This window comes from Tauraco erythrolophus, chromosome 7, assembly GCF_009769465.1.
Source record: "Tauraco erythrolophus isolate bTauEry1 chromosome 7, bTauEry1.pri, whole genome shotgun sequence".
In the NCBI taxonomy this organism is placed as follows: Eukaryota; Metazoa; Chordata; class Aves; order Musophagiformes; family Musophagidae; genus Tauraco; species Tauraco erythrolophus.
In genome coordinates this window covers 50,496,092-50,784,449 of record NC_141471.1, presented here as the reverse complement: position 1 = coordinate 50,784,449, position 288,358 = coordinate 50,496,092, and the positions used below count along the sequence as shown (strand labels likewise).

Here is a 288,358-nt window from a genome sequence, read left to right as displayed (position 1 = left end):
AGTGCAGAGTCCTTCGCTTGGGGTATAAAAACCCCAAGCATCGCTATAGGCTCGGGGAAGAGTGGCTGGAGAGCTGCCTGACGGAGAAGGACCTGGGGGTCTTGGTTGACTACCGGCTTGATATGAGCCAGCAGTGTGCCCAGGTGGCCAAAAAGGCCAATGGGATACTGGCATGTATCAAGAATAGTGTAACCAGCAGGAGCAGGGAAGTGATCCTGCCCCTGTACTCGGCACCGGTGAGGCCGCACCTGGAATATTGTGTCCAGTTTTGGGCCCCTCGCTTTAAGAGAGATATTGAGCTCCTGGAGCGAGTCCAAAGAAGGGCGACTAAACTGGTCAAGGGGCTGGAAAATAAAACTTGTGGGGAGCGGCTGAGGGAGTTGGGGCTGTTTAGCCTGGAGAAGAGGAGGCTGAGGGGAGACCTGATTACAGCCTACAAATACTTGAGAAAAGATGGTGGGGAGATGGGGAAAGGGCTCTTTACATTAGTGATGGGTGATAGGACAAGAGGAAATGGGTATAAGCTTAGTCAGGGGAGATTCAGGTTGGATGTTAGAAAGAATTTCTTCTCTGAAAGGGTTGTCAGTCACTGGAATAGGCTGCCCAGGGAGGTGGTTGAGTCCCCATCCCTGGATGTGTTTAAGAATAGGGTGGATGAACTACTTAGGGATATGGTTTAATGGGAGATTAGGGACGGTTGGACTGGATGATCTCTAAGGTCTTTTCCAACCTAGAAAATCTATGAAATCTATGAAACCTAAATAGTTGCTCTGTCCCTAGTTCCCCGAGGACTTTTTTCTCTTGTACTGATCAGTAGCTGTGACAGATTTCTTTCTCTTGTCACCTCCCTTGCATCTTCATAAAAAAGTCTTAACCCATGGGAACACTTCCATATATCAGAGTGCAGATCCTGAGCTGTGGGAAAAGAGCACTTGGTTAAGCTCAGAAGGGCTGGTCCCCCCCAACTCATTGCAGTCCCTCACAGAAATAGCAAATGTGAATTCATTCCAGCTGCACTAGCCTTGAAAATCTTATCTTAGAGGGCTATGCCAGCATGGAGTTTAGTTGCTGGATCGGCCTAACCCACGACAGCCAGTTATGTCTTTTGTTCCAGCTGCTTGTGGTAGCACTTTTCAACTGTCTGCTCGTGAAGAGCCTCCTACATGTGATCAGAGCAGGCCCATCCCACCAGCAGGTTGCCAGATTGCACTCACACACAGCAGAACCAGGACCAAATAGTTGGTATCTGTGGATATCTCTGCTAATCAAGGAACATGTCCTAATGCTCTGCTACACCCACTTTGGAGTCAGAGGGATCATGTTGTAGCTGGTAATTATGAAACATACCTTTTCTTGTTGTTTGGTCTTCATCTGTCCTGCTAGAATTCATCACAGGTTTTGCAAAAAGGAAACAAACTCATCTACCCTGGCAAAGAGCTTTACATTTATTTATTCATTTTTAAGTCAGTTGCCTCACAAGAAAATTGCTCTGTAATCACAGCAACTTGCTTGCAGTCTACTGCTAACACTGCCCTTTGATGTTAAAGAAGTCTATTAGTGGAGCTGCATTCTGTATCTGAATAGTGCATTATCCTACGATTCTGTACTTTGGGGATTCTCTCTGCACAGGCAGTCAAAGGGAAATGAGGAAGTCATTTCCCCTCAGCATCTTTGATACCATTCCTGAAATCTCTGACTTTTGCATGCAGAAGATTGACTTCTTAGAACGCTTCTGAGAAGAAAGCGTTCTTTCTAACGTAGTTCAGTGTTGACATTCATCTTCCTCTTCTTAAGAGTTAATTATTTCTGTCCACTGCCTCAGATGGACACTCCAGATCCACAATGCTTTGAACACATGGCTGGAAAGGTCTCCCTGGGACCACAGCATTGTGCACCCTGGTATGGCAGGCAACTGTGCCAGACTCTTCTTGCTGGGCAAACTCCATATGAAAAGCAGATAGAATGTTTTTCACCAGCTTTTGTTTTTCTAGGCCAGTTTAACACAGACCTTTCAGATCCCCAATAAAAATGTCTCTGTTTGTTATTCTCATAGGCTTTATTCCAACTTGGTTTGAATTCTCTTAGACATTTCAAAGTACCCAGGGATGTGGACTGTACCCTAAATGAGGCAGCAGCAATTGCTTGTGCAGTAGCATTAATAGTTTCCTATCTCTCCTACAAACGCCTTTTCTGATGCATATTAATTGCATTTGGCTTCTGCTTTGTCAGCTCCTTTATCAGCAGATACTTCTGCCTTTTACTCCACCCAGGGGACACCAGCTCCCAGTGCGCCAAGTGACCTCCGGAAAGCTTTGTATAGCCTGTTACGCTGGGGAAAAATCTACCTTGTCAAATTAGAGTGAATTATGACATGGCCGGATGCGCAATTCACACATTTTGCTGATAGTCATAGGTTGCTAACATGAACTAAAGTTATACTGACAGATCAGCTGCAGAGTTGAGCTGTGGGGGCAGGCTAGGACTTCCTAACTGTAGGCAGCATTATGGCTGACCCCAAACTCTGATAGTGCAAACAGTGGTACCTGGGGAAAGGCTAAGCTGATTATTACATGCTTACAGCAGCAATATTAGCACAGCTCGCATGAAGCTCCCTCCTACAATGAAAGGCACTCTCCTTTAGTGCCCACAGAGGTTTTGGAAACACAGCTGGTCTTTCCTTGGAAGCAGAGACCTGTATGGTACCACCAGCTTTCCATAACCGCACATTAGAGGCACTTGCTGTTCCCTGCTACGTACCACTGCAAGGTTACCCAGCACTCCTTTGTGGCTTGCCACCAGTTTTCTGTTGTTTAGCTACAAATTTTCACATTTTTATAAGATTCGAAGCATAAACATAACATTTCTGGGTTACTTTCCAGTGGAAAGTGAAGTCCCTAATAGCTTGTGTATCTCATGGCTGCTGTCTTCTGCTGTATTTCACCTTTACCAGTCTTCATAGAAAGTCACATTAGATTAAATGCTGTAAGATGTTTTTCACAACTTTTGTTTGCAGTTAAAGAAGTTGTCCAAGTAGACAGATACATACATACATATCTGCTTAGCTATCTATATTTCAGCTTTTCTGGTGAATAAGTTACTGCAATTATTAGCCTGCAAGTGAAAAACGTTGTCCGAATTTTTGTAGACTGAATATTCATAGGAGGTGAATGTTTTAGTTGTTTGCAGAGTGAATATAAATGCAAACATTAACTTCCCAGATCCACATCTGCTAGAAATATCTGGAACAAAACAAGAGAGATTTCAAGTGACAACACATTCTCAAATCACAGAAGATGAAAAATGATTACTTAATTATGATATTTAAAACACTAACAATTAATGTTTTGATTAGTATTTCTTTCAGAATTTTAAATTAATGCGTACACGTGGGATGTGGACAGCTCACTGCTGGTCACCCACATGATATCCGCATCCTTGCTGTAGCTCTGCCATATTTCCTCCTGGGAATTTAATGCTGATGAAGCAGCCGAATGCCTCCAAGTTGTTATAATCATTCACGGTAAGTTTAAATTTGCCAGAGAAAATGGAAATTTAAAGCAAGGACTAAGAAAGAACATCTTCTAGAGTTTACCTTGGGTTCTTAAGTTTATTTCCTACCCCAGATAGGTTTGCCACTGGTGCGTTTGATTGAAAATAGTGCAATGGCATTGCTGCCTTGAAATTATTTTGGAGGAGAGAATGGAACATGTAGGGTATTTATTGAAAGATTGCATTGAATATTTTTGTCCTAAGGCTCCCTCTGGAGTTGTTTCATTCTTGTTGTAGGGCATGATTTTGGTGGTGAGAAGCACTGTGTTTTGAATTTCATTCATGCATTTAATGCAATAAAACAACTTTCCTAAGAGTACAGGGGATGTAAGAATTGTCAGAAATGATGTGGCAATTTTTGCCTCAAAAGTGATGAAAACCAGTGAGATATTGGAGCCAAGAGGAAAAGACAGAAGTTGTGGTTGGACCCAAAGATATGTGAGTTCAGATTTTGGTTTGGATGTGTGTTGTTAGAGTCCTTTCCTTTGGGTCCACTGAGGTCAGTTGGAAACTCACTGTTGATTATAGAGGTCTCCGTTAGCTCAGTGTCTTGAGCACCAAAACCCAAGTTTTCCTAACTGTCCTGGCTAAAGGCTGACAAGCATGGAGCATTTTTGATGTTTCTTGCACTATTTTGTCTTTGAACCACCTAAAAACCATGAAGAGCATCATCTTTCAACTTCCTCCACAAGCAGATCTCCCCTTTCGTACTGCCTACAAATGCCTAACATATCTAAAACTGCCAACAGTTAATCTGTTGAAGTGCCAAGATTATTCATTATTGTCTGGACCAACATCCTTCCATCTCAATGCTGTTTCTTGACATATTTGAGGACAGGAACTCTCTTTGCGCTCTGCCTTGGCACATCTCCTGGTGAAACGGCCATCTGGTGCTGCACTCCTTGGCGTGTCACTGGTACAGGTGGGAAGTAACTTTGGATAGATGCTCTGCATGTTTGTCTCACTGCTGTAAAGATGTTTAATGTAAGGAAAAATGTGTTCCCCTTCAAGGCATGGCTGGCTGGCTGCACAGAGGCAAGGAAAGCCAACCCTCCTCTGCCATGCTCCTCTACGGTATTTCAGAGGCTGACACAAGAGCCATCGGGGTTATTCACCCTGTTTCTGAAGGTAGGGAAGTCACAGCTCGCAAGAGCATGGAGGGGCTCTGCCCAGGTCGCAGTGAGAGGGGTCAGCAGCAGGGGCTGGCAGCCAGGCTTGCATACAGGGAGGGCAGCACTGCAGTGTCTGGGAGCCCTGGCTCACCCAAAGTCTCTTCTAAAGAACAGAAAGCTGCCAGATAAGCATGTAAGGAACTTCTAGATGTGGATTAAGACTTTGTCTCTCTGTTATACCCCTCTACAGTATTAAGATTATGTGTCAATTTCATTTAGGATGGTTATATTGGGTTGCCTTGGTCCTAGGCAACGACCCATGCTAGTAGAGATGGGGTAGGGTTATTCTCTCCCAAAGCTTGAGCTGTGAGAAGAAACTTGAGGCTGTAAGGCTGAGCGCTCTGTTTCGTGCTGGTGAAAACACTGACCATATCACGCTCATAAGTGATGTACAGCCACGAGTACTTTCATGTGATTTAAAAAAAAAGAAAAGTGAGGTCGTAGACAGCAGCTGGCAAAGCATTTGGCCTGATTTTTTAGGGCTATCTTTCTACAGGTTCTTCTTGTAAGTTTTATTATTATTGCTACCTCTTATTGTTTGTTTTGGAAGTAACAGTTTTTCCTTTTCATTCTAGATTGACAGAGAACACATGTAAACTGCATAATTTTTGAGTATTTCCTGATCCAACTACTGACATTGTTTTCCTTGTTTAGTAGGACATACACTACCCTTCTGGGTAGGAGCCTGCCTTTGGGTCCGTGAATTACCTCTCTTAGCTACTACCAGTACTTGTGACCTGAGCCAAAGGCTAATCTGGGTGCAAAAGAACAGGGGCTGAGGAAGTACAGAAAATTAATGGAAAAATAAATTACTTTATGCATAGACATTCATGCTGATTTTTCTTTTGCCCTAGTGTGAAAATCCCTCTTTGAAGTAAAATTAGCGGTGGCATAGTACTTTGTGTTTAAACAACATTAAACCTACAAATGAAGAGGCAGTTAGATAGACATGGAGAATTATTATATAATCTGAAGGAAACAGTAGCAGTAAATATCTGAAGAATTATATGGCTTTGGACTTGTTTAAGAAATGAAAACACATGAAGTGCAAAACTTATTTCTAAAAATGTAGACAGATGGATGAAATGCCATAAAATTATTGTTGTCTGTGTGACATTTAGACGAAAAATACGGGTATGCTTCCAATGGATAGAGTTCCTTTCTGAGAAAATACAATAAGCCAGGCAAGGAACTACAAAGTGTAATTATTTTATTCAATTTTGAATTTGATGTTAGTTGAATGAAAAATTGATGCCAGTGGATGAAAGCAGCAATACCTTTTGGGTGGTTGGTTATAACTACTAAATTAAAGGTATAAATTATTCTAGTGAAGAAAGGGAATGTTCTCTGCTCATGTCCTCGTGACTTAGTTTAGCATTGAGCAGAGACACACACAGTACGACAACCTAAGGAAATGTTTCTCTCTAGAGCATGTTTGATCTTCAGCTGAGGCTGGAAAGCAATAAATCAAAGCAACTCCATCAGATGGCAACTATTCAAATTTCTGCTTCCTTTCCCGTATAAAATGCAGGATGAAGTGCTCTTACATTTCTCCTAGAAAAAGCCGGTAAAGTAGAGGGAAACATGAAATCTAGCTATTAGAGCCTGGAGTCGGAGGTAGCAATGAAAGCACTTGGCTCTCTTCTCAGTTCTGGCAAAGATGGGTTATGTGACCCTGGGAAAGTAATTTAACTACTCCATGAACTGTGAAGATGTAATAATCTCAGCACATAACACACAAGTGGATAAAAGTCTCATTGTGTCAGCACCTAGCAGTGGCAGAAGCACCAAATAAAGTCTTTAAAGGTACTGGGTATTGGGTTTGCACCATCATAATTTTCGTGATTTTGGAGCAGCTCGGTCTATCTAAATAGATGTAAAATCACTGACCGATCAGACTCTAGAAAACTGTCGATCCAGGCTTTATGTTGTAGAGAGAGTTGCTACTCATAAATAGCAAGTTCCTTTCTCTTAGTCTAGTACGCATTTATGTTATCTGCACCCAGCCTGCACTGTGCGAGACCAAGCTTGCTTCTGCTGCCTCTGTCCGCAGGGCATCCCACCACCGACCAACTGCCACACAGGGTATGTTCACTGGCCCTGGTCAAAAACCACATCCATACAGTGACATGTCCACGCACGTGTGTCGCTGCTTCTTTTGCACACCACGTGTGTGTGTGTGTGCTTTGAAAGACCAATATTTGTCAGAGCAGGTAGGGAGTCTTCTGGAGGATCTGCTCGTTTTCTTTCTCTTTGCTTTATTACATCTTTCCCATGGCACCATATGTCTCAGCTCAAAGCATTCGAAGAGGCTGCACTGGCATTCTTCTGAAGTCCATGGGTGGCACTGGTTGATCATGGCTGGAGAGCAACCTGCTTAATATCAGGACCTCAGAAGTAAGCAAACCTGCTTCTTCAGGCTGCCCGTGAGTGACTTTGGTTGCTTTGGTTTTGTTAAACCACTTTAGTGTTGCTGTTCCCTAACAAATGGTTGTTGAGTGAAGTAGTTTGGTTTGCATTAATTCACCTCACATTCCTGCAAAGGAAGAAACCAGATATAAAGGAATTTTAACCCTGATCTAGGTGTGATAGGGCCCCTATAGCAACCTGGACTGTTGCAGAGGGAAGCATTCATTCATAGCAGGTGTACTGTAAGTCTAGCTGATCCTTGATTAGGGATGGACTAGATATATCCACAAAATGATCCTTTCCAACTCTATTTTTCTATGGTGCAGCAGTAGAGTAGCTATTTAATTGCTCTGCTTAATTCTGCAGAAAATATTGATGTCTTCATGCAATATGAAGTCTTGTGGGACTGAGTGAACCGTATCTGTATGCAGGAAAATGAGGTTCCTTAGCCCTGAAGGATCATTTTTGATCATAGTCCTGTAATGCTTTTTTCTTTTTATTATTTTTGCAGTATCATTCAAGGCAAGCTGGGAAGATCGTTTTATGAACTATTAGTTGGGTCATTTGGTTTTTTGCCTTTAAAATATGAATACCTTCATCCTATACTAATAAAAACTTTCCCTTGGGGACATAAATAACTAGATGCTAAATGATGGTAACTTAATTTTGTAAATGTGCAAATTGGCTGTAGAGTTTCCAGAGCTGAATTGCGTTACCGCATGTTTTCACACAGATCAATGTAGTTAATTCTGTAGTGGGCTCAGAAACGGCAGGAATAGCAGCACTCCCCAGCAGCCTAAGCCAACTTCTTAGGTGGCCTCCATGGGGGGAGGTCAGTACATCTGACTTCCGGACCTATATTCTGCTCATGTAATCATAACTCCAGAAAACTGGTATTGATTAACTTTGCTTGCACAGGAGAAAATGTCCCACTTCTTTTCTTTAATGACTGAAACCAAGGACAAGTTTCTGCTCAGACTTTTTGCTAAGGTGGAAAGCAGGCTGTGATAACCCTCCCTAGATAAAGATGGCCCTGAAGCATTTGAATTGTGGCCATTCAGTTCCCCCTGTGTATTTGCTACATGTGGGGGGCCTAGTAAGGAAACTGCATAGAAGTGAGGAAACAAAAAAAACACTAAAAGAAGGTATCTCAGCAGCTGCATGCAAGAAGAGTGCAATAAGAGAGAGCTCCAGAGGCTTGCTCGTTTAAATATCTGAGTTAAGAGCACTCCAGAAGGCCTTAATTTTTTGTCCTGCCTCTTGTCCAACCCATTGGGTTTAGGGCAGTCCCAGCACCCATCTCAGAAGCTCTGCCTCTCAGCAATGGAGTTTTTCAGCCATTGGTTCCTTAACCTTTAGCCCGGGAGGACTTTGCCTCCACTGCTCAAAAACATTTAAGTACAAATGTCATGTTCAATGAAATATGAAGCAATTGGAGAACCCAAATCCATCCTCCTCATGGCACTTCGACGTTTGCTGCTTCTGGCTGTGAGGTTTCTAGATGTCTTGCCAGCACTGTGCCTCCAGCTATCGCACTCCTTCTCACCTCTCAGAACAGTGCTGATGACTATTTTATTCGGGTATTTACATAAATATGACACACTGAGGATTTGAGCTCTGTGCCTTTGATTTTCATGCTTCTTGTTTGGAGGATAATTGCAAAGCTTCTCTTCAGTGATCTGCTGAGGTTACTGTTTGTGTGCACAGAAGCAGTTCTCCAAACACTGATGCTAGTCCTTTTGCTGTTATCCGTTAATAGAATCAGGATATCCTCCAAACATTAAGATGCACTGGCTGGAGTTAGAGAAGAAGAGTGATTTGTAAAAGAACTATCAAGCAGCACAAGAAGATCTGAGATGTCCAGCCCACGTATACCCCGGGCAAGGCAGCCTCAGAGTGGCAAGAGAAAACAGCCCTAACCCTATGCTTAGCAGACACGCAGCCTAGATCTATGTCCTGAATGTCGCACCAATAAGGGCAACAGCATTTCCTGCACCATTTCTTCTTGGATTTTTTAGGTTGCATATTGCCCTTCAGTTTCCATGTTTCCTCAGCATCACTGGTGAGATGGAAACTGGTGAGGTGACGGGTGGAAGGAATGACATGCGTGACCATGGGCCTGCAATGATGGTATCTTTCTGTCCCCTCCTGCATTGGCAGTGCCCTAGGACCTCACTAACATCCTCCCACTCCAGAGACCTTCCTGCCAGCCAAGATGGGGCAGAAAGGAGACAGCTGCCAGTCTTGTGGTCATTGCCACGTGAGGCCGATGGCCTCATTTCATCCCTAAAACCACCTCAAATAACTTTAAGAATCAAATTTTAAATGTCTTGTCACGGTCGAGTGCCTAGGTTTAAATACACATTAGTTCTCCCCTACTCTCATCCCTGTTTGATCTTTAAGGCTATCTTGCTAGCCTAAAGCCTTCATCCTGATCTGCTGTGACAGGTCAGAACAATTTGTGCTATTTAGGGAACTAGTGATGGGCCCTTCTGTCACCTTTGTCATTTAATTGGCCCTGAAACCATTGACTCAGATGATTAAATCAGCTCTGGAATTATGAAGGGTTGGGATTGGCAGTTAAACATATCATTTTTTCCATGTGTGTCGATGTTATGTTCATGTACCGTCATGGACCAGTCAGGAATATCCTGGTGTTCTTTTGGGCCACAGAAGTTCGCAGTAAAATCTCATGTCTCAAAGAGTTTCTCCAGAGCTCTGCTGATAAACATCTCTGGGTTTCACACGAAGGAAAGCCAGGAGGGGTGGCTGGCCAGTTTCTCATGCCTGCATGCTCTCCTAATGGGCAAATTTACCTGCAGGAAAAATAGGAATGTTTGCGCTAGCTATGCCATCCTGACACGTCTCCTGTGACAACACAAACTGGCCGGAGGGTGCTGAAATCTGAATGGGACCAAACAACATCACCCAACAAATGCTCTTTATCTGAAGACCAAGAACTCTGAAGTGCACAAGAGATGGGAGGTGTTTAAGATTTTGATTATCTAATTTGAGATACCTGACATGATTTAATGAAAGAAATCAAGTCTTTCTAGTGGGGCAGGGGAGAAAAGCCAAACCAGAACAGAGGCCCTAGAAATAGTTGTCTGAAAAATAACAATTCTTTCTTATCACACTTTTTTTACCGCTTTTTTTCCCTGCTCAATTCTGTGTGTATATATTAAACTACGTTAAATCTCAGCAATTTCATTAGCAAGCAACACCTGTTTTGGCCCCAGAGGAGAATGCAGGGTGGTAAGCATATCCACTTCTGAGCTGCAGGAGGCTGACTTTCCCACTCTGATTCAGCATGCTGGTTTAATACTGGAAAAGCATTTTGCAGTTTGTCTAATTTAGGCTACCACCTCAGTAGACAAAAGCAACTGAGACGGAGGCTCTGCTTCAGCTGAGTATTTCATGTTGTGTCATAGGGCGACGTCACTTTTCTGCTCTGCAGTAATGGGTGCAGAGGTAAAAAATGGCTTACTGGTTAAGCGTGTGGGAAGGCTTTGATAAGGTGTCTGGAAAGTGGCATATGAGAGGGCTCCTCTTCTGTCTGAGGACTGGCAGCTACCATACTGCTGGGCTTTGGGGTGGTGGAGCACTTGCCTCAGTGCACAGCGTAAACACACGCTGTTAACTGAGTCGTAGCAGGTGCTGGGAGAAATCCTGGTTGTCACACTCAGCGTGTGAGTTCCAATGCACCAGTGGTGGGACATCAAAACCTCCTAGGAGCCCATGAGGCTTTGCTTGTAGGCAAAGATTTCAGTGCATGGCCATGTCATAGCGTTGGACTTGTCATTATATCATTATATGGAAGGAGCTCTGCTATCCTACAGCTATCAAGGGAAAGACCACGTCTCAATTTGAGGAGAGAAGACGGACCCCAGGGACGGCTTTTCCCAGCTCTCTTCTCCAGCTCACCTGGCACCACAAGGGCAGAGAAAATTTTGTGTAGTTAAGACCCATCTTCCCACTCATCAGACTTCCTGGATGTACTTTTATTTGTAGCAAGGATGGATTTATCTATGAACTCAAGCCTGGCAACTGTTAAATATGAAATGAGAAATTAGGATGAGCACCTCAATGCAGGTGAGACACAGATGAGGAAGAACAGAAAACACCCATCTTAACATCGGACCTGGAATTTGAGTTACCTGAGGGAGAGAGGGTACATGTCTCTCTGTGATGGCAGACCTATTTTTGGTCCTGACTGGGAAAGAGTGGGTAAGAGTGGCAGGGAGCTAGTCACATTATGGGCTCTCCTGCCTGCTGTTAGCAGATATCCAGGGCAGGCCCCCAGAAGCTGTTTGCTGCTAGACAGAAGGTTGGGCTTCATGGGTAAGGAGGTCGAGAACAGCTGAGGAGGAGCTGCAGGTGACTGACACAAGTCCTGCAGTAGCAGAAGTTGCCACCTGAACATTGGAGTAGGTTATCTACAGAGGTCATACCATTTCCATCCTTGGAGGCTTTCAGGACCTGACCAGCTAAAGCCCCCAGCCACCTGGTGTGATCCCATGGTTGATCCTGCTTTGGGCAAGAGGTTGGACTGAATGACCTCCAGTGATCCGTTCCTACATCCCAGGATCCTACGATGCTGTGACCTGAGCCAGCAATGCTTGCTGTACTTCCAGAGCTATAGAGCTATAGATAACAGCTCCTTCACCAGCTCAGCTAGCAAAGTTGCAGTGTAATTACATCTCATCTACTTTGCCAGTCTTAATACATATAAGAGATTAAATACAAGCTGTTTTTTTGATTTTTGATTGCCTACCCTTTCTTCACATTTTCCTAAAGCTATTTCCACTCTAGGTATGGAAGGAAAAAAAAAAAAAAAAATATTTTCAACAGAGATGGAGATGTGGTATCTTAACTTTTTAAAGGGGCAGATTGACAGTGGAAACAGAAAGGTTAACATCGGGGAAAAAAAACCCAAAACAATAAAACAAAGCAAAACAAAACCCATAGATTTTATCAATTCAATATTTTCAACTTCTTTGTTGTTGTCATTGTCTAGTAAAAGAATATTCACTTGGTACGCTCCAGAAATATAAAAAAAAAAAATGTTCCAATACTTGAGCAAGAGAGATTCCTTGTATCAATTTAATCCAAATAAGAATTTAAAAATTAATCATCTCTCTCAAAAGTAATGCTGCAATCTGGGATGGCAGAGATTAATAATCTGCACCTGATACAGAATAATCTGCAACATAGTCCATATCCCAAACCTGAAACAATCTCTTTGAGTTATTTCTTCAATTGTTTTAAATGAGTCTCTGGCTTAGGAATGTCCTGTGACACCAAAATACCAGTACAGTGAGGGAAGGGAAATATTGAGCACACTGCCATGAGTTAATTTTATAATGATTTTTTTGTTTTAGGAGCTGCAAGGATGATGTAGCATAACAAAAACAGAAATGTGTTTGCATTTCATCTACTCTGGGACCTTGTTTTGCACCTAATCCAGACCTGTGGTATGAATTGCCCATGCAGAGCAAGCAGGAAACATCCTTTGTAGCCAGTCTTGAAGGTAAAGGTGAGTTACAGGACACAATGCACTGGGGTTTCGGAGGTGCCGGTTATCTGCTCCCTCCATGTTCTGACACAGAGAGGAAACCGAGAAAAAAAAAATACACACTCTCCCCCAACATTGTGCCTTTTAAAACTGCTTTTTATACTGAAATTATTTATCAGGTGGTGCGGATGTGCCTCCAGAGGTGTGCAGGAGGGGACGGGGGTGCCTGGGAGTGCATAATGTGGGCCCTGTCTTTGCGTTTTTCTGTATACATTCCACCCTGAAGGCAAATGAGGCTGGAGCAGGGGCAGGAGGGTGCCTGCTGGGATAACACTGAGCACTGCTGTCTTTGGTGGGTGGCTGTAAGCAGGGGTTGTTCATTCTAGATCTCTTAACTTCATCTTTTCTGTCTTGCTTTTTGTTCATTCTCGAGAAAAAGAGAAATATTTTCACTACCTTTTATGCTGCCTCTCACTTCTAGGGGTTTTTTCACTACCAGCATCTGAGGGAGAAAAGAAAGCGAGGACTTGGAAATCAGCTTATTATGGTTTTGGTTGGTTATTTTTTTTCCTCCTTCAGCTAGCAAGGTTTGCAAATGCTGTATTTCTGCTGGACAGTTTTCAGTCCTCTAAGGTCCATGTATATTTTTCCTGAGATGACATCTACCTCCAGAGAGAGGGTAAAAAAGAAATATCTAGTCTGTGGCTGTGAGCTAAAGAGTAGCCAGCTCTCACTGAAGCCCAGGGATGAGACCATATATATCAAAATATGTAACTTATGGAAAACAGGAGTGATTCACTTAAATTTAAACAGCTGTAGGAATCAAAGGCTTCAGAAAGCTTTACATGCCCTTTTGATTTATTTCTTTTACAGCAGCATGATGATTACCCCGCAGCAATTTAAGCTGTTCTGTTGGTAGCAGATCCACGGGACATTGCTTTCCTATAGATTCAGATTTTTTGCCTCCTGTGTTTTCCCTGCTTATCTTGGTAGAGCTGTGCAAGCTTTCCTGGGGCAGTGGGTTGTGCTGGCCACATGTACGACTGATCCACCCTATCCTTTGCTGAATGTGTTCCGCTGCCCTTCTCCCTTCCACCCTTCCACAGGTTTTCACAGGCTTTGAGGTATCTCCTCCTCCCTGAGACATGGCTGAAATTGTCCTTTGGATTAAAAGTAATTATGTGGGCACTTACAGAGAGATAAGACAATTTCATACCTTCTTTTCTGAGAAAAACAGGATAAGAGAATGTGTCACTGGCCAGCAGCATAAAGCATTTGCATTAAAAAATGAGAACGGCTCAGGGCTGTCAGGAAAGGAAAGTAATGTATGCACAGAGTCTGAAATGTAATTACAGGATATGCTCTTCTGCTCAGATTTGTTAATAAACTGCAAGATATTGTATTTTATTATAAAATGGGATTGCACAATCGGAGAGCATTGTAAAAGACACCCATCAGGCCGGTTAATTCACCGTGTGCAAGAACATGTTTTTACTGCCTTAACTCTGAGGTACCTCTGCGAGGTCCTCACTTTCCCTGCTATAGCCCTTTTTGATATAAATGTGTACAAGTTATGATATCCAGAAAGAGTAATTAACCAAAAATACTTATCATGGCAAAATCAATTTTCTATCCATTTTCACTGGAAAATGACAGTACAAACCATCTACAGAGGAGAGCACCTCCTCTCTCACCATTTCATTACTCTAAAGCAAGAAATACTAAAACTTTCAGTGTAACAGACAAACCAAACCAATTGCCCCTAGCATCATGCAGCGGGCCAAATGAGAAATTCCAGCTGAAACCTTCCCTACTTTCCTGCAGCCAAGCAGTCTTCAAAATTTTAGCCAGAGTGGTTGAAATTTACCACAGTTAAAAGTATTTTTAAAAAAATGTATTTTCAAGGAAATTGTCGAGAAATTCGAACAGCAGGCATCACAGCCTGAATGCCCTACCTGCCTGTACTAAATGCTGTCTGCCAGACTTCACAGCTGGTTGATGCAAGTTGAGTTCGAATGACTGACAGATTGGCGGTTGGGGTATAATGGGAGCGGTGGCACACCAATAGCAGCTTCTTAACAGTAGTTATGTTTTATTTTTCAAGTCTTCTTTTGACAAGTCATTGAACTATTTGTGCTTGTTTGGGTTTTTTTGGGGTTTTTTTGTTTGTTTGTTTGTTTTTGATTAGAAAAAGGAAAACCTTGTAATTCGGAAACCTGCATATTTAATATGATCTTAAGCCTCTTTATAGAAATGTGTGTTGCCATTTTGATGACTGCCTGGTTTCAGCCTTATGTAAAACCTGTGCTTATTTAAGTCTAGTGTAGCCTGAAGGGGAGTGTTTGCAAATGTTCCAGCAAGAAGGATTACTCACTCCTGTAATGTTGTGCGTAAGAGAGCTAGTCTAAGAGGTCTTTTAGATACCCCTGGGTTTTTTTGCAGGCTGTGGGAGAGCTCAGCCTCCTGTGCTACTGTGGTTGGGGCAGCCCCAGCACCTGCTGGGCCGGAGCCCCCAAATTGCTGGGGTATCCGGGCTGTCTCCAGCCACAGTGCACTGGCTTGGAGTCCGCTGCTCCAACAGCGAAGGCTGCCAGGGGCTGCCCCCCCCCCTTTCTTAGTCACAACACACACACAAAAAAATTGGACGCAGAGCTTTTCCCTTCAGTTTGGAGTGACTGTTTAGAAAAGTGGCTGTTTTAGAAAAGCCCTTTTTTGACAGGATAGCCTTTTAATAAAAGAAAAAGGCATTTTTCTCTATTTCCTTTAGCCTCTAAGAGCAGCCTTGTAGCGGCAGCTTTGTGGCTGGTTGCAGAGCTGAGCAGCTCCAAGGAGAGAAAAAGGGATAGAAGAGACAATAAGGTACTCAAATACCAAGGGAGGGGGTGGCTATGTGGGGGTTACCTTGCTAAAAGACGAAACAAAACCAAGCGGAAATTCCACCTGGATCAAACCCAGCTTTGAAACTTGGATGCAAGAGAGAGGGTTTTGCCAAAATGGAAGCGGAAAAAAATGTAAGGCTCTGCGTCCAACAAAACAGGCTGTTCTTCCCAGAAAGAAGCTGTTTGTTTTCAGGCACTTGACATCAAGGCAAAGGAAGTAAAATACTTGATTTGCAGAACTGCTGGCATATGAACGGCCTAGGGCTTTGGGCAGGCATCCAGGGGTGTTGGAAATCAGCATTTAACTCCCTTCGGTGCCTTAGGGAAAAGAGACCTCAGAATCTGGTAAACTTACAAGATCAACTTTTCAGAAAAACGCCTTTGGATATATTTTTTCCTCTCTAATCTGTCACTTACACTGTGGGCCACTATGAAAGTTAAACAAGCTGTTATTCTCATGGTACCCTCTGGTTTGGAAAACAAAATTAAGATAGTATCTTTGAAAACGATAACGGGAAGGTGGAAGCAGGGAACACCTTTCAGTGTATGGTGGTGGAGCCTGAAAGCATAGAAAGAATGATCTGAGATGCCAGCATTGTAACTTTTATTGCACAGGCCCAACTAAAAACAGTTTCTGTGTATCTTAATTTCCTGCACAAAAGCCACAGGACTACTCGACAAGCAGATGCACTCGCTAAAGAATAGCTTCACTACTTGAAGTTTCTTAGGGGAATCATTAGAAAATGTGTTTGTCTTGATCCTCAAGGGAATTGCCAGAATGATATTGTTCAAAATCACTACCTAAGCAGTGATGATTTTTTAACTGTTTTAGCGCAGCTTGAGAAAAGCTATATTTCATGCGATACTGAGAGCTGATTGTTACTGTAGTGGGGACGAAGAGGAACTTTAGGGTCATTTGTGTTACATTAAAAACCGAAAAGCTCTTAAAAGTATTGAATTGGCTAGCCGGTAGGTTTATTATCTCTGGGCTCAAGCAATAAAGAAGTCTGCTCTACTTCTGCTCTTTAACTGCAGGGGAAACAGCCTTCAGTGGACCAAAAGGGCGGTAGCCCAAAAGGGCAGTAACATTGCTGTTTTCTGGTAATTGTCTCCTTTATAGCGTCGGAGGGGCAGCTGGGACACAGACTAGCCAGGTAGCAACATGGTTAGTCCACAAAATAAACACCAGCCATGTGCTGATCCCTTCCAGCCTATGCCAGTCTATGATTCTATCATCTACTACCCCGTATTGCCAGTCTGGTTGGGACTTTTGTGTGTCTGCAGTATAGCTCTGTTCAGTGGAGATGCTTGCTGAAACTGAATGTGCTCTCTTGATACTAGTGCTGTGCAAAGATGCTCTTTTTTGGTCATGGCCATGCTGGAGGACTCACGGGAGATGTAGCTGGAATGAGCTCTCTGTACAGTGACCCACAGTCTTCAAGCAGCTCCAGCAGTTTAAATTCTAGTGGGAAACATTCAAGTGACACTTGAGCCTGTAGATGCTTGGAGAGATTTTCCATTAAGAAAAAAAAAAAAAAAAATCATGTGGCTTGTTTTGTTTGTGAGTGGTTAATCACCATTTTGATAAATTTCTGTTAGTCAGCAGGCTGGTCCTGCAATAAGTTGATCTTCCAGCTTTTGTAAAGGATACTTAACAGTTAATGTGACAGTTTGCTCCTATTGTTCTGCCAGACATACTCGCAATCTAGCCCTGTAATCACGATCCTGAAAAGAGTGGCTGCACTGCATTTCCACAGCATATGTCCTCTGGAGCTACTGCATCTACGTCGTCCAAATCCTGGACTTCGTTTTTCCCCATGCCAAGTCAGATAGAAAACTTGGGAAAGGAAAAGGTCAGCCATAGAGAAAATGTGATTTTTATACAAATAGACAGGTTGGAAGAGGATTTGCTATTTAAGACAGACACAATTAGAGTAGCTTTGCCCCTCCAGGCTCAAGTAAGCGTGACTTTGCCGCAGGAGCTAGAAAGTGGATGTAGGGATAACGAGCCTGGGCACAGCAGAGCCAGTCCACATTCCCAATATCGTAAGAGTTTCCACCACTAGTTTGCAGCCCATCCCATGTGTTGTACCAGTAACAGTTAGACACTCACTGGAGAGGTTAGAGGCTCCGCATAACCTACCTAAACAAAACCACCCTCTCTTAACTGGAGCCAGTGAAGGATGAATCATGACAGAGCAAATTACTGGGTACATTTCACAGGAAGCACTTGATGCTCTAGAGCCCTACTGAGAGCAGCGTTCAGCGTGTGACTGGAAAAGTGTAGGTGTGTGTGAGATAGAAAAAAGATTGTGGGGAACCGATGGAAGAAGATATTGCTTTTCTTCCAATTATTATTATTTTTGATCCAGCTGGTGTTTAAACCAGCCTTGCCAAATCATAAGAAAGAGATTTGCTCTTTAGCGGTATTGCTGTGAGTCCCAGTTGATTTATGTTCACAGATCATTAGGGAAGTACCTGGAGAGGAAACAGCCCTTTCAGGACTAGGAAAAGCCTCACAACTTTCCACTTCTTACGCTATATGAAAAGCAATCCAAAGTTTATAAAGTCAGCCATCTGTTCTGGCTTCACTGCTGCTTAAAAGGAACTGAGAATATTGTTTTGTTAAAGTGTTATATTGTTAAAGGTGGTCAGATCTCAGTGGGGTCAGAAAAATCTAAAAGGTCCTTACACAGGTGATATATACATTCTAAATATAATATAGGCAATTAAGCAAATTAAGCATATATCTAGTGAGGGTTTTTTTTGCTATATTAACATTTTGTCTAAGCTGACATATATTTATCAGCCTATCCCAGAAACAGATTTTGTTATGCAGTGTGGAAATTCAGGTTGGAACAAATCGTGATATTTTATATAAATCCATGAGCTGAAATTTAATTTTCTAAAATATAACTGCCTGTTTCTGAAAAGTATTATAGCTATTATCTGGGGACAGTTTTCACTTTAAAGACTTTGTCCAAGGATTCTTTCAGGATTTTATAAGCAGTCATTTCTGAAGAACTGTGTCAAATCTGTGGAGAGGTACAGGTTAAGTCCATAATAGAAAAAGAAGAGGAAACATCCAACTTTAAAGATTGAACATTTCAAAACTTCTAATTCATCTATCTGAGGAGAGTCAGCTTCAGAAAAGGTTTTGACTTTTTATCCCACCTTTAAATTAAGACTTTTCACATCTTTTTAAATTCTAGAAATTGTTAAAATAAAGTAGAAAAGAGAAATGATGTGAACGGGTCAGTCTTTACTGTACCGCTCTTTCCCAGATTGTAAGGCTTTCCTTTCTCTGTCTCCTAGTGAGAGTTTTAATATCCTCAGCCACTATGTGGAAGTTTATATTAATGTGAGCTTTCAGGGTGGTTGTCTGTGAACAGTGATTTCATTATTCCTTCATTAAAGCTTCCAGGTAGAAAATTTCATTTGGAGCATTTCACTTAAGCAGAATGTAATCTCAGGTTTTCCACAGCTAGTTTTAGAATTTGAAGTTATACAGTATTTCCATTAAATCACAGAAATTAGAAATGCATAGCAATGTTTGTCTTTTTTCTGTCATTGCAAACTGAAAGTGCAACTTTCCGTAGCAAATACTGTTAAGTGACCAAAATCCATTCCTACTGTACAAACGCCAGGAGACCCTGAATGTGTAGAGATGCACATTATTTGTAGTGACCAAAAAGGTCTCCTTTCTGCTTTCCTGTTACTTGCACTGAAATAACTTGGGGGAGATGGAGGAGAGGTGTGGACACCGTGATCTCCTCACGAGGACCAGCCTGTAGCACTGGAGCCTTGTACTGCAGATACTGTGTGGTGCTTTTGGAGCTGCTATGGAAAGGAAGATTTCTATAGATGGGACTAGTTTCTCTTATTAGTTGTAACATTTTGCATGACCATAACCATTGAATACGAGAGCATTACGGACCTAAGCAACAGCAGGAGGGGAAAAAAGACATGAAATCCAAGTCAAACCACGATGTCACTTTGTGACGCCTGTCATTTCAAGCCTGTGAGTAGTACCTTTGAGTCAGGCTCTGTAGTGTGCTGGGGGATAGCTTTTTAGAGAAGTAGAGGGATGCTTTCTTTAATGCTAGAAGATGCTAGTAAAGAAGGGTATCTAAGATTGGCTTGAAACGTGTGTGACCTTACATTTGGCAAGCAATCTACAAAGATGTCGTAACTGTATCTGAACCTTAGCCTAGGCTTAATTTTAAAGCCTTTTCCAGTTGTACCAGGCTCAGATACGCTCTTTTTCCAAGTAACATCGTTATTTCCTCCAGGATGTTGAGTCTGCACCGTCTGTTGTGTTACAATAGTGTATTTGGTATCTCCCCCTTCATTATAACCCTTTAGAAAAACAAATATTTAAAACTTCTTATTGGTCTTTTTAAACAGCTGACTTGAGCTTTTGTGGCTCACCAGGTGATCACTCTCTTTTTGTGCCCTTTCTCAGGCATCTGTTAGCAGCCACAGTCAGACAGGACCTTGGGCTTGTCAAAGCTCTGGCCAGGCCAGGGCCACCTGTTCTTCTGCTTTTTTATGAAGTAGATATTACCTTTGAAGTTCGAAGCAGCATGAATTTTTAGGTTTTGCAAGTTTGGCTAAAAAAATCAAAAGATTTAAGTGAAACAGCTTCATTTTTCAGCACTTAAAATAGCAAACATGACGTTCTTGAAAATCTACACTGCCGAAATGGGAAATCATGCCTTCTATTTGTCTTAAAGCCAAAACTGATTTGAAATAAAACCCAGGAAAAAGTTACTGCAAAACACTCCATTTTCTACCCAAGCCCTTTGTTTAGTTTTTCCAAACCTAGTCTGCTATTTTATTTTGATATGTAGCCACTTTTCTTCCAAGGAGAACAGGCAGCACAACATCCAGATATTATGAGAAACACTTACTGGAAGAAGGCGTATGAGAAATGTTGCACATGTGCTATGATACGCCTGCAGTACAACTTTGTTGACTAGCAAGGCCTGACTTAGCATTCAGGCTTCCGGATGTTTAGTCACACTGAGACTGCCAGACTTGGGTAGAAGTTTGTCCGTAACGAGTTTTTAGCTTTTGGCACAAGGCTGTTCTTTTTTTTTTTTTTTTTTTCTTTTTTCCCCTGGAGATTTATTTGCTATGTGTGTTTCAGAGAGGGCAAACACATCTATTTAATCTTTACGATTCGAGACTGACAGGTCACATTACCAAGAACATGCTTAGTCTCATGTACCCTAGCAGCAAAGTGACATCTGTATGAGGAACTTGGCCAGTCCATCGTTACAAACGTTGCTGCAGGAGAAATGGAGAGGTGGAGGCCCCAGAAGGGAGGCTGTTTGCCTGACTGTGCGGTGATCACTCCTTAGGACCTATTAGCTGAGAAATTTAAACGCTGGAAAACACCTAACTGCTCTACACGGATAGATAGAGTAGGCAAGAGGCAGGTCCTGCTTTGGGACCAAAAGGCACTCTGATGGAAAAACTAGAAGGTGACTTTAGTGGGTGAAAAAACATGCCAATGCACCCACTCAATGGCTCTGCACAAAGGGTATCATCCTCTCTTCAGAGGAACGGAGAGGAACGGTGCAGGTGGCAGCATGTCAAGAGAGAGACGCTGTACCTGCACTGTGAGCTTAGTTATGGAGGGACCAAAAATCTCGTTGTAAGAAAAAGATCTCTGCTTAGATTGAATCAATCATGATGGAACAAGGAGCAGAACCGTGCTCCTGCAGGAAAAATATAACCTGTGGGTGGTTAAGCTCCTCCAAAGGAGCAAAGGAGGGAAAGCGAGATTTATAAAGGTGTAAATCTGGAGAGAGATAAAAGGGACGTATGTTCCTGCAGCAAAAATAAACTGCGTAACAGATTAAACTGGGAATTTATTGTCACAATTTTAGGGAAAGTATGTTCAGTAATGTTTGGTTAAGAAAATGCCTGTGAGCAACAAGAAGTTTATCAAGGAATAGCATAAAGCAAGAGTCAAGATGTAGCTGGGAAAAAACATGATGTTGAAGGCATTTCAGCTAGGAATTGTTACTGGAAAGAGTTTCTGTTCTTAGTGCTTATGTAAAATGGATAAATAGCACTGGCTTCAGCCAGACATTGGGTAATTCTATTTCCTTTTCCAGATTCATTATGGTACTGGCTTGTGGTGTGCAATGCTGCTATTTCTTCTGGATAGTAAATGGCTCTGAGTAAAAATCACAGAATCATACAATGGTTAGGGTTGGAAGGGACCTTAAAGACCATCTAGTGCCAACCCCCCTGCCATGGGCAGGGAAACCCTCCATTACATCAGGTTGCCCAAAGCCTCATCCAACCTGGCCTTGAACACTTCCAGGGATGGGGCATCCACAACTTCTCTGTGTAACCTGTTCCACTGCCTCACCACCCTCAATGTAAAAAATTTCTTCCTTATATCTAATCTAAATCTCCCCTCTTTCAGTTTAAATCCATTGCCCTTTGTCCTGTCACTACACGCCCTTGTAAAAAGTCCCTCTCCAGCTTTCCTATAGGCCTCCTTTAGGTACTGGAAAGCTGCTAGAAGGTCACCCCGGAGCCTTCTCTTCTCCAGGCTGAACAGCCCCAACTCTCTCAGCCTGTCTTCATAGCAGAGGTGCTCCAGCCCTCTGATCATCTTTGTGGCCCTCCTCTGGACTCGTTCCAGTAGCTCCATGTCCTTCCTATGCTGGGGACTCCAGAGCTGAATACAGTATTCCAGGTGGGGTCTCACGAGAGCTGAGTTAGAGGGGCAGAATCACTTCCCTTGCCCTGCTGGCCACACTCTTTCGATACAGCCCAGGATATGATTTGCTTTCTGGGCTGCCAGTGCACATTGCCGGCTCATGTTGAGCTTCTCATCCACCAGCACTCCCAAGTCCTTTTCCTCAGGGCTGCTCTCGATCCATTCTCCGCCCAGCCTGTACTTGTGCTTGGGATTGCCCCGACCCACGTGCAGGACCTTGCACTTGGCCTTGTTGAAAATAATGTCAAGTGTTTCGTCCTGTAAATAGAAGATGACTGGGTTGCGGTCACTACATTCATTTGCTTTGTTCCCAGCTAATGTTCAAAGTTTCCAGAGTTGAAAGGAATCCCTGTGCTATCACAACAGAATTTGAAGACTAATAATTCTCTTCTCTCCCCACCACTGGTAATAATTCCATTCTTCTAAATACTTTGTTGGAATTGTAATTTCATTTTTGGTAGTTGGGAGTGGGGAAAGGCTTTTTATTACAGTTAGTACAAACACGTCTTCAGTGTCTTTGTACATGTCCTGCAAAGATCTACGGAAATATTAATTATTCTGTGCACTAATAATAGCAATAATTCATTTCCTCTTCTAGATGTCATCTGCTGTTCTCCAGCACCCCAAGATGTGCCTACTTTTTAACATGAGGCAAGTGAGAGAACTTCCTTTGTTACTTCTGGGACTGTGTGGTGCACCAAAGTAGATGACTTCTCTTGCTACTTTAGCCAGGTCAACTCCACTGATACCCTGGACATGTCCATGGGTAGGAAACTGGCCTGCTATGTCTGTTACTTTACCAAAGTAACAGAAACATCAGAGATGCGTTAACACAAACACAGATTTAGGGCTGGCTGTGATGTGCAGGTAAGCCAACACCAGTGCTGGGTAAATTTTTGCAGTACTACTAAAGTCCCAGAAGTATATTGCTGTTGGTCTCTGCAATGTATGTGCTGGTTGGAGTTTCTTGGTAAACTAACTCTTATTTTGTAGTCCAGGATTAAGGTGCTGAAATCAAAATTCCCTTTCCAGTATAATCCACTGGTGACTGTGAAGAATTACTGAGTCCAGAGTGTATTTTTGAAGTAAATTTCCTGGGTGTATTTCTCATTTTTAGTATGCATTAGGTGAGTACTTGGTAACTGGAGTATTTTCTGTTTTCCACTGACGTATTTTCACTGCAAAATAAGTATCTAAATATAATGCTATTGAATTCCTATCACAACAGTTGTCTCTGTCTTAATGCCAATAAGGAATTTAATTGACCTTGTACAGCGTTCTACTAACCCATGATAAAAACTTATTTAAATGGATTGGATATCATCTCCCTATAATTGTGAATGCCTTTTTCTTGGTAGGCAGTGCTGAGTATATAATTTCTTTACAGCACCTTTAGAGGTAATTGGAACAACTTCCAATTAATTGCAACTGTCTTGCCAATTCTGATCTTTCTAACCAAGCCAAGGCCGTGCAATATTCTCCACTAAAGCTGCCGCTGAGGAAAATTGCAGAAAAAACACATAAATTGGTTGTTGTGTGCTTGATTGACTAAAAAGTTTGCGATATTGTGCACTGTTCCTAATATTTTAAGGAGAGAGAGAAAAAAAAACATGAGAATTGTGTATGTTATAGTAGTTACCGGCAAGCTTAGAAGGATGATTTGAAAGGGGAAAACACAAACACATCCCCACTGTGTTTTCAGTTCTTAATCTTTCGTACATCAAACTGATCTGCACTAATTGATGACACGTTAATTTTTCTACTGCAGATATGTCAGGAAACTGTGTAAGTTATTAAAGCCAAAGCTGTATGATTTTTTTTTTGTTATGTTGGAGGAGTGGATTAGATAATGATCCCAAACCATGAAATCCTTGCATTCTGACAGTCGCCTAGCAGTGTGCCTTGCCATCCTAGTTAAATGCACGCAGTAAATTGTGTGGTGACAGTACCGGCATTCAAAGTGCCTACAGAAGCTGCATGTGGGGGAAAGAAACTCTTAAGTCTACCTTTCTGTACCCTTCTCAGCACATCTATTTTTAAAACCTCACGGAGGGCTTTGCCCCTGCTTTCTTCAGAGCACACACACGTCAGTGCTGCTCATCACTTTTGTTTTCCTCTGGCTGGGGTAACTTGTAGAGGGAATTCAAGAAGTAAGCAGACAGCAGACATGACAGGAGCACTGTCAGGGTCTGATGGCAAGCAGCTTTAAGTCATGCTTGGAAACGGGATCAGTTTTATTTTCTCCTCCCCCAGCCTGCCTGGTTTTTTTTTTAAGACTGCAGTTCTGCTCAGCATCATGTTAGGGAAATTTCCAAAAGCAAGACGGGCTGGAGAAAGCCGGGAGAGGCGAGGCAGAAGCCTGCTGCATCAGCTGAGGGGATGGGGTTGGCTCCAGCCCCGTGAAGTGCAGAGGGTCTGGCCCGCAAAGGGCAGCTTTGGACCAGCATCCACTCTTCAGCCTGAGCACATGGTGTGGAATAAACAACTATTTGATGTCAGCGCAGATGCCATCAAAACCTGTGACTGAACGGGAATAACACCCAAGCGAGCTGCCGGCAGTCCAGGGCTGAGGTGTGCCGCACAAACAGGAGCTTTTCCGGGGCGAGCTACGAAACAACGATTGCAAGTTAAGTTGTTGAGAGGATGTGGCTCCTTCCAGCCATTGGAAATCACAGAGGGCATTAAACTGGCAGGATTAAACGTCTCTAATTGGACGAAGAGAAATGAGCAAATGGCAGCCAAGCAGGAGGCTTTGGGTACGTTTTATCGTGTGCCAGGGCTGTGTTTTGGGACCCGTCTGAGCTGTGATCACAATTCCTGCTCCCCTGGAGTAGCAGCTTGCAGCTCCTCTTGCTCTCACAGGCAGTCTCAGCGTGTTCCTCTCCGATCACAGCACATCCCTTACCCGAGCACAGCCAGCTCCGGTGGCATCTTCGTTTCCCTGTCCCAGCTGGCTCCCGATCGGACCCGCTGCGTGCACATGTACCCGGGGCAGGGGATGGTTTTGCTCATAATCTCAGAGCAGACAGTGCCCGATTGCTCTATTTAAGCACGGCGGCGAGCACACCAGCACAGCCGGCATCTTTAAGGCAGCCAGTGCTTGATGAGAAATCAAAGCCTTGTCCTGACTGTCTGGGTGGATAAAGAAGGATTTGGCATCCACTGCAATCCTCTCCTCTACCACCCTGTCATAAGGCAATGCAACGTCCGTTCCCCTTCTGAGAAACTGCTCCATTTGGAGGCATTTTGCGGGGAAGCGGAGCCTGCTCCTCTTGCTTTCTTGCCCACCCATTTCATTCTGGCATGCAGAGATGGACGGCATATGATCAAATGCGTGAGAGAGAACAGGAAACGAAATGTCTCCTTGTACAGCCTGGGCGCTTTGTTAGGACATGTCACTCTCTTCATCAAACCAAGTAGTGAGAAAGAACGCAGGGATTTCTAACGGTTTTCAAAGAAACTCTCATACACTGATTTTTAACTCAACCCAGACAGCTTTAGTATAGGTCCATTTTACCATAGAGGTGGGAGGTGAGATTGTGACCCAGCTGAGGCCAAGGGGATGTGGTGCCTGCCCTTCAGGTTTAATTAATTCTTTCTAATGCAGCAACAGAAACTTCCATTGAGGAGTGCAAGGCCTGGGCTATAAAATCCCCTGGCTCCTTGGTGCAGCCCCAGCCTGTGCCTGCCCCCCTGCTCTCCAGGAAGAATGCTGCACACGCAACCCAGCTGCACAGGGGCTGTGCACCAAGTTCTGTGGCTAAAGGGAGAAACACCGGGCTGCATGGGTCGGGATGGTCCTGGCCAGCTTCCCCTAGTCCCCAGGGCAGGAGCACCCTGAGCTGCCTGGGGTCGGGAGAGCAGGTGGGGCTGGGTGGCGGCAGTGCTCCGGGGTATGTGGCATGGGTACCCCAGTGCGGGTGGCATGGGCTGGCCTCTCTCACACGTGCCACAGCATCAATGGCATGTGACAGGAGTCTAACCCAGAGACAGGCACCCTTCCTACCTTTGCTCGTTCATACGTGTTTAGAAGCCAGGAAGCCTCACAGAGGAGAGTGTGAGAAATATTGTCAGTAAGACCCACTCTCTTACTACCTAATTCTGCTGCTTGTGGGTTTCTTCCAGAGTATTTATCTCCTTTTCTTGGCCACATGGGTTTGGTCTTCTCTGTTATTTTTACTGCCTGACAACTCCTGGCTACCTTTCCAAATAGCAATAAGCTTTAAACACTTGCTCAGCCATCCTTGACGCTGAGCTTGGCTTTTTTCTTCTATATTAACAGTCTTTTCTCCTTTGACAGCCAGGTTATATACTTTCTCACACTGTCAAGTATCTGCTCCTCTTCTCTTCCTTTTCTCTGAGCTCCCCAGCAAACATTTCACATTGCCGTCAAGCCTAATGCTGCTTACAAGCTGGGGTTTTTTACATTAACTTTTGGTAATCTCTCTTTCCCCCCACCTCCCCCACCCCCCTCCTTCTGCACTCAAAGCTGCAGGCTGCCAAGCTGTGGTGGGGGGAAAAAAAAAAGGCCATTAATTTTATAGGCCCTGTGTAACTAGGTTTGCTGAGGCTGCACCAGTAAAAGCAAAGCAATCTGCAGTGCAGAAATGAACCTGGGCTCTCCAGGCAAACAGCTCTATGATGTGCCCAGACCTGGGAAGCTTCCACTGTGGCTCTGCTCTCCCTGATCCGCTGCTTGTGTAAACGTGCTGGATTCCTCCTCCAGGAATACAAATCTCAGCAGCCCGGTGCCACAGTGTGCCTACTCGCTGGGGTGCAGTGGCCACCTACGCTGGCCTCTGGAGAGCTCAGCTCTGAAGGAGAGCATCTGGTGTTCTTGCTGTGGACGGAGGAAGACAGTCACTCCAGCCTTCGTCAACAGCAATGAGTGAGGTAAAAACTTGTCAATGAGTCATGCTGAAAATCAATATTTCTTTTGTAGGTTAGAGGAAGGGATCACAAGAAAGACGGATGTCCAGGGTATGCTGATCTGAGCATGTTCTATACCAGCCCATTCCTCTGAGCCCTATGGGAATACACGTTCACCTGATCCAGCAGAGCAGGCAGGAAGGCCTCAGTGTTGGTACGCTCACCTGTGGGTTGGTGCTGTAGGTTAGAGGACACCTTTTAGGCACAAAGCAAAGATAAACCAGGGAAAGAGTGATCAGCTGCTTCTGGAAGGAGAGTAGAGGAGATGTGTAAGTCAAATTAAGGCCATATTAAGGAAAAATGGAGAACCTGGAGATGTTAGAACTATGATCAAGCTATGATTCACTCTCACATTAAGCTGACTGACGTGCTAAAAGATAACTTTTTGAGAGGTAGATAGGAAGGCAGATTTTGGCCAGACCAGTTCCTTGAGCTAGCCCAAGGAGAGAGAAACATGACTGAGGAGGAACACGATGGCAACATCATTTGAACACAGCCTTCATCCAGGCTGACTTCTCATGAGTGAGAAACTCCCAACCTCAGAGACTTTGCGATGTTCTTGCCACTATGATGTGTTTAAAACAGCAATTGTCCCCCACCTTTTTCCATTCATGTGTTTCATTTTGCTTAGCAAAGAGCAAACTTCAAGCAGTAACTCGCGCTCATCACTTGAATGAGGTTCAGGATGACGTATCAATCATGGATTTGTGATTAACTCTCATGCTCAAAGCCCTACAGAGAGGAGGTATTTTAAGAAGTAGTAGTGTGAATATGGCCAGATCATTGAAGATGTCTGTTGTCTTTGTCCATGAACTACAGTAGCACATGGTTCACTAGTACCACAGAGAAAGAGCACTATGGGCATCATGTTTTCTTTGCTTTATTATGAAAACAAAGGTTAGATTTTAATATCAAAGGTCTTGAAATTTCTTATAGGAAAATTTCTATTTCAGACCAGTAGAGGGAGGAAAGCAGGCCAAAGACATAAAATAGTGGTTTTCATGAAGATATATTGTGGAAAAAAATCCAATTTATCTCCATAGTTAGAGTGTAAGAACAGTGGTTACATTTGCTGCTGAGGTCTTTGCTGATGTTCTTTCTTATTCCATTTATTAAAAAGCTAATGAATAGTAGGTATATGTTATATTTTCCTATCCTGATAGGGAAAAAAGGATGATTTAATTTGAGAAGCAGAGTTTTAGTAGTCAGTAGCTGAAAACTACACTTGACTATTCGGCTAGGTAAAAATAAACTATTTGCACATATGAAATACTTGCTGCAACTGGATGAGTGTGTAAGGTGTAATGCCATGGAACACCATTCAAAAATCTTCAAAATAATAAAACATAATAATAAGCAAAATAACAAATGTAGTCGCATAAAAATTTTGGAAAGCAATTGGCCCATATTTCCTGAAGAAATTATTTCTGCCTTGAAATTATCGGTTTCATCCATAATACATTTGGTACAATACAGGCAGGGAGAGGCAGAATAATTTGCACATCAGACCCTGCAAGACAAGGAACGGGCATTTAGGAGAAGAACTAAAGTAATCACACCCAGAGAGTAATGAGGTTGTCTGAGACTCACCTTGTTGGTGCCACTGTTTCAAACGTAGTCTCCCCGATACAGATCCAGATATCATTCTCATTACACAGTCTCTTCTCATTTTCTTGTAGAAAAGGATGTGACTGACACCTCCAACATGGAGTGCTTTCTCTCCTTCCTGTGGTATCTGTAGGATGCAATGCAAAGTGTCTGGGCCTGACTGCATTTATTTTAAAATGCAAATCATACCAAACATTAGGAAAAAGTTGAAGACAGCAGCCTGCTTTTATAGATTTTTTTTTATGGTGTAGAGTATTGAATGATCCAGGGAAGACTAGATGAATGGATCCCCTCATTAACAATCAAACACAATCCACCAAAATATTTAATATGACGTTTCTCTTTTAACCTTCCCTGAGCTCCAGATTTGCCCTAGATTTGAGATACCAGCTTGCACAAGCGTGTGTACCTTGTCCTTTATAATTTTCTCTATAAGTAGGAAAGGATGTTTGGGTACTAGAGCTGACCAGAGAAGCTGCTGCAAACGTCCTGCTCTTGAACTAGACTTTCTCAACAGACGGAAGAATTTTACTTTTATTATTCATGAAGCTGGTAAAATCCAATGTGTTTCTGTCTTGCTACTTATCAAGAGTTCATCCTTATCCTTACCATCTTGCATCAGTCAACCTCACTTTACAGATAAAGCTGTGTCTGGGGGATACAAGGATCCTGAATCTTCTCAGCTTATCCCTTTGCACTCCCTTTTCGTTTCTCCATCAGCAAAATACCCCTATCCACTAAGTGAAGAACCTTCATAATGCTTTCAAGGATAGTGCACTTTTCAGTTGTTTGGTACTTGGTATGGAGATTTTTAAAATATATTTATGTATCCAGTAGAGGTAAGATTAAATTTCAAGAAAGGGCAATATTTGCTTTTCTGTGTTTGTTTGGTTCTTTTTTTTTTTCTTTTTAAAGAATTATAGCTTGCAGTAAAACTATTTACATCAAGTACATCAACTGGGATTGGGTATTAAATCTGGAACTGAATCTATTCCCGTTAATGTTGTTTAATATAGACCATTGAATGGTTTAGAAGTAATGAAATCACATAATACTTATGATGTGCACTGGGTCACCACTAATAGTTGCTGTGGAAACCTTATTGTCTCATCTCTTCTATCACAGCAGTACATAATTGTAGTGGGTTTGTTTTTTCAAGGATTACATTCCACAGCACTTTCAAAGATAAAGAAAAATTAATGACCTTCACCTAAGGCACCTAATTAAAGGAGAGAGAATTCCTTACTTTTCTGCACCAGGTGTGGGAATAGGAGTGAGGCTGCGTTTCAGATACCATGCCAGGACTACTCCAGCTTCACTCTTCAGGCATGAGGACATAAAGTTACAGAACCAGGAGCCCTGAAATAAAAAGGGCTGGAATTTCCAGTGAGAGTTGTGTGCCATCTGATGTTCTAGAAATGAAGCCATCGAGCAGCGATGGCTGTAACAGCTTCATTGCACATGTCGATGGAGGCCTGATCTAAGTGAGTTTGTATGCAGGTAGGATCCAGACAATGGCAACTTGTTACAGGGAACGGCATAGCACGTGTGCAATGCGCTGGTACCGACTCATGGAAAACTCACCCGTCCAGGAAGGCCACTGATGGTCATGCTTGTGCCTAAGTGTATTTAAAGTAAATAAATGTCAGTCTGAAACTTTGTTTGTTTTACAGCTAGAGTCCAACGCTTGACCTTGGGGGCAAACAGCCTGTCAGCTCTGCTGAGCCCTGCTGCAGGAGTCGCAGGCATTTCTCCTGTCACGGAGCTGTCTCATCGGCAAACAGCCAGGGCATCAGAATAATCCCTCGTAAGAATGGCCACAAGGAAACAACTGAGGGCCTCCAAAGCGGATGTCACGAAAGAAAGCGTCATTTTAACAGAAAGATCGTTGGAATAAGACTTAGCAGGAGAGCTTTCTATTCCTGCTACCACAGACTGCCTGTGCACAAGAGGACTAACAATCTCTGTGCTAGACCCTGTTTCAGTACAAATCATCTATAATTGGTTTAATGACTTTGTTAATGATTCACAGATATCTTGTATGCACTATTTACTCAGCTTTCTTCATTACCCCATGGCCTACAGCGGAGATGCCACTGAGGAGAACAATAATAATTGGCACCCGTAGGAAAATGAACAGTTTAAGCTGTGCAATTGGAGACCAGTCTCTCCCTTAACTTCTTAAATAATAGATGTGAGTATTTTAGGCTTTAAAATTACTGTGACTGTATTTTTATACATTCGCCAGGAACTTGCATAAGGAAATGAAGTTCGGTACATAAATATTTGTCTGGAGTGACACACCCTGTTAGTCTGAGTTTCAGAGCTGAGCAGAGAAAGAGGGTGTATGTCATCTGGTCCTGGGTCTACGGGAGGGCTGATACACTCCAGTTTCCAAACTGTAAAGGTAGTTCTCATAAGAATTATAAAAATGAGAAACTCCTGAAGTTTAGTTTGCAGCAAGATATTGTTAATTTGGGCAGAGCAGGTGGAGGTGAGGAATAGGCCTTGCCGGGCTGATGGTGGTCTTGCAGAAGGGTGTGGTGCCTGCTGCCCTCAGCAAGGACGAGCCAAGGTGAAATGAGTGACGTGGTCCTGTCAGACACAATACCTTTAAAACAAGATGGAAAAGTAAAACGGCTGATGTGAGGTCCTGAGGCGGATATACAAAAAAGAAACTTGTGTGGATTTGGGACAATTCCTCGAGGATTTGATTTGCATAAAACCACACAGTTCTTTCGGCAGCTTGTGACAGATATAATCCTGCTCCAGTACGTCCCATGCTCTTGGGAGTAAGTTAAATAAGGAGAATTTTACTTTGTGTGTGAGAAAACACCAAGGAACAAACTGATTACAGAAAATCCAGGGAGGGGAATTAGAGCATTCATGGGGTAAGCTGTTTGAAACAAGCACAATGTATTTTCTGTGGGCTTGTACAGAGCACAGCTCAAAGGGTACTGAGCATAATCAAGGCATGTGAGACGTTGTGCAAGAATATGTCAAACAATAACATGATTAGATGTTCCAGCATCTGACACATCTACTTTCATAATACTTTGACTAAGTTCTTTTCTGGAAAGGGGTGCTGGCAGGCAACCTTCTTTAAATTGCCATGACTATTGCTGATATGCATTTGTCTCTAAGCTTTGTGTTTGGCAATAGAGAAACTACCTTGATAAAAGAGTCATCATGGAAATAATTTTTGATTGATAATTTTTATTTGAATGTCTGTCTCTGCTAGATGTGTCATGAAGACAAGTTTCTCAGAATATCTGTTATTGCTATGCCTGGGTAAATCTTACTGGTCACTATATCTAATTAATATCATCTGCTTCCCTGGCTCAGACACGCTCATGAGCTAGGCTGTCATTTGCAAAGAGCTTGCCCCACCATCACAGGGCACTTTTGCTGTCCACAACGTCTATTTTTTCCTCAACAATGTGGTACTGATTCTGAACAGATGAATATCACAGAAATAGAGACTTAGATATAAGATGGCTGCATAAAAGTTTTGCAGAAGTGTAAACACTCATGTGGATGAAAATGTACCCTTTTCCATGCAATGGTCTAATGGACAGGAAAAAAGTGAGCAAGTTCACCTTTTCTCTGCATCTCAAAAAGTGTCTAAATCCTATATCCTCCAAACAAAAGGTTGGAAAACTCTGCTCAGCTGATTTTGTTGACCTCATTTCCATGCAGAAATTAGTGTTAGGATTAGGGTTTCTTTCAAAAAAAGAATTTCTAGAAACTACTTTATTCAGGGTATACTAAAATATAAGAAGTTAATACAAAGTATTTCAGTTTTGACTAATCTTGCTTAAAGGAATTCACTGGTTTTGTACTGCCTTGGATTTTTAAGACTGTTCATGAGGATTTGTTACGTTATCGCTGTGATTTTACTTGAAAATATAAGCAGAGAATTATATAGTGTATACTCTTTGCATCTGAGGATAGTTTGTCTGTATAGAGTTATAAGGGGGGATAAAGCTCTCAACACCATCACCTTCATCTGTCAGCTTTAGCCCAAGGCAGTTGGGTTGATGACAGCTTCTAAAATTAATTTTTTAATAATTTCAAATAATGAAAAAGCTCATTTTTTTAATAAGAAAAGCATTTAATAGATCTTTTTATGAAAATCAACCTACTTGACTGTAGTCTGGCTCTAGGCATCAGAGGCGTTAACTAAAAGTTATGTTCAGAAGGAAATGAACAATTTCTGACAGCGCTAGAGAACTGAACCAGTAAAACCAAAAGAGGGTAATTCTAGAAGCAACTGCAGGCGAAGTGGGTTTAGATGGGTTTGTTTTAAGCCCAAAATTTCACAGACACTTGTTGATTCTGGTACAAAGAAACCAAATGAGGCTGAAAGAGAATGCCACTGAACACAAGGGAACAAGAGCTAAACCAACACTTGCTCCTGTTTGCTCAGCGCTTGAATCTGTGAAGTCAAAGCTGACTTAACATAAGCATTTTCCTGTTTAGCTGGAGACTTGCATGGGTTTTCTTATTCCTCCCCTGGGCACCACGCAGCTTTTTCTCATTTTTTTTTTAGTTTGGAAAGAACAGAGCAGTGCTGAACCGTATAAAAGACGCTACCACACCCTCAGCGCCACTTTGCATAGGACATAAATGAAGCTCTTAAGAAAAACTTCGGTGGATCACCTCCCTCCTGCTGCTGCTTGTCCTCGCATTGATGAGCAAGAGGGAATTATTGCACGAAAGGTGGGGCTAAGTGGAGAAAAAGACTGATATAAAAGAAACCCCTGCAGATGAAGGATACTTGCCTTGTGTGTTTCAGCCACTGTCACAAAATGAAGTTCGTTCTCCAGGGAAGTTGAAGAACTTAGCACGCTTTTTAAAGAATTTTCTTCTTACTTGCAGAAATGTAGGAAATTAATTTTGTCTTCACCCACATCTATTTGGTGGCAGGCATAAGGGAAGAGCAGTAAAACAGCCGTCATTGCTCTGTGTGTGGCATCTTCTGCAGACACCTTCAAGCTTGCATTTGTGCACCCTGTATGGATGAGGACATCTGCAGTAACAGCAGTACGGTCAGCAACACATTTGTTTCTGAAACTTTTATTCCCAATCTGCTTATTCTTCTGAATAGTCATGGGTAGCTCTTACAACCATATTCTTTTTTTTTTTTTTTTCTCTGTCATCTCTTCTACTAGCTCATATTCCTGTTCTTACCTTTTAACTCACCACCAAAAAACCCGCAATGCTACAAAAAACCACACACGCACACAAAAAGACACAAACCCCCTCCCACCATCCCACCACTGGTTGTGACAAATAATTTTTACTGCTTCAGTTACAGTTTGTCTGCTGAGGTTTCTGTCCTGGTTGTGAGACTTTACCTATCTATGTTTGTTTCTTTTCAAAGTGTTAGCTCGCTTAAGTTCTGCTGCTGGTTAAATAGCGAAACTTCTTCAAGCTGTCTCCTTTACTAACATATGTACATAATCCTAATTCTGTCTTCTCTCAGCTTTCCTTTTTCTCTTTTCACACTGAACACTTGTCAGAGCTCCTCCCTACACCATGAGGCTTGCAGGGCAGGGAACCTGACTCCTGAAATCTCTGAAGAAAAATCAGGGCAAAATGCCATATCACACTGTGTGCTGTACATACTAAATACTATTAAAAATTTGTCCATTCTTCTCAGTTCTTTCACTTCTTTCCTATTTGCTTATGGGCTATGAATTACTTAACTGGTTTAACTGAATTATCATAATACTGCATGTTTTACATACACTCTTTATAAAATAATGCGTATTTATGAAGTTCTTTGAGACCCTAAGGTAAAAGGTTACAATGACTTCCAAGTTATGACCGTCAAATTATTATTTGCTACGTTTTGTGGAAATACTCTGAGATCTTAACAGATCTGTTGAAAGCAAGAGAGATTTAATTACATATTACTGCCTTTATTTTCTGCCCTGAGATAGCAACAGGCTGGAATAAATTCCAAATTGGTCCCTGTGGCTACCAGTGACTTGTGTCTTTCCAGCAGGTACTGTCCACATTTGCATATCCAATTTCCTTACTAAAAAACCCTATCTTTGCTGAGAAAGTTGGGATTCTGGGAACGCAGGCTTCTCAAAGTCCTCCTGGAGTGGTCTGGGATTATCAACAAAGCCTTTTATCTAATTTGGTGTGACTGAGTGCATTGACTAACACCTTCTCTCTGCATCCCGCTGTATATCATCTAAGGGACACCAAACCAGTACAAATTTTACTTCCCCCAGAACCAATTTATTTGCAGGTTTTGAGAAAATTGTACACAGTACAAAAGATGGCCGAAACTCCTGACCATAGGAACTGCACTCCCAAAATCTTCCTTATGGCCACAAGCTCCATTCCATGGATTCTGAGAACAGTGGGAATCTCATTACAGGGTGGGACACTCTATTTGGGTTGTCCACTGCTGGGCCGAGGCTCCCACGGGCGCTGGCACTCAGCCTGCCCGGCCCTCCTTGCACAAGTGAGGTCGGCTTGGGGACAGGCTCAAGAGTCACCCCCTTGGCCACCGCAGCAGCCCTGTAGCCACGTGTAGCTTAAGCTGACGCTGGATTTAGGGCTGAGCTTTCCAAGCAAAACCCACCTGCTTATTTCAGTCTACATTTGGATGAGTTTTTTCTTTATCAAAAAGGCTGTGTTGTGACAAGAGAAACTCACCACCAATAAAATACCTATTTTCTTGTCCTGCACCCCGTTATTACTAGACCCACCGTCTATTTTTTACAAGGTCTTTTCTGTGCTATAGCTTATTTAGCACCGTGTGGCAGAATGGTTGCTGTACTACAGGTGCGTACTGCGGGTCTGACTTCTTTTTTGGTTCTCCCTATACCGAGGTTATTGTCACTGAACGATTGCATGGCCTGCAGTTTAACCGAAGTCTCTTGTGCACATGAGGAGGACTGGGAATTTCAGAGCTATAGGAAGTGAAGTAATTACACAGGGTATTCCTGTTGCTGGTATCCCTCACACCCGTTGGTGCCCGGCTCCCCTCTGCAGTCGCCAGGCACTGGGTGGGAAGTGGGTCAGGCATGTCTTGCTCATCGGGCAAGATTTCCCATGCTACCACTTCAGTCTTGCCTTTGGCTGCAGAGCTTCTCTTCCTTAGACTTCTGTTTATCCTGCATCCTTATTTAGATACTTATTTTGATGATTCAATGGCTGTGTCATGTATGATTCCAGGGAAAGCCTGGCATAGCTCAGTTTCAAACATCTATACCTTATGATTTTGCCTACAGGCATGAAAAAGAGATTTATTCACATGGTGTTTTGTTTTGGTTTTTTTTTTTTTTTTAACTATGAATGGCATCCATCAGAAAATACTTGCTGTAGACGCAAAGCGAAGTTGATTTCTTTTGAAGTGAGAGACCAAAACAAGTAGCTGATGACAAATGGGACATTAAACAGGCAGGGGATGCAGACAGATAGAGAAGTCCACCATACTATCCGTAAGGCTGTTACAGTATTTCTTCACTGGTGCACTGTTTGTCTCTTTCTGCTCTCTCAGTTGCACTGTGTCAGTTGTTAATGGCTGGTTTAAGCGTGCCATAAGTTAATACCTTCCTTGTAGGGTACTGTTGCTGAGTAAAAACATACTGATTACTGTGCTGTGTGGAACAAAAGAGCTTCGAGTCCATTGTTTTGTCTCCAGTGGAGAAGAATGTGAAATATTACAGAGGAAGGTATAAACTCCCCATGTACCTAATTGCACAATGTTGAAGCGAGGGTGAAACCTTACTCTTGAACTCAACTTAGTATTAGCTTATTAGCTTGAGCGTGAGGAGCAAGGGCACAGTGTTACCTGTTTGATCTCATGGTTGTGTAATCATAAGCATTATAGCTAATTAATATTGATGGCTGATCTTAAAACATGTTCTTCCTTCAGGGATTCAACTAGAAGTATAAGACTGGAGAGGGATTTCTACCCAGATATTTTTTCAATTATTAAAAATGCTCGGTGCATGTTATTGATTACTCATCTAATACAGGCAATGACTGACCTTTTTGTTTTAAGTCAGTCTCTGATTTGTTGCCATGTCATGTTGCTCTTGAAAAATGTTATTGCTGAAATGACTTGTTCTTTTTCTTGCTTTTATTTAAACAAGTAACAAGTTTCTTCTGTTTGGAAAATACCCAGACATGTATTTACCTACAGGTGTGTTTGGGAAATACGAAATAATATTTGATGCAGAACACTTCCTAAAGTTTGGGGTTTTTTTTACATACACTTTTGACATAAATGTGGTGTTTGCCTCACAGAGTCACTCCCATTTTACTAACATAGACAAGTGTAGTTAACATAAAAGTAAACGTTTGATAAACCAGTTTATTTGTAATACCATGAAATCAACGTGAACAAAAACATTACCCTAAAAAATATTTTCCTTGAAAACCCGCCAAGATTTATTGAATACCTCTGTCTTGACAAAGCACTTCAACTGAGATCAAATAAACCCGTACCTTGCAGTGAACAGCTGCAGCTATTTTAAACCTAAGTTAAACAAGCATGAAAAAACGGGGATGAAAAATAACACCACGGGAACAGTAATTCGCCTGATACAGTACAGCCGGCAGTGATACAGGACATAAAAAAAGCACAGCCAAATTACAGCGGTGACTCACTGGTGATTCGAATGACTGACCAGGCCACACCTTCCTTGTGATCCCGCGGTGTGCCGCATCCATACGGATGTAATTCTTGTCTGTTTGCCTCTGAGGGCCGCCCGTGTTCCCCCGTGACCGCCGCGAGTGACAGCAGCGGGCGGCCCCGAGGCACACGCCGGAGTTGAGGGGACGCCGTGGTTGCCGGTCAGGGGGGCACAGCCAAGGCCGCCCCGCAGCACCGCGCGACTCCGGGCGACGCGCGCCACGGCCCGCGCCCCGGGGCGCCACGGAGGCGCGCGCGGCGGGCGCGCCCCGCCTTCTTCCCGGCGCGCGTGCCACCGCCAGCCCGCCCTTCGCCCCGCCCCTCGTCGCCGATTGGCCGGCGGCGCCCGGGCAGGTGCCGGTGCGCGGCGGGGGCGCGGCGGGAGCTGCTGCCGCCGGCACCGCGGGAGCACCCGGTGGTGCGTCCGGCGGGGAGGGGAGGAGAGGAGGAGGAGGCGGCGGCGGCGGCAGCAGCAGCAGCAGCAGCAGCAGCAGGAGGAGGAGGAGGAGACGGTGACTGCGACTGCGGGCTTGCGCCTGGCGCCGGCCGGTGCGGAGCAGGAGCAGGAGCGGGGGTACCTGTGCCTGACGGCGCCGCGCAGGTGGCCGGCCGGGGGCCGGTGCAGGGCGACCGCAGTCCCCGCTGTAAGAGCCACGGGGCGCAGCCCCCGTCGGTGGTTCTGCCCGTATCCCGAGCGGCGCGGGGAAGTTACTGCTCGCCTGCCGTTTTGCTGCAGCCCTCGCGTTTGGCCGAGGGTGAGTACGGCCGGGGGCGCGGCCGCCGCCCCCCGCGGGCTGGGGCTGGGGCAGGGGCTGGGACGGGCGGTGAACCGCAACGCCGCTGCGGCGCCGGCCGGCGGCGTGAGGGGGCCTGCGGCAGGGCTGCGGGGCCGCCCGCTGCAGCGCCCCGTCGGGGAGCGGTCGCGGCTCGGCCCGTAGTGGGTCCCTCCGGCTCCGCTTGCCAGGCGGCCCGGCCGGGCGGGGCCGGGCGCCGGGTCCCGCGGCCGGTGCTGACTGAGGGACCATGGCCCTGCGCGGCGTTCGGGGGCGAGAAGGGCCGCTCCTCCCCGGCGGCTCCGTGTGCTCGGCGGGGCGGGGGGTACACGCACGCGACGGCACGATGTTGGGCTTCTTTTAATTGCCGGCCAGATGTCTGAGCAGCTTCGTAGCGTTCTGCTGACTGTGGTTACTCAAGCGCCGTTGTTGCAGTGCTGTTATTATTGTTATTATTATTGTTGTTATTAGTGTTATCGAGGTGTTTAACTCTTGATCAACTTCCCCGCGAGCACTGGGGGTGGAGGGGTTTGCATGGCGCTGCCTCTGTCCCTCTTCCGCGGGAGCATCCCGCCGCTCCGCGCTTGTAATTTATGCTTCCGACAGAAGCAGCATGCGTTTTTCCTAGTATCAAGGTCAGTTTATTGTAACTGCTGAGGAAAATACCATATGGCTCGGGCTGACTTTTCTTAGGGAATCTAATTAAGTAGGAGCGTGTGTTGTGCTGGGGTTTGTGTTGTGATTTAGGTGAACGTGACCAAATTAGATTGCAAAATGCCTTAGAGCGCGTGTGCGTCCCTCCTCAAGCATCTTTGCAGGGATGTTAACTGTATCTAGCAATCTATTTTGACAAATAGTGGTTTTAGCTTTATACCTACCATTTTACTGTTTCCTGCATTTCTGAGATGTGGGTAGCTACTGTCTTGTTATGGAGCCTGGAGTTTATTGGAATTGGCACAGCAAGGATTTTGGCAATAAAGGCTTTTACTTGTTCCTCTGATAACCCTTTTCTGGAGGGCTAGAGATGGAAAGGAAAGAAAGATAGTTTAGTTCTCATATTACCAGACATTTTTCTGACTTTGAGGGAACTGTCATCAAGCTGGACAGGTTTTTGTAGTGGTTTATTACTGGTGATAGCGGTTCCCTGTGAACTGCATTGAGACTGCTGACTCTATCCCTGCAGTTAAGTGTCAAACAGTAATGCTTGCTGCTCACTTCTAGCTTGAGAAAGTGAACAGAGCTGCGTAAAAAGCAGAAGGTGCTGCATCTTGTGCATAATCCCTGAGGCTACTACCTTACCCTTCGTTACTCAGGTACCAGATTGTATCATGGCATATTTACTGATGCCTTATGCCCAAGCGTCCTTAGCCATTCTGTAGCCTTTCTATGAAATTTGTCGGATAACCTAGTACAATGCAAATAGCATATAGCAAACCAGGAAAGTATCGTTTTCAACAGCTGTGATACATTAACTGCCAGTGAAAACCACCAGAAGTCAATTCCACTCCAGTAACCCCCACGGGGATGAGAGGTGCTTGAAGAGCACTGCCCCCTCTGACAGGACTTGCATCTTGAACCTGCTGTTGATCCAAATTAACAGTATTGTCCTTTCAGACAGGTTAATACTTTTTAACAGGTTGTCTTCATCTGAACCTGTGCTGTCTAGAAGCGATAGAAGATCATGAAAGTGAAGCTAAAACTTTTGTTTATTTTCCTGAGTTGTTTTCCTGCTTCTACCCTAACCTGATGAGTACAGCTGAGTGCGCTGACAATTGATTGCTAAACCAGGTTTTTGGATTATACAGGGTGTACCCAAGTGTATGAACACAGTAGGAATTCACCTTTCTCACTTAATAGTTGCAGTAAACAGAACACTTGAAGAACTTGTACTTAAACAAAGAAAAAAAAAAATCCCTAAACTATGCATGGGTGATGCTGAAAAAAAGCTATATATACAGTATGTGATATTGTTCATAAACAGTACATCTGTATGAAAATGTGTCTCCTTTCTATTGCTGTCAACATTAATATGCCCTATTGTTATCAGACTGGAAGCTGCTGTTTGGTGGTGTAAACCACCTTTACTTGCCCTTGGAAAATTGGACAAGTTGAAAGAAACTAGTTGAATATAGTTCCATGAAAACCATAGGGAGAATTTTTCTCTTCGAGAAAACCTGTTCATTTGTTTGAGAGGACTAATCCAGCATTCCCATGGAGTGCTTTATTCGCCTTCCTTTCGAGTCCAGGTAGGTTATTTACTATGTAGGTTCTTAGAGAAAATAAAGGCTTCTGGCTTACCTGTGACCCACTAACAGCCAGAAAATAAATGAGCCCCAAGTTTCTTATGTTCAGAGGTTTATAGCAGCTTACTTTCAAAAGAGACTTATTGGACTTGGAGGTGTTGGTTGACAGCTGGCTGAACACGAGCTGGCAGTGTGGCCAAGAATGCCAGCAGCATCCTGGCTCATGTGAGAAATCATGTGGCCAGCAGGACCAGGGAAGTGATTGTCCCCCTGCACTCGGCACTGGTGAAGCTGCACCTCAAATACTGTGTTCAGTTTTTGGCCCCTCGCTACAAGAAAGACACTGAGGTCCTGGAGCGTGTCTAAAGGAGAGCATTGAAGCTGGTGAAGGGTCTAGAGCACAAGTCTTAAGAGGAGTGGCTGAGGGAACTGGGGTTGTTTAGCCTGGAGAAAAGGAGGCTCATGGGAGACCTTATCGCTCTCGACAACTACCTGAAAGGAGGTTGTAGCGAGGTGGGTGTCGGTCTCTTCTCTCAAGTAACAAGCGATAGGACAAGAAGAAATGGCTTCCAATTATGCCACAGGAGGTTTAGATTGGATATTAGGAAAAATGTCTTCACCAAAAAAGGTTGTCAAGCATTGGAACAGGCTGCCCAGGGAAACGGTGGAGTCATCATCCCTGGAGGTGTTTAAAAGACCTGTAGATGTGATGCTTAGGGACATGGATTAGTGGTGGACTTGGCAGTGTTAGGTTAATGGTTGGACTTGATAATTTTCAAGGTCTTTTCCAACCTAAACGATTCTATGATTTAAGGGAAGAGGAAGATAACTGCTATATTTCAGTGCAGAGCAAAGCATACCATACTGTTGCTCAAATTATCAAAGAAGCCCGGCCTTTATTTATGGCATAAAGAGGTAATTTTGTAGAAGGGCTAAATACAGTGTGATTTGATAAGATTTCAAGCCATGGTCTAGTTTTATGTATCTCTCTGTAAGATTGGGCAAAGATGCCAATCTCCAAACTGTATGTGAATTTACACAGGCTCAAGAGGAAGACCCGTTATATGTGGCTGGCACGCTAGTAAGATCTGTTATTTGTATGTTAAAGACTAGTGATTATGACCTGCTTGCTATTTAACTTTCAGTTGAAATGTGTTATCCTCCTTTTTCTTTTTTAAATAATGCTTGTAGAAAAATACCACACTGCATTTTTTTAAAACTGCATTTTCAGAAAATAAACATCATGTTAGGTATTCTATTTATGAAAATAAATACATAAAGCATACTATAGTGGAAAGCAGTTTAATGAATCACCTAGCAGCTTTAGTGTAGATGAACAGAGTATAAGGACTGCAGTGGCTTGACTGGTTAAAAGCTAATATAAGCATTATTGCAATAATGAAAAATTTTTATATCTTATGGATACTATTCTGGGAACACAAACACATTAAATTTCGAGGCCAATATGCATTAAATTTCAACAGCAGAGCAATTTTTTTTTTTTTAAAGGAGTGTTATACTAACAAAAACCTTTATCTTGCAAATTTTTACTGACTCATTAGTCTGTGAGCTGGATAACGGAAACAAGACCTCTTGTTACTTCCTATTACATATATGCTTTTTTACCTATTGATCAATTGATGGTCATGAAAGAAAAACTAATTTTGGTGTTTGGTGTTCAGATTATTGCAGTTAGTATTATTTACTGGTTGTTTTAAGATATAAAGCATTACCATAGGAAATTAATTTTTCATTCTTGAAGGTAAAGTACTTCTCCAAATAAAATACCAGCTATTGAAGTGGAGAAGCTAACCACTGCAGAGATTAATCTTGAAGATGAGACACTTTCAATGTCATTGTCTCAAGTTGACTCATGGTAATGAATTAAATAGTCTTCCTGAGTTTTGCTGGTGCTGGCTGACAGGTGGGAAGGAAACTCTAGCCTGTTCTTCTCTGGAGACCCAAGCTCAAGTTTTGCTGTGCAGCAGAAGTTCCAAAAATCTTCTCTTTCTGGTCTCTCCTTTGCAATGTATGTTGCTTATTGATGGAGAAGAATAAAGAGAGAAATGACTTAATGGCAGCCATAGTTTTCTGGATCACATCTATTTAAAGGCTGCTTGAGGTAATTTACTGTAGAAAATGAGATGTATTCTCTTTTTTTGATAGCAATCTGAAGTGCAGAGCCTCATTGAAGGGCTTTTTAAGTCCATGGCATTCCCACTAGCTTTAATGAGTCTTGAAGCCAGGCAACTGCTGGAGTAAAATTTTCTGTTCTGCTCTTGTGATGAGGAGTTTTATCTCTTCTGAAACTAATGCGAGAAGAGCTTCTTTGCTTGTTAGGCATTATTTCTGATACGGAAGGTCATTTTAATGTGGTTTCTTCTGTCCCTTTTGGGCTGTATAACAGGATGTTGTGTCACAGGGCAATCCTAACAAAAAAATGCTGGTTTGTGCCATTATCATTAATTGCTACGGCATGGAGGTTCAGCATATGGTTTAAGTGCTGTTGACAGAGGATGCAGCTAACACTGTCCTGAAATACCTCGAGTTGCAGAATGAGTTTATTTTGTAACCATTGTTAATCTTGCGAGAGGCTGATTCCTTTTTTTTCCCCTTGAGAGAACTTCCTCCTCAGTGGTCATCCTCAGGAGTGCTTGGTGTACCTTTCTGGAAGTTATCTCAATGCTTGCATCTAGCTGTCATAGGTGCTTTGACATTTGTTTGATAGACCATGAGTTGGATTAAGTTAAACCATAGTGTGCAAATTGGAGCAACACCAGGTTTAAAAAACCATTGAAAAGGCTTTGAGGAGAATTCTAAAAGGTATAATCCAGTGATGCTGGGTTTTTACAGTCTCAGTTCTGCTTGATCTAAAAGGCAGTGTCAAAAATTGTCCGTATGTTAATCACCACAATCACGAAAGCCATGGCCTTGAGTCACAAATGAGAAGAAGCAGTTCACCTCTAGAGGAGATCAGCTTGATTATTCTACCCCCCACTTCTCTTCTAATGTTTAATGATGAGGCTTCAGATTCCTGTTCCAAAGGAGTATCACAGATCAAAAAGAGGAGAATCAATGGATGAAACGCTGTGGACTCAAGTTCCACATGTGATTAAGTGAACTGCACCTCCTCTATGGAAGTATATCATCTATGTAATTGTGGTAGGTGAGGAATACTAAGATTGTGCTTTCAGTTGCGGGGGAAGTTGGTGTCCATGTTGTATCAAGGTCCAGAAGGTCTGTTATGATGGATACTGGAAATCTAAATATTGGGATAAGCCTATGTAGAGGACTAGAAACAGGAATTTTCTTGATAAAGCTGATATTCTTCATGCAGGCTTATCAAAAGAGCCTGCTATTTCAACGTACTGGTAATGGTACTTCGATCTTCAAGAGTTGGCCCTGATACAGGGAACTGCTTTTTAAAAAAAGTTAGTAAGATACAGAAGAGTCCTAGCTAGTTCCTAAAGATAGGGGCTTGACTCAATTAAGTTGTTCAAGCAATAGTTTCTGTGGGACTCGAAAAGGTGTCTGTGCTGCCTGGATGATTCTCTAAACCTGTGAGAGGATGAACTGCCTTGTTTCCTTAGTTTAAACTAAAGGAGCTGTGAGGCTGTTCTAGTTTGGATCCAAATATAAGTGAACTAGCAGTCAAAACCTAACAGTGAAGTTGACCTTTGAACTCCAGAAGGTGCCTGACTGTGTCTTGTGCTTGAATGTAAATGTTCTTTGTTTGTATAAAATTGGGATCCAGAACTTCAGGTTTGTATTTGTTGGCCAGGACTCAGATTACCTCCATGTTATGCAGTGTCAATATAAAAAAAAAAAAGTAGCCAAGCTTGGGTCCAAAGCAGAGCCTCTTCTAAGCACAGTGTAGAGTAGGTCCCAGTGTCAACAAACTAATCCATTAACCAAAGCCTTGGTTTTCAGAGGCTTTCTACAGCTCTGGCTTGATTTCTACAGCTCTGGCTCTATTTTACTCTTGTTTTATGTCACTTAACGAATGTTTATCTGAACAGTTCAAAGACAACCTGCTTCTGAAACCCTTTTTTTCATGCATGGGGCGTAAGTTGTGTGCCTACCAACTACAGTTCATTACTAAGTCTCAGTGAAATGGGACATGTGGCGTTACAGATGTGGCTTTTTACTATTGTATCTCTTATGATTCTTGCTTGTTCTAGCATAAATCAGAGTTAGAAGCACTTCGCAGGTGTCAGAGTGAACGCAGAAGGCACAGCCTTATGACATTATCTTTGTTTTTTATTTTGTTCATTTACTTGCTAATCTGTAAAATTCAGTAATTTGCAGCAGGGTTTCCTGTCAGTAGTTTAAATTTGCAGTGATTTACTGTATTAAATTTGTTTTCACATCTGGCAGCGCTAGAGAATACTGCCTCATTGTGGCAACTGCTGTTGGAAGCGTTTTCTTACCTCTAAAAATAGAACTTATGTCTCTTAGTCCTGCAGAAAGGTTCTCTCAGTCAAAGGTTAGTTCTTGGATCATACTTCAGGATATGCTCATGAGTGGTGTTTAGTAAGAGGAATGCAGGATGTTGATCAGTGCAACATATGTTGTGGGGAAAAATCCCTTTTATTGTGTAAGATATTTTAAATATGCCTGTGATGTGTTTGCATATTGGTTGAATTTCATATTATGGATGTTTTGGTAGCAGTCAAGCAATCCACTTAACTGTTTACTTTTGTAGTTTGCATGGGTTGATCACAATATGACTTTCAACTTACGATGAAATCTTAATTTATCATAACCCTTTTGCCAGTATTATTTAAATGCAAAGTTAAATTTATATGCAGATATGAAATGTGTAGTGCTTCCAAAGCTGTTCAAGGTTTTACAAAAGCTTCACCTTTTCCCTCAGTGTTGTGTTCTCCAGATTAAAGGTATGGATAACTCGGATGAGAAGCCTTAGCACCGCTTTATGCAGTAGCGATGCTTTGGCATCTTGATCTTGCAAGAGTTATCTTGGTGGACCTGTATTTTCTTGGTTAGTTGAGGGTTGTCTGTAGGATGTTTCTCTATAGCTGTTCTATAGTGACTGCTGTGGTACCAGGGAAGGCATTTAACTTTAAAACACGTGCTTGTCACACGCTGCTCCACAGCTCATATGGTAGTAGACCTTCTATATCGTTCAGTTACTTCACGCCATATGGAAAATGGGTTGTTGGCATCTGAAATAGGGGTCTGCACAGGAATGTCCTGAGTAGTGTTCTCTTATATAATCTTCCACGAGGAGAGAGATAAATATTTGAGCCTTCACAGGCTTAACATGGCATTGAACCTGATCCTTTTTCTGGGTGCACGTATTAGACTGTTGCACAGATAAAGTGAGTTCTCCCTTCTCTGTCTGCCTCTTAAAATGAAATAGAAACAGCCATCAATTCTTTGAAGGAACGGAGAAGGATTTTCTGTTTCTTTCATCGCCCTTCAATCTGTGTCGCTCATTTGAGGGCCATTGATTGTAAAATGCTGAGACTGAAAGGTGTCTCAGGAGAAGGATGTGGCATGTGTAGTGCAACACAGGTGGGTGAATGTATTTTTGCAGTCTTAGCTAAGTAAGTCTTAGTTAGTCTTGAGCTAATGCTGAGGAGGGAGGTAGGAATACAAATGAGCTTTTTGTTCAGTATTTTCTTCATGCCCGCTCAAGCTTAAAGTACAGTGTGAAGACTGATTTACCACGTGTGTTCTGGTTTGGGTTTTGATGGGAAGGGGAAGGAAGAGACATGACTTCGTTCAGTGGCTGCTGTTCTCTTTGTGCAGGGAGCTCTGAGCCCCGCTTTGCAAGTCGAGCATCCAAAGGGGAGCCCTTGCAGTCTCATGCTCAGACATGCAAATCTCTGATTACATTGAGCTCTTTGGGATCATGCCCTAACTGCACATTCTGGCTTTCTCCCCGACCTGTGATGACTCACCTTCGGGTTGTTGACAGACCATTACAGTAATGAGCTGCACTTCATGCTTTAGATTGAAGGCTCCTGGAAGAGAGGACAATCATCCAAGATACGGTTGCATGTTGGTGCATTACTGCTCCAATTTTGTCTTTTTCTCCAAGCTGTCTTCCTCGTTTTGGGAAGAGTAACAGTCAGTCTCACACAGTCAGAATACTGTCAGACTCATCATCTCGACTACGCATTCTTCTGTAAGACGGTTGCTACTAAATAGAGAAAATAGAGCTGAACATGATTTGCCTAAATTCAGCATAAACAGTGGAAGATAAGACTGAAGTAAAATGAGAGGGTACAGTAACTAGAAAGCCAATGACAGTGAAATACTTGCTAACGGTATATGCCAGATGACCTATGATCTTTAGCAACTGTAATGACAAATTCTAGATAAGGCTTTCCTCTAGGAGTTCACTGTTACCAGTGAGAAGATTATTCTGGTCAATGAATTTGGCTTTTATATCACATTTTGAATTCCCACTGGGATTTATGCTTGTTTGTCAGTTGTAGGCCTGATACATAGGTATAAAATTATCATGATTTATTATGAAGATTCTCTTTTTAATGACTTTATATATATTTTTTTAGTCTGTTGAAGGTAGATGACAGATGATGTCCTCCAATGTAACCTTTAGTCTTTTTCTGTAAAAACAACTTTGCTATTTAAATAAATAATTTTTAGAAACAGTTTAATATGCTGTGTTCTGCATCTGGAAGGGTGCCATACTTAGGTGAGAAATGCCATTCTTTTTTAGGTAAAATGTGACTTCAGTGGAGCATTTGTACTTACGCTATTTCATATTCAGTGCTTAAAATAATGTAAGACATGGAAGCAAGAATATGAAACTCCTGTGTATTTCCTAAATAGGTTAAAATTTAAAACCACACAGTGCTAACCTTTGACCTTCAAGATTTACAATTTCTCCTGTTATAGTATGTCCTGGCATTCTTCTAGACAAGAAGTACACACAGTTATTCTAATAACTTCTATTAATATGGAACACTTCTCCCAGAAGAAATAGAATGAATTTAATGGGTTTTTTTAAAAACCTGCTGCTTTACCCTCCTTGCCCCACAGTGAAACAAATCTAACTTTGCTCAGGAACTTGTAAACTGTTCAGTTTTCTAAAGAAATCTCACATAAAATTAGTACAAGGCTGAACAGAAGATAATTTTCTGCTCTGGTTATAGACCAGGAAACATATGCAGTAAATCTCCTTTTAAAATCGGTGTGGGTACAAAGAATAACATTCTCTTTGAGCTCTGTCTTGCTCTTACTTAAAATGTAAGATACAATCCTCATGAAGTCAGTGAGCCTTGCTTAATTTTTCATCTGAAGAGATGGCTTTATATTTCCGATGAGTATCTTTCCCTCTTGTTATTTTGGACATTAGTTTATTTCCGGCGAAAGGGAGGAATATCCGCAAAGCTGTGTACTGCAGCACCTGGATTTCTTGGTGTTTAAAAAAATTAAGAAATTTGTGCCTAATGCTAATTATGCCTCATTTTAGACTTAATGACATGCTAGCTGTAGTAGAAATGATTTTGGACAGAAATGTTCTTTAAATGTTTTCTTTTGGCTAAAGTCTGTTTAGTTCAAGTGTGTTGCCATAATTCAAAACACAGGAATCCCCTTTACACTTTTAATACTCAGACCTTGGTTTTGTTGCCAAATGAAGCGTGTGACATTATATAATTTATGTGTTATATATTGTGTGACACGCACATTAAAAACATCTAGCACGATAACCTTGTGCTGGCTATGTGATTGCTTCTTTGGGATGTTCATTAGACAAAACCTTTTTTAAAATGAGATGTAGTGAAGGAGCTCTGCTGTGGACAAAGCACTTGTCTTTTTGGCTGAGAAGGGTGGCTGGCTATCTTGTACGATTTAGAAGGGCAAAATGTTCACCAATAAGATGATGCAAAGAATTTCTTGAGGTACTAGAAGACTTCTGCAAAAGTTGGACAAATGCCAAACTATGACGACAAGACAGATCTAGCAGGATTATTTAGGTCCTGACAGTCTGTTGAAGTAAGTGAAGATGAGTTGGTTGGCAACAGAAGCAACGATATAATTACTAGCAGGTTTTTTTTCTTCTCAGTTTTCTACCTGGAAAATACTAGAAGTGATAGAGTAGCAGAACAGAGTAGAAAAGCTCTCATGTTTGGTTTGATGGTTCTAAAGCTGAGAATATGAGAGGCAAAAGTATTTTATATGAAATATTTCAGTTGCAAATAGCTGGATTGAAGGAGTTTGTAGTATTGGCTCCTTAAGAATCATGTTTCATTAATTCAAAGGAGCAAAAATGATACTGTGTTGTGGAAACAAGTAAAATCTGTATTAAAAATTTGTTCAGAAATGGAAAGAATTGTACTATGTTCTTGTTTGTGGTGCCAAGGTATTGGAGGGATCTCTTCCAGATACACACTGTATAGCCACCCCAAGCCTTCCGTTCTCCAGGCTGAGCAGTCCAAGCACTTCTGGCATCTCCTCTTGTGAAAGATGGTCCAGTCCCTTAATCATCTTTGTGGCCTTAAGCTGGACTTGTTCGAGTAAGTTCATATCTTTCTTCTACTGGGGAGCCCAGAACAGGACACAGCCCTCCAGATGCAGCCTCGCTAGCGCCGATTTCTTTGCTACAGCATTAAACTAAGATGTCTATGTTGTACAATACTCAGTGTGACCGTTTGGGTATTTAACTTTATAATGTGGCTCTTTGTTAAGCTGAGAATCTGTTTTAAATATTACTTGGTTTTTTTTAAAAAAAAAAGAAGTTTGTGGGCTTTCTTCCCACCTTCCTGTAATGCTAATCTTCTGCTGAGACTGCAAGTACAAACAGCTTAGCTATCATATGAGTGACTAGGAAACATACTACTTGCCCTCATTTCTTGTGTTGATGCTCTTGTCTGTTTTAAAATTTAGAAACATTGCTTGCAGTTCTTGAAAAACATTCAATTTGCTCATGGGTCTGTGAGTTTTTTGTGGCTTAGTGTTTTGGGTTTTGTTTTTTTTAAAGGTTAAATTCAAGAAATGTTTTTGATGTGGAAGTTTTAATTAGATTTTAAAACAAACTGTAAGAAGCATTAAGATTAGAGTATTACTCAAATAATACCCAAGCATGTATTGTAAGCCTAGGCTTTCCTGTTACAATGTGTTAATTTGTTGAGCAAAAGTTTTCTAGGGAAGGATGCTATTCCTTGTGATGTCTCTGAAAGCTTAAATTTTGCATTCAGTTTGAGATTTAGCAAAGAACTATTACTGATGAAGGCAAACATCTGAGCAGCCTCATGGAAGTTATTTCAATTGAGTCTAGAAGTTATTTTAGGCTGAGAACTATTTTGTTGTTCTTTGTTTTTTTTTTTTTTTTTAAATGTAACTTGTTACACTTCCTCTGGAGAATTTTCCATTGCGTATTTCCAAAGTGCATAACATAGATCTACTGAAAAAAAGACATTTAAGCATTGTTTATAAATATTTATAAACTGCTGTGGTATTCCCAGATCAGAGGTGATTTAGTAATATGAAACGTTATATCCTGAGGAAGAAAACCACAAGTTCCTTAGAAGTTAATGGAATATTGGCATGCAGGCTGAGAGTCATATAGAACAAACAACATGAAAATCAAAAGCTAGTTGCTGGTGATTCTAAAGTATGTGTATGCTTGAAATTAGGTCTTGGCTGACCTCAAAAAATGAGAAGTAGTGGGGCTGCCTGCTTACCTCCAGATTTAGGGATAAGTTCTAATACACGCTGGCAGTTGGCAGTGGCAGCTGAATCTAAGCGATAATTTTCTTTACTGATGGACCACAGTTTGTATATGTGAAAGCTAGTATTAATTTGACAGTTCCCAAAAAATTTTTATGAAGACTTGAAGGGAGAACTCGTAATGACAGCGTTAATTACAGTTGTTAACTTGATGCTCAAGAACAACTGGAATGGCATCTTTGAACTCCTAGTATCTTCATAGTCCTGTGTCTGACAACTGTAGCCCTACCATGCAGGTGTCCCTATTAGCACCAGCAATTGCTTGAAATAGTTTTATTTCCTTTTAGTTTATATTCTGTGTTTCTGCCATAAAGTGTATGGATGTGAAAAAAGTTAATTGTAAGAGTCCTGCGTACTTCTCTGCAGATGTGGCTTTCCTGTTGTGAAGCCCCTCCATGCTTTTGGAAAGTCAGAGGGGCCTTTGCACTGAAGTGCTCTGCGTGGGAAGAGCTGCACTGGTATCCCAAAGCCTGAAGGGAAGAAGGTATCCAGGGCACTGCTTGTTCTGTCTTTGAGCCGCACCATGTAAGCGTGACCTCAGTAAGCCCTGCCTCGCCATTTCTTACACTTGCCAGTGCGCAGTGAGACTTTGGCACAAGGACTGTGGATGAAAGGTCTGGGGAAAAATCTTAAAGTTCTAGTTAAAATTTCAGGAAGATTTATGCATATGTGTGGGATGGAAGAAAATCTTGCCAGTTGTCCCTCACTATATTTTAGCCAGCCTTTAATTTAACAACATTCTTGGCCTTGCAGGTGGGATTAGTGAAGATTACATGTAGTCCTTTGTTTCTGTGGCTCTTTTTTTCTACAAAAATTTTACTTGGAACTATGTTTTTATAACCTTTGTTATAACTCATTGTTGATGTTCTTGTTCAGCTTCCTTAGTGTAGAGCCAAAGAGTCAAGCCAGAACATACTCTTCCATTGTGACCTTTGCTAGCTGTATGGTAAGCATGTGTCTCACTGGAAGAATCTTGTCATCTTGATTTCACCTAAGCTTCTATCCCATTTGCTTATTGTTGTTGAAGTGTTGTTTTCTTGAATGAAGACTGTATTCTAAACTTCATTGATAGCCTAACCAAAATAGGAAAAATAAGCAATACCCTCCTTCCGTGTGTGTTTTTTTCTTTCAGTTTGAAGAACTATAACCAGATGATTGGAGAAAGGTAAATATTGTATTAAAAAAAATTCCAAAAACCAAACAACCACATCCCCCACCATCATTTAAGTAACAAATGAATTGTTATGTTTAGAAAGTAAAGGTGATTTTTTTTTTTTTCTCCATGCTTCTTCTTGGTATACTATTTGGAGCACTTAATTGTATGCCATAGCAGTGTTGCTTAGAGGTGGTTTTTTGAGACATAACCAGCTTCTGTGTTTTACATAGCCTCACTCAGTTGACACTTGTCATGGATAAAGAGGCAGTAATAGAAAAATTAATAAAAGTCATGAGAAACGAAATTAGAACAAATTGATGATAAGTCATTAATGAAATAAATGGACCAAGCTCTAGTTCAAACTTTATAGTACCTTCAATTCACACATAACTGACTACTACTTTTTCTCCTCCATTGTCATTCACAGAAAGGGGAAATAATGATGTTGTAGTGGTAGTGACATCTTAATCTTTCCAGTCGCTCTAGGAAATGCATTTGAAATGTATATGCTTACTTTTTTTTAATGTAAAAAAAAAAAAATTCCGTATGTATTAGCCAGTAGTACGAAATGTTTTTTGAGTGTTACAGGAGAGTATGTTGGTTCATAAACAGTCTCAGGGATTGTGTTTTGCAAGCAGATTTTTCAAACTCTTGGCATAAAATCTTAAGAAATGTCTAAATCTGATTTCACTTCAGTTATTTTTGTGTTTCTTGTTGAGGGCAACACTGAGATTTCCCCTCAATAATATTTAATATCCCAAATAATTTATCTTTTGCATTTCTTTTTAAATTGGAAGTGATTGCTTTCAGCACATGGAACTTGAAAAATAATTCTGAAATTAAGCATTTTCTTCTGGTATTTATGGCAGCACGTCTCTTTTTGTTGGACAGATGTGCCTGTGATTTCAACACACTTGGGAAAAATATCAATGCTTTCAATTTATTTCAATTTTTTTTTTCTTTTTCTGATTTCAGATATTCCTTATAGTTACTCATCTCCAGGACAGAGTATATAATGGGGCGAAAACTGGATCTTTCTGGCTTGACTGATGAAGAAGCAGAGCATGTGCTGCAGGTGGTTCAGCGAGATTTCAGCCTTCGTAAGAAAGAAGAAGAAAGGCTGAGGTAAGAATGAAAACATGATTCAAAATACTGGTCTCTTTGGATTGTTACAAACTGGTCTACAGGGAAACCAAAGAACCCAGCTTTTTTATGTTGTTCTATGCATTAATAGAACATTAATTATTAATGTTCTATTAATAATTATTAATAATCATTCCTGTCACAGAGGCAATAAACATCCAAACTCCTCCACATGAATTCAATTATTGAGTAGTAATTCATTTTTCTGCTTGGTCTGTCTTGACCTAAACCACGAGAATGGTCTCTAAATCATCTTTGTATGTCACCTGGGTAGAGTCTAAGTAATGGTTGACTTTAACATAAATGGAAGTTTATGTAAAGAGAATTTTTTGCTTGCTATAGTCACTTCCTTTTCTTGTATTCAAAAATTCTGTCTATATGTAAACATCTGAAGGTGAATAAGTTCAACCCATCTCTTTCTCCCAAAATAATCAATGGCACATTTTATCCATTGTATTGAGAAGTTAACTTTGCTTTCAATAGTCTATGTACAAAATGATTGCCAGCAGAAACAACTCGGAAGACAAATGGAACTTGTTGCAAGGTAATTTCTCAGCCCAAGAACTTCAGTGTGTGACAAGGGGGCTAATGACAGAGACCTGAATTGATAGATGAAATATTTTTCTTGTCGTTTCAACATTATTTCCTTGAATTATTATGTCTGATTTTTTTTTTTATTACTATGTTTGAATACACCATTATTTATTCTCTAGGATAGTCTGAAGTCTCTATCTATAGTTGGTACATGCACATTTTCTTACCATACTACTAGTATCACAGATATGATCTGTCTCTTTATCATTTAACATCAAGCTGAAGTCAGCAGAGCAGGAAGATGACTGAAATAAACACAAAACTAGGTGTATATATATTATGTGCAATTGGAACTGAGAGTAATCCTGTCTCTGTCAGTTTTCTGTTACTGTTTTCTGGAACATTAGGAACAAGAAAGAAGGCTAGTGCATAGGCCTAATTTGATTTTGGCATGCTGTGCAAGTTCTTGCTTGGGTTGGTAGCGCAGCTTGCTGCAGGGAGGAAAGACTGGATGAGGATGGCACGTAGATTTTTTTTTTTGTCTGTTTGCTTTGCCATGGATTGTACTGATTATTTTTGGTAGTCTTTCACAACAAAGCCAAGAGATTCTAGAAACAGTTTAAGGAGGTTTAGTGCAGGGGCTTTCTGTGGCTTTTTTATGTGACTGGTTGTATCTTACTGGAGCAAGCATACCACAGTTAGCAAATGCCGGGACATCCTGCCTCTTCTGTACAACTAGATCCCATAGTGAGAGGAAAAGGGGGGAGGATGTAAGGCATGCCCACAGAAAATTCATTGGAAATCCTGGACAGATAAACTTTTTGCTGGTGTTTGTGTTTTACCATTTTGCTGCTGAAGTTGTCTGTGAGACTCGATAATTGAATGATCAAAAGTAGAAAACTGATGTGAGAAGGGAGATGAAACAGTGGAAGGTAAGAGAAACACACGGACTCAACTCAGCTTATATATGAGCATGTAATTTTTTTTCTCTTGAGTGTAGTTCATGCCTTTTGCAAGTATTAAAGTATGTCAAATTGCTGCAAATAACGAGCTGTACTGACAAAGTTCTGAAGTATAGGCTGATATTTAAGATATGAATTAAATATTTTTAATGACCTTAAAGATTGCCAGTGAAGTTCAAAGCTTACTTAGCTTACTTCTAACTTAAAAGCTATGACTCTTCTTTTTTTTTCTTTATTGAGCTACTCCATTTATTTTTTTTTTCCACAAAATGCTGAGTTAAAAAGGAAGGATGTAGCGACACATCTTTTTATCTTACTATGTAATGGAAAATGTAATCATATAAGAAAATTATACCTTGCTATAGATTAGATTTTTCAGCCTGTAAAAAAGCAGATTAGTTCTTGTGTCTGCTGTGATGCTCTTTGCTCTCTTGCATTTGTTTTTAGAAAGTTATCAACTGACGAAGTCTACAGTATAGTTTCAGTTTAGAAGTGTTGTCAAAATTATAATCTTCTTTAAAAGAAAAAACTGGCCTATATGTTTTTTATTTTAGACTGCTGTTAATAAATTCAAAACCAAGTTACATCTGAAGGGAGGTTGTTTTTCTTCCTGTAATTAATTCTAGGTAGCAACATCAATCTTTAAATGGAACTGTTGAAGCTTTCGGGTGTGATACTTTCTTAAAATAGGGTTTCTGTATAATTCTTCGTACCATAGATAGGTGTGTGGTTTGTTGTTTCCCCCCCCCCCCCCAAAAGATTTAAGTAGCTGTTTCACAGATCTGTCTCTGGAATTATTCCCATTGGTAGCAATTATTTTTAGAGATCAAGAACTACTTAAGGGAATATATGAGAGATTTCCCCTATATCAGGAGAACAATGAAAGAAAACCGTAATTAGTTGATAGCAGCAACTGAAGAGTTAAGTTGAAGCTAGCAAAGTAAAGTAACATACTACAAGAAATGCAATTTATCTTCACTCCTAATAGATGTTTTTAAGGTAATAAAGTAAAATGGCAACTGGTTTAGAGCTAATATACCAATGCTTTTTTACAATATTACAGTTGTTACATGTTAATTTATTTTTTCTATATTCTGTAAACAAAATGACACAATGAATGTGTGGAGAAAAGCCATACTGACTGTTTTCATTTTCTGCTGCAAAGCTTATTTGAATCTCTGCAGTGAGAATTTTTAGCAGTGGTTTTCTAATTTAAATCTTTCTCCCAACTTTGTTAGTGTTATCAGATGGGCTCTTCTTGTACGTTTTGTGAAAACAAATTAGTTGGCTAAAAATAGTACGCTAACAATAAGATAATCATATGTAAATAGTTAGTGTTTAGCGTGGTTGATTTATTATGCCTTGCTGCTTCATATCAGTTGTTTCTTTTTTTGCTATGGTTCTCAGCCTGATATCAGATGAATAATATTTACTGTTCTTTGTTACTTGTTCGCCCATAATCTTTCTATTTTGATTATGTGTTGGTTCTGTTCTTTGGCAGTGGTGTTATGTTTTTATTTACTCCAATGTTAGCATAATCATCCAGAGTCATTAAGGCTAAAATTGTAACACAGACTTGTAAATAGATAGGCTTGATATTCTGTTACTCAGTTGAAGCAGGCAAACTAGGCAGATCTGGCATAATTAGGAAGGTGATTGGTTTGAGTTCCTCTGCGTGTGTGTTCAGGACTAGGCTATGGTACTACAGTCTTGTGTACGTCACCTCTGCCACAGCAGCTCTGCAGGCTGTCTCTGTGCTACTGGGACACTAATAATCATAGCTGGCATTTTGAGCAAGTTGACTGGACACACTAATGGTTTGTTTTCTCATGGACAAATTTATAAACATGCTTGTCCATTTGTTTCAGGTCAGGAATGCTGAGTAGTCAAGGTGTTTTAAATAAGTGAAATTAATCATTTTACAGGAAAAAAAAAAATTGACAGAACATTTTATTGTGGTAGATGTTCCCAACCTGTTATGTTTTAGCCATGTGGACAGGTTGAAAAATGGCTTTCCTGATACTGAATTTAACATTCAGAACAACTGCAAAGGGAGAAAAGTTAAAAGGGTGAGAAGAGGGCAGGCATAGGAAGAGCTCCGTGCTGATCAGCTGCCAACAGAGTAGATACTTTATCTGTCAGAAACTACTTTAGGAGGCCATGGCCTAAGTGACTTAAGTCATCTACCTATAACCATTGGCTAACAAAAGTTTCTGTCACCGCCGTGACTACTGAACAGCCATTTGTGTAGTGGTATTCTAGTGATAAACCTTAGAAACTTGCTTTGGGCAGGGATGAAAACTGTTTCTTTGCTGGGGACATGGTTCTTTGTTTATAGTGCTGCTCTTAATCACTTGGAAAAATGTATTTGCAAGGAAAAATTACTGACCTGATAATACCACATGGACATGTGATTGTAACGTTAATTGCTTAATATTGTTATGTGGGATCACTGGAACAGCAAGCACAAGGAAAGCATTCAGAGTCGACTGTCACCCACAGGCAGAAACATCACCGTGTCTTGCCTGATGTTGTTTTTTGTAGACGGGTTGATGAATATCAGCTTTGCTGTCTTTATTTATGCAGTTGCTTTTTCAGTTGTGGTAAAGACAAACTGCAGTGATTCATAATCAAATCTCCAGCAGTGCTTTATTTGCAGAAAAAATGAGATGTGTGTGCTCACTTGAGGGCCCTCTCCACTCCAGTTGTTCTAATTTTCTTTTCGCTGAAGAATTGGTACGGGACTAGAATAAAGCCTGTGTAGAAGATGATGAAACGCTTTAAACTGAGAGAGTTCCTTTTGCCTGCTTTCTTCTTTCTGCTCCTTTTGCATCGTAGCCCATTGCACCATGTGTAGACTTGTGGAGAGTCTTCTTAAGAAATAAATTCTCGTACCTGACAAAACTCAAGTGAACCCACAAGAAAAAGTGTCAAACTTTTTTTGAAAAGAAACCAGTTTGACACTTTTTCTTGTCAAACTGCAGTAGACTTCAGTGTATTCACAGTATGTGTCATGAGTCTTGTAGTGGATAAAGTATTAAACTCTTCCCAACCTATGTTAATTGAAATATTTTCTGTGAGAGTCATATCAAACTGGCAAAATGCCAAGTTAGACATTTGGGTAGCTATCTGTTGATTCCGCGTATCAGTTCTTGTTCTTTCTGTGGCAGGCTTGTATCAAATACCTTACACCAACTGAAAACCAACCAAAAAACCCTGTCTGTCTTTCCTGATCTCCTTGCCCCCAAACAAAGCTGTTTTAAAGCTGTTTTCCTAGTGATGAAGGAATGGAAGATTGGTCTCATCACCTCCACAAGCTTCAGAGTTCCAGCAGATGAACTTCTGATCAATACCTTGTTGCTCAAAGTGATTTCATAAGTCAGCCTGCCTGCCCTTCACTCTGATGAATAGTGTGGGGAGAGCACAAGGGGCATTCTGGTCCATTACTTGGATTTTTTTTTTTTTTTTTTTTTTTGTAGCAGGAAGGCACTGATCTGATTCCTTTGCCTGCTCAGTAACTCCTCAAGGGATCCAGAGAAGGAAGCTGTAGCATAGCATCTCATATCCCTGCTTCTGCCCATGAGGCTTTGGAGTAAGGCCACACTGTGCTAAGGACAATGGCTGCCACTTCTTCACAGGCTATCCTAACGCACATGTTTTCTCCCTGTGATAAAAGATCTTAGAGTGCTTTACTCCTTCTCTGAGAAGGGTGCTCTTTGTGATTCCGAAGTTAACACAGCGGCATGCTTGTTCAGTGCAAGGCTGTGCTGAGCTGTCATAAGTTGAGCACTCACCTGTTTAAACTTATTTTTGAGTGCAGTGAATGATTCATCAGAGTCATAGCTGCAACTTAAAGTTATTTTGCCGCTGCTTTGGATTATAAGACAAGACTAAAACATATCTAGGGCAGTACAGCTGTTTCCTGGAAGTGTGTGTTCATTAACAAGATTAAGAGCAAGACATCTTTATTTCTAGATTATTATCAATTTTGTTACATAGTATGTTCCAGGATGCAAAGAAACCTGTTTCCTAGCTCCTGCAGGCTGTCAGGATTAAGAGTTGGCAGTAACCTCATCTGTGTGCTGGATGCTTTACACCGTTACTGTGTAGCCCTCTCTGAACAGCAGCATTTAATGTTTTAACAGATAGCCCTTTGCTGTATTCTCAGGTCAGGATAAGTTGCTTGTCAAAAAACAGCTAGTGACCTGAATGAGCTCCGCATGAAAGCCAGATAGCTAATGGTTGTTTTGGCTGCAGAGTCGGTAAAGCTGCACTTTAAAATGCATTTAGAAACTGTTACTTGTCACTGATTTCAAGAAACTTTGATCCAAGCATGCTGATTACTGTCAAATAATGCTGTGTTTGGGGTTAGACAAGGAAGTGAGTGTCTCAGCAATGATACAACATCTCACTTCATATGCAGTGCAACAGTGTTTAGAGCCTACACGCCCTCTTTCTTTGGTTTGCCCAAACCTCTCTGCTCTAACACCTGATGGTCCTGGTGCAAAGCTAGTGTGTAAATTCTGCTGACTCAGCATTGGTCCTTGCTCCACCTATAAGTAGAGAAAGTGATGGCAGTTGAGAGGATAGGACCTAGTTGATGCTTTACAAGAGAGAAATCAGGGCACTGGAAAGAATCTGGCATTAGACGCAAAGACCTTTCAGCTGTTTAAGTTATAGTTTGGTTCCAAATTTTTTCTGCCTAATTGAGGAAAAAAATGCCAGCATATTTCCAAATAGCAGCTTAAAACCAGTTCTGTGTATCTTGCTCGTGACTATAGTAAGAACCCACTATGATGGTCCTTGTTATTTGAATGCCATATAGATGCTATAGGGAAGGCATCGATGGAACTTCTCAAGTTATTTGGGAAATGCAGGCCTCATTTCCAAAACTCATTCTTGAATTTTGTGCCAAGTATTTTAATACAGACAATTCCAGATGTGAGTTTTTTGCTTTTTAAAAATGTATTAACAAATGCAGTTTCAACTGAGAGAAAATGCTGGTCAACCAAGGATGGAGAAACATGAATGAGATGATGTTTATGAAATGGTCCAAAAAGAAAAAGCCTAATTTTAGGGAATATTAGAGAAATTTGTATAGAAAGAAATGTCTCAAGCTAATGTTTTCGATATCGGACAGGCCATGGGAGATGTAGCTGAAGTAGGGCCCACATTTACTGTGCCAAACTTGCATGACTTGTGGGTAAGTATTCAATAAAGGACACAGTATGATTTTGCAGAGAAGTTATGAAACTTATTGCAGGCTTTTTTTGTGGTAATTTGGTCTTCATCGTGGGTTATGACTAATCAAATTAACAGCTGTAGTTTAGTTAAAAGGATTGAGTGTGCCTAGTGATAATGAATAGCTATAATGTAAAATCAATATTTAATCTCCGCTGTCTTGTGTATGAAGAGTCTAAGCTGTTAAACGTGACTTGTAGAGTAATATTCTCTCATGTGACTAGCCTTGGGTGTTCTCTCTGAGTATGGACTCCTGGCTGTACAATTTAGTTGTGCTGAACACGTTAAATCTTAAGTGCCTTTTACAGAGAAAGTGCTTCAACTTTTTTTCTGAAGAGATGAGATACTAATCTTGTTAAATATGTTACTCTTTATTTATCAGAAACCTCTTTATTAAAGCTTAGTGTTATTTCCTAGGAAAAACGTACAGATATTCATGGTTGGTTTGTCACACTTTGTATCTGCTGCTCCTTCCTCCTCAGGGGGAGGACTCCTCACACTCTTCTGCTCCAGTGTAGAGTCTCTTCCCACAGGAGAGAGTCCTCCATGAACTTCTTCAACATGAGTCCTTCCCGCTAGCTGCAATTCTTCACAAACTGCTCTAGCATGGGGTCCTTCCATGAGTTGCAGTCCTTCTGGATCAGACTGCTCTAGCATGGGCTTTCCCATGTGATCATGGAGTCTTTGGGCACAGCCACCTGCTGCGGCATGGTGTCCTTCATGGACTGCTCCACCATTAAACTTCAGATGCAATGTAGGCTTCCCACGGAGTCACAGCCTTCTTCAGCTGCAGCCACCTGCTCCGGCATGGAGTCCTCCACAGCCGCGGGTCTTCACGATCTGTTCCACTGTTAATCTCCATGAGCTGCAGGGGGACAGCCTGCCATCTCACCATGGGCTGCAGGGGAATCTCAGCCCCGGCACACCTCCTCCTGCTCCGTCTTCACTGGCCTTGGTGTCTGTGTAGCCGTGTCTCTCAGATCTCGCTCCTCTCTCCTCTGCAGCCGTGCCAGGCCCAATAAACTCTGGTGGCCCCAGCGAGATGAATTCTGCCCAGTGGGTGATCTGTGAGCGGGGTGCTTTAGGGCTGGCCCAGTGCAGACAGCTGCCGGCACCTCCCCCCTCTTTCTGCTGCAGTTCCCGCATGATGCAGATTGCTTTATCTGTTCTTAAATACGTCATTCACTGAGGTGCTGATTGCCTCGGCCGTTGCTAGAGATGGGTCTGACTTGGAGCTGGAGAATCTTCTAGCAGCTTCTCACAGGGGCTATCCCTGTAGCCCCTCCCCTGCTGCTGAAGCCCCGCCACACAAACCCAACATCTACATGTGCCTAAGTCTACCTTAAGTGCTGGTTTCTCTGTTCAGGTGTTTCTATAGTATTACCATTTGTAGGACTTTACCAAGTTATTGGAAAACTTATAAATAAATATGAACAGAAGAGTTACATAATGTAACTTATTCAATGCTTATTTTTCACATTAGAGTTTACAGTACAGGGATGCTCTAAATGCATTTCTGTACAACGTTCACTAAGTTGTATGCACCATGTGCCAAGTTTTAAAGTTTTGGAAGATGTGTTGTATTTAAAATGTGTTTGGTTTTTTTTATGCCAGAAGTGCTTCTGAGAGTTTCTATAGCAACATGCTGTAGACCAGTCCTTGGCCGCGTCAATCTGGATGGATCTGTCTGAAGCTCTATGGCTTGCTATCTTAAATATACTCACCTTTGGTTTTCAAGAAAATAAGAGATACTGGTCATCATGATGAAGTTTGTCAATCTGAAATATGACTTGTCATTTAAATTTGAAATTTGACTTAATACTTTTTTCAGAAACACATGCGTTATGGAAGTTCAAAAGTACACATTTAAGAAACAAATGTCTGCAAAAGAAGATGCTGCTTCTGTCTACAAAGCAGTAACTATTCTTAAAATTTATTATAATATTTCAAAGATACTAGATTCAAGGAAAATAATATTGACTGGAAATTGGATTTGCTGATGTTTTTATTTCAAGAGGAAATATTGTTAGTGAATCAAGGCATAGTCTTTGCCTTTGCTTATTTAAAGAATCTCCATGCTTATTTAAAAATCTGTTCTTCACAGACAATTAAATCTCTTTGGCCTTTTTTGTGGCCAGCTCCTGTGCCCTCAGTTGAGAGCAGAACCAAGAACAGCTGTAAGTAGCAGCACAGGAAGGTGTCAGAGTGGAAGAGGGCAGCCATGAGTTGTGTTTGTGCGTTGAAATCAGTACGGAGCTGTGGGATACCAGTTCTTAGAAATCTGTCCTGAGCCTAGGAACCTCCATCATCAGAAGTTCATGGAAAGATACTTCCTTTCTAAGTTAAGGTTTCATAAAACTTGTGCTGGATTCTTCACCATTCTACCTTGTTCCAAAATCAACCACTACAAACTATGATGTGCTTACTTTCCAGGAATGTCACAATATGTACCTAGAGGGGAACTCAGTTTTTGCTGTTTATAAGCATGTTCTGTGTTTATGGTGAGTTCAAAAGACTGCTGGACAACTTTCAGAGTGGAACGAAGCTGACTGAGTTGAGATATATATTAGATTTGTTTCACAATGGCTAATCTTTGTTTCACAAATGGCAAAATTCTCAGCATTTTTCTTTCTAAATGAAGTTGGTGAACAACTAAAGGACTAAGGGAGAGGATTTCAAAGATGTTGAAACACTTTGTCAATGCTTCCAAAGTGTTGTTCAGAAATGTCTTCAAAGAGACTCTCTAACTGTAACACTTTCTAATGTTTGTTGGTTGCATACGTAAAATAAAATGGATTTGCTTTTGTTACCTTTGCAAAAATAATAATGATTAAAAAAGTAGTAGTATAAATTAACACGTTAAGTTTTGCATTTAAAATATTTTAGGCATGCAAATGTTATCAGCTGTTGTATCTCGGCTGAGGGTAGTATGCAAGTTAATATAACACAAAGTATTGCTGTAATGGGTGCTACCTAGGTATATAATCCTACCTTATGATACATGTGAGATAATTATAGTTTACTTTTGAGGTGTACAGTAAGGAGCTTCAAGCTAGCATATGGGCAGTTACTGCAGAGTAATACTTTTTACTGTAGTTGAACTTGAGCTGAGTTGTTAATCTACTGTTGCTTTTATTTGCAGTTGGTATATACTTGGCTCTATGTCTGAGGTTAGAGCAAGTCTTTGAACGACGCACTAGAGAAGACTATGTAACAGCGTGTTCCTTTTATTTCTGATTGGAATTGATTATAATTGGTTAATGTATTTGCTTATGCCTCTCTTCCTTTATTGTTTTACTCTTTTGATTGTCCTCCTAGTTATGACTTAAAAGTTCTCCTGACAGCAGCTGAACTCAAGCGTACTTTCTTTGTTTTTCTTTTGCTCTATGATATTTAATGAAATTCAGAATGAGTAGAATAATTTTACTATTACTGTTGACTGTCCAGACTCCATAAAAAAAAAAAAATTCCCTATAAAGTTGGTTTACAATAGGATTAGTATCTTCAGAAATCATAGTCGGTTTTCATTAGTGCAGTTCTTCAGTCTATTACAAAGTTGTAAACATAATACAGCCTTATGGCAGATGAGCTGTGGTTCTTAGTACTGTTTGGATTATAATTTGGCTAGTAAGTGTTGGAGGATATAAGCTGCATATGGTGGTGTGTTTCCACCGCACTTCCAGCTTGAAAGAATATTCTCAATTTAGCTAGTTTTTGTCAAGCACATTGGAAGTAAAATAATTTGGAAACAGCGCAGAACTCAATGTCTGCATCTCAGTCAAGGGAACTTTAAATCAAGAAGCAATTAAGAGAAGCCTGTTGGAGGTGGCAAGGATTTAATCAGATTTTTCTGCTGTTCAGAAACACTGTGGGTGAGATATAACAAAAGAGTCTCTAATATCTACTACTGTAGAGTTTGTCAATGAAGGTGGCTGATAATGTGCTGGTGACATCTCCTTTTTACTCCTCAGTTTTCATGAATGCATGATGGCCTTTCCAGTTTTACTCTGAGCATAGCACTGGGAGAGAGGAGACCATTGCATCGTGATAGAAGACCTGTCATTAACAGGAGGGCAGTTCCTTAGTATTGCCACTGTGGTCCTATGGTTTTTATATAGTTCTTGAACTTGAAAGAGGTGATGAGTTTCTTGCCTATATTTTGACTTCGGATCCCCCCACTTTTTACAAGCCTGTGTAAGAAAGTAGAATAAACTTGTGTGCTCTTCATAGGAATGTTGAAAACATGGTTAATTTTAAAGGCTTTGTTGTAACTGCATCTAGGCTGTCAGTCATCCTGGAGGTAATCCTGCAACTATCTTCTGTTACCTTGATCACACAAAAGAATGAAACTGTCTTTTCAATCAGTGTTGCTTCAGCTGGTGGCAAGATGTCACCTGTGATTCTGTCTCTTGAAAACTTTATTTTAGTGGATTGTGGACTAATATGAAAATAGTCAAATACTTGTATCCCAGGTATGGAGGTATCTCTTGTTAGGAGGCTGTAACCTAAATAATGTTGTCACTGGTAAAGAAATCTGTTCTGTGCCATGAGATACCGTTTGAAGTTTCCATATGCCTCATAAATATTAGCTCTTGATTTATCACTGTTATATTGTTATAGGTAGCCACATTTAGTTCATAAGAGTGGAATGTGAATTTGTTTCACATATAGCTAATTCATAATCTATATAAAGAAAAATTTAATTTTACTGTAAACTAATTAAAATTACTGTGACTTTATAACTTTTCCCTTTCATGTTTTACACATTTTGGTTTTTGAGAACAATTCTTTAATGCTGACGTAAAACCTAGTTAGTACAATCTGTGAAATGACACTTTTGTTTTATGGTAGGAGGTGAATCTCTGTAAAATCAAGTTCAAAAAGGAGCTCTTAAGCAGTTTATGTATCTGTCCAGGACTGGTGAATTGTCTGTGTCTCATCAGGCAAAATACAGTGGCCTGATCATTGTATTTTCTTCTGCCATCTGGACTTTCATTTATTTTTGTTTGTATACTTTTGATTTATTAGTACAGTTATTATATATATAATAATAGTATATTATAGTATACGATTAGTATATTATATAATAGAATACTAATCAGCACAAAGACACTGACAAAGTGGGCTTTTAGGGTGCCAGAGCAGGTGAGAAATTAGAGGAAGACCACCTTGGCAATAAGAGGTTTATTATTAGTCAGGCACGTACCTCCATGTTTGCCGTTAATACAGGCTAGACTTGTAGCTCTCCAAAGATGCAAACTTGAGATTTGAAAAACTAACTTAGAACCTCTAAGTGGCCCAGTTTTGGAGAGGCTGGACACTTAGCTTGAATTAACATTTGTGTGTTTGAAACAGTGTAGAACACTGAGTCTTTTGGTTGGCAGTTCTGTCAGTGGGCTGTAACAGCTATTTTCCTGGTTTAGATTACATCAATTGTCTGTAAGTAACTGCTGGAAGGTGTTTTTAATGTTTTGTAGTGGATCTAAGGAGGAACACCCTTTATATTCTTTGTTTGCCAAACTCTTAGTGTAGTTAAAGGCTGCTATTTTTATATTGTTGCATTCTGAATAAAGATGAGGACAGAAAAGAAGTATTATTAGCACAAGAGGGAATAATTTTTCTTTCTAATCAAACAAGATATTATTCTAACCCTTAGTACAGTTTATGACAACCAAAAAGCGTTCTCCTGGCCAGCAGTTCTCTCAAATTTAATTTGTCTTTAATCAATTGAGGAAGCTGTTCCAGGCACTCTATAGCAAAACTTTTCTGCCCTTGGGTAATGTAAAAAGAAGCAGCATTCCATTTAATCAACTTAGGACTTGATTTCATAAAATAAAGAACAGCAACTCCATCATCACCTGAAAACAGAAATTCACTTTGTGCACTTTTCAGGAGTATGTTTCCCTGGTTAAGTTGATAGCATTGGCACTTTTTATGATAACGTTGTTTCTGTTTAAAATTCCCGCCTAGTCCCTTTTTTATGATACCTGTGTTAAGGACGGTATGCCTCGGACACTGTAGTGACTCCTGCTAGGAATGGCAATTGGAACTGTTGGGATTCAGCAGTTAAGCAGTCTTGCAGACTATTGAGCAGGGAATTCCTAACAACAGGTCTCTACATTAAAATGTTCTTCTACGCAAACAGTCCTGACCAAAAAACACCAACTCTGAATAAAATAGCGAAGAGGATACTGTTGCAAAAGGAGAATGTGACTGATGTCATCCCTTTGAGCAGAAATGATGATCTTAAATATATTTGTTATCTTGGTACTGCAGGCATTGCTACTTTAGCATTAACTATTAACGTTAGCATTAATTACCATTAATGTGATGAGTAAAACAGCAGTAAAAAATTGTAGTGTTTGCAAGCAGGCAGGCCTTTTGGAAACAGCTGTGATGCTTTTTTTCATTCAGTGAAAAAAAGATATTCTAATACCGATGTTTGCTGTTGGCAGCAGAAGAGTTATCTCAAATTTGGCACAGCGTTTCAGTCATATCTTTGATGTCTCCACATTTAACTTGCTTAGTGTGGTGGGATTTTCCTTTGATTTGTTTGCTTGAGCGTTTTACAATGCTTTGTAATGGCAATTGGTGTTATCGGAGACAAGAGAGATGGGGGAAAAGAGAGGGAAGAAGGAAGAAGAAAGAATATCGCAGAAGCCACTGTTATCCGATGAAATCAAAGGCTGATGTTCACTTTATCCTGTTTATGTTATCATGATTTGGCTGCCTCTTTTATGGTTTATGAATCTAGCTCAGTTGGCTTTGCATGGATAAAACTCCTCTTTAGTATTACGGATTTCTTCACATGCAAACAAATGGTTTCATTTTAGGTAACAGCAGTTAACACAGAGGATTTAAAGTCAAGACTTAGTCCCTGTCTTTCTGAATAGCAAAAGCTAAAAAGCAAGGCATGACGACTCCAAGATACATATGTTTTGAAGTCTGTACTTTTTTGGAATCTGGTCCTACCTAACATTGTTGGTGCCTAATGCAGCAAAACTTGAGACCAAAACAGCTTGCCGTAGAGATGCTAATGGATATTAGCTTTCACGAAGCAGTCAGAAATTAGGTGTCAGAAATCATAAGCGCTATATCTTTTTATATGCTGCTAGTCTTGGAAAAACAACCATCCTCCACAGATATTTGTAATTAGAAAATATGTCATGGGTTAGGAGCAGTTGTATTTGAATATTGTCATGTTCTGAGTAAAGCATCACCAGATACCTTATGCTTAAATATGTTAAACCAATTTATAATAATGACTTTTGTATTTGGGAATGCAAAAGAAAAGTTTGAGGATGCAAAGAGCTTCCCAGACCTCTCTTTCAGTTTGAACCGTTTACTTAGGGGACAGATGAATTCAGGTCCTTTATTGCTGGTGAAGAGTCTGGTCTTCCTGAAAACACATGGAATTTGATGAAGGGGCTGAGTAAATAATATCTTTTGTTTCTTTGCATCTCTTAATAGTTGGCCAGTAGAGCTCCTTAGGCATAGATCAAAAGCTATATAGCAATCTGAAAAGCTGTTTATGAAGGGCATACGTTATCTATACTGTGTTTCTAATGAGTTGTACTGACTTATCTGAGGTAACTGTCTGGCAGCAATGGACTACAGCCTTTTTTTGTTAACAGTAAACCTTTGGCTGAATATTAGATGTTAGAGATTCATTTCCACCATAACTTCTGCTAAAAATATTCTCTGTAGCAGAGACGAAAAGATATGTTAGAAAGCTGGGTTAAAAACAATTAAGTCTGAAACACAGGATCATACTGTGATGATTTGCCAGTCATCTTTCATCATTTAGAGTCATGTAGATTATTCTCAAAAATCAAGGTATTGTGGTACATTTCATAAATGTTTTAGAAGATTTTGATTTTAGGAAACTTATTTCTCTGAGAAAATTTCAGAGAAGGCTTTTATATGCAAGTACTGAATAGATCTATCTACTTATACGTATGATGCATATTGTAAGGGTCTTCTCTCTGTGAGCTCCTTGTTTGTTTCCAAGTATTTCACTGCTTTGCAAAGCTTTAAGTGATGCTAAGTGTTCGTTTTCCCACCTGGCTTGTGAGCTATTATTTACTGACTCATTTGATTTGATCACACATGATGCACTTCCTAGAAAAATATTTAAGGTTTGCTTTAATGGATAAGCAAATGTTTAGAAGATATCACATGCTGTCACAGTTTTGGAGTTTGAGATAGTAAATCTATTTCTATGGCCATAATAAACCACACAGTGGTGTTTATTAGAGTGCTTGGGTTATATAATTACCCTCTCTGTTATTGATGTTAGAAAAGGCAATGAAAAGATTATTTTTAAACAAAGCTCATGCTTAGCCCTGATGATAAATTATTAAAAAGCTGATGTTATTTCCTGGCAGGAGTAATTTGCCGGGGTGTCCATTTGCCCTCCATATTTTGCAAAATCTGATGTAATTACCTGAAAAACTGAGTGGAAGGGGAGCCTAGCACAGTGGCCCTCTGAGAGGGAATTTGTACAACGCAGAGCCACCATTAAAAGCAGAAAAGCCTGATGTTTTCTGAGGACCAGAACCCAGCTGCCATTAGCATCACAGTGATCTTGGCTGTTGGTGTAGGGCACCGTAGCTCCAAGAGCTTTCTCCTTGTTCTGGGAAGGTCTCAGCTGGCACTAGACTTCTGTCATGGTACTCTTATCCTATCCTGCCTGCTCCTTGGCTTGTGAAACATACAGTAGAAAAATTGCACTCATCTTACTGAAATTGAGTGCCTGTATGTCTGCACAGATGATATGAGATGGAGTCTTGAAGCTCTTCTGTTTGATGCCAGAATAGACTCCCAAATCTCTGTCCGCCCTGCCTTTGGGAAGAGAGGGAGGTAGCTTCATGGCCTTTTGATTGTGATTTTTGCAAGGTGCAGCAGGTATGATCGTATTTGGTTGAGACCCTTTAATGTACACCTAGTTTAAGAAGCTTAAATGTAAAAATATGTATTTGTAGTCACATATTTACTGTTTCTTTGTGTTCTCTTAGCAAATGGGTTCTCTAACCCCTTAATACTAACTCTGCAAACTTAACCACTGCTGTAAAAGTTGAGCTGAGTTCTTTCAATTTCATGTCTTGCTGCTTTATTAAGGTCCCGGAAGCATTGGTGAAGTGGGAAGTATTGCTTGTGCAGCCTTTTCATCACTAGTAGGGTTGCATGATTGTGAGTAATTAGATTATTTTTTTGTGAAATACTGCACAAGAAGTAATAAAACCGTCTGTGTTTCAATTTAGCAGTCTTGTGTCTTCAGGGCTTCTGAGGTATACGAAGTCATATACTGATTTTCATCAAACAAGTATGACTCTGAATACTCGCTGGGAGAGAGTCTGCAACTTTAAAAAATAGGAGAGTTATGTTTGAGTTCAAGTTAATATTTCTAGAACTATCATCCCACAAACTCACTCCTGAGGTACTAACACTTCAAAAGTTAAAATTTTAGGCATAGTGAGCCTTTTATTTAAGCACTATTACTTACAATTGTCTTAATGTTTTTAGTTTCCATTGGTTAGATGCAAATCAAATACCATTGCTGTGTCTGTTAGCTAAAATGAACCTTTCATATGAAAGGCTTTGGCTTTCGTTACAGACCTAGATCTTTGATAGTTACAGAACTGGAATTATGGCTGTTTGTCTTTCCCATCCATTTACAATTGTCACTAGAATGTTAGTGATAAAGACCTAAAATGTCCCTTGAAAGGCAGATTTTAATTGACTGCAAACATGAATATAGTGGACAGTACTCATATTTCCCCTACTTTAGCTGGTTTCCACTAGCATTGATGGATAATCTGTCATTAGCTTTTGTTGCAAAATGTTAATTTGTTGTTAAAATGGTAACAGTGAAGTAGGCTTTGAAGGACTTTGCCTGTTAATGTTTGTCTTGGGCAAGAAACAAACAAAAAAGCCAAGACCCATCTTATGTTGCAGATTGTACTGTAAATACTTTGGATAAGGTTGTGGGTTGTTTTATTTCTGGGCTCATCACCAGGATTTGGAAAGCAAATATGTAAAATTTAGCTTTTGTTTTTCATGTTTTTTTTTTCTGAAGGCTGATTTATACTGTGATTGCTATTACTTGCAATTCATAGTAAAATATTTGTCTATACACTGTGCAGTAAATTGCTGTAGAGAAAGTTGAAAGTGGTGACTTACAGTTGAAAGTGTCTCAGAATTTATGTTCTATAGGAGTTTCTCATTTGATCTTATAAGACGTTTTTGCTGATTGATTAAATTCAGGCTGTAAAAAAAATTAATTATCCTATGTTTGGTTTTGTGGAGTAGTAAGAAGAGGAGGAAGTGCAATTTTCCCCCTCTTCCTCTTTTTGTAGACCAAAGGAGAATATGCTCCTCCTTCCTTTTTCTCCGCTTTCTTTCCCTGATATCCATTCTCCTCTGTTTCATGCTTTGGGCACATGTAATGTTTGTGTCTCCAGTCCACTATACCTCTTTGCTAACAATTTGATAGCAAATTTGTTATTTACCGAACAGAGCAATGAAGTATAGTCATTGTATTGGCATCTGACATCGAGGCAGTTGTTCAACATTCTTTGTAGTTGTTGTCTCCTGTTAATTATCTATAAGAGTACCTACCTATCGAGGCGCTAATACTGCAAAAGCTTTATTGTGTGTCTGAAGGGAACTTTAGATGGCTGAAGTGTTTGTCCAGCAAATTAACATTTGAATAAGTGTATCTGCTTATATAAAAGAAATGGTTCAAAACTCAATAGCTAAAATCACTATTCTGGCAGGAGACAGGCATCTGCTTGAATGTTCTTGAAGTGTTGCCATGGCCAGCTTTCCAGCTTGACAGAAAGAGGAGAGAGGCCAACCTCCTGGGCCAAGACACAGTTCCAGGGACAAATCAAAGCTCCATTCACTTAGTTGGATCTTCCTGTACTTCTTGCCAGCTGGTCTGGTATCATTTCATTAACTCTGAACTGAAGAGAGTGGAAGATCGTAGATGATTTGGATAAATGATTCCCAATAATGAAGAGATGAGAAAGTCTACTTGTCTCCCACCTGTCTCTGCCTAGTGATGGGAGGCCGAGAACACTTGTAGGAGAGAGGCCTTTCTTGCATTCACTGTCAGATGTTCTGACCTCCTTCCAAGGTTTTTCTTTTTCCTTACATCCTTACACATTTCCCAATTCATCAATTGCATTGATTGGAAGATGTGGATCATAATCTTCAAGCCCATCAGCATGCTTTTGTTTGTACCTCTTGCTTAGGGAATACTTGCTCTGGGCAATAAACCTAGCAGCGACTGCAGTCAGTAAGGCCATGCAGTAGCACCAGGTCCTACCAAGTCCACCTACTGTCTTAAGACTGAAACGAGCTTATCTGTCCCTGAAGGGCTTATTAACTCCCAGGCAGTACAACCAGGACTAGATTGTTTCTGGGGTCAGGCAAATTTGTGATGCAACCTGAACAAAAACACCTGCGAAGTGCCTACAAGAAGGAGTCTCACAACAGAGAACCAATGGCTTGCTTTTGTGTAAATGGTGTTTCTCTGAAGTTGTGTGTCAGGGAGAAGTTAAATCACTCAGTATTTTCAATCTCGATATTAAAAATACAGCCCACCGTCCAGTAAATAATGTCTCAAAGACCTCTGGTTAAAATGATAGATGCAAAATTCCTTTAATTTGCTTTCTGGAAGGCAAGGTAATCTTACTTTTTTAAGTCCTAGGATAGTACTCATTCCTGTGTGTGGTAAAAAAAACTACCAAACCACCAGACAAAAAACCCTACACAACAAAAACCAACCAACCAAACCCAAAAAAACTTAAACAACCAGAAAACCCTTTTATCTGTCCCTTGGAGTATTTGGAGCCATACCTTATTGGACTTGTCTTTAGGCAAGTAGGACTTTGTGTTTTAGGAGTCTTTCAGAAACGCTTGGGAGAAATAAAAAATGTAATACAAATATAATGTAAGTTGCCCATTTTGTATTTGTCTCATCTTGTAGAACTTGAAAATGTGTCACAGTTTTTAAAATAATCTATTCCTGATCTAGTAAAAATGAATTTGCCTCTTCTGAATGTAAAGACTAAAACATGGCTGATGTTTTTTAAAAAACATTTGTTTTTGTAAGCAGAATATGCATACTTATGTTGATTGCTTTAATGTAATTAACCTATGGCAGCTGTAAGGTACTCCTTCAGCTGGAAGGACAGTCCTTTACAGTGTATTAGGAAATTCTTTTAACTTGGGGAACTTATCACAACTGAAGTAGCATAGTGATAAATTGGTTCCAATATATTAAGCTGCCAAGTGTGGTACAGTGGTCTTTTCAGAAACGTGAGTCACACATACCTGGCAGGGATAAATGCAGGATCCTCAATGGTGGTTTAAGTTCTGTAAAATCCCCTGTAGTGGATTTAATAGCACACCAGGGACCATAGGTGTCAGAGGGAGTTCAGAAAGGTTGCTTTGTTTTGGGGAAGTAAGCGTACTCTGATTTGTGTGTGCTGTTTGTTTTTCTCATCCCCTGCAACTGATTTTTAAACCAGATTTCTGATAGTGCCTTTTCCTGTGAAAAGTGTTCTGGGAGAGTCTTGTAGTTACTGGAATGGAGTATTTCACAGGACAAAGGCAACCTTCATGCTTCTTAACTGTTAGTGTGATTGCTTTTATTTCCATGGAACATTTCTGATTCCTATTGCAGCAGCACTGCTTTGTCTTCATCTCAGCTGATCTCACTGCAAAGTTCTTCTGAAAAGTCATGTTTGCTTTGCAATGTATGTCTAATTCTTACTGGTCCCCAATTGATCTGTGGGCACTGTGAGTCTGTCTCCCCAGCGTGTGCTTGCAGGTTTGCTGCTTTTCTTTCCCGTGCCTTTTGGCATGAGTGAAGAAGCAGACAAGGTTGAGCCTGTCCAGGAGCTAGGTGTACTTTTCTAACTGTAGCTGAAGAGCAGCTCTACTACAACATAAACAGTGTTGCATTTCGTTTGAAGTTGACTATGCTATTAGCTTCCGCATTTCTTACACTAATCCAGAACTATTTTTAACTTTGCTCTGCCTCAGGGGAGCATGGGGCAGCGGAACTACTCTGCTTTTGTGAGTCTTTGATCCTGCTCTGAAACTGGCAGCCCTATCTGATTCGGAACTGTGCTGCTTCTTGGAGGTCTCCCATCCGGTTACTGACCCTTCATACAGGAGTTTGCAACTGGACAGGATTGCCGTAGGTAGAGGAGAAGCTGAGAGCCAGTTTAAGCACCCTGGGAAATAAAGCTGATCCTTTTCTTGACTTGCAATCTTAGCTGAGCACATACTTGGCCCAAGAAAACCAACGTGGTTCTAAGGGTACAAAGACTGTAGCTGGGCAAGAGACCTTTACTTAGCAAGGGATTAGCTGGTTACAGTGATCTGGGTTCCAGCCTCAGCCTTCCTGAGAGTGTGTTGGGTTTTGTTTTTTGCTGGGTGTTTTTTTAGCTTCATGAGTTTGAGTTAGAACTTTGGCATTTCTTGAAATAAGCCTGTGTATCTGATTTAACAGAGGTTTGTTCTTGCTCTTTGTAGTATTAATAAAAGCCAAATGTTTAATTTTGAAGACAGAAGCTCTCTGGAACCATGCACCCATGGAGATTTGTCAGCTTTAATCCTGTATGTGACCTTCTCAGCAGAGCACAAGAGGACTGTTGTTGCTGCCTTGACTGGTTCTGTTTACACATTATAACAATGACTCCAGTGATTGAAACTTGAGGTTTTTCTTAGTTTATAGACATAATTCTTTAATACATAAAAAATCAGCTTTATTTTTATTAAATAATATGTAAACAAGTATTTTCTGTTTGCATTGTCACCCTCCAAATTAAGGATATTCGGTTAAGAAAATAAATAAATGCTGGAAAAGAGGTTCCTGGCAGAATGAGCTTCTCAAGCTAGAACAGTGTCTTTGAGATAATGGATAAAGGACAAATAATTTTTCCTGTGATAGGCTGCACTAGAGAAAACAAGGCGAGTCAGACTGGTGTTACATACAGATTTATCCCTCTGAAACATCCTGTGTGTCTAGTGTTGACACAATATTGATGCTAACAGCTAGAAGAGTTGAGACAAAAAAGTTGAGGTAATAATTGTGCAAAAGCGTGAAGGTTTTTTGTGGGGTTTTGGCAGGGAGTGAGGTGGGTGGTAAGACCAACTTCGAACTGAACGTGATTTTGTGCTGTCTATTTTGCTACCCTCTTTAGTTCCATTCTATTTTGCTATCATGATGAATTCTTACATCATCTCATTGAAGAACTTGTGTAATGTTTTTTTCACTTTTAACTTTTTCTTCATCAACATGCTGTCTTGTTTTCTAAATTATGAAAATGCTGAAAGAAGCCAGTCTTAGAATCATATGCTTTATAGTATGTTATAAAGAAGACTAAAAGTCTGAGATGCTGTGTCTTTTGGGGTGCATTTTTATGCACAAATATTTTTGATCTGAATGAGATTTTTGTCAGACTTTTCACAACTGAAGTTGATCATTGCATTGAGTTTGTCCTTTACCATCTATTAATTGTGGTGTTAATTTCAAAAAAGAAGCAGTATGTGCAGGTAAAGGAAATATATTCAAGCTTAATGTTATTTGTGGTTCTGTTTAACATGTCATGTTTTTTGTGTTGTTACTAAGAATTGAAGTTAGTTGCTGGCACATACCCATAGGTTCACTCCCAACTAGTTTCCAGCATTGTTTGCTTCAAAATATTGATAAAATCTTAACACTTCTAGGGGTGCCTTATCTGCTATGTTTGACAACCTCCACCCTCAGCTAATAGATTTCAAGTGCAACGTTCTCTGGGCTTGACATGTAGTGCTTAACTGATGCCTGTGAACCTGAAGCATCCAGATCCTGCTTTCAGAACAGATAGATTACAAGGAACAGGTTGTCCATAAGTATATATGTTGTTCCTTTAAAACTCTTGGGACAAGTTCTCTGCAAAGCTACTGGCCTTGGTATGATACCTCTATAAAACATCATTAGAATCCAGAGTTGAAATAACAAGTGTTGCTGAGCAATAGATGGAAGACATGAGTTTGGGATTTTCTTCATAGTCTTCCACTAAATTTTCTTTAATATTTTTAATGCTTGAGAAATGCCTTAAAGCATAGCAAAGACTGTCAAAATAATTTGTTGTCTCTCTAGTAAACTGAAGTGAGTGCTGCAGTAATTCACAGCAGGCAGAGGTGCAGCAATATATTTGATGGGCATTTAACCTTCATAGACATCCAGTAGCACTGTTATCTGACCTTTTTTTTAAACTTCAGCTTTGTTATATGAAGGCCACAGGAATAATGAATGTTTTGCTTATCTGGGTTTCCTCAGCCTTTTTTTGTCAGATTGTGAAGCCCTTTGTGAAGATGCAACAATAGACCAGTTTGTGGTATGGTTCCCAAGGCAGTTGCTTTGAACATAGCTGCCAGCTACTTGTGCCCTGAGTGTGTTTCATTTTCCATTGTTTTCAAGTGTTGAACCTCTTACCACCTTGGTTGTGGATAAATCTGTTTCTAGATCTTAAGTCAAGCATAATTGTATGTTCTGTTTGATTTCTGTCTCCTTTCTCACATCCTTGGTCTCTTGCTTATGTGGTAGGAATACCCAGGTGAAGGTCTATTTGAGTACGGTGTCCTGCAGAAACCCTCTGCCCTGTGCATTGGGCTAGCTGGGGCAATAATGGCCACACCACTCCCAGTGTGTGAAGAGTAGCTCTGACAGCAGAAGCACATCACAGTGGCTTGTGCTTCTTCTTAGCAAGGCTGGCTAGACAAGAATAAATTTTCTTTTTTGGCTTTTTTTAATATGGGTGAATGGATATCTTTCTGACTGAAAGTATCAGGAAGCAGATCTGTTGAGTAGGAATGTACCTTTTTGTCCCTCCTAGAAGTAATTTTGCAGTGAGTAACTGTTCCTTTGGTCTGTCTGAAGCTGGCATGTATTATTCATGAAGGTTAGATTGGTTTTAATAAAGATAATTCTCTTCAGATAACATAGAAAAAAATACTCATTTATTAGGTTCAGGTTCTTCATGTTCCTGGGGCACTGATCATGAACAATAACTCTGATATTGTACGTTTTCTCTTTGTGTTAAGTTAAATGGTTTGTGATTTTTTTTATTTATTTTTTTCTAACTAGAGCCCTTCCATAATAAAAAATAGCTTTTTGTCCTTTCTCCTTCTGTATGTGGGCAAACATCCAAAAAGTTAAGTGAAGGCAGCATGAGATGGTTAGCCAGCTTGAGAGGTCCAAGTTTCTTTCTCAGGTCCTTTTGGGAGATCTTTATTTCAGGCTCAAATTAACTTTTTAGACTAATGAGTGTTGGGAATGCTTCTCTTGCAAGCAAAGCTGATATCTTGGTGGTTGTATACATATATTGCAGAGTTCCATCAGGCTTCTGATAGCAATGTCTTCTGACAACAGAATGGACAATAAGGAAAGCTTCATTCTGGAAGTCTCTGATTCAAGAGCCAAAAATACGCTGAAGGATATCAAGTCTCTATCTGTGGGAGATCTCAAGAGCATCTTGAAGCTGTAGCATAGAATCATAGAATGGTTAGGGCTGGAAGGGACCTTCAAAGGTCATCTAGTCCAACCCCCCTGCAAGGAACAGGGATATCTCCAACTAGATCAGGTTGCTCAGGGCCTCATCCAACCTGGCCTTGAACGTCTCCAGGGATGGAGCATCCACCACCTCTCTGGGCAACCTGTTCCAGTGTTCTACAACTCTCATGGTAAAAAATTTTTTCCTAATATCCAACCTGAATCTACCTCCCTCTATTTTAAAACCATTACCCCTTGTCCTATCACAACTGGCCCTCCTGAACAGCCTCTCCCCATCTTTCTTGTAGGCCCCCTTAAGGTACTGGAAGACCGCTATAAGGTCACCCCGGAGCCTCCTCTTGTCCAGGCTGAACAGCCCCAACTCTTTCAGCCTGTCCTCATAGGAAAGGTGCTCCAGCCCTCTTATCTTCGTGGCCCTCCTCTGGACCCTCTCCAACTGGTCCATGTTCTTCTTATGTTGGGGACTCCAGAACTGGACGCAATACTCCAAGTGAGGTCTCACGAGGGCAGAGTAGAGGGGGAGAGTCACCTCCCTCGACCTGCCGGCCACGCTCCTCTTGATGCAGCCCAGGACACGGTTGGCCTTCTGGGCCGCAAGAGCACATTGCCGGCTCATATTGAGCTTCTCGTCCACCAGTACTCCCAAGTCCTTCTCCTCAGGGCTGCTCTCGATCCATTCTCTGCCCAGTCTGTATTTGTGCCTGGGATTGCCACGACCCAGATGTAGGACCTTGCACTTGGCCTGGTTAAACTTCATGAGGTTGGTACGGGCCCACCTCTCCAGCCTGTCGAGATAATATAATTGAAAGCTGACCCCTAATGTAGAGTTAATTTTTGACACGTTCTGTATGAACTCATGTGTTTCCTGACACTTGTTTAACTGTGCAAGCGTGACATGCGGTGATGCCACTATTTTCAATGAAGTTCTCATTTGCTTTTAATTGGAAGTAAAAATAAATGTCATTGTCAGGAAGAATTTTCTCATCACCATCTTTTCCATGAGTTATGCTCAGTAAATGAAGCCAGGGATGCTACCTAGTCCTGTCTCATTAAGAGATTGATTCAGAGAAGCCCTAAATGTCCCTCACTCTAATTCTCTTGCTGAGAGTTGAAAGCACACAGTGCCTGCACAGCAGATCAGGTGTACGACGCCAGCTCAGTGAAGAGATGGATCCTGTAATGCTGTGTCTTGTTCAGGAGTTCAAGACTGTAAGAGTTGCATATAATCTGTGGTTTCAGAATGATTATTTTTCTTTTTCCAAAAATCTTGGGCATTATAATCAGAGAGCACTGTGGAGTAGTGTATCCTGTACACATTCAGAAGCATAATAGAGCTGGTGGACTTGTGCCTAAGCAATGTATTTTGGATAGTCAGACTGAATTAGTGATTCATTTCACGTGAAGCCATCCATTAGAACTGCTGTGGGACTGTTCCAAAAGTTTTGATTTAATGCCTAGGGGCATCAGGGAATATGCTTTTGTATATTTGTTTCCAGATTTTTATTCCGTAAAAGGTTAATAATTGATGACTTTAAATGTACGATGGGGGAAAATCCAGTGATATTTAAAACTGCACACTTCAGGCAGTTCCATTCAGATGCAGTTTGACATGAAAATTGATGCGTTAGAGGTACTGTATTAGATGATGCATTGGAGTACTGTATTAAAGCTTTGTCTTTGCACTGTGCTTGTCCAGTTCAGGGTCTCATTTTGAAAACAACCCAGGCTTTGCCTGCCCTTTAGTTTTTGGTGGATGTATCTTTTTGTTCTCCTCTATTTTTGCCATAGGTAACAATTGTCCCATGCAAATTTCATATTCCATTGATATTATCTTATTAACCATGCTAGATGCTTATTAACCACTGTGTTTTATATTTAATATCAAAGCATAGTAAGAAAGTGGAGATTTGTTGCCATATTACTGCTAAATGTAATTCTGAAACATAAGTTCATCCATGTTAATTAAAGTATTGATCCAATAGTGATACTTCTTCAGAATTTTCCTAATCTGTACATATTGAGCCAGGTTCTAAAGAGCACGGTATTGATGAGAACTACAACTCAGCATCTAGTAACATTGCTGAAGTTTGAACAGCATGTGCAATTTAGAGTGCACTTTGTTCTGAAACAGAGAAATGGAAATGACACTTTTTTACCCAGTTGATATTCACAAAATCATAGCATGGTTAAAGGGTTGGAAGGGACCTCCAGAGGTCATCTTGTCCAACCCCCGCTGCTTGAGTAGGGCCACCTGGAGCCAGTTGCCCAGGGCCTTGTCTAGATGGCTTTTGAATATCTCCAAGGAGGGAAACTCTGCAACCCCTCCCTGGACAGCCTGTGCCAGTGCTTGGTCACCCCCATGGTAAACAGGTGTTTCCTTATGTTCAGGGGAACGTTTGTGTTTCAGGTTGCGCCCATCACCTCTGGTGCTGTCACTGGGAACCACTGGAAAGAGCCTGACTCCATTCTCTGTGTGCGCTTCCTTCAGGTGTTTATACACATTGATAGGATCACCCTTAGCCTTCTCCAGGCTGAACCATCTTTCTTCATAGGAGAGACAGTCTGGTCTGTTCGTCATCTTAGTGGCCCTTTGGTGGACACGTTTTCAGTATGTCCATCTCTCCTGTACAGGGAGCCCAGAACTAGAAAGTTCCTTATAGGTATTGTGAACATTCCACTTGTTTCAAGGTCTAATGTCCACTTCTTGTACATGATAGCTAATGGATGACATAATTTACCTATAGCAATGCCTTGGTCTCCTGTAGGGTTTTGTTTTCTTCCCTTCAGAAGAGGCAAATACCAGCCAGTCCCATTAGGTGTCAGAGGAATGACCCGTGTTGTGCATCTCTGGAAAGATGTGATGCAACTCCCATATGGGTGTGCAAGTGGACTGACTTTTCAAAAGTGATGATATGGGGAGGTAGGTCCTTGAAGAAGGATGGTACTTTATTTAATAAGTGAGCATATTATGTATGAAAATGACTGAGGAAAAGGGAAAGCTGCCAGACCTCAATTTTCCCCTTTTTCCTTTTACTGAGGACTTAATTTCAAAGAAAAATGTACTAAGTAGCGGGATGGGGAGGAGTAGAGTGTGGGACAGGGCAGGCAGGCCTCAGTACTTTCCAGCATCTCTCTAGTCTCCAAAGGTTTTTATATTTAAGTTTTCATATTATAAAAACAAAGTTGGTCAATTTCTGGAAGTGCCTCTAGTAACAAACTTGCTAATAGCTTTGAAAAGACAAGACAGAGCAAAACTCTAACCAACCTAAACTATTTGGCCTTTTTAGACGAGAACCTTCGTGTTTGTGCAGTTTCTTGGGGACTAGTGCTGTTGTAGACAGAGAGGTATGAGTGCTTTTGATTCAGATGAATGCTTGTTTCTTTTGAATTGCACATCTTAGGATAGATGTGGAAGAGGTCTTGCACTGGTTCAATTTGCTCTGGTATACTGTATACTGTTACATGAGGATTAAATCAAGGGACATCTTCATAGGCACAGTGGGCTCATTGCAGAAGTAGGATTCAGTAAGTTTGACTGAACTTACTGAATGCTACTCTGAGCATTTCAGTAGTGGTGTATCATGGTTACCCTCCATTTGTGTTTTGCTCATACTTGTTGAAATTTTTATTAGAAAAGAATCAATAATAAAATATTTACTATAAAATATTCTTGCTACTGCATTCTGGTAAGTGTGTGGAAAAATATACTTATATTCTTCCCATAAAAGCAGGATCAGTGTTTCTTATAAATCTATTTGCTCCTGATCGCTTCCCATGTGACATCCTAATCCTCTGCATATGACAACGCAATCCTCTTCACAGCAACCAGTGGTGAAAAATATTCACATGATTCAGAACATTAATATAAGTTGGGTTTAGGCCTGATTAATTGTTCTTAGTTGCTATTTTTTTATTTATAGGGAACAGAACTTTAAAAGATGTTGTAAAGGTACCTGAGGCATATGTTACTCTAACATTGACAAGTCAGTCTATACTGACTTTTTTTTTCATGTATTGAACCCCAACTTTTTAGCTCAAGCAGCTTACTTGTACTGCATATAATCAATTTTCTCAAAATGTAAATGATCACTTATAAGAAGCTGACTTGCAGCAAGTCATCTTGAAATGCTAATGCATGGTGTCTGAGGACCTACTGCAAAAGCTATTATCAAAAGAAAATGAAAATGCATTCTTTGAGTTTGGATTGGGTAGAGTTGTTTGTTGTTGATTTGGTTATTTCTTGCTAACCAGCTGTGTTTCTGTATCGAAACTACTGTTTTCTTTAACTTATGTGATTTATCTTTTCTTGGCAGAAAAGCAGTTGCGTTCCACTGAGCGTCAGGGGAACTGTCTTGTGGGAACTCAGTCTTTTATGGTTTTAACAGAACTATTTATGCCAGACAAATATCAGATGGAGTTTATGGAGCCCTGGAGATCACTGAAGAAGTAGCAGTAAGAAGGGTGAATAAGCTTCAGATTCCATATTTGCATCAAAACATAGAATTAAGTAATAGCAATGGGTATTTGGTTCCAAACCTTTAATAAATAAATAAACTATTAGGGTGTATAAGATGATCTTCCATGTTTTACCTAATTTAGCAAAACAATACCAAGCCTACATATATTTGACTTGCTCATTTGTTTTTTCCACCCAATGACTCCCATTCTGTAATAATTTAAGAAGTTTATTCTGGTCTTTAGAGGGGATGACTTAGCAAACTTAGCTGTAGAGGAACACAACATAAAATTCTTTTGGAGAAAAAAACTTTTAAAATTTCCAGTAATCTTTCTTAATTATGCATAGAAACACTTGGCATTTTGAAGTCAAGTCCATATGTAATCCTGGAATTGTTGTTATAAGCATATAATTATGTTTCATTTGCATTCAGTGGTAAGACTAAGCAAGTCTTGTCATGTAATGAACGGTGTCCCTGAGTTTTTGAAACTTTTTTTTTTTGACTAGAACTTACGTTTCTCTTGCCCAAGACTGAGTAAGGACAGCTGCTGAATAGAAAGGCCTTTTCTTGTTTGCAGAGCAATTTCAACAGAGGAGGTGGTGGCACATTGCTGTACTTCCCTTGGTTTACTTTAGTCTTGTTTAGTGTTTTGTGTCACAAAAAGGATTTTAACTTAACAAAAAATAAAAGGAACAGCTAAAACGGGGAGTGCTTAGACTCTGGATGAATAGTGCTGAAAGGTAGAAGCTCAAGTAAACGTGTCCCACCAGTTAAAGGAAAAAGTCTGAAAAGACTGGGTGGGGGGGGGAAGCATCAAAAAGCATAATGAAAGATCTGTTAGAAATAAAAAGACATCCTTTAAAAATTGAAAGCCGTGTCCACTGAAGAAAACAGAAGACAATGTGAACTCTGACATTTTTAAAGGCAAACCACAAAAAAATTGTCAAAGCCAGGTTTGTAAGTGCATCAGAGCTAATAATTGTAATAAATACATAATAAGCAAGAAACAAGTTTGCCAGGGAGTCAGCAAAGCTGATAATAAATAATATGAGCAGGAGGCATTACTGGTGGATAATGTGATTGCGAAGTTAAATATTTTTAAATATTGGAGTTCATGTCTGAAGAAATGAAGAGTGTTTTTCCCATTGAAATATTAGACAGAAGGTTGCAATATGTTGTCACTTTTTCATTATGGAAAAAGATTCCTGTGAATCAAAAGCAACTATGAAGACTTCTGAAGGACCTTGTGGTTTCAGTATTTAAATACAGAGGAGATTAAACTTTGGTACCAAGCAGTATACGTGGTGAAGAGGAATAAAAACCTTAACCTTCGAGTTAGTAGATGAGCTGTTTCCATTAAAGGAGGACTTATGGATAATGTCTTAAGAATTGGTTCAGTACTCAGTGGTGCTAAACTACTGACTTTAAAAGGATGTTGACAATATACTAGTAAAGGAATTGAGAGCAAATCAGAAAGCAAGACTTGTTTGAATGTCTAAATCTGTACCACATCCACTTTGAGCCAGCAGGTCGAGGGAAGTGATTCTGCCCCTCTACTCTGCTCTTGTGAGACCCCACCTGGAATACTGTATTCAGCTCTGGAGTTCCCAACACAAGAAAGACATGGAGCTACTGGAACGAGTCCAGAGGAGGGCCACGAAGATGATCCGAGGGCTGGAGCACCTCTGCTCTGAAGACAGGCTGAGAGAGTTGGGGCTGTTCAGCCTGGAGAAGAGAAGGCTCCGGGGTGATCTTATAGCAGCTTTCCAGTACCTAAAGGGGGCCTACAGGAAAGCTGGAGAGGGACTTTTTACAAGGGCGTGTAGTGATAGGACAAGGAGCAATGGATTTAAATTGAAAGAGGGCAGATTTAGGTTGGATATAAGAAAGAAATTTTTCACTCTGAGGGAGGTGAGGCACTGGAACAGGTTGCTCAGAGAAGCTGTGGATGCCCCATCCCTGGAGGTGTTCAAGGCCAGGTTGGATGAGGCTTTGGGCAACCTGGTGTAGCGGAGGGTTTTCCTGCCCATGGCAGGGGGGTTGGAACTAGATGGTCTTTAAGGTCCCTTCCAACCCTAACCATTCTATGATTCTATGATTTTTAACTATGTCAGGGAAGTACATATAGTATTATCTTTCAAATGTTATCACAGTAGTAAATGTACAGGAAAGGTTGTCATGTTTGATCAAAGGTAAGGAATATTTTCTGTCTGAGGACTAAAACTTTTCAGCTTAGAGAAAAAACCCAAACAGTTGTGTGTGGGTAGATCAAATAGGTTTTTCAAATCTTGAGTGGAGTAAAGAATGTGAATGTAGACTTTTGTTTTCACCATTTCACATTAATGATGTGAGTTAGAGTACGTGGTTAGAGAGGGAGGAAACATGTTTAAATAAAGAGCAAATGAATGAACAAACTGAAGACTCCCTTCCTTCAAAGTCCTTAACCTGATTTTGCTGGCAGTTTAGTCAAGATTGTCTACAGAAAAAAGAAGATAAGGGTTTTAGGAAGAGGCAATATTCTTTATTACACCAAAAGACCCAGTTATTAAAAGTAGAGTAGTCTGAAGAAAGCCTTGTGTGTCTGAAAAACATCTTCCCTCTTCACCTCCCCTGCTGCATTGGCTGCTCAAATAACTAAATTGAGGAAATTACTGTGGATTAAATAATCATATAAATTGTGTATGGCTGCATAGCTTAAACAAAGGAAAAGCACTTCTTTTGAATGCAGATTTTCTTGCATCTGTACCTAGTTCTTCCAATGACTCCTTACTCTCCATGATAGCATAGGCATTACAGATTGATGTGTTTATGTCAAGCATTGTTTATGAGGTGTTTCACTCTTTAAATATTTGTGGCAGCCGTTATGCCAGTAATGTATTTTACTATAATCTTATTTTTTGTAGACTTTACTTCTAAGTTTTACAAAAATTTAAACTGATTAGCCCTATTTCCAAATATGTGGCCTAGTTAGTGATTGAAGTTTGCATGTTCTTAATATACATAATTGTAAAATGTTGTACAACTTTGCACAGCATGTACTATGTTATCAGATCCATATTTATGGCGAGCTGTAATCTGGTAAGAGCTCAGATACCTTTTGCTTTGTTTGCATTCTTTCCTTGAAGAGCCATAGTCTCGTCTGAAGTCTAGACTGTCTCCATTTGATATTGTTTTGTTTTTTGCATAGTGTGACTTCAGTGTATTTCTAAGTAGCCATTTTAGTTTTAAATATCTTGTTTGGTATTTACTGCAACGTTGTTAGAGTAATTAGTCACGAGAGAAGTTAGCAGGTAGTTGCTGGGGAGCTAAAGAAGAGAAGGAAACTGAAAGATAGCCTGGCTGACATGCCTTCTATAGAACATGAAGAGTCTATTTTGAAGGAGAATTAGAGGAGACCTAGTAGTAAGCAAGGGGTGTGTGTGTCAATCATCTAGCCTTTATACCGAAAACTGTTAACTGTTTCAAATGGCAGAAGGATCTGCACTCTTCTTAATGTATGTGAACATCTTGCAGTGAAACCATTTTTCTTTGTAAATAAGACTGAACTAGTTCATATTTATTTTCATTCTTCTGTTCCCAAAGCCTTCAATATATGCCCTGTAATCTCTCAAATAGTCTGGAAAGAATAACACTCTCCACTGATAAATCTTTTTAATACATAAATGCAGCAGTGGTATTTTAAGAACAATTAAAGTAGTCTTGTTTAATCAACCACTGATTTGAGCAGATAGCGCGCTGGCTTGCCAAAGTATATTCATTAAACATAAATGCTGTTTGAAAAAAGGACTGCAAATTTCTTGTTTCTCTTTTTTTAAGTTAAAATCTTACATATTTATTTCCTAAAAGAAAAAAACAGACCATTTCAATACTTATTACATCTCTCTATCCTAGTATTTTGATGCCCTATGAGATTTCAATTATATTATTTTTTCCTACTTTTTCTGCTTATGTACATAGGTTTGTTCTAGTTGTTTCTGGTGTTTTGATGGTCTTTTAGACTGCTAACGTTTTGGTTCCTCCCGCCTCCTTAATGTTTTCAGCTTTTTGACCTGTAATTTTGTGTGGTTTTCCTGGTTTTGAATTGTACTGTTCTTCTGCCTTACAAGAACAGCTTCTGACTTCTGAAATGTCATGCCTAAGCATTTCCTTCCTCCAATTGTTGCTTACCTCACTGAGAAATAAAGAAAATCTCAGCTAGGAAATTACTTGACCCTGTAACTCGGTCACAGATCATCATAGTTATCCGTATTTCTCAGGTGAGGAAATTACACCAGTGGTAATTCTTAGTTTACAAAATCCTTATGAAGTTATAAGCAGTTGACAGCAGTATTGTTCTATTTGGGAAAATAAATAGAATATTAAATCAAATAAGCAATCTTACAGTTTGAGAGGAGAAATTTATGGACTTGACTCATTCTCTTCTTGCCACCTATCCTCCCTCATGTGTGACCCACCGTTTTAGCGTAACTTCATTTCTTGTAGTATTGACCTTTTCTGCTCTGCTCACACCTTGAATGCTACATGGACTGTGCCTTGGAGTAGGGGCTGCTTGAGTAGCAGTTACTACTGCGGATAGTGATGGCGATCTAGTCATTCAGGAGGGTGACTCAGGAGGATATAACAAATAACATGCACTGCTTTGGGAGGGCTGACAAGCAAAGACCAGAATGGGAGGGTGTTGAAGCAGTGTTTTGGTACACAGCCGCTGTGTTGAGGGTAACTGGTTGGTGACCTTGTGGTTTGAAATCCATCTTTCCAATTAAATTGGATGGACATAACCCTTTAAAGGGAATGTAGGGTCCTCTATCTCTGAAGAAGGTTGAACACCTCTGTGAGATGGGCACTGTTTTGGTGGATGTGCAGAACTGCCAAGCAGACATAGTGTACCCAACATCCTCATTTTCCTAGTGCACCATGTACAACCTCACCTGAGTATTTAGTTACAAACCTGCGTTAATCTAATACCAGCCTTTATATCCTATTAAGGTGTGGGGAGATCAGTCATGCTTTTACATGCCTAACATCCAAATGAGCTCCTTTTTCATGATCTCAGGGTGCAGATGGCCTGAGATGCTCTGTGGAGCTGATTGTCTGGATGTGAGGATTGACTAAGGCCAAATGAATTCTAGCAGTCCCCTTAAAGTAATGACCTGATGAGAAGAGGTGAGCTTATTTCAACTGGTACTTTCAAGTAAGACATAGAACTTTTAGTGTCTTGTGTAGTTTTGTTATTTGCTTTAATTTCACTGTATCTGGTTCTTATTTGGAGAGCAGGCTGTTTAAAAGGTCCTCATGGTTGCTGTGGGTTTCAATATATTTTTAGAGTGGGCCCAGGATTTTAGTTGTTTGCAAGATTGATCTTAACTGGAGCTTTCTCCCTGTGCCCCTAACATTGATATCCTTATTTATTTCAGTAATGAGTGCATTCGTGGATGTCAGGGTTATGTGTGTGTACATGTGTTATGTCAAACAGCATGGATTGGATTGGATTCACTTTTTACTGCGATGAACCCATGGGGAAGTCAGTGAGTGCGTGAAGTGGGAGAATAAGAAATTGCCGTGCATTTTAATTTGTGTGGCAGTTCTTACAAAGACATGGAAAGGAACAGGTAACAGCTAGGAATGATACTGGTGGAGAAACCGCATGCCTGTGTGTTGGGAGAGGGCGTGGCAGCCATGCCAGAACTGCACACAATATTGTGAGAAATGTGATCCTGCTTTCTCCATCTCCAAGAGAAATGGGTTCCCAGTACCTTCAGACCTCTCTCTAGAGCTATACAAATTGTTCTGGGGAAGACACTATGAAGAGAAAGGTGTGATGGGCTGAACAGAGGCATTCTGTCCCCATCGACAGGTAGAAACAGCCTTGGAGCAGCCTTGTCCAGAAGAAAACTTGCTTCTGCATTGTCCTTATCTGTTCCCTTTTGTGGCAGTAATATCACAAATATAAGTAGGAACTCCATTTTCATCAGAAATCTTCCTGGAAATAGAGAAGCCTTATATGCAGCTGTTGTCACAAAGATGAGGTGACAGACATCATTTTCCTGATAGTATAGCTGAGAGGAAATACCCTTCCTCAAAAAGATTGGTGGTAGAAATACTGTTAAAACTGAGGGATTAAGAGGAGGAAGAAGCAGTTGGCATCAGCTGGCTGTGAACACGGTATTATAATCTCTCCTTGGTTATGCTTTCTTCTCCTCTCCATCTTTGTGTGCTCCCTGGGGGCTTCCTCTTTGCTCTCTTAACGCTATACTGTACTTGGAGACCACTGGAGGGGTCAGACACCAGCGGACACAAACCAAGACTGGAAGTCCTGTTAACTACCAGCCAGTGTCACCGTCCTCAATTAAAAGGCACTTGAGTTCTGAGCTTATAGATTCTATTGATGTTTTTCTTTTTTTTTTTTTTTTCAAAAATAAACTCCCAGATGTTATGGTGTGGTACTTGAAAAAGACAAGAAGCAATCAGTGCACTATATTTAGTTTTAAACATTGGAATTATAAATAGACACAACGAGTGTCTTTAAATGATTGATTAAATATAAATAATGGAACAAGTTTGTCTCCTTTTTCTAAGGAGAAGAAACAAAGTGCACTAATGCTTGACTCAAATTTTAGTTTGAAAAGACACTGTCAGTACTAGGACAACATATTTCACTATCATGCTTTAACTTTATTTTCGGGGCCAAGATAATTTTGCTAGACCTAGTTACTGAATTCTAATGGTCTTTAGCTGGAATTCCACAAAGCTTTAAAAACTTGCTGTGCACCTCAGTGTTGGATGTTGCTTTGGGTCTGACGTTGTGGGGCAGCATTTTCTCCTATCTCCCTCTTTCAAGAGATGGGAAGCTTTCTGGCATATATTTCTGTGTTTTCTCTTCTCAGCAATCTAACCATTAGGGTACTGCCAAGTGTGATTTTGCTTCAGGGCCAGAACTGGTGAAACTGTCCTCCAGATGTACTCTTTCACTCCCTTCAGTGGATAAGTGAAAATTTCAGGTTTTCATTTCACACTGGGGCCAGAACAGATTTGGGAATCTGCTCCATTGTGGAAATGCCTTTTCTTGTCCAGCTGTAATACCTTTTTGCACAGTGAAATAATTGCATTTAGGTGTTTGCTTGCCTGAGCTGCAATACAAATTTTAGGTTCTCCTGAGTTGGGTTTACTGTTGCACTGGTTGTAGTGATCTAGTTTTGGGTATTAGAAGACATTGTTTTTGTGCGCTGCAAGGCCAAGAATTGTAGTGATTTTCCAGTAAATTCATTCAATGCCTGTTCTTCAAGACTTCAAAGCCTTCACCTTTGGGACTAGATGTATTATGTTGTGCGGAATTTAAATGGAACAAATGGGATCCAAAAAGGAAAGGTACTTAATGCTATTTTATAGTTCTGCAAGATTTGGTTGTTAAATGAATGTCTGAGTACTGAGACCTTTGTCTACCTGATCACAAAGTAACCAATCATTGGTTGGGGGGGAAAAAAAATAAAATCTATGTAACTTTTTTTTTAAGAAGGAAGAAAGCTGAAAAAAGAATACAGTTAATTACAGAACTACTTTTTTGTTGTTGTGATAATGACACCTAGCTATTTCAGTTTCAGATAATTAAAATATTTGGGTTAAAACATTACAGGCATACTAACTGATGCTTCTAGAGGAGGAGAACTTAGCAGTCAGGGGATAGCGTGGCTGCTTGCTGCTGTTGGAGCACAGCCCAGCTCTCTTAGACAACTCACAAGAGGAACACGTGGAAAGGAAGGACAAACACCAGAAAGAGCATCCATTTCTGCAGCTGATGCTCAGTGCTAAAGGCAAGAGGGCAGCATGTACCCTCCTTAACCTCTGCTTGCTAAGACTTGTTGAGTTTGTGTCACCAGTGGGCTGCTTAAGACACTGGTTTCAGTAGTGCCTTGAGTTGCTGACATGCAGCAGTGGTGTGCAGAGAAGGCAGTCTTGGTTAGCTAGCTTGTGCTTCTTTAAACAGAAGCCATAAAGAGGGTCGGGTTGAGTGGGGAATGAGAACTCCTCTTTTGAGAGTCAGCTGTTGCTGGTAGCTATGAGTCTCCTATGTACCCTTCAAGGAGAGAAAAATTGTGTGACTTTACTCTGAGGTGTCACTGATAGATTCTGTCTCCTAAGGTGAGGATTTTCCCTGAGATCACCGAAGTTTAGGTAATGAATTTACGTCTGGTAACCAGTGTTCTCCAAGTAAACAGTCGTGGCTTCTGTTGCAACTCTCAAATTTACGTATATTTCCAGTAAAACAGCTCATGCGGGTCAGCTGTTTTTTGGCTCTGATGTGTTGGTTTGTGTAGCTGCCTGTGCTAAATGGGCTTTCCGTTACCCTGCTGGCCCGGTTTAGTTGGCCCAGCAATTAGTGCACAGTCTTCCTATGGTGAGAATATTCAGAGAATTAGGTGGTGCTCTCATAGCCGGGATCGCAAATAATCTTTGGCTCTTAGCAGATGGCATAAATTAGAGCAGCCTAAATTATGGGAATGAAAGAAAATTGCAAAGAGGGGATAAGCACAAAGAGGGATGTATTCTTGGAATGTGTTTTAAGCATATGTCCTGCAAGACATGGAATATCTAGGAGCATTTTGATGAAAAAATACAGATTTGAGTAGTAGAATATACAGTGAAAAGCCCTTTTAAATAAGAGCGTTTTCTTGTAAATTGATTTAGTACTGCAGCATGCAAAACGCTGTTTACAAAAAAAAGAAAAAAAGGAAGCTGTTTCCACAGTAATTGCGGAAATTCATTAGTGTCAGTTTTGCTTGGCAAATTCTCTACTAGGTTCCATTTGTTTTAAAAGTTAACAGGAAACATTTCTCCCAGGTTTACAGTAGCTAATTCATTAATATTTTGATACTTAATGAATGCAAATTACTTTTTTTTGCAATGTCCTGATGTTTTCTGTGGTCCTTATGAAAATCAAAGCTTCTGGTTTGTTTCTGCCTTCTTCCTTAGTCGAGTCAGTGCATTTGGACTGCTGTTTACTCAAAAATACTTGGTTTGGGTTTGTTTTTTGAGTGGTGTTTTGTTAATTTGTTTTTTTAACTATGCATTGTGTACTGTAATGAATGCTTTTTTTTTAAGGCTGCAGTTTTTACTGCATTTAGGGTCAAATGAGGCTATGCAAGGAGACAACGTTCATTCGACAATGTCTCATCTGCAAAAAAAACCCCACCATGACACTTTTTATGCTGGAGCCAGAGCTCTGTATGTGTTTGTGAGATTTGCAATCTACAAAGTTTGTGGAAGGTTGCTAACAGTAGTCTTTTACTAGTCCTTTTTGGAGATTTACAAGCTTGCTTTTTTCCTTGGGATGAATACTTCAAAGGGAACGTGTGTTTTTCTGCATGTGGACACACGTATGGGAAAAAAAAAGCACATCTGAGCTATTTGGTGCCTAACTGGTTACTCAAATCTTTGACCGTTGTGCTAGGAAAGGGAATGCATATGTATATAGGTAGTGTGATTTATAATACAAGGAATCTTGAGCAGTAACCCCTCTCTGTCTTGTGGTTGGAACCAACGTGGCTGGGAGAACTGAAGCATAGTACTGTCCACTGGAATGGAAGGCCAAGGTGAATGTTTTCTGAGGCTGACTGGCCTGTTTTTTCCTTCCATTTACTCCGGTTCATTCAGTACTATTTGTATACACAGTTAAGAATAGCATCAAAACAGTCTCACCTAAAATCACACCAGAGTGTAAAGAAATTGTGCTGTGAACAGTGACAGCCTGCTTCGTGTCCTGTCCGTGCCAGCCGCTGTCTCCTCGTGGCTTCCTGGGCAAGGAGCATTGCTGGGGGAGCTGGGTGCTGGGGTGTTCCCACTACTGGGCCTGCCAGCTGTTACCAAACCTGCTGCAGAATAGCTTTCTCTTTTGGCTAAACAAAACTAACACCCTCTCTGGGGTGGTCTAACCCTTCTAGTCACCTAATTGCAGGACTCTATGCAATCTTGAGACTTCACCTCTTTCTTATGTTTGCTTGAAACTCACTAACAGGCTCAAGCCACATTAAAAATACTACAGTCTGAGAAAACCGTCTTGTAATAATCTAGTAAATGCAGGCAGATGCAGATTGTTTCACAGGGATAAGAGAATTCAGATGGTCTTTGACACAGCCAGTCTTGAGATTACATTATCTCTGTTAAGGAGCGCCTCTTCAACACACAGTGATGCTGTTAAGTTTCTTTGTATTTGCACACATTTGTCCTTCATATCCTGTGGCTCACCACTAATTCTATTGGCAGAAATTTGCTGGTCTCTTTATGTTCTCCTGATTTTGCAAAGTTTTGCTAAGATAAAGAGCCTTTCTAAATTTTAAAATTTATTAGGAACAAAGAGGCCAATTTCAGTATTTCATCTATACAGAAGAAATTTTATGTGTATAGACATAATTTATAGTTATACTATAATGTTATTTTTTTAACTAGAAGCAGTGACATTGTTTTCTAGTTACTCCTTAGACACAGTAGATAGATAAACAGAAAAATTACATTGTTTGTCTAAAGAAGTGTATGATCTTATATTACAAAGTAGTAGATTATGTATGACTGTTCCATAAAGGATTCTGACATTCTACTGAGAGAAAAGAAAGTTAATTAAGCATGATATTAAATCATGTTGTTTATTCTTCAGTTCTATTTAGCTGAAAGGATACTGTTAAATTTTCATATTGGAAGTGACTTTAATTAAATCTCTCTTCATGGTCAAGATGGCTATGTAGGACTTCAAAACATAATAATAGGCTCCGTGTTCTTTATTCATACTTGTAATAGGTATATACTTCACCAAGGGGAAGTGCAAAGTCCTGCACCTGGAGAGGAGCAACTCCCCATTCTGTTGGGGGCTGGCCAGCTGGAAAGCAGTTTGGCTGAAAAGGACCTGGTGGATGCCAAGTTGAACATGAACCAGTAATGTGCCCTTTTCGTAAAGAAAGCTAATGGTATCCTGGGCTGCGTTAGGCAAAGTGTTGCCAGCAGTTTGAGGGTGATGATCCTGCCCCTCTACTCAGCACTGACCCTGAAGTGCTGGATCCAGTTCTGGGCTCCCCAGTACAAGAAGGAGGTGGACATACTGGAAGGAGTCCAGCAAAGGGCCACTAACATTATTATGGAATCAGAGCATCTCTCTATGAGGAAAGGCTGAGAGAGCTGGGACTGTTCAGTCTGGAGAATAGAAGTCTCAGGGGGGATCTTACAAATTTTATATAAATCCCTGAAGGGAAGATACAAAGGGGACAGAGGAAGCTCTTTTCAGTGGTGCCCAGTGACAGGACCGGAGGTGATGGGCACAAACTGAAACACAGGAAACTTCCCCTGAAAGTCAGGAAACACTTTTTCCCCTGTGAGAGTGACCGAACGTGGGCCCAGGTTGCCCAGAGAGATTGTGGAGCCTCCATCCTTGGAGATAGTCAAAAGCTGTCTGGACACAGTCCTGGGCAATGGACTGTAGGTGGCCCTGCTTGAGCAGTGGAATTGGACCAGATGACCTCCAGAGTTCATTTTGAACCTCAATCGTTCTGCGGTTCTGTGATATGTAGATGTTCCTGTAACTGCTGTGCTTGTGGTAGTGTCCAAAGGCAGTGTTTATTGCCCAGTATTGATAAAGTGGTAGGTAAGTAATGATAGAGTATAAGAGGAATTTGCAACCCAGTCTGAAAAACCCTGTGTTTTGAATTTGAGAGCCACTGTGTTAAAAGCCAAGCAGCAGTGCTAAGTAGCTACATGGTGTTATACTTCAGATGAGTATAATGGAAAAGTACAAAACTAAAAGGTAACATTCTATTGTAATACTGTTGCATGTACTGTGATAATATAAAGAACAGTAACACGCAGATGTGTGTATGTATGTCATGTTCGGTCATTCTGGGGATTTAATTACATAAAACGTTTTATAATTAGGAACACTGCCTCATTAAAATTAATTGCAAATTACAGAAGTTTGGAATATCGTATGGATTTGTCACTCTTTTAGAATGAAACTAGTGACAAATCATTAAATTGAGAGTAATAAAACTGTACAGCGGTTTAGAAAAAAAAATCTTACTGTAATTGGGCAGGATTTGTACTTAATTACTAAAATGAGACATGTTTACTCTTCCATCTTTTGAGCTGAAAAAGATTGAATGCATACGTCATCTGTATCACCCTATGGTGAGAGCAGCAGATATCACAAGAACACCAGCAGCAGAGGAACAGAATTACTACTGAAAGGTACATTACAGTGCATCAGATTTCGTGACAATAACTTTACATACCCATTTCTCTATATTTTCTTTTTCCACTGGCCTTTGCCATTTATGTTAGGGTTCTCTGTTTAAAGAACTAAATAATTTTCATACACTGACGGCAGGGTTTGAAGCTTTTCACCTTGAGATCACAAGTTCAAATTCAAATATAATTGGCAGTGACAAAGTAGTTGCCCTCCGCTCAGCGCCCTGTCTTGTAATGAGTTGCTGGTCCTAGCCTCGAGCTCTGTGGAAATATGCCCGTGTAGCACATGGTGTGGGAGTGATCAAGCTTGCCAGAGGGTAAGAATCGAATGGGCATCTGGGCACTTAATTATTCTCTGACTCCTACAAACTATGTTTATTTTTGCAAATATGAGGTCAGACAGCAGTCAAACCCAATCAGATTGCCTCTGAGCATTTTCTTTGCCCTGAGTTTTTCTGAAGCCGAGATACAATATGAGCACAAGCTCAGATATCTGTACATGCTTGTTTAACGTAGTGTATAAATGGCTATATTAAATGAGATATGTAGATATGTTTAGGGAGGATTAATTTTTCATGTGGTTTACTTGAACAGAGCTGCTCCACTAATGTCAACTATAAAGCTGTCCTGCCTTCATAAATAAAATGTCCTGTTCATTATTATTCATAACTTAAAAAAAGACCAGTTGTTTGGATGGGAGATGAGCTTTTTTCCTTTTAAGTATTAATGAAGATTTCTTTTACTAACCTTTTCTTATAACTATTACTTTGTGAATTGAAATGTATTCTTGTAAATGCCTCTTACACACCTTTGAATCTGGTAAAAGTATTAATTGGCATGATTGAGAACCACAGGAAAAATTCAGGGTTAAAACTGGCTTTTAGTGCTGCAACTAAAATCTTAAAAAAAGAGAGGAAGCTTTTTAGTGTTATCCTTTTTGTGCCTCTTGCTTGTATTTAAAACTTTTTTAGATTTATTTTGTTTGGTTGGTGGCTGTCATACGGTCATTACCTGTATTACCTATATAAGGGTTCTCAAGTCTTCAGTTGGGAAGTTGAAGTATTGTGGAATCTTTTAGCTGTTTCATCATTTGATAGATTTGAGGATATTGTGTTTATTCTTTGGCTTGATAATGCTTCTACATCTTGCTACTGCAAAGAGCTCCAGCTATCCCTCAGCTCTGTCTAGTTACCAAAAAAGTGGCCTTTTACCCTGTTCTTCCACCCCAGTATCTTTCAATTATAGTAGTGAGTATGTTGACTCTAAAAGTCTGCTACATATTAAGAATGCAGTAAAAGGTGGAAAATAAAATTTAAATAGAACTACAGGGCTACCATTCTGAGTGATTCTCCACTCTCCCCCCGCCCCCCCCCCCCCCGCCTCCCCGCCATTAAACTGCCTCTTTGCTATCACAGCAATCTTCAGCACCAGAGAAATTTCTTCTTTTCTTGAAATCTTAGCAAAATCAAGAGCAACTGCCTTCATTTTCTTTCCCTAGTGGCTGTTCTAGCACTTGCTTTGGAGGATTTATCTTTTTTCCTGTGCTGATTCCATCTTTTCTTGCACATCCTACAAGATCTGTTTCTTGATCTTTGATTCTACATGTCTTACTGTAGGACTGCTGTCTGTTTGCTGGTAATGAGTTGATCCATCTCTATTCTGGACCTCTCTCCTTTTTCGATCAAACTCAACCTCCAGCCCATCTCTTTAAAAAAACAACCAAAAACCTTGTGGGACTCTACCTATTTGTAGCTAAAATAGTGCTCCGAAACCTTGCTTGCCCTGCCTCTTCTGTTACATTTTTCATTGCATCACTCATCATCCAGCCCATCACTCTGAACCTGTAAACCAGAGCGTTATTCTTGACTGGTACTTGTAGGTCCTGGTCTCTGGGCTGTATCAGAAGATACAGGCACGTGATATCAGCTGGTTGAGTTGCCACACCTAGACTTTTCTGTCTGCCTTCAGAACTGTAGGCCATGCTGTGATGATTGTGCATGTTATAATTTCATGTGTCCAGTCTCAATGCCTGTTGCTTCACATCACATGCTTCAAGCTTTCAGCTGCTCACTTGGCTTGTCACTTCCTTCAAGAGCTTGCTTTTTTTCAGAGTTGCCAAGTCAGATTCCTTGCCCTTTATTTTCAGTGTCTCCAGCAATAGTGCTCCTTATGATTAACTAAGACTGATTCCTGTTTTAATTCTGCCAGTTATGCCAGATTTAATTTCTTAAACCTTCACTATTCTGTAGCAAACGTGCTCATTCTTTCCTTCCAAAGCAGCTTGAGTCAGAGATGCTGAGTTTTTGTGTTCCTAAAAGGACTTGAAATTTGCAAAATTGTTGTTCTTCTACTGCATTCCATGTCTAGTGTATTAATCCCCTTATTTAGGTCATCTCCAGATCAAGTCTTGCTTGCCTTGCCTTGTCTTTCTTGTTTTTCCTTCCAGTGCCTGGTCAGATATCTTGGGAGTGCATGGGAAGCAGCTGGAGGATCACCCTTCTTCTTAGGGCCAATAGGCACATCTATGATTCGTCCAATTCAGGATTGTGCTAATAGCCAAACTTGTCAGGAGTGAATGTTTTCCTTTGGCTTCACTGGACTATTATGAATTTATCACTTTGCTCTCTTCCCACCAGGTATCTGACTCCTAATACAGGATAGGAATTTTCTATGACAAGTTTCCTGTGACAAGCAGGAGCACTTGTGTTCTTTGTGTGGCCTACCTGTTCTGTTTTCTGTACTTTCTGATAAAGATCTGGAGGGTTGGTGCTGTTGTTACATGTAGCTTGTCATCCATACTGTGGGTGTGTTTTTGACTTGAGCTAAATGTCTGTTTCATGACTGCTTATAACTTGGTGATTCTGGCACTGATGTGCCTATAAAATAGTATTATCCCCTTACAATAACTGCCAGCACAATTTTATTTATACTCTTTTAAAAATCTTACTATCAATTTATTAAAAAAGTAGTAATTATTTTTCCAGTGATCAAATCCTTTCTTATAAACTGTAAAATTCATGTTCCTTTCTCAGAAGCAAATGTAAGAGTGCTGTTTTTGAGGACAACCCTCTCCCCGTTTCTTCCTTTTTCTTTTTTTTCCTCCTCTTTAAGCAGCAGTTGCCAGTATACTCATGTATTGCAGATGTGTATGCACAGATCCTAGAGAGAAGAATAGTGTCTTTCTAACCCTTTAAAATTAATATATTTGTTGATATTTTTATTATTGTTCCTGATTCTAGAGGCTCCAGCAGATTGCAGTCCTCATTTGGTTCAAGTTTTATCCATGCAGAGAGATAGAAAAGATTCTCATCCAATATTTTGACTATTCCAGCATGAAAAAAAAAATAAACCACAGTGGACAGATTTGTAATACACAAGGCAATGAATGCAGGGATGTACGCGCTTTTTTGCTGATGAAATAAATGCTTGGCAGTTGTGCTGGAACTGGAGAAAAGAGTTAAGGAGACAAAATTAGGCAGAAGTTAAGAGTATGGATGTTGGTTTTGCTTGTGCTGTTGGGCTTCTAAAACACTGAAAGCAATGACTAGAAATTGTGTGTGTGTAGGGGATTAATTTATTAAGGAAAAGGCATGTTGGAATAAATAAGTTAAAGTGAAATAGTTTATTCCATGAAGAAACTCCTTATTGTGCACAAAATAGCTTGCAAGTGGACATGCTTTAGTCCGTGGTATTTTCAAGGGAGACTTTTAGCATTGCTCATTACAGAATAGTGCAGGAGAGAAAGATTAAATAGCAGAGATTTATTATTGTGGCGTGCTGAATTTTTATTATTTGATTCATCAGAGCTGAGCCTACACAGTTTCCAACATGTGCCTCTTCCAAGGTAAGTCAGCTGCTGTGTCTCAGCTGAATCCTTCTAATTAAATGTGATCATTTCATCACATTAACTAGGTTATTTATGTGAGGGTATTTGATCTTTGCAGACTACAAACACAAAATGCGCCAAAATAAAATTTCCAAATACAGCTGTTCCGATGAAAATTAAAGACTAGTCTGACAATTTGAATTCACCTTTTATTTGGCTTTTCAGTATGTAATGAAGTTTTTTCTATTTATTTTCTCACACCTGTGATGTGCTCTGATAGTAAATTATGCTTCATTTGACTGAATTAAAGTAAGGATAGCTTTTATTACTACAAAGAGAACAGGGAACAAGTTGCAAAAAGTACATCTAAATGAATATGATTCTTCATCCCTCTGTAAACACATGATTATTAAGTTAATACTGTTATAACCATTCACAAACTACTGTGAAAGAATATTAAGTGATGAGTCCAGTCATCCTAGAAGTCATGCATGCTTTGAAACCTGAAATATTCTAAGGGGTTCAGAACATACCCTTTAAAATACTCTGAATTAGACTGTCTAGGAGTGTTATCTGAAGTTGGTCACCTGTCCTTTGTGTCACTTTAGAATATTGAATGCAAAACCTCTGAAACGAAAGAAAAATACCTTGAAGTTATACAGCATGACATTTGAAAAACAGGAAGAAATCTTGTTGCCAGTGTAAGGAAGACAGTGCTCTTATTAGTTTGCAATGTCTCTGCATTTAAAAGATTGTGAAATGTGAGTAATAAACTTTTTATGTTGCTGTTTCAGAACAGCGGTTACTTTTCAAATGAAAATACAAATTTCATTCTTTTACTGTATTCATTTTTTGTGAAGATTTCCCAAGGGTTGGCATTGCTGTTCAGGGAGACAGCAAATTGGACAAAATTTACTAATCATTTCTCGCTTTACCTCAGTGTGAAACATTGCCTGTAGTAGTAAGACAATTTATTTTTCCTATCTGTTCAATCTTCGTTCTCACTATACATGCAGAGTCCTAATGCTTGGATGCTCAACTGCTAATTTTGAAGTGAGATGAAGGCTTTACTTGGGTGCTCATGTTGAAAAGATAAAACCACCCAGTTCCAGAGGTCAGCATATGGCTAGGGGAGAAATCTTTCTGGTACCTTAAATCTGAGAGTATGGCTTGAGTCTTTGCCTATTAAAAGACAGGAGAGGGAGCAGCTACCTTTACGTCACAATTCCATATTCTTCACCTTGAAAAATTATAAACTTTCAGAATAAAATTGAGGAAAAAAAATGTGATGAGATGTGCTTGGATGTGCGGTATTGATTCTGAAGAGCGATGCGTTCTAAAGCAACGGATCTGTTATTTGTCAAGTAATAAGCATGCTTATTTCATAATACATTTTGTAAGTTGGGAGCTAGGAGATCTCATCTCTGTCTATCTGCTCCTGCTACCACAGCTATTATGAAAAGAGTTAATGTAAAAACATTCCTGCTTTTAAATAGGGAAAGGTCATTGACAGGTGATGACTTAAATTAGGGTCCTCCTTAATTTCTCTGATCTTTTTTGTTTGGTTATAGTGTTGCCCCGCCTTCACCCCCCCAGTCTTGCAAAAGGATACAGAAGGGACCTTGGGAAATAAGGCTTGCTTTTTTTTTTTTTAAATAGAATTAATTTTTATGCAGCAAGTTTTTGTTTCTTACGTTCTTTATTTCTAGATCTCAGATCATTCTGACTGCTGCTGCTGACTCTATTCAGTTGCTTCCTAGATTACGGAAAACAGTACCTTACCCTGGTCTAATGAACCCAGCTTAGACCTTATCCATGTAAAGCAGGTTGGAGGGATGATTTCTATTGTTTTTCAGGCTGTTATGCTGTCAATGCTTGATGTGTTTTTGCAGTGTTTGCAATACTGTTGCCTTATATTAATTTTTTGATACTTCTCTGGGAGAATTCATCCTTAAAGCAGTACTGTTCCGCTGCTGTCTTCATCCTGTGTTGTTTGCACAGGTGATTCTCTCAGTGTAAGTCTTCAACCTTGGATTTGCCCCATACTGAATTTCACAGAGGTTTCTTTTCAGGCAACTTACCAATGATCTCAATCATTTCAAGGGGTTTTTTTGGCTGCCTTTGTCATCCATAAATAAGCATATTCTGTCTTCAACTGCATTAATTAAAACTGACTGGAATAGCTTGCAGTGCCACTTGAAACATCTTTCCATTTTGAGTGGTCCATTGACAGCTCCTTTCTGTCTGTAGTTAGTCAGTTTTGCATCTACATTTGTTAGGCCAAGACTATGTTGCACAGATTAATTAATCTTTAATATTTTTGTGAAAGACATCTAAATACCTAGCTTGAAAGGTTTTCCTGAAGAGCTAAATGAGGTTTTTGTAGATCACTGAAAAGCTCAGAGTTGATTCTTGCTGTAATAAAATCTTGTACAAACTACTTTTCCTGGCAGATGTAGTTAATGTAAATTACATGAGGGTAGCTGATTAGGTTAAATTTTGCTGTAGGTTGATTGAACTTAAATAGAACATAGTAAAATAATGAAACTGTTGCTGCAAATTCTTTTTTTCTGTTAGAAGCAGAGTTGCCTGCTACTAAAATGTGTTCTTTGTAGAACTGACTGACTAATCTACATCACCCTGTTCACTCGAATGGGTGATATGCTGAATTATTTAGTGAGATAGTATGGGAGGCCCTACAAACTGAAGTAATTTTCCCCCCATGTTCCTCACTCTGACAAAAACTCCTCAGTCCCTGCGTTGGCTTTATCCAGTCTGGTTCACACCAGTGTTCTCACAGATAAGATGGAAAATCCTGTGACCAGAGTTGAATTGGAGTTTTCTGTATAGACTTCACTGAGTGAGCCTGGGGAAATCAGTTGGTCCCACACCTTTGGGAGATATTTGAATTCCTTACTTCTGTTGATTTCCTTGAGTTAAATGTCTAAATGCCTTTGAAGGACCAAGTGTGACAGTGCAGTTTGGCTAGTTGAAGCTGATGTAAGGCTGTGCTCCACTGGCAAGGGACCTTCTCCCTGCCATTGCAGCTGGTGCTTATTGGTGATCACATCACCATGTATAACTAAAATCTGACCCTCCAAAACAGAATTAGTGTTCAGTGTCTCCTCATCTTCACAGCACCTCTGAATGCATTAAAGAAGATGGGAGCTCAAATCCTATGGGCTATGTAACCCTCTAACATCAAAATGAGTAAAAAGAAAGATACTAAGTAACAGGCATGTGCAAAAGTCTTTTGGGTTATAGATAGTTAATAGATCCAGGTTTTAAATGTACTGTAGACTTTGTTTCTTAAATTGTTTCATCAAATTCTAGCCACTGATTTTTTTTAACTTGTACTTTTTTAATACCTCTGAAGAGATATCCAATATACCTGTATATTCTCTTTACATTATCAAAGATCAGATTTGCTTACAAAGGGTGAAGTTAATCCTTCCCATAGAGTTATTTCTGGTTTTTTTTTTTTGCCCTTTCAAAAACTCTCTAGGGATTTTTGGATAGAGGAGTAGTTACCTTGCCTCAATCTGCAACTTGGTTTCAAAATGGTTTTTTTTGGAGTGGAGTGATAGTAGAATTAGTGTAATAGTAGACAATGTGTAATACCAGCCTGGACAGCCTTCCTCCACTTTGCCTTCCTTTGTGATGTTGTAGCCAAAACCCACAAACTTTTCCCACAAAGTTGTGTTGACTGTTACCTTCATCATGTAAAGAATTGGGTGCTTGAATTGTGTCCTTGCATCAAATGCAGATTTCAGAAATTGTGCAAACTCTTTCAAATCTCTTATGAGGTCCTACAGAGTCAGACTTCTAAAGTTGAATTTGTCTCCTGCCATGAGTTAAAGAACTGAAAGTATTCCTGTACAAAAAAGATTGAAGATCTGGACAATTTCTTTGTAGTCCCTTTAACTCAGATTTAGGAAATAAAATTCTGTATCTACTAGGATTTTTCAGGTTTTTGTGTCTTCAGTGGATTCAGTATAGTCTGTAACTTTTACTGCAAGCCAATACAGGTATGTATGAATGGCCTTTGCAATAGGTTGATTTCTTCCTATCTCACCAGCTTATAATTAGTATGATTGTAATAGTTTGCACGTATACCTTTATGACTGAGAAAACCACAGCAGACAACGAATGTCATGTCATTTTGTTTCTGCAGTTGCTGATTCCCAATAATATTGTAGTGTAATTACAACTTGGGAAAAAGCTAGCTTGCCTGCAAGCGCAGTTCTACTCATCTGTATGATTTAATTAATAGTTAATATATCAGGATTCCTATATAATAAATTATGCAACCACGTTTGTATGAAATGACTCTTACAACTGACACTTTAACACGGATAGCCTCAGGAAATAAAAGCAATTTTCTGTATTTTCAGCAGCCTTGCTTTTTGCTAAGCTCAGAAGCCTGTTTCCCCCTCTCGCTGAAGATGATAGGTGTTTTGCCAGAGACTGCTGTGTGTTCCAGGAAAACAGTTTGACTCAATGTATGTAGCTCCAGTCTGGAAATGTGGGGATGCTTTTTTTGGAGTGTCAAGAGCTGGCTGGTGCACTATTTGTGCAGGGACTTAGCTCCTTTCAGTTCTAGCACCTGTGCCCGTGACTGCAGTACACTTTCTTGCTTTCTATTAAGGCTTTATAGTCTTTGATGAACAGCAAGATTTTCTATGTATCTCTTCCACGTCTAGTATTTACGTGATCTTTAAGTACAGTAGTATCTGGGTACTCAAGACTTTAGTCTGTGTAACCTTTTATGCATCCCTGGGACTATATGATAGCAGGTAAAATTGGGGTATAGGTGGGGCATAGAGGCCAGAAGACAAGAAGTGACTTGTCAGACATCACACAGGAGCTTTCCACAGGGCAGTCCACTACCATCCTGGTGTCCAAGCCTTAGCCCACGCAAAATGTGGGTCCTTCCTCTGCATAATCATTCTGAAACATCCATTTCCAAAGTATTGTGTTCTCTGCAGTGTGGAACAGAGTGCAAAATATGCAGCTGAGATGCATTACTATAATAATGATTGCCATCCTTTGGTCTTCAGAAGTATTAATAACCAATTCTTTCAGTAACTGGTTGACAGGCCAAATATTTTTTTTCCTACCACTTTAAGCATGTGTATGTACAGAGAAGTCACAGCACAAATTGTTCACAGAAGTTGCCTGTCTGTGTTTCAGATCTATTTTGATGTACCTCTTTCAAAGTCCTGAATAGCACTACTTGTTTGTGGAATTGTACATATCCGAATCTTAGATTTCTAAAGTATCTAAATTTTTTTTCCTAATGAAAACATCACAAAAAAGCATCCTTTAGAGACCTGGCACTGTATGCATGTAAAAGCAAATGAGACACAGCCAAGCTTAGAATGTAAAAATTCATGATACAATGCTTAGTGCTTATATACCAAGAAATAGAAGATAGCTTTCCTTTGTGTTTTTGGCTCATAGCATTTTTCCCTTTAAATTATAATATAAAATATTTTATCTACTCTCAGGATGGTAGGACAATTCATATTTTGAAAATGATTGTTTAATATTTCAATTTGTTTTGTGTTCTGAATTTATTTGTGAGATATGAAATATAAAAGGAACACAGAATCATAAAATGGTTTGAGTTGGAAGGAACCTTGAAGATCATCTAGTTCAACCCTATGCTGTAGGCAAGGACACATTCCACTGCATCAGGTTGCTCAAATCCTCATCCAACCTGGCCTTGAACACTTCCAGGGATGGGACAGCCACACTTCTCTGGACAATCTGGTCCAGTGCTCGCCACTCTGAGTGATGCATTTCTTCCTTAGATCTAATCGAAAATCCCCCTCTTTCAGTTGAAAAGCCATGCCCCTTGTGCCTATCCACTACATGTCCTTGTAAGAGTCCCTCTCCAGCTTTCCTTGTAGGCCCACCTCTAAGTACTGAAGGCTGCTAGAAGTTCACCACTGGAGCTTTTCTCTTCTGCAAGGGCTGAACAAACCCCAACTCTCTCAAGCCTGTCTTACTAGAAGAGGTGCTCCAGCCCTCGATCATCTTCGTGAACCTCACTCTGGACATGCTTCAACAAGGTCCATGTCCTTCTTATGTTGGGGACTCTAGAGCTGAATGCAGTACTCCAGGTTGGGTCTATTGAGAGCAGAGTAGAGGGGCAGAATCACCTCCCTTGACCTGCTGGCCATGGTTTTTGGATGCAGCCCAGGATCTGGTTGCTTTCTGGGCTGGCCCAGCACACCTTGCCAGCTCATGTTGACGCTTCTCATCAACCAACACCCCCCAGTCCTTCTCTTCAGGCTGCTCTCAATCTGTTCCTCTCCAGCTGTGTTTGTGCGTATAATGGTGCAAAGATTATAAAGCTGAAAGAATTCAAATACTTCCTTTTAGAGCTTGTGCCTGTTTTAGCTGAAGATTTTTTTTTATTCCCCCATCCACCTCCTGCCTTCTCTAAGATGAGTAGTCATTTTCAGATTTTTGTAAGTCCAGGTATTCAGCATGGTCTGGTCAGGCCACATGGAAATCTGTATTGTACCCTCCCATCCCCTCCCTCAACTGTCTTACCGAAATTAGAAAAAGAAAAATGTGAAAAAGTCGTCAGGCTCTAAGTAATCATGATAAAACCTTTGATTACTTTTGCAAAATTTTGTGCCAAAATAGGTCCAACAGTTGTCCTTCATGTTTTTGTGTACTTGCTTCCTAATATAGAATTAGAATGGGTAAAACCCGAAGTTATGTTGAACATTATATTAATAACTTAGAAAGCAATATTGTTTTAATGATTTTAACCTCTAACAAATAGGTTTTGTTTAAAATCTTTCCCCAAAATGTTGACTACTATTATGGTGTCCTTAGATTTTGTTGTAACTGGAGCAGCACTTGTTCTGTATGAAGTGTTCAATTCATGTGGATAGGGAGGAGAAGACTCTAATTTTGATTTACTAGAAAGCAAGTATTATCAGGGATTTCTCTTACATTCTGAGATCAATAGTTACGGTACTAATAAAGGGAATTTATCACTGCATTTGTTGCATAGTAGCTTTCCCTTAAAGATAAAGGACCTACATCAGTGAGTGTGGGGTACTCAGTCACGCAAAATTTAGAGGCAAAAAAAAAAAACCTAAACGCAAATCTGAAGTGAACGTAGGGTGGATACACAGGTGTGAATAAAGGTAGGAATCTTTTTACTATTCTACCATATGCCCTGGATATATCGTAATATTCTGTGAAAGTATATTTGGGAGTCTGTCTTCCCTTCAGACGCATATGGTACAAGGGAAGAACAAAGTAAGCTAGCAAATTGAATACTAGCAAAGTCCAAAGGGGCAGAATTTCCTAAAGAGAAGGCATCAGGAAATTTCACTTTTCATTTATGGGTGCAGAGGAGAAGACAGGCAGAGGAGCTGGTTGAAGTTAAACATGTTTCACAGTGAAGTGCCGTGGTAAGCTGCATGGGTGGAGGGTAGTTCTTGACATGTGAATGGCAAAACGCCTCCAGCTTCTTGGAAGGTCTTTCCCCGTGAACTACGGAGGAGGAGAGCCAAGTGAATGAGGTATGTGTTTGGTAAGGTCTGTTGATGTTGCCATATTGTCCACAGTCCACAAGCAGCTGCTTAAAGTTGAGAGCAGCGTACTTCTAATTCGATGATCTTTGAGTAACTTGCATGCAGGGATTTGTATGACATACATATATTATGTAAATAGTTGCTCCAGATTGGAGTTGTGGCAGTTATTGTGCTAGTTAGGACATGTAGCAGTGACAATGTTGGCAGCCCTGTGTAAACATCTACAAGGGTGTCTGTGCTCACTGATGTGAGGAATATTAAGCACCATGGTCTCTCAAGACAGAGAGAGGGCCCAGCCACCTAAGTATTTTAAATATGGATTTAGTTAATTTTCAGTGTTTCCTGAAGTGATTTCCATAAGGTTGTGTACCTAGCTTGTGGAGCCGCAGATATTTCACTCTTAAGCTTAGAGAAGTGTAAACTGATGAGAGAATGGACATGACCTTACTGATTTCTTGTGGCTTCTCCGCTTTTCCTACAGTTATAGCAAGTGCTTAGGCTAGGTCCTTGACCATTTGCAGAACAGAGTCCAAATAGGTAATGGGGGAAAGCTTAAAAAAACCCAACCAATCAAACAGAAACCCCCAAACCAAACACCACCGTCCTTTCTACTTTTCTGGCTTATTTTTCAGCAATCATAATATTAGAGGGATATCAAAATTAGAAAAAGCATCTCACGTTTGAGGAGTACCTCCAAACTGGAAATGGTTGCAAAAGGAGATGAGCTGCAGGGCTGCAGTGTTCACTTTTTTCTTCGTCTTATTTTGCTTGCTTCTTGCCTGTGTGTCCCCATGTGGTTTGGGGCGTGCAGGCATGGAGCAAGCATGGAATCACCACGAGACAGCTTTGTGTATCCCTCCTCTCCTTACCAAGCTTTTTTGAACCGCTTCTAAGATTCCTGTAACAGAAAGAGTAGACTGCTCTTTATTCCTGGGCACATAGTGTACTTGGAGCTATCCAGCATCGATATGCATTATTCAGACTCTATATAATGGCAAGCAACCAGCACGTATGTAATCATAAGATCAAAGAGATTTGGAAAGCAGCAGAAAAGGAGCTACTTCCTCATTAAATTTAGAGATAAGAACACAGGCAGAAGTTGAAATAAACTTTTTTCATTAGGGAAGAAAATGATGTGGGCCAGAGGATCCCAACTGCTTGCCAAATACTGCTAGGCTTAAGTTCCTGCAGGGCTTGTGTTCGTGCACCTATTTCATTCATAATGCGCCTCCTCGGGGAAGATAATCTCTGTGAGAGGGGGACAATGTGACCCAGAAATAAGGCAGCTCTGGTCTTGGGAGAGCTGGGAGAATGTTGTGAGCTCTGTGACCAAGTAGTTGAGTGAGTCTTGGCAAGTTAATTCTCTTCTTTGTTTCTCAGTGCTTTGCCTAACTGGACAGAGCAGGCAGGACCTGTAGTTATTGGCACAGTTGCTATTTCTTACTGTATGTTTGTGTAGTGCCTAGTACAGCATATCCCTAGTTGTAAGAGACCTTAGTGCCAGAGAGAACACATGTTGTAAGCTGTGGAAAACACACTGGATGCTGAAAATCCTCGGGGAAAAGCAGAATAGAACTATATGAGCCCACCACATTTCTCATCAATCAGCAGAGTTGGGTGATCTACATTTTAATGTCATGTCTCATTTGGTAAGATATCTTGTTGCTGTTGGCTAGGTAGGAGTTGGTATACTGCATTAATAAGTTTGCATGAGGATGGGAATGAGGGCTTACTCTCCCTGTCCTGTTTTTCTGGGTATGAGATAGTGTGCTATGGATTCTTGGACAGATTTTGGTTCTGCTTCTCATTACTGTGTTGGATATCTGAGCAGTAGCAGTAATGCCAACATGCCATGGGGATGAAGTCTGCTAGCAGACCTTGGGAGAGAACTTGGCGCTGTGTGCTTGGTCCAGAGTCCAGCAGGATATTGCCCCCTGCATGAGAAAGGGAGACCAAGCCCGGCAGCCATAGCAGCACTGGCCAAGGAGCTTGGCCATGAGCACAGAGCTCTTGCTTGGGCCACCGCAGCAGTAACTCTGTTGGGGGTGCTGCTTAGGCTGCCTCATCATTGCTCACTAAGCCTCTAAGGCAGAATTAAGCTGTTAGCTCCCAACCCAGGTTGTGCACTCCTGTTCTGTAGAGGAGAGACCGCTACTGTGTGCATGGCTCATGTCTAACACTCATGTCTAGCTGCTTTTACAGCCTTGTGATCCATCACTGGAGCAGGCCAAGGCTCCAGGACAGTTGTGAACAATGGCTGATCTGTTGGGGAGCACAAAGCATCTCCACATGCCATAAGCAGAAGCTGTGGCTAGTTGTCTCAGTGTTTTCTCCTCCTCTGCCTGTCCCAGAACCTTCTCAGCCTCAGGGGACTGCAGGAGTCAGGCACAGCTCTGCCCAGCTGCTCTGAGACTGCTCCCTTGCCTTCTCTGCCAGGAACCAGTTTGGAGAGTTTTTGTCTATCTCTGATAATTGCTCTTCCTTTTCTTTTCCTTATGACTATTCCTTATGAATTCTTGAAGGAAAGAATGGAGTTCAACTTTGACTTGAAGGTTGAGCTTCAGCCTGCACTTGTATGCCTAGGGCTGAGAAAGAAGGCAGAAACAGTAGTTGAGGATATATCCAGTCTAATAAATAGAATTGATATACTAGATTCCCCCACATTGAGCACATTTTGAAGCCAACAGGATGCGTGTTATTTAATAACAGGTATGAATATTGTATGGGATAGTAGGCAGTTTCAAAGAGGCCTTTTCTGGACAGATTGGAGTGTGACAGCAGCTTTGTAAATCAGAAAATCAACATTCAAGTATGTATAAAAAAAGTGATTAAATTTCAGTTACAAAATGTTGATCTTTTGACTGCTGCTCCCTAAATGACAAATATTTATGGTGGTTAACTGTAGTGGAGAGAGACAATGGGAGAACTAAATGAATGTTGTAAATGTGCAACATTTTCTATGATTAAAGATTCTAATTCTGTTGCTCTTGAGTAAATATTCAGATGTGTGTTTGTCATGAGTTTTTTGATTACTCAAGAGAATGGAATTGTAGTTAAGCAATATTTAAAAATGCACATTATGTACCTAATAGGCCAGTGGCTGTTGAATATACTAATTATGTTTCCTTAGCTTTTTGTCTGAGTTCAGGATGTTAATAAATTCTCAATAACTAGGTATTTTGGGTATTTTCTGTTGAAGGAAGCAAAGATTTGTTAATGACAAATGGAGAAATCATACAGCAATCCTAGAAGAGTCTTGGCTTCCTTGTTACAACTGAAATTCATTATTGTATTATCTAGGACCTATACATTACCTGTCTCTGTTTTCCTCTTCTATATTTTGGGAATATTCAAAGGGATCTCCTATGCTAAGCAGATGTTACATTAAATTTAGGAAAACAATTTAAGATTAATCACACAGAAATTGGACCTTAGTCATGTGGAAAGGTCCATATGAATAACTTCTGTATCTCTGATGCTTGCATTACCTGTACGCAAGTGTTATGTCCTCCAAGCCAGCTCTCTTTTTGCGGTTATTGAAAGAATAAAGCAAGTTTTCTCATTTGCAGACTATGTTGTCTAAACACAACAAAAAGCTGAGGTCTAATCATAATCTAAACTATATGAAAATGTATATGGGGCATATAGAAACTCCAATTCTTCCCATGCACCCCTCTCCCCTGCACCACAAAGCAAAACTTTCATAGATTTCTAGGTTGGAAAAGACCTTAGAGATCATTGAGTCCAACCGTCCCTAATCCCCATTAAACCATATCACTAAGTAGATCATCCACCCTATTCTTAAACACATCCAGGGATGGGGGGGGACATGCGACATCTTAAATTCAAATTTTACGGCATGCGACATCTTAAATTCAAATTATCATATTTGTCTTATTAAGATAACATTTGCATGAAGTTCAACAAACTTTCAGTAATACTTAAATGGATTAATGACAGTGATAATGCTTCATAGTTTTTGTGGAGTGTAAGGATACTGAGTATCTAATGTAGTAATCAGTATGCTAACTCCGTGATCTTTTTTCTGCTACGTTGATTAGTAAAGGTAAGCAGGTTAATATTGCATGATGAAAAGTTCAGTTATTCATGATGCAAGGGATGGAAGATCTCCATCAAAAATCAAAGCTGCTTGATACACAGGTGTCAGTGAATGGTGTTCCATGTTGAACTGTTGAGCGTTCCTCCCGGTTTGTGTGTATGTACATGATGTGTTCAAAAGGATGAAAACCCTGAAGCATTCAGTGGTAAAGCAAAACACAGCAACAGTACTTTATTTTGATTACACAAAGCTCTACTACTGAGCAAGTCAATGCAGAAATCAGCATTTCCATATTAATAGAATGTGGTGTAGCAAAAAGTATATAAACTACCACTAAACAGAACAAAAGATCAGGAAAATGAAAATGTTACTATCTTTGCTATTTATGTATTAGGGAATTTTTCCATCTTGCTTTTGATCCAGAGTAGTTTAATTAGGTTTTCTATTTCATGGTTGATTCCACCAGTGTTTGTGTTTGCCTTTAAAGTCATTTTAGGTTCTGTCTTGCCTCTGATGTAGTTTTTAATCTCAGTGAGATGTGGCTGAGTGGGGTGTCTCCTGCTTTACTCAGGAAAGACACAATCTGTGTCACTAGTGTCAGAGAACCTGAATAACCTTTACTGTTCATTCCCTTAATGGCCAAGGTGAGGTAGGAAAGTGATCCTGTCCCCATTTCATAGGTGGAGACTAATGTTAAGAAAGGTCATGTGATTGAAGCCTGAATGTATTCAGGAAGGACTTTCTGAAGATGACTAGGTGACCTCTTCAACACTGAAAAATAGATGCATTTGCTGTGCAAGGTCTCTTGTGCACATCTGGAAGTAACAGGCATTAGAAGAGCTAGCCCAGACACCCTGTGGAAGCAGGGCTAAGTATCCTGCCCTGAAGAATCTCAGGCTTGACACTATTGTAGGTATTGCTTTGAACAGTGCCCCACTTGGGCCCCTTTTCTAATTTTTGTCCGTTCTGGGTCTCTAAACTGATTGCTGTCCTACTTGATGCTGGAGAAAAACGCATGCTATCATAAAAGATGATTAAGTGCACTTCTACCTTTCCAAGCAGCATTCTAGTATATGAATTTAAAGGGATTGTTGGGAAAGCCTTACATTTTGTTATCAAATCAGATACATTTCCACACTTCTGTGTCTTCATAAACGTAGCTTAAGATATTTTGACTCATTGACTGATTATATAAATAGAGTCATTTTAATGCTCCTTTAAATAAGCAATAGCTAAGGGTTTATTTCTAGAAGAGTTTTATACTCTTTGCCCAAATGCTGTTGATTTTGTACCAATTTGTGTAGAAGTAACAAGCTCTGTTTGTGTTCGTCCACCCCAAATAGCTATAGAACAAGGGTTAGAGCATATTTTTATTAAAAGAGGATACTTTTGTACAGTTTTTCAGGAAAAAATGCTACTTGTGCATGCTTGTGAGATATTTTAATAAAAAAAACCCTGCAAAACTATGTCTGGAAGGTGATTAATCCAAGCCCTAAGGTTTATTTTTATGTGGTAAAAGTAAAACATAGCATTTCTTGAAAATGCATTATTTTTTCTGTTGATGGTGGGTGAACCACCCACAAAGTCATTGCTGGTGATAAAACGAGACTTCATTTTTTTTATCAAAGCAGTTTGAAATGAAAGAACTTTGAAGCTCATCAGAAGTGCTTTATGTAATTGAATTTGAGAGATTCTGTTTCTTCCTAAATGACAACAGTATCCATATATTCAGAGTTCACGGAGCTGTATGTTTGTCTCATAATGGCATGACCAGATTCATCGCTTTAAGTGTTGTGAGGTCATTGAGCAAATCACTGCAAGTTTGAGTTGCAAAAGCAATGTGTAATTTCAAAAGTAGTTTTGTATACTGGTATATCTGAATATCATGAGTAACCTGTGCACTTATGAGTGATTTGCTACAGCTTACACTGTTTTAAAGATGATGAAAAACGTCTGTCTGCTTATCAAACAAGGGCATCCTGGTTTGGTTTTTTACTGACACTCTCACTGTGATTATTTAATATGTATACTGTATTTTCAGTGGTGATGTGGAGCCTAGACATAGATATCCTTGAGCTGACAGATATATTTCTGGGATATGAAAAATAATATAGGGTTGTTCTAAAGCAAAAAAACCCCAACAAAAATCCCCACAAGAATTTCCAATCTCTGCTGTTATTTAAGCAGTAATATTTTACCCTGCTTCTAAGACACAGTATTTATTCTGTTGTATTAAAATCAATTTTCCTTTTGTTGGGGGGGTGATGTGTGTAAAAATCCATCCAGTGGAAAAAACATGCAGGTAATGATAATTACTGTTCTGTCTGGCTCTGTTGGCAGAACAGTTAGCATCCACAGGGCATCATGTGTCCTTTACATACAGGGTAGAAGTTTGTATTGTGTATTCCTCTTCACTCTCACTGTGAAACAGGTGACTGCTGAATGGATCTTTTTTTTAAAATCTCACTTTATTCACTGGCAGACAATACCAAAAGATGCACTTGATGTAGCTGGCCTGAAATGTTGAACATCATGAACCATGCAGTTCTGAAGTAAAATATAAATCTGAGTAGTTTTGTAACTTGCATTGAGGTTTTTATCACTTTAGGTTTCTGTTAAGATTTGGTTTTCTCTCAAGCTTTTCTCTGTATTCAGGATGACTAGATTTTATATATACTGCTGTGTGCTTTGAACATACCATGCCAATGCATGTTACAATTATGCTTTGTTTCTTTCATCAATTTTGGATGAAAGCAGAAAAAGAGTACCTTGAAATCAACCAGACTATTTTTCAGAAAAAATTTAAGTGAATCTTAGTGGCTTTCTAGTATGTGTCTCTCCTGTTTTTTTAATTCAAAAGGTTCTAAATTTCATATGGACATTTGTTTCTGTAACCTGTAATAGAAGTAAACTCCTCTGTCATAAAACTAGAAAACTGAAGGTTGGTAAAACCCACTAGCTGTCCTGCTGTGTCCTATATATCAACATAGATGAAATATTGAGTTTCCTTTGGCTCAGAAGTGAAGATAAGTGGGGAAAATAATAATTTCTCTGTAATCTTTCAACACTCTTGGTTTACTATGTAACTAGAAATCAATGAAATATTTGAAGAGGGTTCCAGCCAGTTTGGATCAGAATGAAAATACATGCAAAAATTCCATAAATTTAGCTACCACGGCTTATACTTGATCTTAATTAGTCCTTTCAGGTTCTCTAACTCCTCAGGGAAATCTTACTTTATCCTGCTGAGTATTGTAAAATTAATTAGACCTTTATGATTTGACATTCTTTGTTCGAATTCAGTTAACTGAAGATGTCATGAGTAATTACAGATGTAGATACTTAAGACACAACAAAGTGTTTCATCTTTGCCACTTTATTGTTGGAGACTTCTATCAAAAGCAAAAAATAGTTGTTTTGATTTATGTTGTGTAGTTTACTATATGATAAAAATTTAGGAAGCGTTAAGACTATTAAAGTAAGTTTTATTCGAGCTCTGGAGACAAGAGAGAATACGGGAAGCATGAATTTTGAAGAATCAAAGGCAGGCTTTCTTCATCTACCCAAATGTTAAAGCCTAATTTCAAAAAAAAAAAAAAACCAACGAAAAATCCTGCCAGAATTGTGCTCTTTGTTGCAATGTCAGAGCAGGATGAAAATAAGAATACTTCTTGGGAAATTTCAGTGCAAATGAAATGAGAATAACCTGAACACAGTCAGCTAGCTGGGGAAATGCAACTTCCTATTGCAGATCTCTCTCTGATGCTATGCCATTCTGTATTTTAATTATTCTTATTAAAATTTTTCTATTCATTTTTTGCCAGAGCTGTGCAAGTGGAAATACGTCACTTCAGTTCATGCACATCAGAACTTATTGCAAGGCTCTTTATTTTTGTATTGAATTATAATTTGTGGAGTACTGTAATTGTGCTATGTCTTTCAGAATCGTCTGTGTTCTAAACACCTTAAGTTGAAAGTTGTGCCTTTTTTTATTCATTTACTCATAAAGCCCTGGTCAGGACAGAGCAAAAGATGATCCCTCCCTTAAAGATATTTTGAGACGTTGGATGAATGTGGTAACATAACTGGATGCATATTCACTGCTGGTTTTAACTAGTTAAGTTATATAGTCTTTCCTGAAAAATCTGATCAATTGGAATGAGTGGGAACTCAAGACTTTAACAAAGATCTTGAGCTATTATTTGTGACTATTTAAGATTGAAGGTAGCTATGAGGACCATGTCACTGACTTAAATTGTAGTGTTTTTATGTTACCTATGTTCACCTGGCATTCATTTCTGCATCAGATTTCAGTGCCTTGTGGGTGGTCTTACCCATTTTGTTAACCCTAAACTGATCTCTACTTAGAGGAAAGCTTTCTCTTGTACTTTCTCTTTTTAAATAGAGCCTTCTGTGACCTCTTCTCTTACACATTTGTGTCTTATGGTTTCAGCTTGGCTGAAATTGCTTCATAATAATTCTATTTGTGTCATCTACTCAGGGAAAATTTTCATTCTGTACTCAAAAGATGATCAAATGAGTTGGGTCAGTGGGGTGCATAGTACCAAATGGAAAGTAATAGCCTTAGAGTACATAAAAACACGACAAAGACTAATATGGTTGATGTAGTAGAGTAGCAGAAGTAATGAAGTTTTGTTACAGAAAGATTTGTTAGATTTCAAAATACTTTATGTAGTTCTTCCTTTTATAAAAAGTATTACATAAATTTTTAGTAGACCATCTCATGTCCATGCCTATCTTCGTAAAGATTAGCCTTGTTGAGTTGGTGGATGTGTGTATAATGTATGCTTGAGCCCAAAAGATGAAATTTTCAGAATTCCAACCTCATTAAAATGTTTCTTGTGTACTACTAGCCTTTGGATGAACAATAAGTGAACTCGAAGTATTGTACATTTCACTTTCCATTGTGGACATCACCAAGTGGGGTGGGGGAGAGAGGGTGGTATGTTGTAAGATTTGTGTTATGGATGTGACTGTAACATTTACAGAAAGCAGATAGTTCCCCAATCAAGCTTAATTCACTGTATCTCCTAAGCCATACCATACAAGCTGCTACTTTACACAGTTTCTTAAATATAAACCTTGTTTTGGCTGACAGTAAGGTGTGAAAGGCAGTTGCATGGTCTCCTCAGAAGAGGATGAATGATCCTTAACTGTCACATGAAAAGAAGGAAGGTCAAAGTGTATGGAATTGGAAAACATGAGCATGTGTGGTCTTCCCGTATCCTCTTACATTCTCCCTATTTGAACATTTCTGATGCACTGTGAAAGCTGTGGGAGCTATCCTTCAGTAAGTGTAGAGCTCCTATAGCTGTTAGCCTGAATGCTTAATGAACAGCAGCTCTGTAACACAGAGAAACCTCACTTAGGTGAAATAAATATGGTATGCACCGAAGAATGAGTCTGAAATAATTTGTAGATAGCATACTCTGAAGGTCCTGCAGGCTAACACATTCAGGCTACCACATACTGTGTAGACTAAATAAGTAAAAAGATTCTTGATGTAAGAGAGGCTAAATGACTGGTGGTAGGATATGAATTAGTGGGTTTAAATTGAAGTGAGTGTACACATTGGGAAGCACCCTTAAACACTGAGGGTGTAAGACCTTGCAGTGCTTATCCACAAAGATCAGAGGATCTCAATTTCTAAGTGTTTAAAGGGAATATTCACTAGGAGCTATATAGACATAAGTGATTCTGCCTTGGGGTGAGGTGTGGACTAAATGATCTCATGTAGACCCTTCCTTGGCCAATTTACCGTAACTCTTCATGTATAACCTATGGTGACTGGCCGCCTCCCTGACAAGCACATCCTCAGAAAGTAGAAATTTCTCTGTCCCAATGTGTCATGTGAAGCACCAAGGCAGACATCTCATCTGCCTTGATCTTTGCTTCTATTGCTCAGAGCACTTTTTAGTCACCTGTTCTTTAGTAGGACAAAAGACAGGAGGTAGGGCACTGAAGAAACCGCGAGAATTATTAATAAAAAGTTAATTGAAATTCCATGTTTTGAGTAAAATCATTCTTTTAATTAAAAAAAAAAAAAGGTGAATACAAGGTTCCCAGATACTGATTGGTCATATTAGTTAGGAAAAGAAACAGTACCAAATTGTGACCGTAACTACATACTTTTTATAATTAATATCCTTTATCTGTCAACCACAAAGGCTTAGTTTAATGAACTACAAAGATCTATGAACACTTAAGGAAACATGTAATTTGGTCTCTTTTATTTCACATTATCTTTTCATTCCTAATGCATCTGCAGCAACCAAGGTTGCAGGTTATTGCAGCCAAGGCTCCAGGTAGTAAAATGTCTTGATATTGAAAATTAGCCAGATGATGTTTTAAGGTATCCAGTACCAAATGAATGGAAATGATTTCTGATCTAACCTCTGTGACAGAGCCATGCCCTGATCTTTTCTTTAACCTGTTAAGTACAAGCAGTATTTCACTGTATTCTGAAACATACTGATAAGATGTAAATCATGGTTGTATCATGATAAGTTATAACTTCATAGTATCAGTGATCATTAGACATGGAGACTGTTAGTGGTCTGTACACTGGTCTTTCCCAGACAGTCAGTCCCTCTAGTCCAAGCCAAGAACTAATGATGCTTGTTGTCAACTGGCTGCTTATACGTGCTTTCAGCAGTATGTACCTACTGAGTCTCTCCACTGTATGACAACACAGACTTTTTTGAAAGTTCAGAATTGTTTTGGTCTTTAAATTGTCTGCTATTATATTTTTATATATTTATAAAATATATATTTTAATATATATGTACGTATAAAGATAAATATTCTCTAATGGCCCAAATCCCCATCCTGCCTGTGCATATCTAAGTGAATTTCCTTGACATGTTACAAAGCATCTCCATTGCATATGTAAGGAATTGGGGAAGAGAGGAGTTGTGCTTTTTCTGAATCAGGAGTGATTCTTCTACTGAGGAAACCTAAAGAAACTCACCCTCATTCTGTAATGGACCTAATCTGGCCATTTGGTTAGCCTGTACTCTGACCCTTCTTTGGGATGCACATCTAGATGCAGCCAGAGTGGTCTTCCCCTGTGCAGGTGTTTTTGTTCTTGGGTTTTTTGTTTGTTTGTTTTAAAAAAGAAGACAAAGTCATGACTTTGATTTCTGCAATGAACTTTTTTTCCTCTCTGGAATTTAATAAACTCAGGATTTTTAGGTAATAAGACATATGGAGCCCTTAAGGCTTGGCATCTGAACAGCTACTGCTGCTTTTTTTGGTACAACAGAGCTTTCATTGTTTCTTTTCGTAACGAAGATGCCAATAACGAACTAAGTTATTTTATGCACATTGTTCTTGGTGCTGTGTATCTATTATTTCCTCCCTAATGTTTTTTTTTGCCTTGTGGTATATTTTTCATTTTTTGAGTATGTTGGAATTTTGCAGTTAATCATTACAATATATGAGAGTAAAAGTCCATAATAGATGTGAATACTAAATCTGTTTCAGAGTATGATAGTTTGTTCTTTCTGATAAAATGATATTAAAATCTTTCATAGAACACTGACCTGAATCCAGTGTTAAGGCAACTTTACTGAGTTGCTTTATTGTACTAAGCAGAAGAAGACGTTACAGGAAACAGAGGAAATAATACATTCTTTTTTTTTTAGTATGTTGTGTGATTAGGCCGTATGTTTCACTGACTTTTAGACACTTAATGTTTGCCAGAACTTTATGATATTTCACATTTTATCCATCTCAAGAAATATAGGATTTAACTAGTTTATCCATAAGAAAGAACAAAATGAGGATTGACCCAATGTGTTCAAACTGAGACACATGCAAAGCATAAGATTATTAACAGTAGTTTCAATTGCAATGGATACTTTTATTACAGTGATGCTAAAGCTTTGCCTGGGGTTGGATTTATCACAGGTTTCAATAGGCTAAAAGAGGCAAGTTGTGTGAACTTTGGTGCTGGACACTGATACAGCGTGCTCATGGGTCTTGAGTGTTCTGACTACTTTTCCAAAGGAGGATGGTCCATTTTCTTACTTCACTGCAGCAGAGGTGACAGATCATAGATTCATAGCTACGTTAAGGAAACTTGATCACACGTGCAGCGCCTTGGAGATCTCCTCTGTGAAAGACTCAGTCCAAATAGCAAACATCTGCTTCCTTAGAGCTGAGTTGTTAAATTGTTTTTCACTGCTGAATTCTCTGAATTGCAATTCTTGCCTTGCAGCGGTCAGCAACACAAACATTGAGTGGCATATGTGAATGAATAGCTGTAGCTTTTCTGTCTTACTGGACATGGAAATCAAAACAAGATGGAGCAAGAAAACTGCATCTTCACTGCTGTCACATCAGCTCAGGTAGTGCCCAATGTTAGAGCTAGTTCAGGTATCCTCATTTGCAAAGGAGCAGAAATTGCATAGAATTTAGAGTCAGTGCACCATGGCGTTTATTAGCATCGCTTTGTGGGGCATCAGTCCTGCCTTGCATGCGTAGGTGGTACTACCTACCCTCTTAAAACCACCTTGAACTCCTCTCAGTGGGATGTTGATGAGCATGAAGCAAGGTGTGCAGCCTCCACCTACCAATGTGCTCAGTTCTTGTGTGTCCCAGCGTGCTTGAGAGAGGCTGCATAATAGCAGGCAAGGGGAGTGCTGCTGGGGCAAGATATAAGTTAAGGTAGGACAGTCCTTGTGGACAAAGATGTTATACCAGGTATTTAATATAAATTCCTTCTCATATAAGAAGTTTTCATATTTATTCAATAGGTCTGTATTTATGAAAAACAACAGTCTTAAACTTGCCATTTCTGGTTTTGAAAGTTTTGGCAGCGGTGTGCCGCCAGTAACTACGCTTACCCATCTGGCTAGCTTCCCTTGCAAAGAGTAAGAAGGTGTCGCTGCTTTTTCCTAAAAGAGTTAGGTTGTGTTGTATTAGTTTATGCATCCTTCTGAGCTGTGCCTGTATTGGAACACACTCTTATTCAGTGTGCAACCCACGGTTACTCAGCCAAAGCTTGTAGTGCCATCTACTTGATACAGTGACAGATCCTAAATTTAGGAGCTAAAGCAGACTTTAGTGAGAATGAGACAGAGAAAGATTGCTAGGTTAAGGATCTTGGCAGATTCATTGCGGGTTTGCGTTCTGGGCTGTAAGCCTTGCATTTGATGGCTTCAGATTTGGCAGATGACATTTATGGAAGCACTGAAAATCAGAGTCAAGTAGTGTGACTGATGATCCAACCTGAGGCTTTGGGGAAAGACAGCAGGACTGTTTGAAAGCAAGGCATTTGCTGCTGCTGTGACTTCTGCTCCTCACACCTCTCTCCTTTAATGTCATTACTTCAGTGTCACCTGGTGAAAGCAAATTAAGCTGGGTTATTCTCAAATTCCCAGCACAATTCTTCCCTTTAGTAGGTGTATTATGATCAGTTGATAGATTTTTCATGCCGGTTGGCTGTCATGTGAGCAAAAGTTGCTCTCAGCAAAGTTAACTTCAGTGTAATTTGTTTGAATCATTCTAGTCTTATATGACTTAAAAAAAAACCAACCAACCAAACAGAAACCAACAAAACCCCTCAAAAAAAAACCCCACAAAAACTTCCCAAATACTTACTTTTAATGCACAAATGGTATTTTTTCCATCTTAAGTCACAGTGATTTCTAACAGCTGGTAGTAGTTACAAATCTAGTGGCATCATCCCACTCTTGGGTGATAGCTGGTGATGAATGCTGCCAGAACACTGCAACAGAGCAGTCTCATGACATTTCCCAAATAGCTGGCCAGATAAGTTGTGCAGTTTTTTTCACAAGCAGCTTAGTAGCTGTATTTTTTCAAAGGTGCTTGAAGCCTGCTGATTAGAGTAGGAGTTACAGGTGGTCTGTACTTGTTTAATTTTGAACCATAAGAAATCTATCTGTCCTATAGAGCATTTAAGTAGTATTTGTGTTAATTTTGTCTATATTAAGTTACTGGTTACTTAAACCAGGAAACATTCAGTTTTTAAAATAGCAAGTTAAATAAACTGTGATTTTTCACTATTTGGAGACTCTTTGAAGAATCTTGTGTTATAAACTATGTTTTGGGGCACAGTTGTATTTTTCTGAGTACCAGGTGACTGATAGTATTTGAATATGTTTCCAATACTTCAAAAGAAAAGTATTACAGTCTTTGCTTCTTCTCCATCTATAATTGATTTGTTGATAAGGAGAGTTTCACTCAGAAAAACTGAGTAAAAGTCTGAGCAATGCATTAAAGCAGCTGAGCTACTGTCAGACTGTAGGAACTGATCAAGTGAATTTTGCCCCTTGATTTTGTAGGGGTTGGTATAGTGTTGCTCCTCAAGTCATGCAGAAGATCCGAGCTCAAGCTGGCTGTCTTTTGCTGTTTCTGGATATGCTCCCTTTTGAACTCAAGAAGCTTTGCATGTTCAGAAAAATTCAGAAAAAAATCGCAACAGATTGTGTCAAGCTTTGATCTGGCCTACATAGTGCTTTAGTGTTTTTTTCAGTCAGATGTGTTTTTTTCACTGGCAGAGAGAGATGTCAAGAAACGAGGACCTGCTGGGGAGCATCTTCCCCTTTTCTTCTAGGGCTCTGTGTCAGGAGCTGAGTGGGAGGATCTGTGTCTCAGTGGGTTTCTTACACTTTTTCTAGCTGGTATGGACCTTCAGCTGCCTAAAGGAGATCTGAAGAACTTCAGAATGGGATATTACATAACTAGTTCCTTTCTTCTTTTTGCTTTGATGTTAAGGTTTTTCACTTAGCTCTTCACTACAAAGGGGCAGGATGGAAGTGGGATTGTAAGAGATCTGTTGTACTTGCTGCAGCCTGGAAACAAAGATTTGTGAAATGCTTTCCTTGCTTCTGGGACAGTAGGTGGAGCTGTTTATTATACGCTTGAAACCTGCTCCTTTTAAGAAAGAAAAATTCAAAAATGTGACTGAGAAACAGTTTTCATTTGTACTGATAGAGTGCCATGTCCTAGCATCCTTAAGATGTGTTAGAAAGAAGACGTGAGTAAACTGGTTTTGTAAAAATAGTACAGTTTCTTAGAATCATAGAATCATAGAATCGTTAGGGCTGGAAGGGACCTTCAAAGGTCATCTAGTCCAACCCCCCTGCAAGGAACAGGGATATCTCCAACTAGCTCAGGTTGCTCAGGGCCTCATCCAACCTGGCCTTGAACGTCTCCAGGGATGGAGCATCCACCACCTCTCTGGGCAACCTGTTCCAGTGTTCTACAACTCTCATGGTAAAAAATTTTTTCCTAATATCCAACCTGAATCTACCTCCCTCTATTTTAAAACCATTACCCCTTGTCCTATCACAACAGGCCCTCCTGAACAGCCTCTCCCCATGTTTCTTGTAGGCCCACTTGAGGTACTGGAAGACCGCTATAAGGTCACCCCAGAGCCTCCTCTTCTCCAGGCTGAACAGCCCCAACTCTTTCAGCCTGTCCTCATAGGAAGGGTGCTCCAGCCCTCTTATCATCTTCATGGCCCTCCTCTGGACCCTCTCCAACTGGTCCATGTCCTTCTTATGTTGGGGACTCCAGAACTGGACGCAATACTCCAAGTGAGATCTCACGAGGGCAGAGTAGAGGGGGAGAGTCACCTCCCTCGACCTGCTGGCCACGCTCCTCTTGATGCAGCCCAGGACACGGTTGGCCTTCTGGGCCGCAAGAGCACATTGCTGGCTCATATTGAGCTTCTCGTCCACCAGTACTCCCAAGTCCTTCTCCTCAGGGCTGCTCTCGATCCATTCTCCGCCCAGTCTGTATTTGTGCCTGGGATTGCCACGACCCAGATGTAGGACCTTGCACTTGGCCTGGTTAAACTTCATGAGGTTGGTACGGGCCCACCTCTCCAGCCTGTCGAGGTCCCTCTGGATGGCATCCCTCCCTTCCAGCGTGTCGACGGCACCACACAGCTTGGTGTCATCGGCGAACTTGCTGAGGGTGCACTCCATGCCACTGTCCACGTCACCGACAAAGATGTTGAAGAGGGCCGGGCCCAACACGGACCCCTGAGGGACGCCACTCGTGACCGGTCTCCACTTGGACATCAAGCCGTTGACCACCACTCTCTGAGTGCGGCCATTGAGCCAATTCCTTATCCACCGAGTGGTCCATCCATCAAACCCATGCCTCTAGTTTAGAGAGAAGAATGTCGTGCGGGACAGTGTCAAAAGCTTTGCACAAGTCCAGGTAGATGATATCCGTTGGTCGACCCTTGTCCACCGATGCTGTCACCCCATCATAAAAGGCCACCAAGTTGGTCAGGCACGATCTGCCTTTGGTGAAGCCATGTTGGCTGTCACCCACCACCTCCTTGCTCTCCATGTGCCTTAGCATGGTTCCCAGGAGAATCTGCTCCATGACCTTGCCAGGCACAGAGGTGAGGCTGACCGGCCTGTAGTTGCCCAGGTCCTCCTTGTTCCCCTTTTTAAAAATGGGGGTTCTTGGATGTTACTTTATCTGTCCGGTCTTTATTCTGACATTCATGTAATTTTCCATACTGATCAAATGGAGCAGGTCTGTCTTGCTGTGCTGCACGTGACTTCTGGTTTTCTGCCTTCTTTTTGTAAGATTACACAAGGTGTTTGAGATCAAAATTTCTGTACTTCTAATATGATTCATTTTATCATAGAAGAATTTTGGTTGGTGGCATTGGTTATGTCACAGTAGTAAGGTTGTTTATTTACCTTTTTTGTTTACCATTAAAAATGAATTTTTAAACAGAGACCTTTTGAGGAAGACACAGAAGCCAACATTCTTCTCAGTACCTCCATTTTGCAAAAGTGATGGAAGATGATATTTCCTGCACAGAACAACTAGGATCCAAGTAACAACAAAACTACCTTTAGGCTGGCTTGCCGAGTGTTCTTTGGCATACGGGGCTCAGTTTGAGTGATACGAGATGGAGGAGCTTCAGTTCAGGAAGGGTAGATCTGTTTGTATTTTAACCTTCCTTTTCAATTTTTTGTCTGAATGAATATCAGGTAGATCCAGGGAGATAATCCTGTTAACGGAGGGTGGCCTGAAGAGTTTTCACTGAGAACTCACATCATGTGCAAAGGCCTCCAGCTCCCTCCCTGTTTGATGAACTGCTGTAGACCTGTTGGAGGTTTTCTAGGAGACCTTTCTCAATCCCTTCTGGAAGTGAAATCTTCTCTAGCGTTACAGTAAATCTGTCCAAAATGTAACGGATTAGCTTAACAGAAACTGATACTGTAACTGGATTTACGTTGAATATGTTGACAATTAAATAAAATATTTGCATTGCCTGCTTGCAAGCTCAAAAAGCAGAGTAAATGTTAACTGAATTAAGTCATAGAATACTTAATGGTAATATATATTCTTGCTGTTTTCTTTTGCTAATGAAAGCCAATAAAATGGTAATTGCAGTATCTTTTGCCAATCTGTGCTTAATGATAACGTTTGATATAAATGAACTTCTTTTGTATAACAGCCTTCATTCCAGTGTTGGCAGGTGAGGAAATTCATAAAGTAAGCATATAATTTAATTTTCTGCAGTGAGTAATGTAGCAGAACATTACGGTACACAATCAAGAGCGCAAGCAAAGTATTGCAGTCTTTATTTTCTTGGTGTTGTACAGGACCTCAGTTAATAAGGTTTATTGGTGAAATAATGAGGTTTATTGGTGAAATAATGAGGTTTACAGGAGAAATAATAGACGATTAACAGCAGTACGTCATTTGCAGAACCCCTGGGTTCTTGCTTAGTTAATTGTATACTCAGTAAAACTATTCTTGGAAACCGGAGGGATCTGTTTTTGCAGTATTGCATAACTACAAGCTGAAGTCAAGAATCTGAAGCTTAAAAAGAAAAAAAAAAAGCAGCAGCAGCTCAGCATCTCATTTTAAACAATTTGGAATTGTCTAATGACTTCTAAAGTGAATTACTCAGTAATGGAAAAATAGCAGTGCATTGCTCATTATTGCTCTTATTCACCTTACCAGCAGCTCTGGAAGACTTCAGGATGTTCCATGAATACAGGATCGTATTTTATTCCAGTCATTTTAAAGCTCTTGTGTAGCTGATGGTGTCTTTCTGTAAGTCAGTGATAGTAGATTACTTATTTCTGAAATACTTTTGGCATTGTATTGCAATGTGATTATTTTCATCTAAGAATTTCCAGCAGGCATATCCCCTTTGATTTTGAAAATCTGAGCCAAACATTTGGCCTCAGCTTCGATAGTTTATACTTTTATGAGGAAAAAAAATCCAGCTGTTTTATGGAGAAAGATTTGGAAAACATGGTTAGAACCAAACCAGTCATGTTTGTGGAATTTGCAGAAAAGCTGGAATGATGCTTTGGAGATGTAAACTATCCTATTTGTATCAATTCAGATGACAATAAGGATACTATTAGTATTAACTGTTTTTTTTTTTATCATCAAAATGTGCAGAGAAGAAGAGCAAGAAGCTTGTACTAGGATCTGAAATGAAAGTGAAGTTTACTTGTGGAATGCCTAGCAATTAAAGTTTGATCCCTTCCTTTGGTTTTCTATAGCATCGGTGACAGAACTCACCAGTGAATTAGGACAGCTAAAGCACTCCTTAAAGATGCAGGGAGAGTAATTAAAAAAAACAAATAAAATTTTGTGCAAAGCTGTCAGGAGGAGGAAGCTTTCCGAAGAGTCTCAGCTATCTAAAGAGGAAGATGGAAAAGGAGCACTCCAGCAAGATAAAGTCAGTTAGTAACAGCAAAATAATTTTTTTGCATTGGCTTTTTTTTTGTGTGTGCGTGAGGAGAGGGAAGGGAGAAGAGTTCAAGGGAGTTTTCAAATCACCCTCTCCCTGTGCGAGGGCCTGCCTTAATTGGAAGTGTCAAGAGTAAGTTTTAGACTAAATCAGTAAAAAGAGGAGAAATTGGTTTCCAGGACCAGATGGCAGTTGCTTACAGGTTCCACAGGAATTAAAAAATGAAATCATTGAACTGCGATATGAAAACTGTCTCTTAAATTTTTCTTGGTACCAGGAAAATAGACAGATTTGATATGTGATGCTGATTTCTAAAAGAGGATGAAGGAATGGGGAAACTGCAGACCAGAAGGGCTGGCTTCTATACTGAATGAGTGACAAAGTTGATGAAGAAAATAGTCATACTCATACCAGTAAGACTGGGGAGGAATCAACATAATTTTGGAGAGCGAAGTCACTCCTTGAAAATCAAGTAGAGGGCCTTAAAGGAGACAAGAAACCAAGTTGCCTTATTGCACTTGGATTTAAAAGACTTTCAGTGAGTTCGTGCGGTGGAGGCTCTTGAGGAAATGAAACTGTTGAGCAGTAAGAGGAACTGTATTTCATGTGCTAATTACTGATTTTAAAAAGATGGTGTAAGAAGAAAAATAAGACTAAATGATCACTTTCCTTAGGAGATTATTAGTGGATTTCCTTTAAAAACTGTTATTATGATTCTGCAAAAGATTATATAATAAAATGATATATCAAGTTTGCTGTTTGAGAAAAGTCGTAAAGAGACTTCTGATCCTTCGTGACAAGGCAGCAAAGCAGCATGTGAGATTAAATGTTAATGAATTAAGTATTTCTTTATATGCACGTGTGTGTGCATCTGTACAAACACACCAGTGTTACTATATGTAATATATACCCTTAAATACACATATGCAGCAGTGGGCTCTGTTGAGAAAGTAGATCTTGACATCACTAGTGATCCCTTCTTTTTGCAAACATAAACTCACTTGATGATCAAAATACAAGTACAGTATTTAAGAATTATTGTGAAAGGAATAAGAAAATAGCAAGTTCAGTAAATTTATAGTATGCCAGCAACTTGGATGGCATGGGCAGTTCTGGTCTTTACCTACAAGACTGATAAAACTGGAAAGACACAAAGGGCAATGAGTATGATCAGAGATGCAGAACAGCTTTTGATAGAGAGATTGGGAGCAGCACTTCTCAAACTGTTGTTTGCAACCTGAAAAGGAGTTGGGGGACAGTTTGAAGGGGTTACAGTGTTTCAGGCTAGCCTGGGAACAGCAAGCAGCCTTCCCCTTTCCAGCAGTAGAGAGGGTTCTGCATGGCCAGGAGTGAAGATGCTGCCCTCATTTTCCACAGTGTCTTAAAACTCTCAAGCAGGGAAAAACAACCATTGGACTTGTTTGGATCAAATGCTTGCAAAAGTCCTGAGCTGAAGAAGAGATGGATCTGTGACATCAGTCAGAAATTTTCCAAACATTCTATTGAGAATACTCATTCAGCAGTGTGAATTAAGCTAGCTGAGCTATGAGTATCGTGATCTTTGTGTTTGGTTTGAATTGTCTTTTTCAGAAATATCTGTAAATCATTTGACCTATTTGATATAGTCATGTGAATTCTGTCTCACAAAGGAATTTTAGGTTTTTATGTTGTAATTTGGCAAACAGTGCAGTAAGCCACGTGCGTCAATAAGCCCTGCCTTAGTATTACTCTGTTATTTCTACACTGAATTCATGACTTCTAACTCATGCTAATGTCGCATCAGCTCATGGTTAGGCGAGGGCTGGTTGAATATTTTAACTTTCATTTAAGCGTGAAAAAGACTTTTCTCACTCTCCATCAGTTGGACGTCTAGTTAAACATGAAGCTAGTGAAACTATTCTGGCTTATGCAGCTTGGAAAAGCTCTTCCCATCATGTCTTATGTTGATAATTCACTCATAACTCAGTTGCCACACTTTTACTACACCTCTTTACTAGCACAAATCAGGCTTTGCTGTTGCATCAAGGCTTTTAGGACATGCAGTCTATGTTACCAAAGCAAGTAACTTTTCAAGCTCCTGCTCTTATGAAATCTCTCCTTTCCTCATGTCTCTTCCTGCTCCCCTCTCTAGGCTTTAGCTCTAGGATGTGTGGTGAACCCCCCTCAGTTACAACTTAGAAACTAACTAGTATCTCTTATTGCTTAATCTTTTTCCCTTCTACCGATGAAGTGTAGTCTGAAATGATCTGCCACATGTACAGATGCATTTACCTTCTTGCTTAAATCTAGAATTTTATTCCACATGTCTTTGCCAGACTGCTTATAAGTTGTCTAAAGTTGCGTGCATCACCTACATTGTACTTTGAGAAAAAAAGCACACATCTATGTGAGAAATGTGAGATGTTTGTTTTCTTTGGTACAGGAGTGAGCTTTGCTTGTGCTTTTTTCTTTTTTTTTCCAGTTGTGGTCCTAGTAACGTGTGCCACAGCCTGATGGCCATTTGGAAATGCTTTTTTTGTCCCTTAATGTTGGGAAGTAATGTTTCCAGCAAGGCTATTACTGATTTTTTTTTTCACCAGGGTTGAGAGGATTCAAATTTAATTATTGCCCAAAGTTAGTGACTTCCATTTTTTGAATTGTCTTTACTACTAGTAGAAAAAGCTAAGTTGTGCTTGAACCATTTTGCTTCCAAAGCTATGTGCCTAATGTCTGTATTGCTGTGGTTTGAGATGATTTTCATAGAATCATAGAATGGTTAGGGCTGGAAGGGACCTTCAAAGGTCATCTAGTCCAACCCCCCTGCAAGGAACAGGGTTATCTCCAACTAGATCAGGTTGCTCAGGGCCTCGTCCAACCTGGCCTTGAACGTCTCCAGGGATGGAGCATCTACCACCTCTCTGGGCAACCTGTTCCAGTGTTCTACAACTCTCATGGTAAAAAAATTTTTTCCTAATATCCAATCTGAATCTACCTCTCTCTATTTTAAAACCATTACCCCTTGTCCTATCACAACAGGCCCTCCTGAACAGCCTCTCCCCATGTTTCTTGTAGGCCCCCTTGAGGTACTGGAAGACCGCTATAAGGTCACCCCAGAGCCTCCTCTTCTCCAGGCTGAACAGCCCCAACTCTTTCAGCCTGTCCTCATAGGAAGGGTGCTCCAGCCCTCTTATCTTCGTGGCCCTCCTCTGGAACCTCTCCAACTGGTCCATGTCCTTCTTATGTTGGGGTCTCCAGAACTGGACGCAATACTCCAAGTGAGGTCTCACGAGGGCAGAATAGAGGGGGAGAATCACCTCGCTCGACCTGCTGGCCACGCTCCTCTTGATGCAGCCCAGGATTTTCTTCTCTTTCTTCCCCTTAACATTTAGAGGGAGCTTGCTTCTCTGAGTATTAAAATCACACTTTGATCCAGTAGTCTGAGACCGTTTTTTCTGTGAAGATACCATGTTTTGCTTTGTTAAAGAAAAGCAACAAACATACATAACTGCCTTAAGGACCTTGTAAATGTTTTTGTAGAGAGAATGCAATCCATCATAGATGTGTTAATGAAAACAGTGTGCATTAAGCAGTGTTGCTTTTTAGTATAAGCCTTTGTGTCTCAGGCTCAGCCTCACCTGAAAGATTTCTTGGATCCAGCCGGAGTCTTTCACTGACTTCAGCAATGTTTTGCAAAGATGCAAAGTTCTTACTGTGCACCTGCCTGAAAAATTGGGGCCTGGTTTGTGATTCATGGCATTGTTACATCTGAGAAGGTAATTTCAGCCATTCCTGAAGACATTGAAGCATTTTTATCCTACTTCTTTATTCAAATGTTGGTAGCTATTTTTGCTTACTAAAGGTTGAAAGGGATCCTGACTGGATCACAAATAGGTGTTTATAGAAGTAGAAAATTATTTATTTAGGGCTATGTAAAGCCACAAATTGAAGCTTCAGTAGTTTAAAGTAAGTTTTAAAATAGTTTCAATGGCAACATTTTCTCTTATAGAAGCTGGAATTTGCATGGTAAAAGTTTATCTTTGATTTTTGAAGGAGATAAAATTTTCTTAGGCATGTCTGAATAATTTGAACAAAAGATCATGTGATGAGATTGTTCATGGCTTAGAAGATAATCTTGCCATCGTTTCCAGCAAAACATTTTGATGTATTATGGAATTCAACTGACTTTCTACAGGCTGCAGTGTTTCATGTATATTTTTGTTATTTTGAAGGGTATTTGAATGCTGTTGTTTTGTAATGTAATGAAAAAGTTTTAAGATATTTTTTATGTTACCTATTAACTAATAAAATGAGATATTATTATAGATTTGAATCATCTTACCTTACATTTAAATTAAAATTTGTTTTCAAAATTTGCAATGCCATTATCTCTAGCAACAAACTAAAAGGTATCCATTATGTATATCTGATATAGCACTTTGCACTTGTAGGTGTGATGGTGTCTTACAAAGGAGTTGGGTAAATGTTGTCATCTTGATTTAGCAACTAAAGAAACCACAAAACCAGTGCTCTGGAGGGTTGTATTATTAACAAAATGCAGAATTGCATTCTGATTTCAATAAATCCATTAGTGTTTGTTAAAATATTAAAAAAACAGTAGGCATAACACTTAGTGTTTTGTATCAAACTCCAGATGCCAAATTAAGTTTCCGTTCTTGACTCATTTCGCTATTTACTCTGCCTAACTCCATAGGATTAATTTCTTTTGATTTCTAAAACCTTTTGAAAAAAGTCCTATAAAAAAAGATGAAGAAAAGGTCATGATATTATCAGGAGGTTAGAAATAAAGAGTTGTTTTAGATTGGTAACTGCAGCTGAAATTAAAGAGTAGGAACACAGTGAATTTTTGGCTTTGGCTAGAGGCATGTGAGACTTCATATTAAAGGACTTCTTTAGCTTATTAAACGATGGTTTGGAAATGAATGGCAAGATGCTCAGAAGGAACAGAAGGATTTAGGTGAGGTGAAGTCAAAGATGTCTGCAGGGATGTAGGTAGAGGTTTTGTTTCAAGCTCTGACTGGATTGGAATTTTTTTTTCTTTTTTTTTTTTTTCTCCTTCTTTTTGCCCCTTTGACAAATGCTGGGCAATGCCACCTGGATAAAGGAACCTAGATGGGTGTATTGTGCTGAGTTTGTTCAAGTAGGAAGATACCTCAGGAAAGACTGTACCCGTGCAAAGTAAGTACTGAAGGTTGCAAGAATTATGAAGGAGGGTAGCGCTGATGGTCTCCTAATTCCACTGTGCAAATGGAAGGTGCCTTCTTGCCTAAAATAGTCATTGCTTCTGATCAGGAAAGGAACTAATAATTATGAGAGGTTTCATTAGCAGCTTTCTTAAAAGAAACGTGAGAGTGAAAGAGTTTGTTTCTACAGGCAGGAGCAGAGAGAGAAGTTACAAATAAACCTTCTTTGTTCCAGTACCTTTTGCCCATCTGGACAGACATCTAACCCAAGTGTTACATGGACCATAGTCCATCTTGGAATTTACTTTTCAAGGCTGAAGTCTGTCACTTCACAACTGTTAGTCACTAAACTAAAATATGGAGGAAAAAAAGAGGAGGGGGGAAAAAAAAAAAAGGAAGCAACACAAAGAATAAGCAAGGGAGGTACCCTGATTGGAGTGAGGGAGAATGAAAGTATGTGTAAGCTTCAAAGTCTGTTACAGACAGCCCAGGATGCAACCTTGACAAGCTGTTGTAATGCTGATAGCAGATTTTGATTGTGTGCGTTTCAAAAGAATAAGATGGGTGAAATTTAATTCTGAGATTGGATTTTTAAGTGAAGGCTGAATGAAGAAACTGTTGAGAGAAAATGCTGGCTGTTGAATAAACAGTTCACTGAAAATAAGTTAGAAAAATTCAGTTTTAAGAAGTTTAAAAGTCTCTCAAGCGTGATGCATGTGAAAATCCTTATTCCGAGAGCCATTTAGACAACCAGAGGAAGGGAGAGAATGATAACATTACTGAATAACAGCAGCAAGAGCACAATGTACTACGAGTAAGTAGTCTTTACGTCACCTGCTTTAGAAGAATGGGTTTGGGCAGGCATGGAAAAGGTATGGTTTATCGCAGGAGCATATTGATTTTTTTTTTAATCTATTTTTAAAATATACAATAAATGGCTATGCTAGGGGATCTGACACCTTTGCAATATAGTGATGAATTCTTTGATCTCTGCCAGACAATTAACAATACTAGGTGCTGTAGAGTCAATAAAAAGCAATACAGTGATACTCAGAAAACTGATGCAAAGCTTTCAAGGCAGATGATTTTTACTTAGCTCAGGTTGAGAATTTAGCTGGAAAAGATCATTGACAATCTAAAAAAAATTAAATTAACGATTTTGAGGAGTCCAAAATTAATTTCTACTCAAAAAAACCCCAAAGAAGCAGCGAGCCAGAATTTTGCTGCTGCTTAATGATATAAACGTGAGATAATTGTTAGAAATCAGGTTGGAAGTTCATACGGGTGAAAAACGTAACAGAGACTCTGTGTTGAGCATTATTGGAGTGAATGAGCATTTTGCAATGGTGAAATTTATTTCCAGAGGGCAATACTGTAATGGGACCTTTGTGATTCCTTTTCTATTAGCAACACTGGAAACGTGAAATGAATTGAAAATCGTTGCTGCGTAGTTTGGCCTAACGTAAGATGAAGTAAACGTTACAGGGCATACATCTCCGAAGCGATCTTGATGCTTTCAGAAACACATCAGTTGCCATGACTTCCTTTCTGGCTGCGCCACCACAAAGCCCCACATGAGAACAGTTGTGTGCGTAGTCATTGCTTGCATCCATTATGGGATGGATTGCTGCATTAGCAGGAGGTAGAAAAACAGGAAGGGGAAACAAAGGGAAGAGGAGTAAGTGCAAGTAGCCCTAATAGGGAGAAATAACAGTTAAAGCAGCTTCTCCCTTTGACTTCCACTTGCTCTTATGAGCGAAGAGACAGCAGAGGCTGTATGCCCTGGCCTTTGGTGAGACACAGCGTCCCCCTGATCTTGGAGAAGACTTTTGTTTTTTTGAGACGAGTAATGTATCACTGTGAAATTTTCCTCACGTCAGATCTGGTGAAAGGACCGTTCTTCTGAGTGGCAATTCAATACGTTGCTCCTGCCTCCCCTTGCTAAAGCAAGGTTCTGTAATGCAAAGTAATAGGGGAGTAAAAGGTTATTTGGGCAAATATCTGGTTTTAAAGGTAGATCTGAACCTTTGCTGTGATTTGATCCTGTTGCTGAAACAAAGAATGAAGCTTGATCTGGACACTTGCTTTTGTACTGTTATAATTAGTGATAGGGTGGGGTTTTCTCGGAGTGGGGAGCACTGAGGTGGGAGATGAAGTTGTTTCTTTTAGCAGTGTTATGGCATATATACTGTTAGCTGGTGACCTGCAAACGTACAGGGCAATGGTGATGTGCTGGGTTATGCGGTGGGGTTTGGTAGCAGGGGAGGGACTGTAGACATTAGGCCCTGTAAGGAGATGAGAGAAGTTTCTTTGGCTCTAAAACTGATCAGACCTACCTCTGACCAGGGCCGAGCCACTCAGCACCTCTGCCAATGCCCTGTTTAAGAACAGGACAAAGGAACCCGAGCCAGACGGGACCTGCAGTGATGAGAGGGGGGAGGTGGGGGGCCAGCCCCCCCGGCCTCCTGCACGGGTGGCTACCTGTGCTGGGCTGCCATGGTGGTGCAGCATGGAGCACTCCAAAGTGCCCTGCTCCCAGGGCGCCCGCTAGGCGGAGTTCATCCTGCCAGGACTGCTGATGTTTGTTGGGCCCAGCGCAGCTGCAGTGGAGAGAGGACTGAGATCTGAGGAGAAACAGCCACGCAGACACCAAGGTCAGCGCAAGTGGAGCGGGACACACCTGCAGCCCGTGGAGGACCCCATGCTGGAGCAGAGATGCCTATGCCTGAAGAAGTTCTTGGAGAACTGTCTCCTGTGGGAAAGGACTCCATGCTGCTGGAGACCGATGGCGGAACAGAGATGGATCTGCAGACCATGGGAAGGGACCCCACACCAGAGTAGGTGGCTGCACCCTAAGAAGCCATGACTCTGTGGGAAAAGCTCATGCTGGAGCAATCTGATGGGTAAGGATTGCATCCTGCAGGAAGGACTCACATTGGAGAAGTTCGTGGAAGACTGTCTCCCATGAGGAGGGGTCCCGTGTTGGAGCAGGGGAAGGGTGTGAGGAGTCCTCCCCTTTAAGGAAGGATCAGCATAAACAGCATGTGATAACCTGACTTGCAACCCTCATTCCCTGTCCCTTTTTGCCGCTGGAGGGGAGGAAATAGAACCGCGAAGAAGGGAGAGGTGGCTTCATTTCTCGTTATCCTCTCTGAAGTACCTGTTAATGAATTAAATTGATTTGTCCCCAAGTCAAGTCTGTCTTGCCCGGGGCCATTGTTGGTGGGTGATCTCTCCCTGTTTTTACTTCAACCCTCAGGTCTCTGTTAAATTTTTCTCCTCTACACCCCATCGTGGGGGAGCAGTGAGTGAGTGGCCATGTGGTGGCTTAGCTGCTGGCTGGGCTGAACCACAGCAGAAGGAAAGTAAAAGTAGCTGCAAGACAGTTATCAAGGAGAAATGTTGAAGCTCTGGGAAGAGTATCCTGAGTAAAATGTTGATTCTTAAACAGTGCGTTTTAATACGAACACATGTCCAAGCTGGAGAAGGATATCCCTCTGTGCTGGAAGGTAATATTTTCACTGACTTGGAGGGAACTTACATAGCTTTAGCTTCTGAATTATATAGTTACCTGAAAGAAACACTTTAAATGGCCTGATAGAGTAGTTACATACCAGGATAATTGACACTGGGATTCCACAGACATCTTAAAAATACACAGCCTGCTAATTAAAATAAATGCAATTACCCGTATCTTCTTTCGTTTTTTCCAAGTAGCAGATTCTGTTGTGCTAATGTACTGTGTAATATTAAGGCACTGGAGTAGGTGCTGACACCACTGATGTTAGGTCACCTGCTTTCACACTGAAGTGTTGTGGGTTATGCGAAATGGCTTGATTTATGCTCTTATTGCAGTGAAGGGCAAAGCCCCCATCAATCTTAGATTTGAGAATCGAGGGCCTAATTGAATTTAGATGATGTTTTTGATTTTATTGATTTGGGTTTTTTTCAGTAGGGTGAACCAGGAAGTCAAAATCTGAGTCACTTGTGCTCTACTGAACAGATCATAAGACTTCCTTAGATAAGTACTTGCATGCTCTCGAGGGTCTGGTTGGGATTTTGGTTTTTATAATTGGGTACATACAAATGTAACAGGCATATAATGCATATTTCAAAATGTTTATCCAATTTACATAGCTTACTGCTTTTCTTACTGCATCTGTATTTCTTTGATCTGCTACAAACTTCCCTTTATGTTCTTCTGATTAAATAATAAATCTGGGGATTTCTACCCTGTTGTAAATAAATATTTTATCATTAAGAGTTTTGAAGAAGTTGAAGTCATGAAAGACTTTTGAAAAAGCTTCAGCTACACACAGTAGAGGCAGTTTAAAGAAAATTATTTACTTCAGCACAGCATTTTCTTTTACTTTGATATTTGTAGTATACTTTTAAGATGGAAAAAAAGTGCAGATATTCTGATTTAAACATAGTTGAATATAACGCATTTTAATGCGCTGCGACAAAAGCTGATGTTTTACCTATTAACAATACAGGGTAAAAAGCTCTACTTGAGCTATGCTTTTGGATTTCTCAAATTTGAGGTTATATTGAGTTTGCATGGACAGGTTTTGGTGGTGAGGGTGCTACAAGGGTGGATTCTGTGCGAAACTGCTGGAAGATTCCCCCATGTCCAATAGAGCCAATTCCAGCCGGCTTCAAGATGGACCCACCACTGGCCAAGGCTCAGAAAATCAGCAACAGTGGTAGTGCCTCTGTGATAGCGTAGTTAAGAAGAGGGAAAAAAACCCTCAACTGCATACAGCAATTGCAGCCAAAGAGAGGAGTGGGAATATGTGAGAGAAACAGCTCTACAGACACCAAGGTCAGTGAAGAAGGAGGGGGAGGAGGTGTTTGAGGAGTCAGAGTAGAGATTCCCCTGCAGTCCATGGTGAAGAAGACCATGCTGAGGCAGGCTGCTCTCCTGCAGCCCATGCAGGACCCCACACCGGAGCAGATGGATGCACCCCTTGGAGGGCCCGCACTGAGGCAGGTTCCTGTCAGGACCTGTGGAGAGAGGAGCTCATGCTGAAGCAGGGTTGCTGGCAATACTGGTGACCCCATGGGGTACCCATGCTAGAGCAGTCTGTTCCTGAAGGACTGCACCCTGTGGAAGGGACCCATGGCTGGAGCAGTTCTTGAAGAACTGCAGACCACGGGAAGCCCTCACATTGTAGAAGTTTGTGGAGGACTGTCTCCTGTGGGAAGGGGTCCCACACGGGAGCAGGGGAAGAGTGTAAGGAGTCCTCCTCCTAAGGAGAAAAAGAGTGTCAGAAATGATGTATGATGAACTGACTGCAACACCCATCCCCTGTGTTGCTGGAGGGGAGGAGGTAGAGAGTTCAGGAGTGAAGTTAAGCCCAGGAAAAAGGGAGGAGTGGGAGGAAGGTGTTTTAAAATTTTTTTATTTCTCATTACCCTACTCTGATTTTGATTGGTAATAAATTAAACTAATTTCCTCGAGTCAAGTCTGTTTTGCCTGTGACAGTAATTGGTGAGTGATCTCCTTGCCCTTATCTCAAACCACGAGCCTTTTGTTATATTTTCTCTCCCCTGTCCAGCTAAGGAGAAGATTGATAGAGTGGCTTTGGTGGGCACCTGGCATCCAGCCAGAGTCAACTAGCACAGAGGTGTGCAAACAAAGAAGAAGAGAGAGAGAAAAAAGAAATTTAAGGGACCTGACATTCAAGAAAGGCTAAGCCATCACTAAAAACCAAGCTCCTTTAAAGCACCTGTCATTCTACATACCATAACTAAGGAGCCAAAAATCTCATCTTAATATCCAGCTCAAGTTATATGCAGTGCATATAAAGGTATGATTTGATATTCAGGTGTATCTGTACACCTGTAAGTATTCATCTTGACAAATAGATGTGGTAATAAGTAAATAAGAAGGATAATGAACAGGGAGTGCGGATGACCAAACCTAATGATACTGGGGTTTTGTTGCTTTGCTTGCTTGTTTTCTGGGGTTTAGATGGACACTTCAACCAGCAAATCTCTGAAACTACTGCTTGCTTCTACAGTATTACTATAATTATTTACTTATTGAGTGTTATTTGAGCTTAGACTATTTATTTTCTAGATACTGGATATAACTGATAGTGATCTGTCCCATGTGAACCTTCAGATTCATGCAGGAATGAGAATGGTGAAATCAATGAGTCATCTCTCTTCTTTTGAAGTGTCCCTGCTTAATCTGAGACAGCAGAGTATGAGTGCTTTTTGTTTACAAGGCTGATCCAAGGCACTCAGCCCCTTAGGATACATCTGGATCTACCCTGTCCTTCCTGGAGTTGTATTCAGCTGGCAAAGCATTTGTTTGTCATCAGGAATATAGCTTTTCTCAGGACAGGGCCTACAATGTACCTTTTGACAATGGCAATAACCTGATGACATGCTGCAGAGGCAAAGCCAAAGTGGGTACCATAAGCTCACTGGCGTTGAAGATTTTCCTTTTCTTAGCATCTGTGGCCCATTCATGATGCAGATCAGCGATCTGTTTGTTGTATTTTTCAACCAGTCTACTCTAGGGAAAGGGCCATGGTTTACCTCATAGGTTGGACTTCTGTGATTATTTCTATGACATGTCTTACAAGCTTAAAATCTACCCTCCACCCATGCATCCTTTTTTTTTTCTGTATAATGTCTCACTGCTTGCAGTGTTCCAGAATCTCTTTAACTCAGAGATCTGGCTTACTTTTCACCTAGCTGTCTTGGGTGCTGATATTAAGAAGACACAGCATCACAGCACTTAACAGGAACAAGTTAGCCATCTGTTTTTCTGGGTTCTTGGGGCTAGTTTCAGAGGCAGTGCTTGATTTCCTGTATGTCTGGTCATGTTGCCCCAAGTCATCATGGTTTATGTCTACATGCAAGACAGACACTGTAGAGGTTGTAATCCAATTTTATCCTAACTAAGGGCTTGACAAAAATGTGCTTCATTCAGCTGATTCCATGTTATGCCACACCGTATAAAATAAAGCTCCTTGCAGCCTCAGATCTTTCGATCTCTCTGGCCTTTGATTTGTGTAATTGTAGTAGAAGTACCACACTGTTTAGACTCGAGTTTATGCTTCAAGGGCAAATTAGGCTCATTTCTCCTTTTCAGCAACTTACTGATTAGAGTCAGAATTTCTGGTGATTCTGGGTGTGAAAAAATCTGGAGAGAAGATTTTACTAGTGTTGGAAGAAGAGGAGCTCTGAGTATGCCTATAGTTAACCCTTTTTTTTATTCCTTAATTCCTCTTGACTTCGTACCTCCATTGCAAATCTAGCATTGGTCCCTTATTGTAACTGCAGTAAGCTCAGCAGAGTATCTCTGAGTTTGCTGTCCAAATGCTGCTCCAGAGTTAGTAAGATCTGGATTTACTGATGAAGACTACACATGAAATACATATTCTTCTGTCTTGTATTTTGAGAGTCCTGGACTTGTACAGTGTCCTGTTGTTAGGCAAGCTGTTATGTTATTCTTGAGCAACTCATTTTTTTGTACACGTATACGAATGTGCCATAAAGCTATTGCATTTCTTTCTGTGTTTAGTGATGCTGAATCTTGAGACACCAATCCACATGGCCTATGAATTTCTATAAAGCCTTTTTAGCAGATATCTGACTTGCTTGATATCTCTCAGCAGACAAACAATACCGAGGAACATGAATAATGATCTGTGTTTTTGAAGGCCTTTTATGGCCCTCATGGAGATTTTCAGTTGGCAGAAGATACCTTCTCCATCATCAATGAAAAGGAAGATGAAAAGAAATTAGAAGAGCCCTGAAAAAATTCTGCAGAAGGGTGGGAGGTGGGAGAGTGGAAAGCTTGGTAGAGTAACTTTGGTGGTGTAACTTCTTCGCGTAAGTTTGGGTGCTGGAGTTGATGACATGATAAATACAATGTCTAGTGTGTGTAACTTCCCATGCTAGGACACAAGCCTTGAGGTCTGAGCTGGTATTTCTGCAAAGTTAAAGATAGATTTAGCTTTTTAAGTGAGCAGGGAAGATTAATGGTATGTGCAGAGTAGTTCAAGTACTTCTTGGACACAGACTCTGATGGCACTGTTCAGAAAATGAACTGAACTGCAATCAAGGCAATCTTTGTAACTCCAGTTTTTCCTGCAAGGGGGAAATATTTCAGATGAAACAGCCTTCTCCATCATTGATTGTGCATTTTACAGCCTATGTGTGCTTTGTCCATGTAGCAGAAAGAGAAATGCTTTGCCTTAATTGCTTGCTAATTTCAAATAATGTTTTTTATAAATCAACAGTTCATCTCAAGCCTGCCTCTTTCTTTTCAAGTAAAGCTTTGCTTTGATTGTACCCTGAGCTTTTGTTTTCTCTGCTTTTGTAGTTACATAGGTAGAAAAAGTGTACTGAATTGCTCTAAAGCTTTTTGATTTTTGCTCAAGGAGAGAGTCCTTGATTGTAAGTATCGATGCATTCCAGTTTGTGTTTTAGAGCTCTCAAAAATGTTATATATAATCAACCTTTTGCTTTAGGCAAGAATTTGTGCAATTGTTTTTCTCAGTAAAAATAATTGGCTGTCAATCAAGATTTTTAGAGGATTTTTGTGTTTTGCTGTAAGTGCTAAAACACTTCCTTTTTATGTCTGACTTGCACATGCTGCCGTAGTAACTGATATTTGCACTCTTGGCCTAGAATGGTAGTTTGAAAGATGTGTAGGAGCATAGTACAGAATTGGATAAAAAAATTGTATAGCCCCATATGCGAAGAAAACGATCATCTTGCTATCTCAGTGTTAGCTTGTATTTTTCATCCTCTTGATTGAATATAAGTGGCTGCTGATTTGCCAACAGCTGACTCTTGATTGCATGCTTCTTTTGCCCCTGCTTGTGGGGATAGCTGTTTGACATTTGGTTCTTGCAGCCTGCCTTTGGACTTCTATGTCGAATTTTGTGAATTGACTTTAACTAACACCATTCTCAGCATGTTTGTGCTAGAGCCAGAAGATACATGAGTGTAAAAGCGGTAAAAAGTGTGGCACACTATAGGGGTGAACAAACAAACAAAAAATGAGTTGTGTTTGCTTTGCTTTCTGTGGAGAGTGGGAAAAAAAATTAAAATGTTTGTAGGGCTGGAGGGGGAGAATACTTACTCCATTCTGATGCTGTGAGAGTGCATCAAGACAGCATCATTGCATGCATCGAACTCAGAACTAAAGTGCTAGTACCCTTATTGCAACAACCCTCTTGTCTGTTTGTAGCGTCCATGTCGTGGGACATGTCTGTATTGTGTCAGTGGGTGTTGCACTATCTACCATAACCATAACTTTTTAATAAAAGGGCTTCTTTTCTCCCCCTTTATTTAATACCAGATATGCAGGAAAACCATGCTTTGCTAAGCTTTGACCCTCCTGCACCCAAATAACACTGTTCAGACAGGGACATGTTTCAAGTGGAAAGCATCTCCACAGTTAGGGAATATTTATCGAAAACATAGTTATGCTTTTTCCCTTTTCTAAGCAGTAAAATCTTGGTTAAATATGCATTTTTAGGACTGTTTTGAAGATCTCCACTTGCATATCTCTTACCCTCTGAGCATGAAGTCGATCACTCCTTAGTCTTTTCACATACTTGCAACTAATGCACAAAACTAAAATGAACAATAAATTTATTAAAAAGAACTACTTATTTTGTCAGCACTAGATTTTTTCTTTTAGTCATTAAATTAATGTGGATTATATAGTTACAGTTCCCGTTGGAGGAACTCCCTCCACTTGAAATTTAATTAAATGCGTTTCATTATTTGTTACAAATCAACAGATATTTCTGTTATAGAGATATTCCCTTGTGACCGCTTAATTATGTGAGTTTTGTAGTCCTGCATTGATGGAGATGCCAATGCTTTTTTATTCTGGTTATTTTGAAAGATTAATGTTTCGTATTCTCTCCCCTCCCCTGAAGAATAAACATCTGGGTTTGAGAATAAATTGTTGCTTTTAAACTAACAATTTTCCTTTTGATGTGTTTAAGTCACTGACAGTTACACATCAGAAGCAAATTTGATCTGTAATTCAGGTGATGGTACATCAGTGCAACTCTACAGAGAGGGGTTTAAGAGAGGACTATCTGCTGGCAGTTCTCTGCCTGCAGGCTGTTGGTGCAGCAGCTGAGCCTGGAAGGTAAATCCAAGGTACATTTACCAAAGAGGTAAGTGGTTTCATTAGGAAGCAAGATGAGGGAGGGAAGATTTAACTGAAGCACAGAATCTGCAAGGCAGCAAAGTCTGAGAAAATGACTGTTTTTTCCTGAGAGAATCCGTAGGTTACTTTCTACCCATTTTCTACTACTGAAGAAAAGCTGACAGTCTGACCGTCTTCTGGTAGTGTTTCAGGCTGTAGCTGCAAAAGGTGTAGCTCTTGGCTCCTTGTTCCATTACCCCATCCATCTCACTGTACCACAGCAGTGATGGGATTTACGGAGTGACACTGACACGAACTGATGCAATGCTATGGAGAATTAGATCAGTTATGTTCGAAAGTATTTCAAACTAATGGGTGCAAATTAGAATCCTGTTGGTAGTGTTTTATAAAGACATATTTTAAGTATAGCAATCCAGGATATGTCTTGAATCGTAGCAAGCAGGTGTATGAAATTCTAATGCTGTTTCAAATAATATTGTCAAAAGCCCATGCGCAAGTCTTGCGCACCACTGATTTTTTTTTTTAAGAGAAAGAATTCCTAATCAGAAATTACTTCTTGTTTCTAATATATCTTTATAAATCAACATTGTGCATCTCTGTTAACTGTCAGCAAGGTAGATGTGCAAACGTATAAAACTTAGATGCATGTGAGCAATGGCCATGCATGTTGCACGTATCAGACTGGTTTTCCAAACTCAGTAGACAATGCTGTTACAGACTTGTTAACGAAAAAAATTACCTACTCCTGGTACTTTTGTTGAGAGAGACTCCTCCAGTTGTCAATGACTGCATTTACGTTAGCATTTCAGTTTGCAGCAGTAGTACAGTTTTGGGGCAAACCTAGTCATCCTCGTTTATCACACCACGGTTTACGTCACATGTCGGTTTTGGTGTGCACAAGCTAGATTCCTTCTGGAAGAAACTAAGCCGAGGCTTATCTTCAGGTGATCACCAAATGTGCCCTCTTTGGTTATAAACTTGCCCTCACTGAACAGATACGTGTCTGAACCAATGTATCATTCCTTGAGACAGGCTCAAACTGTGTGCAACATGGAAATATTTGTTCCAGGGAATCAGACTGTCTTCCCTGAAGCAAACCTGCTGAACCATGTACTGTGTAGGAGCAGGCCTTCAACACCATCTAGTTCAGTCTACTGCTCTGCTCTTGGTTTGCTGAGTTATCTGCAAATTCAGACATAGCTGGAGGGTCTGCACAAAGTACGTAGCCAAATCTGGAGTCTGACTGTGCCATAAGCTACACACAAGGGAGATCTCCTCCATCTGGGGCTTTTGGAGAGAGAAAATGCATGAGGGAGAGAAAATAAGAGAAGAAAGGCATCTTCTACAGAAGAAATTAATAATAGTATTTGCAACTCTTTTATTAGGAAGAAGTCAGAACCAAACTTGACATTTTAAAAATTCAAACCATATAATTTTAAAATTATGAATAATGCTGAAGAACCATTCTGTCTTTTCCAAATATTTACCACCTAATCATCTTTCTGAAAATATTTGTGAATTCTGGTTGTTGGATTAGATTAATTTCCATTTTTCACAAGCTTCTGAGTTATTTCAGTTGGTTTGCTATTCACCAAAAACATCCTACTGAAGTACATTTGCTGTAATTCAAATTGATAGATACCTATCTGGGAAGAAGCAGAGAGCACATATGAACCTAGAGAATGAATGAAAAATACAGATTTCTGATGATCCCCTGCATCCTTCCTGGGAAGGTTCACTGTCTGTAGCCTTCTGTGTCCTGGGTGAGGCATACTGTCAAGGGTTGAGGAAGAATTACTGGGATACGTAGAGCTGTGGGAGCATCTGCACAAGAGGACTTTAATTTATCATTAGTTCCTTAATATCCCACTAGTCCGGTAACCTGGCTGTGTTTCCTCTTCGATAGCTGAATTGCCTTTTCAAGGACAGTGCTTAGTACTATGTTTCCATGGGGATGGGGTGTCAAGAGTACTAGGTGGCTGAGATGCTCAGCCTTCACTTTTAAGAGATATTGAATAAAGCAGTTTATGTGTACGCATGCATTCTTACACATATATACAGATAAAGCTAAATAGCTGTGACTATAAGTGCAGCTGCAAAATAAAGACCATTATTTTCTAAACAAATTCCAAATTATTAGCTTTTTATATTTTTTTTGTGATTCCTTACTGATTTCCTTTCATTCCATTAGTGTATGTTCCTTTATATTGTTAAAATATCAATGCTACTAAATTTGCAGAAAAATTCCCATAGTAAAAAGCTTTTGGATTAAGTTAAGAACGCAAACCGTGTGAGATATCTGAAGTATTGTAACAGTGTTAAATGAAGATTGTATCATTGTTAAATACTAGTGTTAATATAGCAATAGCATACCTCGATACCTTTCAAAGGACTACGTGAAGTATGTGTGTTTGAACAGGGAGCTGGAGGTGCTGTTGGTATTTTCCTGCCCCTTTGCAGGGATTTGTCTGGTTTGTAGTAAGTGACATGATACTGCTACTGGAAGGTGTTAATATTTTCTATGTGAGACACACCAGGATAACAGACCATGTTAATATAAATCACATTCTGTGAAAACAGATTTTTTTATCTGCCAAATACTATCTTGTGTACAATAGAAGTATGTGGTAATTTTAAGCTTATAAGTCTTTGTCTTTGAAACAAAGAAAACCTACATAGATACCGCAAACAATTTCTAAATCATTATTTACAAGCTTAAATTTTCTAAAAATATGAACCTGCTATTTCTCGACCTGTATTATGTTGATTGTTTGGAATTGCAGAGCTTGCAATTTTTAAGCTACTCAAATTGTAGAGTCCTATGTAGAATATCTAAGAACGGTATTTACTATGTGTTAGGAGCATGGGCAGCAGGAAGAGGAGCTGGGCTAGGGAAGTGGACTTCGGGAGCTGTGTACATGCAGGCGTGTTGCGTGTTGAAAATGTGGAGTTGCGTGATGTAATTGGCAAGGAATTCACTCTTTTTTTTTCTTTTTGTTTTTTTGTTTTTTTTTGTCACATTAGCCAGGTAAAGCCTGTTGTGCTTCCTAGGACTGCATAGGAGTTTCACCTGAAATAAACCCGTATTATTGGAATGGCCTAGAGCTTCCTCCTAGTGGCACATCAGGGCTCCCATGGTTGTCACGGAAAGTGGCGAAATACTTGGTGAATGATGGTGTGGGAGGACACAGTGCAGATTTGTCTGTGTTGCATTCCCCATGCTTGTGGAGGACATGGCTCTCCCAGCGTTCTGGAGTGGCAGCCACTCTCCTGGGAAGGCAATGGTCAGGACAGGCACATTTTGAAAGCCAGCCTCATCAGGCAGAAGGCTCTCATGTATGAAGCAGTAGTCATCTCGTCTGTATGCAAAGTGGGGTGTGCATCTTTACGCTGTTTTTTCTAACAACACACACAGTCCTCTGACATTGTGACTTGTTGTGCTGTGAAACCTGCTTCCTTAGCAAGCTCTGCTGTTTCTTTGGCTGTGTGTTTTGTGGGAAGGGTCAAGGAAGACTCCCTTAGTTTTCTCACAAGGGAAGTAAGTGATAGTAACTCAGTAACAACACTGATTCTAGTCCATATCTTTGTAGGTCTGTGTTGCTGGAAGCCCAAGCATGAAGAGGGAAGAATGACTCATAGTGAATACTTGAGAGATTTTCAGAACTCATGTCCGAGTTACTCTCCTGCTATACACTAGCCAGGCTACAAATTGTGGTTTATAAGGTCAAGCCAGATGGCACTGTGAAAGGAGCACAGCGAGAAGAATCATTTAATGTAGAAGTGTTTCTCTTAAAGAAAACTTTTTCAAGCAGCCTCCCAGTACCTAAAGGAGGTCTACAAGAAAGCTGGAGAGGGCCTTTTGTAAGGGCGTGTAATGATAGGACAAGGGGTAATGGCTTTCAGCTGAGAGAGGGAAGATTTAGATTACATCTAAGAAAGAAATTCTTCACTTTGAGGGTGGTGAGGCACTGGACCAGGTTGCCCAAAGAAGTTCCAGTTGTCCATCCCTGGAAGTGTTCAAGGCCAGATTGGATGAGGCTTTGAGCAACTTGATGTAGTGAAAGGTGTCCCTGCCCATGACAGGGAGGTTGGGACTAGATGGTCTTTAACGTCCCTTCCAACCCAAACCGCTCCATGATTCTATGGTATGGGCATAAAATCGGATTCCTAAGAAAGTGAGACTCACAGATGCTACCGGTGATGCAAAGAATGTATTGCATGTAAGTATGATGGAAAAGTATGTACCTTTAAAAAATATTTTCCCTAAATGTTTTTGATTTGTTTGAATTAACAATACTTTATTCTTAAGAATGCTTGTCTGTATTTATCGTTCTTCAGGTATGACCAAAAGGGATAAAAAAGGTTATTTACTTAAGATGACCTTGTACTGAAAATCAGGACCTCATAGGAGAAATGTGAAATTCTCCAATGAGAGGGTCGTGGGGAGAGGCACAGAGTGTGACAAATGGGAGGAAGGAGTGCAGATAAATGCTACAAGCGTACCAGCATTTGAAGAGTACTTTGCTTTCCTCTACTGATCATGAATACACAATAAATTACTCGGAGGAAGTTGGTCAATATGGCCAGGAATTCAGTTTTCATCTGTTTAAAATTAGATACACCTGGGAGTTAATTCTGTTAAAACTGTTTGTTTTTTCACTGGATACAACAAGGAGAAAAAAGATGGGATAAGCGTGTGATAAAATGCACTATTGTGAGCTTCAAAGTGGTAAATAGAGACTGACTGACACAGAAATAATGCATTAGAGAGACTTTTAGAACTACAGTTTGCTTAATATGTGGGATAACCCTTAGTAGGTGGAAGAGAGTAGAAAGCTGCCAGGCTGTGGAGTTTATCAGGTCAAGTAAACTACTGTGGTAAGTAGTTATCAATGCTGTTGATTCAGTGCAATTCTATAAACTTCTTGATATTTCTGAAAATTACGTGGAAAAGACATTAAAGAATAAAGTAAAATTCTACTATAATAGCTAAAAAAGAGGCAACAACATTGACATATTAGTTATAGAAAGATACCAGACAGGCAGTGAGAAATGCACTTCAAGGAGAGCAAAATTATGTTTATTGAGAGGAAAATGAGATAGAGGGGAACGTAGCAATTTTTATTATAACTATAAATCACTATCAAATGCGCGAAGGAAAAAATCTGGGAAAGCGTATAAGAAAGGTGGTAAATCTGTAATGATGTTTTGCTAGATTGTTAAGATTTGATAGAGTAGCACAACATAAATATTACATGTTTGTAATCTACGAGGAAAGTGTCACAAAATGCTAACATAAATAATAATCAAAGCTTACCAGTTTTAGTCACATTGTAGGGCTATGCCATATACAGGGAGAATTATAAAGTGAATGAAAACTGGCTGGATGCATAGGCTCAGACAGTAATGGTCAGTGGTTCAGTGTGAATGTAATAGTGAGAAAGGGAGAAGACTTTTTAGCTTATCATCATTTGTGGCTGATGTCCAACCTGGAAGCACACCTTTTGGCCCTTCTCAATGGATCATTTAAACCCAGGGTTTAACCAGAAGGTCCTGCACCTGCAGCAGAAGCACTTGTCCCCAATACTGGTGAAGTATTTCACCTCAGAACACCCTACCTGGCTGCGGAGCGGTCTCTAACTGAGATAGGAGGGCAGATATGAAAGAAGAGTGAGGAAAAAAGTATGTTAAAACCCAGATTTATTTTCACGTGTTCCATGTGTCAATATTAGAGTGGGAGGACAAAGGAGTCTGTACTTGCAGTGCTGCTTCTTGGAAAAGATTATTTCAGCTTTCCTGTGGAAGTTTCCAATGTCCCCAGAGCTCCCCAAAATATCTGCTCTGTAATTCAAGACCTGCTTCTCCCTCACTGCACCATTTGCCTGCAGAAGATTTCAAAGACTATCAGTTAAATGTGGTGCACAGTCTGTGCTCCTATGGTATCCAACATGACAAAGGAAAATGGGGTTAAATACAGTGTCTCTTGACAATTTATGCATTTGCGAAGTGAGAATAAGGAATTTCAAATAATAACAGTATATTATTTATTTCATTTATCTGCACTCTGACATGACAGTCATTTTCAACTGCTGATAGATACTGATTGACAGTGCTTGTGCCAGCAACAGAAAAGGAAACTTCCCTTAAAAGCCACTAGCACGGTGTCTATGGAGTAACACAACACAAATCATTCCCTTTGTGAAACAGCTTCACCTGAGCATGAAATTGGTAACAGATTAGGATAGAGCCTGATACGACAGGCAAGGTGCTGGTCTGGGGCAAGTGAACCACAATGTATCTTGGTGCTGACTGAATCTGTTCTCTCTCTAGCAAACGCAGTGCCTGGCAGGCGTTTTTTAGACAAAGGATAAGTGTTGAGTATATTGGCATTTTTCTGGTTCTGTCAGCAGCGTAACTGGTTTAACTGTGATTAGCACAAAGCTGCCACAGGTTGGTCTTTACAACATTTATTTTATGGTATTTATAAGAAATATGAAGATGTCAATGCAATTATTTTCCCATTATCAGAAGTGTTTGCAAATGTTGAAAACAAACAAACAAAAAAATCAACCTGACGTTTCCACTGTGCTGGATTTCCTTGTTTCTATTTAGAAAGAGATTACTTCCAGAATCCATGATACTTTATTCAGGTAACTGATTATGTTTTACAGTGCTGTCTCAAGCTGTAGAAGGATAACTATTTTTTAAAGGTAAAATACACCTCTGTCTTCTAGTGTTAATTTATTCAGCGCCAAGGAACATCAGTTGAGGCAGATGGGGTATGTCAGTAGGGTAATATGGAGTCCACATAATTTCCACAGTGTTATTGCAAGACTTGCTTAAAAAAATACTGAAACAGATTTTTATTCTTATACCTCACTTAACTTTATGTTTAGTTAAGGTTATCCCAAATTCCTAAATACTTGGCTATCCTGTGAGACCTCTGATACGACATGAGTTGCATGCTGGCCAGCTCACCTTTCACATGTCCACTTCTGTTACTGTTTCCTTGGCAGGATTCATACCGTTGGTAGCCACGTCGTGCATGCTATGGACATAGTGTTCGGTCTGAATGCACAGTAGTTGCTGAATCCTTAGCGTTGATTTTTAAGGGCAACAGGATGCCAGCATAGGCCTTTTGAGTTAAGGGACAAAAGGGCAAGACTTTGACAATTGTAAAGAATTTAATAAGACAAGATCATCAGTTAGCATATATGCAGCACCATCTGTGTTTGCTCCTGCTATTGAAAAGGGAAGGAAAGAAAAATTAAAAAGCAAGATTTGATAGCAATATCACAAGTTTTACAGAAATTTAATTCTATAGAAATGAAAAGCTAAAGAGAAAAACCCTTAAGAGATGCTATTAAGATTTAGATAAAGAATGCAACTGTAGTTGGAGTAATTGGACTATGAAAATATTCATCTTCCTGATTTTTTTTTTTTTTAAAAACAAGTGACTCATAACTATTTATGAGCCTCCTAGTGCTTGAATGCTGAGGTGTCCCATCCCGACTTTGGTTTTTGGTGTTTTTTTATGTACTTTTTTTTTCCATTTATGGTGCCCTCCCTGCTGTCTAATCCTCCCTGAAAGTCAGCTACTCTGCTGCGGATCAATATCCCTCTGCACAGATTAAAGTAATGTGTGTTCCTTGAAGGTCCCCAACTGCAAGCTGTGGTTTGCATGTGTACTAGCATGGAATTTTTGACTGCACCAGCAATGGTAGAATACTAATAGACATACTAAGTGTTAAATGCCGCATGAGGCACAATTGTGACTGTGTTGATAGGAACCTAGAAAAAAGCTGTAATTTTAAGATGAATGCACTTTGCATTTGCTGTAAAGGGACACAGTACTATCCTATGCTCTACTTTTTTTAAAGAGAAGCAATTAGAATTTCACCGGTGGCAATCTAGCGAAGATATGAGAGAGACAAAAAGGTGTTTGTGGTGATGGCGTAGCACATCCCACAACTCTGGGACCAGGGAGTTGTGTTAGGTGCGCATCCTGATGGAGAAGAATAAGTTGTCTGAGAAGAAGGGGCAGCTAAAAGAAATGAGCACTGAACCCTTAGAGGGTAAATAATGAGGGAGTCATATATATATATATATTAGGAGAATTTGCTTGTTACTCTGTGTAGCGCAGGGTGAAAAGATATATGACTCTGTTAGCATACAGCTTCATCACTATTTGCGGTGTTCCATACTTTGTGTCATAGAGAGCGTGGAAGGGATGAAATGGTGAGCAGCTCTCCTTGGCAGCTCTGGCTAGTTAACTCCTGGGCAGAGATAGGAGAGGGGCTGTAAACTGTCCATCGAGAGTTTTCCCTAAATTTTGCAATAACCTGGCTGGTCTGCTTCTAGCAGGGAGTGAGGGGAAGAAGAGAGAAAGCAAGGGCAGAGGTGGGAACCACTTTTAGTAATCACAATCTGAGACCTTCAATATCAAATTGAAAACGTGTGAATGCGAGAGAAATTTCAGTCACAGTCAGCCTGTGACTTCTTCTCATTGTGCTAGTAGCTAAGGAGTAAGAGATCGTCAGGTTCTGCACGGATTAAAGGAGCTTTACTCCCACCCCAGCATTTGGTGTACATCTGTCAGGTCTAAAGAGAGCAGAGACGGGAATACTGTGTACACTTTGGCCTCTGAGTAGGAAAAGTCCTTTGTCCTCCAACATTGTACCTTGGAGAGCATTGGCGGAGCTTATATTTTCAGCAGATCTGTGTATCCCAAGGAAACTCCCATCCCAACAGACTAGACTTGGACCGATTTTCGGAGTGGAAAAAACAAAGATGCGGCTGGTGAAAATGGCTTCTCTGAAAGGCTAGGAACAGGCACAGCAGTAACTTGGTCACCTGCTCCGCAGACTATGTGGAAATCCAGATCTTGTGCTAAGCACAGTGTCTTGGTAGGTTGTACATGTAGGTGGGTATGAAAGGTGCCTGGTCAGAAGACTGTCTGAAGGCATTCTCTTCTGTGGAGGTAAAAAGTGTCTTAAGGCTCTTAATAGTGTTCAGACTAAGATTAAAACCAGTTTTAAGACAAATTGGTGATCTTCGTGGGCCACTTCAAATCTAGTCTCAGAGGTGAGATAGTGCGAACAAATGCAGAGACACAACCGGTTACACAACTGAGCAGAAGACTGCTCCCCTGAGAAAGGCACTTTGCAGTGTACGCTGTCTGCTTGCTAGTCTTTGGAGGACAAAAGACTCCAGTCCCAAGTGGGTAAAAGGTAGCTTATTTTATGAAATAGATGTAATTTGAATTAAGAGGGCTGGAAACAGAAGCCCCCATCTGTAGTACTGAAGGAGAAAGTTTCTCCCTATCTTTGATAACTTGTGGTCAAAGCATTGCTCCTCCGTTCAGCAGGAGGGAGCAATGTGAAGGAGATGAGTTTTTTTTGTAACTCCTGGAAACATTGTCCCTCCATTTTCGTCTTCCTGTGCTGGCAACTGGAATAGATTTCACCTCTGCTCTCTACTGGGGAAGATAAAAAGGTGGTTAAATAGTAGGAAAAATTGTATTTGTCCATCACTCAAGAAAGGAAACAGAGCAAATGGGAACCTCACCAGCTGGACTTTGCCTTTTAAAACTGCAGGTGGCCGTCTGAAACCAGAGACTGGTGCGAGGGGAGCATAAGCTGCTACAGCCTGGTGGTTGGAGACATTTCCTCAGAGAAGTGCAGAGCGCCAGGTTTTCGGGGAGCCTGGCACACAGACTTGCTTATACAGCTCTATCTCAGAGCTTGGCGTGCTGTGTTGTAGCTGACTAGTACATGTTGCATCCTTTCCAAGGACTGTCTCTGTTGCCAGTGTAGTGGTCCCATTGCTTTCCCTTAAATGCCTCTGCGTGACGCTGCTTTAGGGTATTTGGAGAGTCTTCCCAAAACTGGACTCTTCAACAAAACACACTGGGCGAACCCTCACCTCATCTTCCACCTCCCAGGGGAGTGTGCTAACCATCAGGGATCTACTGTTGTCTGTGAATACCTAAATGTGTCCTAAGCAAGACTGGATCGCTGGATCAAAAATTGGCTGGACGGCTGGCCCAGAGAGTGGTGGTGAAGGAGTTAAATCCAGCTGGAGGCCTGGTCACCAGTGGCTGGTGACCAGGGCTCAGTGTTGGGGCCTGTTCTCTTTAACATCTTTATCAATGATCTGGATGAGGGGATCGAGTGCACCCTCAGCAAGTTTGCAGATGACACTAAATTGGGAGGTAGTGTTGATCTGCCTGAGGGTCGGGAGGCTCTACAGAGGGACCTGGACAGACTGGATCGATGGGCCAAGGCCAACTGTATGAAATTCAACAAGACCAAGTGCCGGGTCCTGCACTTGGGCCACAACAACCCCCTGCAGTGTTACAGGCTTGTGGAAGTGTGGCTGGAAAGCTGCACAGCGGAGAAGGACCTGGGGGTGCTGCTCGACAGCCGATTGAACATGAGCCAGCAGTGTGCCCAAGCAGCCAAGAAAGCTAACGGAATCCTGGCATGTATCAGAAACAGTGTGGCCAGCAGGAGCCGGGAAGTGATTGTCCCCCTATACTCAGCACTGGTGAGGCCACACCTGGAGTACTGTGTCCAGTTTTGGGCCCCTCACTTCAAGAATGATGTTGAGGTGCTGGAGCGGGTTCAGAGAAGGGCAACAAAACTAGTGAAGGGTTTAGAGAACTTGTCCTATGAAGAGCGGCTGAGGAAGCTGGGGATGGTTTAGTCTGGAGGAGAGGAGGCTCAGGGGGGACCTTATGCTCTCTCAATTACCTGAAGGAAGTTGTAGGGAGATGGGGGTCGGTCTCTTCTCCCATGTTATGAATGACAGGACGAAGAGGGAAGGGCCTCAGTGCACCAGGGGAAATTTAGTTAGATATAAGGAAGGAATTTCTGTTCCAGAGAGGGTTTTGAAGTAGTGGAACAGGCCTGCCCAGGGAGGTGGTGGGAGTCCCCATCCCTGAGGTGTTTAAAACCGTGTAGATTTGGTGTTGAGCAATCAGGGTTTAGGGACCCTGAGCAGTGCAGGGTGAATGGTGGACTCGATGATCTTGAAGGTCTCTTCCAACCAGACATTCTATGATTCTATGACTAAAGCAAGGTGTCTTGGCCTCCTAAGTACCTTAGCTGCTTGGTTATGCTTCTGGTTCTTGCTATGTTCTCCAGTGAATATTTGTAAATAACTTAATGGTGATCTTACCAAAGATGAAGAACAACGCCTGAGGAGACCATTCAACCTGACGTCTAAGTTGGTGGATGTTAAGTCTCCTTTGAATAGAGCAGAGACTTACATTAATCTTCCACATCCTAGGCAACTGTTTCAATTGCCAATCTGTTGGAGAAAAAAAGGCACGATAGCTCTGCTACTCAAATCACCGGGTGAGTCAAGCTAACTGTCAGATTTCACCAGGAACTCTTCTCCTTGTTATATGAAAACAAGTAGGTTTTCTTAGCTTTATATTTCAATATAGCTGACCATGGCCTTCAGTCCTGCAGTTTTATGAACTCCCTTCCACTTCCACCCTACAGTGGAGAGGCTTGGAGTTTGATCATCCTAGCCTTATACATGTAGCGATGACATGTTTTAACCTGTTTCTCAACCACATCACAGGCTTCCTTCCAGCCTTTTTTAAACCTCAGGGTATTTTCTTACTATGGCAAGTTGCCCACAGTGTATATTACTGTTGACTTTGTAGTTTGAGGTTATAGCTCCACCTGCCCACAGCTCTTGAGTATGCCATCACAGTAATGCCTCTTGGGGAAAGCATACAGGGCCATCTAAGATATGTTTTGCTTATTAAAATATAGAATAATTACAGCTGTTGAGCTTTGTGAATATCAGAGTGTAGCTCAGAGAAACAAGCATCCTTATCGTGCTGCCAGTTAAAGAACAAAAAAGAGCTAACTTTTACAAAAGAGGGTTGTATTGTATTTCAAACAAGCTTGTATTTCTGTATTCAGGAGATGCAATTATATACAATAACCAATTGTTTTAAAGAAATTTATTAGAGAAGAAAGGATTGTTCAGGCAAACATGGAAGAATTATGTTTGAACCTGCCAGCCTGTTTTTGAAGCTGAGACTGTTGCAATCACACAGGGAAAATGCCTCAGTCATGTTGAATCCCAGAAGAATAGGCCTGTCCAGAGCACAAACAGAGCATTTGGTATTACAGTCCTGCACTGAATATATCTTATCCTACTTGCTGATAATTAGGAACTCAATCAGCTGTATACTGTACAATTGACTTGAAACAGAATTGTATCTAGATAAGGCAATCAGGTGTTGTGGTAGAAAAAAGTTGGAGAGTCATTTGCTGTGAATGTTAGTTTTAAGTGTGTTGCTTACAAGTATACAGCAGTGGAGAGGACTAGGTGGTCACTAAATGAAAGATGCTGTAAAATTGGTCTGTATATATCTATATTTATCTGTATATTTAGATCAAAGAAGTTTGTTATTGCCATTGAGAGTTTTACTGTTACCGCTATTGTACAGCAGATAAACTGAAGCATGTATAAAGCTGATGACTTTGGACAAATCACTCTGTAAAATCAGCAGCAGTGAAGAGGAAGGAAAACAATCCTGTAGCTTCAGTTTGCCAGGTTTTGTCCTATGTTTACAAGTCCAATGCACTGTTATTTGTAGCAACAAAAGGGGGCTGCCAATTCCGAGTCCAAAGATGACTTATCAGACAGGGTGTTTCGGAGAGGCTGTTGCCCCAGTGTTGAGGAGCATTCATGCAATGAAGCGTGCTGCGTGTCTGCTCAACTGACCTGCTGTTCCTCAGCAGTGTCCTCTGTTGCAACGTGCTGTGCGGTAACTGTCTTCAGCATAACATGATACCTGACCTACCGTATCAGTTGTAAACCACTGTACTAACCAGCAAAGCAAAATTTCATACTTCTTACAAATTCAGTTAAAATCCTCTAAGACAGTAAAAAGAAATAAACCATGACAGTGAAAGCTATTTAAATTTAGGGAGGAAAAAAAAGTGCAACAAAAAATGTAGTGGGCGAAGGGGGAAAGACGACTATTCACCCTCAGAATATAGTTGTGAAACCTACATCCAAAGCATAATGCTAGAAAGTATTCCTAACTTGACTTTGTGTGGGATTACATGCCAAGAGTATTACAATGCAGAGTGTTAAGTGAAATGAATTACATATTTATTATGCAAACTGTTGCAGATTAATACAAGCCTCTGGAAAAATCTAAATGTGCATCTATATATTTAGGAACTTATAATTCAGGAAAGTATTCTTTGACAGAATTAGTCTTGGTGACAGACATGTTGGGTATCTGTTGAGTATTCTTTGCTTCTTTTATATTTATAGGCAATCGGTAAAATGAAACCACTCGAAAAAGAAATCCAATCTGAGATTCATTCAAACAGCAGGAGTTCTCTTCTCCACAGATCCTTATTATTATGTTACACATAACCATAATAGCTGAGCACCATCAGTTGTGACTTAGTAATGTGAATAAATTCTGTCATCTGTGGTTCTCGCTCTTCTGCCCTTTCCCAAAAGGGTTTTTTTTTTGTGCAGAGTCTTTTTTCATTGCTTGTCTTATTTGCACACATAGTATATGTATGCCTATAAACACATTACATTCCCTCCTTGGGGAAGTAAGACTAGGGAAAGTAAGTGTACTTGAGTGCACACACATTCTCCCTTTTTTGTCTGTCCCATCTCCCTCATCTGTGTTTTGTTGAGGGAAAGGGTGTCACATGGGGAGGAAGGGGGATTGTTTGCCATGGCTGTGTGGTTCAACCTGCCTCTTAGAAAAAGTCAGCTCCTCCACAGGTGGCTGTCCTCCTTTTGGAAGCGAGTTTCACTGCGTGAGAGGATCAGTGCTGTTGACTGCAGCCCTTTCCTTAGACCATTGTAACAATCTTCTTGCACCGAGACATTTGAACGTCCTGAAGATAAAGTCAGAGACTTTCCAACTCAGCATGCCTTGAACTTCGACATGTACCTCCTGAGTTCCAGCGCTACAGACTTTCTCAGTGTACTGAGATTGGAACTCACATTAATCATCCTGCTCACCTCACAGTAATCATGCAGCTGAAGTCATGTGCAAGTGAGGTTTACTCAGTATTGCTAAGAAGAAACCAGAGTCTGCTTTTCCCTTTGGCTGCGCAATTTCCCCCAAACCAGGCAGATTCAGTTGCCTACCAGTGCTGTGCGGCACTTCACCTTCATATGAAACTCGTTTTTTATTTCCAAGGAAAAAATGTGGAGACTAGCCTTTTGGCTTCAGCTGAGAAGTCCTGTTGACAGTCCCTTTTGCCGTTTGACTCCTGATAGAAACTAGAATAGCTTTTGGCAGGTAGTGCGTGAGGGCCTTAATTTGTTACAGCCGTCAGAGGGATGTGCATTGCTTTCTTTTCAGTTCTGCCTGATTTCCTGTGGAAATGAGGCTTTTTCTGTCATGCTCTGTCTCTGCCAGCCTGTCCAACCCTATCCTATTGACTTTTTGAATCCATTGGCAAATTTTAGTCCTATTTAACAGTGAGGCAGATGCCTTAATGATATTAAGGTTCTACCACTGTAATGAATGTTGGCAGCTAGACGGAGGAGAGAGATGTAATTAATGCCTGTACTGATGAAAAGGCTTCAGTGTGTGCTCAGCTTTTTCTAGGTATGCGGCTTTATTAGCTGTGTTGTGAACTGCCTGGTTTTATATTGTGTGAACGTTATTGTAGTGCTTTAATAGGCGGCTTTGCTTCAGTGGTTTATCTTGCTATCGTGCATAAGAGCCCTAATGAGGATTCAAAATGCTATTGAGCATGCCGATGTTGAGTGTGCAGGCTAATACTACCAAATATCAGTGTTACTAATTCTGGGAGATAATAGAGCTGCACGAGGACAAAAATATCTTCTTTCACTGCTCTTCCTGACCTCGACTCCTTAGCTGTTCTCATCTTACGGGGAGGCCAACATCTGCTGCCTGGGGTTTCCAGCCTGAAGCACAGACTGCAGCATCTTGGGCTGCTGACATTTCTTCTCTGTGCCAGAAATCTTCCTTGTATCATATAGCCCTCACCTGCACCAGCTTTTCTTCTGGGACCCGGGCTTCCTGCCTGACCTCCTGTGCAGAAGCATTCCTCTGTCTTACTCTGCTGCAGAGCAGGATGCGTGATATGGATGGAGGAGCCATGTGGGAAACAGCTCACTTCTGTTTCCCCTAGAAAGATTTTCCATGTGGTACCATGGTAGGAGGGAGGAATGGGGATAAGTCCGACCATCCCATTTAATCTGTGGGATAGTTCTATCAGTTTACGTGAGGAAGCCAGTTTGACTTGCGTAATTCAGACGTTTCTTCTCTTACCTGATAATCTTTTACCTTTTTCACCTTTGACATTCTATAAAAATGTGGAAAAACAAGTAAGTTTTGCCATCTGGACAAAAATCATAAAGAAGGATTGTTTCCTTGAAACTCTAAAGAGCGTTTGCTCGGGTTTGAGCAGCTGGTCTAAGATAGCCGAACCTTTGTACAGGAGATAAACAGCAGTAACATATATTGTTTTGAAGTTTTAAATTTGTAAAAGATGTGTATCTGGAATATGGTTAAATATGATGTATGTGCAAGTTCAAAAACTACATGCTGTAGATCACTGCCTTAATTGCCTTTTAGACTTGAAGTTTAGAATTGACCTGTCAGACTTTCATAAAATAGGCTGGTTTTATTTTGAGTTATGAATCTGAGGTAGAAATGACAAATAAGAAGATGTATAGCCCAGTAATGCAAGTCTTTTTAACATGCCAGGCTTGGCTCGTAATGATGCTTATGGATGATCTTGGTCGAGTTCCTGAATAAGTATGAAATAAGTGTATTCTTTTTTCCTGTAGCAAGATGCTTAAGCATTAATTTAAGTGTAAGTCAGCATGTCATGACTCTGACTTCCTGCAATGCAGTCTATCTCTTGTGGTACTTTTAAATTTTGTTTAGAATTTTGTGTTACTCTAGTGTTATAAGTGGTTCTTGTCAGCAATTGGAAATAGTAAGGTAGCCACTGCTAATTCTGAGAAATTGAAAGAATTAATGTATATATACGTGCAAACTGTTCTATAAGCTTATATTTAACGTGCTTTTCATGAATCCTGATTTTTTTTTTCTTTTAATATATATCCTAGTTGAACATGCTATGAACATGCTTCATACCTCTGCTATGAAGACAGGCTGAGAGAGTTGGGGCTGTTCAGCCTGGAGAACAGAAGGCTCCGGGGTGATCTTATAGCAGCTTTCTAGTACCTAAAGGGGGCCTACAAGAAAGCTGGAGAGGGACTTTTTACAAGGGTGTGTAGTGATAGGACAAGGGGCAATGGATTTAAACTGAAAGAAGGCAGATTTAGATTAGATATAAGAAAGAAATTTTTCACTCAGAGGGTGGTGAGGCAGTGGAACAGGTTGCCCAGAGAAGTTGTAGATGCCCCATCCCTGGAAGTGTTCAAGGCCAGGTTGGATGAGGCTTTGGACAACCTGGTGTAGTGGAGGGTTTCCCTGCCCATGGCAGGGAGGTTGGAACTAGATGATCTTTAAGGTCCCTTCCAACCCTAACGATTCTATGATTCTATGCCAGAAACTGTGTGATGAGTTTGCAGACTTGTCTACTTATACAACTGTTCCTTCTGAATATTTTTTTTTAACTCATATCCTTGAATACGTTGCCTATTTTGTAAAATATCAAAGCACTGTAAAATGGGAGATAGCAAATTAGTGAATACCACACACACAATTTGTTTTATTTTATTTTATTTTTTTAGTAAATGAGCTCTTCTGCTGGAATACAGATGACTTCAGGGAGTCTGCAAACACTTTCACAAACAGTTGGCTCAGTATTGGTCCTAGCTAGGAAAACACCGAAATCTCTCTGAAATGAAGTATGTGATTAACCTTCCTTGACAAATGGGAGCTATTATGAATAATATGACCCCTTAGGTCAGAACAAAGCAAACTTAGCACTTTTATTTTCAAAACTGTTGATCGGTAGGATTTTTTATTGCTGTACACCAAACCTTTTGACTTTCATAGACGGATTTTTGGTTTGTAAAGTGTTCTGAAAGCAGCCCTGAGTTCTCAGCACCGTGGCTTTGCATAGGTGGAGCACCTGGAGCAGTGGCCTGGCTCTCCTGAGGGCTGTCTCGCTGGAGCTGAGTGAAGGGAGATAGTTTGCCCTGGCTCATGACTCGGAGAGTTTAAATGGATCAGCCATGGGTCACTCCAGAGAACATAGGAGTTTTTGCTTCCAAATTCTGCCTTTAGAATGTGCGTTTCTGACGTTTATTTCACACCTGCAAAAGTTATTTGAAGAGCGTAACATGAAGATGTGGAAAGAGGAGAAAGGCAAAGACGAGATTTCTGGTTAAAATTTTGTTTATGTTTTTGTTCTTTTGCTTTTCTTTCCAGTGAAATGAAGCAGAAGTTGGATGAAGAGGGTAACAAGTGCAGCATCCTTTCCAAGCAGCAGAAGTTCAATGAGCACTGCTGTATTCGCTGCTGTTCCCCTTTCACGTTTCTTATCAACAGCAAGCGACAGTGCCAAGACTGCAAGTACAACATCTGCAAGAGCTGCAGTTCTTACCAGAAGAAGGAGAAGGCTTGGATTTGCAGCGTCTGCCAGCAAGCAAGGTAAGGCTCTATTATTCAGCAACCTGTGTATAGCAGCTGTGGCTTGACCTGAGCTTTTCCCTGTATTTGTCAGCAGTTAACACTGGTGGGATAGGACATGAAGTACCTGTTTATGTAGGGGTTGATTTGTTCCTGAGTTGTGACGTACTTGATTTTTGTACAGGTTAATTTGCTCTGTGAGTGTTTGGTTACCTGTTGCGTTTTCCAGGCTTGCTTAGCTGGACTGATGAATCAGCAAGCAGTAATTGGACTTAGCTTGAGCAGGGCTGGGATCTCCTGAAATGCCTGGGTTACTAATGGAACCTGAGCACAGATGGTGGTAAGGCAGTTAATCATTTTGCAGCAAATCCCACTGATGGGTGGGGAGTGGAAGGAAGAATATTGGTGAATAGATCATCCAGCTGTGACTGTGTTTTGGACTGCTTTTCTAAATGCCAGCTTATTGGTGGGGATGCTTCAGGCTTACTTTGGCAAATAACCAGAGAAAATAGCAGTGCAACCTGTTATAATTCTTAGCATCTGTTAAGAAAACTCTGCCAGACTTCTGTTTGCAGAGGGTATCAGGGATTTACCATTTCACCCTTTTGAGGCTAACGTAGCCAACACATTTAAAGATAGCACCAGAAAGATAAAGCAAATCCAAGCAAACACGTAACAGCAGCAAAGGGGCTGTTCCTTGTCTGCATTGCAGGCCAGGTTCCAAAAGCAGCCTTAGCTGTGGTGGTATAGTACTGACCAAGGCGTTTTCACTCAGACAAGAAGGATGAATGACACAGCCTGGTTCCTCGTAGTTTAATTTTCAACATGGCTGACTGAAACAACTGAGCAAATGTGACAAAGATGGCTGTTTATTCTTTGTCCTCCCCTTTAGCAGAGAACACAGGATGAAGATGAGCTGAGTCCCTTTCCAATGCTGTATGATATTCCTGTGCGCACCCAAGACTCGTTGCTCCCACTTGTTTGACCAGCTTGAAATTTAAGCTTTCTTGTGGTATCTGTGAATGAAGTGTGTGCCCTTTGACATAGGGCCTTAAAATCATAGGGATCCCAGATAGATGATGCCATGTTTCCGAATGCCAGCCTTTGAACCTGAAGGAGGCAGGCTGTGTTTTCCAGGGCACCTACTCCTTCTCTGCCTTTTACCTTGGAAAACCTGCATGCGCACCCTTTCCTCCAGTGAGGAGGCAGAAAAAACGGCAGGAGTATCTTTTCCAGCAACATAGAGAGCTGTGGAGCCAGTGCTTGTTTCTGCTTTAGTTATTCGACCATTTCCCGTTACACTTCATGCTTCCACTTCCCTTTAGTTCACCCCTGTTGGCAGCAGAACAGGCAGCCGGCATTGCGGATGCTGATGAACTGCACTTAAAATAGTTTTTGCTGACTCTATGAAAAAAGTCTCAGAATAATTTAATTTCAGAAGAAAGATCTGTAGCTGTATTATAAAAATGCTATTTCTGACCCTTGAAGTCAGGGCTTTTCCCACAATCCTGTGCAGCCCTCAGAGTCACCCACCTGTAACTCAGTTATGAACGTTTTCTTTATTTATGAGACCTGAGACACAGCTGGAGTTATTTTTCGGTGAATAAATTAACTGACACTGCTGCTAATCACTTTATGATCTGGTTTATTGATTGGACTGTGTGACATACAAATCCCTGTCGGGGAAGCAGGGGCTGCTGTTCCTCAGGGGCTGCTGAGGTGTTTTGGTTTGGTGGGGGCTTTTCTTGGTTTTGGGGGGTGGTGGTGGAGTAGGGTGGGGTTTTTTTTAACTGTCAGTATTTCTTCCAGGGAAGAACGCAGAGGGAATCACCACAGTTTGTTGTGAGTTCCTGTCCCTTTCTCAGTGACTTATCCCTCAGACGGAGCATGGGCTGTGCTCTTCTGCCCCTCCCCAGCTCCTCTTCTTATGCCTCTTATTTTTTCCTTTAATAAGATAGCACAAGTAGTGGAGGTGGTTCTCTCTGTTTAGCTGTTGCTTGTCTGCACATCTTACTGCGCAATATATAGCGAGCTAGAAATATCTCAGAGGACGGCATTTTCAGGTTGTTCTCCTTTTTTTTATTCCCCCTCCCTATATGTTTTTGTTTAATTCTACAAGAGTTAATGTTGTAATTCTCTGCTGTGCAGAAAGAGCTTAGATGAACTGGAGTACAAACATATATGGTTCAGACTTCCGGTAATGATCTTTGTGCTCTTCAGCTCTGCTCTAGAGCAATGCTCAAATAATCCTCAGTTTTATTTCTGGTATGTATTTAGAATATGTCAACCAGTTCTCTGATGTTAGAAGCATTTTCTTGCTGTACAGGAGGCTATAAAGCATTCTCAGCATAAATTGTTTTTGTAAAGATGGTTCACCTTATACATTAGAGCTTGAGACTCTAATTAGGTGTATTACTTGGAAAATGCATTTTGTTTAACTGCACATGTGAAAATTCTGAGAAGTTCCTGTATGGTGTAAGAATCAGAACTAATGACTTGGGGATGGTTAAAATATTTTGAACAGCAATACGTTGTGTAAACATCACTTGGGTTCAGATTTAAAACCCTTCTGGGACTTGTACCCTTTTCTTTAGACTATCTTATTTCCTATTATCTTTCTCCAAAAGAGTGGCATCAACTTTTGCAGGTAGTAAATAGTCTCCTGATAGATTCCTGCACCAAGGTGATCTTGACATTGAGAATAATCTGACCTGTTGAGTTAGTCTCTCAAGGCATGACCCTAGTGGAGATGCCTGTTCTGTGGAAGTTGGTTTTCATCTTCCAAGGCAGAGATCTACATTAACATTTAGCAAAGTACAAATATGCACGTCAGCGTCTGAAAGACGGACATTTGTAGAAAACTGAGCCCCAAAGTTAGTGTCTGCTTCTTCCAAAAGCAGAAAACTTTTCAATAAGCAAGTGAAAATTTTGGTCTTTGAACTCCTTTAAAGCACGTCTCCAGTTACAATACATCTTTTAAAAGTTCCAAGATTCAGCTCAGTATAGAATCTCAGTGCTCAGAAATGTCTTTACAGCAACGTCTGTATAGATCTTGTGAGGAGCTAGAGAGACTTCCTTTGTTTTCCCTATTTTCCAGATTTAGCACACATTGTCCTAATGCATTTTGGTTTAGATTTATTTCTGGATGCTGTAATTAATGTTCTAGGATTTTTTCCTCTCTTAGGACTTTTTCCTCTCTTAGGACTTTTTCCTCTCTTAGGCCTGTATCCAGTGGAGTCCTTCGAAGGTCGGTACTGGGACCAGTATTGTTCAACATATTCATCAATTACTTGAATGAGGGAATAGAGTGCATGGTCAGCAAGTTTGCTGATGACACTAAACTGGGAGGAGCGGCTGACACACCTGAAGGCTGTGCTGCCATTCAAGAGAGACCTGGATAGGCTGGAGAGTTGGGTGGGGAGAAATTTAATGAAATACAACAAGGGCAAGTGTAGAGTCTTGCATCTGGGTAAGAACAACCCCATGTACCAGTACAAGTTGAGGACTGAACTGTTGGGGAACAGCACAGGGGAAAGGGACCTGGGGGTCCTGGTGGACAGCAGGATGACCATGAGCCAGCAATGTGCCCTTGTGGCCAAGAAGGCCAATGGCATCCTGGGGTGTATTAGAAAGGGTGTGGTTAGTAGGTCGAGAGAGGTTCTCCTCCCCCTCTACTCTGCCCTGGTGAGGCCGCATCTGGAATAGTGTGTCCAGTTCTGGGCCCCTCAGTTCAAGAAGGACAAGGAACTGCCTGAGAGAGTCCAGCACAGGGCCACAAAGATGATTAAGGGAGTGGAGCATCTCCCTTATGAGGAAAGGCTGAGGGAGCTGGGTCTCTTTAGCTTGGAGAAGAGGAGACTGAGGGGGGACCTCATTAATGTTTATAAATATGTAAAGGGTGACTGTCATGAGGATGGAGCCAGGCTCTTCTCAGTGGCATGCCATGATAGGCCAAGGGGAAATGAATATAAGCTGGAACATCGGAGGTTCTGCTTAAACATGCGGAAGAACTTCTTCCCAGTAAGGGTAACAGAACACTGGAACAGGCTGCCCAGAGAGATTGTGGAGTTTCCTTCTCTGGAGATGTTCAAAACCCGCCTGGACATGTTCTTGTGTGATCTGATCTAGGTGGTCCTGCTCCAGCAGGGGGATTGGACTAGATGATCCTTTGAGGTCCCTTCCAATCCCTAACATTCTGTGATTCTGTGATACGTATCTTCTTAATTTCTAAGTATGTTATGATAAAATTGTATATTATTAATTTCAAATTTTCAATTTGTATATAGTGCATTTCTGGTTCTTCCAAAGCTTTGTACAGTGTCTCCTTGTTAGACACCCATAAGACAATGTGTTTAGGCAGCTTGCTGAGGTCTGTATTTTTCAAGTCCTCTTAAGTAAATTCCAGGCACAGTTTCTTTGCCTGCTAGATTAACACTTCTGGTGCTAGACAGGGGGGTTCTTTGCTCATTTATTAGAAATAGTGCATGCTTTCCATTTGTCTGAGACCGCTTTCTTTTCCAGACCCCAAGGAATCATATCCCAGAGCATACTGGGAATGATACCCTGCTTTCCAATTTAACACTTGTACTAAAAAAAAAATCAGTGTAAGCTATTAACATGCATGTTTTTGCAGACTTTGTAAACCAATCATGTTTTACTTTTAGACTGTCAGGAGAGGTATATACAGATCCATCCAAAATTAGGCACACAAACATCTGGCTGTCCACCTCAGCTTTTCATGACTTTTGTGGATGAATCCCCCTGCATTCTTGATTCCCTTCTTCTGATCTCACCATCTGCATATTGAAAAGTTTTGGTCTCTTTTGTGAGTGGGAGCATGGACATCTAATCCTTCCATGCCTTCACATCCATCTGCTGTGTAATTCTTTCATTTATTCTCAAAACCCTTGCTCAGATGATAAGAGTTCATCACTTAGTGGTCTCCTGCTTAGCTCCCTTGAGCCAGGATGTGAGTAAGGGGGCATCCCCTAGTCTGCAGGAAGTCATTATTCTGCTTCATAAGAGCTGCTTTATTGTTGATGGTCCTTTGCCAATGACAGTTATCAAGAGAGAGACCCAGGAACTGCTTCTTTTCTCCTTAACGATGTTAACTAAAGAAAAACACAGCCGTGCTGCATACACTCCGACTTCATGCAGAGTGATCTGTAAGTGGCTCAAAATGGGTCCCAAAAATTGTCACACTGATTGTTTGCAGCATAGATTAATTTGAATGTTTAAGATAACTGCTCTTTTTTTTAATTAATTTTCATACTCCCAATTTGACTGCTGCTTTAAAAATAAGGAAGCAAGAGGATGTCATTTATCTTCATAGACTCAATCCACAGTTATTTTTGAATGTTCTTTACATTTTCTTTTGAGTTTATTGTGGTGCCCAGTTGAAAGGTAGGGTTCTAACTAGGCTCTAACAATTTACATCAGTAGCAAATGTTATTGTCTTACTGGAACTTGAAAATTAATTAGAATTAGATTAGATACGTGTATTTTTTTTAATGTACATTACAATGAGACTTGAGGAAAATTTATTAAGATCTATTCTACCTGCAGAGCCCAGTATGTTTGTCTCTGACTAGCATGTGAAAATGGAACAATGCTTTTGAAACGTGAAAATTGCAACAGAATATAAAAATCTAGGGTCAGTGGGCAGACAGAACACCCTTCAAATAGACTGGAGCTTTGCCAGCCCCAGGAGCAGTCCTAAATAAAATCTTTATATTTTAGATGATTTTGTTTGAAGGGCCCATTCACTGTAACAGGCTTCAATGTCAGCGAAACGGAGTGTATTTTTGTGGAAACATGGTAAAGTTGATGGTAGATGTGATTTTAGCCTGCCAAAGCATACTTCTCTTTTGCTTAGCTGATGCAAGTTTTATTGTAAAACTCTTTACAGTCTCTACAGGGGGAAAAAAAAAACCCACCAAAATTTGTCAAAACCTTGGGATGGTACTTGCAAAAATGAAATACTCCTAGTTAATAACTGAACTTTGTATTTGTTGATGCATTCGGCTGTAACAAAACAGTTGGTTTCAGGACTTAGTTGTGGAAAGCTAATGAAGATACAATGCTGCTTAGCAATCTGGTTGTGCTTTCAAGCAGGCTAAGCCATCTGGTAAAAGGAAACCGAAATATCTTTTAGGTAGTCTGCCTTAGCCGCAGCTTGGAGCTTTGTGTATGTTTTTGTGAGAGTTGCATATTTCTGCTGTCTGAAGTCCTTGTCTGACATTAGAGAGAACTTCTACAGAACTTGGAAGCTGTGACTTTGTCATGTAAATGCCAGGAAATGTGCTTTTCCTTCAGAGATAGAATTGGATAAGAACGTTTGCTTGCTGTGTGGCATAGCATGAAAGATAAAGCTTCAGCTCTGCCATGTGCGTGTTGTCTTAACTGGACCCATATGGGTCTTATGCTGCTTTTTAAGAAGTCCTCTGAATGATACCATTCATATCATACCTAAGGGATTTACTAATTTTAAATAACTAGCAGTGAAAATTTTTTCCCCAGCTGTACATACTTGTAGAAATTGATGCAATTCCTTCCCAAAATACCTGCTGCTCTCTTCCAATTTTCTTCTTCCTCCTTCTCCCAGCACTATCTCCCTGTTTTGTATCTACTTACCTTGCTTTAGCATCACAACAGTGGATCAAAGACACCATATCCTTTTGCTTACAGTACCCGTGAAGAGCAAGGGCAATAACTTGGGTTTTACACAAGAGCTAGGAACAGTCTTTGGTTTATTCAGCTGTTCCCTAGCTGATGGAGGAGAGAGAGAAATGTGCAAACTGGTTGCTTTGGCAGGTTGATCTCTTCTGGGTTTTTTGCTATCCTGATCTGTCTTAATTACTTCTGAAGTATGCACTGTGAAGAGTTTCAATTCTGCTAGGCAGAATAAAGCTGTACTTGCGTAACCCATAGCAGACTGCAATGCTGCACTCAGCTTTAAGAAAAGTATCTAAAAATGGAATTGAAGAGGACAGTAGGAAAAAGGGATCTATTAAAATGGCTAAATACAAGTGCTAATTAGGCAGTCTTTTCTGGCTTTAAGTAGCCTTGGAAGTGAGTGTGTGGCTGAGTGCCTGGAGGACTAATCTGTGTTTTAGGAGCTCTGGTTTCCAGTTTTAGCTGTTCACCTGATTGTCAGGTGACCTTGGGGAAGTATCTGTGTCTCAGGTTTCCCCATGTGCAGAATGGATTTAATGATGCTGAGCTCCTGGAGGTCAGTGGTTGAAAAGTTAAATGCTATGGCTGTAAAGTGCTAAGTATTATTAATGTACTGTTATTACAGAAGTTTTGCTGCAGTCAGCATGGTTAGAACCTTTACTTCGAGTGTTGCAGTAGCACAGAAAAGTAAGAGCTTGAATTCTTGTAGGGAATGAATGAGGATAGAATATCACAGCTTTATTTTCAATTTTAATATATTTATATGTAAATACTTGCCTGTGTTTGGCCCCACCTACTTTCAGCAAGTCATAGTAAGAGAAGTTATCAAACGTTTTCCCAAGTAGGAATAAATTTTATGTAAATAGTATGAAAAAATATTGGGACTGCTGAACTGGGATGAGGGGGATATGAAAGGATGTAACAGTTTTTCCACATATTAAGCGCATACAAATTATAGATTTGACTGACTTAGCTTTTCAGTTGTGCAAAAGCTGAGGGACTTTCAGTGAAGGTGACAAATTGAAAGCTATTAAAAAATACACAGGATTCTTCAAGTGTGGGCACTTAAGAGGCAAGTGAGAACATCACCCCTTACAGTAGCTGAGATAGGAAATCTTAAGTATCAAGCAGAGTTTAGGGAAGAATTTCCCTTGTGTCAACCACAGCATAACTTTTTGCTTTACTACATGCATTTTATGATGGGGGAAAAAAGTAACAGGGCACAATAAGACATAACAACTGAAATGTGATTTTTCCCTCTTAAAAAATAATTCACCGTAGTTGCCATTTGGTAGAGACCAGAAAAGGAAGTTCTAATGCAATGACACACAAAAATACTCTGACTTGACCCAAAAATGGAACATCTGATCTGGATGAGAGGTTGTGAAAAACTCTGCTTAGACAAGTTTTTTTTATTCAAAATAAAAATCAGTAGATTTAGTTTTAAAATTTCACTTTTTTCCGAGGGGTCTTTCATGGGTACTAATTCAATGTTGTTTAAAATAAGAAATTTTAACAGCTTTTTGGGATTAATACGTTTTGAAAAACGTTTCCAAAACAACGTTATGCTAAGAGGATTTTAGAAACCCAACTCAGAGGGGAAAAACATGACTCAGAAATCAGCCTCTGTCAGACAAGTAAACATAGGGTGGTCCTGAAGAGGACGAGGGAAGGCTGATGTGTCTTGTGTCAATTCTGTAATTGGGACTTCACGTGCTCTGCACCCTGTCACTGTCTGCCATTGCAGGAGCAGACTTGGAGGGCTGTGGGCTGTGACAGCCCCCACGTTGGGTTGGTGGCAGTCAGGAAAGATGTAGGGTTTATAGTGGTCAAACAAGGGAGAGGAAGAGATGACGGTATCTAATTAGAGGTCAGATTTATAATACTGCCTGCCCTGATTGTTTTGATTTGAAATTTTAATATGCTGTAAAGCTGCTTGTTGTAATTCGGTGAGTGATGTCTCTTGACAATATGTGGGAGTCAGATGTCATTACTGGTTCTTTTAGGTTTCATTTCTGTTTCTGTCTGTTGATGTGAAGACTGAGGGGTACTTCGTCGGGCCACAGCTTGAGAGCACCTTCTCTTTTCATGTAGCTCCCAAGAGATAATTAGTGGTGAATGAGTTTGCTTCTTTAGTTAAGAAAGACTGTTTTCCGTCACCTGTCACACTCTGAGATTGTATGTGCGGTTAAGAGGGTAATGAACACATCACGGTTTGCATTGTCTTCAGTTTGCTGATGACAGATGCGCTTTGTATTAATGTTTTGGGTTTTTTTTTCCTGTCCGTGAGTGTAGTGGCTTGTAGTACAGTGCCTGGAGTATGGAAACTTGAATGAATGCATGTGCAGTAGAGGACATCAGTGTAAAGGATGGTAGAAATTGCATCAGTAGTCACAGTTGTAATTTTGTCTCACTGATGTGTTTGCAGGGCTCCCTAACCTAGGGGTGGTCTTAGGTTCTTTGTATCTCAGGTAGCTGCAATTGTCAAAAGTCTCTGGCAAGATAGGAAGTGAATTACTAGCTGTTAGAGTCAAGGAAGAAATTTATGACTTGTTTCCCCAATCCTGGAAACTCACCTGTAGCCAGACCTGTGTCTGCAATGGCAATGTGTATTTCTTATCAAAAATGCCTTTGGAAATTCTCCTAAGGGGGGAAAAAACCCTGTAGAGTGTTGTACTGTGAAGAAGTGCCCACTGTGAACTACATATTTAATGTCTTTATCTCCTGTGCTTTGCAAATCCTGAGCCATTCATTTTTGGAGAGAAGTAATTCTTTTACATGTTTAAATAAACCAAACATTGCAACTGGTGCCTTTGAGCCTTAGCCTCTGTGACCTACATCAAAATGCTGTCTTGTGTTTTGCTTCTAGAATCAAAGGGCTAGTGCATGTAAGGGAATTTGAGGTTAATATTTTAGAATGTATCTGTATGAATGTTGCTCCCTGAAACTGTTTCTGCAAGTATAGAAACTAGACCACTTATACAGAAAACATACCTTAAAAGTGTGTCTGTTATTCCTGAACATAGTGTGGCAATAGTCGGGTTTTTTTTCTCATTAGGGAAACTATAATTAGAGATTGCATATTCTTGGGAAACACCAGCTTTTGGATCAGTATTAAGTAGAGTTTGGATAGCAAGGGTTGGTTACGAGACCTGTAAAAACATAGTTCTCTGAGTTTGTTCTATGCAGTACATCTAAATACTATATTTTCCACTTTCAGAGTTTTCCACTTGCTACCAAAGAAGGTGGTTCTGGCAAGAGAAACAGCAACAAGACAGAGTGAAAGGAGATTGACAGGAAAAGTAGAAGAGGGGGGGGGAGGGGGGGAGGAATGGCACAATTGCAGTTTGAACAATTAGTCATGTAACGTGTCATCATAATTCCCAATTGGCAATTAAACAGCACATATCCGCATAAAGGATTAGTAACACTGGAGGGTAACATTCAGGATCTTGAACAACACTTCCAGTATATAATTTGCAAATTGTTTGACAGATACCTGCCTCACACATGCCATACGCTACCATATTTCAGTGCTTGATATAATTAGTCCTAGCAAAACCAGACCTCCAGCTCCTTAGCTAGCTGGCTATGACTTTACAATATGCCTGTTGCATGAATACACTGCGGGGGGGCGGGGAAGACAGCCAGAAAAGTTACACAATATATTCCTCCTCACGTGTCAGGGTGCTATGCCAGCCTTCAAGGATGCAAATCCCTAAGCCTTTCAGAGCCCCTGTCCCAGCCCCCTTGGCTGCCTTCATGGTGAAAAAACATTTTCATGTATGTAATCAGGATTTCCCGTGTCCTCGCTTGTCTCCACAGCTTCTTGTCGCTCCCAGGGCACTTCTGAGGATAGTCTGGCATTGCCTTTCCTAAATCCTCCCTTGAGGTGGTTCTAGGCAGCAGTTTGACCCTTGGAGCCTTCCCCTGCCATACGCTTTGTGCAATTTAGGTGACTGTAGATACCTAAAAGTTGAATACTCAGATATTTTCATGGTTTTTCTTTGCAAAGAAGAGCCTGAGAAAAATGAGATGTAGTTTCAAAACCGTGCACTTTAGTGAGCTCACTGTAGTGGTATCACTTTTGTGATACTTGTTTTTAGTCACAACTCACTTTTGATAGTAGAATTAGTGGATGCCAAATAAACTTCTCGGGTGATCAGTGTGGACTAGCTACAGTAGTATCATCTAGAGTAATCTGGATGTGAAAAAAGTTAAGGAAGGAGTTTCAAGACAGAAATCCTCTTTGATGTGAGATAGCCACACTCCAGCCCCGTAGGCTCTTTTGAGTGCTTTATTTAAATCTGCTGACTTTCAAAGGGATACTGAGCATTGTGTTAAATGAGCATTATATGTCGACTCTCAAAGGCTTGCACCAAGTTTGGCAGCGTCCATGCTGCAGCTGCAGTTGCTCAGATGCACCAGTTACTGATGTTAGAGTCACACGAGGAACTTACTGCCTCGAAATTCTGAAAGTCAGGACTTAGCTTGCAGCTTTTGTTTAGATCATCTCTGTCTAAGGGCAACTGTATTAAACTTTGCATGCCCCAGTTCCTTTTTGGTGAAATACACTAGATGATGGTGGCGGTTCCTTTATGTTTAAGTGTAGAGCTTCTCAAGGAAGGACCATCTCTAAATTCTGCTCATATCTCAGGGATGGTACAGCTGATGGGTGCTACCAGAATGCAAATAGACATCAGCACCACTTCTGAACTCTTTCACTTTGTGTAACTGAGTGCCTTCCAGTATGCGGTTTAGCCTTTACATGGGCTTTGTTAACTCTTATCACACAAAGATTCTGCTGCTTGCTGTTCAAACGTGATGCTCCAGTTTTTAAAAGGAGCATTGAAAAGTTGCTGTCCCAGCATTACTCAAGCTGAAAAGAGTTAGTTGCCAGAATTACTTTTTAAAATAGAAAGTTAATATATGCAATCTGATTGACAAAGCCAGGCAATGGCTTCTGAATTGTGCTGAATCTCGTGAGCTGTCTGACATTGGCACGCTTTTCATTTAGGTTATAAAGGCATCATTGTGGCTTCCAAAATTATTTGGACATTTCCATTTTCCTGGATGGTTGCTGATGCTGATTCTGTGTATTTCAAATGTCTTGGGATGGTTTGTGGAGGGTAAAAGAGCTTCAAATCAAAGCATAGCTTTAGTGTATATCTGGAGATAGAAATTTAATACACGAATCCTGCTACAGAGGAAAGGAGTGTTTCCTTCATGTCTCTCCGTGTCTTATATAACAGATACATATATAAGGATTGGTAGATAGTTATTTTTTTGTAGTACATGGAGGGAGTATATTTTTTTAGTACTCTGTAGGTGACAGAATTCATCAGGTGAGGAAGTAGGAAGTGGACCTGGATTCTGCTTCCTACTCATAACTTGCTCACCATCTGGTGTTGAGGTCACCCTGCCTTTCCCTTTTTTGCTCCATTATGAGAGAGATGCAATCCCTACCTTGATAAAGTGTGTTCGTGTGGGCTTTATATGATTTTTTTTTTTAACTTGAGGTTGTACAGACCTGGAGTGTCTGAATAAAAAACATGGATGTGACAGGCTCCATATGGAAAATCAGGGTTTTGGAAGGCTTCAGGCTCTGGTAATCTTACTGTATCTTAATAAGGAATCACAGATACACCATTCAGTTAACTAGATGTGAGACATTTTAAAGCTTTTCTCCTTCTGAATCCTCTGTAAGGATCAGTCTAGAGTGTTGGCTCCTCTATCAGAAGTAGGGTATCACCAAACTGCTTTTCTCTTAGCTTTACTGTGTGTCCATGCGTGCTCTGCAGCCTGCCTGTTCTTGCCCAAAATACGAGTTTGAAGAAGGACTTTCCAAGGCAGAAGAGCATTAAGTTTATCTGTTTTACTGAAGGATGGGGTAACCCCACAGGTAGGTCCACACTCAGAAAAGCATCAAGATGGCTCAGAATTTGCTTCCCTGTGCACTATGACATGGGGAAATGGCGTGGTGGTGGGGACACAGAGCTGGGATTTTAATCATCAGGTCAGAAATACTCCATAGACTTTTAAAAGTTAATTCTTACTGCTGTTACTGCAGTGGTGTGTTTTTTCTATGGTAAAGGCAGTGCAACTGAACTTGAGACACACCTGTGGGAAAAGTGGCCTTTCCTGTCCAAATGATTGTCAAGAGAAATCTGAGGAGAGCTCTCTGGCAAATTCTCTCAGTTGATAACATAGCAGATGGGAAATCTTGATCAGAAAAACAAAGCAAAACAAAAATAAAGCCTTGCATTTAGTGAAGGGAAACACCTCCTCCGTAGTAGCTGTCTTTAGATACTAGATTTCATGGGTTTAATAATTTTTTCAATAGTGAGACAAAAATCTAAAAATGGTGCTTCTGCTAGTTATCACATGGATTGGGGTTGTCATACATCCTAATGAACAGACTGGTCAAGATTCGTGTCTGAGGCTAGCTGATTTGGTTGAACTCGGACACCTAATATAATAAACTCTAAAAGTTCTGTTCTAATGAGATTTTTCACAAGTAACCTGGTCTGTAGTGGTGAGATTTCTTAAATCATAGCAAATCCTGTTCATGGAATCAGCCTTGGGTGTACTAAGGCGAACAGCAGCACTTCCTCTCCTTTCTCTGGGCACCAGCAGATGAAGTTTACAATTCTAGGGGATCAGGGTCAGGAATAAGAGCTTAATATAAATGAGAATTTGGATTCTGTAAGTCATTTTCTTTTAGCAGGGATTGTAGAAATATAGTAAGCTAACATACATCCTAAGTGTTTTGTCCTGCATGTTACAACTTCCATTGTTAAGCCTATGGAAAATAAAATCAGCATGTAGGAAACTGAGTGATGGCCTTCATTTGTAAGATCTGGATCACTCTGCAGAGGTACTCTGCGTGCTGAGGAAATTGTTGTTTAAACATTATAGATGGAACCTCCTAAATTCCATTATGTTTTGCAAGAAAAAAAAAACAAACAACAATATCTGGTGGGAGAGAATTAGCTTTCTTAAGAGAAGAATGCTCTTAACTGAGGCTCTGTAATTAGGATTTCCTCAGTAATGGGAAGTTTCTGTTAAGCCAAGCCAGAAAGCGTGACTGCCCTGCCATGCTTTTGTGACTATTTCTTCTAGCTAAAAATGTCTTTTCCCCTCTGGTAGCAAAGACTCTGGCAAATCTAAAGAGAGCTGAGGTGGGGAACCCGGTGCTAAATAGCTTTGTGCTTCTTTGTGATGTGAGTTTTCCTAATCCCATCAGAAGAGCAACACATTGGTTGCCTGGCTTTTTTCCCTATTGGACATATATATGATAAGCAGAAAATCTTCCCCTTTCCTCATTTAGAATGACTAGCTTTTCCTAGTGCACCATCTTCCTAGATGGAGTAAAATATTCTGTGGTACTAAAACCTATGTAGCAAAACTTCAGAGCCTCTGCACTGGCAGAGTGCTGCTTCCAGTGCAGAAGGGCTTCCTCCTTTCAGACGCAAATCTCACAGGTCTATTTGCTTTTAATTCTTGCTGAATAATTGTCTCCAGATGCTTCTACAGATTCATCTCCGATCTGAACATTACCCTCAGAATAAGTGTAGTGGTTACTGCCTCTGAGAGTCTGCATAAAGTAAAATGATTCTGCCGTTATCCTTACTATTGGGATTTATTAAGACTGCTGCTTTTATGCGTAATAATTAAAAAAAACTGTAACGTCATGGGATATTGCCGTGGGTCTAAAATAAATTAATTCAAGCTGACATCAAGATTTAAATGAGCTTTGTTTTTTTTACTATGACAGGGAGCTGTACCATCCTGCTTTTTTTTTTTTGCCTTTTTTTTTAAAAAAAAAATCCAACAACAAATTGCTGAGTTTGTCTGTGTGGGTTTGCAATAGAAAATATTTTTTTCCAAGAGATAATAAGCTCCTCCTATGAGGTTGAGTTGCCTAGCTTTCTACTATTACAACATTATCACAATTTTTAGTTATTATCCTCCACTTACTCCTGTTCTCATAAGTTTACACTGAAAGATTACAAAATACTTACGGCCTTTTAACTGGTTTTGACAAAGCCTCTGCAAGAAGTCCTTTCAGGTTCTATGTTTCATTTTATGCCAAGAATTTAGTTGTGTGTAAAAGTGTCATGTCTGAATGGCTTTTCTGTGTATTTGCAACTTGTTTGACCTCATTACAAGGAGGACACAAGGAACACTAATTTAGAATATTTAAAAATCCATGGTGGTGCTGTCAGAGGGAGGAAAAAACACCCTGAAACCAAATCTGCCTTTCAGAATCAGCATGAATATTCATAGATTCATAGATTTCTAGGTTGGAAAAGACCTTAGAGATCATCCAGTCCAACCGTCCCTAATCTCCCATTAAACCATATCCCTAAGTAGTTCATCCACCCTTTTCTTAAACACATCCAGGGATGGGGACTCAACCACCTCCCTGGGCAGCCTATTCCAGTGGCTGACAACCCTTTCAGAGAAGAAATACTTCCTAACATCCAACCTGAATCTTCCCTGACTAAGCTTATACCCATTTCCTCTTGTCCTATCACCCATCACTAATGTAAAGAGCCCTTCCCCTACCTCCCCACCATCCCTTCTCAAGTATTTGTAGGCTGTAATCAGGTCTCCCCTCAGCCTCCTCTTCTCCAGGCTAAACAGCCCCAACTCCCTCAGCCGCTCCCCATAAGTTTTATTTTCCAGCCCCTTGACCAGTTTAGTTGCCCTTCTTTGGACTCGCTCCAGAAGCTCAATATCTCTCTTAAAGCGAGGGGCCCAAAACTGGACACAATATTCCAGGTGCGGCCTCACCAGTGCCGAGTACAGGGGCAGGATCACTTCCCTGCTCCTGCTGGTCACACTATTCTTGATACACGCCAGTATCCCATTGGCCTTCTTGGCCACCTGGGCACACTGCTGGCTCGTATCAAGCTGGTAGTCAACCAAGACCCCCAGGTCCTTCTCCGCCAGGCAGCTCTCCAGCCACTCTTCCCCGAGCCTATAGCGATGCTTGGGGTTTTTATACCCCAAGTGAAGGACTCTGCACTTGGCCTTATTAAAGTTCATGCCATTGGCCTCAGCCCAACGATCCAGTCTGTTCAAATCCCTCTGAAGGGCCTCCCTACCCTCGAGCAGATCGACACAGCCTCCCAGCTTGGTGTCGTCCGCAAATTTACTGAGGGTACATTCAATCCCCTCATCCTGGTCATTGATAAAGATGTTAAACAGAACCGGACCCAGCACTGAGCCCTGGGGAACCCCACTGGTGACCGGCCTCCAGCCGGATTTAGCCCCATTTACCACCACTCTTTGGGCCCGGCCATCCAGCCAGTTTTTAACCCAAAGGAGGGTGTGCCTATCCAGGCCAGCAGTTACCAGTTTCTCAACCAGAACACTATGAGAAACTGTATCAAAGGCTTTACTGAGGTCAAGGAAAACTACATCCACAGCCCTTCCCTCGTCAACCAGGCATAGATATGTCTAATGGGATATGTCTAATGGGATCATGTGGTCCTGGTTTAGTTTATGTAAATAAGTATTCAGTAACATCATCTGTGAAATGTTACTTGATGTTATTATGCCAGTACTGTTTGTGCTTCCTTAATTGAAGTTAAAATGAATTTAATATTTGAAGCAGAGCTTCACAAGAGGGATGCTTGGTATTACTCCTAGGATTATCAAATACATTTGGGGGATTGAAGTAAATATTCTGAAAATTTTGTAAGTCTCTGTCGTGGTTTTAGGCTGATCCAGCAACTAAAACTCACACAGTCTCTCCTTCTCCAATAAAGTAGAGAGGAGAGGGAAAAAAAAAAACAAAAGGACTGAGGGTTGAGGCAAGAACAGAGGGAGCACCCACCAACCATGGTCCTGGGCAAAACAGGCAGCGCTTTTCTCAAAGCAAAACAGTTTATTAATGATTACTTAGAAGGACAAAGGGAAATAAAAACCGATTACTTGAGAGGACAGAAAGAAACAAAACCAGATCTTAAAACCGACACCTTCCCCCCCCCACCTTCCTTTTCCTCCCGGCTCTACCTCCTCCCCCCAGCAGCACAGGGGGCAGGGACTGGGGGAGTGCAGGTCAGTTCATTCCGTGCTGTTACTGCTGCTTCTTTCTTAAAGGAGAAGGAGTCCTTACACCCTTTTCCCCTGCTCCAATGGATCCCCTACCCACGAGGAAAAATCCACAAATTTCTCCAACGTGAGTCCAGCCCACTGGAAACAATCCTTCCCCACAGATTGCTCCAGTGTGGGCTTTACCACAGTCTCGGGTACTTAGGGAGCTGTAGCCACTCGCTCCGGCGTGGGTCGTCACGAAGACTCCAGATGCCTTTCTGCCTTGCCGTGCCCCCAACACGACCATCCTCGGGCTCAGGCATCTTCTCTCCACGGGCTGCGAGTGGGTCGCTGCTCCACCGAGGCCGTCCTGGTTGCAGGGGGGCCGCCTGCTATCTCACCATCAGCCGCAGGGGAAACTCGGCTCCGGCACACCTCCTCCCGCTCCATCCTCACTGACCTGCTGTCGATGCAGCTGTTTCTCTCAGATCTCAGTCCTCTCCAGGTGAACTCAGCCCAGTGGGCACCCCGGGAGTGGGGTGCTCCCGAGTTCCCCAGCTGGCTCCGCCGCCGCCATTCTCCGTGGGCGGCGCCGGCCCGACGCAGGCAGCTGCCCGGCCGGGAGCCAGGGAGCGGGGGCAGTGCCCTCCTCCCTTCTCTGGTCGATCCTGGGCGAAGCACCTTTTCCGGTTCCCTTGTCCTGACTTAAATAGGGCAATTCGCAGAGGCGCCCTATTGGCTCAACCCTGAGGGGGATGGCAGTCTGATCCGGTGGCCAGAACTAAGCCTAACCCGGATCCAAAACCGGGGAGGTCGCAGGGAGCAAAATCCCTCTCCTGCCACCAGAACCACCCCCCCCTCCACATCAAACCATGACAGTCTCTTGATTAATTTGAGTTTAATTAATTTCAAAATCACTTCTGTCCCAAATACAGCGTAATGACAGAACCAGGCAGGCTGTTCAGACTTACCATTTCACCAGATCACTGAAACTTCTTGATGTATTTGGAGAATTTGCTCTTAGATCATGATTTTTCTGCCTTTCTCTATAATTGAAAGTTTCTTTCCCAGCAGGGAATTAAAACATAATGTCTCAAACTCTTAAAATCCCTTTGCTGTCTCCAAATGACTTCCACATACTCTTAGGTTCAGCAGGACAGTCTTCTTTTAAAATACACATTACTCACTGGTCTCTTGAAGGGGCTAAATCTAAGCCCTTTCTGGAGAAGACAGTTACTTAAAACTATCCCTGCTGTGTTTGGTATTGATGTGTTCATGTTGCATTCCCAAATGAACCACAACTTTTGCTGTGTCACAGTACAGTATAAGTAGGAATGAAAAATGTTCTTTAAAGAATATTTAAAATCTAACCTGAGATTGCGAACCTTGTAGAATTACAGGCTATGATTGTTACTGCTTTTAGTTGTTTGAGTAATTCTCCTTCGCTGTTACATACCTTCATTTATCTGCATCTGTTCAAGATGCAAGTTGTGCTTTATTTTGCTGGATTTGGGATAGTGGCACAAATTTAAAACTTTTTTCTTACATGAGTTTACTGCTGCAGAGTCTCAACTGCAAAGCTAGATTGAAAAAGGCTTAAAAATTAAAAACAAGTGTTGAAATTACAATAGAAGAGAAAAATCCTACATTTTGGAGACAATTTCAACAGTTCATTTCCCAGTAAAAATACTAGGAATTTCAGCTTGCAAATAGTAGTGAAGGTACTGAGAAAACTAAAGGCAAATGAACAGGCAAGTAACTGTATGCAAAGAAAAATGTAACGTGTACTCTCCAGAATGAATGCCTTCTTTGTGCTTTTGTGCTTACACTGGATACCTGCTATTTAAAACTTGAACCGTTTTCCTAGAGACCTTCCATTTGTCTTTGGTGTCAAACATTTCCATGGTAACATTTCACTTTTCTGTTTTCTCTTTCGCTAGCTTTACCTTGAAATATAAGTTGTTTATTATTGAGAAAAGATACAGTACAGATTGATCGTAGTGGTCTTGGGTGTTTTTACTGGCATTATGTTTTATCAGTGAATACAGTAGATTTATTCTTTGCATCAGGAGTGATTTAGTTGTCTTTTTTTGCTTTTCAGTTTCTTAAAAAATATTTTTAACATTCTGTAGAAGCTTGAGGGCTACAAAAAGAGAATCACTGGGACTGGTTACAGACGATCTAATGCTCTAAGTATCTCAGTGACACACGAAGAGATTTAAAAGCATTTAAGCTGCAGTGGTGAGCACACGAAAGGTATGCATTGCAATGATTAAGATGACTATGAAGGGATAACTTAGACATGTGCATTATAAGTTTTTTTTCAATCTGTGATTTCTTACTGGTTTGTCCACAGCACATCTGCCTTATTGTGGTCCCACTGCAGGTTTGAAAAAAGGACTATCTAGAGGCTGAAGCACTTGCTTCATTTGTTTCAGAAGCTGGGAGTAATGTGGTCAATAAGCCAAAAATTGCCATGGAAACACAGCTTACATTCCTGCACAGGAGTCACAGCTTCTGAATTCCTTCTGCAAAGGAAAAAAAAAAACAAAACAAACCAGTCTTCCGCGTGTGCTACTAGACTGAGACCTACGTGCATCTTTAGCAAGGTCAGCATGTTTCAGCAAACCTTGCAGGTCTTTGGCACTCGAGGCACGAGGAGTGGCAGGTGGTTACCCCTCGGGAGGCAGTGTGAGAGGAAAACGGGATGCTTTGTCAGTTTGGTTCTCAGAGATCTGTCAACAGCAGATGACTCAGGCTCCTCTGCTGCCTTTGCGAGAGCATGTGCTTTAGTGAGCGGATTTTTTTAATATATATACAACGTGTTAGCAAAGTCACGCCACTCTGCTAAGTCTCTGTACACTTCACTAGGGTTCTCAGAATCACATACTTTTGCCAAATTTTGTGGTTTCTCGTGGAGACACACAAGCTTTCCTGTGTCTGTTTCAGAAGTTGTCCTCCACCGCATTCAAGAGCAAATCATCTCAAAGAACAGATCATGAGATAAATGTTTTCAAATCTGTGAAAAGCATGTGTTCTTTAGCCTCATCCTTAGACACTGCAGAACAACTTTGATATTTCTTTCAAAATGTTTAATATAAGGCAAATCCCCAGCACAACACACTTAATTCAAGGGAGTTCAAGGTTATCAAAGTAATGAACGAGAGATGTCAGATAATCTTAAGAGTAACAGTAAATTATAAGCCAGTTTACAGCATATTTCAGACCTTAGCTGCCCACCTTCTGTCAGCCATGTGATTACCTAACTTTCATAGGAACACACTTCCTACCACCGATGAGTATTTTCATTTCTTACTCTGTATTTTCATAGGTGATGCTAATAAACCTTTTTGTAATTATTGTACCTCTTTTGTTCTTAAAAGCAAATTGCATTACAGGGTATGCTTATCTTTCCCTATGCTTAAGTAGCTGGTTTCAGCAAGGGAGCCACCATATTAGGGTGTCATACTGCCTTGCAGCCATATTGCTTTCTGTTGTTATTCTGCTGGTTTTTGCAATGCAGTTTCATTAACTGAAAAAGCATTAGGACACCAGCAGGTGCTGGGAAACAGCAGGAAGCAAGAGCCTTGTTTTGGTTATAAGCACTTTTTTCCCTCGTTTCCTTTCATATAGTGGGGATCAGGGATTTATTTGGGGTTGTAAGATATGCTGTATGAAAACATCCATGTCTCTCATCTGTAAAGGAATGGGTTGAAATATATTTTTTTTAATGCTGGTGGGAAGGCGTTCTTTCCCATTGGAGGTGAGTTTATATACAGGTATGAAATATAATCTCCTATCTACAGCACTGGTCCGTGAGGCAGGAAGACCTGGTGCTGCTCGTTTGGCTGCAGCCTTCTTGAAAGCTTGAATTGCGTTGCTGCAGTGGAGCTGTCGACGTGCTCTGGTTAGGAACATCCATTAAGGCTTTGGTAGATCAGCAAATTTAATTTTTGTCTCATAGCTTGTTCCCTGTGTTGCCAGACTGCAGGCTTTTCTGTGCAGGAGGTATCTCCTTGTACTCGTTTTTTTGTTGTCAGTCGTGGTACGGCCTTAATGCTGATGGATTTGCTGCAGAAATAGTGTGATATGCAATAGAAAACTGTAGTGCTGATTTCCTTCAGATCTGGAGGGTGGCTTGCTTCCTTCCTCCCAGCCTGCTGTGGAAGTTTCCTTTAGAGCCTGAAAATCAAGTTATAACCTTAATTAACACAGAGCTGGGAGTTGTTCCAGCATGGATTATTTGACAATGTGAGCGTGGCTTCTCTTGTCATTGCAAGCCAGGCTGAACTCAGGATCCTTCTGCTGCTCCTGGTGATCAATTAAGTGTTAACCGCAAAAGGGAAAATTTAGTAGTGGGAGAGATTGCCTTTTCTGACTTTAAAGGTGACATTGCAAACAGTGGACCATACTGAAGTTCCAATTAAAAGCGTTGCCAACTTCTCCTTAAATTTTACTGTCTAGATTGTTGGTTGTAATCATCTTTCTCTAAGGAAGTTTAATCAAAGAGCACAAGATCAACACTACCCTGATGTGGAAATACAGGAATGGGATTTCTTTATTTTTTCATATTTATAGTATCATTACATAATAATCTAAAGTAAGAAATACTTGTGTTTTTATATCTGTATATATATGGAATGTAGTTTTTAAAAAAATGATTGCATACATATTCCAAAACCCTTTTCATAAATTATGGGAGCTAACATGGAAGCTTCATGTCGGCTTTACTTAATGAAACTTGTCCTTGTTAAATGCGTGTTTATACTATTTCCAGGCCTGAGGAAGAGATTTTGATGCAATATATGTACAACATATAAGCATTTTAAGTAATGATCAGACACGATGTCTGAGCTGTACTACTTCAACTTGCAAGTATGTTTGTTGATTATTTTGGAGCCATTGGATTTAATAATTTAATTGCAAAGGAGGCTTGGAGTTTTAGAGATGTATAAAGAAAAACATTTAATTTGATTTCTCAAAAGCCTCCTTAAATGTTACACCCAGAAGAACAAGTGGTTTTTTCTTAAGTGCCTTGGATTATTCTACCAGAACACACACAGATGGGAACCGCGACAGTGTCAAAATCTGTTTTAAGTTGTTGCACCATTCCTTTACATCTGATACTTCTCTTGGGAGAGTAAACCTCAGTGAAGTTAACCTATTTTTTTTTTTTAAATACCAATTGCTAGAATCTGCAGGTTATTGGGGGAAAGAAGAACTTCATTTGAATAATCTGTGAACCATGGATATTTATCCACCATGTTTCTGTCCTTCACTGTCTGTCCCTTTGGTTGCTCTGATTGTAATGGCAAGTTAGAAAGTTACCTTTCTGTGCTGAGTTTAGAAGCAGAATGTTTCTTTATCTTACTTAGGACAAGTTATCTTATGTAAGAGCCTTATGTTCGCGTGAGTGAGTTTCCTACCTGTGTTTCTTATTTCCTATGAAAGGTTTTACAGTCTGCTGTCCTCAAGGATGTTGCACTGAATTTTACTGAGAACACCCCATGAAATGGCTATTGGCAGTTCTTACACAGGACTTTGTGTAGAGAACAGTATGAAAATTTGCAGTTTCTTGCATGTGTTCTCTTATTCTAGTAGTAGAATATACGTTTGTTATCATCTTTTTAATAATTTCCTATGATATCAGGTAAAACAGTTCACCCACAGGTAGAATGGAGTATACTGAACTTTGTTCAAAACCTGTTGCAATTAGTATTGTGAGATCTTAATCCAAGTTTTTTCTGTCTTGCTGTCAGATTGGGTTTGTGCCAAGAGTAACAGTGGTTTTGTTTTGCTGGAAACTACTATTCCAACAGAGTGCTGAATATCCAGAGATCCTGAAGAATTATATTTTCATGTAAGCAAATGTGCCCAGTCTTGTGCTAACTCTTTTAGTGGATTTTTTTTTTTTTTTTTTTTTTTGCAGTAAGTCTCTTACTTGCTGTCTTTGGTTACACAACAGAATTGGCAGATTTTCAGGATTTGAATTATACTAAACTAAAATCCATGTGCAGCTTAAGTACCTGGTGGACTTCAGAGCATACAGAAGGAAAACTACAACTTCAGTTTTCTTACTTTACTACTGATCTGTGGTATGAACTTCAGCTGTTTTGGAAATCCTCTTTTTTTTAAATTTTGCCACTTTACTAGGATTTTTTAAATTTTTTGCTCCATAAATTTCCCAAGCTTGCTTTTTTAACTCTTGTTTGACAATGTTGTGTTCTGAAATACCACTGTGCTGTGAGGATTACAACAGGAAGCCTGGGTTGCCATAGCCACAGTTTTTAGTGTCTGACTGTTGAATCTTAAGACCAGTTCCTATACCAACACTGTCAACACAATAAAGAAATCAATATTTTCACTTGTAAGATGTAATATTTTAAAATATAGTCAGATTCTTTGGAGAAAAAAAAAAAACAACCAAACAAACAACGTGGGGGATCTTTCTGCTGCTGTAAAAGTTCAGGTATGAATCTCGGGGATTTGCTTGTAGATATTGTTCTTAAATAGATAATGTTCGAACAAGAAATGACAACTCATAACTGTTTGGATTGCTGCAGTAATAGGAAGTCTCAAATCCCTTCTTCAGTCTCCTCATCCTAATTTTCAAACCCCAGAAACTGCTTTTTCAGAACTGTGTTTCAGAAGTACAGGGGTTCTAAGTACTGCTTTGAAGTTAGTAGAACTCATTCTCTAAAACTTTATCAAGTCTTTTGTGTATGTTTAGGAATTTTATGTCTTTAATTTTAAAAAGTACAATCAAGCATAGCTGCAGAACTTGTATTCAAAAATATTGAGTATGGTGTGGGTAGCTACACACAGAGGAAATTTATTTTTTCCAATAAAGTGAATCTTTCTAATCCTGTTGCTGATTTAAATGAGAAAAGGATTCTCATGAAAGAAGTTACAACCAGTGATACTTAACTCTATTGTTATTTTCTAATAATATCCATGAACTAACAGGTATTACCCAAATATATGAAATGATGCAGTTCTTCCTCAAAATAAAGAACATCTCATCCATACAATTCTGTAAAATCTTTACAAGTAGCTTGTTTTATTTAAGAAATTGTAGTCAATTGTATGCGTAATTGTTTTGTATAATTGAACTTCAGACGTTATTCTGTGTCTTCCCGTGCTATTGAAAAGAACTCCATTCCCAGATAGTGTTGGAAATGTGGAATTACGAAACTGCTTCTGCCGTCTACCTTGAAATATGTTTTGTATTTGGATATCCGAGAGGTAGAAAGAAAAATCCATATTACAGATATCTAGAGTTGCTAGTTTCTCCATCAAGTCAGTCTAGGAATAGTGAAATTTTTACGTCAGAAAAATAAGTTTTCTTACCCTTTTTTCCCAAGAGAGGAGTAAGTACTAAATATCTTTAATAATGTGTTGCAATCTGTCAGCTTATTGTTTAAGAAAGTTACAATGCTTTTAACATTGGTAAATGAAGTATTTAAGCTATTTCTCTTCCTTCACTTATAGTATGGTATTCTGCATTTCAGTTTCTGAATCTTTCCTATAGTAATAGTAGATTGCAATATCTTTATAAATTGCATTGTTTCACTCTCAGATTTCACTGGCTTTTGTGCCAGACGTGGTTGCACCTGTTAAAGTAATATCCTCTGCTTTCTATGATGAAGTCGCAGTTACGTACTTGCCTTCAATTTGAGGTAATTTCTGCATTTTGACTTTTAGTGAGAATGAGGTGAATGAGTGCAGTTCACATGTCAGAAGGTCAGAAGTGGTAGAATATGCGCATAAGAAAAGGGCACAAGATAAAAAGGTGAATTAACACTGCTTGTTAAGGAATTAATTACATGACACACTTAAGACTAGCATTAAATTCTTTAATTTGATGAGATCTACTGGTGGCAGAAGGAGAGAAAGCACACCAAGAAACCATGGTGAGATATTTGCATACACCTACACTGATTGTAGTTTTGTCATTGCAAGCAAACTGTGCTGTTTATGTACTGAAGCACTGGCAAATTATAGAATCATGGAGATTGGAAGCAACATGTTGGGTCATCTTGTCCAGCCCCTCTGCTCAAGCTGAGTCAGCTAGAGCAGATCTTCCAGGAGCATATCCAGTCAAGTTTTTAATATCGCCAAGGATGGAGACTCCATAATCTCTCTGGGCAACCTGTTCTACTGTTTCACCACTCTCAAAGTGAAAAAAAAAAAAAAAAAAAAAAAAAAAAGATGTTTTCCTGGGATTAGGTAGATTTATTTTTTTTCTGTGTTTTCATTTGTGTCCATTGTCTCTTGTCCTGTCACTGGGCATTACTAAGAGAAGTCTGGTCCCCTCTTTTTCATTCTCTCTCATCAAATGTTTATACATGTTGATGAGATCTCCCCTAAGTCTTCTTTGCTCCGGTATAGAGTCCCAACTCTTCCAGCCTCTCCTTATCTTCTCATCTTTCATAGATGCTCCAGTCCCTTGATCGTCTTTCTTCCCTTGCCCTTGACTTGCTCCAGTAAATCCATATCTTTCTTGTACTGAGGAGCCCAGAACTGGACACAGCAGTCCAGAGGCATCTGCATCAGTGCTGAGTAGAGAGGAAGGATCACCTTCCTCAACCTGCTGGTTATGCTCTTCCTAATGCAGCCCAGGTGCTATTTGGCAAGAATATGTTGCAGAATTGTGGTCAGCATCTTTTCCAGCAGGATCTCCATGGTGGTTCTTGGCAAAGCTGCTTTTCAGCCAGTCAACTGTCAGCCTCTACTGGTGATAGGGGTTATTTCTGCCCAGGTGCAGGACTTTGCGTTTCACCTTGTTGAACTTCATGAGGTTCCTCTATGCTGTTTTCCAACCTGTTGAAGACTCTCTGAATGGCACCATATCAGTCTGGTGTGTCAGCTGCTCCTCCAGATTTGCATATTCTGCATATTTACTGACATTGTTCAGGTCATCAGTGAGTTGTAGAACAGTAATGGCCCCAGTATTGACCTGTGGTGTACACCACTAGTGACTTGCCTCCAACTGGACTTTGCACCACTGATCACATCCCATCAGGCATAGCTGTTCAGCCAGTTTTTAATCTCTACCTCACTGTCCACTTAACTGACCCGTGCTTTGTCAGCTTGACTATGATGGTCTTATGGGAGATAGCGTCAAAACTTTATTGAAGATAAGATAAACAACATCTACTGGTCTCTGCTTGTCTGCCAAGCCAGTCATCGTACTGTAGAAGGCAATGAGGTTGGACAAGCATGATTTCCCCTTTGTAACTCCATGCTGACTACTCCCAATAACCTTTTGTCTTTCGTGTGTTTGGAAGTGCTTTCCAGGAGGATTTTTCTCCATCACCTTCCCAAGGACTGAGGTGAGGCTGACCAGCCTGTAGTTCCCTGAATCTGCCTTCTTGCCCTTCTTGAAGATCCAAGCAACATTTGCTCTCTTCCAGTTTAAGGGACCAAGGCTGTATATATAATATCAAGGAATAAAATATCACTGCACTCAGAATAAGTTGTCCTTGTGTTGGAGCGCAGGTAATTGAATTCCTCCTTCTGTTCCATGAGGACAGCATGTGTGGCGGTTCCTCCTGCAGAGGCCTCCAAGGCCTGTGTCACATACTCATTAGGGTTTTCTGAAAAACTGCTTCAGATACACACTGGTGGAAGTCTTGTTTTGCGTTTGTGATGCCTGAAGTAACACCGGTGCAGCCTTTATAGACATACATAGAGGTCTTTTGGAAAACTTTACTGTGTTTTAAAATTACATTTAAGGGGTATGAAAACCTGTGCTTTGAAAGGACAAGTGCCCTGCAGCTTGGAGTGATGTACAGGAGAGCCAGGATCTTGATCAGTCATCAGCAATAGTCCCGTGTTTGGCAGCACTGAGTTCAGCACAGGAGAATTTAACCTGCCAGGTTAAGAGCTATTGCAGACACCCTTGAGTTGCTGAAGCCTCTTGTGCTATTAACCCTTCTACAGGGCCAGATCCTTTCTCCATTCCTAATGGCATCTGTCCTTAGCCGCGTTCTTCAGCTGCACTTCTTGTCCAAGGTTTGCTCTGGTAAAGGCATTGATGCTGAGAGCCTTAAAAACTGCAGTAACTCCTGTCTTTAATGACAGAGGAGTAGCTGGTAATTGGGATGTGCTCTTCAGACCCTCTGTACAGGGACCTTGCTTTCTTCTCTTAGCAGAAGTCCTCCATGGTATTGTTTCTAAAAATGCTTGTGTGGCCTCGATTATGGCAGCTCAGTACAGAGACATTGCTGTCATGCTTTATTTTTAAAAATGACAGCAGCAAAACAGAAATACCAATTTAATGTCACATCCACCATGGGAGATTCAGTCTAGTGGAGAGAACAATGGGCTGACAATCAAGGGGGTCAGCCTCTATTTTTGGTGTGCTCGCCGACTCACTGTGTGGCCCTGGGCAAATTGCTTTCACCTCTCTGTGCTTCTGCTTCCCCTCTAAGTCCCTGCCTGTCTTATTCATTTAGATGATTAGCTCCCCTAGGCAAGGAATGCCTGTTTGTACAGTTCCCTGGGTTTTGTTGGAGGCCTTGGGGTCTCTAGCCCTGTAACAATAGTGATTCACATCAGCTTTACCACTTATCTCTGATATACAGATCTGAGAAACCTAATCTTCACAAAAGAATGGATGTTCCTGGCCTTTGCGTTAATAACTTACAACAAGGCTTTTCTCTTTTTGATGTGTCAGACCCATCACATCTCCAGGGCTTAGACCAGGACTCATGCAAGCGTTGTTCCTGCTCTGTGACAGGAGTGTGGCATGACCTGCACTCGTGTGGGTGGTCCGGGATTGAGACATGTTCTACCAGCACGTGGTCTGTCAAGCAGCCAGCACTGCATATCTACCAGGTAAGCTCATGCTCAGGCTTGCAGCCACGTAGCAGATTTCGGAGTAGATGAGTCCCTGTGTTCCTGGCTGGTCTGTCTGCATTGCCATTTGAAGTCTGGAATAGCCAAAGACCTTGCACTTTGTTGAAGATCCAGATCTATGTGACGTAAGAGAGAGAATAGTCAGTGTTGTCCTCACTCAGGGCTGGTTGGAGCCATGTACTGGATACCCACCGTTAACTAACTGTTGGGAAGGTCAGTGGCATATAAATGCCGGGAGCTCATGGTTTTTCCAATCCTGATTTGTTAGAGGTCTCTGCATCCAGCCTTGAGGGTGTTTTGTCCATTTTGAAAGTTTTTCAGCAGTTGCATTTGCCTTTTTGACACAGCTCTTGCCAGAGCAGGCACTGTCAGTGTGATACATACGGCACTGCCTGTTGGGCTGATGATTGTGTCACCCTCCCCTCACAAGCACGAATCCCTTCCCCTTTCCCATCCAGAAGTGTCCCAGCCGGGCTCTGTTGTACACTAACATGGCACTCACAGTCTAAATTACTTTACTTGCTGTTCCTTCCTAGTAAGTTGTCAGCAGTTTGTGTTTAGTAACAATTTGATGTTGTTAAGGGGTTTCTTCTTCACTAGCTATGTGAGTTTGCTGGCAGTCATGATTTTATTATGGATCTTGTCGTGATTTCCCTTAAAGCTTCAGTTTCCACAGCAATGGAAAGCTCAGGCTTCCCTTTTAAAAATAATTGTGATGCTCGGCTCTTTAGAACAGAAAATGCGAATCTTAAAGGCTAGATTATTGAAGCAATAAATAGAAATACATTAGTTTTTTTCTGTTTATTAAACTTGGAGTTTTTAAAAGACTGGGACTGACAGTACTAATTGCATAATGTGGGAAAGAAATGATAACCTGCTGCCACCCACTGTCCATGCCATTTTAGTGACAGTGAACACCCACCTCCCAGAGTGGTGGGTACGTTCCCGTGATGGATCTGTATCTCATCTCTTATCGTAGCAACAATACGGGCTGGGACGTGTTCTTCTTCCAAAGCATAATATGAGTGTGATGATTTCACCAAATACACGTACAAAATGGGCAAGTATTATAATAGGATGTGTCAGTGGGTTCTTAATTTGCATAGGAATTAGCATATATAAACCACATGGGGATGAATATTCTCCCCGAGAGAAACTTCTCTGAGCTATTATTACTAGATTACAAAGTGTAGTCATTACTATGTTGTTGTGAATACTATTAACAGAACAATGCTTTTTAAAAAAATTAGTTGTAAATAATATTGTTGGTTTAAATGGTGGGTGAGGGAGAACTGGGTTCATGTCACTTAGAGCTGTTAATTAAAGTCAGCAAGGAAGAGAGGCTGTAGTAATTTAAGAGAATTCTTTTTAAAAAAAAATCTGCCATCTGTTAGCAGTAGATGTATGAGAGCAAACATTTCAGATAGGTTCTGGGGCTAACTGTGGGATTACATGCAGAGGATGCTCAGGATGGAGCCCCAGGGAAGTGTCACGCAGGGCCGGAGGGAAGTGCCAGCGCTGCTCACTGAACGTCAGCTCAGCCGCTGGAGCTGCCAGGGAGCTGCAGGCGGGGATGCCAGACGAGGAGCCCTCGTGCACAAAGCGTGAAGCTCACCAGGTCTTCTACACTCCAGTTGCATGATGGCTGGGTGAGCCTTACACAGATCTGAACAAAGTCAGATTTTCTCCTTATTTCTAGCACGTGCTGTGTAGATTTGCTGGTGGTTTGTACGTGCAGAATAGTTTTTCATCTGTATGGTCACTTAGATTACCATCCAGCAATGGGCTGTAAACAGAGCTGTCTAAGCATCTGCGAGGGTTAATGTCTTAGCTGTTTGTTCACCATCAGAGGAGAGAAAATATTAAAGAATTCAGTGGGGGAAATGTGATCTGTAATATCAAACAAAATATAAAAAGCAGCAAATGAGTCTTGAGGAGGGGTAATAGAGCAAGACTGATACTGCAACTAAATTTCAGGCCAAAGATATTAGCTCACCCAATATTGCTGTTGTCTCAAAATGTACATCACGTTACAGGAACTACAACAGGGAGGTGTTGATGTTGCTATTGGAAACTTAGTACTTTGCATTCCCTAACCTTGGTTATTTGAGCCAACTGTCTGTGTTAGATCTTACATAGTATCTCAGAGCCTTAAAATCTTTGGCGTGCCTATCCTCACAAGACCCCAGTGAAAGGGGGACATACAGTATGCCTCAGCTGAAGAGAGAAGCAGCTTCCCGAGCATTTTCTTTCCTTGCTTTCCCTCACACCCCCTCCTTCGCTTACACTAGCACTTGAGAAATTCTCTTGTTATTCTACTGCAGGCTGTTCCACTGCGAGTGAGCTGCATTTGCTGGGGAGAGAAGCGCTGCTGAGAGGAGCTGCATACACTGCGCCTTCCCTTCAGCAGAATCCTTCTGTCCACCTGCATCATAAGTGTTCAGTTGTGAGAGCTAGGAATGGGGGATTTCTGTTCCCCCTGCCCTCTGCCTTCCATCTGAAAGCCTTACAGTTCTTCGCTTCGTAGTGAAGAGCACACATGTCGTGAATAAAATATTAGTACAAAGCGGGAAATATACTTTAGGGGTGTTTATCCTGAAAGGAGTATGAAACATCAGGAATAGAACACAGTAACTACTCCAGGTAAATCTGCTTATTGCTTTCTTATCGTTTGTAATGATGGTACCCATATCTTTGTCGTGCATGATATTACAATGAGATGACTTCATTCTTTGTGTTGTGCATCACTGTCCTTGCAATGCAGTTCTTTCAGTTCATAACATTAGTGTGTGATTTAATCATAGGATTGGGAGTACCTTTCAATATTGGATGCTGAGATGCAGCGAACATGACCAAAATTTCAAGTTTCAGTTTTTTGAAGTTGTGACAAATGTATCTCTGCATAATGTTTATCTGGATTAGCTAGGGAGAGCTTTGTTTTTCCTAAAGATGTTTTGATTTATCCTTACGTTTATAATGACTTTATAAGATGTTTTGAAGTAGCTTAGTCCCAAAATGCAGACTTCAAAAAAGAAATTGGACAATGGAGAGGCTTACATGAATAAAATAGGTTTACTTCTTTAATTTGTGAGTAAATACAAATGTTTACTCAGTGTTTATTGGCACTGCTGAAATCCCAAGCAATGCAGTGCTGTGTGGCTGCATAAGAAAGTGGTCACAACCACAGCAGTAGTTTCCTTGGACAGATAGATATGCTGAGAGCTCACTGATGCAAAGTAAACTACTGATGGATTTAACGATCTGCTTTGATGATCCGTAGTGTTCTTTGTAACCCAGATAGGACACATTTCCTTCAGCATTGCATATAGTTTTTTGTCTTGACAGTGTTTTGACAAAGATTCTGTAGTGCTCCTAGAGGTATTCTCTCTTAATGCCTTTTAACTGTGTTCCAGGAGAGCAGCATTAACATTAAACAGTGTTTTCTACTGCTGCAGTCATAACGCGGGGTTTACAAGCGTCAGTATGAAGTCTTACCAGATGCATCACAGCATCTGTGTTGTGATGATGGAGCAGTGATATGTTATCCCACTAATGTAGGGGGAATCACAACTTCTGAAGTGAGCAGAAGCTGAAACGTTATTACTCTACGTATACTTAAGCACAGGTAATGGGAGGATAATTTTCTCTTCTGTGTTCTGTTTTGCCAGCCACAGCAGTTTCAACATCTTGGATATTTATTTTTGTTGTAGGATGGATAGCAAAAAAAGAAATTAGGCGTGCTCAAGTAAATGACTGTTTCGAGTCGCTGTAAAACATATTCCTGGTCTTCTATAAACACAGCTTTAAAGGATGTAATGTCTCTCTCGCAAGTATAATCAATTAACAGGGCATGCCATTAGAGACTTGCCTTGAGTTGTTGCTGTTGAGTTGTTCCCATCTCTTGCTGTCTTGTGCTATGGAGATGATCTATTGTCTGTGCCCATCAGTCTCTCTCTGTACTGTTCATAGAAAATAGGGCTCTGTGAATAACGTAGTTACTTGTAATTCTGGAGGCAACAGACAGCGTAGCTCTGTCAGTAGAAAAGTAGCTGCAAAGATCTCTTGATATTAGAGACCCTATCCCTGGGATCCCACTTTTTATAACAAAAAAAAAAATTCTGTGGAGTTTCCTCCCTTGATATCCAGTTTGGGAAAACAATTATGACCTGACTCCCTCCTATGTCAGGAGGCTAATGAGAAATTTCTCTCATCCCTGCTATCGCTTCTGCAATTAGAAGGGAAGGCCCTTGTGATGGAAAAATATACATGAGCTGCTAGACTGTGCAGCAGAAGAGGAAGGCCAAGGGAGAGACCAAGAAACCAGCTGTGTCGTTGTATGCCCAGGTTAGAAGCCGAGAGGCTGCTCGAAGGGACTTGAGGTCCACTTGTTTGTGCACATGAATTTTTGGCTGCCGGATGGGATGCACAAACAAGGTATAGGAGTTTAGAACAACCTGCCAGCCAGTGACTCCTTCCTCACCCTCTTCCCCACGTTTTTAGTAAAATAATACTTAGCACGCCCACGAGAGCATTGCTCTGACTTTCGTGGCTCACACAATATGTGGTTGGGTATTGAAAATATCTCTGTCAAACAAGAAACTAAATACAAGGATGCATCAACAGGTACAGCTAAAAATGCTGTCTTTGTTGCATTTTTATGAGTAGCCTTGCAGGTGCAGAGCAACACATGCACCAGATTTCAGGTGTTTTAATTGCATGCGTTGGCATACTTTCTGAATGTCTGAGTTGTCAGGGGATCGTTAGATGCCATAAAGAACAAAAGGGAATGTGCAGTGCTACGGGAGGAGGCAAAGATAAAGCAGCATAATATGGAAAGCAAAGGGGCCAGATTCAATTGCTGGTAAGTTACAAGCACGGATTTACCCTGGAAATGAATTGGAAGTTCTCTGTGGTGCAGGGTGTGGGCAGGTGGTTTTGGGGCTCAGCTCTGCTGTGTGCTGAGCACTCCTTTCCACACACTTCTTTCTTCTCCTCTTGGTGTCCATGTGGCCATTCAGGGCCTTTTAGGAGCCTGTCCTTCTTATTCAGTTGCATGCAAAGCATAACGGCCCTGTGGTCAGTAGCCAGGTTGGTCAGGTCTCTGCTGCCATTCCCCACCATCTTCTGAGGGGTGATTGAACCTGGCCTCTGTTTCTCATATAAAGCTTTCCTTGCTGAGCCTTCACTCTTGGAGATCCTTAAAGATCTTGTCAGGCTTCTGGGTATAATGTCTGAAGAAGCCCAGTAAGGAGAGGGAAGGACTACAGGGTCTTCAGTTGCAAGCACTGACATTTCTCCATGGAGGGGAATCTGGACTTCTGGTCCGGCTCCTGTCCTGACTTCAATGGGAGGAAGGTGAAGCGTATAATTACAAACTATCAAACTTAATCACAAACTCTCTCTCAAAAGTTACTTATTGTGGTTAGTTTCCCAGTAACAATCTCTATTGTCCAGTGATCATAATAACGTGCTACTCAGCGTTTCTCAGGCCATACCTGGAATACTGTGTTCAGTTTTGGTTCCTGCTGTACAAAAAATATGTGGACAGGCTGGAGAGGGTGCAGAGAAGGGCCACAAAGATGATCAAAGGCCTGGGAAGACCACTGTATGAGGAACAGCTGAGAACTGGGTTCGTTCAGCCTTGAGAAAAGAAAGCTTAAGGGAGACCTTATATGACCATGTTCCAGTATTTAAAGGGTGGCTAAAAAGAAGATGGAAGCTACCTTTTCACAAGGAGTCATGTGGAAAAGACAAGGGATGACGGGTACAAGGTAATCCTGGAGAGATTCCGATTGGACACAAGGAAATTTTTTCATAATGAGAACAATCAGTCATTGGAATAATCTCCCCAGGGAAGTGGTGGATTCCCCAACATTGGACACTTTTAAGATTATGCTGAAGAGTGTGCTGGGCTATCTTGTCTAGACCCTGCTTTTGCCAAGAAAGGTTGGACCAGATAATCCTTGAGGTCCCTTCCAACCTGGTATTCTATGAGTCAATGATTCTGTATGATAATATTATCAGGAAATTACAAAAAACAAAGGTGAATTTGTGGCTTATGCATTAATTTAGGAAGCATTTATTTGAATCTAAAGAGAATATCTGCTTGGAAACCTTAAAATTGACACAAAGTTACCTCATCCTGCAATTATATTTCAAAGACAGTTACTAATATAAATAATCTTTGAACACTGGTAAAATAGCAAATGACACAGGTGCTTTTTTAAAGATAGTGAATTCAAAGTGATGTTTGAACACATTGCTGATATCTGGAAAGAAATACCAGAAATATTTCGGAGTTTTCTTATGCTCTCCCATTCACGAAAACACTTAACAACCAAAAGCCTCAATATGTAAAATCATAGAAGGCCATATGTCATTGTATACCTTTGCAAATTGGTGAATTCTTGTCAAGAACAACATGTTTATATGATATCAAACTTAAAGTGCATTTTCTATTCTACTTTCAGTGAGATTCTCCAATATTTCTCCAACGGATAAAACAATCTTTTCACTACATACAAGCAAGTTAGAAAGTACAATAATATTTTTTTATATATATTAGATGATGTTCATTGTCCGTTTATACAAACAGCAGACTATTTTTGTGTCTGTTCATACAGTGAAATACAATTCATGCCTAATTTTACCTCTTTATACATGTTTATGTGTATATATCTATGAATGAGAAAAAGACACAGAAGAGCAGTCATTCTGGTGGTGCAAAACGTAGGAGAACAACCCATCCAGCTGGCTAGATAAAATATCTTATTTCATGCATTATAGCCATTTCCCAATAGATGATAAGATGAAACCCTGTTAATTAATTTCATTTGTAAGAGCTAGATAATAAATCTGAAGAAATGGAGAATAAGCACTTTCCCAGCACTCACTGAAGAATGATGCCAAGCATACAATTACCTTTGTTGCATTGCTCCAGGTAAGTTTATGAATGATACAGAAACCGAAGGTCCCTCCTGCACGGAGCTTAGGTGCGACATAACTCACTGATTAGTCTTGAACTCATTTTGGTAGTGCCATGATGTATTGTGATAGACTGTTTCACAATGTAAGAAAAGTTAATCATAAACAAACAATCAAAAGCACTTCTGTCATTTTGTTAGTTACTGTTAGGATGAGGTTGATGACAGCCAGAAGTGCACTGTTGTATCTGACATCCCTATTAATGGCCTCATTGTAACTGTTACAGTCCACCACGTTCAGAAGTGCAAGTGTTTACCATTTGCACCATAAAGTACCTATTGAGGGCTGTATTCCAGCAGCGTGTGGCTAGGTAGATGAAAAGGTAAAAATATATAAAAGAATGACATGAAAATGGATTTTCTTCTTTCAGTCTCAATGACCCTGCTGACGTTTCCTTTGCTTTGGCAGAATATTTTTAGGCACTATGTTTCAAGTCACTCTGATCCCTCTAAAGAGCTTTCCTATGGTAAATTGAGGGATTTTGATTTTGTTAGTTCATTTTTTTCCAGGCAGTTTTGGGGTGAGCAGGAAATAATGAGGAGCTGCTAATTTTCTTGGACACTGAAAAAATGAATTCTGTAAGAATTAATGATTTTTATCACAAGTGTAGCTCAGAAGTCTTCGTTGCTATACAAGGCTTCTGAGCTCAAAACAAGTACCATGTAATTGCATGGCCTCAGTGTCCAAATATTAGAAAAATAAGGATCCCTCACAGCAAAAATGTAAAATTCATTCAATCACCAAGGCAGAGTAAAAAAATCTGGACAAAATATGGCACTAATTATAATCAGTCTTGAACTTTTCCAATATCCTCTGACCATGAAATGTGTGTAAACCTGTAGCAGTTCTGTTCAAGGAAAAATTATCTCTCTTTCCAGTTACAAAGATTTGTGGATATTCAGTTTTAGTTTTTTAATTAAAGTACCCAGCTAGATTGAAATCACAGTTAAAATAAAACATGAAAAGTATTAGGAAGAAGCTTGATTGAGCTGATAACAGGCTGCTAAACGAGGTCTGTAATTTTGCAACTGTAAAATCTTGCATGCATCCACTTTAGCCTCCTGTGTCCTGGTTTTCTCTTTTGTAAAAGTGGATAATAGTATTCCTCACCATCGCAATGTAAGTTGAGCTTGCCTGGAAGAAATCATTGTTCAAAATTAAGAGATAATGCTGCCTTTTCATGCCTGATGCTGCCTGCATGCAATTCGGACTACTTTGCTGACACAAGATTCATCAAACTCGTTACATTAACCCTAACTTATTCCTGCAGAGATTCTGGTTGGTAGTATCCAAAGTGTCAAATATTACTGCTTCATCCTACTTTAACTGCAGTGTATGTTTTCCTGCCCTTTCCCTCAATTTATCAACACATAAATTTTGCCTTTAAATTTGTATGAATTCTTTAACAAGAACAAAAAAAAAAGTTAACTATGTTTTATTAGATTTATCCTTTTAATGAAAGCAGCCACATATGTCTAATTACAATTATTGAATTCTCTAGCCTCCACTTTGACCTACAAAATATTAAATACTCTAATGATAAGTTGTTATTCACGCAAAAAAGAATAAACAACATTGAAGTCTGTCATTTGTTAATTGTCTACAACCTAACTAAATGAAAAGTTTTCACTTGAGACATGGATGGCTGAAATTATTACAGTGCTCAGATTTGGTCAATGTGCCAAATCTGCAGAAAACTACCCAAAAAACACCAAAACTATACATGCTTTTTTTTAAAGCAGACTAAATCCCGCAGCTGCCTCTCATCTGTGGTGCTCTGATCCTACCCTGCCCTCGGGCTGGCACATGCTGTTGGGAAAAAACTAACTTCTGCAGTGGATCAGCTTTTTTATGTTTTTTAGCCTAATCTAAAAATCTCCCATTCACTTGCTGTGCTTGAGATGTAAGAGGCAGCAGGTCATGTCTTGGCAAGTGGCTGTCACCTTTTGAGACAGCATCTTGCTCCTTCCTCGCTGACGTTTGGCGCTGCCCTGGGGAGCTCGCTGCCTAGCTTTGACTGTGCCCCTCCACAGGGATGCCCCCGGCCCAACCGGGCTTCTCGGGGACCCCTTCTCTCCAGGAGACCAGGACCAAGCACCACCACATCAACAAACACAACCTATGGCACCGTTCCCAGTTAATTGTCTTCAGGTTGTGAAACACTACAGTTTCTAGACTATGGGCTTGTTGAAGTCCAAGTATCTCATGCCAGCATGGTGGTTGTTCTTACCTGTACAACTCCTTTTAGAAACTTCAGGCTGCAGCTCATGCTTTGTGGCAAAAAAAATCCTTCCACTTGCTAATTCTGTTTTTCATCAAAAACCTTCAGTCTGATGCGTTTTTTTTTACCATTCTGTTTCACAGATAATCTCAGTGGATTTATCTGTATCTTTTTCAGAGGATAACGTTTGCGCGTTCTACCATCTCTGTACCATGTATAACTCTCCTTTTTAGTAATTCTCATTATCCCTCAGTGCAAGGTAAGAGCTGGCTCACTCCTCACCTTCTCTTTCTATAGGCCTGTTGCAACTTGCATTGCTTTAGACATCCAGATAAGATCTCTTCTGTTCGTAAATACGTTTCCAATCTTTATCAGCTGTATGTATGAAGGTAGTATTTGCGTGCATGTATATGCACATTTTATTGATTTATTTACATTCACATATCTAGGTCTTTTCATAACATTGACAATGCATATTTATCTCTTCTAGTTCCTTTCTCCAGAACAATGTGTTTTAAATGAAGCCGTACCAGCTATACATGGGACTAATTTTATATTTCAATTTTTTCTCTTTAGCTTTTTTGTAATTATATTACTCATTGACCAGAGTGTTTCCATAGAGTATTGAATGTGATGCTTTTTTAAGGGGATGGGTTTGGTTGCTTGTTTTGGTTGGTGTTTTTTTTTTGTAATTTGGACACATTTAATTCAAAGCTTGGTGGTCTGTATAAAGTTCTTTCTTTCAGTGTGTCATCTTTCCCAGTGCAACCATAAAGCTTAGCTTCCATCACACTGCCCCATTTGTTCATTTCTGATCAGTCGCCCTGAAGAATACGGTCTGCTCTGACCAACACTTGAATGGAGCCACTCAGATACAACATTGTACAATAAGATAAGAGACTTGTATTTCTCGGTGCTGGCTGTTGCTGAGTTACCCTACAGATGACAGAAAGGCTCCAGTTGCCTCCTGCATGGTTAATCCACAAGTGGCTGCTGCTGTCCACCATTAGGGTCCCATCTAGTTCCTACTAAGGTCACTTAGTCAAAGTGACCCTAATCATGTTCGTGCAGGCTATTGGAGTATTTGAAAAATGGTGTGATCTCTTAACAGAAGCAAAATGTCTTAGGACAATTGACTGTGTGAAACAGTTGAGTTTGAATCCTCCTAAAGTGGTATTTTTAGCTTCTGTACAGGGCAATGCAAACTCACCAAACTCTTCATCCAGAGACTAGAAGAAAGTGTGTGATTCTGCTGGGTCCTGAAAAGAGGTTAAATATTTTAAGTCTGAAATAGACAGGGCTTACAAGTAGGGTTTGAATTTCAAAAGTAAAGCTACAGCAACTAACATCCATCAGTCTCCTAGAAAGCCAGTCTGGAGCAAGTGATGGAAATGTGTCTGACAGCCAAATGCTACAAGTCTCTGAACAGTCAGTGACTACTGGAAAGCCTTTTGTTTCCCTGAAAAAAAGACAAAGATTTTGTTGTGACACTATTTTATCATGGCTTATAGTTTACTCACTTTCTGCTCAAAGGTTTTTTTTTGGAAAGGTTAAATGCAGATCTTTAACTGCAAAGTTAAAAGAAACCTCAGAGGCTACAGTAGGAGGTGATGTTTGTGGCTTCATCTACCTCCAAAATATATTTGTGAAAACAACTGAATAGTATATGCCTTTTAAGAAGAAATCACAGTTGTGCTTTTAAAGTGAAAACCTAACTGCAGAAAGCTGAATGACAAAGAGAACCTTCAGAACATGAGGAGATTTGAAAAGGCATTAGCCCTTCGTGAACAGTTTTATTTTAAATCTTCACTTCCTCACTTTTCTGATAGCATAGGGCTAACACAGTAGAAGAAAAAGAAGTAGAAGAGGAAAGGTTCAGTAAAAAACTAAACAAATACAGAAACCTGAAAGCACTTGACAGTAATGACAAATTATTCTTTTTCAATATCTGAAAAATATTTTTTGCATTTTAAAATGTATTACCTAAAAAAACTTTCCTAATTTAATTGAAATATAAGATGACCGTTTTGGAATCCTGGGAATGAAGAAAACTTAATAATTTCAAATTTTCCAAAGGAAAGCTTACCTAAAGGTTATTTCTAAATTTCCTGTGTCAGTATATACTTTTCTATATATTTTCTCATTATTCATGCCTATAGGCATTTCAAATCAGAGTATGAGCTTGTCATACTGACAAAGATGAGTAAGTAAGATCTGATGCATTACACTGAAAGGCTCTGGGATGCGCTTTGCAGATTCAGAATCTTTTTTCTTGAGTTTGAGAAGAACCAGTATCCCAGTGTTGCTAAGGGAAATAGTCTATTACATGTGTTGGTGGTATTCTGTGATTTTCTGTAGTATTGTGTCAGTGTGGTGTGATTTCAGTGCTTCTCCTTGGTGAGAGCTCAGGAGAAAGAGTGGGTTTAGGTGTTTTGGTGGAAGGGGGGATTGGTAACATTTTACTAGAGGCAGTGATTTCAAAAATTGCTTTAGCACGTTGGCTTTATGGAAGCATAGGTTAATACCCTTTGAGTATGCCTGAGAATAAATCTTTCTAAAGAAACACAGAAGCAATTAAACATGAGGAATGAAGAAATGTGAATTGAAGCAAACAGAGCTTAAAGCTAGTCCTGGGTTTTGTATCAGGAACGTTGCTTCAAATGCATTCGAGTTGCATGAAGTTTGGAGTGCTCTTAACAGATCCTTGCAGTGTTTTGCAGTGCTGTTATAAGGTGTTTGGGTAATTCAGAAGAAATCCTGATCTGCTATGTAGGGCTTGTGAGTTCAGGAGACCCAACTATAACTCCTGAACAGACCTGGTGTGAGAAACCCGTAACATGTTGATTGACTTTAAAACATTCATGGGAACTGCTGAGACATTTCTGCTGTTTTCCTTCCTGATTTCCAAGATTTAACACTCTTCAGAAATGGCAGAGCTAATGATCCTACTTGATCCACAGAGTTACAGTAGCTCAGTAACTCAACCAGACTGGAAGCGTTATAGGAGCAGTAAGACAGAGCTCAGGCAAATTCTGTAGCAAACAACGGGGTTTAGGGAGAAAGCCGAGGCTGAGACTTTTGTGCTACTAATCATACTGGCTATAAAAGCAAATCACAATAAGGAGATTTAGAGAGAAGTGGGAATGAATACTGATTCTGTTTCAGATATTTGTATGGCCTCTGTATCACAGTATTTCATAACCTTTTATGTAATTAATATAAGAAGAAGGAAGTGTTGTTTTAATTAGCCCCAGCTAAAAGAGAAGGCAGGGTCTAGAAATTCTATCTGCTGAGTCAGTCTGTAAGCCTGTGGGTGTTTTTTGAGAGAGGAGCGTTGCTGGTTTTAATATCACATCAGAGATGGACACTCAGATTTGAAGTTTATAAGCAAATGTGATTCTGTCATTAGGCCAGAGAAGGAGTTATTTTTAACTTTCTTACAATAATGCTTCTAATGAGCTTGGCATACTTATTGCCTTTTCAGTACCATTGAAGCTGCTTTTGCCCTACTTTGGCTGTCATCATTTTTTAATGAAAAGAACAGTAACATAGCATCTCTTTTGGGGAAGAGTGGCTTAGAAAACTGATATGCCCTCTGTTTAGACTCATGAAATAACATGTTAATTGCAAACATTTTATGAAAAAGCATCTCTATCAAAATGCATGAAGCCAAATGAGAAGGACATTTTGATAAGTAGTCTATTGAATCTTAGGTTTCATTTCTGTAATCTGTAGTACAATGAAGAGATTAAGAATGCCTAAATTACTGGAGATGTTTAGCTAGACAAAATAGAGTTAATTAAGTAGGCTTTTAACAATGGCAGAACGTTTAACACACTATTATGTAAAGTGCCAAGAGATCCTTAATGGCTTAAAAATGCTCATGAGATTTATACAGAAAGTTACCTTTTGAGGAAAGGTCAAGGCATTCATGTAGTATTGTGTCATATTAGAAGGTACAAAATCTACCAGAATTTTACCAGTGTAACACATAGTGTATTGGAAATCTTGCATTCAAAGCATAGTTCCTCCTGGGCTTGTCCAGCTGAGGAGTCTGCACAAAGTAAGCTAGGAGAATATGTGTACTTAGAACCCTTGCTTCCTTCCTGACTTCTTGATGGAAAATCAAGGTCAGTGAGAGTAGCACCATCCACTCCTGAAGAAGTTTCCGTCCAGAGGCAAAGTAGGTGCCACAGATTTTACGTGTGTCAGTGATGCACGATGCTGCTGCTTCACAGAGCTTGTTCTGTTCCACATTGAAAGACAGTAACATTGCCCCTCTGCTCACCTGGGTCATCTTTTAATCTGATGTTTATCACTTGATTCTAATGTGTTTATCACTTGATTCTAAATCATTTTGAATTTGAAGAAACTTGGTTTTGTCAGGCATGAGAAATGCAAGGCAAGTGCACTGACAGCTGATTTGTATTGAAATTCTGAGGGTTTGTTGTGACTTTTATTCCTTTCATGTGACCAGTGAGTGAACATTACACGTGTGTGTTTCCCACATGCAAGAGATTTTAACACTCTTTTATTCTGTCTGTAAAATGGAGGTAAGATTTTGGACAGTAACACAGCATGCTTCTGGAATTGCAGATCAAAAAGTACTGTAGAAGCCTTGGGCATTGTCAGTATTAGTGTTCTCCTGGCATAAACTGCATGATGTTCTGGGATATCAAGCAGCCCATAAATCTTGGTGCTGGACTCTAGGAGTTCATCCCTTTTAGCTGCTGCACTATTAGGAGGAATAATAGCAGTTTAGGTTTGTGTCATTACCTTGGGGTCTGTGCGAAGTACTGGCCTGGGTTTCAGTAGATGTTCATGCCAGCCTGTGTCTGGCTGGGGGAGAAAGATGCTCTGTTGTGTCAGGTGATGCATGTGTGGCTTTGAGGAGCTATGCTTCCAGACAGCCTTAGTCATGCAGAAAACTTCTCCATTTCCCCAGGGGAATAAGCAGTACCACTAGAAGAATGAGCCCCATTTGATAAGCCTTTAGCAATCAGTTTGTTTCCATTTCTCTGGGGGAAAAGTACAAAAAAAAAAAAAAAATCAGCTTAGTCTGTTTCTCTTTACTTCCCCAGCTGTCTCATGTCACTTTTTATCTCTGACTCAGCCTATCTCTGGAAGCATCCTCTAAATTGTATTGCAGGCAGCAAGATAGGAATCGTACATTGTCAATAGTCCTCAGTTCATTTGCTTCTTGCGTCACTGGGGAACACAAGTTATATGAATGGCCTCGTGCAACAGTGTCTGTACTTTCATAATCCCTGTTATTCACTTGTTACTCTGAGTCATTTGATAAAGACTCTATCTGACTCATTTTTAGTGGATTTGCTTGTCTGCCCCCTCCTTCCCCTCTTCTGCCAACAGTAACACAAAGCCGGTGAATGACTTGGCCAGACTCCTGCAGAGGCAACACAATGTTTGCAAGACAGAGGGTCACACGCAGGTACAAGCGTCTCTGCTTCTTCTTTCTATTACAACCTGCTGGGACACTTCGTTTGCCAAATGCCAGATGACTGGGTAATAGATGGAGGAAGGGATAATTGATGGAAGGAACATGGGTTTCTTTCTCCCTGGGTCATAGTGACCTGTGGTGCCACTGAGGCTGACGATGCGTTGCCCTGTTTGGCGCAGATGTGTGAATGTGAGTGATGTCCCCATACCCCTTTCAGCTTCATGACCACGCGCTTATAAATCTATTACATCAGCAGCATTAGAACAGTTGTACTTGTGCATGTCAATGCGCAAGTCAAGAAACTGAGATGAGATTAGCCCTGCCAGGGTGAGCTTCCCACCTGTGCTGGTGTTGCTAATCTCATAGAAAACCCTTTCCACTCCCAGTATTGGTCAGTAGAGGTATAGAAGAGTTGGGGTCCAGTTCCTCCAAATTCGTCCCTTTTTGTGCATCATTATTTGAGGACACTGGCGAATTTAAAACCGAATATTTTTCACCTTTCAACATCTCCGTCCTTTAAGTGTGAATGTAGAATTTAAGTGTGGGTCCTAAATGACAGTGGCCATTTGGGACTATATTGACACTGCTATAGCACTATGTCAATCTTGAAGGCTAAAAAGAGCATGGAAATTATTTATCTGCAGCTTTACCTAGAAATTAGGCAGTGTACCTGCACTGTAGTGCACAGTGCTCAGTGCATCAGCATTTGTAACCCAGAATCTCCTCTCTCATGACTTTATGGGAGCTTTGGCTCCTGGACGATTCAACTTGTGCCTTTCCCTCTATGCTCTGTGTGTGAATGCATTTGGGGTTTTTTTTGTTGTTTCTGTAGTAACAGTCCTACGCAAGCAACAATACCGATGTTTAAGTACTACAGCTGAAGGCTTGTTGAGCAAGCTGAGCCACTAGCTTTTACATCTGAAATAACACACTCGTGCTCGTGTTGTGCATTGAGAGGCCATAACTTGAGCAAAGTAAAAGGGAGGACCTGTTGTTTGTGTCATCTCTGCATGGTACTCCAGGTCTGGAGAGTGTTCGTTAAGGCACAGAAAATATCTGCTGGAGCACTTCTGGTGGAACTTGTAGACCTGATGCTGTCTTGCCCTGATTTGGGCTGAGTGGTCCATCAGCAGCACTGGGGGTGCCTGAGCATCAGTGATCCCATGCTTCCAGAGGCTGTGTATCAACTGTGCCTTGTGGGTGAGTTTTCCTGAAGTCAGAGATACCACTGCTTCTGCAAGCCCTGAGGTGGTTTGCTTCTTGCACTTGAGGCAGGTGCTCAGGTGACAACTCTTTCTATATTGAGCTGTCCAGTAACTGTGGTGAACAGGATTCTCGGGGAACTCAGGAAAGGGAGTGGAAGAGTTAGCCTGAGGGTAACAGGGAGTTCATGTCACCTGTCTGTTCCGAAGCTGAAAATTAGTGTCACTGTTAGTGAAGACTTTGTAAATGGATGTTTCTCATGGTTAAAAAAAACCCACAAGATGCTATACTAAATGATAGAGAATTCATTAGATCTTGTTGTACTGAAAACTAAGGATAGCCATCACCCTTATTTCTGGGTTACTGATATTACTATAAAAAGTAATAATAGCTGTGTGCCTCCATGGCAGGTCTAAGTGCCTTTCTGAGTAGTTGCTGCCACCCAACATAGATTTTAACAGGTTTTCTGGACAAGGTCCCTCTCTGGGATTTGCGTTACTGGCAGCTCTTGGAATTTGTGATTTGGTGGTCACTTTTCCCTTCCTACACAACAGCTTTTTGTGTGTTACTACTCATCAAAGACTCCAATAAAAGTCAAAGTAAATTTTAAACTTATGGCAGCACCTTCTCACAGCTACTGAGGCAGGGGAATATCGTGCCATTCTGGGAATCCAGTTCTGATCATAATACCACCAAGATAAATTTGAAATAGTGGCAGTGCTAACAAAGATGCTAAAGCAGAATAAAGAGGATAAACCTATATGTAACTTCTTTAATTGGAACATTTCTTCATCCTGACGTTTTTTGGTACTTTCTAATGAAGAAAAGGACCTGCTTGTTTTGGGCATAAATCTTAAGGATTCTAGAAAACAGCTATATCCAAAAATAAAACTAACCCATCTGCTTCAACTAGTCAAGCTTTGTGAATAGCAAGACATGAACAAATTGTATATTAGAAATACCTTTTGATCAAAAACTATAAAGGCATGATTTTTCTTCTATAGAAATCTCGTAGGTTCGTTTCTGAATACCTCTTGTCTCTTCTACAGAGGAGATGTATACCTGTTGTTCTAAGAAGCATCTTCAGAACAAATGCTTTGAGAACTTTCTTCAGTAGCGCAGTCATCCTACTTGAAATATTTATTTCATTTTTGCCTATGTATAACTTCTGTAAACTGGCAAACTCAAGTTCTGATTGCAATGAAAATGTAGTAAGTGGAGTACAGAAAGATTACTTAACATTGTTGTCTATTATACTCCTCACAAAATCATGGTTAATCCTTCATTTTGCCCTATATCTGAGATGAAATTAGTCTGGAAAAGCATTCTAAGGCTAACTCAAATATGCAAGATGTAGGTGCGTGCAATTTTGTGGTCATGTTTCTTAATCCTGAAGTACACGTTAAGCATAAACCCCCTTAATGTTATCTGTTACATGCATTTGCAGTCTTTTGGGGCCTGGGGCAGAGGGCTGTCTGTAACACAGAACATTTCTAGTTTTACGTGCTGTATATTTATGACTCATTAACCTTTCCTGGGCCTGCATATAAACAAGAATCCCAGTTTGTGTCTTGAAGTCCAACCACCATACCTTTGGTTTATCTATTTATGATTATTGAAGCCCCAAGTGCCGGACAAATTATACAATTGATTCTGCAGAGAATTTAGAAATTAATTTCAGCAGCTGCTGCTACAAACCACTTCCTATCAAATATCATGAAATAATAGCGGTCTTAATGCTATTCTGAACTGTCTGGCTGAACTTTGACATAAAGCATGGACATGACATTTAACGAATTGAGGCAATCGTTAACCTAGATGTGTCTGCGATGCTCCTCTCTGACCTCTCGTTTAACTAGATAGATATGCATGTTGTTTCCCACAACAGTTTTCTTCCTGCAAGTATACATAGGGTATGTCTATGTAAAGAGCTTCTCAAAGATGCTAATTCTATGTAACCTTCTGAAATACCTTAATCCACATAAATCTGCATGTTGTATAATGTTTTAAACATGTTATAGTTGGCAGGTTCAGTGCTGTACCAGGTGCAATCAATCCATCTTTCTCTCAAAAGAATGAGGAAAAAGTTTTCGGTGGCTTTTACCCTTTCAGCATTCCTTGACCATCTTAACTTGGCACAGTGTTGGACTATACTTACATAAAATCTGTTCTTTGCTACCCGCACCAGATTTCCCCCTCTGCTTCGCATTTCTCAGGATCACTACCAACATGCTGGCAGTGGGGGGCATTCTGTTCCAGCAGGCACCATTAGGCAGTCTGATGTGGGCAGTGGGCGGCTGGTTTCCTTGGCCACCACCCTCCGTTCACTCTTACACCAGCATACCTAGTGTCAACAGCAAGCTACTGATTATTGTCCGAGTCCTTAAGCCTTAGGTGGAAAATTAAGTATGTCCTTAAGTGGAGGAAACTTTTGGAATCAGGTAGTCTTTGCATTTTTAATATGCTTTGAATTTGATAGGTAAAGAGAGTATCAGTAAATGCAAAGTGAGAGCCAGGCAGACGCAGAAGAATCAGCTGCTGAAGCCAAGGTGGGAGGTGGCATTGTAATATGCTATGGTTTGCTAGGCTTGAGGTGTTGGTGGGCAAAGTGTTGATGTGAATTTGGTGTGGTGGGTGTAAGGGCACAGAAATAAGACTTCAAACAGGGATTTTGTCTTGAGGAAGGATTTGGGATTTTTGGACACCCCTTTCTGAGCTGTGGAAGAATTGGATCAAGGATAGTGAGGGGAGGGAGGAAGAAGTGGAGCACAGGTGAACCAAACCACTTTTCTTGCCCCCGACACTTTGTCTCCAGAAGCTGTGTTATGCTTTTACCTACCCATCAGTGAGAGCATGTTAGTCTCACTGTCAGGACTGGAACTAGAATCAAGTGAAGCCTCAACCGTTGAGTTGGGCCTTGAAGAAAATCTCAAGAGGTGCAGCAAGTACACAGATCTTTGAGTGTGTTTTTTTCATCCCCTTGAGTCAGACTTTTAGATCTTGTTTCTTGTTTGCACAGCGAACCTATTTTCTTTCTAATCTCCCAAACAAAGGTAGATTTTTACGTAGTAGCAAAGCTTTTAGAACAGGCATATAGAGGCACACAAAATTTCCCCAGACTTAGGTGATTGTTTAGTGACACTCACTGTGTTTTCTCCCTAAGGGAAGGGATGTTTGTTATATTCCCGTCTTTTGCAGTAGCTCTGATAAATCGCAGTAGCTTGTGGTGACACTGACAAATGTACAGCTTAGTTTGCCCAAAATCTTCTAGAGCAGGGGATGCACAACAAGCAAAAGCAAGCCAATTTGGATTGCATCTATCACTCTTCCCTGTGTTTATACCTCCAATAACGCCTTGTGCCCCCTGTCTTATACCCACCACAAGACCACAGCTCTTGCTGTGTTTGTAACCTGTTTGGCTGGCAGGCTTAGCAGCAAGAGGTGTTGAGCATACTGGATTCAAGTCTATGCTTGATGGCCAAAATGGACAGCCTACCTGTTTAGTACGGACCATCTGATCACTGCCTAGTTGCTGTACACCAGCCAGCCACTGCCAATCACATGCTGGGCATGCCAAAAATCTGTGAGCTGGCCCAGAGGTGCAGCTGCAGTGGCCGGTGGATGTGACAGCCTGGTCTGGCTGAAGGGACTACTGCGTGCCAGTGAGGCCATTGCCCTATCAGAATTGCAAGGAGAGGGTGAAGGGAAAAGTTAGGAGAACTAAGAGAGAAGCTCTGCACGCAGTAATTGTATAGCCTTTTTAATTGCTCAAGGGTTTGAGTGTTCTGTGTCTAATCCTAAGTGATCATGTAAATTTGAATGTTTCAATGTAAACATCACACTCCTTGGGAACTCTTTCTTCCTGAGAGAGATACAAATGACTTAGCAGCCAGATACTCATGCCTAACGGTCCTGAGTTACAGTTTCAAAATCAAATGTCATCTCTCACTAGAAATGTACAATATTTTCAAATACAAACTTGAACAGTTACTATAAAGAGTATATTAAATTCGTATTACTAGTGCGTTCTCTGTGGTTTTAAACGTGCTCATCAGTGCCATGTGAGCACTCACAGCTGTTTGTGACATTTAAATGATGGTTCTCACCAAAGCCATTGCCAAGTTTTCAGCTCATTCTCCTTTTCTGTTAAAGGCAGCTATTTAAGGTATACTTGCTTTTGTTGAGAAAGAAATGATGAAAAATTGCTCCAGCAGGGATGGGTGTCTCGTAGCCACCTGGCCACTGAAGTGCTCTGTACTCAGTCAGCAACAGAAGTTGTGATAGCAGCTGTCTTACTGAACACAAAACCCATGAGTTTTGAGAAAGAGGAAAGGCAGTGGGTGGAAGCAGGGAGAGTCGTTCTATTTATATTTTTGCATGTGTCAAAGTAATGTGGTGTTGGGCACACTGGCAACAAAGACAGCAAGGAGGAAGGGTTGAAGGACATTGGGGAAAGTGAGGATGTCAGTATTGACCATGGTGAAGTTGATCAGAAGCTCTTTGGGATGGATTGTTCATACCAAATTGCTTTATCCATCTCTTTTGAGGTGCATCGATTCATACTTCTGCAATTGCCACCCTACACCCCATCATCTGTAAAGGAACAGAGGTTGCGAAATGCCCTTCATAAAACATCTGAAAAAGACTGAGAAGACTTCCTTTTGCATTAGCTCATATGAGGCACATGCTACCTGTGCTACATACAGGAGAGAGGATGCTGCTTTTCCTTGATACCATGACTCTGTAGCCATAGCTCACAAAAGGGAAATGGTACCAGATCTTGCATCTGGAGACTCAAAGAGGCAGGAGCATCCATGGAGCCATGAGAGATCATGGAGCAGCAGCTACCCCTGCAGTAAAATGCTGCATGAGCCCAGGCAGGCAGGGCTTGGGGAAAGCCTCAGGGAGAGTCATAGCCGCAAGCTAGAAGCTCATTTCATTCAAGTGAGGGTCAGCTGAGGACCTTAGATTACTTCGACTATTTCTTCTCTTTTCGCCAAACAGACCATTGCAGGCAGTGTGAGTATGTATGCTCCCTCCCTATGCCTTGTAGCATAAATATGGGTGTCTAAAAAAGTTAAACTGTTTAGAGTGGAGATGGATATTCCAATCCCTTTTTGTACTGTGTGGCCCAATATGACAGTTGTCTATGCCATCACTTTTTCTTGATGGCCTGCTGTCATATCAATGGCTTACAGTAACTGATTTGTTCTGAATTTGCATGTTAATATGAAGGTTAAATCGGAGCCCTAATGTTCGTTTTCCGAGTATGTTTTTACTAGTACAATGGAGGATGCGTTTAGTGGTCAAGAGTATGCAGCAATTTGTGCATGTATTCTTTTCTAATAGGATTGAAGACTTTTATGAAACTTTTACCCAAAATAACATGCCACAGTTGGATTCAGATGTGACACTGGATCTGAGAGTGATATCAGGGGAGGAAGGAATTCCATTTTCTTCTGTAATCTCCTACTTTATGGAGCTTTCAGTTAGCCTAGGTTTCAATAGCTTTCAATAAGCCCAAACTTGGAGTGATGATCTTGTTTATAAAACACAGGGAATATAACTAAAAGCATTCAGCTAGGCTGACCTGACTCCTGCTACTGTGATGTCTCAGTGGAGCGTTTTGATCATACTGGCCAAGAATTTAAAAGATGTTACCCCTGTCGATAATTGTGCTCTTAAGCAATGATGGCCTTTTCTGAATGAGGCAACCTGAGAAACCATGAAGAAGCCCCTAGGTGTGGGCATGAAGATTTCTGTGTCATCCCAAATCCTCTTGAGAGTAACGCCAGTGTTTGGGCCACAGGGAGCGCAGGCTTGCACAAAGGGATTTGTACAGCAGGAGTTGACTGAGATATATGGTCTGTGTTTGTGGCTCGTTGGCTGTAAAATGTGAATGTCTTATTTCTCTGATATGTTTTTGAGCAAAGCAGTGTAGCTGTTGTAGTAAAAGCAGAGCTAAATAGACTTAATGCAGATGATCAACTTTTTAAGATTTGCATCTGTCGTCATGTATTCAGCCATTTATAATTTCTTGCTGTATATCTTAACAAAACAATCTACAAAATCCTTGGCTACAGGCTGTTTCCAAGTTCAGATACGCTGCTTGTCTAGTGGATTTGGAGAGAATTGCATGCATTGTCACACTGCCTTATTCGACTCTTTGATCTCGCTCACAGTTCTTTGTGCATGAAGATTTTGAGAGTGTTGGTTTCCTTCTCAACGCAAGTTTTTAGTCTAAAATATTTAATTTGAACAAATTGCAAATACGAAAACAGAGCTTTAAGACAAATATTTAATGCCTCAGAAGGGGAGAGAGGTCAACCTGAGTCGAAAACACAGGCTTTAGAGTCAAGATATCTGAATTCCTTTCTCAACATGCTAGATTTCCGAAGTAACTGGAAGCAAGTCTTTTGATGCCTCATTTTTTCACCTGTAAAATGGATTTAAAGGATATTTGGCAATTTCTTTTATTTACTTGTTGAGATTTGAGTCGGATTCCTTTCAAAGATCTTAATTGCTTTAGGATAATGGCATTATTGTCAATGAATTAGGAAGTTTTAAATAACTGTGTTATATGTTATATGCTTACTGATTGTAAACAGTAGTAAAAATCCATATAAAAATTAAGCATGAAATAGGATATATGTAGAATAGTTTTATTAGCTGCTTTACCTACTGTAGAATTATGGCACTCTGTCCCTTAAAGAGTTAATCTGTCAAAAAATTAGGAGTTGGATCATAGATGTATCACAGGTTTGGTAGTTGGCTCTGATCTGAAAAATTCTTCTGTTACTATATATTAAAGAAGTTCTTGGTTTTAACTCTTTCTAGGCTTTTTCTGGAAAATCTCTTTTCACTACCTGTGATTTGATTTTATTTTAGGTATACTCAATAAATAATGCCATTGTTGCAGCTCGCGGAGTATTTAATATCATCATCTCAGGTTGTCTTATTTAACTAATATTGTAGATGGATTAGATGTGTAAAACCCAAGTATTTTAAAGCAACCATACTAACCTGTCATTATTCAGGGTATGATTCATCCTAGGAGTCACATGTCCATGAATGTAGATCATTGTAGTATTTTTCGTAATATGCTGGAAGTAAGTAGATACTCTTAATGCTTTATATATAGGTACAACCTCTTACTTTCTGGGACTGAGAGAGAAGAATGGTTTTTTTTAATTTTTTTTTTCCCATCTTGAAACTCCAGTCTGATTATTTTTTCTTCTGCATTTTGTTTAATTTCCCTCCTTTCCCCCCTTAATTTCCCTGGTGTTTCTACCCCTGGCATCTCTACTTCTTTTCAGAAATGAACTTTGGAAGAAAAAGAGAAAGATTTTTTTTTTTTAATGAAAGTTCATCATAACTAAAAGAAAAGTTGAGGGTAAACACCCTTGAGTAGTCAGTATACGGGTTTTTTGTTTCATATCTAGAAGAGATAATTGCTTTTATCATTCCACTTTCCATTACACAATTACCAGATTTAATGTATCTGTCTGACTCCATATAGACTAATCTGTCTTCTTGGAGACTAATCTGTTCTGTCTCTCAGTTATATGATTCTTTTAATGTTTTTCTGGGTCCAAAATAATTTTTAACTCATTTTGGTTGAAAATACATTTGCACTGTCCATATCACCATCCTTAAAAAAATGTCATTTAATTATTTTCCCACGAGTGTGTATGTAATGGAAGTGACTTTGGTACCTGCACTCTTTGTAACAGGGCAAAGACAGAACTGCACGGGCCATATGATAATATTTAGCATTATATGTAATAGGCTTTTTCATATCCCTGCATCTGCTGCACAAGGGACTAGTGATTTGGTGTAGTCTGACTCCCTAAAAGAAGGTCAGTACATTAATGGAGCAACACATACATTGAGGACATTCTTAATGCACTGCCTTCTAACTACCTGCCCCAGTACTCTCCAGATTTGTCTTCAGCAGTGCAAGCGAAACATTTATCCCACCTTCATGTTTTCCTAAGGAAAACAAAGAACAGAGAAGAAAGAAGAGCAAGAAAAAAGGGGCAGGGGCAGCATGAGAGTTACCTACAGCCCTCTGACAAAAGTACTGCGTATATACAGAGAGAAGGAATGTTTTAGTTTGTTCTTTAAGTCGTCCACCTTAGGTGCACAGAAGGTGAGACAGACACACGCCCCTCTCTGTCTCTGATCCGCTCCCATTCAGCAGCTGCTTAGCAGCCTGCACCACGAGCCACGTTAGCAGCCAGCAGTTCACAGTGCAACCAGCCTGCTCAGCTGGAAATCCCAGCAGCTGGGATTGCTTCCCCAAAATGCCATCAAGATTATTTCTTTATGGGCGGAGTTCAGCTAGAGAAGAGACCTACATTCCCTCTCCTTCAGTGAGAGGTGAGAGTAAGGGATGTCTCAGAAATGACAAATAGCTTCTGTTGGCCTCAGCTCTCCCTGTGGTCACTGCGCACGGGAGGGATGCCTGAGTATAGCTGCCTCCTGTTATTGCAATGGGACCTTTCTCTGCTGCTGTTGGGTGAAACGACTAGAGTGTTTGTATGCAGCAGGTCTGCATGAAATCCCTTCATTCACTTAGGGCCTAAGCAGCACAGTTGGAAAAATGTTAAATAGAACTTGATTTTCTTATTCTTAAAAAATTGCCTCTGTGGGTTTACCTTAACTGAACATGAGAATCGGTGGTAGTGATACCTCAAGCAATTAAAGCAGGAAGAGACATCTCAGACAAATAACATCCATCCTTGGGCTACTCTATTTTCATCCCAGTTTAATGGGAACTGGAATATTCTTGGCGTGCGTTTCTTCTGCAAGTGAAGTAGGGGCTCTTCTCAAGTGAGAGTTGTGGACGTCGCTGAGAAGGGCCAAGATGTTTGCACTCCACTGACTGCCAGCCATTGAAAGCCAGTGCTAAGGGACTCAAAGACCCATTGCACAGTCATCTCTGTGTGCATGACCAGGTAGCTTTGCAGCTTTGTTTTCGCCCCTCCTGTTCATACAGTTTCTTCTAGTTCCTTCTGTTTTTCTTGATTACTCTTGATCAAGCTTGCTGATGTCACACACATACACACGTATCTTATCACAACCACGTGGCTCTGTGAGGATACCCCTGCCTTGTGCAGATGAGAATAAGCTTGCCCTGGAGAAGACAGGAGGATTGCACGGCTTTGAAGCTTTCTGTTTGTTAGAGAAGTGAATCCTCCTCTGGACAGCAGATTTTACTGAAGAGCTCTGCGCAGGACTGGTTTTGAGAAACAGCTGTATTTCTCTGACAGTCTGGCTAATCTGTTCTTTCAGGGCTGTTTGGTTTTTATTATTGAGATACAAGTATTACAAAAAGAGAGGGTTTTTTTTTTTCCTATTTTTCATTATTCAAATAGCTGAAAATCCATATGAAAAGTACATTTGTGTGTGTGCCAGATGTAGAGCTCCTGGTAGTGAGGCAGCTGGGATTAAAGTCTCATTTGTATAATTTGTAAAGGCTTTGGAATTTTTCCTACGGTTTTCAGCCATAAGCTGGAATTTAGCTTTTTTTCAGACTGCTGGACAGCTTGCACAATAAAGCTTCCAACTAAAAATATTTCCTGTGCAACAGGGAAAACCCACTATTTATATGCAGTGACTATGAAGTTGGTTTGAAAAAACAAATTAATAAAAAAAAAGGAGGAAAAAAGCATACCCTGTGTATTTTAAAGGCTTATTCAAAGAGAGCTCCACTCCAAAGTAGCACAACATACAGAAGGCTTGTTTTCTGCAAAAGCAGAAATAGGATGGTAAAGAACATCAGAAACACACACTGTGTGCTCAGATGCTCACTTGCACATGGCAGTAGAGAGTACCGTTGCAAAGCATCAGATACCCCTGCTCAGTCCTTATTTGCCCTTGGTCCATGCAGGGAAGAACTGCTGAGGTGCAGCAGTTGACTGAGCCGACCTTCTGGGGCTGGCCAGCGGTTCCCCATCTAGCCCATTTTCCACTGTAATTCAGGGAAATCTCCTTGCTTTAACTGCTGGATAAACATCCGAACCATGTCCAGGTAGTTTGCTATCTGGGGAGTGCAGCATCACTCCATTTCACTCCTCCTCCTCCTCCCATAATGGTTGGGGGAGTGACAAGGAAATACGTTCCTTACACCTCCTAGCTAGGGACCTGCATGGGACTTGGGTTGGGAGGTGTCATCCTGCTGCTGGGTAACACTTCACTGATAACACTCCAGCTGAGTAACATGTTTCTTAAGCTGCTCCGTGGCTCACGGAGTCGCAAAGCTACAAATACATGTCATCTCAGAAAGGGGGTGGTGGAGTCGCTGTGTGCACAATTCCCAGAAGAAAACAGTGCAGCCTGCTTCAGCAGAAGTTGGGCTTGTGGGGTGAGATACCAGTACGAAAGATGGGAACTGAAAAGGCATCTCTTCTCTCCTCAGCAAAGTTTTAAGGGTTTTGGCTTCTTTTAATTGTTTTTCTTCTTTTTTTTTTCCCCCTCTATCTTTTTTAAATAATCTTGAAATGAACCCAACTTTCTCTTTCATTGTATGTGGTGATGATTCTTCTCATCTTTACTGGCATTTCACAGCTGTTTGTTCGCAGCTTTCTCCCGATACAAGAACAAAAACAGACCTTAAAGCGGAGGATTGTTGTCTTTTTGGCATTCTTGAGCTCTATATTAAAAGCTCTGTGTATTTTTCTAATCAGGATTACAGAATTAATTTGCATGGTTTATCCTCTGGTATTTTTTTCTGATGGAGTGGAGTTCGTATCTCTTTTGTGAAAATTTTTATGCTTCATCAACCTCACTTTTTTGTTGTTCAGCTGTTTTTCAAGAATCTGTGAATTAAAAATGAAGTTTGTGGAAAGAAAAGACTTCACTTAGGTAATTTGAATAACTAATCAAAGTGGCTTTACATGCTGTTATTTCATTTGATGTCTGCTGTAGTAATGGAAAATATTTGTCATGTGGGTGAATGGTGCATTTATTTGTAACTGTTTATGTCCACTTGCATTTTGACTGAAAATACTTCTGTTTCATTAATATGAACACAAAATTCACAAAAAGTGACCAAATGTTCCTGAGGGGATTTTAATGCTGCTCTTTGCATTCTGAAGTTTATTTACATGAGATTTCTGCATGAATTTTCTTTCACTTTAGTGGGTAGGTGCAAAGGATGAATTTGTACTAATAGCACAGCAGGAAAAAATTGCTTCTCAAGTTAAGAATTTATTAATATCTCTCACTGTTTTTGTTTCTTAAGAAAAACAGTGGGACGTATTCATTTTTGAAGTACCGTCAGTGTGGATTTTTGTTCTTTTTGCCTGTCTTCTTTCAGAAATCTGAAATAAAAACTGCATTGATGTAACATAGCAAGTAGAAACAAATATGACAGTAAAAGACAGCATATCTGTGTTCAGTGTAGCTGTAATAACTTGCTTTGATTCATGTTTATTTGTATTTTGCTTTAGCATGTTGTGTGCGTGTGAGTGTCATAAATTTACTAACGATGCAGCATCCATTAATTCTTCTTATTTGCCAGAAAAAACGTCTAGTACCAGATGACCAGGATATGGAATTTCTTTCCTTTGAAAAATATTGGGATATTGAAAACGTATTTTACTGCAAATTAAAATAGAAAAAAAATCCCAAAATTTTACATGAAATTGAATTTCTGGGTTCAGATGAAGTGAAATAGTTCCTTTTGCTTAAGGGGTAAAAATTTGTTTCAGTGGTGATATTTTTATTTTTATATTCATGATGTTAATCCTATAGATCATATACAAATGTATATGAATGTATCCTGTAATTTACAATGGTCTCATAAAGTGCACTTTGAAGTGAACATGTGGAATGTTCCATTTCAGCAATATCCAAGTGTTCCAGCTTTTACACAGGCATTTGAATTTGGACTTGTTTTGATTTGGTTTCAACTATCCAGTGGCTGCTTACTTAATTTGCATCTGGGTTGACAGGTAGTATTAATCTGCTGTGTAAAGTTAAGCATTTTAATGAAAGGCTTAAGAGGAAAATACTTGGCAAGGTGGTAGGGAAGTGATTTTCAGGCATTGAATGAAGCACCTAGAAGGGCTGAGAAAAGAAGGTGACGAGTTCTTAGGCTCCATTTACACCATTAAGATGAGGACTGCAGACTCATTTTGGCCAATGAATGATCCACATTTGCTGCAGTAACATTTGAGGCTTGTGACACACCAACCTAGAAATGAAAGCTGGAGTAAAATGAAGAGAGATTGGCCTTTTGCGCAGGTGTGGTGGAAGCGGTACAGATATGATCATAAGGCTTCTTCTGACTGACAAGCTTCGTGGTTTTCTTATCCAGGAGAGTTATTTGCTGGTAGGTGAGAAGGTCTAATAGCTAAGTGCCTGGATTTTTCCCACAAAAATGACATTTTAGCTCATTGACATATCTGCCAGCAAGTGAGGAGATACACTTTAAACCTCATTTCTGCAAGTGGCATCCGTGTAATTGTCGTTTAAAGAAAAGGTGGAGTGAAAATACCCTTGAAATAGTTCAACAGGATCTTTCTTTTTGAAAAATTGGCAGTTTCTACACTGAAAGTGTTAGCAATGCTTTGACAGATGTGTGACTCAGTGTTGCACAGCCCTGATTCCATATCACTGTGGCATATATGGTGCTTTCAGTGGGATCTCATACACAGGATCTGCAGTGTGGTAAGTCATATTCCAACATTTGTATTTGGCTTTCTTGAAAGAGTACTGGTAAGGCCTCAATTACCAGTTTGGGGATGTGTATTTAAACAAAGATATAGACCATTTGGGTCTTTTATTCCTTGTCCCAGGAGAAAAACAGAGGGAACGATGAGATGGCTAGAAAATATGAACTGGGATGAAACAGGATTCTTTAGACCTTAAAAAAAAAAAAAAAGAAAAAAGCAAAACATCTTAAACTGTCTTGTTTAAATAGAAACAAGGAAGATTCAGCTTAAACATTAAGAAAACCTTTCAACATTAGGATAGGAAAACACCAGAGTGGATGGCTGGGGAGCTCTTCAGCATCGGGAGTCATTAAGAGCAAGCCAGCTGTATATCTGCTGGGAGTCATGTAGGTATTGCTCATCATGTGTGAGGGCAATGGGGACACCAATGTGGTCTCATTTCTTTCATGGCCTCAGGCTCTGCCAAAGTGGCTTGAAAGCAGCAGTAACCTGTATTGCAAGCTCTCTGCGAGCTCCCCTGGGATGCAGTCTTTTGTACTTTTAGGTTCAGAAGTCAGCTCTGAATAAATAAGCATCAGTCACTGATGCTCACTTTACAAAGCACAGGTAGAGAAAGAATATTCACTAAGAGCTGTAAGATGTGGCAAACATCCTCATAAACATGTTGTTATGGCAAAAGCTTATTAGCTCTTGCTGAGATACTGTCAGGAGCTGTATTGGATATCGCTTCTCACATCTTTTACTGCTGGTGGATGCCTGAAGAGAGGTCCTGCCCCTTCTTAGGTCATTGCTTTAACTGCTGTTAACTCTCCACAGTTGTGATTTCACCTCCAGTGTTTACAGTCAGCTAAATTACAGTGAAGCACTGGGTTTGAAAACCCTCTTCTTTTTAAAAATTGACTTTTATAACTGCAGCAAAATCTGTATTTTCATTTCAGTTACCCTAAAATACAGCATGCTTCCTGGGGGCAGTAGGTCAGGTTAATATACCAAATATGCATTTGTTTGTGAGCCAGGGGTAATACCAGGCAAAATAGCTGAGTTAAATGCTGACATGTTCTACTCTTATTTGTATTTTCCTACTGGAGGATCAAAACATAACTACAGTTATACCCAGTATTGTCTTAGTGTTTTCCTCACCCTCTGCAGGACACGTATCCTCTGGGGGGAACAGACCTGAAAACTCTCCTCACTAGACCTGCACTCACAGCCTTCATTCACAAACCAGAATGATGACTTTGCGCCCAAGTTAAGTCAGAAGACTTCTTTAGCCTGGCCATTTTCATATGAAAAGGTTGCCTCAGGATGATGTGCAAAAGCCACTGAACCTGACCTACGTTCAGCCGCCATTTGTTCAAATCTTGTCCTTTGCAGAAATCTTAAAAGGGAGGTGTCTTGTTGCAGTAAGCCTCTGCCAAAGGAACCTCTTTAATTCTGGAAAAACATTACTGGGAGATGGTAAAATTCAGAGAAGACTCAAATAGCTTCATAGGAAAAGTAAGTTAAGTATACAGATGACTTTCACAAAGGAAGGAGGATGTGGTGATGGAGGAGTATGCACATAGTGCTGGGTAAGTGAAAATCTGTTGTTAGATGGCAGCACAGGTGGGTATAAGGGTGTAAATCTCAACCGAAGGTTGTATGTCAGATCTGGCATTTTCTCGGTGAGAGTTTGAGGACGTAAATGCTCTGACTGGCTTACAGGAACCATCAGAAGTATATAGCTGAGTTTACAGGTGTGTTCACCTCAGGTCTAGATCTCTGGTGTCTCATGGGTCTGACTTTGGCTGAACTCATCAGCTCTGGAAGATCACAATATGCCAGTGAGCAAACCTGATCCATACCCACCAAGTTATGTGTCACTGCCTATGACCAATGTTTAATCTTTCCGTGTAATGTCTGTCAGCAAATATAAGCAAACATTTATCTGCAGTCTAGATGTGATCTCCTAGGAATGTTGCTTTGCTAGTATAGAGGATACAAATTGCAACTAATGTTTCCTTGTTTGTTTGTTTGTTTGTTTTAATAAACCACCAGCTAAGTCTGTTATTTTCTTGAAAGGGACACCTGTCTCTTCTCTATTCTTGTTTTCAAAAAGGCTATTAGAGGCAGATGCTTCACTCCTGATTTCTTACATACAGTTTACTTTCCAATAATTAAATTATATGTTTAAAGATCAGCAATCTCATGGTTTGTTTCGATGTCAATTAGATGATCAAGCTACCTCTGGGAGTGTGGGTCACAAATGCAACTGTGTGGCATGTAGCTGAGGAGGCCAAAAGCATGCCTAGATTTTGGTTAGGTATAGCCAAATTTATAGAAGATGAGTCCATCAAAGAGTGTCCTGTGAAGATGGTCTGTTGCAATGTCAAACGTGGAGTCCTGAGCTGACAAGTGCAGAGTGTGGCAGAGCCACTTCTCACTTGCACCTTTCTGGTCATCTCTTCTGTAGCATCTGCCGATGGCCAGAGACAGAGTAAGAGGCAAGGTGGACCTTTTATTTGAACTTGTACAGCCCATAATCTTATTTTTATGAGCCAGCAGTCACTTAACTGTGGCCTACCGCGTAATGCAGAGAGTGATTCCTGTGCTTTGGCACATGCTGCAGTGGGAAATCCTTGGCGTTTGCCTTTGGAAATCCCCAAGGGCTGGTTTAAAGGGCCCGGGTGGTAGACGCTTTAGTACTTCCCTCAATAATCAGGATTAGGTGAACTTAATACAAGTTTTTTTCTTCCTTTCAGGAAGTATATCCAAGTTTTGTGTATAAAACCTACTGTGTCTTCCACATCTAACCTCTTGTCTGCTGATTTCAAAGGTAAAGGAGAAAGAGTAAGCAAATTTGAGGGTTGCACATACAGCTGTCTTGTGGGGAAAAAAAGAAACTCCTTTTTTTTCCTCTGTGCTAACCTTAGTTTATTATTTCTTGTATATTGCTCCATGTTGGAATTTAAAGGCCAAAAATGAGGCAGCGAATTTCTCAGTGAATGGTTGGGAGGATGCATATTTTTAGGAAATGCCTTATATAGTACAATACTGTAGGTTGAGCTCTCTGAATAATTAACATTCTGCAGACTGCAGTGCAATTACTGGACCAGGTTCATTTCTGCTGGCACAGGAAAGTCATGATTTCACTGGGAGGGGCACGGACAATTGTTTTGTTCCACTTGTGGGAAAGACAGATGATGTTTTCACTGGGTTGAACAGTTTTCATTTTGGGGTAGATGCTTTGACTGGAAGCGGTCTCTCCTCTGCTGTTACTTGGATTTTGCTGACTGCTGAGCATAGCATTCCTTGTGCTCAGCTGTAGCCTTTCCTGTGACGCGTCTGCATGGGTCAGCGTGCCGCACTTTGGCGTGTCGCACTGTAATCCGGGTGCAGTGCTTTGCTGTGGATAATTGGAGGAAGACGTTTTCTGGAGCAGCACTTCTTAAGTGATGAGTGATCTGCAGAATGCCATTAGAGGAAAATAAATAGGATTTCAACTTAAAGCTTGGAAAGGAATTGTCATGAAGAATTAACAGTGGCCTTCTGGGTTAAATGTTTAGGAGCTGTTATTCTTGAGGGAATGTGTCCAAAACATTCAGGTAAATATAAGTCCCGTCTTGGAATTACATGAGCATGGCCAATGGTTGACGTACAGAAGTTCCTTTTCAGGGCTTCAGGGGGCTGAACTTTCTCAATTTGTTTTTTTTTAAGTCTGATTTTTAGTGAACTGAGCATTGGCAGGATATTCATAGAATCATAGAATGGTTAGGGTTGGAAGGGACCTTAAAGATCATCTAGTTCCAACCCCCCTGCCATGGGCAGAGAAATCCTCCACTACACCATGTACGTGTACGGTGTTTCTGTGCTATAGTAGTGATTCATCTTGAGGGGAATGAAGGTGAAGTTGCATTCTTGAACCTGGAAGTATGTTTGATTTCACTGAGCTGAAAGGAACCGAAATGCTTTAATTCAACAATTTATAAAGAACAGTGCATTACAAACTCTAAAACATCAGCCCAAGGGAAAAAGCAAATATTGCTATTGGCAGAGAAATAATATTTCAGGATGCTAAGTTTGAAACAATTTTACTCAAAAACTGAGTAAATGAGAAGTGACAGTCTAAATCTTAATTGTTTCCCTGGGCTCCAGATGGATGCCTCTCAGTGCCTGGGAAATGCAAACAAAGGCCTTGAGCTTTCTGTGTGAAGCCAGTTCGGGGAGAGAGACCATGTCAGGGGACCTGTGACAGACCATGTGCCTGAGACAGCATAATCTGGATTAGCTGGAGTTTCCCAGAGAACTGATGTATAACATGGCAGATGGAGGATGATGGACGTGCAGCCTCTCCAGGAGGGGCAGGGCTTCAAGGATGTTGGTCCTACAGCACCAACATCATGGTTAAAGACAAGAATATTTAACTGCATCATCCTTCTGCCTCTGGCCCAGCAGCATGATGAAGCAGGTTGGCCTTGGAAGGCTCCTCTCCACTGGTGTCCCAGCCCTGGCATAGCTCAGCAGGCAGTCTTCCCCCGGCTCCCAACCTCTCCATCTCTTCACTCATGGCTGAGCCTTCAGGCAGTTCGAGGTGCCTTGGGAGTGCTTTGAAAGAGTGAAAAATAAACATTGATGTTGCTTCTCCACTCAAATTTAAACTTCTAATATTTCTTCAGTTTGATGTGGTTGCGTTGTGTTTCAAAGTCTCCCACAGAGCAGCAGTTCTGATCTGTGGATAGTTTTGTATTTCAGAGGTGGGTGTGTTTGGCTTTTTTAATTTTCATTAATTAATTTTTAAAAATTGGCACAACCATAAAAGTAAAAAGGTCCAAGAATTGTAAAGCAGCTCCTTTCTTGAGTCAATCTAGCCAAGTGCCAAATGCAGATCTCTAGTGACCTGAGGTTGGATGTTACACTAGGGCATGGGCACAGCAGGAGGAGCACAGGGTGACAAATTTTAAAGCCTTTTTTTCCTCTTTTTTTTCCCCCCCCAGATAAAAGTTATTTTCAGCAACTGTTTTATTTGGTTTCTAGTGAGCTTGATTGTTTATTAGGTGATCATCAGTGGTCTGAGAAACTGCTGCTGAATGTCTGCGTTTCAGGGCTGAGTAGTGCTGATGCCCATTCAAGAATATTAATTATTTTTTTAATGAAGACCTTCTTTATGATGGACATTACTTTAGTGAGTCTGCTACTAGGTCCTTTTTATTATTTCCTGTTTTAAAAAGTAAGAACCATGGGGAACATCTCACAACTTAAGCTATATAAAAGTTATAAAACCCTGAAAAATTGAGTTTATAATGAAAATTGCAACCAACCCATAAGTCTGCTACTAGTAAATGCAGTGATAATGCTGGACTAATTAGAGGGGATGGGAATGATTTTAACATGTTTAAAAAGAAGAAATGAGCATGTTTTCCTGTCAAAAGGAAGTATAAAAATTATGTTTAAAGATATTACTCTGTGATCGTTACGGTCATTATATACCTTGGGGTCATAAAGTCAGATTTCCAATATCTCAACATGTTATGGACCATCGACAGAATCAGAGGGGCTGCAGGGACGTGATCAATAGCATTGTTTAGCCTGCAGCATGATTCCCATCGTTCTGGTGGAAAGATGGTAAAGATTATAGATGAGGGGAGAGAAATCAGCCTCAAGAGGCTCAGCTGGCAGTTGGGGCTCCAAGGGACACCTCCACCTTGAGTGAACGTAAGAGGATCTAGCAGGGTGGCATGAAAATCTTGTCTAACATTTCACAGTGCATACATGGAGATGAGCTCAGAAATATGAATTGTTTACAAATACAAGTGGCATAACCATTTCTCTGAACCATTGTTGATGTGCAGATGAAGTTTATAGTTCTGATTTTGGAGTCAGATTGAGGGGATAGAAGAATTTACTGGCCTGGCTGTTAGCACAGAGCTATGGAACATGTGGTGAGATAAGAGCGGAAAGCTAAAAAGGAGTTTTCAGTTTCCAGTGCAAGTCAACAGCAAGGAAACTCCAAGTCATATATTTACTCTGACGTTTAAATAATGTGAGTTCAGATTTCCAGAAGCACCTCCTCACTTATTGAGCTGCAGTCTAGTTTCTGTAGGTGACAATTTAGATTAGAGATAAGGAAGAAATTCTTCACTCTGAGAGTGGTGAGGCACTGGACCAGGTTTCCCAGAGGAGTTATGAATGCCCCATCCCTGCAAGTGTTCGAGGCTAGGTTGGATGAGGCTTTGAGCAACCTGATCTAGGGGAAAGTGTCCCTGACCATGCAACTAGATGATCTTTAAGGTCCCTTTCAACTCAAACCATTCTATGATTCTTGTGGAGAAAACTTCTCACAAAGTTCGTGGAGAAAAGTTGCTATAAAATACTTCTTTGTAGTTTAACTTGCAGTAGTAGAGATTGAGGTCATGAACATTAAGTTGGCACTACCTTTTAGAGAAAATTTGTTGCAGAAGCTTCATATTGCCTTTAGACCAAGCAAAACCTCACAATTTTTTAGAAAAAAAAAAAAAGTGGTAAATCAATCAGTAAACCTCCTCTGTATTGGGTAGAGAATACTTGTAATCATGCGAGTGGCATCTTTCACACATTCTTCTCATGATCATCACTAACAATGAGAGAGATGATTCCTGTTCTTACTCCCAGCACAGCTAGTGTCCTTTTTTTTTCTCAGGAGAATGCTAAAAATTGAGTATTTGGGTGCTGCAGGTAAGAAAGGTACTGAAAACCGCTTGTAAATATTTTGGTGGGCTTATTCATTGCTCTTACAGTGCTACTTGATTAAGACAAACACATTGCTGCACTAAAAAAAAAAAAGACGAGGGCTTTATAATACTCATTGAATTTTAATGTTATTAAACCAAAGATGTCTGCCTGACTTTCACACTTTCTAGTAAGGCAGAATTTTTAAAATTACAATATTCCCCTCTGCCAAAAGCACATCAAAATGCAACTCAACTCCATGGCAATATTATATAACATAAATAATGTCCTTAGCATTTAAGGCTATTTAGGAATAAAAACATAGCAATCTTTATGACACAGAGAGAGAAATAAATGGCTTCAACCATTCCTGCATCTTCATAATGCATACAACTAATATCCTTTAAGTTTGAACTTTCATTTTACAGCGAGAACTTGCACACTTTCTATTAGAGGTAATAAGCAAAGTGTTTCATTTTAACAATTTAATGCTAGTGCTGTCATAGTCTTTATTCTGGACTGCTTTTGCAGAATACAGCTTTGAAATACAGGTCAACATTAAAGGATTTTGACATAAGGCAAAAATGCTCTTATTTCTCTTTTGAATTGATCCTTCATTTTAGTATCTAAGAGAGAATTCCTCTCTTCTCCAAATCCTTTCTGCCCAGGAGGAATCAGCATCAAAATTGTGACTTATTTGAAAGTTAAGAGGCTGAAAAGCTTTAGAGGAGGCATTGTAATCTGCTATAAAATGTGTACAGGATGGAGGCATAGATGTGGGGTTGTTGGTAGCTCTCCAACGCATAAGACAGAAGCATGACATGATTAGATTACTCACAAAGTGTTAATCCTGCAGAGATGAGAAAATTTAAAAAAAAAAAAAAAACAAACAATCCTGTGTTTACACCAGATTAGTGAGTACAAAGAGGCAAACATCTCTTCTTTCATTGTTGCTTTGAGATGTATAAACTCCTATCGTTTTGACTCTTCCACAGTTCACATACGGAAAATGTTATTGTTACAATTACAAAGTCTCTAAAATTACCTGAGTTGCAAAGCAGTGTCTCACCTCATTAAAAAAATCAGTGCTGTTAGCTTTCTGTTTTTACAGAAACATTATTGATCAGACCTAGAAAAACATGGTAAAATCAGGAAAAAGATGGAGAAGCAGGCTTGCAGTGGGTCCTATCTCTCATTTTTCCCAAGGTGCCAGGTCAACATTCATAACTGACTACCTTAACTCGTACAGTTAGTACAATGAGATAGATGACTTTCTGCTTTTGCTACCTTGTCTCACAGTCTGAATGTTAAGAACTGGGTCTACTTGGCTTCCAAAATGACAAGTATAGCATTTCTAACTAGCCGAGCTGAGGTTGCTCAGTAAACACACTAAGGTAGTTGGTAGGGATTTTGAAAGCTCTAAAGCAATGTATTTGAGGACTCAGTGCTGTGAGTCCACCAGCAGTGACAGGGCTATGATACTATTTTGTCAACGGCATGGAGAACACTCTGTTCCCTGGGCAAAAGAGCATCCTTCCTGGCCAATACCTCCTGTTAAGCTACTTCCAACCTAGTCATGCAGACTCAATTTTATCCATCATAATGATTCTGACTCCATGCTATTGACTGGAATCTTACACTCCCAGCACCTGTAGAAACTCGGTGGATGAAAGTGAATCAAATACAGCAAGCAGAAGACATTGTGTTTGTTCCTTTCTGATGCAGTTTCTGTGAGAGCAAATAGTTCCTGCACACAAAGAATGCAGATTCTCAAAACGCCAAAGAATTGCAGGTTTGAGAGAGAAATTGGCCCCATTCACAGATTCATTGCTGTGCCAGCAGCCGGACCCTGGTCAGTGGGTCAGGACTTGGACAGGCATCATAACATTTCTTGGTGGCAGCGTTACAGGAATTCAGAAACCCTGTACTTCACAGACAGACCTAGGTGTGCTTCCTCTTGCTCATCCTCTGTCACCAGCCACTTGTGTTTCATCAGATGTCATCTGTGCACCGCATGTAAGGACATTTTCCAGAAAAAAAAAAAAACAACGGATTTTTGCCTTTGTCATATGTCAGTGATATTTGTAGAATGGTAAATATTGGAACTAATCAACCCTCTGGGAGCTATAGTTAGGCTGGGGATATTACTGTGCAAATAGAGCTAATATTCTTACGTTATCTGTAAACATCTCTCCTGCATCTAATTGCTGACACAGCATACAGAAAAAAATATGCTTCTGTTCCATTGTGTGCTTTTTCTTCAGTTGCCTTCAGTAGAGCAACTAATGTAACTTTAAGAGTTCACAGTTTGAATACGATAGGCTTCACTGATTTTTGTTTTTAATTTCCCACTGCTGGTGTTTGCTACTAAACACTTTGCAGTGGTGACAGGGAAGTGGACTGTATCATGATGTTCTGCTTTACATAAAGTGGCTATTTCTTTTTAGCAGTGTATTGAAACTGAAAAAATCTGGAACTTGACTGAAAGCATTTAGTTGAAACCCCAGGCTCAGTGTATTACTTTGTTATCGAGTGTCTTCTGCGGTTCAGTGCCAAGTAAGAGCTATGTTGCTAGTCTCTCAATAGGTGAGATTTTATTTGCTTATAAAATCATGTGTGTTAAACAAAAATTGTGGATTGTCACTTGCTTTGTGCTTTATAAAGAAAAGTCCGGAGTCCCTGAAGAAAAATCTAAAGGTTACAGTGGGGCTTTTGTTTTCTTTTGTTTTTTTTTTCCACCCATGACTGCAGGTTTAAAAAACAGATTAAATCATCTGAATGTCTTCGAGTCTGGGAAGCGCTGAGACTGCAGCACTCCTGATAGTAACATCATTTCTTTAAGGGTTCATATTTTGATACTAGACACTAGCTTTACCCTTTTGTTTTCTAGAATCTTGGTGTTAAGAATCATCTCTTTGCTTAATTATATAACAAGCTCCATAGGACTTCTAGTTCCAAGTTTATGATTCTTATGATTATTACAAAGGGGAAATTTGCAGCCTATGCTAAATATTCTTTTAAATGAAATGTTTTCATGTCCTATAAAAATATCTTGGTTATAAGATATTATTAATTGCAATAAATTAATTAAAAATAAACTACTGTGGCAATGTGCAGAGGAACAAGTGGCCTCAAACAGGGAAGCAAACATACAGAATTAGTTCATGTTCACTGTCTCCTTCTTCCTGGATGCTTTTGGAAAAGTCAGTTTTAATTTATAGGTGGATGTCATGGTTTAACTCCAGCCAGCAACTAAGCACCAGCCAGCAACTAAGCACCAGCCAGCAACTAAGCACCATCCAGCCGCTCGCAGCTTACCGTGCAGTAACCTGTTGTTGTCTTGCCTGGGAACATGGTGCAGATTCTCTCCACTCACTACTGAGGTACCAGGTGGAACAAGAGCCCATTGCCAACATGGAAACAAAGACAGAGCTTGACAGTATCTCATGGCTTTGTAAAAGTCTATGATCTCTTGGGACAAACCCATTAGGATGAATTGCTGACGTCAGTGATGCTTACTGTTGAAAGTAAGAAACCCAACTGCAGTTGGGAATCCATCCGCCCCAAAAGGTTTATCTGCCTGCTGTTCTTTGCTCATTCTGCTTTGAGGTCCTCTGATTAGGCTTTGTGTACTCTATCAGTTTTCCCAAATAAAAGCAGTGATACATTTTTATGAGAATACTGGGTTTTGCGGTGCATTAATGGGCTAATGTTCTTACATTATCCGTATATTTGTGTAAATAAAGGCTATTTTTAAAACCTTCCTGTGCTGTTCCAAGGCTTGTTTATATTTTGAAGAGGCTGTAGTTGTTTGCATTATAATGTAAAAGGAGAGAGCACCTTTTCTGATAGTAGCAAAATCAAATAAAACCTTGAGTAATGTGAAGCAGATATTTGCTCATGAGTTACCTTTTTTTTCTTTTTTTTTTTGCCTCAGTATACTGGATGCCTGCAAAGTACAAACAGTGAAGAAGTATTCAGAAATTAGTATGTTTATGCTCTGAGGCCTAAAAGATCTTTTTTTACATAAAAGAATAGTAAACTGTTTAGGTTTATTAGTTGTAGAATCATTCCAAATGATGTTTATTTTTCTGTTTTAGACTGCTAAGGACCCAGTCTCTGGATTGGTATTATAATAATGTCAAAAGCCGCTTTAAGTGTTTCGGAAGTGCCAAAGTCCTGAGGAACTTGTACAAGAAGCATAGACTAGAGAGCGGAGTTTGTCCTGATGCAATAGGTAAAAACAGCTGTTGATTTCTTCTTAGCTTATCTACTTTAACGCACAAACTGAGACAATGGAAATTCTGATATTATTTCAAATTTTTTTTTTAAAGAGATACCTCAGTGGAGAGAAAAAAAGGTGAAGTGTCTAGAGAGCTGTTTAAGAATTCAAAGCATGTTTAATCTTAATTATGCCACTGATATAGAAGAACCGTTTTCTTCAGTCTGTAAAGTAAATTGCAGTTTGTATTCTAGCCCGTGTTCTGAAATTTAGCACAGTTCTGAGTAGTGAATGAATGAGAAAATAATTTTGCATTCAACATTTGGCCTTAGAGCACATTTCTGTGGTGTTGTAAGTAAAATTTGGTTAACGTGGGATGCATTCAGTATCCAAGTTGACCAAAACTCAGTTTGTCCTCACATAGAGTTTTGCATGCTTAAGGATCTGAAATTGTCCACATCTTATTTTTGTATTGATGTTTGTAAATGCTTAAAAGATACCAATTAAGCATTGGCATCACCCTTTTAAATGAAGAGACACGATTCTCCCTTAATAATGATGTTACAGGCATCACCTCATAAGAAGAGCAATTGGAGATATAAATTGGGTTAGAAGAACTGGCCTTTGGCATCATACTGGTAACTTCAGCAAATTACTCAAAAAACAGCTAGCTGAATGTTTGGAATTTCATAGGACCAGATACTTTCCTAATGTAATTCTTTTGAAATTTGTACAGAGACTTTCATTTTTCTGTAGTCTGTCTTCTTCTAAAATTATACAGGATGGTAAGTGAACTCTCTAGTCCTGAGTGAAAATTTTGAGTGTTTCTTATGAATATTGGCTTAAAAGCTTCTAGGGAGAAGCAACTTATGCATTAAATTCTGATTTATTAGTCTTTTTGCTTTCTCAGTATCAAATTAATTTTTCTAGAGAAGATTCCTTAATAGTTGAGAACAAAAACATATGAAGACAAGAAAATCCGTGTCAGTGAGGGCAGAAGTGGGACAATGGAATTAAAAACTGTGGGGATGGATCCTTCAGAACTTTAATACAATGTGTGGCTTTTACTTAAGCTGTAGTCTCACTGAATTTGTCCTTGAATGGAAGTGAGAACAATACGATGATGAGCTGCAGTGGCATGTGCACTCTCTGTGAGACCTTTCTAAGGGAGACCTTTGAGTCTAAATGTCATTGCTAACTTTCTTCTACTCTCCATGTGACTGTTCAGTAAACCTTTTGTTCCCTTTGAAGATAAATACTAGTATAAGTGTCCGAGTTTTGGCTTATTTATACAGTATTGCCCTTTAAAATTTAGAATCTATTTCAACCCTAAATGTCATATTAAAAGCAAATTCCCCATGCTTAACTTCTACCATGTAAGTTTTATACCTAGTAGCTTCTGCCTCTCTCTCTTATTTACCGTACAAATAGTTTTCTCGATCCAAAATGAATGAGAGGCCTTTCGTATAAAAGCAGTCATGTTTTGTACAAAAGCTGTTGCAATCAGGGTTTATACCAAAGGCAGGAGGAGTTTTCCAGTTATCCCTCTTTGTGTGTAGTGCCACCATATCTTGAGTGAATATTCTAATCTAATAATGCCTCTGCTTTTAATGGGTACTTTCACTAACATGCGGTACTGTCTTTTTTGAGCAGAAGGAGGTTTTTTTGAAGGAAGCTTTGAAAATGAAGGAAGCATTTGTGGCAGTGACTCTACATTCTACCGACAGACAGAAGGTATGCTGCTAAAAACTCATTCGGTTAAAACATGGTCCTTACACTTTGCATTACTGGACAGATAACCTAGAGTGCTGGTAAGTCTTGTTCGTGGATCTAACAATCTTGTAGCTGAAACGTTTAGCAAGACACTAAAAATCCATTGTGTACCATGCTGGGATATCTTGCTTCAGTGTTCCAGCTAATACACACTTATTCTAATGTGATTTTCTTAATGTTCAGTTTTTGTTGCTTCTCTCACATTTCCTTTCCTATGCTTATGTATTTTTTTCATTCTCTCTCATATTCTGTTGGTGTTCATAGGAAGCTTACAAGTTTTCTTCCTATGATTTCCTCGTAATTATTTTGCTGGATTCTAAAATAAGCAATATAGAAATACTGTGTTTTATTGTATTTAATATTTACATTTAAGAAGTAACATAGAGCTTGAGACAAATTTCTCTGTCTTATGGTGTTTATTTCACTGTGCATGATTCTGGATTGAGGAAATGAACTTTATCATGAGCAACCTAAGATTTGAATGTATGTCCAGAATATGAGTCTGAAGTTTGGAGCTCATTATGCAAAACATACATGTATAAGGAACATGGTGGTTTTATCTTATTCTTCACCTAGGACACAGCATGATGGATACCCTTGCTGTGGCCTTACGTGTTGCAGAGGAAGCAGTGGAAGAAGCTATTTCTAAGGCAGAAACCTACAGTGACAGCCTGGTAACATTAAAAAAAAAAAAAGTATTAAGTAGAACAATTGTGTTTCTTTTTATTTGGGTAGTGATAAAAAAACAAGTAGATACAAAAGAAGACATAAAGAAGTAGTGACTATCTCATGCCATACCTAAAAATTTGAGTGTGGGTTTTATGAACTTGTATCCAAGATGTGTATTGCAATGCAATGTAATGTACATACCTGTAATTTCTTCCCACGGTGCTAATAGGGCATATTACCCATTTCCTGATCTATACCATTTCTGTGGAAAGGCTATTTTTATGTTATTTTAGCAACTACAGATATCCGTTTTCATGCAGGACAAGCAGAATGAGGCTTGTTACTTGCAGGAGCACAAGGAAGACCTCATAGAAGAGCTGGCCACAACCATTGTGCAGAAGGTATGGCACGCATTTTTTTTCCCTAGCTTATTTAATAGCCGAAACACAATCCTTTAGTCCGGTGGTCTTTGACCCTGCTAACAGCAAAAATGATGACGCCAATGTAGAAAGTACAGATTAAATGACAAGTTGCAACTTCAGCTATCACGGTATAGGCTTAATCAGCTGCATCTGACAGAGAGATCAATTTATAAATAAGCTTAATCCAGTGCCTAAACTGATGGCCTACAGCCTCAGAGCTGAGAGGTACCACTCCCTCATATTTGTGATATCCTTGCTTGGAAGAGGAGGCCCCTGCCTGATAGAATTTGACATCTGTACTTCACTTCCCAAAAGGCATGAAGTTTGCCAACAAAAAGAAAGTGTGGCTCTTGACCATACCAATTCTACTGAACCCTGCATCTGCAACACATATAAAGAAATCATAGATCACTAAAATAGAATTATTTTAACGATGCCGTGAGAGAGACACCCAAAAGATCACAGAACCCTCTGTGTGTCTGATTTATGTGGCTTTTTCCAGAAGGTCCATTTTTCTTCCTGCAGAGCTCACAGTTGACACTGACACAGCACTGAAATGGAGGGCCAGTGGGAATAAATACCTCTTGAGTTTGTCCGGATAGTCTAGAGCAAGGCAAGACAAGCATGAGCAGAGTGCTGCTGAGCTCCTATGATCAGTAAAGTAACCACTCTACTCTCCCTCCATGTGAACTAAGCCAATTGCCACATCTGTGTCTGGGATGTGGCTTTTAAAAATGTATGGAAGAGGAAAATGTTGTTTATAAGGCTATGAAGAAAAGCCATGAGGGGCAGCAGCTCAACGGAAAATTATCTGCCTTCTTTTTTAATAGGGATGTTAGAAGATTAATTCTGCTTATCAAGTCTTTGATAGTCCAGAGCCTATCTCAGCCAAGCTTGAATTGCTACTGCTTTTGTCAAAAAGCTGCCTAACAAGATCTTTAATGCCATAGAATATTATTCTGTAGATATTTTAAGAAAAGTTGTGGAAATAAAGTGTAGCAGGATATAATCTGTCAGCGTAGGGAGACAGGTAATCTATATGATCTTCTCTCTTAAGACTATGTAGATTTTCAGAAACAAAAATAATGTTTTTTGTGAGTCTAGACACTCAAGACCTCATTGTTTTAGTAGAAACATGTCTAGATGCCATGGGAGCCTTTGAAATTCTCCCCCTAACTACTGTTTTATGTTTCTTTGCAAACATTCTTGTCTGAGAAGATACTTGATAGATACTGCTAATGTTTAAAGTGTTACTGTGGGAACAGGTTTCCGTGTTTATTTAATTAATTTCTGATGTTCCTACAGGTACTGATTATGATTTATTGTATCAATGTGAGCAGTATGACTTAAGATGAGAAGAAATGCATGCAGGTTGTCAGAATCGTCCTTGCATGAACTGAAGCAAAAGCAAAGGGAAACTCAAATGTTCCTCCTAGGCAATTCGCCTTGAGACAGGGTTAATGTAGTTTTTCTCCATACGGCTCGGACAGTGTTTTCCAAGCACCCTTTTCTTCTCCCCTCCCACTCTCTGTCCCCCTGCCTTGCAGATCATGAAGAAGCAGAAAAGCAAGACTGAGCAGGCTGAGGCTGACTTTGAATGGCCACCATCCAGGAGCAGCGGCCTGGCGTCTGTCGCTGTCTCAGATCAGAGCATGCTGACTTTTCCAGGGAGCCGCAGGGGGTCCTACACGTTATGGGTGAGTGACTTAGCACAACTATTGATGTTTTCTGCTGCACAAAAGTGGAAGATTGAAATCATGCTTAAGTATACTCACTGTCTGGAATGGTATGCAGAGACTTGCAGAGAACAAGCATTAAACCTATGTCTGGACAAACTGTCACTCAGTTGCATACTTTCCTTGCATGTCATAGGCCGTGGAAGTACATCACAGACATTGTGTTGTATTGGTGGGTGTGTTGGGGAGGACTAAGTTTGTGATATGAGCAATCTCACTTCTTGATTTGAATGCTAACAAGACTCAGTGCCTCAGTGTGTTTATTCCTTAAAACAGTTTTTATGCTCACTTATTTGGATTTTTGCTGAATATTACATTTTCTTTTGTACAATGTCAGATTTCGGTGATGTTTTTTTTTCTCCTTAGCCATGTTAAAGAAAATAGCCACCACCAACAACAAAAAAGTAAACCCAACTGTAGAGCACCATTTATGTCTTACACTAAAGAGTATTTCCTCCTTTTTTCACTTATTTCTCAGCACAATACCTTTAGCTCCTGCTATAAAGCTGAAGAAAATCTGACAAGCTGCATTAGTAACATTTTAAGAAGAGCAGCAAGGGAAAAGAAGTGAAAATAAGCTATAGGCTTGGATAGGCTATTTCACAGTCAGAGAAAGAGGACAGTGACAGATGAGTTCCAGTGCATTTTGATGATAGTGCTTTAAGCTGCTGCTCCCAAGTGTCCTGCTACTGCACCAGTAACCACCTCTCCACCACTGAGCAGAACCACCAGAACTGAACGTGTGCTGTACCTTAGTTCCCAGCTAAGTTTTCTAGCGTATACTGCCAGTGAAAATAAATTTATGGCAAAATGTAAGACTGTGGGCCAGAATTGCTGAGATACAGACTTACATTCTCATCCCTCACCTATTTCCAAATTGAACGAGTAATGCCTTTAAGCTGCTGCTGTTAACTAAGTGATCACAAGTCAGGGCAGCGTGTTTAAGCACTTTGTTCTGTAGCTCCTAGGCAACTTGCTTGTGGAATGTAAGAGCCAGGAAAGGAAGAGTTAATTTTGTGTCTGACTCAACTGAGTTTCCTTTCTGGAGTTTAAGGACAGGACCTAGGGGAGCATACTGTTCAAATCCTCAGTTATTACACCAGAAACCTGTTTTTGTTCTGCATTTGGAGAGTGAAGCTTGAACTCAACACATTTGGAATTCTGTTCTGAAGTAAAAAATTTGAGCCCAGAATTTTCGCCAGAGGGAGATTCATTGGTTTGAGAAATAGTAGAAATGTCATGCTAAGGTGAGAAAAGCCACAACGAACAGCTTCAGAACTTCTGCAGCCATCAGTCAGTACTAGAGATCCAGATGTGTACAGTGCTTTATAAGGAATTCCTACCTCTTATCAGGGTGTTTCACTACATTTGTCACCGTTTGGTCCAATTCTCTTCCCACAGTGTGTTAAGGAACACAAACGAATTTGGCCATCTGATCTGGATTCTCTCATCCCTCCCATAAATTCAATTTCTGCCTTTTTCTTTGCTAAGTTTGTTTTATTGTTTTATTTTTTCCTTTGAAGTGCACATGTGTTTATTTTTGCTTTGCTTTGAATAGTGGAGAATTTTCTCGGTATAACCAGACATCCTTGGAAAGGTAGCATAGCTCCAGTTGCTCCTATAGCTAATATATTTACAGTTATTTTAGCCTATTCAGCTCGCAGAAATAAAGTCATAGAAGCTCTAACAAAGAGTCTACTAGAAAGCATACTGAAAGGCAATTTGTGCAGAGCAAACATAGAGCAGTTACAGCCTGCTCAACTCTCATTAATTGTAGTGGAACAACCCAAATTCCTTTTCCTGAGCTTGCTTTCCATTCAACTTTGCTTTCGTTCAGCTACAATTGATAAGCATGTATCTGTCAGCAGATTGGGAGGATTAAACTGCATCAGTTTCTCCTCTTTATATCATTTGAGAAAGTTACCTTTTCTGCCAAAAGAATTACAATATTTTTTTGCTTTCTAAAACAAAACTTAGCTTCTACAGAAGCTGGCAGAGAGGCCCTATAGCCATATGTCCTTTATAGGCAAAGCTCTTTACTCCCTTCCAGGTGGATTTTGAAACTCTTGAGTCCAAGCTTGTAGCAGCAAATCCTAATGGGCTCCATCCACTGCAACAAGTAAAGTTTTCATATTTCCTAACTGATCACATTATGTTGACCAAAAAACCCCAAACTCTTGATTTATGTACACATCCTACCATTGAGCTGTGTGTGTTGGTTTAGTTTGACCAGAGGTCTGCCTGTAACAATAAAAACCTTTTCTTACTGGTACATGCCACAGCTAACAAGGGGGCTCTTGCTACAGATTTATTAGGGTAGGTGTTCTTAGTGTAACCAAGGTTTTTGTAGACACAGTATGTGGCCATAACAACCCCAAAGGAAGCTAAAAATAGACGTGCATTTTTTTCTGTCAAAGCTACCCAAGTTGACTATTACTGGGTTAGAGTTATGTACGTGAACTTATTTTCCAATAAGGATTATTTAAGTAGAGCTTCCTCTCCTTAAGACTTTGTTACCTGGCAAACAAATTAGTACTTGAAGCAAGCAAAAGAAGGATAGATTAAATAAAAGGAAAGAAGAAACATGATTAACAGACAGACAGCCATGCAGAGGGAAGGCAGGTGATAGCAAATCTTAAGGCAGTTTGGATTTCATAATTTAAAATGGAAATTTATCTTAGAGCAAGTATTTTTATTTGGCTTCGGTGTAGAAGATAACACATGCAGTTTCTCTAGCACAATACAGCTAGTAGCATTCAGTTACTTAGGGCGGTTGCATGCTATAACACTGGCCTTTAGAAACTCATGTTTATCATTGCATTGCATTTTATTACCAAAGTCACTTGCTTACAGTGTCAGGGAGAGCTGTAATAATCCCATATAACTGTGTGGTTATATCTGCCAAGCAATTTTTCTCTTAATCACAGCTATTTGTGTGTAGCTCATCCATATCAGCCAGAAACTTCCAGTGGGCTCTGGAAGCCCTGCATTACCTCCCTGCTCATGCCTCTTTGTAGTACGAAGTAAATATTGTATGCAAAGAACTTGAGCTGTATAAACCGGGGACAGAGACCAACTGCATGAGACCTGTTTGATTGGAGCAAAATCTATTGATCTTCATATTGAGGAACACAAACACACATGGTATCTCCCTGAAATATATTATTGATTGTTTAACTGCAGTACTATAATGTGGTAGTAGCTAGAGATATTGTCTTTTCCTTTTTTTCCTCCGAGATTTCTTTGAGATCCCTTGCTCGTGCTAAAAATAGTGATACAAGGCCGAATATTTTATTTCCTCATCTCATAAAAAGAGATGGATGGCACCATCTGTTTCTCATTACCCATAAGCAAAGGCAGTACAACATTGGGATAGGAGGAGCTTAGAGCAGTGGGTGGGTGCTTCTCTGCTCTCTCAGTCCATTTTCATCCCCCATACATCACTGCCAGCAAGAGCAAACGACTAGTTGGCATGTTGCATCCCATTTAAACACTGATGGAGTGCAGGCATGCTGGTGTGTTCTGAGTGCTGTATTAGTGGTCTTTATTTTACAGCTAAAAGATTGCATATATAAACAGAAGCTCATCCATAATTTATAGTATATAAAACAGCTAGGGATATAGGGAAAAGGAGGATTTCATTAAATACGCATTATGATGCACCTCAGGGGAAGCAGAAATTTACTGGTTAAGCTAATTGTAAGGTCCACAGTGTACCAACAGTTGTTCAGGGTTTTTTGGATTTTTTTTCCCTTTGGTTTGTTTTAAAGAGAAATAAGGTTCCACAAGCCTGAGGTCCCAACACTGCTTTGGAAATCACTGGAGGTTTTGCAGGTGTTCTATACTTTTCAGGATTTGTCCCAAACAAATATTTGAAGAAAACCTTTTTGAGGAGTAATCCTGTTTAGCAGTCATACAACACAGTGGCAGAGCTGCTTCAGATGATGGAGGCATAACACTGTAGGAAGTTGATTCCAACTGACATTGGTTCTTTCCTGTCGACAACTCTGTATCAGAAGCGTTGTATTTTTGTCTAATTAATAAATGTGCCATGTCATAGAGAAGCTGAAACTTTTAGCTTTTATACATGAGCTGGGATCAGAAGGTTGCACAGAGTTTATTGCTAGGACCTGCTTCCAATGAGGCAGGTGTGCATTTATGCAGAAGCCCATCATCTGGATCCTGATGGGTTATTTACTATCTTGTTTCCTTCTAGAAGAAGCCAACTGCAGCACTATTCTTCTCTGCACAGAATGGGAAAGAAAGTATACTTTGAGATGGAGAAGCTCTTGGTACTTTAGAAAATAATGGGTCTTTTTTTTATTAATATTTATTATGAGAAGATCCAACTTTCTCTAAGTACTTTCCAGGTTACAAATCTTACTGTCATCTGCGGACTTTGCAAGTGTAACATTGTGGTCTCACTGCAAAAGTGATCTGGATTTCAGATCAAGACAGCCCTGTCCAGAGCAATCTGGCTGATTTCCCTTCTTCCAGTGCAGCAGAAGGATGGGATACAACTGCTTTTGCAATTGGGACTCAGCAATTAGTACCACTTTTTAAGGCTTCAGGTGGCTAAATAACCAGTGCAAGGGTAAACATGGCAGCATTGTTCTTTTAAAGTTTTTTGTATAGTTTTAGTTTGTTTGAGATGTGTCTTTAGCAGAGGATTGCTGCATTTGACTAACATTCAAGAAGACAGTTTTGGATGCTAGATACATGATCAAGTCCATGCAGGCCTAAATTCAGCTGAATTACACTTGCTGACAGCAAACCAAGATAGATTTTAAGGCATGAAAGGGAGTAGGAGAGAAGACAGGGAAGGGTGATCATTTTATAATATTATTTTCCAAATAATTTAGATCATATGTTGTTCTTTCAGCTTTATTTTGTTTTAAAGATGTTATCCTAGTACACTGCTGGGTATCACGAAGCTTTAAGGTCTAACTTAAAACCTGTGATGCTCACAGGTATGCTGCCTGACAAATTTTACTTTATTTTTAGATGGATTCAGGGTGTATATCGTCACAGCGAGAAGCAAGCGAACACAGAACACTTAAGGCTTCCTCTGTCAAGTGGGTGTTTGAGTAGGAGATGCAGTGATTCACTCTGATGGGCAAGTGCACTACTGAGCACAACTTTGTAGGCAAGAGTCAGAATGGGACATGCATGGGGCACTGAGCAACCTAGAAATCAATGAAAATAGTGTAATCATGTACAGTAAAGAGTATTCTCTTGGGGAAAAAAAAAAGTGAGTTTATGTGGGAGGCTGGAATTAAACTTGAGATGAAAATGCCAGCTCACCTCCTTCCCCTACCCCTTTATACACATGCACTCTCTCAGTCAGGTACATATTGCCCTACACCAGAACAGGGATCTGGCCTTTGCAGTTGCTCAGCTTTCTCATCTGTAAATAATACAGTAATACTGTCATCGCAGGATACTAACTGAGCTCTCAGTACCTTCAAATGAAAGGTGTTGCACAACAGGGAAGCATCTGCACTGTTTGGTTTTTTAAATGGATGTAATAGAATATTCCAAGTTCAGGAGGAGGGAAAAAGAATGGGCTACGAGGGAACATACGAGAAACAGTAACAGCTAAATGAACAAGGGTACCTGTAAGTACAGTTGCATTGGTACATCTACCCTCTATTCCTGTCAAAGCACATAATAATTGATTTACTACAAACTTCTATAGATGTCTTCACATAAATCCATTACACTGATGAACTATTTTATTCTATTTTATGCTCCTAGCACTTTCCTAAATTGTTAGCCCCGTAAGTACAATAAAAGGATGTTTAGTTTATACTCATCTTCTGGAAGCGATATTTACATAACCCCTATTACTAGCTTGCAAATCCCTTGCAGCCAAAGCAGTAGAATTTTCACATGTGGGGCCTACTGACTCTTTGGGGTGAGGAGGGAAGTCATAGAATCATAGAATGATTTGAGTTGGAAGGGACCTTAAAGATCATTTAGTTTCAACCCCCCTGCCCTGGGCAGGGACATCTTCACTAGATCAGGTTGCTCAAAGCTTCATCCAAGCTGGCCTTGAAGAAGTCCCTCAAACACTATGGATTATACTTCTGTGTGGGGATGAGTAGAGCTGCTTCATGCTCAGCAGCAATGGGTTTGTTGGGGAATCACCTCCCACCTCTCTTCTTTGCAACCAATCTCTGGATCCTCAAGGTCAACTAATCCAAAGTGAAACAAAATAAATGCATACCCAAATGTGGCTCTACGTATTATGACACAGCTGTGAAATTCATTCTGCCAACAGACCTGACTAACCGAGCGTTATCTTTGTACTTCTTTTAAAGGAACAATGCTTTTAAGAGGATCAGCTGCCTGACAGGCCAGTAGAAGGGTGGCAAGCCCACCTAAAGCGCAGCTGGGCTGTATCTGTGTCACTAGTGAACAGCAAGCCAACTTGCGTGGACCCTGGAAGGATGGATGCTCTAAGGCTTTTGCAGGAGAGGGAGCAGTCATCTTTGCTTTCTCCCAGTTGATTATTCAAACGTTTGCCCTCATGGCTGTTATATCCTAACCAGGGTTTAGGTCAGGGAGTGAAGAAGGGAGGGTTTTTTTTTTTTCAATTTAGTGTGAAAATCTCCCATTCATCTGCCTGTTCTTGCCCTTTTTCGGAAGCCATAGTGTTGTTAGCAGATACTTTGCCACATACAAGATTAACTAAGGAACAGATGCTTGAAACCCTTGGTATTTCACTCCCACTGCTGAATGTCTGGACTGCATACATTTGAGCAGAGCGAAAATCACTTCCAGGGATAAATAGGCTGTGGCAGTGGCAGCGTGCACAAGCTCATACTGTCTCCTTCCTGGTGTGGGAGTTTGCTTACCAAAGGATGCATTAGCTGTTGATGCTTAGGGATTGCTGCTGTATTTGCTTAGGTGGGTGGGACCTGCTGGTTCTGTCTGTGCATCGATGGTGTTCACAGAGCTCAGATGAGAAGCGGGTGAGGGTTTTTGCTGCACCACTAGCAAGCGTAGCTGTAGAATTTGTGGATGAGGAGAAGGTTGCATTTAAGTCATCTGTGTTTGTGCTGTCAATTCTAGGCTGCTTCCCTGAATAAACAAGACAGGCTTCAAAGCCCAAATTAACAGCTGCCCCATAGGTCAGAGCTTGCACAGCATGGGACTTTGCTGCCCAGATCCAGAGATGCCCTCCCTGCCCTCAGCCCCTGTGTTGAGGTCTCAATGCCTGCAAGGGCTCCTACTGTGTTGACCCTGCAGCTGCCTTACCCTTGTGGCACCCAGGGTTCTCAGACCCTCCTGAAGCTGGGAGAGTCCTTGATCTACTCTAAATAAGTGCAGAATAAATTACAGCTTTACTAGTTAAACCAGACCAACAAAATAGGAGGGAAGTGAGGAGAAAAACACGCGTGACCTGGAATATCCTGTGTAGAGTTCAGTCAGTTGCTTTTGAGAAATATTTTGAATCATCTCTTTGGCTTCTCTTTAGAAGAAAGAGGAATTACCCACACTCTTTCATCTTTTGAGGAATGTAGCACGAAATCTTGATATTGTCTCTCTAAACAATATGCAGACATTTAAGAGAGATATTCAAGGTAAAGAATCCATAGATCATCAATGTTAGACTTAATATTCACAAGTGTGTTTTATAAAAGTTGTTCTTGCTTTCAGTTGCTTGTTTTGTTTCTATTTATGTAGTATTCAGAAGCATGAACTTGTAAATTGTTATAGAGAGAAGATGAAATATTTATATTTATTAAGTAATAGGAGACATTGTATGTGATTACTTTTTATTCACTCCTTCCTTCTTTAATCTTCAGAAACCACGTTGCCTTTTTTTTTTTCCCTGAAGGCAAGCAATGAAACTAGACTGTACATGCAAAAACTATTCCTTTTAATGCTAGCCCAGTACAAGATGAAGGCTGATTTCTCTCCATCCAGACATTATAACTATGCAGCAGAAATCCCCCAAAGAGGGGATAGAAAAACCCAAGAGTATAATAATGTGTCTGCAATTTTTCTTTGAAACAAACATCTCTCAGCAGATGCCAGTAGGCAGGATTCGGTGGGGAACCCATCTAAGTAAAGTGTTTGGAAATACTTGTCAATAATGTAAGTATATTTTGCAAGCTGTGCTGTACTGCATAGCAAACCAGTGTGCAGCACATGCCTCCAAGGGAGAAGAGTGTGCAAGGAACTTAGAGAATGACCCATTTGCTTGCAATGCCATCTGCTGATGTACTAATTTATTGCAGAAAATAGCAGTTGCAGTACCTTAGCGACTGCAAACATACAGGGCAGCGTTGTCATTCATCACAAATAAATACACCTAAAATAGCACCTGGCTGACAAGTTTTTTGGCTGAAGAACCAGAACTTCTGGTTAGAAAAGGTGCTGGTAGCTTTAGCGGAGAGGGAAGGGTCGTCTTGACCTCTCAAGTCTTTGTAAATCAGGACCAAAACTCCTACATTCCTGCCTCCTTTTGAAAATTATATTTAGGCTGCTGTATTATTTGGATACCTTTGGAAAATAGACTGGTTTGGTTCTTCTGCCCTGAGATCTTGTTGCTGTCCAAGTTGGTAGGCAGTTGGTAAAGACTCGGGGCCATGACTGCTCCATTTGATTACTAAATATCTCTTGTTCCAATGTGACCCAATCCAAGATCCTATTGGGGTAGCTGGCCTTACCTCTAGGACTGCCCTGCATCCATGCACGGGGAAACTTACATGGAGCACTGCCCCAGATAGGTTGCCCAGAGAAGTTGTGGATGCCTCATCCCTGGAAGTGTTCAAGGCCAGGTTGGATGAGGCTTTGAGCAACCTGGTCTAGTGGAAGGTGTCCCAGCCCATGGCAGGGGGGTTGGAACTAGATGATCTTTGAGGTCCCTTCCAACCCAAACCGTTCTATGATTCTCAATCCTATTCTCTTATATTCAGTGTTTTGCTTCCTATGCAAATGTCCACAGCAGAAAAACGTCCCCTGTGGATCTGCAGATGGACTGTTATCTTTGTGATGAAGGGAGGCACAAATGCAGCACAGTAATATGTGTTTCTGCTGCCTGCCACAGGTAAGCATGGCAGTGAAGTCAGCAGCATGGGCAGGCATGTACATAGGTTTGTAGCCCATGCTGAAGCCCACGCTGTAGCTGTAGGGCTGTTGAGTTAGTGGTGCCAGCTGAGTTGAAGTTGATGCAGGCATGCAGATGTGCCAGCCAAGATTAGAGCTGTTGCTGTGTAACCTCACACCAAATAACTAACTTCCTAATTTGCTCTTAATTGCAAAAGCAACCAAAAGAGGTCTTGAGTCATTTGTTTTTCCAATAGAGTCATCAGTCAGGCCAGTAATTGATTGGAGATAAATTTGTGGACAAACATTTGCTTTTGTGCTCTGAAAAAAATGGTCATGTTTATGCCAGTGTAGACTGATATGTTCTCATGCCAGGATATGCATCTGTCCTATTCTTCCAGCAGGCTTGGCTATTGACACTCATTTTTTGTATCATTGTCAGTGTTACCAGTGATTTGAACTGCTATTAGGGATGAATATTTACACTTTCTTTCCACCTGTATTTATCTGAGTAAAACACGGTTCTGTTATCTGTCTTTCCATCCTTATCTAAAAGTAACTTTTAGAACAAGAAATAATTTAATCCTCTAATTTTATTTATTCTTAATTGGAGCTTAGTGGAATGCTGTCACTTCTTGATCATTTAAATCTCTCCAGATACAAGAACTACAGAGAAGTACAAAAGTAGTAGTGAAGAGTGCTAGTTCAACAGTCTCTTCCAGTAGCATCATTTTATCCTTTTTCAGGATCTGAATGCAGGGGTGCAATCAAGCTGGTTTCGCTTCGCATTACTTTTCTTTCTGTGAGCCTTCTGTGACATTGAACCATCAGTGAGAAGAGGTGGTACTTCTGGCAGAGCAGTCCAAGACATATTTTTTCAAAAATTCACATAAGGCATAGAAAAAGGATGAGGATGGCCTCAAGCCAAGCTTTGGAGGCACCAAAAGCTTTTTCCCTTGCTTCATTTGGAGGCATTTTCCTGGGAATTAGCAGCAGTTCCTGCATGGTACCATTTTCCTGTTCTCCACAGAGAGCTGACAGGAACTGTGGAGAGCAGTTTCCCTCTGACCTGACCCAAAAGTTCCCAGCACACAATTTAAAAGAATCAGCTTGTTTTAGATAAGCTTGTTTGGATAATCTTATTTGAGATCCTAGGCTGCTGTACCACACAGGACTGTGTCTGCTTTCTTTGCTGAGCTTCCTTGGTTTTCAGTGCTTTTTGTCCATCAGGCCCTTCATGCTCGTCTTCTCCTTTTTAAATCCTTCAAGCTGTTGTATATCTTCTAGTCCTTCTGAAAGATGTATCTGCACTATAGTGTAGGTGCACCTGAGCTAGCTTTAAATTGCTCAGGCAGTGCTGGCAGCAGCATTTCTGCAGAAGCGTTGGGTCTGAGTGCAGGATTGCTGAGCTCCTTCAGCAGGTTTCACAGCCCGTGCCAAGCTCTGTGTTGCCAGGGCAGAGCTGCTGGCGGGTCTCAGGTTAGCTGAGAGCTCGGTGCAGACACTGCCATGGCTGCGACGCAGCCTTTACTGTGATGTTTGTGAAACAGCGAGTAGGCAGGTGAGAAGCTGCCGTTTAAACAAAACACCAGAAAAGCTGTCAAACCTACAGATTTTGCACAATAAGAAAAACTATCTTACTTTCACTGTCTGAGCCCAGGTTATCATTAAACAGACTATTTAAGTTTTTCCTGATTTTTTTTTTTTTCTTCTCCTTCTTATGATTCAGTTCTTTAAGTAATAAGGGAAATTTATTAAACTGTAGGATATTCCTTTTTGTGGGTTCTTCAGCATCTCTTATCTCTCTGCAATTGCCATATACGTGGGAAAAAAAATGTGCCCTGAGGGAATATTCTTGGTACTGTGAAAATAGTGACAGCCACAGCAACTTGCTGATTTCGGTGTGTAACAACTTTAACACAAAGATATCAGAGGATATGGCAGATGTGAACTGGACCCCATTTACTGTAATAATGAGAAGTTTTGTAGTTCTTGCTTTACAAAGAAGTGATGTGAGCCACATAACAGTTAAAACTTGTCATAGTTCAGGCTACAAATTTGTGGTAGAATTGTTTATATTGTCCATATATCCTGGCAGTATGAAATCAAAGTTAACGAGCAAATTTCTGTAGCAAAACTATATATATGCACCTGTCTGTATTGTGTTCAATTACTAACCCTTTTACAGGGTTAGGGAGTTAAAGAGGATTCAGATTATCTTGATCAGTTGAAGATCTAGTTTGAGGTTTGAAACAGCCTAAATATACACTTGAATGTAGCTGGTTTGTGGAAGTGACTCATCCGAAAGACTTCCCTATAATAAAAACATACAGCACTATGAGCTTATTTTTAGTAGTTCGTGTCACTGAATTTCAAAGGAAACACTCCGTTGCATCACATTAGGACCTGTGTCTTTGCATGGACAGGACTAACCAAGTTATGCGGTCATTGCAGTTACAGAAAATATTTGATTCTAGGGCAATAATTTTGGCTTTTCCTCCGAAGTTCGGGAGCCAAACTAAACCACGATGCTTGGTTGTGTTTCTTTTTACTGAATCTGTTGTGAAATCACACTGCTGAGCCAAGGATACAGGAAGATTTGTAGTTAATTAAATCTTCTGGCATGGTACAGGATCCCACACAGGAGGTTTTCAGGAGGTGCAGCCAGAAAAGGGTGTAAGTGTTGCTTTCAAGCCAGCAGCACTCCCAATGATCCTTATGCTGTCCTGGGAACTGAAGGGACTTGAAAATAACTGAAAGTCAAGTTATCCTTTTCCTCATCTGCACCAGTGCAAAGCAGAGCTCTGATGCAGGCAAAGACTGGCTTTTTTGAGATTAGCAACTTTAGTTAATTATTTTTAATTTGAACATCAGTTAAAATGTACGAAGATTTGAGAGTGCCAACTTCGCCTGCGTAAAGAAGCTGAGCCACTTGAAAGCATACTTCTTAATGAAACCTTGATGTATAACAGGCAGTCTTTTGCCGACTCTGTTATGAAGGCCAGGACAGAGGGTTTGAGTGGTAAAAAGTTATGGGAAAAAAGCTAATTGTCATTTGAAAAATGTGATTTTCTTTGCCATTCAAGCTTCCTGAGCACATACTGTCATCAAAGCAAAGTTAATAATTAAAAATAAAATAACTTGTGCTGCAGCAAAAGTGTCAGCCAGATGTTAAAACTTGGCTCAAGCTGCCGCTACCTTGTTTCTAGAATTATATATGTGATTTGGTATGTAAGAGTGAGTTCTGAGATCAGCAGGACACTACCAGCTTTCATAGTGTTTTAAAATCTGGCCAAATTTAAACATGACTTCCGTAACCGACCCGAGTGCCTAAGTCAAAACTAAAATGTCTGATCTATTTATGCAGATCCAAAGGACAGCACCTTCCCCACAGTAGTAATCAGAGCTCATTAGTGATTACAACAGTATTTTACCTCATTTTTACTTGAAATGTGACCCTGCTAGAAACCATTAGATGTGCAATTGTCTATAAAACTGCCCAGTGTACTGTGTGATGTGTATATCCTAGCAAACAAATGAATTCAGCATTAAAATCAGTTGAATTGCATATCTATTTCTGGGGAACAAGCTGTTTGTTTACTTTTTTTAAATTTTTTAATTCTGCAAATTGTTACACCAGATGGCCTGTTGAGCCAACAATAGATCATCATGTCTCACCACAATGGGATGTCTTTCTGGCGAGCTTGAGTCGAAGCTGTTAAATATCAGTCCTCACCAAGCACATACCTAACAACTTCACCTGAATTATTTCTTTCCATCTGGTCTGTGGTAGTGTAAACAATTTCCTGCCTCCTTGCATAGCATCTGCAATGTGCATAAATAAGTAATCTAGTGCTGAAACAATTATTTTGAACTCATTAAATTCCATTTCTGGATGCTAGCAGATTCCACACTTCCATGGGCAACTGAATACTCATACTAATTATGGTAAAGAGTTTGATAATTAAGTATTTCTATTTTTAAATTATGCTCTTTGACTTCTATTCCCACAGAGGTCTCAGTCTGCATTCTCCCTGGCTAGTGAAGATATGCCCAGTAAAGGACTAGACCCTGCATCGTCTGTGACTGAGGCTCTTTGGAAGCAGCAAAAAGGACAATTCAGGAAAGAGAAGGAACGCAAGCTCTCTGTGTTACCCAGCTGGAAAAGTGTGGACAGGCTAAATGAAACAAGTAAATATTTCTAGTACGACTATGATTCTTCTTTTGGTTCTCACTTGCATGTGGAATAAATACGACTTAAAGCAAGTACCATCACCAAGAAATTTCTGCAGACCTCAGTGTTTGCAGGGCTCACATGTAAAAATGTCTGTTTGGTGATGCTGGATGTCATGAATTCATTGGGCTGTGTCATTGTTTATCTTAGCTTTTTTTTCCCCCCAAGAAAAGATTCAAAATTTGGGCCTTTGGGGAGTTGATTTTGGACTGTTAGGAAACATTAAACATCTAATTTGGATGCATTTCAGAGCTTCTAAAACATAAGAACCCAAGGGCCCTGTGTTGTCACCTAGTTATCTGTCCTCCAGTTTAAAGAGTTTGCAGCTGCCCATAGTCTCCCTTCTGTTGCACAGTTAACTGTTCATGAGGTTACATAGTGAACCAAACAATGAAATAATTCACATTTAGGATTCCCCCCTGCACCTTTATTTTCAATTCCAATGAATTCACCAATGCAGTGTTCTGTGCAGCCCTACTAACTCCTGCTTTGACACAATTTTGAGGAAGCTATATGAGTAGGAACTTCACAGACCAGCAGGTCCCCTAGATCTGTGTCCTCTGTCTTTCTGTGCGTTAGGTATGGATGTGAATGTGTATGGTGAGTAGCTTCCCAAGTCAGCCCCATTCCTGAATCAGCACCCTGGGATAGAAGGCAATTCCTTGCTTGCTTCAAGATGACATTAAGTTCAGACTGTCATTGAAGAAGATAATTCCTGCTCTTGAAGGGGTCCCATTTCCACCGCCTGTCTTGTTCTGGCTGTAGTGTTCATGAAGCTACAGGAGCATAGCACCAGACAACTGCTGCACAGAAGAACTGGTTAGTTTTCATCCCCACAGCTGCACAAAGGGGAAAGGCTGAGCTGCTCACTGCAGCAGCAGCCCCTGGCCCCAGGTGATGTGGAACAGCAAAGCTAACATATCTGCTGCTGTTGTCCTCCCACGACAGAGTCTGCTTTTTCTGCTTCGTCTCTTGTAACAACTGCAGAGCCCATCTGAACTCTGTAGCAAATTGCTTCATGAAGCTAAACTAGCAGAAAACTTCTCTTCTGTAGGGTGAGTTTACTGGTGCTGTAATTCTCACAGCTGGCTCATAGGCACTGGCAAGCAGAAGCAGCCAAGATATATCTGGATATAGTGGGGACCAGGGATGGCAGCTGCCCATCAGTTGGATTCATTTATCTGTAATGCAAGTTGATAACCTGTGAGACCGAAAATTAGATACCTCCTCCCCCCAAAAAGAAGGTGATAGTAAAGTAGTGCTAAAATCTGACTTAACTAAGTATGCATTACTTCATGAGCTGTTCATTTCACCCCCTGTGAGAAGTGTTGTTCTCCTGGGCATTTTAGTGCAAGGCCTATTTTCAGTAAAGCAGTTAATTGGGTGCTTAAATTTAAGAACCCACTTCAATCCCATTGAATTCAACTGTTGAGCGATTTAGTACTTAACAATTGCTTAAGCATAGCAGAATGACAAATTGACCCAGTTTCTTTTCAGGTGCTCTACTCAGAGGATTTGTTCTGCTTCTTTCATCTAAGAACCACATTTATGATGAAATTGTGGTGCCTATTGAGCTTATAGTAAATTCCTGATGGTGCTGATTTGTGTAAATATGATCTCACCTATGGTAGTAGCAAGCAGCTCTGTATTAGGATACAGAAAATGAAAGAAATCTCAGCCAAGAATTTGGAATGGTAACATCAATGGGCTTTTTAGTCATGTAGCCGAAAAGCAGTTCACAATTCATTTTGATTACGGTTTGCGCTGGTTTAAATGATTACTCAAGAGCCAAATCATGAGTTAGTACTTTTTTTCCCCTTTACCAATAGTTTCATAATGAGACTTCTTACATTTATATTCATTTTCACATGGATAATTTATAGTGTATACCCAAAGAATTGTGTGCAAAATCCATTTTTTCAAGTTAAGTGACTTTGGTTTGGAAAATCAGAAAGGGAGCATTTGACATTACTTGAAGCCGAGATAAAACTGGGTCAGCTTTCTCAATATAAAGTTCTTGGTGACTTTCCTTTCCACCCTGCCTAGCCTCTAAGATGTAATCAACTACTATCCTGCCCTTTCTTCAGTTAACAGAGGGTGTTTGACTGAATCTTCTGTGTTCTTGCTAAACAAAATAAGGGGATATGGTTTGGGAGAGAGAAAAGCGTTAACGATGTAGCACTCCACTGCATGATGTTTGTGTAATGTGGTGCAGCTGAATTCAGTTCATGTTGGAGATTTACATCTTGCAGAGCTGTTTGCTTTGTTTGAAGGATCAACGTGTTTAAGGAAAGGTCCTTTTCTCTTAAGAGAATCCTATACTTAGATTAGTGAGCATAGTTGGAGAAGTGAACAAGCAGAAGTTCCTTGTGCTTGATGGCTTGTATTCTTGTTTCCTCCCAAATCAGGTGTTACAATGAAGAGTTGTTAGATCTCCCTATGAACCTGACTTCAGTTGTATACTCAGCTGGTCGCTGCTACAAGAAAACTATTACTATTTTGATTTATTTTTAAGCACGAGTAAGAATGACTTCAGTAAAGTGTTTTCTCAAGTTCTTTGAATTGGCATGAAATTAAGGAAGCGAAAGCAAGCCAAAAGGACTCAAACAAGTAATAAATACAAAAACTGTTCTAAATCTTGCATCATGTTTCATTTTTGTGGAGGTGTTTTGTTGGTGGTAGAACACTACAGACTTTTTTTTTAAATCTGAGCACACCTTTTTACTGCATACTTATGTTCTTCCAGGGAAAAAGTCATCTTCTTGAGCTCCAAGTATTTGCAGTCATATCATGCAAGGTGCTTGAGTATCATCTACAACATTATCGAGTGTGTAGTTATGTTCTGTTTTAAATAGAGATGTTCTGTTTACAGTTTTAGAAAACCAATAGTTTATAATAAGTATTTCTACAGTTTTCTGGAAATGGCAAATTCGAACCCATGGAAGGAATCCATAAGGCTGAAAAGTTCATTCAGTAGGCTGAGATTTCTGTGTAACTTCATGGCTTTATATATTTATTCAACAGCTGTGGGAGGTAGAGTCATCACATATTCACATTTCCCATGAACAAACTTTTCAAGTGTGACTGGAAATGGAATCTAAGCTTAGAAGAAATACAATTCTGTGAGTTACACAGCACTTTTGGACCATATTTGTGGCTTCTATTTTTCTGTCGGAGTTGTAAAACATACTCTGAAAGAGCTTAAGAATACAAGAGCAGCAGTACGTGGGTCAGACAAAAAGTGCATTCAGTCTAGGATACAACAGCAGCAGCAACAGTAACCATAAGCAAGAGCCTAGGAAAGATTAGGAGGAAGCAAGTATTTTTCATGCTGCCTCTGAGTAGGCTCTGACCCACCAGAACTTTGAGCTTCATGACTGCCTCAGCTAGAAGTGGTTTCCTGTATTTAGGAAACCTCAGTGGATTTCTCTTCCATGTCCAAAGCCATCTCTGTTTTATCCCAGATTAATTTCTAGCATCCATAACACCCTTAGGCAAGAAGCTCCACAGGTCTAATACCCATTACTTCCCACTTCTTTCTTTTGTTTGTTTTGAATCTTGATTTCACTAGTTTCACTTGATGTCCTCTAGTAGTTAGATTAGAAGAGATTCCCCCATCTCTTTTAGTGTATATCCTCTCAGTCTTCTCCAGACATCAGAGCTCTGGCTTACTTAATCATTCCTTGAATGGAAGCTGTTTCAGAACCTGGTGCAACCTTTGTTGCTCTTGTCTGATTGTTTTTCCTTCTTTTATTTTCAAGAAGGGGGACCAGAACTGCACGTAGAATTGAAGACATTTGCAAAACACAGGATTTGTGCATGTCTGTGTACTGATGTTCCTCAGCCTTTCCTAATAATTCTTTTAGCAAAAAGGGTTGGTCTAAGTACTTTCACATTCTAAGTAGTCATCACCATGACTTTTAAGTTGTGGCTTCTGATTAAAAGGAGAACAGCAGCATGGCTCACAACATGAGAGAATTCATGTAGCAGCAACAGTTGCATTTGTTCATTAGTTTTGCTGAACCCTCCAATTTGTGGCCAGTTGATTGCAAACTGGCAAGTAAAGTGAGCCTTTCACCCTGTGGTCACATAGCGAAAATTGTTCTTGTTTTGTTTTCATAGATCCACCTTCTGTTTTTCAAAGCACTGATGGAAACTGGGTAGCTCTGCAGAATGTTGCTCTGCCTCGTCCTCGAATGCTCGCCAAACCAAAGAGTCAAGTGTTTGAAGCTTTGGAGAATGAATCCAGCATTGTGTCTGCCTATGATGAGATGGGCTCAGACAGTGAGGATGACTATGACTGGAACGTAGCCTTGAACAAGCTGCGTCGGAGACCTCGGCAATTACCAGACGATTTCTACTATACCAGTTCCCAGTACGGTACTGAATGGGTTTATAGCAATGACCAGTACCGGGCAGCGACCTCCCCTTCCTCTGGGTTATACACCAATACTGAGACACTGTTCTCCGATTCTGAAACATCTTCAGTAAACTCTTCCCAGGAAACTAAAGGACCTAGCAAACTTCTCTGGTTACAAAGCAGAACTCACAGTGATATGCCCAGAATGGAAAAAAAACATTTCCATGGAGAACTGGATGTAAATTTCAATCCACAGGCAACCAGCTTGGAGTACTCAGACAGCAGTGAGGCTGAAGAAGTCCAGTATGATTCAGAAAAGAGATCAAGAAGGTGGAGGAAGAACAAAGCGATTTCTGAAGAATTATGTGAAGGAAAAAATCACACAAAAACCAACGAGATGAATTTAAGTCAGGTAATTGCGTTCGAGTGTATCGAATGCCATCTCAAAAAGAGCTGGGCAAAACTAATTGAGCTGCACTGGCAAAAACATGTGTGAGTGGAAGGTGGAGTGTTCTTGCAAGCCTTATCCTCCTCATGCCTTGTAACTGAGAAGAGGAAAAGGTAAAGTGCTACATAGACCATGAACAGGCTTTGCCTCTTTCTCAGATATGCCACTTCCATCTGATCAATGACATTAACAGTGCTTTCAAAAAAAAAAGTCATGATTTGCCAACAGCTAACAAATGTTGATTAATTACCAGTTCTGTTGCATTGGGTTTTGTTTTTAACTCCTTTGCTCTTGGAATAAGAAGTAACTCATATTTCTGGGAATCTTCTGTGTGCTGTTTGCAAATGTCCTGGTAAGGGATAAAGCTAATGAGCAGCAGAAATTCAGGAAGGGCTGTGTCTGAAATAGGGTCCAAGTGATGTCTGCTTTTAATTGGTCACCTGGTAAGGTGTAAACACTTGAGGGAAAGTGTTTACAAACTACTTCCATTTAAATAATCTGTCATTTGATTAAAAAAAAAAAGAAAAACAAAACAAACAGAACATAACAGCTCAAACTTGGAATAACTGATCATACAACGCGAAGAGAGCAAAGCACTCCACAAACATTTCTTTTAACAAGTGTGGGACAACCAGAAAGCGAAGAAGTCTGTTTGAAGTTTTTCCAGGCCTAGGACTGATATTACATAAGGGATCTAGTTGTCCTCTAAAACTTTTTTAGCAGTACAAGCACACTTCTAACTAATTACTCAGCTGGATGAGAGTACTGACCCCTTGTCCAGTTCTGTTTCCCTTGTCCTACCCCTCTCAAATCCTGTAGCTGCATCGTTGCTGCAGTGGGGTAATGGTAAGCCTGAAGCAAGGAGTTAAGTGCTGTCTTCTCCTTATATCTCTGACTACAAGCAACCTGATCCAGTCTTTAAAGCCATCTGAGCAATTTTAGGACACCTGGAATTGTTTTTCTTTGCTTATGCTACCAGCCTGTATTTTCCACAGAAAGACGTCAGTACAGCTGATTGTAAGCCAAGATTAGGATTCTAGGATTTCAGCAGGTTTTTAATGCTGGGTAAACTATTGTTAATTCTGTATCTATTCTATCTATTTTAGGAGACAAGTGTGGGTGTTTTGTACTGATTCATTTATACTAACATCCTCAAACATTTATAGAATACAGTTGTTGAAGGGAAGTTATGTATGAATGTGCTCTAACACCATGTCAGTGGCCATTAATGACCTCTTAGAACATCAGGCAGAAGAACTACAGGACTTTCCAGGGACTACACAAAGACCATATTTTGTACATCAACTTCTGCATTTCCCTCTCTGGCTTTGCGTATTTATGCATGTTCTGTGTGTCTATGTGTGTCTGTGTATTCATATTGTAGCTTTCAGGTTACTACTGCTCTGCAGAGTATAGAAGAGCAGAGCTCACAGGGAAGATGTCCTGGAGATGTTCCTCCAGTGAAACACAGAAAGACAGGGTGCTTCCAGACATACATGATGGCGTCTTTCAGCAGCTTAGCGTGTGCTTCAGAGTGCAAGCTGTTGCAGAAAATTATTGTTCTTTCCGACTCTCTTGTGAATTGCTTTGCATCTTAAGTGCTAGTTATACCTCTCTGTTGTGCTCAAAAATGCAAGGTTTGGGATTCTGACCCGTTCTCCCCTTCATTTTACCCCTGAGGCTACAGGACTGTTCCTGCTGTCCTGCTCTCTCTGTCACAGTGGGGCAGGCAGAGGCACGCTGCCTCCAGATCACACTACTGTTTCTAAAGCAGTGAAATTCTCACTAGGAAGTTTATGTATGGATGGGTTTGCATACATTTAGTTTGCGTTTGGACATCCACACGCACCCAGTGGCTGATTTGACAGCCAGTGCCCACATTCAGAGAACTGTTACTCCAGCCTCTTGTACATGAGCGCTGCTGGGAGCAGAAATGGACTGGCTGCTACAGTTTATAGCAAGGATGTTGCATGGTTGAGCAATTCTAGGGAGCAATTAAAATGATCGTGAGCATAAGGAATATGATTTAAAGTATGATAATAAATTAGCCAGACATCATTTATATTGCTTAGAAAAATTAGATTAAAGGGATGTCAAGGTTTCATATAATACCCAGAGTAATATATTGATCTGGGTAAAATGATTGAGGCTGCAGCAGAGAGAGCCCTACATGTAAACAGTTTGTAGAAAATGATAGTGTAGGTGCATGGAGAACTGCAGTCAGCGTAAAGGAAGCTTCATTGTGGGGGTCTTAAAGCAGTCATAGATTTTTGCATGCTGAGGTTATACAGAGTTTACAGAAACCATACAAAATGCTCTTTTAAGCCACATTGCACCTAGGCGTTAGATACTGAACAACTGGTCATATGTAAATTACAGTAAAGAAACATACTTTTTCCTATTTTCATTGTATTGTAATAATAACTTTATTTTACTGCATTGTAATAATAACATGACAATTCGTTAACTTACGTTTTCATCAGCATTGTGGAACAGGATTTCAGTTTAGCAGTCTAAAAGTTAGGATTTCTTTTTTAATTTTCAAATAGTGCCGGTCATTTTCTTGTTTGCTGCTCTCGGACACTCACAGTGAAATGAAAACGGACCCTTTCCTCTCTCCCTGCTCCAAGGCTAGAGAATTCTAAGCAGTAGCATTCTGGAACAATTGTACTTATGTCATAACTCATAACTGAATTTCTATTAAGAATTAGGCATTTTTAAATCAAGATCCAGTACCTAGATTAGGATAATACTGTGGCAGTTTTTTAAAACGGATTTTAGACTCAACACTGGAATGCTGATTTAGTGACTGAGAATTCATTGTGTGGTCTGAAGTGACCTAAAAAGAGAAACCTGAAAACAATTATCAAGATGTCCTGTATTTGGGGAGAATTTTTTGCCACTTTATGATAGGTAAAAGAACAACCTGTTTCACTGGGTTGCCTGTAGAAACACTGTAAACATAGTCATGAAGCAAGTATGGAAAACTGTCCTGATAAAACTGATAACCTACTGTAATAAATTTCTCATAACCTGAGTGCTCCTTTAACACAGAACACATGTTCCTGGGCAACCTGGCTTGGGAAGTGCAGTCTTGCTTTTAATGATAGTTCTTTTTTGAATTATAACTTCTTACTAGAGATTGCCACTCAAACCACCAATCTCTTATCTGCTTCATTATTATTAATAATATTAATAATTTATATTATTATTAATAATAATACTGTGTTTGATTTCATTATCTTTTTGAGAGGAGGAGATTTTGCTTACTTTAGCTGCATTCTTACATTTCTGATGGAAAGTGGAGTGGCTTAATTGCTTCAAGTGAAGGAAGTGCCCTCATTATGAGTTTGCTTCTTTGATCAGGAGACCCCACCTGTTAATTACAGCTCTCCTGCCCTGCAGCCAGGTAAGGAGTGAGTGCTGTCGGACTGTCGGTCCCCACGGGATGGCGCTTGGGATGTATTTATGGAAAACAGCTGCCCTGAAACTGCACTGGCTCTCACTGAGAAACTCTGCAAACCTCACAATTTGTGTCTTCTCCTAAAAACTGTAGTTTCTGATTTTTGGTCTCCTATATGAATGGATCTTTCTCTCAAGAGTTTACAGTATAACATGGATTTGGTTCTGGAGCTTCCAAGCCAGTACTTTGTTTGCTTGCTTTATTTTGAAGCTTTTTTTTTTTTTTGTTCACTAAGATTACAATGACTTATGAGCCATTTGCATGTAAGGATTTGGACAGTGTGTTTGAGGAAAGGTGTATTTCCCTGTTGGTTGTCTGCTAAAAGACTTATGCTTGCATTAGAAACACTTGATTTTCTTTTAATGAGACTGAGTTTGTGACTGTCAGGCCCTTAGTGAAGCTCTGTTTTCAGGTAAAGCAGGAGCCCTTTATTCTTGTTTGCAGGTGTTCATATTATACGTTGCTGATAGGTGCAAATTGGAATTTACACAATGATTTGTACAAACGTGAAGATGTCATTGAACTTATCAGATAGAGCCAAAGCATGAACAGTAAAGAATAATTAAGTTTAAGATAGCATCTATTAAATAAATAATAATCATAGTACCTTTCAATGTATTTATTATTTTTTGTTGTTGTCATGGCTTCTAATGCATTTCTTAATTTGTTAGTCCACGAAAGAGGTATCATCTCCTTGCAAATTTACTGCCACCATCTGAAAAGCTCAACACACAAGCCAAGCAGCCTACCAGTAGCAGACACCATAAAGTATAGCATTGTAGGATATCATTATCTCTGCATATAAGCAGGAACTAACAGCTCTTACAAATGTAAATACTCTACCTGCTCCTTGTAAGGAGGTTGAAAAGCAGAAAAATGAATAATACCTGAATCCAGCTGTAATAAAATCAATACCCTCAAAGTGAGTTCTCCCCCAGGAAAGGATGTGTATTCATAACGCAAATTTAGCTCATGTGGAATAAAACCCTAGGGATGCCAAGGCAGCTTATGACTTTTACCTGTACTGGCAAACATAGCAAAAAGCTAAAAAAAAAAAAGTAGCAAAAAGTTAGTGATATGTGATTATGTTTCATTAGCAGATTGTTGGGCGTGGATTGTAATGAGTTGTTGAATGACATGCAGGATGTGTCTTTTGTATGTGTTAAAGTATAAGCTAGAATTGGGAACTTTTTGGTAACAGCGTGACAGTGTGGCTAAGGTAACATAGCAGCTTACTGCTACCAAAAGAGGAATGCCTCCTTCCTGTCTGCCTTCCTGCCTTCCCTCCATCTGCCTCCAGCGTGGTCCAGCATCTCTCCCTTGTCAGCTCTGGCACGTTTTTGGACCCCTTTACCAAGCCTACACAACTCATCACAATCAGGTAAACAGCAGGAAGGCACAGGATGACTCTTTCAGCAGCACAAGGTTGTTATGTTAGCTCACCTTGTTTCATAAAACTACATCCTCAATTTTTTATCCTGCTGAAGGTGGGCAAATTAGCAGTATTGTCCTGCTAGGCCTTCCTCCAAAATGCATGGGAAGTCAGCTGGAGGACTCTACAGAATTTCACTGAGCGTTGAATAGGGGCAGTGGAGATCAACCTAAAAGGTGCTGCCATGTGTGGTCTTAGGAAGACTGGTATATTTTCAGGATCAAGAGGAGTTTTGATTCTGCTGATGTCAATATGGATTCTTTAAATTAACCGGTGGTGCTTTCCACAAGAATATGTGTGTATTGCTACTTTGATGTAGCTGCTAAGCGGTTAGAGCTAAGCAGTTCTATGTAAGAAGCCTCCAGAAGAATCACACATGTCTTCCTGCAAGGTGAACTCCATCAGTACTTCATGGTACAACATGAGGTGGAAACGTGGGAAAACCTGCTCCTCTGGACTGCCAACCGCCCTCACTGCACTGCTCCGCTAGGTTTTATACACATATTTGTCAGCTTATTTAAACAAGAATAGCAAACTTTTGCCTTTACAAACTTGATCTGCTCAAGTGTCTGCATAGAATGGGTTTTTCTTCTCTCCCTTGCACACTCGACTCCAAGGTAAACTGTACTCTTCCTGCCGTGACACTGCTAGAGGAAGCCCACAGCCCTGGTGCAGAGCTGTCAGAGCTCACTAGCAAGTCTTGTAATTCTAAACCACATGCTGTGGGAGACGAGAGTAGGTTTTTGAAGGTACCTATTAAATAAATAGAGGTAACTCAAGTAAAGAGGACTTCTAGTAATTAGCTTAGACTAGGTACCTAACTATAAATAGCTCAAGTGTAATGAGATATATCTCCACTAAACTATTCTCCTAAAATACAAGTGCACAGTTTAGCCATGCTTTCTATACTGTAAATTCCATAAATTATGATTGGTTTTCTCCTGGGTACAAATTGTTGATCTGATTGATTCGGCAGTAACTTTCAGATTTTGTTTTATCATAATTTAGCAATACATGACTATTTTTCATTAGCAGATTGTTGGACAGGAGTTGTAATGAGTTGTTGAATGACACTCAGGATATGTCTGAAAAAATCTCTTGGTATAATTTGAGGAAGCACCGTTATGATAAATACAGATTTTTAGTTAAAAAGATGAAATGACATCAGTCTTCTAAATGCATGTAAAAGCATATTATAACATAGTATAAAACTAAAGTGGAAGCACACTGATTAGAATCTTGTTCTTGAGCTTATTCAGAACAACTTCAAAGTTCATTTGGCAGAAGAGGCTTTTTATTCTGCAAAAGCTGTTTGTTTGGGAAAAGAATAAATTTCCACATAAGCCTGTAGTTCCACTTCTGTTATAGTTAATCATGTACTTTCAAATCCTGATTTTCCAGAAGGGTGTTCTGCATCCTGGAGGTGAGCTACAAAGCAGTAATTTAGTTGTGTAATTGATTCACAGGTAACTGCAGACAAAAATTGTCCAGAAAGCTGTGAAAGTGCTGGACACTACATAGTGTGGTTTACTGTATGAGAGATGAGGACTGACGTTATGAACGTGATGTGCCAATCCATTAAGAGCAGTTTGGCGGGTAGAGTTTGTAAGAGAGTTGTCAGAGCTAATGTTTCCCGTGAGCACTGGAGGTAATTGGTCCATCCATAAATACTGCTGCTGCGGCTGCAGAGAGAGTAGCTGTGCAAAGCATATCTTCTCTTCACGTATTTCCAAATGAATGATAGAGAGAACACAGCTTTTAGTCTCTCCAGCAGTGTCTGGTCCTGTCGCGGTAGGAGAGCATGAGGCAAATAGGAATAACTTTCTATCTGAGAATTGACCCAAATCATCCTCCTAGACCTGCTGCAATGTGCCTACTGCTTCTGGGTCCCAGAATGCGTTCTTTATAGCCTCGTTCCAGGTAGTTTTGTCATGATTATGCTCCATTTCAAAGAATTCATCGCTTTTAAAACCACCTAATTCCACCTTTATGCACTTGACTGAAGCACTAAACAAAGTGTCTAAGTATTCTAAGCTCTCCCCTAGCAGTCAGCAGGGAGAGAAGAGCATTTCCAGGAGGCAGTTAACACTATGGATGGAGCAAGTTGCTCTAGGAGATGGATGTCTCTCTCCAGGGACTGTAGTGGAAAACAGGGGAAATTGGGTCCTAATCAGACAGCACAGATCCAGAAAATAACTTGGTATGTATCTGGGCATTAGTTTTTGGCATAACCATCAGATATTTTCTGATTTCCTGCAAGGGCTGACAAAAAAAAAAGAAAAAAAAAAAAAGGAAAAAAAACTCTTTCCACATTATTACATGTTGGGCAGGAACATGTAATCCTTCCAAAGGATTTTGCTTTTCTTCTGTTCAGCCTCCAAAGTAAGCAACTTGTCAGGGTCGAGTCTGTAACACCCACTGTACTTAACTGAGCCTCTGAGAACTTCCCACCTTTAAAGACCCAAGACTAAGAAAAGAAGGTGCTCCTAAAGATTGACCTTGTTCCAAGAAGGTTGTCATTTGGAAAATAATCATCAGTGTAGAGGATCCACTTATGTAAATAATCACTGAGAAAGCTGAAAATCTTAAGCACCATCATGTAATAAAAGAGAGATTTTTCAAAACTTGTTTCCGGTCGTCTTTAAGAAAAACATGGATAGAAAAACATGGATAATGCTCCAGGCCAGCCATCAGGGAACTCGAGTGCAGCTTTCAACTGAAAGCTGGACACAGCAGCCAGATCACAAGTGATTTCATTCCCACATTTCACTGTCTTTATCCGCACCGTGCCTGAGAGTGACAGCAGTGCAGTGCTGGGAATGGGAAGTGCCATTTAGGCTTTTATTTCATTGGTTGCACACAGATACATTTTGATAGTTCCTTTTTACATAATATAAAAGGAAGCAGGAATGATGAATATAATCCAACAGGTGTGGCTTTACTGGCATTCCTCTGTAAAGACATGGCATTTTTTTATCAACACACTTAGTGTGCCTTCTTTCCACCTTCCCTGCAGAGTGATCATACCTATACTTTTTTAGGAAGCTATTTGTTTTCCTTTCTATAACTATGCAGTAATTAGACTGTTTTTCTAATTTCTTTGTAGGATTTTGATGATTTATCAGAAACAGACATAAGCAGTGAGGATCAGCATCATAACATCAAGCCTGACCTTACGGAAGAGGAGCTTAAATCCAGGTTATTTCAACTCGCTGCTAAAATGAGTGACAAGGAAACATCTTCTGGTGAAGAACAAGAGTCAGAACCTAGAACAGACCCTGAAAACCATAAGGAGAATTTGTCCTCAGAGGAAAATGGCAGAAGTATTCAGGAAGAGTTAAAGAAGGTAAGTGGTCATTTTAGAGCAGTAGGGCTAATAATGTAAAAGTTAGAATCCAGAAAGAGAAACTTTTGGTTAGAAAATTAAACATAGTTGCTTAAAAAAATCCCTGAGTCCTTTAAGCTGGGTCTGAGCCTGCAACCCTTGTGCAGGTAAACCTTCATTTAAGGTGTATGTGCCTTCATGTGAGCCTACAGCATCAATTCAAAGCAGTGAACTTAGCTTGTGTAATAAACCTTTGATATTAATGGAATTATGTCAGTTTATACTGACTGACAATCAGCTTATATGTTTTTAGTTAAAAACGAATCCAGTTCTCCTTTTTTCCTCCTTGCTAACCAGCTGGTTTAAGTGGGGTTTTTTCACTCCTTTTATTTGCTCCCCTGTTTTTAGTATCATGTAGTTCATTCTGATGTCATAGATTCTTCTTTTGCCCCTTTATTAGAATATTTTGTGCTTCTTTAAAGCTTTTCAACCCTGTCACTGTCAGCTAATGGGCCTCCTTAAGTAGTAACATACTCTGTTGAAACTGAAATCCAGTGTCAGTTCTGATAATGTATGAGATCTTCTGTTTGTGCCATTTCACCCTTACAATGAGATGTCCAATTTCAGTGTCACTCCACAGGACTTACCACCTGCCCTCTTACCTTTCTACCTCTGAATTTCTATTCAGATCATGTGGTGTGCTTGAATTTTGGTGCTGTAGAAGCCCAGCACTGCCCCTTGCCAGTCAAGCCTCATTCCTTAGATCCACTTAGGCTCATTCTTGTCTGCCATGTGTCTTGACTCATCTCTTCGTGTCTTGTCTGCACAGCAACACAGCTTTGACAGGGGATGTGGACAACTCTCTAAAGGAAACCTATTCTTCATCATTTGAAAGGTGTTTTGTTCAAATGCTATAAAGAACTAATACACTGGGAGGTGAAAGGAGGATCAAGTGACCCAGGTGCATCATAGGACACTGTCCCTGTGTGCAGGAATGGTGTCAGGAAAGCCAGTGCCCACCTGGAGTTGAATCTGGTGAGGGACACAAAGGTGTCGTGGATAGGCCAATCCAGCAACTAAACTCCACACAGCTCTCCCACTCCAATAAAGTGGAGAGGAGAAATATATAATAAAAGAGCTGAGGGTCGAGACAAGAACAGAGCAGCACCCACCAACCACGGTCCCGAGCAAAGGAGACTGTTTTCTTAAAGCAAAACAGTTTATTAACAGCTACCTAAAGAGATAAAAGCAAACAAAAATGGTTACTTGAGAGGATAACAAGAAAACAAGGCCGAACTTAAAATCAACACCTCTCCTCCCCGCTTTGCCTTTTCTTCCCGGCTCTACCTCCTCCCCCTTAGTGGCGCAAGGGGGCAGGGAATGGGGGAGTGCAGGTCAGTTCATTCTATGTTGTTACTGCTGCTTCTCTTAAAGGAGAAGGAGTCCTTACACCATTGTCCCTTGCTCCAGTGGATCCCCTACTCAGGGGGAAAAATCCACATTCTCCAGCGTGAGGTCCTACCTGCAGGATGCAATCCTTACCCCATCAGACTGCTCCAAGTGCAGGCTTTACCACAGTCTCAGATTCTTAGGGAGTTGTTGCCACTCGCTCTGGCGTGGGTCATCATATAGACTTTAAATGCACTCTAGCGTGGGTCATTATATAGACCTTAAATGCGTCTCCATACAGACTTTAAATGCGTAAATGTGCCTCCCATGTGGACTTTGAATGCGTAAATGCGCCTCGACCTGTGCCCATGATTCACAATAGTCTGCGGGCTCAGGCATCTCCTCTGAACAAAACACCTCCCCATCGACGGGCGTTGTCCCACGGACTTTAGATGCGTACCATACTCAGGCTTAGGCATCTCTTCTTCGACGTGGATCTTCCACAGGCTGCGAGAGGGTCTCTGCTTGCTCCACCAAGGACTGGTTGAAAGGGGACGCTTGCAAGGGGACTCAGCTGCAGCACACGTTGTCCCATTCCATCTTAACTGACCTGGTATCTGTGTGGCCATTTCTCTCAGATCTCAGTCTTTTCTGGGTGAACTCGGCCCAGCGGGCACCCCAGGAGTGGAGCTCTCCCCGAGTTCCTCAAGCGGCTCCGCCGCAGCCATCCTCAGTGGGTGGCACCATCCCGAGCCTGGGCCACTGCCCGGCCGGGTGCCGGGGAGCGGGGGCTGTGCCCCCCTCCCTTCTCCTCGCTCCTGGGCACAGGCACACCTTTCCGATTCCTTTGTCCCGACGTAAATAGGGCAATTCGCAGAGGCGCTGATTGGCTCAAGCCCCAAGGGGGATGGGAGTCCTGTCTGATGGGCAGCTTCTGCCACCCAGACCTCCCCCCGCAACATCAAACCATGACAAAAGGGAAATAAGAAAAGCTTCTACAGATATATCAGCAGTGAAAGGCAGATGAGGGAAAGCAGGGCTCACTACTGCAGTGATCTGGTGATACAGGACATAGAAAAGTCTAAGTTACACAACATTGTTCTCATCTCAGTTTATGGGTAAGATTTGCCCTCAAGAATTGAGGCCCCTGAGACCTGTGGGAAAGTCTGCAGCAGTGAAGACTTACCCTTGGCAGAGGAGGAGCAGATTAGCAAACGTTTCAACAAATGAGACATGCACGCATGCATGGCGGCACCCCATGGGGATGCACTCACAAGAGGTGAGGGAGCTGGCCCATGTCATGATGAGGCCACTCTTGTTCATCTTTGAAAGATAATGGTAATCTAGAGCATTCAGAGCACTGAATGTTGTTTGTTTTGACTTTAACAAGGCTTTCAACACTGTCTCACGTAACATCCTGACAGGTATATTGAGCAAGTAAAGATGGGATAAGTAGACAGTGAGGTGGAATAAAAATTGCTGGGCCAAAAGTGTTGCAATCAGAGGCTCAAAATCCCGCTGGAGGCCAGTGCCCGGTGGTGTTACTCCAATGATCAACACTGGGACCAGTACTGTTTAACATCTTCCTTATTGACAGAGACAATGAGACAGGGACTACCCTAAATTTGGAGGAGCAGTTGATACATGAGATGGTTCTATTGTCATTCAGAGGACCTTGACAGGCTGGAGAAATGGGTTGACAGAACCTCATAAAGTTCAACAAACAGAAATGCAAAGTCCTGCACCTGGAAAGCAATTATCCCATGTACCAACACAGGCTGGAGGCTAGGAAGCAGCTTGGCAGAAAAGGACATAGGGGTCCTTGTGGACACAAAGTTGAACATAAGCCAGCAATGTGCACTCACAGAAAAGAAGGCCACCAGCATCCAGCGGGCCAAGGCAGGTGTTTATTCCCATCTCTTCAGTACTGGTGAGGCCACTTCTGGAGTGCTGCATCCTGTTCTGGGCTCCCCAGTATGATGCACACATGGACACACTACTGGAGTGAGTCCAGTGAAGGGCTACAGAGATGATTAAAAGATTGGGGCATCTGTCATATGAGGAGAAGCTGAGAGAGCTGGAATTGTCTAGCCTAAAGGAGATAAGGCTTAGGGAGGATCTCTTCAATATGTATAAATACCTGTTGCGGGCGGGGGCAGGAAGCGGGAGTCAAACTCTTCTCACCCATGTCCAGTGACAGGACAAGAAGCAGTGGGCACAAACTGAAATATAAGAAATTCCATCTAAGCATAAAAAACTTTTTCACTGTGAGGGCAGTCAAATGCTGGAATAGGCTTCCCAGAGAGATGGTGTAGTCGATGTCCTTGTGGATAATCAAATTCGACTGGACACAGCCATGGGCAACCTAATCTAACTGATCCTGCTTTGAGCAGAAGAGTTTGACTAGGTGGTCTCCAGAGGTCCTTTCCAAACTTAAGTACTCTGTGACTCTCTGATTCTGATTTATTTAGCCATGGACTATACAGCAGTGTAAGTACCTTTGTAATAATGTATGCAAATACCTCCTCGATGTACACACAACTTTTCTAAGGAAATCAAACAAAAGCTTTATCACCAGTGCTTGCTAGCAGCATTCAATTTAGCTTGTTTTTTGTTTACGAAGACAAACCAGCAATATCAAATTATTCAACAAAATATATAGGCTAGCTAGGGTATAACATGATGAAATTAAAGTCCAGAATTAAAGACTGAGAATAGAATTTTCTGAAATGCTCCTGTATGGTGAACTGAGCACAGAAAACGGCAGATGTATGTTTTGTGGTGTACTTATTCACCTCCATGCATCTACAAAGTAATATTAGTTGGTTTTTCCTCCTCTAATTTTCTTGGTTCTTTAACATTTGTATGTCAGTTCTTTAAAATTATGCAAAGATTTATTTTTTTTTCCTCAGTAAAATTTCCTTAAGTTTACAAAAATAAGAGACATACCCTGTTCAGCAAAAAGGGAATGCTTGAAGTTCCTAATTCGTTTATTGGTTTTGGATGAAAGTAAAGTCTTAGTCATTCATAGTCGCAGTATTTATTCTTGCTGTCTATAATAAAGAAACCAAAATGTCCCAGTGCTATTCATGGTCATGACTTCAGTGGAATTGATAGTGGAACTTGCTCCAGCTGTAGAGAAACGAGCAGGCTACTGTCATTCTTACTCTTGACAGTTGTCCTTAAAGGTAATTTAAAATCTTCTGATGCGTGCCTTCTCTTTAGAAAGGTGGCTGACCAACATCTTACAATGAAATACTGAAGATGACAGTGTATAATACCAGTTGTGGCTATGGTAACCTAAAATACTAAGACCTAGCTAAACTCATAAAGCATGCAGTAACTTTAAGATGCCATCTACTTGATGGCATGTCTCAATGGAGACAAGCATAGAAAATATATTTTCAAGGAACCAGTAATTTCTGATGCCTTAAAAGCCAAATGTCCCAATATGCTGTCTCTTTAAGAAGCTGATTTTTGGAGAATGCCTATGTAGGGAATTGCAGATCTTTCAGACTGGCACTTAACATTCTCAACCAGAGACCCAGACTTCTGACTTGGGCATCAAGTTTCAAATTAAGTATACAGACGCACTAATTCTGGGCCATTACAATGAGATCTTGAGTGCCTACAATCTGCTTTGAGCTCCTGAACACAAATTAAATACTGTATTTATCCATCTCGCTTATATTTTAGCTGCACTGCTTGTCTTTCTTAGCTTTTAGTCCTGTATTCTCAAGCTTGTTGTGGAACACGTTTGGAACCTTAAATCACAGGACATTTCTAGTTACAGTATGCCTGACTGTAGAATAACATTTCAAGAAACTTGTATTGTTTATTGAATCACTGGAAATTAAGTAGCTGGTGCTCACGAAAATCTGGCTTTCACATGTCTACCCCTTTAAAAATCTGGACTTCTGGTTTTAATGAAAGCTGGGAATCTCATATAATCACATGTTGAGATGATGCTTTAAAAAGGGCAATATTAAGATCTGTAGCAATGGCAAGCATTGGCACGTCTTGAGTGGGGAGTTAGCTGAAGTTGAGCATTTACATGTTCTTAGTTCTCACCTCAAGCTAAGCTCTTGAGTTGTATGTCTGCCTTTAAGATACCAGTTTGAAAATGCTGACCTTTGAGTTAGTTATTTTGTTCATGCGGGATACTTGAGGATTTAGGTGGGTATTAATTAACACAAGTCAGTTTTATGCCTTAGACTTAAATCTGCTTAGACCTTCAGCACAATCATTTTCAACATTTCTAAGTTTGTGATTGCCTAAAATGATCCTGTGGAGATTCACAGCTCTCTAAAACAAACATAATCCTTCAGCAGACTTGTTTTTATAGGTAACGTTTTGTGCTTATTAAGCTACAGAAGTAGTTCATGGTCTTTTGAGGGGTATGCAGACCCCTGAAAAGCCTGCATATCTCAGTAGTGCAATGAAAGGCCATGGAGTCCTATATGCTCAGCCTAGAGTTAGCCTTCAGCCCTTCTGACTTCAGGAGTGGACAAAGCAAAAATCTCATTGTGCAACTGTTGTGTTAGTGAAGCATCTTGTACTAGCACAGTGAATTGCACAGTTCTTTCTGCATTACCTCCCTCCCCCCCCCCTTCACCTCCCCAAACCCTAAACAAATCCCAAAAGAAAAAAGCAAAATGTAAATCCCCTTGGAAGTATCTTAATGACACTGATCCTGAGTGGCAAGCATGATAAATGCAACGTATTTAGTTCTTGCTCTCCTCTGTCCTCACTCCTTCTCTTTTAATGTTTCATGAAGATGAATAGGCCAGGTCTATATTTCATGGTATACCCCAGAATTGCATTCAAGAAGGTAATTTCAGCAGTGCCTAATGCAGACTGCATTTTGAATGCAGTCTTATCACTGTGACCACTTATCAGAAACTACAGAGATACTGTTTAAAAAACAGAATAGCCCCTGCCATTTTTGCAGATTGCCCAGGTAGTATAGAAACTGAAACAGTTGTTAAAACTTCAGTTGTGTTTCTCTTTTTATCTCCTACTTTGTACTACTCCTTGCTTAAGATACGCAAATGAGTTAAACTTCAGTAGTAACGTTGAATTTCTCTCCTCTTTGCATTAGCTTGAAGCAACGTGCTGTGTGCTTGAGGAATTTCTTTTAGTCCCTTTATGCATTTACTTCTGCTCAGAGACTCTTACAACCAAGGCTTGGTAACTTTGTTTAAATCCTGCTGTTTTTTGTTGACAGTATTGCCTGACTAGGCACACAATAGTTCTTTCCTGAGGGACAATGTGTAAGTAAGTTTGTTAAGTAGCACAGTGAGATCCTGTTCCCTAAGTGAAACCTCCAAGTTCCTTGACAGTATGAATAACAGCATAAATATTCTTTCCATAACATATCTATGCCTTCATTCTCTGGAAACATTTTATTCATCTTTGGTTTTGTAAAGCTTTATTTTGAGGAAAGTATGTACTACAAGCATCATCTTCATGTGTATTTGTGCCAGGGGCCTATATTCTTTGTTTTGAGAGAGTACATCTTTCATTTTTCACCAGGTAAATTAGCACTTTTCAACTACTGGTATGAGATTGACACTTGTTAGAAAATCTGCCTGGCCATGGAGAAAGTGGCCAGGGTTCCGTGAGGGAGGGCTCAGGGGTCTTGGTCGCTGGAGAGAAATATGCTTATGGCCTTGATGGAGCTGGAGAATGGCACTGGACATGCACAGGGCAGCGAATCCCTCCTGTGTATCACAGAGCTGGTAAAGCATTGCGGTAGGGATGGCTGTGATGTTATAACAGCGGCACTATATTAACGAGAGAGAGCCTGTGTCTCCTGGTGGCTGGGCTTCCGTTAATCATTTACACTGCTGCATGCACCGTCCTCACAGAAGATGATGTAGTAGTTTTTCTGATGGTTATCTTGCAACTTCCTGAAATGAAAACCTTGCTGAGGAACTCCTGGGTATTTTGGTTGGTGTGTTGACCTAGGCAGGGGTTAACAGGAAACTGCCATCCAGCTTTCTATGCCTGAAGACTTTAGAAATGACTGAGTAAAAGTTCCTAAAGGAGCCAGAACCCCATGGCTCTCTTAAGGAAGAAAATGTAATAGCATAAGTATAGTAGCTTTACTACATTGCTACTACTATGCTAACAAAACTGAACAATTTAGTACAGTGACATCTTCCTGGGTTGCCAACTCAGAAGATATTTGTGTTTCTCTTGTTTCACATTTTTGTATGCAAGAATAATTCTCGTGTTTTGGTGGATCGTGGCTTTTATGATGATATTAATTATCTGGGCAGTCTTCTAAAGTGCAGGATTGAAAACTGAATGTGGGCACGGTTATAAAAAGTGATCTTTAAGGCTTGTGAACCACAGGAAATTTATTCACAGAATTTTGAATGACATCAGAGAAAAAAAGATTTTGGTTAAGGAAGGCAAAACTGGCTTTTTCTTCTAAAAGAGATGTGAGATGTGAGACTTTAATCATTGCATTGGGCTAATGGATCCAAAGTTTTAAGTTCTCAATTCAACAAAGCAGTCAATTATATGTTCAGTTTTAAACTGAGGATTAAGTAGTTTGCTGGACAAAAATCCCATTGAAGAGATTTCTCCCATGTATTTTCTATTATTTATTTGTCTTCAAAATTAAAAATTAAGTTGATCCTAAGCTTATTTTGTCAAAATCTGAGTCTTCAATTTTAAGCAAAATAGTTGCTTTGAGAGTGTAAGCATTTATTTTTAAAAAGGTTTCAAAAGTGGGCAGTAGTGTTTGTGTTCCTCCAATTCTGATGGTTTCTGGGCTCATACAGTTGCGGAAGTATGGATTTAGATAGTCCATCTGAGATGCCCTAGAGTATCCCACAGGGCCTTAAGCTGCTAGTCAAGAGGAAACAGGCAGCTCCCAGGTCCGAGTCATATGCAACAGCGTTGTCTGAAAATCCTCAGATACTTTACGCTGTTTCAGATTGCACCTTGTCTGCCTGTGTTAAAGCAACTCAATCAAACCCCTGTTGAATCTACCTGCAGAAGTGCAGAACAGGTGAGGTTTCAGCTGGCTTCGCATGGGGAATGCAGCACCCTTGTAAACAAGATTCTCTTAGTCTCAGATTTGTATTTATGTGCACGCGTGCCCAAGCCAGCTCTGTCCAGCGTGCATGTGAACGTGAATCTCCTTCAGCTGTCTGATCACCAAAGATTTATTTACTGAAGAAGAAAATGTAAAAGCCATTTTACAGATACAGTTATAGAAAATCAGTGAAGGTGAGTGTAAGCTGTTGGAACAAAATGGGGGGGAAATAGACTGTAGCAAAAAAGTTACTCTTGTCTTCTTTTGTAAGCAGCCCAGAGACTTGGCAGTGACAGATGAGCTCTTTCGGATCTAGCTGGAAGAGTTTCAAGCAGATTCTGCTCCTCAGCTGGGTGTTATTTCTGTTGCAGCACAGCCAACAGGGTGACTAACTGTGGTCGTGTCGTTACTTTAAAGCAAAAGCAGTCAGTTTAGTTTAAATAGACCTAAGTAAATTAGGGGGATTAAGGTAAGCCTACTGGCTTGACACTGGAGAGTGGTAGTATGAAGGGTTTTACTTGTTCGTTTTGGGACAGCAAAGTCCAGGAGAGGGACAGCAGCAAACGGTGGGAAGCGATTTGGCACAAGATGTCTTCAGTCAGCCCAGGTGTTACCAACGTGAGCATCTGACTGTGGCATAAGTGAGGTACGGGCCCTTGTGTAACTGGAAACACACACAGTGTCAAACTTGCAATCATGTAGACCCAAAAATTGAAGATAGCTGGCTTTTCTTTTTCCTAATACTGCTGCAAGAGTCTTTTCCTATTGCTAGAGTTAATTTGTTTTGTGCTGGTGAAAATCAGTATTTCCCATCTGTTTCATTTTATAAAAAAATGATGTGTCATTTGAATGTCTGTCTTAATGAGATCTGGTTTTCTAAATCCCACAAACAAAATGAATTAGGCATTGCTTTATATTAAATATTTTAGCAATAAATGTAAAATCTAATTTTTATGGTATTTTATACTAGCTAGTTTCTTTATCCTTGCTGTTCATCCTAAAGTTCTCTGTAAGTCTGAACCCATATAAATGTTAACCTCTGTAGCTGTTAATGTAACTTTTCTGCCTTTTTATTTAACCACTTTCCCACTACCTAGGAAAAACAAAAGGCTTTTGAACTTCATTTAAAGCTGCAGTTTTTATCCACTGTATTGCAGCAGGTGAGAATGCTTTGTTTTGTCTGTGTCTTCTTACATCTCTTACTATGTAAGAGATGCTATAAAGTGATATTGAGGGTTTCCACTTTTCCCAAGCAAAATTCTCAAACTCAAAATATTTTCCTGGAAATATCAGGCCTGAAAAGTCATACCTTTTGGCCAAAATCAATAATCATTGCTGAAAATTATTTTATCATCACGGCTAGCCCTGTGTTATGAAGGGAGTGATGAGCATGAAGTAGACATGTGGAGCATACTGGCGCTCATATTTGGCTTTGCAATGAGAATTTCGTTTTATTGGTAAAGAAGAATAGAAGACAAAGATAAGGTGTATGATCTTCCTATTCTCATGTACTCTCACCTATATTAAGAAATTTGGAAGGAAAAAAATTTATTTCAGCAATAAGGTTTTTATCAGTTTCTGGCCATAGTAGTCTTCAAAAATCTTTCTAAGCTCTCAATTTAAAAAATAAACAAAACCCTTAATTCATTATAGAGATTTTACACAGTGAGTAGGCACTCTCACATTTTGCTGCTAGTGTCTATTGCTTATCATTCATCTAGATGGGAAGAGGTTTCATATTCTGTGCTATTTGAGTCTCAGCTTTTAAGAATTAGATATTAGATTTTCATTTTATTCCCTGAGCAAACATATGCTTATCTTGTACTTTAAAATACATGCTATTTTTACTGTGTCATGTATAGTGGTAAGCAAATTAATTCTGTAGCGTTCTCAGTCGTAAAATAAGAATCACTTCTTTTGTGTGAAAAAGTTGATGCTTAATTCAGCAACACCCTTCCTCTCAACTTTTTCTTTTTTTCTTACTCTGAGTTAAATTTTGTACTGTGAATTTTAATCACCTTTTAGTCATTTTGGTTTTCTTTAGTGAAAATATCAAGGATGTTTTTAAAGAAGAAATATTTTTCATTTATGCAATGTTATCAGCCTGTGTCCATTATAGATACTCTTACAGAATCATGTGCAGATTTTAAGATTTAAATATTTCCATTTCCAACTCAGACCATAAGATTTCACCTCTTGGAAAATAATCTCCTTTCTTATGCTTATAAGGGCAGCTTGTCTCTAGAAACAAGACATTATGAATTATTAGGAATAACATCTGTAACTACATTAGGACAATGGATTGAATTTGTTAGTAAAAATCTAATATTCAGAATTACTTAGCACAACCTAAAAGAGAGACTGTATTTCTCTGCATCGTATTTTGGAGAATGTCAGTAGAATAATAGCTCTCTCTGTAAGATAATTTAGCTTTGTTTTTCTGAACGAGTGCCTATAAATGAAGATATTGATGTTAAGGTCAAGGCAGGAAGTCTTAAACTTGCACAGAAGAGTAATTTCTTAATACCATAGTTTATCATAGTATACTTGTCTTCCATCAATTATCAAGGCAAATCTTAGCTTTCTCTCCCAGTCTTTGTGATAATGAGTGGTTAGGGCTCACTTTTAGGCCAAAGATGTTTGAAGGTCAGGGGTAACGACTGCCATTGATGGTTGGGCATTGATGGCTCTCTTCCTCCCACACTGTGACTTGGCCAGTGTCCCAGATCTTGCTTGCCTGTGAAGGAGATGGAGTTTTGGTGGGCTTTTCAGCGCCTTCTCAAAGCTATACAATGAATTCACACAGGGTGAGGAGATGAGGGAGGCAAGTTTGAGATTTGTTTTTGTTTTTTCATCAAGTTCGGATTCAGACAGGTTACTCTGAAAAGATGAATAAACCAGTAGTAAAGCAAAACTTATCTTCTCCCCAGCCCCCCTCAACTCCCTACAGAAAAATGAGGATACTGACTCCAAAATGGGCACACGACTCAGAGTGTGGTAGAATGGCTTGAGACTGGAGCTGAAAATGATTACACTACAAGCCATCAAGAATGCGGTCAATACTGCCAGGGCTGCTAGTGATGTAAAGTTTTCCTTGCTCTACTTCTTGATCTAACTGTTGACGTCAACTGTTCTCTATTGAATTGCAAGTCACTGTCTCGCTTGCCAGTTTAATATTAAGAGCCTAACAATGACGTAACATTGTAGTAACAAAAAAAAAAAGAAAATGCTAATGACTGAGTACAACGTAGAGAAAAAATTAGTGCAAGTGATAGAGAATTTAACTACTTTAAGAGCATTAAAGATAAAAGCAATAATGTTCATGCAAAGGAAAGGATGTGGAAATGTCATAGGCTGCTGAGATACATACAGAGACTTAACTGGACACTTCGTTGCTTCAGATTTATCATCCTGCTTTCTTTCCGGTACTCGTCATTCTTTGTGCAAGGATGCAAATACTGTGCTATAAAGCACCTTCCAGTGTAGCATCCTTATGTAAAACAACAAAGGAAATATCGGCAGCATCCGCAGGGAGACGAAAGAGACAGCAGAAGGGAAGGGAAATGGCTAACAGTCAGCAAGAGCTAGCTTAGACCACTGAAACATCTTCAGCAAAACAGGAATCCTTTCCGTCTGTCCAACCACACACAGAAATGACACTAAAGAAATTTTGCAAGATGCCGTTTGTTATATTCAATGCACATATGCATGTATATGTGCTGGCATATGCACACTTTTTTAGTATTTCATTGGTTTTAAAGCTCTCCCACAAAGAACTCTGAGAAATTGAGCATCTCTTTTTGACTGTATCTTTAACATATTTGTGAGTGTGGGCATTGATTATATTATAAAAAGGATAAATGTATGTTTTCCTCATTCCATTAAACTCCTAGTCTCAAACTCAGTAAAAAATAAGATTCTCATACCCAGTAGAAACATTCAAATTTGGATCAGATGCATCAATTTAATTTGGGAGGGGTGATGTTAATCCAGAAATAGGGTAGCACAGTTGAAATTAGAATCTGTCCCAGTGTTTCGAGAAGAATGGTTGTACTTAGCTTTTCTGTGCTAGATATTTGTAACATAGATTGCTTTCTGCATCTATCACATCCATATTAGTTCTTTGACTTGCTTGACAAGACAGATGTGGCATGATAGCTGTCTCTTTGAATCACTTATAGGTGTTAACAATGACCTTTCCTGCAAGGGCAAGATAAATTAGACAGACAAGAGGTCTTTATAGCACTTTGAAATGTCCACCTACCAGGATGATCTTGGTGTGCATGTGTCTGTGAATTTTAGGTGATTTTTATAGAACCTTGTAACTCCTAAGATTGATGTGGATGTTCAGGGAGGGGAGGGGATTGTGAGGCACTAAAAGGCCAGGGCATTTTTTCTTTGTTTTTTTTTTTTTTTCCCCCTTCTGTTTTTTTTTTTTCTTACAGATATTAAATAATTGTATCTAGAGTACCCCACTAGGTTCGCAAACTGGCCATTTTGGAACATGAGCTGTTTTAACAGCTTTTGACAGTTGCTCAAAAAAAAAGGTAAAGACATATGCAAAACCATTAATTGTGAATCCAGTTTTTCCAGTCTGAGAACCCTTGAACTTCCCACATCTTGATTTTATGTCTCCCTTGGGCAGACGTTAATATCTTCTTTCTTCTCTGTAAAACACAGCCCAGGGCAAAGCTGAGTTCTAAATATCCTTTAGCAGAAACCTTTCAAAAAGTTTAGATTCAAATACATTGAAATATTGCTTGTGCTCTTAAGGTTTGTGAGATCTACTCTTCAGATATACTCTAAGGAAAATCACTTTTGCTTGCCATGTATTTTTTTATGGTGTTTAAACTCTAGTGCTGTATCCTTGTTATACTATAAAAGCAGATGCTTCACAAGCTTAAAGAAAAGCTTTAACATTGTGAGTCCTATGTCTGGATACGTATAGGCTAGGATTGAGATACATTCACTGATGTACATACTTGAAGAACATTCGTCTAGCTGCCTTGTGCAATGCTTAATGGAAAGCAACTATTTGATTTTAAAAGTCAAACAGCATCTGCCATTTTAAGATCTTACATCAAAATTCTAGAAAAGCTAAAAATCACATTTCTTTTTCGTTGAACTTTTTTTCCCCTATCCATTGCCTATTAAGAAGTAGAGTATTTTGCTCAAAATCTTGATTTCATAAAGCTTTCTATCACAGAACACTTTACCAGGAAAACAAAACCCAAACCCGTGTTTTGAAGTAATCGGTCTGTAATAAATGCCAATATGGATTCTCATATTCTGGTATAAGAACACCTTTTTCTAATTTAATTTAATCTTTTTTGGAAATACATCATTAGCTAGAAAGGAAAATAAAAAATTTAAGAAATAATGAGCACTGAAGTGAGGCTATAGTTCTTGAAATGGAGAACATACATCAGTGAAGATGATGAAAAAAAGTGTCTGACCCTTATCCATTTTTATTCACTACTCATAAAATAGAATAAGAATTAGGTGCTTGTAAAAGCAAATAATAAAACAAAGTAACATTGATTTTCTTTTCTGTCCTATAAAATTATTGATCTGTTTTTAACCTAATTGGCACTTGTGAAAAGAAATGGAAAAAACAGTAGGCTATTTATGGGGTTCAAGTATTTGTTCTCAGTAAGAGTGTCCTAGGCCTGCTTGTTGGGGCTGTGTTGGCTCTCCTAACAAGCTAAAAATCTGTGTGCTGTAGCATGCTTTATTTGCTTTGTTCTCCTTCTCTTTAATCTCATGTTTCTAATTATTTCTTGTAATTCAGAGAAATAACAGTGATAGATGCCTTAATGTATTGATACACAACAATTGAGCACACACTGCTAAAAAAGCATTTTTTCAGTAAAAGTCTTACCTAACATAAAAATGAACAGTTAATTACAGGAAAGAGAAAAATAAAGAGGTTTTCCAGTTAAACCCACCAGTTTGTGTGAAGCAAAAGAATGTTATTTCTCCTCTGTCTTACCTAGGAGGCCAGCTTACGTGTTGGTTAATACAGTGTTTACATAACACGCAGACATTTTAATCAGTTATACTTTTCTGTACTATAGAATTTACTATATAGAATCCAAAGACCGTCTGCTTCCTGAGTTTTGATCCTCAGCTATTTTGTTTGAGGAAAAATTCACAGATGAGTGGGCCCCTAATTCACATGGATAAGTATTTGCAGGTTTGAGGAAAGAATGAAATTTCAGTCTAAACTTCCCACACTTTCTTTTAGGCAAAGCAACGCTAGCAGTATTGCACATAAATTCAGTGACAGTATTTGTATTGGCTTCAACAAGCTTTGGCTCAGTCTCCAAGCTGTATAGTTTGGATGTTGAGCCTGATGCTTGAGGGTACATCAAGTGACATTTTATTGCCATCAGAGGCGTTTTCCTGAAGCCTAAAGCTCTGTAAGAATCATCAGAGTCAGGATAGTTCATTAGAATTTACAAATCAGGAACACTGATAAAAAGACTTACTTATAATTGTTGTTTCCTTGGTATTTGATAAAATGTAATTAATAATTTTTTTTTTTTTAAGATAAATTTAAAGTAAAAAAACAACAAGATACACGTGTTTATGTGCTTATAGCTCAACGTTTGGGGCTATCGTGTAATTCATAGCAAACATCTTTGTAAACTTCCATCTTGGTAGGGCTGCTGAAGATTGCTCTCCTGTGTTTGCAGCTGCAACCTGATAGTTCCTGTGGAAATAGCGACAGATGATTCCACATCCATTTGCCAGTACTCAAAAAGGAAGATTGTGTTTTAAAACCTGTTCAAAACACTATTACAAAAATAGCCTTATCTAGCTCACTTGGGTTTTAAAGCTGGATATTTGTGTGCCCCCTTGCAATAAGATGTAGACCATCCCTCCAGTAGAAATTGTGTTGTGGAAGAATTGCATGTCTATGTTATTTTGCATGCTGTATCAGTGTGCATATGTAAAAAATGGAGGGAGAAAAAGAGAAGTAGACTCCAATTTCATCACACTGTTCTCGTGTCTGTTCACAGCAGTTAGCCAGGTATATTGTTTTAGCATGGCTAAAGCTACAGCTATTAGCAAGGTGATATTACATCTTACCCCTGTGTGCTAATTTAATGCCGTTGTTTTCTCTGTCTACTCTTGTAACAAAACAGAAGTACTCTGCTGTCTCTCTCTGCAACATATCTACAGAGGTCCTGAAAGTCATCAATGCCACTGAAGAACTGATAGCAGAATCCACTGCTCCCTGTGATTTCCCAGCTGACATTCAGGACAGAGGAAGAGGGACGTTCCCACTGGGGACAGACCCCGTCAGACTCGATGAGCAGCTCACCACACTGGAAGAAAATGTAAGAACATGAGTCAGTATGTGAAAACGTCACGTGTGTGAGCGAGTGTACCTACGTGTGTGTGCCAACTGGAAAGGGAAAGCATGTAGGCAGCATCAGTGGATGTTCAGAATTAATTTGGGTTTATTGAACAAACACACGAACAGAAAAAAAAACTTATTTCAAAGGGGTACTCAGCTGTGTTGTTGGGGTTTTTTTTACTGTGTGCTTTAAAACATTTGGAGGAAGGGGCAAGTTGGATGTGTTGGGTTTTTCAACTAATTTTAGAATCCCTACCGCAAAAGTTAACTTAAGCCCTCCGAACCTCCATGGCTGTGTGACTGTGCCATGCTTTGCCAAAAACACATACCTCCAAGTCCCAGCACAGCCTCATTATTGTAAGGACAGGTAGGGAAAGCATGTCCCTAGTCACAGAGAGAAAAAGTGGAGGAGATATTCCTCCACCCACACTTCGCAGTATACTATATAGAGCACCCAGGGAGCTGGAGCTGCCTGCCGTGCTGTTAAAAAGAGCATGCTGGAGAAGCTCAATTAAACAAACATTTCTGTTTAGCCACGTCCAAAGCACCCGTCCTTTTCCATGAGTACCTGTCCTCTGCAAGGAAAAATGTAATGCTGAATCATAGAGGGAAATCACTACTCGCTGGACATTTTTATTCATCCACTTAATGGAGTTGGTACTCTTATAACTTTCGATTTTCTCGTCTTCCCACATGTGATTTTTTTCCCTTCATTAGGAGCTTTTAAAGATCTTGTAGGAATCTGGGCAATATGGGGTGTCCCATTATAACATCCTTCTCAATTCAAGAGAATAGATACTGGTTTTCTTTAGCCTCTGGAAAATTCTCAGACAGAATCTCTTCCTGGGGGATAAAGTTTCCTTCACAGAAACGCACTTCCACAGCAGCCCCAGGTTAGGGGCTGAGGGGGACATAATTCATGGCGATGCCAGCCACTCCTGCCACTGGGCCTGTCCTACTCCAGAGTGCTCCCACCAGTCCCACAACTCCCCGGTCCCTCTTATCACACCTTTTCTGAGCTCAAATCTCCCAGCCCTACTTCGGTTCAGAGGTTCCCGAACTAAGTCTGACCCCTCCTAACCTCATCTGCTCCAAAACCTTTTCCAGCTGAGACGTTTCTGCCTGCCCACACCAACAGGATGCCCTCCAACCCACCCCACAGCACCTTCACTCCTCCACAACCAGCTCCTGATCATAACCTGACCTCCAGATCTCTCCTTCTCACCTCTGCTCAGCCTTCCCAGGCATCCCACTGTGCCAGCCAAGGCGCTTCTACTCCTCCTCACTCCCACACGCTTTCCTGGTTGCTGGCATCTCCTGCCCTCCGTCATGGGGCACCAGAGCCACCTGAGCCTGCCCTGCCATGGACCTCTCCACACAGCGGCCATGCTCCTGCTCCTCTCTGGGAGGGGAACTCAAAACAAACAAGCAAAATAGGCTTGGCATTTCTTCCCAGTGGGGCTGGGAGGGCAGGACAGGAGTGTGTGTCCAGGAGACGCTGGACGTGTGGCAGCTCAGGTATGCCTGTCTGCAGAATGGTGAAGGCTTCCCATAGCAATGGCTGGTCCAGTGCCTGGAGAAAGGTATAACTTGTGGCGAGCAGAGTGCCTTCCTCGTGCCACCTACCATCATATCCACTTCCTTCTTACACGACAAACACACCCCTACAACAGCTTCTAGTTGAGTTTGATTAATGTTTTCCAGAATAATAGAAGTATGAGAGATGGAGATTTTCTCCCCTGTGAAATACCAAAGCATCCTAGCTCTGCACACCACAGAATGCATTTGTCAGGAGAGTGAACACGGAATGAAAATCCAAGTCCAGGCTGGACCACGTCTTTAGAAAAACTAAAATGTCCCTCAGGAGCACAGACAGCAATTTGGAGAGAATTCCTCCCACATTTTTGATGTGGAGAACTGTATTGTAAATGATCTGAGGTGCATTTTCTGTGGTGCCATGGCCCCTACTCATTAATTCAGAACGAGCGTTTCTCACTGGGCAGAGACTGGGCAGAGCATTTCTTGCTGTGGTGTTGCCCTCCTTGCAGCATATCCCTGGTTTACGAGGAACTTCTCGCAGTTCCCTGCATACTTCATAAGGTATCCAGCTCAGCCTTGCTGTGTCCCCACACTACATCTTTCTTTGCCCCACACAGGATTTGAGGCAGATGGCAAAACTTCACAGTTTCAAGATTTTACCACCACACTCCATAGCAGAGGTAAAGAGCCTTTAGAAATCCAGGAATCCATAACTTTTCCCAGTGCAACTGGGTGCATATCTGCATGCAGCACATCCTCTTTGCAGCAAATTTTGGAAGAGGATCTGGGTATATATATGTAAACACTTTGTTCATTTTTGCTCTCTGTAACATTTTGGGACTGTGCCTGCATCAGTGGGGAGAACGTAGGGCCACCTGTACCAGCACAAGGTCAGGTGGGTTTTAGTGGAAGCTGTGCATACCTAAAGGGTAGTAAAATACATCTCTACAGTCTGGATGTGGATGTATGCATAAGGCCATAACATAGTGGAGACTACAAGTACCCAGTTGCTGTTTGGAAGCAACACAATTGTTCAGGTAAAGAGAATGTTCTTTAGAAAAATCTTTTGTTTAGATCTAGCTGGAAAATGTTCGATCAAATTAAAATTTAACAAGTGTAGGGGCTGATTGGGTTATGAAAACATTGATGACCTTCCCTTACCATATTTTTCTATCAGTCTTACTTTCTTTAGATTGTTTTTTCCTTCCTTGAAAAGTACAACTTACTGTGCAGAGAATTTTGGCACAGCATTTAAATGCATCTTTTCTTTAACTTTGCAAAGATGTTTCTGTTCACAGTGTTCCTTTTTCTTTTTTCTCTGCGCTTTTAGACATGATAGGGAAATTTTAAAAATCACCTTTTAATCCGAAGTGGCTGTGTTATGTCGCACTACAAAGATGTATCATTTAAATTAATGGAAAGAATAATTAAAACCCACAAAAGCAGGACTGTTTCTGTTTAGATCAGCATGTTAACTTTGTGGCACACCTGTGTCTCCAAGTACTTCAGCAAAGATGTTAAATGAGATCACTTATTTGTTCTAGGTACTTTTTTCAAAGATTTCATGCCTGCAGTTAGACTGTGGTCATACAAGATGAAGTGAATTTGTTTCTTAGCAAAGTGACATACATAAAAAAAAGGAACATACATTTATGCTTTGAAACAACTGATATAAAGGAAAAAAACCTATTGCAAGCAATTAAACAATAATAAAATAAAAAAATAATAAAAAGTAAACACTTACTTAATCTTGTCATTCTCCACCACTTTTGATCCATGAAGTCCTAGCATGGCCAGAAATTATTTGAATACCTGTTATGTCAAAGGACTGCATGCTCTAGGAATTATGGGCAGATACAGTGATCTGAGTGGGATCAGCTATGAAGTGAAGGTGTTTGCTGAAGGATCTGATTCAGATCCTGTGTGCTTCCCCCTTGAACCATGAAATCAGCCACAGTGCATTTTTAATTCATACTAGTTTTGTAGCACCAGTCTTTACTGCTATTAGAGTGAGTGAGGCTGCCAATGGGGAAAATCGGAATATATATTCATTTCCACTGTGCTGTTACCAGCCCCATGGAAACAGTCTCTTGGCTATGTAGTAAATAAGCAGAAGGTGCAGTGGTTTTGCATGGATCTGCACAATTTTAAGCACAGATGTCAAAAACTAGTGCTTGAAAATTACCCTTTTCTATAAACCAGCCATATATCTGTTATTTCATTGTGAAATAAAAGAAGCACATGAAACACAGTGTATCATGAATTATTGCTCCGAGGAGCTGAATGGGAAATGAAATCTTTACCTGCAGTTATCAGAGGTGTTGTAGGTGGGTCAAAATATTGAAAGTTGTTTGTTTGTAGGGAAGACCTCTAAATGATAAAGTCTGTTATTCTCTCTTATGTGGCCCAGATAAATTTATTGACCCTCACAGATTCACTTCAAAGGGCTAGGAGGCAGGAAGGGTTTGGCTGCTGTATATCTGGATGAGAGCAGGATAGGATGGAAAACATGTTTTGCACATGGAAGTGCAATTACTCTATAAGAAGTTAATAACCATCATCTGCTGAACAGTTATTCTTAACACAGTTTTGATTGCCAGAAGGCATTAAGTGTGTTTCAATAAACACAGCTTTATATGAGGTGTGATCTTTTGGCTTCCCCTTGTAGACTTCAGGGGTTTTGCTATGCAATTGAATATCAAAAATAAAAAAGCAAACATTTTGGGTTTGTTTGGGCTTTTTTAATCTGGTGAACCTGGAACAAATCTGTTTTGTAACACCATTGTAGCACCTATGAAATTTGGAGTTCAGCCACCTCACACCTCCCTTCTCTTTGTGGATGTGTGTTTTCAAATTATTCCCCCATGACTTTCCTCTGCCAGGTGGGTCTCCCTGTGGTGGTTTAGCAAGTAGGGAAGATCAAAGACATTGTGGAAGATGCAGTCTGCTCAACCTCCATGCCCACAAAATACAAATGACTGACACTTCTCTCTGCCTTGGCCCTGCAGGTGTACTTGACAGCCAGCACGGTGTATGGGCTGGAGGGGCAGCTGACCAACCTGGAGGATGCCGCACGCAAGATCAACAGCGTTACTGAGGAATCCGAGCTGGCCGATCTGGAAGATCAGGTGGCCACAGCAGCCGCCCAGGTTCATCACGCGGAGCTTCAGGTGAGGACAGCGGCTCCTCCGTACCTGCAGATTTCATGTTGCCTTGCCTAGCGCTTACCTTTTGTCCGCACATGTTTACTTTTCGATATTCTTTTGTACCGCAGTGGAGTGATGATCCAAGGATGCTGACTGCATCACAGGAGCTAAGCAAAGCTTAACTGAGATGTGTAACTCAGCCCAGCCAGATGTACTGCATTTATTTCTTTCTTCCCCCAGCTTCTTTTCAGACATGGGAGTGCAATAGCCTGTTACTGCAGTGCCAGTACTGAGCCTGCTCCTTGCTGCCAGGCAGCTCCCGTGGTACAATGTGTCACACATGTGGCTGTGGTCAGGCTGCAAATACAGTCTTAGGCAGTTCCTCTAATCAGCGGATTGTAAAGCCCTTTCTGAAAGAAGGCAGTGTCGGTACCGCTCTACTGAGAACGGCCAAGGCAGCCACTGAGCCAAGCAGAGCGCCAGGCACTTTGCAAGCCTGACTTGGGATTTAGCCGCACGCGTCCCAGCCGAAAGGCAATTGTTCTTGTGGGCTGCGATCTAGTGTCTCTCTAGTGGGCTCCAGAAAGTCCTGGGCTCAGAAGAGAACGTCGCAATCTGGTGCTAAAAGCTGAACGAGGTAGTGCTGCCAGACTTCAAGGGGCTATCACTGCTGGCAGTTCACTGCCACTGCCAGTGATTTCACTGACCAGTCGGTACCAAGCAAGGCGCTCTGACCTGCCTCTGCCAGGCTTTCATGGGAAGTACCTGCCTATTTTACTCAGCAGCAGCATGCTCAATTTAGGACTGAGCAAAGATCTGAGAATCTGACATCTCTCCGATGTCAGAAGTGCAGTGCTGCACTAGATGGTGGACTGGCAGTGACGTTTTGTTGGCTTCAGTCATCATTATTTTACGATAAATATGTTAATGGGAGTGAGACATGAGGAGGACAGAGGCGTAAGCTATGCAAGGAGGATGACAAAGAGGCCAGCCAAAGGTCTTCTGCAGAGTAAACAGCTTCACTTGTCATTGTGAGTCAGAAATCAGGTTGTATGTCTGACTTTTTTGACACTTCTTTCCCTTTTGGCAACATTTGTTTCCAATAGTCTCAACATCAGCCTGCTTTCCCCTAGTTGTTTGCTTTCTTGGACTTTTGTTTTTTCTAGGAATTTGTTTTCCATTGAGTGTTTTTATGTAGTGTGTACCTGCATTTATGCATGTTTGTGTTTAACATACATATACACTTAAATTATAAATATTTAAGATCAAATGTTTAGATTTTGTGACAAAGGATGTACTTTGCATGTGCATGAAATTAATTTTTAATTAGGAAATGTGTCCCACAAAGTCATTCTTTGAATGTAGCCTTTGAAAATCACAGCTTGAATGAACTTGGGATTATGCAGCTAAAAGTAACTGGGAGATGGCAGGATGGGGGTTTTCTCTCCTCCTTTCTTTTTTTTTCCTTAAAAGGAGTAAAATGCCTCTTCCGTGGAGTCACATGGTAGGTTGGATTGTTCTTTTACTCCATCCTTACTGACAAATTAAGCCCCTTTTAACATCAAGACTAAAGAATGCAGGAAAGTGTCAGAATTGCTGAAGAAGTTAGCCATCTGTTTATATTTTTCAATTAAAGAGAATTTGACTGGGGGAGGGATATATTTTAGTAGTGGCATCCACAGTAATTTTAAAACTTCTTTTTCCCCCTCCCCATCTGTCTGTCTCTCTCTTTTATTTTCTTTGAAGATTTCAGATATTGAGAGCAGAATATCAGCTCTCACTGTTGCAGGCTTGAACGTGGCTCCATGTGTTCGCCTGACAAGGAAACGGAATCAAAAGCAAACAAACCAGGTGCCAGAACATTATGTAGTATTCAAAAATACATTGGGGAAATCTTGCCTCTTTTTCTGTAATGGAGTTGAATAATACATGTGTGTTGTTTACAGATGCATACAATAGACACATCAAGACAGCAGAGGAGAAAACTCCCAGCTCCACCAATAAAAGGTGCACTTAAGTTGTTATGTCAACTATATAGAGAGTCTGTCTTTATAAGGTTCAATATAACGTACAGTTCAGCAAAGTAGGGGAAAGATTAAGTTATAAAATGAACAGAGAAAGCCTAAATACGTCCACCCTCCTCATTTCCCATTGTGCCTATGTTCAATAAAATACTTATTTGGCACATTAAAAAGCATCACCATTTTCTCTTTCCGAAGAATTTGTGACAGTGTCAAATTAATAGGCACAGAAGCAGAAGTCTGGGAAAAGCAAATGAGAAATGAGAATCCTTCTGCAGCAGGGACACTGCTGCTCGGGCATGCCTGGGGTCAGGCTGCAAGGCTCAAGCAGTCACAGCGTTAGTCACCAAAAGCCAGTTGCCACCCTCCACAACTCATCATTGCTTTCTTAAAGCCTATGTCTGCTGATTTCAGGCCATACGATGTGGCTCAGCAATCTTCCTGATATGTTAGGGTACAGCTGTGAATTTGCTTTATAAAATAAAGTGCTTTTTTCTTTCACGTTTTCTCTTTTTTTTAAGCCCACAGCACATTATCTCTGACAATTCTAAGGCCTGCTTCACCTTGCATTGCTCTTGTTTTACTCTTGTGTAATTCCACTGATTGACATGGCCTCAAACTTTAATAAATTTGCAGTATCCCAGCCTGCTGTTTTTCATTTAAATTAAATCCAGCTTTCCTCATACATCTTAGGGAAAGTTTTATCTCTCTAGAAGCTGTGACTCTTCAGTATTGTTGCATCTGCTTCAATCTGTTACGTGAAAAATCTCCCTTTTTGTATTTTTCCCAGGTGAAAAAATAGATGGTTCTCCAGTTACCACTGTTAGAACGTTTAACAGAAACTTCATACTTCAAGGATCTCTAACACAAAGAACTAAAGAGAGGAAAAGCACTGCCAAGGACTTAATGGTAAACTCATAACAACTGTTTTTAAAAATGCTGTTAAAAACAGTAGAGATACCGGTATATATACCAGCAGCTATATTCCAGCATTTTCACAAAATTTCTCTTAATAGTTTGTGGAAAAAGAATAGAGACCACCAAGGCAGCTCTGAACAAATATAGCCAGTGTCCTGGAAGATGTCTAACTACATACCATAGTATCGCAGCTGTGTGCTCCTGAATGTCAGCTGGTGTGAATGTATTCTGGTTCTGGCTGTCAGGTTTCCAGGAATGTGCTACCCTTATTAAAAAAATAATAGTAATAAATTAGTGATTCCTTGCAAATCAGACTTCTGAACCAGACCCTCACAGAAGCAGCTGCACACCGTAACTCAGCAGGTGAGAGTCACCTGGAATCTCACTAATTTTTCAGAAATGTTCAAAGGTTACTTAAGTGGAATTTAAGAGGTAGATAGGCCAAGCGTTGGCTCTGCAGGGTTTGAACAAATGGGTTTCACTGTACAACTGTCAATCTTTCCTTCAAGAGCAGCTGTAGAGGGATGAGGAAAGAAGCTGACTCTCCCGAAGTAGTCTGCCACTAGCTGTGTGGAAAATAGGCAGGGAGGTGAGCAGAGGAAGGACCTGGCTCCCTAGGAGCTTCAGCAAGCTTGTTTTGTGTTTCACTCACATTTTCTTCTTTCCTGTCCCTCTCTGTTCTAGGAACCTGCTATAGGATCTGCTGTGATGTACTAAACTTACAATTCCTTACTGCCAATAACACACTGCCTAAGGCTGTACACTAGAGTGCCTTTACTTAACAGCCATTGTGTATGTCCAGCTGAACACGGACCCTCAAGAACCCACAATGCCTCAGTTATAGGGCTTCGTTTGGATACCTCACTGAGAAAGCTGTCCAAGTCTTCAGCATTGTGGTCTGCTAAAGGAAACTCTGCCTTAAAGTTCTCACAAGACTCTGGAAAGGACGCTGAGTTTCAAAAGCAAGGCTCCACATTTTAAGATGCACTTTTTCTCCCCATTGATTGTACTAAAGTATGTCGTCTTTAAACTGCAGTATGTTTTTCTAGACTCAGTCAATCATAATTATAGGCCGATATTTTGTACAAAAAGAAAGAACAAAGCAGACCTATGATCCGTATGTGCTGGCCTCTCACTGTTCATGTAGGCATCCATCTCGTCGAGCAATAAGAACAACTCTGCGTAGCACATGCTGCTTTTCAGCTGTGTGGTGGGAGCAGAGAATCAGCCTACCCAGCTCTGCTCCCAGGGAGTTAGTGGAAGTTTTGACAGGGTTTGTAGGAGGAGATGCGGTGTGCAGAGGCTTCTCTGTTCTGCTGAGGTTACATTTGGCAGAGTTAATGTTCTAGCTCGAGAGCCGGATATGTTGCTCTCGGCAGCAGGGGGAATATGGATGTCGTGTTGAACCGTGAATTGGTGGCAGCACATGTGGACCAGATGTCTGTTGAGTTATGATCCTGACGTCTGGAAATATCTGAACGCTGCTGTGAAACCCACGCCTTTGTATGTCTTGTTCTTCTTGGTAGCGTTGTCCGCTTGGTGGTGTCCAACCACGCTGTAGTTCAGAATAAATTCTGACCAAATCTTTAAGATTGGAAAAAGAAAGTAAAAGAGTTGTGGAAGAGATCTCTGCTGACTGGCTGGTGGTCGTAGGCTGGCTGCAACCTGCAAGAGATTCCCTTCTGCAGTTTCCTGGCTTTTCTGAGGAGGGGGAAAACGTAGCTCAGACATCTTTTCCTTTACTAGTCTGTAGCCAACGTGGAGTAGCTGGGGCCCATCACTGGTGCCATGTGCACCCCCTTACCATTGGACCACTCTGAATTAGGATTGTGAATGGTAAAATTTCTTCTTTCATTTCTTGAGACCTTCGAAAAGTGAGCCAAACAGAAAGGCCCTTGAGCAGATGCCCAGGAGGGAAGATGCTGCTTACAAGGTGTGCCTCTCACTCTTTTTAGGGAGGACCTTGGCCAATTTGTGGTACTTTTTGCTCTGAAGAATACAAAGGAGGTAGTTAGAGGAGGTGATAAACCAGTGAATCCCTTATCCTTCCATGAAAAGTGCAGAGCAGGTACCCAAATGCCAACTGGGTTGATGTGAAACGTGTTATGAAGGAGGGCATGGGCTGGCAAGTTCCTCCTCAGCGTTAAGGAGTGTTGAGCTCTACTGAGAGCAGTGGGAACCAGGGAAGGGGGGAGAGCTGCTCCTTTCCCTGCGCTCCCAGCCAAGACCCACTCGCAGAGCGCTGTGCGGTCCCTGCCACGTGGTGGGAAGGCAGTCCCCTGGGGCGCTAGGCCACGAAATGTCTGTGGTTGGGTAAATATTCACAAAATGGCAAATTTCCTGGCTAGGCTGGATTTTAGGGGGAGCTGGTGGGGAAGATGAGGAATGGCTGGATGAGACGGTTGGAAGAACAGCACCTGTCGCAAATCTGCCACCCACATTTGACATCCTGCGTGTCAGTACTCTGATGTCCAGCTGCATGTAAGGAACCGTCAGAAAAAGTACAACCATCTTCCCACCTAAAATACATAAGCATCGCTGCATTCCTTCGAGGAATTTCCATCTGCCCAAGATCTGACCCGATGGGTTCATTCTGGGTGAGATTATGCCTTCTTTTACTCTCACACAACACGAGTTCTCTGGAATCGATTTGCACAGATGCGAGGGCAGAATTTGGCCCACTCTGTTTAATATATAAATATATATATAAAACAAATAGATTTTATTTATATATGCAATCCAGTAAAGGAGATTAAACAGAGTAGGATGCCTAGCAATTTTTTTGTTATCCAGTCCCCTCTCCCTTCCTTGACTGTTCTCGTGTATGTATACAATACATTCCCAGGTTCTGGTGTATGCAGGTATGTGTGTTATGAAATGTCATTAATGGTGGTTGGTCTACATATTCGTCTAATAAATAATAACTAATATTGTGTATGTAATATCAATACAGAAATGATTAATTTTAATATAATAACTCTTTGGCTTTTGTTCTGTTAGTGTGATTTAAACCAACAAAGTTTTGAGTAGGTTGTTTTCCTTAAGAGGCATGAAAAGCAGCTATTATCGTGTTACAATGTTAAAATATTCAGTCTTCTTTGACAGAAAACCGTGTACTGTGTAGGCATTGCAAAAAAAAAAACCCAACAAAACAAAAAAAGAAAAAAAATCCCACCTGCTATAAGGCATTTGAATTTTACAAATGTTTATTGTGCCAAATATGTGCAAAGATATAATTTACTGTTTTAAAAAATCATAAAAGCATATGTTATAGCACACAAAGAATTATTTTGTCATCAAGTGATTTCAATCTTTAGTGTTAATATTTATATTTAGATTAATTTTTATAAATGAAAATATTTTAATGGGTAAAATGAAGACTATATGATCTATTTGATTAAGTCTGAGTGAATATTAAGCTTGCCTTGTTGTTGTTATCTGCATACTCACCGAGAATTATTGTTAAGAGAATTATAAAAGAGTAAAAGCAATTTATGAAAAGAATGCCTTTTCAAGGACTTGATTCATAAAAAAAACCCAAAAGTTCTCCTCTGTTGTTTGGATTTATATGCACTTCAGCCAGGAAATGCACAGAATTCGCTGCCAGGCACAGAGCTCAGGTACTGCCTGTCCACAAGTGACCTGTTCCCTGTTAAACCCAGGAGACTCCACAGAATTACAGTGCTTAGCTGGGGGGAGGAACACATGCTAACGCACTCAGCTCTGACTTTTTCCATGGAGGTTGGGGTGAGAGGGATCCTCTTAGGAACATTTGATGGTTAATTTTCTCCAAACTGTCGAGTCTGTTGGGCAAAATACCGTCTCAAACAGAATTTCTCAGGCAGAATTTCTATAACTCTCACTGAGATCACTACAAAATGACAAACTGAGCAAGAACCCTGCTGAAAATCTTAGTCTAGTATGTCCAGAGTCACATGCGGTGAATACTGATCAGAATATTTCTTTATCAGCATATTTTGTCTACCATGAGGGCATCCATTTAAACTAGCATGTTTTAAGTAGCACTTTGGGTGTTATATGTTGTATTATAAATAGAGCACATACTTTTGTTACAGTAAAAATCCACTCCTTGCTGACAGACCACTGAATTAATCTGCAGTGATTAATTCAACCACTTTTAGATTTCAGTAGTAATTCTAACAAAGCACAATTAGAAATGCAAATTCATTCTAATTTGTCTTTTGTGGAATGATTCATCTTTTTTGGATATAAGCCATAGATTAAACTGCATTCGAGTATTATTGCTGGTAATAGTTATTAATCAAGATTAAACATATTGTAAATAACACTTCTTATGAAATAACAAGTCAATTACCAAGGCAAACATGAGTATTGAGCCTCAACCTAGGCTTATTGATGTGGACTAATGTACTAGATGGGACATTGCTTGTGATCCTCAAAGAGTGACTTGAGCTTGATCAGATAATGTGCTTACAAACAACTACATTGTTTTAAAGAGAATCAGCTAGTTTAGGCCATTACCCCTTTTGGATAGTGGTGCATGATTACATGCAATAGGCACAAAACTACTCTGAAGAGTTTAATTAGCCAATTTATTTTTTTTTCTTCAGCAGGGAGAAAATACTTATCTTCGATAGGAGCTGCTTTTTGTCAGTAATATATCTCTCCAGGAGTACAGGAAAAATCATAAAGGGGCAGTGAGTAGTTCAGGGCTACCTTCCTGCGAGCGGATGTTAACAATCTATATAAAAACTACACACAGAGCACCAGCATTTCATGCCATTTAATGCAGGTACATTAAAAATTAGTGAGAGACTTTTTTTTTTTTCTTCCAACCATTGCTTTTTATTTTTACATATCAACAGCCATTGACTTTGAAATGGGACAGGAAGATTTCATGATACACTTGACACTGCAGAGTTGAAACCCTAGCACAAAAGCTGTGTGGTTTTTGGATAAACCTAACGTTAAAATGAACAGCATGAAGGGATTGGTGGGGATGTAAGGCAAAGAAACATTTTTGTAAGCTATGGTTGCACTCGGTGCTAGTGTCCATGCATTGTCTTTTACCTGCACCCTGAATGTGTTTCTTTTGAAGGAACTTGCACAAGGAGCGGAAAGAAGAGCCGCATGGCAAAAGCAGAACTGGAGGTCTGAGGTGCATGGGAGGGCACAATTCAAGGAGCAGGGACTGGCTCACTGCCTCAGGCAACAGGAGTCACCAGTCGTTGTCTTCTGTTTCTGACACTTTTTGCTCCCACAGAGCGTTCAAGATGAAATCCAGGTGCCTGCTCACAGGCCTCAGGCTGCCATGGCTGCTTCTCAGCTGCCTCTTCCCAAACCGACCGATGGGGCGAACGCCACGGCCCATGTACCAAAAAGGATCAATCTCAGGACCTGGAATTCAAAGCAGTCAGTGAAGCATCTACCACTGTACTTAAAGGCAGCACTTCCTGAACATCTTGAGGGCATTAGACAGCTTATTTGTAGCCCAGGAAAAAAAAAAAGGAGTAAGGCTGCAGCCAGACACAACTTTCTGGTGCCTTTGAGGGTCATGTGCTGTGTGTGGAGCCCAAAGGAAGAGGGTTCCGATGCAAAATTAATTTTCATTCATCTGGGCTGCAACCTGCAATTCGAACATAAGGCACAGTACCCATCAATTCAGGAGGGCACAGCGTGCTTTAAAACTGATCTGAACCCTGGAAGAGGTAACAATGAAGCCCACATCCAGAAAGACCATAGAAGCTCCCTGTACTGCTGCTTTTAACTGTCCTCTCTTAGCTAAAGTCCTGAAGGTTCTACTGTCCAGCCTCCATTTTCTCTGTATGCACTAGGTATGGTATCTTGACAGGCTAACAAATCCACTGGATTGCAGAGAGGGTTCCTATGTGAGAGGTAAACTTAAAAGCTAATTCTTTTTCACTTAGAAAGTTGTTTTCATGGATGACTTTTTTCTTTTAATGTATCTGAAGTACACTGCTACTTGACTTATTTTTACAGTCTAGCTTAGTTTTAGTGCAGGTGTGGAGTTGCATTAGAAGACTAAGATATAGCAATAGGGTAAGTCTACAAAGCACTGGAGATGATGCCACCCTAAGGAAATGCCAAATCATTCCAAAGCTAGATGAATGTCAGGAACAGGAATGAATTTCAATGTAAGTGCATTATATATCATCCAAGTCATATGAAAGTCTCAGGCAAGGCAGCAGGATTTTCCCCTGTGCATTCTGATGCTTGAACAGAGAAAATAAAAAATCCACTTTGGCTGTGAATTTCTCCATAAATACATCTTGTAAGTCTTTTCACACAGTTTTAACAACCCTCCTGCCCACCAAAACCCAAGTAGTTTCATTTTTTTCACCTGGGTACCTAAAAACTGAGGCTCCTCACATCCCTAGTTCTGGTTGAAAGTGGAAAGCCACTGAGAGCCCATACGCCCTACTCCCCACACCCACATCTCTCCCACTCCAGATACAATTATCAGCCTTTGCTTCTTGGGGGAAGATGGGATTCCCTGATAAAGATTTTTCTCAAAAACCTTTTGGACTGTGTGTTAGCTTTACCTTGGGACATACGATATTGTCCCTCACCTGGCCAGCCTCAGTCCCTCGCAGCATCTGAACGGAGACACTTCAACCACTTGTATTTTGACTTTCTAATAACTTGTGGTTCCAAACAGAAATCATAGAATCACCATAGAATCATAGAATGGCTAGAGTTGGAAGGGACCTCAAAGATCATCTAGTTCCAACCCCCCTGCCATGGGCAGGGAAACCCTCCACTACACCAGGTTACCCAAAGCCTCATCCAACCTGGCCTTGAACACTTCCAGGGACAGGGCATCTACAACTTCTCTTGGCAACCTGTTCCAGTGCCTCACCACCCTCTGAGTGAAAAATTTATTCCTTATATCTAATCTAAATCTGCCCTCTTTCAGTTTAAATCCTTTGTCCCTCGTCCTATCACTACACGCCCTTGTAAAAAGCCCCTCTCCAGCTTTCCTGTAGGCCCCCTTTAAGTACTGGAAGGCTGCTATAAGATCACCCTGGAGATATCTGTAATGTGAACTTAAGCTTCTGGCCCTTGCTTTCTTGTTACTCTATAGAAGTAGTTGTGAACTACCTCAGGTCTACAGAACACAGCTGATGTTTAAATATTCAGTGTATACTGCCTTAACGTTTTCTTTGTCAGTCTTTTGTACATTAGTGTTTCCTCTGGTATTTATCAAAACTTACGCTATTTCCCTTGGCTAATTAAGGGTTCTGAGAAAGGAGATTAAGTTCTGTATATGCTCTTAAAAGTACAAATGGAAGTACAGGACCCCATGCTCCCATTTGACCATAGAAACACCCCCATGGATTTGCTGCTGAACTTTGCCTGACAGCCTAACCCTGATCCCTCGATGCACCAAAGACAACAGGATCACCGCATGGGAGTCCATCGCATTGCATCAGGTGAGACTCATACTTACTTCTGTTGTCTATCTGATGTTTAAATGGTCTGCTCTGTCCTGAAGCAAAGCTGAGTGATACCAAGAGCACCAGCACGTAGACAGTGACCAGCTTACAGTGCTTGGGTGACCACTGGGCACGTGGTGTCCACAAGATTGGATGCCACATGATGGAGTGGTGGTGGGAAGGCTGTGAGGAGAAAAGTGAGCATGGGGAACATACATGAGTTAAAGCTTTCAAGGTAAAGGAAGGTGTCAACTGTAACAGCATGTTCCTATCTGTCAGAGACATTTCATGACTAAATTCTGTGGAATACTGGTGCTGCAGATGTCCTGGGTATTTCTGTCTGAAGGCAAAGGCCATGTAGTGAGCCATCTACTGAGGTAAGGCTTGCAACTTGAGGTTTTTTTCTCAACATCGGTGAAAGCCCCTGTCACGGCTTCACAGGACAATTGAGTCCCAGCTCCGAGCTTGCCACTGACTTTCTGTATGGCCCTCTGTATGACCATGGGTACGGGTCACCAAAGCATTTTTTAGCCTCTGTCTCCACCATCCTTTCCTTGCTTGTAAAATATGTCTAACATTTGCATTTCACACCATCTCTTTACAACTAAATGCCTTAGAAAGGCTTAATGAAAGAGAACACTCCTCCCACATCAGCTCACCCTTTCACAGACAGCATGCAAAAGTACGATTTCAGTTATGGCTTCCACTGTTATAGATGTCCTGATCCTGTAAACCCATCCAGATGCAAATGGATAAGAATTCCCCCCTGAGAGAAGGGCTGTGCGGAACAGAAGGTTCCAAGTTGGGAAAAGAGCATCCAGGAGGTGAAGGATCCCAGCTCAGGCTGCCACTGTTACCCTGTTTCTGGCATTTTGGACCAGGTTCCTCACAGCAGCTCTCCCAGCTGTCATGCTAGGTACCTTCTGAAGTGCAAGGTCTGCCTATATATTTGACAGCCTGGAGCCTCTGCCTGCAGGAGCCCTGTTTGCTTAAACATCACTTACGGTAGCTATAGGGAACCCTCTCAGCTATGCCTATAGAGAGGCTTCTCCCCATGTTGGTGTGGGATTTTTCCCCTGTTGCTGCCTTAGCACTGTGCTTCAGCAGGGGCAGAGCAGGAATGAAAATGTTTTGATGCCAGCTGCCCCCAAGCACACCCCACAGGCAACACAACAAAAGCACGTGGAGAATGTGGTTGTCTGTCATTAAAATGCATTCAAAAGCTCCTAAACCCCTAGCATTCAGTGAATGTTTGACTTAATTTTTTTTTCCCCCCACACTGACTGTTACTTAGCAGGCAGCTTAGCAGAAAGTTATTTTAAACCACAGTTTCAACCAAACTGTGAATTAACTTTTTCTAACTTGAACATCTCGTAAGAATCAGGACTAAATGATCTGAGCATGTAAAACTGCATGGGATGAATTTTGCCTTCAGTTTCAGCTGGTGTGTATCTCTTGCTGCTCCATGTTTATTTAGCAAAGCCTTAAGGTCAGTGAGATAAAAATATGATGTTTCGAGGAATCTCTCTGGTGTGCTTACAGGGATGATGACAGGTTTTCCAGGTTACTTGCTGTCTGTGTTTTTCTGGAAACTGAGTGACAGAAAGAGCGAGCTTGCCTTGAGCTCATTGTTGATAAAAGACAAAAATAAAGGGAAAAGCTTTTAGTGCGGGCTTTTTCCTAAGGAGTGCTGTGTCTCAGTCTCCACCAGCTGGTACTGTGCCCGCATCAGCCATTCCAGCCACCTTCCTGAGTGCCGTTATTTATCGAACTTTTTGCTCATACCCTTGTCCTGGCTCGGATTTCTGTGAAGCACATGGCTCCCATGTTCCTCAGTAAGTAACATGCCACCCCTAAATAATCAGGGGGATCAGCACCTCCAATCCTCCCTGATTTTTCCTTCTCCTAGTTGTCCCACCCCTGTTTGTATGGGGAGAAACTGAGGCAGAGATAATGCCACAACTTGATCCCACATGATGCTGAGTATTTCTAACCTCAGCTCCACCTTGTCACTAGGCTTTAAGGATAAGCACAAAATCCTGGTTACCCACTCACAGTCCTTTCATGAGTAATGGGGCTGGGAGATGGTCTGTGATCTCCTCAGGTCCAGACCTGCCTTATCCCACAGACCCACAGCTTTTTTTCCAAAGGGAAAATTGAAAAAACAAGACCTCATACCGTTACTCTGTATGTGCCCTCTGTTTCCAAAGGGCATCAAACGATCAACAAACACTTTTAAAAACTTACTAGTTTCAATGAAACTTGACACAATGAAAAGTCTGAGGAATAATTTTGCTCCTAGAGCTCAGCAAAAGTCAGCACCACTGCCATTTCATCAACTTGCCAGTTCTGCTTGGTCCCTAAGCAGAAAGAGCCTTTAAATTTGGGCTGAGCAACATCTGTGATAGCGGTCTGGCAATTTCCATCGACATGAGAGGCAAAAGTTACAGCACATTAAAGCCACTAACAAAGTTCCAGCGAAGCAGTGGTATCACAGCCTGTCACGGGTCTGCCTCACACGAGCAGTGGGAGACCAGCGTGGCTCTGTCCCCGGGCACGGAGGGTCTCTCAGCATGCCAAACTCAAGTTCTGCTGCAGATCCATCAGGTCTAAAGCTACCATGGATGTCCTCAGAAGACAAGGTGCTATTAACTCTTTAAACCCTAAGACAGCATCTTACTTGAGATCAGCAGCTGTGTGCCCCTCCTCCAACACAAACGTGAACGGCTTTCACGTTTGAAAGCAGTGTTGGAATTCTCCACGAGAGATCAAATCCCGGGTGAACCCAGGCCTGGGACCACGGCTCGTTTCAGGGCTGAGGGGCACAGAAGGCACAAAAGGTGCACCACTGTGCTGCAGGCTTCTGCGTGTGCTCTCCCTGCAGCGGCACAACCCTGCCGGCAGGTTCAGCCGTGTTGCCTCAGCACAGTCTCCTTCGCTGCAAAAAAATGGACAAAAGTTACTGAGCTGTGTACATTAATGTAGAAAAGCTGAAGCCCAAAAAGAAAAAAGGAAATCCACCTGGGTGAAGCAGTTAGAGGGAGGCACTCACCTGTTCGCACCAAAGCTGCTCCTCAGGTAGCCACTGCTCCAAGCAGAAGCAGGGTTGCTGCTGGGGGCTCGTGCATTTTATACCAGAGGGAAGTGGGCTTGAAGCAGGGGGAGGGGAGTCAAGAGGTGGGCCAGGAGGACGTCAGCACTACTAGTGAGCAAAATTTAAATTTTCAAAGGGAGGGGAAGAGAACTGTGGCTCTATCAGAAAGCCATTGATCAGGGCAGGGAGCAGGAGCTGAGGTGGGTGTCAGGGGATTGCAGGGCGCCTGGCAGGACACCTGGCTGAGGCCCCCCCAGCCCACCAGGAGGAGAGCGGAGGGGAAGGGGCTGCGGCCACGTCCCCAGGGATGGAGGGACACAGACAGACTGGAGCAGCACCAGCCGCCACGCTCTCCACACAAGAGAGCCAAGCTGTCTGTGCTGTCTAGCTGAGATGCTCTATCTGAAGCCTGTGTCCGCGAGGGAAAAACACTCATGGCTGGGGACGAGATGTGGGGAGAAAGAGGAGACGGATGGTGAGAAGCTCTCAGGGCCAGCAAGCTGGAGCGGTCAGGCCACGCCCTTGCTCCTCTTGCTCTTGTCCCACCTCTGTTTTTTGCTTGGGATCTTACTTGACTACAGTTCTCGTCCCATTAAGCCCCGAACCCACGTCTGGAGTCAACTCACCCATGCGTAAGTTTTAGGCCATACTGCAATACAGCACCCAAGTAGCTGATGAAATCAGCTGTGATCCAGTGCTTAAGCCAGTGCTTAACGGTTTTGTGGTGGATAAAATTTCATCTGCATGAGGCTAGTATTTTGAGCAATATTGTATGTCTACAACAGGCATCTCTTCTTTGCGACTAT

General features: G+C 40.6%; 1 protein-coding gene across 4 annotated transcripts; it reads left to right on the top strand.

The window, feature by feature from the left end:
* The first annotated feature begins 52,384 nt into the window (after positions 1-52,384).
* Positions 52,385-277,736, top strand: MYRIP (myosin VIIA and Rab interacting protein). Of its 4 annotated transcripts, XM_086614710.1 has the most exons (20): positions 52,385-52,494; positions 66,177-66,184; positions 113,026-113,040; positions 137,938-138,013; positions 155,427-155,648; positions 222,546-222,682; positions 224,321-224,401; positions 225,017-225,114; positions 225,430-225,510; positions 227,079-227,228; positions 240,341-240,518; positions 244,684-245,333; positions 253,371-253,610; positions 263,127-263,189; positions 269,181-269,375; positions 273,943-274,104; positions 275,827-275,931; positions 276,027-276,087; positions 276,892-277,010; positions 277,704-277,736. In XM_086614710.1, the coding sequence occupies exons 1-20, from the start codon at positions 52,385-52,387 to the stop codon at positions 277,734-277,736; spliced, it is 2,784 nt and encodes a 927-aa protein (XP_086470836.1). The 4 variants fall into 4 exon arrangements, with proteins under 4 accessions (XP_086470836.1, XP_086470838.1, XP_086470837.1 ...); XM_086614712.1 differs by lacking the exons at positions 66,177-66,184; positions 113,026-113,040; positions 137,938-138,013 and having other exon boundaries at positions 263,139-263,189; XM_086614711.1 differs by lacking the exons at positions 66,177-66,184; positions 113,026-113,040; positions 137,938-138,013.
* Positions 277,737-288,358: the final 10,622 nt, after the last annotated feature.

Excerpts from the sequence above, each read along its gene's own strand:
- MYRIP (XM_086614710.1), top strand. The coding sequence starts at position 52,385 with ATGGGGCGAAAACTGGATCTTTCTGGCTTGACTGATGAAGAAGCAGAG. Across the intron at positions 225,115-225,429 it reads AAACCTACAGTGACAGCCTG|GACAAGCAGAATGAGGCTTG; the intron begins GTAACATTAAAA and ends GTTTTCATGCAG. Across the intron at positions 277,011-277,703 it reads GCACTGCCAAGGACTTAATG|GAACCTGCTATAGGATCTGC; the intron begins GTAAACTCATAA and ends TCTCTGTTCTAG.